The 280016-nt window shown below is 41.3% G+C and overlaps 26 protein-coding genes across 41 annotated transcripts in view; 15 read left to right on the top strand and 11 right to left on the bottom strand.

The window, feature by feature from the left end:
* Positions 1-34, top strand: part of LOC306704788 (V-type proton ATPase catalytic subunit A-like) — a 5294-nt gene extending 5260 nt beyond the window's left edge. For both annotated transcript variants that reach the window (XM_079171306.1, XM_079171305.1), the window contains one exon: positions 1-34. This exon is cut by the window's left edge and continues 669 nt beyond it. The gene's annotated coding sequence lies outside the window, so the exon portion shown is untranslated.
* A 4248-nt stretch (positions 35-4282) lies between these two features.
* On the top strand, positions 4283-7314 carry LOC306704713 (palmitoyltransferase ZDHHC23-A-like; the record flags this gene model as incomplete). Its single annotated transcript, XM_079171206.1, has 4 exons — positions 4283-4401; positions 4681-5313; positions 6174-6341; positions 7041-7314. The coding sequence occupies 4 exons, from the start codon at positions 4283-4285 to the stop codon at positions 7312-7314; spliced, it is 1194 nt and encodes a 397-aa protein (XP_079027332.1).
* A 4483-nt stretch (positions 7315-11797) lies between these two features.
* LOC306705052 (lipocalin) lies at positions 11798-13454 on the top strand. The gene is made up of 6 exons (XM_079171710.1): positions 11798-11992; positions 12470-12609; positions 12687-12760; positions 12849-12962; positions 13061-13162; positions 13266-13454. The coding sequence occupies exons 1-6, from the start codon at positions 11900-11902 to the stop codon at positions 13283-13285; spliced, it is 543 nt and encodes a 180-aa protein (XP_079027836.1). The 5' UTR covers positions 11798-11899; the 3' UTR covers positions 13286-13454.
* A 171-nt stretch (positions 13455-13625) lies between these two features.
* On the bottom strand, positions 13626-22520 carry LOC306705051 (zinc finger Y-chromosomal protein 1). 2 transcript variants are annotated; one of them, XM_079171708.1, is made up of 7 exons: positions 22318-22520; positions 20413-20509; positions 19876-20193; positions 18745-18894; positions 18249-18377; positions 17720-17863; positions 13626-16488 (listed from the first exon to the last, which is right to left on the bottom strand). In XM_079171708.1, the coding sequence occupies exons 2-7, from the start codon at positions 20477-20479 to the stop codon at positions 15188-15190; spliced, it is 2109 nt and encodes a 702-aa protein (XP_079027834.1). In that variant the 5' UTR covers positions 20480-20509; positions 22318-22520; the 3' UTR covers positions 13626-15187. The 2 variants fall into 2 exon arrangements, with proteins under 2 accessions (XP_079027834.1, XP_079027835.1); XM_079171709.1 differs by lacking the exon at positions 22318-22520 and adding an exon at positions 20640-20649.
* Positions 22521-25806: 3286 nt separating this feature from the next.
* Positions 25807-28929, bottom strand: prdx4 (peroxiredoxin 4). The gene is made up of 7 exons (XM_079171257.1): positions 28620-28929; positions 27366-27483; positions 27147-27263; positions 26804-26926; positions 26435-26565; positions 26279-26313; positions 25807-25939 (listed from the first exon to the last, which is right to left on the bottom strand). The coding sequence occupies exons 1-7, from the start codon at positions 28825-28827 to the stop codon at positions 25889-25891; spliced, it is 783 nt and encodes a 260-aa protein (XP_079027383.1). The 5' UTR covers positions 28828-28929; the 3' UTR covers positions 25807-25888.
* Positions 28930-29542: 613 nt separating this feature from the next.
* On the bottom strand, positions 29543-35876 carry pdha1a (pyruvate dehydrogenase E1 subunit alpha 1a). The gene is made up of 11 exons (XM_079172070.1): positions 35757-35876; positions 34812-34880; positions 34543-34716; positions 34266-34392; positions 34083-34174; positions 33250-33342; positions 32698-32853; positions 32345-32416; positions 32193-32260; positions 31759-31867; positions 29543-31450 (listed from the first exon to the last, which is right to left on the bottom strand). The coding sequence occupies exons 1-11, from the start codon at positions 35802-35804 to the stop codon at positions 31286-31288; spliced, it is 1173 nt and encodes a 390-aa protein (XP_079028196.1). The 5' UTR covers positions 35805-35876; the 3' UTR covers positions 29543-31285.
* A 2494-nt stretch (positions 35877-38370) lies between these two features.
* map7d2a (MAP7 domain containing 2a) lies at positions 38371-48417 on the top strand (the record flags this gene model as incomplete). The annotated part of the gene is made up of 17 exons (XM_079172045.1): positions 38371-38407; positions 40363-40455; positions 40911-40985; positions 41093-41170; positions 41749-41912; positions 42126-42222; positions 42893-42982; positions 44637-44743; positions 44863-44978; positions 45120-45502; positions 45610-45757; positions 45854-46028; positions 46160-46264; positions 46372-46422; positions 46635-46671; positions 47422-48049; positions 48159-48417. The coding sequence occupies 17 exons, from the start codon at positions 38371-38373 to the stop codon at positions 48415-48417; spliced, it is 2643 nt and encodes an 880-aa protein (XP_079028171.1).
* A 2483-nt stretch (positions 48418-50900) lies between these two features.
* LOC306704884 (uncharacterized protein) lies at positions 50901-58438 on the top strand. The gene is made up of 10 exons (XM_079171472.1): positions 50901-50954; positions 52247-52308; positions 52401-53090; positions 53446-54084; positions 56585-56694; positions 56963-57074; positions 57216-57288; positions 57447-57518; positions 57634-57799; positions 57943-58438. The coding sequence occupies exons 2-9, from the start codon at positions 52268-52270 to the stop codon at positions 57775-57777; spliced, it is 1881 nt and encodes a 626-aa protein (XP_079027598.1). The 5' UTR covers positions 50901-50954; positions 52247-52267; the 3' UTR covers positions 57778-57799; positions 57943-58438.
* Positions 58439-59374: 936 nt separating this feature from the next.
* LOC306705038 (uncharacterized protein) lies at positions 59375-61942 on the top strand. Of its 5 annotated transcripts, none has more exons than XM_079171683.1 (7): positions 59421-59488; positions 59850-59949; positions 60164-60265; positions 60616-60722; positions 60832-61031; positions 61151-61214; positions 61393-61942. In XM_079171683.1, the coding sequence occupies exons 2-7, from the start codon at positions 59919-59921 to the stop codon at positions 61429-61431; spliced, it is 543 nt and encodes a 180-aa protein (XP_079027809.1). In that variant the 5' UTR covers positions 59421-59488; positions 59850-59918; the 3' UTR covers positions 61432-61942. The 5 variants fall into 5 exon arrangements, with proteins under 5 accessions (XP_079027811.1, XP_079027809.1, XP_079027808.1 ...); XM_079171682.1 differs by having other exon boundaries at positions 60616-60740; XM_079171686.1 differs by having other exon boundaries at positions 59463-59488; positions 59927-59949; positions 60164-60722.
* A 194-nt stretch (positions 61943-62136) lies between these two features.
* Positions 62137-67774, bottom strand: lipia (lipase, member Ia). The gene is made up of 11 exons (XM_079172359.1): positions 67659-67774; positions 67132-67215; positions 65754-66130; positions 65577-65685; positions 64500-64601; positions 64291-64380; positions 64004-64171; positions 63813-63902; positions 63033-63141; positions 62742-62915; positions 62137-62654 (listed from the first exon to the last, which is right to left on the bottom strand). Exons 2-11 carry the CDS (start codon positions 67187-67189, stop codon positions 62570-62572), a joined length of 1362 nt encoding a protein of 453 aa, XP_079028485.1. The 5' UTR covers positions 67190-67215; positions 67659-67774; the 3' UTR covers positions 62137-62569.
* A 1232-nt stretch (positions 67775-69006) lies between these two features.
* LOC306704690 (choline-phosphate cytidylyltransferase B-like) lies at positions 69007-73105 on the top strand. The gene is made up of 8 exons (XM_079171163.1): positions 69007-69153; positions 70394-70493; positions 70846-70962; positions 71167-71318; positions 71430-71508; positions 71594-71736; positions 71850-72038; positions 72414-73105. The coding sequence occupies exons 1-8, from the start codon at positions 69073-69075 to the stop codon at positions 72636-72638; spliced, it is 1086 nt and encodes a 361-aa protein (XP_079027289.1). The 5' UTR covers positions 69007-69072; the 3' UTR covers positions 72639-73105.
* Positions 73106-73861: 756 nt separating this feature from the next.
* On the top strand, positions 73862-78830 carry LOC306705205 (palmitoyltransferase ZDHHC20-A-like; the record flags this gene model as incomplete). Its single annotated transcript, XM_079171909.1, has 11 exons — positions 73862-73979; positions 75171-75197; positions 75281-75375; positions 75516-75636; positions 76102-76171; positions 76562-76594; positions 76750-76870; positions 77456-77588; positions 77673-77799; positions 78042-78128; positions 78776-78830. The coding sequence occupies 11 exons, from the start codon at positions 73862-73864 to the stop codon at positions 78828-78830; spliced, it is 987 nt and encodes a 328-aa protein (XP_079028035.1).
* Positions 78831-82131: 3301 nt separating this feature from the next.
* LOC306705597 (organic solute transporter subunit alpha-like) lies at positions 82132-85280 on the top strand. Its single transcript, XM_079172390.1, has 8 exons — positions 82132-82323; positions 82608-82759; positions 82932-83005; positions 83606-83764; positions 83922-84033; positions 84120-84266; positions 84588-84693; positions 84835-85280. Exons 1-8 carry the CDS (start codon positions 82248-82250, stop codon positions 84993-84995), a joined length of 987 nt encoding a protein of 328 aa, XP_079028516.1. The 5' UTR covers positions 82132-82247; the 3' UTR covers positions 84996-85280.
* An 8255-nt stretch (positions 85281-93535) lies between these two features.
* On the bottom strand, positions 93536-106362 carry phldb2a (pleckstrin homology-like domain, family B, member 2a). The gene is made up of 16 exons (XM_079171757.1): positions 106243-106362; positions 104370-105331; positions 103901-104233; positions 100888-101022; positions 100489-100626; positions 99359-99505; positions 98466-98576; positions 98294-98383; positions 97998-98129; positions 96893-96992; positions 96300-96495; positions 95775-95865; positions 95539-95685; positions 95217-95436; positions 94966-95051; positions 93536-94761 (listed from the first exon to the last, which is right to left on the bottom strand). The coding sequence occupies exons 1-16, from the start codon at positions 106295-106297 to the stop codon at positions 94621-94623; spliced, it is 3084 nt and encodes a 1027-aa protein (XP_079027883.1). The 5' UTR covers positions 106298-106362; the 3' UTR covers positions 93536-94620.
* An 11107-nt stretch (positions 106363-117469) lies between these two features.
* gabrr3a (gamma-aminobutyric acid type A receptor subunit rho3a) lies at positions 117470-125613 on the top strand (the record flags this gene model as incomplete). The annotated part of the gene is made up of 9 exons (XM_079172284.1): positions 117470-117597; positions 118072-118184; positions 120564-120631; positions 120738-120961; positions 122282-122364; positions 123027-123164; positions 124482-124634; positions 125023-125216; positions 125311-125613. The coding sequence occupies 9 exons, from the start codon at positions 117470-117472 to the stop codon at positions 125611-125613; spliced, it is 1404 nt and encodes a 467-aa protein (XP_079028410.1).
* Positions 125614-127828: 2215 nt separating this feature from the next.
* On the top strand, positions 127829-143142 carry LOC306705108 (uncharacterized protein). The gene is made up of 30 exons (XM_079171794.1): positions 127829-128039; positions 129588-129661; positions 130304-130378; positions 130798-130865; positions 130971-131836; positions 133103-133139; positions 133225-133262; positions 133343-133473; positions 133573-133651; positions 133874-133932; positions 134876-134923; positions 135001-135068; positions 135174-135208; positions 135312-135351; positions 135872-135906; positions 136008-136135; positions 136256-136376; positions 136521-136900; positions 136984-137185; positions 138149-138305; positions 138644-138808; positions 139044-139166; positions 139501-139546; positions 139631-139734; positions 139829-139953; positions 140213-140584; positions 140722-141005; positions 141337-141438; positions 141661-141813; positions 141963-143142. Exons 1-30 carry the CDS (start codon positions 127948-127950, stop codon positions 142064-142066), a joined length of 4311 nt encoding a protein of 1436 aa, XP_079027920.1. The 5' UTR covers positions 127829-127947; the 3' UTR covers positions 142067-143142.
* Positions 143143-143237: 95 nt separating this feature from the next.
* Positions 143238-149917, bottom strand: sms (spermine synthase). Of its 2 annotated transcripts, none has more exons than XM_079171795.1 (11): positions 149769-149917; positions 147605-147725; positions 147218-147305; positions 146718-146782; positions 146440-146615; positions 146030-146177; positions 145808-145904; positions 145486-145600; positions 145253-145332; positions 144296-144411; positions 143238-144188 (listed from the first exon to the last, which is right to left on the bottom strand). In XM_079171795.1, the coding sequence occupies exons 1-11, from the start codon at positions 149812-149814 to the stop codon at positions 144158-144160; spliced, it is 1083 nt and encodes a 360-aa protein (XP_079027921.1). In that variant the 5' UTR covers positions 149815-149917; the 3' UTR covers positions 143238-144157. The 2 variants fall into 2 exon arrangements, with proteins under 2 accessions (XP_079027921.1, XP_079027922.1); XM_079171796.1 differs by having other exon boundaries at positions 143239-144188; positions 145808-145897; positions 146023-146177.
* Positions 149918-154373: 4456 nt separating this feature from the next.
* Positions 154374-202291, bottom strand: LOC306704819 (ryanodine receptor 1-like). 4 transcript variants are annotated; one of them, XM_079171347.1, is made up of 106 exons: positions 202165-202291; positions 198253-198372; positions 198070-198168; positions 197880-197900; positions 197388-197462; positions 197128-197206; positions 196929-197041; positions 196303-196402; positions 196120-196216; positions 195572-195646; positions 195322-195478; positions 195054-195218; positions 194836-194957; positions 194546-194732; positions 194278-194413; positions 194082-194177; positions 193701-193819; positions 193412-193545; positions 193042-193283; positions 192582-192774; positions 192254-192470; positions 192076-192180; positions 191866-191969; positions 191699-191782; positions 191412-191571; positions 191134-191281; positions 190792-190991; positions 190528-190702; positions 190240-190448; positions 189777-190135; positions 189526-189655; positions 189106-189266; positions 188844-189006; positions 188670-188756; positions 188323-188549; positions 187779-188217; positions 187171-187704; positions 186882-187082; positions 186442-186553; positions 186184-186327; positions 185718-185991; positions 185492-185606; positions 185208-185340; positions 185020-185114; positions 184802-184937; positions 184505-184691; positions 184267-184378; positions 184030-184150; positions 183724-183893; positions 183392-183612; positions 183202-183292; positions 182979-183119; positions 182727-182890; positions 182553-182631; positions 182268-182357; positions 182037-182177; positions 181862-181939; positions 181715-181790; positions 181487-181610; positions 180891-181006; positions 180695-180762; positions 180462-180583; positions 180251-180300; positions 179979-180039; positions 179757-179883; positions 179535-179646; positions 179356-179437; positions 179134-179264; positions 178721-179041; positions 178382-178622; positions 178202-178289; positions 178012-178104; positions 177490-177504; positions 174688-174858; positions 173749-173808; positions 173495-173629; positions 172901-173013; positions 172691-172787; positions 172495-172607; positions 172364-172415; positions 172188-172280; positions 168961-169060; positions 168774-168853; positions 168613-168689; positions 168419-168492; positions 165269-165349; positions 165086-165174; positions 164632-164760; positions 164447-164551; positions 160519-160600; positions 159114-160432; positions 158822-158904; positions 158392-158542; positions 158198-158284; positions 157772-158044; positions 157457-157587; positions 157283-157325; positions 157070-157203; positions 156877-156937; positions 156615-156761; positions 156393-156527; positions 156156-156312; positions 155910-155974; positions 155730-155830; positions 155586-155637; positions 154374-155507 (listed from the first exon to the last, which is right to left on the bottom strand). In XM_079171347.1, exons 1-106 carry the CDS (start codon positions 202210-202212, stop codon positions 155412-155414), a joined length of 15198 nt encoding a protein of 5065 aa, XP_079027473.1. In that variant the 5' UTR covers positions 202213-202291; the 3' UTR covers positions 154374-155411. The 4 variants fall into 4 exon arrangements, with proteins under 4 accessions (XP_079027473.1, XP_079027475.1, XP_079027474.1 ...); XM_079171349.1 differs by having other exon boundaries at positions 172206-172280; XM_079171348.1 differs by lacking the exon at positions 177490-177504.
* A 959-nt stretch (positions 202292-203250) lies between these two features.
* On the top strand, positions 203251-211051 carry nfrkb (nuclear factor related to kappaB binding protein). The gene is made up of 26 exons (XM_079170959.1): positions 203251-203293; positions 203486-203655; positions 203765-203966; positions 204074-204201; positions 204281-204452; positions 204544-204648; positions 204740-204813; positions 204884-204965; positions 205074-205269; positions 205354-205465; positions 205554-205680; positions 205772-205849; positions 205944-206020; positions 206111-206157; positions 206375-206435; positions 206554-206728; positions 206810-206916; positions 207030-207153; positions 207384-207463; positions 207574-207770; positions 207882-208152; positions 208243-208422; positions 208644-209354; positions 209900-210006; positions 210125-210260; positions 210354-211051. Exons 2-26 carry the CDS (start codon positions 203530-203532, stop codon positions 210492-210494), a joined length of 3816 nt encoding a protein of 1271 aa, XP_079027085.1. The 5' UTR covers positions 203251-203293; positions 203486-203529; the 3' UTR covers positions 210495-211051.
* On the bottom strand, positions 210847-215235 carry tmem45b (transmembrane protein 45B). The gene is made up of 6 exons (XM_079170960.1): positions 215138-215235; positions 213772-213969; positions 213469-213681; positions 213181-213365; positions 212789-212931; positions 210847-211348 (listed from the first exon to the last, which is right to left on the bottom strand). Exons 2-6 carry the CDS (start codon positions 213959-213961, stop codon positions 211237-211239), a joined length of 843 nt encoding a protein of 280 aa, XP_079027086.1. The 5' UTR covers positions 213962-213969; positions 215138-215235; the 3' UTR covers positions 210847-211236.
* Positions 215236-216432: 1197 nt separating this feature from the next.
* gng8 (guanine nucleotide binding protein (G protein), gamma 8) lies at positions 216433-217075 on the bottom strand (the record flags this gene model as incomplete). The annotated part of the gene is made up of 2 exons (XM_079171772.1): positions 216433-216561; positions 216992-217075. 2 exons carry the CDS (start codon positions 217073-217075, stop codon positions 216433-216435), a joined length of 213 nt encoding a protein of 70 aa, XP_079027898.1.
* A 3201-nt stretch (positions 217076-220276) lies between these two features.
* Positions 220277-223474, top strand: LOC306705368 (bromodomain-containing protein 8-like). Its single transcript, XM_079172107.1, has 9 exons — positions 220277-220589; positions 221010-221106; positions 221603-221672; positions 221798-221847; positions 221998-222120; positions 222226-222306; positions 222440-222504; positions 222733-222875; positions 223206-223474. Exons 1-9 carry the CDS (start codon positions 220547-220549, stop codon positions 223449-223451), a joined length of 918 nt encoding a protein of 305 aa, XP_079028233.1. The 5' UTR covers positions 220277-220546; the 3' UTR covers positions 223452-223474.
* Positions 223475-224711: 1237 nt separating this feature from the next.
* LOC306705367 (bromodomain-containing protein 8-like) lies at positions 224712-230667 on the top strand. Of its 5 annotated transcripts, none has more exons than XR_013767336.1 (11): positions 224712-224842; positions 225188-225337; positions 225855-226015; positions 226242-226710; positions 226842-226885; positions 227013-227281; positions 227408-227500; positions 227612-227680; positions 227900-228235; positions 229607-229651; positions 229925-229958. XR_013767336.1 is itself a non-coding variant. In XM_079172103.1 (11 exons), the coding sequence occupies exons 1-11, from the start codon at positions 224782-224784 to the stop codon at positions 229982-229984; spliced, it is 1704 nt and encodes a 567-aa protein (XP_079028229.1). In that variant the 5' UTR covers positions 224712-224781; the 3' UTR covers positions 229985-230667. The 5 variants fall into 5 exon arrangements, 4 of the variants coding, with proteins under 4 accessions (XP_079028229.1, XP_079028230.1, XP_079028232.1 ...); XM_079172103.1 differs by having other exon boundaries at positions 227900-228182; positions 229925-230667; XM_079172104.1 differs by lacking the exon at positions 229607-229651 and having other exon boundaries at positions 227900-228182; positions 229925-230667.
* Positions 230668-231587: 920 nt separating this feature from the next.
* dnajc18 (DnaJ (Hsp40) homolog, subfamily C, member 18) lies at positions 231588-237814 on the bottom strand. The gene is made up of 8 exons (XM_079171026.1): positions 237308-237814; positions 236333-236501; positions 236106-236251; positions 234939-235145; positions 234729-234841; positions 234285-234394; positions 234017-234189; positions 231588-233353 (listed from the first exon to the last, which is right to left on the bottom strand). Exons 1-8 carry the CDS (start codon positions 237432-237434, stop codon positions 233229-233231), a joined length of 1170 nt encoding a protein of 389 aa, XP_079027152.1. The 5' UTR covers positions 237435-237814; the 3' UTR covers positions 231588-233228.
* A 3451-nt stretch (positions 237815-241265) lies between these two features.
* On the bottom strand, positions 241266-270106 carry ppp3ca (protein phosphatase 3, catalytic subunit, alpha isozyme; the record flags this gene model as incomplete). Of its 2 annotated transcripts, none has more annotated exons than XM_079172392.1 (14): positions 241266-241444; positions 242815-242865; positions 243513-243610; positions 243821-243905; positions 244550-244630; positions 244763-244888; positions 246957-247051; positions 247173-247250; positions 252475-252614; positions 252696-252841; positions 253257-253368; positions 253479-253603; positions 258247-258447; positions 270037-270106. In XM_079172392.1, the coding sequence occupies 14 exons, from the start codon at positions 270104-270106 to the stop codon at positions 241266-241268; spliced, it is 1587 nt and encodes a 528-aa protein (XP_079028518.1). The 2 variants fall into 2 exon arrangements, with proteins under 2 accessions (XP_079028518.1, XP_079028519.1); XM_079172393.1 differs by lacking the exon at positions 270037-270106 and adding an exon at positions 264280-264334.
* Positions 270107-273538: 3432 nt separating this feature from the next.
* Positions 273539-280016, top strand: part of cxxc5a (CXXC finger protein 5a) — an 18361-nt gene continuing 11883 nt past the window's right edge. Inside the window, exons 1-2 of the mRNA XM_079171542.1 lie at positions 273539-273627; positions 273756-273813. The gene's annotated coding sequence lies outside the window, so the exon portion shown is untranslated. The remainder of the gene's footprint in view (positions 273628-273755; positions 273814-280016) is intronic.

Here is a 280016-nt window from a genome sequence, read left to right as displayed (position 1 = left end):
TGTCACGCTATTATATTCGTGGTACGTTGCTGTCTCCTGAAATAAATGTTTAAAAAAAAATAACTAAAGTTTATTGTGTTTGTTCATCATGTTCATGGGAAGTTTGATGACTGTTTGTCGCTGCTTAATGTAATTTACACAATCACTTTCTGGTGTCTCCAGAAATGTTCGATCTTTAATTTACAAAGCAAACTCCACTCGTCTGATAGGCCGCTCTATAAAGCTGAGTATGAATACACTTGATTACAAATAGTAATCTTAAACTGATGGGAACAGGAAAGCGACATGAAGTCTACTTTTACCTTTTGAACCAGCTGAACAATAGTGAGAATCAACCTTTGACTGCTGCACCACATGACCACACAGATGTTCAGTGACTCTGACCTCTAGGTGGCACACACGCACACGTTTGAATGCTTTAAGGAGACTTTCTGACTGACTAACCTCTTGAAACCTTATTTTTCGCATGAATGTGTTTTTAATAGCTTTGAAGAAGTGAGGAGAAAACATTTTACACACTACACCAAATACTGAATGACACTTTAGCATATAGTGGAGTCTATCTGTTTACTTTTTTCAACTCTTGCTTCAATCTGCAGTAAAATATTTGAGTTCTTATGCCTGCTCTGTCACATCAATTATATACATCATCTTTTTCATTTGATACTTATCCCCTTAAAATTCAGCTTGACATATTTGGTATCCTGACTAGCCCAAGAAACAATGTAGTAAAACCCCCATATGTTCTGAATGTAATGTTAAAATAGAACAGGTACTAAAAAACAAAGGTCAAACTGAGCATAAAAATAGCTTTTTTCACATTTAGTGCCTAACTTTGATGTTGTTACAATAAATAATTAAAGCATTGAAAACATTCTATCAAATCTTAAGTATTTTCTGAAAACATTTATTATTCTTAACTAAATGTGCAACAATCAAAATTAAAGTTTTGAAAAATACCATTCTTATTTATTATTTATTAAGAGTTTAACACAAAAACTCGGTTTTTCTGCTTCATCAGGACTGGAAACATTCGCAAACAACCCCTCAACTGTCACCATATTTTGATTAAAATATTGCTAAATTCTGATTGGTGCACATACGTACATGACATCACCTCTTTTCAACAAGGCGGCAACCTCCGGGTCTGAAAAGTGAAGCCAATGCAGAAGTGCTTTACACTTGCGTTCCTTCTACTGTCCATCAGGGGCGACTCTTGTCTGATTGTATAGAAGTCTATGGGAAAATGTCTTCACTCCTCACTTGATATATTATCTCAGTAAACATGAGTTTATGGTCTCAATCGCTAGTTTTAAAGTCTTCTTCAATACAGCATGATGTTTGTTTAGTTATGGTCCTATTTAGAGTAAAGTAGACAATATAGCAGGATATGCTTAGGGCGGGGCTACCTCGTGATTGACAGTTCACTACCAGAGCCGTGTACGGCGTCTCTACGTCACTCCTTCGCATTCCAAACACTTCCATTCACTGGTTGCAAAAAAACCAAGATGGCGATGGCCAGACAGCCAAACTTGAGGCTCTAAAACCACACAACCGATGGGTGATGTCGCAACGGCGACGGCCACTTCTTATATAGAGTCTATGTTTACAACAAGTCCCGTCCACTCTAAATCAAAACCAAAAATATAACAATCTATTCTGAAATAACCCGAACTGCTTGAACTTCAGCAGAAAGTTGGGTGTTCATGAAATCCCAAGAAAGAAACTAACTGAGAAGGCCTTTAAAAAGTCAAGTAATGTCACTCTACTAAAACATGTGGAGGATGACGCGCACAGGAAAGAGCAGAGACAAGGACCAGTTTCATCAAACATGACAGCAAGATACATTTCCCCTTGTTCCCTACATCCACTCGTTGGCGTCTGTTGTCATTTGCCGATGTGTAATCTTCAGCATGTACTCTTAGTTCAGCCTGACTCACAGCATTAATTCCTCCAAAATAGATTAGAGACGCTATCTTGGGTTCCGGCCTCCATCCAGACTAATGGACGCATAACCCACAAGAGCAAGAGCAGCATCTTTTTTTCCCTGCATTGATTCAGTCCATCCAGACTCCCACTAGTGGACATTAAGAGACTTCTGTGGTCTCAGGATTAATCCGCCTATAGCTTACAATGCACCTGCCTCTCTTTGTCTCTCTGTTCAGTTTATAGTGACTGACCGACGGGCAGTGTGTATATTTACAGAACTGAAAGTTAAATAGAATAAGAAAATTCTCCTCTATGTATTCATTGACTATAATGTCTCTAATACTCTTGCAACCTCCTGCATGTGTGCTTTCCCAATTATCTGAGCTGTCACGTCTGACTGATCATTTTCAAGAAGCTGCATTTCTTTCCATTTTGCTTCCATTTTTTACGGGCTTCCCTAAAATCAGCTAACCAACTGTTGTGTGTAATGAAGCAAAAAAGACATATGAAGCCGCACGGTACACTCACTGAATACAAGCTCTCTGCTCAAGTGTTCAGGGTCAGGAATTTAAATCTAAATTCCTGACCCTTGCTCAGTTGTACCCGACCCTGTGCTCTAACAATCTGCAGGGGGGGGGGGGGGGGGGGGGGGGGGGGGGAAGAAAACTTCCCTGCAGAGATCACTTATCACATTGTCACTGTTACTATCCAGTGTTGTCACAAATATCACACGAATAGTGTAATGTAAAGAAACCCCTCTGATCACACACACACACACACACACACACACACACACACACACACACACACACACACACACTCTTCAAGAGTTTCCCGTGTGTGAGCAGCGAGGTCGGGTTGCCAGTGGGAGGAAATGTGATCCCAGAGGGTGGGGCGGCCCTCTGGATCATCGCTCACTCTTTCATCTCTTGAGTGCCCGTCATGTTTCTCCCACACACGCTCTGGTCCAGCTCAGTGTGGATTGTCAAGTCTGTCGTTACAGCTTTTGAACACCTCAACATAGCCCGTCAGCTGTGCAGAGAGAGAGAGAGAAGGCTCCTGGCTCTCCGCCTTCCTCCACCAGTTGAGGCAGCACCGATATTTACCAAGCATGCCATGTATTCTGACTTCAAATAGTAACTGATAGAAGCTGGTAAGAAGTAGGCTACGACTGGTGAACTACTTAATGACATGATAGTCTTGGGGAAAGTGAACTTTTCAGGAGGAGGAGTTCAAGTTGCCTTCTGTTGGGACATTTCCACCGAGGGAATCCAAGAAATGAAAACCATCTCGCTGCACTGATACGGTGTCACCGCAGCAGAAATGTGCCAATTTCCTTTTTCAACACAAATGACTGATGAGAAAGTAGGCTGCTGTTTTCTCCCCTCAGTCATTTACAGAAGGAGCGTGTTGACAAGGGGTCCTCTTTTAATCATGTTCCTCTTCATCGTTTGCAGAAGATCCCATAACTGTTACCTGGAGAGAGTAAATCGGACTTTTCCAGCCCACGTGTGTTGATGGTTTTGGGGTTTTTTGTTGCGGAGACTAAAGGTAAGTTAAGGGAGAAAATATTTCTTCTTGGCTTTGTAAAGGTGGATTTTCCTATTAAACACAACTATAACATTTAATAAGTAATTGTGATCATTACTAGCGAAACAGTCTGATATTTAGTCGTACAAAAAACTGTTATATTAGGAAACTATAAGACAAACAATCAAAAGTTGACTGAAGTGTATATTTTGTCTTCCTATTTTTAATATTTATTCAGTTCATTTCTACAAAGATCCTGATCAGGCTCTGTATGACAAAATGAAATAATAACTCACACAGACAATAACTCAAGTACATCTTGAGGACTTGGGTTTGCTGACCCAGAAAGTGTGTCTCTGTGGACACTGTGGCCTTGTTTCAACAAATTACATTAGAAGCTCTTGGGGACTGAGAATCCTCTGATTTTGTACTTCATTAATTTCTATAATAAACAGAAGGTCTTGTAGTAAGTAACAGGTCGAGTCCAGTAAAAGTAGCTATAACCCGTATAATACTGTATTGTGAGTTGTGTGTGTGTATGTGTGTGTGTGTGTGTGTGTTTGTTTAGATACTAACTGCAGAATATAAGAAATAAGAACATATAGAAATCAATAAAAGCATGTTTGTTCTGAGGATTGCTATTCGTTGTGGCATGGTTATACTTGTTCATATGCAGCAGTAAGTTACACATTCTCAACATTTTCCCTTCATCAATGTTCTGTCAATGTGTAGTTTATTATTCAAGAGTACGGAGTTTAAATTGACGGCCTTTTGTGTTGAAATGACAGCTTATAAACGTCAAAGTCATCTTTAGCAAGCCATTATGAAATGGGAGAAGTTAAAGCCTCCAGAGCCAGATGATCCTATGTGTTGCTGTGAGTGTGATATGGACCAGTACGGATGTTGCTGTGACTGTGAAGATCTGGATGAAGCCTTTAACAGGTATGAAGGGCTAAAGAAAAAGGGTCAGTACTCAGGGAAATATACTGAAGTACTGTGCTGGAAAGTGAAATAAGCCTAGAAAAGTTCAGTATCTCTCTTAAGAGACTGAAAAAAAATTAAAAAATCTAATCTTTATTATGCCATTACAACTAAATCTTAAATTTAAAAAAGCAGTTCATACATGATAGTGTATTGAAAAATGACAATAATAACAATTACTGACATTCATGATTACAAATGTTTGTAGTCATGACTTGATGACCACTGTCCCCTACACAGGTGGCTGAAAGACAGACCCCCTAAAGGTGGATGTCAGTCTCCTGTACGCGGGGCCATCGTTGACAAACTAGAGATCTCTATGATCCCGGTCCTGGTGTTGCTACCTCTGCTGCTGCGGGTTGCAGCGCTGCACTACCTGCTGGGTATCATCATCCTGACGGCTCTGCCCTGCCTGGTGCTGTGGTACTACTACGCCACGCACAGGAAGAAGAGGCGCACCCTCTTCTTCCTCACCCTCGCCCTCTTCTCCCTGTTCTACATGTATTACCTCTTCATCACAGAGATTTTACCTCGTGGAGACGTCAGCCAGCTGCAGCAGTGCACTGTGACCGCTGGGGTGATTCTCACCGTAGTCTGTCTTATTCACACCAAGAGGGGCCCAGGAGTGGTGGCCACCTCCCAGCATGAAGCACACGGTCACTGTCAGGAGGCTAACAAGGACTCCGCACAACATAATGGATCCATCCAATCAGCAGCATCCTCAGGGATCGCAGCAGAGTTGCAGACAACTAAGGAGGCCCTGACAGCAAAATGGAGCACCTGTCCTGTGTGCAAAATAATGCGCCCCCCGCGGGCCGGACACTGCCGAACCTGTGGATCATGTGTCCAGCGTCTGGACCACCACTGTATCTGGTGGGTTGGACACAACATATGTATTTATATTCCTTGCGTGGCCAGTGAATCACTTCTAAGTCATTGATACTTTTTCTGTATTGTGCATTCACAACAGGTCATGAAAATGAATATTGAAGGTTGATTAGATAGCTGGCCTGTAATTACACAACAATGGTTATATCTTTAGCAAAAGCTCAACTTTTCTCCTGTTTTCTTCCACGCAGAGAAACTAGGGCGGGTTTAAATGAAACATTAGACCATTTGATTACACAAACATTAACAAATTCAGTTGCACTTTTTACAGGGCACACTTCTAATACCAGGTCCAAACCTATCGCTGGCCCTAACAACCTGAATTTGTCTGAGCTTAACCTCTTAAAAATAGGCACACACTCTCATTCTGGTCAACAAATAGCACATTTGTCAATAAAATGGCCACGAATCAGCCATTAAAAGTAATTGAAGATATGTTTGGTTTTATTTTTTGAGAGGTTTTAAAACATTTGCTGACATTTCAACCTTAAAACTATGGATGTGGATGATCGACTGTGGTTCCCAACGCACTGAAAACTGACATTTATAAAAAAAAAAACATTTAAAATATAAACTACACCTGTAAGCAGGTAAACCAGGGTCCAAGCTCCCAAAGATTCACCATTTCGGAGCAACCAGGAGGACAAAGACTAAACAGCTGCTTTAATATGACCAGGAATAACACAAAAGTCTTTCACATTTAAAATCTTGCTATTGCATCCTTTTACATACAACAGTAGGTGTAAATAGCCACACTATCAGGCAGTGTGTTGCTGCTTTGATCTCTAAACTGGTACATTGTGTTGTGTCTCTGTGTTGCGTCTGTATGCGTTGAGGTGTTGTAGGATAAACAGCTGTGTTGGACAGGCAAACCATCGCAGTTTCCTGCTGACCCTGTCTGTGTTCCTGTTGACCTCTTTATATGGCATCAGTGTGGTGCTATGCAGCCTCTGTCCTCGGCAGCATCCAATGACGGCTCTCCTCTACTGCCCCGGCGTCTACAGTCAGTCCAGGTACAGCACTCATTCATGTTCTGTCTCCATCACAACGGCAAGCATCCCCTGCTACACGCTCAATCCAGTAAACAACTTGTTACTGTCTGTTTGAAACACCTGTAGTTTATACAAAATTTACACTGACATGCTCCACCCAAAGGACAACATCTAGACCTGCAGGTATCTTCTATCGTACAGGATTTACGCCACATGATTGCAACAATACTGGCGGCAACAATATCAACGCACTACCAGTGTGTACCTCAATGCCAATGCGATCGCACTCGCAAAAAACTCACTCCATGTTTTTTATCGAACAAAGTATTCTGCTTCGATCCACATTTGTTGGTCTTTGGAAAAAAAATGTCACTGTGGTCAGAAATAGTTTACTCTCTCGCGCACACCCGTATTAACAATCTAACGGCACCATAAAGGAACATTTATATAACCACAATAGAGTGCTGAATGAGTCCTTGGATTGTGTCATATTTACCATAAATGTAGATTGGTGGACGTTGATTATCGGATCAACCTAAACTATGTTCCTAAAATTAAACAGTAGGTTTATAACAACGTGACAGAAGTATTACAAGCATTCAGATAAAGTGATCAGCTGCCAAAGTGGAGCCAGCTGTTCAACTTTTAAATACATTTCAAACATTAGGCCCTACATTATATTTCTGTAAAGTTACATTCACTCTTTCTTCATCTCAACAGCATGGCCCTTTGCTTCACCTGTGCTTGGTACAGCAGCATTGTCACGAGTGGACTTCTTTTTCTGTTGGTGGTACAAGTTCTGAATATCAGCTTCAATGTGACGGAGCGGGAGGCTCAGCTGGCTCTGAGGAACAAAACAGGCCAGAGCCGCCTGTGGGGACTCGTCATCGACACCGGAGAGTATTCACGTGGCTTCTGTCAAAACTGGGTTGAGTTCCTCACCATGGCAGATGCCTCGGTTTCTCCTCGCGCCAGCCTCACCGACTTAGTATAGTTTCCCTTTGTACTCTCTATCCACATCATGATAACAGACGGTTTAAAGTTTACAGCATGCTTGAAGAATTACATCTCATGTATTACTTAGGATATATCAGCTGATATTTTCCAATGCTTTTTGCATTCAAGCCTCTTTATACCATCTATTGTAACTGTGCTAATGTAGACTGCTTAAAAACTACACGTTGATAATTGTTTTGGGATTGGACATTGCAATTCATTAAAGGAAATAACATACAGGCAGCCATAGGCTCTTCCATGTTACTGTATATATTTTCTCCACCTGCAGGATGTGATCATCTATTTAAGCTGTCTGACTGAATTCAAAGTTTTTTGACCGCCTGCCATTTAAACAATGAAAGAAACAACAAGGTCAAGCAAATGAAGAACAGCAGCGCGCTCTCGGCCCCGTGTCTCAGGTATCTATCTGCCTTTGGATGCCTCCCTGTGGAGATCCTCTGAGTCAAACTGGGAGAAATGCCATGTAATGCCCCCCCCAGCACTGTAATCAAACCTGTTCATTCAGCATTCGATAAAACAAAACAGGCATGGCCATCTGGCACAGACGGATAGAGCCCCGCATCTGACCCCTGTGGTGTGCAGTCGTAACTTCCTGGAGCAGCGTCAGTCATCTTTACTGTTATCTGTATTAATTTAATATTCTCCTCTGCATTGCTCTGTGCTATTGATTTTCTTCTAACGTAATGGTTTTTGTCCGTTGCTGTCTGATAGTGCCAGTGGTGCTCCTTTTAGACCGTCCCGGCCTGCACATTTTAAGACATGCGGGGTTTGTTTCTGTAAATAGTCAATTACAGATATTATTAATTTATATTAAGCTGAAGGCCACAATCCATAATGTATAACATTTAATGTGTATAAGTAAATCTATTCACTCTTATATAGCATAATAAACAGCAAACGGAGCAGTGTATGTACTCTCCTGTGTTTCACTCAATACACTTTTCCCATTATCAGTTCTCTTAATGCACATCTTGGGCGGAGCCATCGATTAAACTGCTCAAATCAATACATTTCCTCCATTTGAATCCCTCAGTTCATCAACTCCTTACGTTTACAGCAGAGGCTCTGGAGTCTGGTCTGGTGCCACCGTCAGGCCGGTCTGAACATTTCCCCCACCAAGTGCTGACGACGTTAAGAACAGGAAGCTGTCTCTGTTTTTATCCTCCCTCAACCACTGTTGATTTCAGGAGTGTACAATGTCTAGATGTACAACTGTTTTCAGCAGTTTAAATACTTTACATTACTACCTGCCTATAATACATCTCTGTCAAGTCCACAATCATTTGACTTAATACAGCCGGTCCTATGTAACAGGAGGATTAGCTTCTGAATGAAGTGCCGCAACATCACGCACTCAAAAAATCTATTAAAATTAAAACAAATCATTTGGTACAAGTTTTACTCTCTTTTTAAATTTCTGTGTAACCCTGTGAATGATAACTTTTGTTGAGACTCACTAGATATCCTATTCAGTGCTTAATTGTGTACATTTATAGAATTAAGTTGCACTCACAAGTTGAAGCCGCTCCACTAGCATCACCATGCCATTTTACACATTCATGCTGCTCCAGACAAGACAAGAACCAAAGGAAACACTCTTTTTATTTTGGTCACTCTATGGGCTTTCCTCTAGCGCCCTCCTTAGGTTACAAGGTTAATTTAATGTCATCATACAACAAGGTTGTGGAACAAAATGCATTTCGTAGTCCTACTTTGCTGCACAAGAAAACGCAGAAACTATATTATAGGATGAATTAAGGAGTATCACAGCCTGAGGAAAGAAGCTGCTCTGAAGTCTGGTGGTACGTTAGGCTGATACTTCTCTACCTCTTGCCAGATGGCAGCAGGGCGAACCGGCTGTCTTGAGACCTGCTCATCCAGTTTCAGTCAGGATGCTTTCTATTGCTCCTCTGTAAGAACTTGGCACAAGAACTTTGCTTTCTTTCCAACTTTATCCAGAAGAAATCTCACGATCTTAACAAAACAGATTCAGCGCATTGATAAACTTTATTGAAACCACGTCCTTGATACTTCTTTGCCATTTTTTATTTTCATGCCCTGATTCTTATCTTCCAACTTCATTTCTGATCATTTCATAAACATTTCTTTATCTTGGCCTCAATGAATGTACAGTATATACTTTCATCGTGTACTGTATGTGAGTATGCATGCCTGCCTCGGAACACACAGGACAGACGTATCCTGTGACAGATAGAGGCTGTGATTGCTTTGGGCAACGAGCTGTTAACAAAATATGCAGTCATATTTTCTCTGTGAGGATTTGCCCTTTTATTATTGGTTGAGGCTGTTAAAAGGGAAGTTATTTATTGAATGTCAGGTGAAGTGGGGGCCTGCATCACTGGCAGTTAGTGACATCAAATCCCGTAATGACTCTAAGTCTAATACAACCAATTCATCAAGACGGGGCCACATTGTTTTTCAGCCTTTCACTTGTTAACGAGCTGATTGAAACACAAATGCTTATAGGCTTGGTGTAAATCAATAGCAGTTGGGGAGCAATTTAGAAATAAAGTGTAAATGCTCCCACATTGGAATAACTGAAGGATTTCTAATTTTTCCCATTTTGCCAACATGGCATGAACTCATCATCACCCTATCACATTATCACTAAATATTGCACATTGCAAACAACTGAATACCCCTCTGATCACTCCTCCGTATCCAAGAGCGAGGTAACATGAGCTGCTGAGTGCAAAACAGGCCATCCAAACCACACTTCATGACACTACTTTAGGGGCAGTGGAAGTCAGACAGCAGCTGGAGATACCACAGTAAAAAACACACAAGGCCCTCACCAGAGTCAGTGTTTGGTTTGTCAGTTCTGAGCGACTGTAGACACATGGCCGTACCATTTCTGCTAATATATACCCTTATATGTTACACGCTGTGCCTTTAATTTGAGCTTTTGTAAATCTGCATGATGCTTAAATAATAAACCAATGTATTGTCTAAATTTAAATTAGTTTTAAGAATCTGCACTAGTTGTGACAATATACAAATGACTGGTAAATGGGCTCTATGTATGGATTCCTGCAGCCGCCCTGGTTTGTATGAGCCTCTCTTTATGAAATATAATATATATAAATAATATTTTGTTTTCTCGGGGCAAAAGGCATACCTGTTTAAACTGGAAAGGTATGTACAGCAGGTCGGAGGACTCTTTGTACTGTGGCATGTATCGGCCTGCACCTGACTGCTGCAACTTATCGCACCAATAAATCTCCTCCTCATCACCACTGGATCTGCATCTGCATCTGTGCGGCGGGGAAAAATCTGGCAGAAAGTCGAGAGCTCACACACAAAAGTCACAGTAAGACATAGACATGGAAAGATCTTCAATAAAGGGAAGCAAAAGCAAAAGTACTCATTGTGCAGAACGGACCGTTTCAGAATAATATATACTATTATTATAGTGTATAATACTATATGTTTTAGTCTATGGTACTATTATACAAATTTTATTTTGGGCTACTCTTGAAGCAGTAGATGATAAATTGGTTAAATAAAATACAGCAATTTTCAAGGTAAGCATGAATTTAATAATGATATGTTCAGTCAAAGTTTGCAGTTGGGTAGAACTGACCTTCAAAGGCATTCAAAGCAGCTTCCCTAGAAATAGAGTGTCTTTCTGAGAGTCGCTGTTGCAAGCGGGCAATCGACAGTCTTCAGCAGAGTTTCGGACTGAGGGAGAGCAACTTATTTAGACAGATATGAAGGCCAGCTAAGTGTGGGTGACTTTATCCTTCTTATCAAAAAGTTCACTTTAAGATTATGCCACGGCATCGAGGTCAATACGGCACTCTCAGATAAAAACTAGACACACATTAAATGAACAGAGACACGATAATACACAGTTATTTCTCGCGTTTAGCAACAGCAATATACTACGTTGATGGTATTTGGTTTGTTCAGGTCATGAGGAGGGGAAAGTATAGTACACCAAAGTTTCCCTGGAAAGCATTTCAATTCACATCACGGTGATGCATGAATACAAAACTAATCTGCAAGGGCATTTGTGTTGTCTCTGTGTTTTTCTTTTTACTATCGCAACTGCTGACAGATGAATTTGATTCTGTGCTCTCTGCCACAGAAAGCACTGGAAGGCGGCCACTGCTTTGTTTACCACTTTTGTTTACTGCGTTTTTTTTTACAGCTCATGCTCACAAACTGCATGAGCAAATACTGTCCAACTCAGAAATGTGACAGACGGGATATAATCTCGACCCAAATTCTTATTCAGGTTATATAGTTTGTGCTGCATTCTGTCTACTGTCATGTGTTCACCTCTCACACGGTTGATTGGATTCTGCCCTGGCAAAGCTTACCTTGTGGCTGTGAAACTGTATGTGTGTTTTTTCATAACCTTCACTTGTTTGAACCCATCCCAGCTCCAGGGTTTTTGTGGGTGTGCACGTGTGTGTGCTGGCTGACAGGGAAAATGGTAATCTCACTCTCCGCTATATAAAGGGTTGTCAGCAGAACTTCAACAACAGATCTTCCTCCACGCTCTCCTCCATCATCGCTTCTGCTCCTCAGTAGCTATGACTTTCCCGCTGACGCTGCTGGGAGCTCTGCTCTGCTCCCTGACGGTTTCTTCTGAGGTCGTACCCCAGGCAGACTTCGATTTACAGGGGGTAAGACACCTACATGGGTGACTATGAGACTCGGGTCACAATATTGATTCATGCTGCCAGTTAAATTCCTGCTCCCAACCGGCTCATCTGGCGAAAAGAAAGGATTTAGCAAGAAAGTGACCGATGATTGTTACATTGTCAAAGGAAGTTATTTGATGGCATGCACAAGATTTGCTAGAATATGTAAGACAAGGAGTATTTGACTTTGACTTGTATGTACCTCCAGGACAGTTTGTAAAATGCATTTAACAGCTGTGTACCTGAGTTTGTTGTGCAACGAGTGTGAATAATGAAGAGCCAACTTTTCTAAACCTGCCATCACATTCTTGTTCACTAACGGACTGTTGAGTGAAGTTGTTTGTGATGACGGATGACCACTTCAAAAGACATTTGGTCATGAATGTGCCACTCGCTAATGAATTCAGGCCACCGCGAGTGTTCCTGTGGTGTTAACGTCTGTCTTGTGTGTGTCCACAGGTGGCAGGGAAGTGGTACCTTCTTGGATTTGCCACCAACGCCGAGTGGTTTGTGAACCGCAGAGCCAGCATGAAGGTGGGCACCGCCATGTTGACCCCAACTGCTGACGGGGACCTGGACATTTCCTACGCCAGTCTCAAGTGAGTGTGAGAGGAGGGAGAGAACAGAAAGGTTAAAAACGACGGTGCCCATCACGTTTCAATGTTGTCTTTTGCAGCTCCGACGGCTCTTGTTGGAGACTGAACAACCTGGCGAAGAAGACTGATGTGCCCGGGAAGTTGACGTACACAAGTGAGCACGAGTGCACCCACACACACACATGCGTGTAACAATAATTTCTGCCATCACATGATCTCTTCCGCCCTCCTCCCTTTGTCAGGCTGGGGGAAAATGAATGACATGTGCATGGTCGATGTGAAGTATGACGAGTACGCGCTCATTCACACCATGAAGAGCAAGGGGAGTAATCCCACCGTTGTCAACAAACTATATGGTAATGTTCTCATCAGCCATGATGCTACCCTCTGTCCTATGAATGTAATCTTCAGTACAGTCACGCAGTAGCAGCACTAATATCATGTGGTCTGACAGGCCGTGCCGTGGACCTCAGTGCTGACCTGCTGGAGAAGTTCAGGCAGTTCTCCTTGGAGACCGGCATCCTGCCTGAAAATATTGCTTTCCTTCCCAAAAATGGTACGTTTCATATCAACGGAGGTTTTATGTTGAAAACAACCTCTGATTAAGTGAGATGTTTTTGCACTACCCTCCTTACTTTGCGCTTTTCATCCCTCTTTAGCGGAGTGCCCAGCTGCTTAGTGTTCTGCCACCGGTCATTGTCACAACGTTGATGAGTATTCTACATCAATCGAGATCACTGCCATGAAGTCAGTTCTGTTCATCTGCTCTGCTCTCTCAGATGTTGTATGAAGAAAAGCTACCAACGCAACAAAACATGTAAAGCCTGATTTCAATACACAATACTTTTCCTTTGAAGAATTAAAATGATCTGCAGTGAGTAGTGTGTCGGCTATGTTTCTTCCACAAGAAAACTGAAAACAACTTTAGTTTGTTTACAAGAAATACAAATGTCAAACGTCCAAGTGACGTAACAAGAGAAACACATTTCTGGGCATTTGGGAACCTTAAATCGGGGCAAATAGAGGACAAAACGGCTAAAATACTTTGCTTTTATTATCTTTTTTAACAAATACGTTGAAGTACATCCATAACAACACAGTTCAGATTTCCGTTTTATCAAGTGTTTACATCTACACGCTTTGTACAGATTTGTATACAAAACAATAATTTACGTCCCATAGAAGTCTAGTTACACTTAACTATACAACAACTTGTAAATGAAATAAATATAAAAACAGGAATAATCACAGGTGATGACAAAAATGTAAAAAGCCATAGTACAAGTACACCACCAGCACCTGTCTTCTGAAGTTGCATCTAAAAAGATATACTTTTTCCCCTTTCTACTGGCAAAAGTACATCTGTGAGTTCAATCCATAGTTTCCTAACAGCAGCACCAGTTACACTGTATGATTCCTATTTAGACCAGATAGTTATATTTGGACACTGATGTGAACTTTATTTTTTTTAACCCAGCCTAATATCGGTATCATACCGACGTTTGTAGATGAGGTTTTTTTCTGTGATTTAACAGATATCATGCCAATTCATTGTGAGAAACAAGTTTGTTTATGGAAAAAGACACCGCTTGTCATCAGTAATAATTGTGAATAAAGTTTTTTTTTCAAATCAATGGAATTTCACTCTCCAGGTAGCATTAATGGATTAGAAATACTGTCAGTCAGGGCTTCATCTCTGCTGCTTCTGAACAACGTACAGTACACTTACTGACTTGAGACTGACATATCATAGGTTCATGATAATCAAGTGAACGGGGGAACGATGGCATCGTGATATAGGTGCATATGTGAACTGTTATTCACTACCATGACACATCCACTGTTTCACTGTGAACTGAAGGATCGTAGACCGCTGTGCAGAGAGGGATCGCTGCTTTTCCTCTGAGTGCCGCACACAGCCCGCCTTGTGTTTTTAACAACACAACCAAAAGCACTATGTTACAGAGTGGTGGGGTCGGAGCTCCAGGAAGCACAACAGATGTTCGTTTGTCATTCACTCTTCCTCTCATACAGACACACACATAATCACACATGACTCGATTACTGCATCCATCGTGATCTGTACCAAGATGGGAAGTGCTACTGGGAACAGGTTGCTAATTCAATTTAAGTACATTTGAACAAAATGATGCAAATGTTTTTGCAAATCACACTTCAGTTTTGAGACAAATAATTAGGACCATTGTGATTGACAACTGATTGCTGCCTGCAAAATAAAAAAAAAAAGTGTATCTACAAAAGAGACATCTGCACAATCTGCCATGCACACTGTCACCAGCAAAGGGACATGCAGTTAAAAGTGCAGGTCTACAGAAGGGTCCTGTTGCTATCTCGGACAGAGCGTTAACGTTATGTACACGTGTATACATTTCTGAACAAACATTAGGCTGAGGATCAAAAAAAAAAAGAGAAAAACAACAGAACGGACTAAGTGCAGCACGCACACACGCGCCACATCGTTTCAATGTGACGGGTGGCGCGCTGAGGGTGCAGAGATTGGGGTGTGATGGTTACTTCGACATTGTTCTTGGTTGTGGCACAGTATTTGGCTCAGTCAGAGTCACTCTGCCTGCACCACGTCCTTGTGGTGGCGGATGATATGCTGGTTCTTCTCCGAGGGTCGTCGGAAGCCTTTCGAACAGATCTCGCAGCGGTGCGGATAGTCTTTCGTGTGAATGGAAATCACGTGTCGCTTGAAACCCGAAGCATCCCCGGTGCTATAGTCGCAGTACTGGCACTGGTAGATTCGCCTTTCTTTTTGTCCTTTACCGATAACTACCGTCACACTGCTGGCTAAGCTGGCTGCGCTGACTCTGCCGGCCGGGCCGGCGGCGCTGGACGCGCTGGGCGCAGACTTTTTAGGCGTCGCAACGGGAGTGTGCGTCTCTGTCCTCTTTGGCTCACTCTTTTCAGGAGAGGCCTGTTGCTCCTTAGTGTGGACAGACAAGATATGGCGACTGAGAATAAAAGGGTCTGCAATTTTGAAGTTGCAGTGCCGGCACTGGTGGAGTTTCTTGGTGCGATGGGCTACCGAGTGCTTCTTCAGTTCAGACGGCCGGTGGAAGCCTTTACCACAGATGGCACATTTGTGTGGATAGTCCTTGGTGTGAACAGATATGATATGGCGTTTCAGGTCACTGGAGTTGGAACTTTTGTGATCACAGTGGGCACAATGGTGGGTCTTATTCTCCTCGTGCGTTAGTCCGTGCTGAATCAGCTCCTCCTCCTCGGCGAAGGTCTGGAAACAGCGCTCACATTTGTATGGCATCTCTTTGCTATGCTTCGTCTTGATGTGCGTCTTGAGATTGGAGGAATCAGCCGACTTGTAGTCGCAGTAAAGGCAGGAGTACGGCTTCTCGCCCGTGTGCGTGCGCATGTGTTTCTTCAACTCCGACGGATGTCGAAAGCCTTTTCCACATTCCACACAGATGTGGGGGAAGCTTTTGCTGTGAACCGCCAACAAGTGCCGGTTGAGCAGCCCTTGCTCGGCCGTTTCATAGTCACAGAACTTGCATTTATGCATCTTGTTTGGCGTCGCAGGCGACTGGCTCTTGGGCTCTCGATGGTGGTGCTGCAGTCGGTGAGAAAACAGCGCCGCCTGCTGGTGGAACTCCTTGCCACACATTTCACACTCGAACGGGGCCTTGCTGCTCAGAGCGTGCACCTCCATATGGTTGTGGAGGCTGGCTTTCTTGTTGGTGGTGAAGTCACAGTCTGTACATTGGTACTTTTTCCTCGTCAGAACTTCCTGGTGGTGATTCTTTGTGTGCCGTTTCAGGAAGCCTCGTGACTTGAACTTTTTACCACAAAGCATGCAGGGGTAAACCGTCAGAGGCTGACCGTACGGGCCGATGATGATGGCTGCGGAGAAAAATGACAAAGAGTTTGTCAGGTAAACTGTTGGATACCTTCCATATTGGTGTCTAAATCCTTTTAAAATCATAACAAATAACCATCTACTTAAAAGGGTAATATGAACCATATATTCCTTCTCAATAATCAAATAAAAACAATTGATATCACTAACATGTTGTTAAATGTACGGAAAAAGAAAAAAGATATGACTAAATGAAACAAGCAGCCAGACATTATTGGTTCACAGATTGTTCTGGGATTGCAGATATTTAAGATTAATACCACCTGGAATCAGGAAATTCATACAATTGTAAACCAAAAAATGGAAAAACAACAACAAGGAAGATTTAGCCGAGTGCAGCAGCACATATGCACCAAACTGAGAGGTTCTCAGTATTAGAAGCTACGGTAACTGTCGCAAAGTAACACAATAAACAGCTGATAAGCCTGTGTGAAGGACATAAGCTGTGTAATAACCGTCTTAAGTGAAGTGCTTATGTAAAAATACTGATTCTCCAGTTCAGGGAAAGGGTTGCTATGACATACAGCAATTCAAATGAATCTATGCAACCAATTAATAGAATTGTATTATATCTATTTTGGGTAAATTAATTGTTATATTTATCGGGTAATAAAAAAAAGGATCTTCATGTTATGATTGAAAAAGAATTGTTAGGTGTAGTCCTACTTCTTCATAATCATTATGCATGTACTACAGTGAATTAGTGGGATACCTGCAACACATTATTAATCCAGTGCAGGGAAGTCTTCGCAATATTTTTCTAAATTATCAGGATAAACTAGGAGAAGGCAACTGAAATATGCTGGTTAAACGTTGGTTGAACCGGCTGCAGTCACGCTAAAGTCACAAGCTACAAACTACAACAAATGCAATGTGTCGCTTTCCTTTCTTTTCCCTCTATTAAAAACGTTGGAGATCTGTTTGACTGCTGGTTAGACTGCACATTTAAAGTCTGGGTAAAGTAATGTGTTTGTAATCACAAGCTAGAGAATAGTTGCTGAAAAACTATGAAAAGAATCGATGACTCCCTGGAGTATCCTCAGCATGACCTGTCCCCTAACAACTAAAATCAAAACTAGAGCCGGAGCATCAGTGGTTCTGCTGCTGGACCAGGAGTTACATCACGATGTACATAACACGGCCTAATAATAGCTCGCTAGCTATGCCCACCAACAGCAGACAACTTCCAGATAGTGAACTTTGCGTTGCTCTTACCTGTCTGTACCTGGCGAGGCTCCGACCGTCTCTTGCTCTTGTTACGCTGTCTGCCGATGTCATCCACCCCGTCGGATTCATCGATGTGCAGCAGTGCACTGGCGGCACCGTTTCTGTTTTCACAACTCTCGCTATCCTCCGCACCTGTGAGACCAACAGAACGGCTTAAACACGGAAATAAACAACACCAGCATCTGTAAAAGCTAAAGCCAAGAAACTCAGAGGAGAGAAACTCAGGTTGATGCACAGGCTGCCAGTGTTGTTGTTTTTTAAAGCAATTTAATAGACAGGGGTGCTGACCATAAGCAGCTGCCCAGGCCACAGGCATGAAGTCCTTGCTTAGAGACACGCTGTCATACGAGCGGTCGTGAGTTACTGGCTCTTCGCCGCCTACCACCACCTCCATATAAACCTCATCAGTCACCTTGGACCCACCTGTAGATGAGCCCAACATGTACAAAACCAAAACACTAGTAATGTTTAGTTTCATGACAGTCACGCCGCCCCCTCGTTAGATCCAAGAGCTCACCGTGGTTTCCTTGATTGTGATGAGAATCCCCGACTGACATGTAAACCATCTTCTCTCGGAGCGTTTGGCCTGAAGACTCGGTTAACGCCACGCTCTCCGCGTCTCCATCGCTGATGTCAACCGATTCTCCTGCGGAATTTAAACACAACTTCTAAATCCTCAAAGTTTTTGGCAAATCTTTCACAAAATTATATTTGTCAACCTGTGGAAAACTGAGGCTTACAAACTATTTCTAAGGTATCCACAAGGTTTCACCAAGTTACATTAAGACTTTTGAATACCTCTTTAACACTACAAATCAGTACTCGTTTTAAATGTAAGCAGCGAGCTAGATGGGAGCAGACTGTATTTTAATTAATTTGGTATAAGTATATTCTTACACTATTCAGAAACGAAACCCAAATATAATATCGTGTCCTGTGGGAATCACTGGTATTCAGGCTATAATTAAGCACTTTGTTATTCTAATAGAGGTTTAAGCTTAACAGCTACTCACCCATGTCATCCTCTCCAGAATCAGCCTTGAAGATGTACACCTTTATCACTTCCTGCCCATCCTCATCCTTCTCCACCTCCTGGTCCTCCACAGCTCCCTCCACTGTTACCTCCGTTCCATCCTCTGATACCATTTTTCCCGCTTCGTCCACTAGCGAGAGGGACACACACACACACACACACACACACACACACATCACAGTTCATTAAAGACATGCAAGTGTGTGAGATCTGCCAGCCATGAGCTGGTGACGCTGTTAATTCTACAACATGTGACAACTTAATACTTAATACATCACTGTTACGTTCCCCTTTTGGTGTCTATGGGAAGAGGGGAGTAACAATAATCACCATTTATGTTTAACGAAGATAAAGCTTGGGTATAGTTTCACCATTTCAGTACATCAATGAACTCTAGATAATGTACCACAATTAATATTTTGTTTTTGATCTAGCTTGTCTGAATATTTAATAAATATTACCCAGTCAAGTCTGAGATTAGGTACCATAAGTTTATTAATACAACAGAAAATCAAATCTGTGCTTAAAGTTCACTATTTCTGTCATCTCATCTCTCTGCATGTCCACTAACATACACACGACAGTCTGTTTCAAACCCATCCTCAGACCCGGTACCACTTAGGGTTTGTAATTATTGCAGAATATATGGAAACTGGCTGCTACGGGGCGACTGTGGCTCAGTGATCAATCAGAGGACCGGCGGTTCGATCCCCGGCTCTGCTTGTCCATGTCGATGTGTACTTGGGTCAGACACTTAACCCTAAATTCCTCCTGCAGGCTGTGGCTGCGGTGTGTGAATGATTAGTTAGGGCAGGTGGCACCTTGCATGGTAGCCGCTACCATCAGTGTATGAATGGGTGTGAATGGGTGAATGGGGACATGTAGTGCTAAAAGCACTTTGAGTCGTCAGAAGACTAGAAAGGTGCAAGACCATTTACCAGAGATGTTTAAAATCAGCATTTGTTACAATCTGTAATAGTCTACTAACTGTGTAGCTGGACAGGTGTCAGCTGTCGAGAGAGTCAATATTTTGAAATCTAATTCAAAAGTTCTTCAAACAACAAACGGCACATTTAAACTCAATCCCACCACCGCAGAGACGTAAACTTACAGGATATCATGAGATAGTCTCCACACCCATCTTGGTCGTCGTCGTCCTGCTGCTCTGAGTCCAGCCCATCTTCAGGGATGTCCCCCATGGCGACACCTTCCTCGTCCCCCTCAAGAGCCATCACGCAGGTTTCAACGGCGACGTCTTCATCTTCATCACAGTGCACATACTCGGAAACCACGTCCTCCACAGCATCCTGGATGACTAGCTCGTCTGGGGCAAACCTGTGAACTGCCATGCCTTCCCCCTCGCCTTCAGACACCAACACAGTCTCTTGAAGCTCCACAACAAACTCCTGCCCGCCGGCACCACCCTCATCTGGAAGAAACAGGATCACACCGTCAATCAGATGATTGTGTTTGGATGTTTCCTACTGACATAATGCAACCACAACATCTCATACCAAACAACACTTGACCCATTATCTGGTTAATCAAAGAACCACTACCATGCGGTGTTACCGTGAACTCACACATACCCCCCAAAACATACTTTGTGTAAATAAAAGACCGATTCAATATAAGCATGGTCAATTACCCGATCCGTGTAATATTATTTTGGGCTCTTCAGAATGTATTGCAAGCCTGGTGACATCCTCATCCATTGTCCTCGCACTGCATTTGTTACTGAACAGCTGAAAGCAGATGACAGAGAGGTTTAGATATTTGGTGATCAAAACTGTTGGAAACAAAGCTCAACAGAAGAACCATGCAAACTAAAAAAATCTCCATAAGTAAGTTAGTCATTATAATGCTGTTACTCACCAAAGTAACTTCCTTCAATATGATGCTCCATAAAAGCAGACTGGACCAATGCACTGCAGCAGGTGACTTAAGTCAACTAACTATAATATAGAATATGTACTGACAACTGTTATTTTTCAAATGTGTCATGTCATTTTGCAAGAAATACGGCTGGATTTCAAACAAATACTTATTTGGCAGCAACCACTAAGTACTGAAAACGGGTATAGAAGGATTGATATTTTATTTGCACTTCACATTACTTATTCACTGAATCAGCACTAGTATTCAATATCCTTCCATAATAAGACATGTATGTGTATAATACATATTGTATTAATATTAGGTAATTGTTAGTTGAAGCCATAGTAACTTCTGTTTAATATCCCACTGTCCTTTTGTTGTGAGTTCCTCTGTAGAGAGCCTCATTTGTTTTGGCTTTTTATTCCACACAAACAAAGATAGAAAATAAGATAAGGACACCTGATATTGTAAAGAAATGCCCTGGAGAGAAATCTCGCCTCACAGGCAAATAGAGCATTTCTAGAGGGAAAACACTCAACCGAATAAATTACTATTAAAGAAGATAGTTTTCCAGTTTGTGTCTGCGGCAAAAGGACAGCAAGTGAAATGGCAAAATTGTCACTACCATAGCTACCAAAACTAAACAAATACTTCAGCCCAATTTGCACCAACGTTACCTTCACCATGGAGATAACGTGTGATACAAATGTCTCCCTGTCTCTCCCTCTCTCTCTCTCTCTCTCTCACACACACACACACACACACACACACACACACACACACACACACGGGGATGCAGAGATGTAAACAGTGGTGTGGACGATGCTGCCGGGTTTCCATTTAATTTACACTGAACGTACCATCCCCCACCTCCAGGTGGAAAATGATGGCAAGGTTGTGCGGCGTTGTGGCGCACAACACAGTGCATCGGTGTGCTGAAAGATGCCGCCAACACATTAAAACCTTCCATTGTGATCAGGCTATGTTAGCTACTCATTCATGTCAGACTAAACCGACTTCAACTGACCACTGGAGCAGCGTTGCAACTGAATACACACGCATAATCCCGATTGACGCGGACAAAACACACTTTTAAGAACAGGAGATTGCACAGACATGTTTTTAGTAATATAAAACTATGAAATAGTAAGGGGTGTTACGTTAGTTCTACACTGAAGAGGCTCTGTAGTAGCCAGCTAGCGGGAAAATTGCTAAACACACACACACACATACACACACACTCGTTTTCCACAACAGATTTTCATTAGACAGCCGTTAGCGTCCGCCATTTTGTTAGCTTGATGTCTGGACGAATGCTAATTTTAACACGGATTTAAAATACCCGTTTGGCGATGAGGAATGGTAAATGCGCTTCTGTTGAAGACTGTAATGCACATTAACTGTTAAATTAAATTAAAATAACGTGAGCTAACGACGACTGGCGCCTACAAAAAACCCGCTCCTTTAAGCAGGCTGGCTAGCTAACCGGATAGGCCTGAATTACCAATTACGGCCTCTGTTGAGGCCTGGGCCTGAGAAGAAAAGGCCCAACCCTTTGCGGCCTCTCGGTGACAATGAAGAAATAAATTAAAATAGCACATGCATGCAAAACTAAAGAGACACGTACACATGCAAACATAACTCTGCAAACGGGAGCAAAAAACGACCCGCGTACCAGATGTATGCTGCAGGGATGGCCTCCGTCCGCACCTCGGCTTCCCGGGCCGCCTGGTTCCCCCAGACTCGGGCAGGATTCAGTCGGGAATTTTGTGTTATTTGGGCGGGCCGGAGAGGCGCAGAGAAGGAGGGGTTATGGGTTGTTTCTGGAGCTCCGCTGAAAGCAAAGCAGGACGTCTGGAGCCAGATCTTGTCATGCTACAGCCCCCCGCTCCTCCAGCTCCGAGGCCGCCGTCAGCACGACACGTCACAGCCCGATAGCAGCAGGAAAATGCGGAAGGGTTGTGGTGGAAATCACACCGGCAGGCACCAAACAGGCCATAATCTGAGGACGGCTGTTCAGACAGGGTTTCGTCAAAACGTGCAGTGTGGCGTTAATTTTAATTAGTTTATGCCCCGAGGTTGGTTTAGCTAGTAATGGGTCGAGGACTGATTCAGTTCCCCAAACAGCAGACTTGTATGCGACGGAGAGGTGGACAATAAAAAGTGATTAAACTATGACCTCCAGACGGAGAGCATCCAACATTTAAACAAACCGCTGACTAGTTTTCCACCCTGTCACAGTATCAGTTTAATCGCAAATGTAGTTTAACCCCAATTGTTTCTTCACAACAACCTCAACCTCCTGGTCAAAAATAAGAAATGGTTTTGGAATTATTTTTAATAAAACTACATTTACTTAACTACATTGATCTGACAGCTTATTTACAAATTAATATAGGCTATTATATACAAAGTGTTTATCCAACTTCAACAGATTTGTTTAAAATCAAATGTATGTGGAATAGTTAAAATTAGCCCCCAGTTAATAGTAATAATCAAAATCACAATATATAATACATACACTGACAGGGACCATTCTGCTGCATAATGAGTACTTTTAATGGTGTTACTTTAAATACATTTAGCTGATAATACTTCTTTACTTTATAAAGCAACATATGCAATACTGGACTTTTGCTTTTATTTTTACTTAATTAAAGGGTTTCAGATCTTCCAAAACTGATAATAAACTACTGGCACATGAGTTATTTCAAGTTATTTCAAAAAAGTATGGATTTATTGTAATGGCAATACAAAATATGATTGCTAAACAAAAACTTTGTGGCTTTTCTCAAAAGTTTACATCATTTTACCATTACACACCTCTGAGTGTACAGTAAGAATACTCCCAAACCTCATGTGTTCATTCACTGATCAGCAAAGATTCAGATTAACTGAAATGAGCAGAAACCACTTAATTATCAAAGACAGATTTACTGACCAAACAAAACATGATTATTGCCAATACCAACAGTCAGTACAAGTCAATAAACAGTATGTCTGGCAGTTATTTTAAGCAGATCCTTCTCAGAGGAGAGATCAGCTTCTCCTCCTCGCTTGTCGAACTCAATAGTCTTTGAGTTGTTTTGTGGTATGAAGATGCTGCTACAGCGAGTCTTTGCTGCTGTCTACTGGTGGAAGAAAAAATGAGGACATATGAAGTATTGAATACAGTCTGTCACCTGAGAAGCTTTAATTGTACATTGGTAACGGTACCTCATTTAGAACCTTCATGATTTGTGAACCAATGTCCAAACCTGGGGAAAAATGTAATGTGAAGAGTAAAAATAACATTAAGTTCATGAGTGTGTGTAAAAATTCCCCTTAAGCCTTTCTCTGTAACTCATTAACCTCAACCCTCATTATATGACAGCACTTGAGGAAAATCTTACCACGAAGCTCCTGTATGATGTATAATACCTCTCCAATCCAAAGGTCATATGTGACGTCGTACAAAGCCAATCACAGTGTGCCATAGAGGAAAACACCATGAGTGAAGGGTTGAATTTTAAGCGTCGACTTATTCCTTAAGGAATACGATTTCTAAATTGTAAAATTGTGTTAAGAGGAATGTTTTTACCTTCTGAGCTCTGCTCTTTTGGGACTTCAGCAATAAAACAGTAGGATGATCACCAAAGCCGTCTTCAAGTAGATCTAGTGGGAAATTGATTTTATGAGAATGTATGAAGATTTAAAACATTGAACGTTAAAAGGTTAAAGAACCTTTCTTGGTCAGCGTGACTTTGTCCTCCATCTCCAAAAAGAAGCAAAAAAGCAGTGAATTATAACAGTTTTCTTTTCAAATGGCCCAATCTTCCTATTGTTGGGTATTCACCTGAACAATAAACTGGACTGGACGGACAACACAAATGTACTTCACAAAGAGGGACACAGCCGACTATCTGCGGAAGAGACTCAGGTCTTTGGGAGTGCAGGGAGCACTCCTGAGGACCTTTTTTCGTCTCTTTGGTGGCATCGACCATCTTCTATGGAGTGGTCTGCTGGGGCAGCAGCATCTCGACTGCTGACAGGAAGAGACTCAACAGGCTGGTTAAGAAGGCCAGCTGTGTCCCGGGATGTCCTGCACCCGCAGTGTGTGAAGGACAGATACCACAGGTCCTTCCTTCCTCATACTGCACAATCAACACTGCTCCCAATAGACCGCACATGCCATAAACAGGAAAATTATTGTATGCTGATGCATGTTGTTGTTCACTATCTCCTTAGTCCCCCTGGGACTAATAAACGATTATTTTATTTTAGCTTGTCAAAATATTGTGCTTTAACATTTGGCTTCCCTGTGTGAGTCGCATGATATCGGAGAGATCGTTGGTTTCAGCTTTCTGTATTATAGAACTGGCCTGTGATGTGGCGACATCTTTGTTGTGATGATTAATGAGGAAAGCATCTGTAAGTCAAATGTTTTGAGACGTTGTGTTGATACTCCAGACGGCCTCACACAGCGCATGTTTGGATAGACACAGAATCATAATTTCAAATTTGGTAGCTTCCCTTAAGATGATATTCTGCCGACTGTTTGGTGTGATCAAATGACAGCATGTCTTTTAGGGACAACGGATAGAGTTAGTCTAGTTTTCAGCATCAGGCTTTATGTAATCGTGTACAAACCAAATCCTCCCTCACAAACATATTTCAGTTGCAAAGCCTAATAAGGCAATCATAATCTTCTCAAAAAGAAAGAATTTGTACATAAGTGCTAGTTAGCCATTTCTTGTTCGCAGTGTTCTTAAATTAGTGTTCTAAGCTTAGCGAACGTCCAGACATGATATAAACTCCATTACTTTTCTTTAACTTTGCAGAATACCACATAATGCTATTTTCATTAGTCACCTACGTTTTCAGTTAATGTTCCCCACACACAAAACCTCAGCTCAGGCATGTTGTTTGATACGTTTCTCACTTTTATTACTACACTTCCATTCTCCTGTTCCCTCATTATTTAGGACAAGGCAGTACAGCGATGTTGTTTATCATTTATTGAAATATGAATAAACCTGCAGCTGTGTTTACCCCTCATACACATCGCAGCAAATTCAAAATGGACAACTGGTCCAGCAAGTATGCTAATATGCCTGATGACTCTTTGTTAGTTGTTGCCCCAGTTTGAGCGGTCACCTGATCAGATGAAACCAACAGAGTAGACACACAGCATTTTAGGAAAACACATTTTATTTGGACTTTCAGTAAGTGATGGATTTCACAGACTTGGACGACAGGAACGCAGATCAGTTCAGTTTATCAAAATACTTCAGCTTGCCTGAAGGGTCGGGAATGATCTGTGGGAGAGAATTAAATTAGTGAGTGATAGAAATATACTATGTGTATGCTATGAATCAGGCTGTGACTAATGCAGAACCCTGACAACAAACTAGCCCTGCTTTCCATGTGTTTCCCGAATATTAGTATATTAGTAAATCTCTTGTGAGGCCACAAACTAAATAGTCAGGCAATGCTCATGGTCCGTTACTCTGAACCTGAAATGTAAATGCTTTTTGCAAAACTGGACACAAAAAGACTGATTTGCCAAACACATGGTTCTCGATCTGAGATCGTCGATCTGTCATTGAACAACACTAGTTAGTGACCAAGGATCCAAATCAGTCAGTGATACTCACTGTGTCACTGCCAGGCTTCCATCCGGCTGGACAAACTGTAAGAAAATGACACAATTGCAGTCAGCACAAGTAAAATAGCTAAAATCACTGAGACACACACACTGAAAACTATTAATTTCCTGGTAGCCTACTGCCGGTAAAATGAGCTCGTCATACCTTCTCCGTGTTTGTCAGTGTACTGGAAGGCCTGCACGAGCCGCAGAGTCTCATCCACAGATCTTCCCACCGGAAGATCGTTCATGGTGATCTGCCTCAAGGTGCCTTTGTCATCAATGATGAAGAGTCCTCTGAGAGAGAGAGACGGACAGATAAGTGAGACTCAAGAATGACTTCTACGTGGCGGTTAAAATAACCAGCTAAGTTATGAAGCACATTGCAGGGGCATGAAATGTCATTCTTATACATTTTAAAGTGTTTTATAACTTATCGGCTTTTGTTCACTCAGAGTGGCGCAACATTGTTTCATTAGGTTAATCGCCTATAAAAACGTAGAGAACGGCCATAACAGTGAAAGTGAAACCGTACCTCAGTGTGTGTCCCTGGTCCTCCAGGTAGACTCCGTAGTCTTTGGAAATCTGGTGAGTGAGGTCAGACAACAGAGGTATTTTCATCGGCCCAAGTCCACCCTGCTTTCTGGGCGTATTGATCCTGTTAACAACAAGAAAAAATAAAGCTGTGTTCTGAGTGTACAATTCATATAAATGATTCACACCTTAACATCAGCATGAACCCTCTAAAATTAATTTAGTGAAATTCCAAAGTATTTAGATAATTATTCCACTTAAGTCTACTTAAGGACGTCTTTTATTATTAGGTTTTGTCTTAGGTCTGAGTGCATCTTGTGGGTGTAACGGCGACACGATCTTACCAGGCCAGGTGGGTGAACTGGGAGTCGATAGAGCAGGCGACCACCTCTGTGTTGATGGCTTGAAACTCGTGCATGCGATCACTGAATGCAATGATCTCAGTGGGGCAGACAAACGTGCTGCAAAAAACGGAGCAAACACACATTTACATGAGGACCGACTCTGTTGTGCAACAACACAAATGAAGCGATTATGCCATGTGTGTCTCAGATGTTACTCACAAGTCCAGAGGATAGAAGAAGAAGACGAGATATTTGCCTTTGTAGTCCGACAGCTTCGTCTCCTTGAATTCACCATTAATGACGGCTGTTCCTTCCCAGTGTGGCGCAGACTTTGAAACTTGGGTAGGAAGACAAATACGTGGATTGATGAAACCAGGAATTATTACTGTAACAGTTATTTTAAAAACATCCATGATGAGTTTCGATGCTGCAAATGACTAAATATAACATTGTTATTTCAGCATAAATGTGCAGGGAAAAATGTAAGATTACAGTAGTGTTTTAGCCTTTAAATGGCACATTAAGACTCTGATAATCTTCCGTATTTTTGCACTTTTGTATTCAAGTCATAAGTATTTTAGGGGTATATATCTAAACTAAAATAATTCTCTTTATATTACTTTCAATTCTGTATCTTTTTGTTTGTATTCAGTTTGTTCTGCATTGTTATGTCCCATATGGCTCAGTATTACGCACGTTTGCTCTTTGTTTTTATTATTTTATTATACCTACTGTATATGCTTTTTGAAATGCTTCTCTAAGATGATGTGTTTTTCTCTATTCCAGTCCAATAGTAAGGTAAAATAACTATACTAAAATAGAAAAAGTATATCACAACAACATAAGAATAAAAAAGGACAAAAAATAGAAAATGTATAAGAAGCAATACTGACACCATCTGACATAATATCCCATCATTCATTTGAAGACTTTTCTTCTTTCAATGCATACTACAAGTAGAAGTTTGTCTCTATTTCAGTGGGAAACATAGAGCAGGTGAAAGAAGAGCACACCTGCTGGTAAAAGTCTATTATAATGTACAACGTAAACACTTACATTTGCTTACAAGACTGCATTTCCTATGAACTTATACATGTGCACGTGAGTTTTATGGACGGCTTTGATGGTTTTCTAAGTTATCAGCAGTGTTGGTCATGTGTCGAAGGGGCGGAGGGAGACGCAATCCAATGAATTTTATACAATGACGTGTCCTTAAAAAAAGGATTACAAGTCAGGCCTCCTGTGTGAGTGACACCAACATCTTAAAACTGTCAACTAAGAATCAAACAATAAGACACTCAAAATACGAGCACAAGCTGCAGACGGACGGACACTGTCTGTAAGTTGCATTGTCCTGACAGCAGGACGGATCACCACGCTGAAGCTGCAGGAAGAACAACAATATCACTGCGCACTTTCATTACGCAGACACCAACTTTCCACCTCTGGACGAACTCAAGAGACAACACTTACTCTTGGCTTTGCTGAGGTGCAGTGAATGGTCGGACACTGGCACGCGGAAAGCCTCTCCGGGATAGACGTGTCCTCCCGCGTAGTTGTGACACTGGGAGTTTTTCACGTTAGCGCCTTCGTCTGCAGATGTAGTGGTGAGGAGGAGGAGAGCGGCGCAGAGCGCGCGGAAAAGCTCCTTCTGTATATTAGTGTGCAAGAGAAACTCCATCGCGTCGTCGCTTTGTGCGCACTCCGACCAGTGAATGGGGGAATGTGTTTCAGCCTTTTGGGCAGGATTTAAGGAGCCTTCTTCCTCCTCTTCCTCTTCTTCTTCTCGATCCAGGTTTTGCAGCAGCTTGCATCCTTGTAGTTGCATTACTGCCATCTTCTGGAGCCAATTAGCTCCCGAAGCCCCACTTCCCACATCACATTATTTCCCTTTTAACCCACTTCCCTTAATACATAGACAGATAAGAAATATAAAAAAGAAATACAACTGCCTGGCCATAGTTCCACAAACCTTTTCTCCCTTAGCTCCATGTCTCAGTGCATAATCTACTTTTAAATGCATTACATGTATCACAAACGTTAAGTGGTTTTGCTTCCATTACTGCCCTTACTTTTTCTAATTATTTCTTTATCTAGTTTTATCTGAAATAGTATTATTAATTCTCTTCACTGCATGTCTATATTTTATCTTTATTCTTAATTGAAGTCACCTGACGTGGGACTTAATACTCGCCTTAAAATATATTAAAATGTCCAAAAAATAGTAACGGTGCTACCTCTACTGGTATTGTCCTCCTATATGAAAAGGTATTAAGTTGAAAGCCACACCCTATTGCATTTATTAACCAGTAAGTACTTTGTTGAAAAAGTAACATGCAGTGACTACTGTTCATTTAACGGTCAAAGTTGAGAAAAAGAAGAGTACAAAAACTCAGTATCTTACAGTCTTTTTATTACAGGGACACACACATAAAACAAAGGTTTCCATGGAGTGTTTGCCTGCGTCGATGTAACAGTTTACTACAACAGATACTCCCACTGTGGGTATTTTCAGCTGTACGAAGACATTTAAAAGTTTAGTCCATCTTCTGATTTGACTAAATACTTTTCACATTACAAAGAAAAGACCCTTCTCGGCTGCTAACCCTTTAAAGGGTTTCACGCATTGTTGCAATGTTTAAGAATACTAATAACTGACAATTAACATAGCAGCTTGCTGCTAGCAGTGTTGATATGAAGGTTTATATTTTGCTACCCGAGCTGTCAGCAGTCATTTTTAACAATAATGTGTTTAAGTACTTGACAAGAAAAAAACAGACTGAAGTTCAAAATATCCATGTATCTCTGTACAATGCTTAACCAAACATCTTTCTTTGATTTGGAAACTTGATGTGAACAGAGAAGCTCATCTGATGAATGCAGTGTGACTAAAAGCCATCATGTTTAATTCACCATTTTTTGCAGATAACAGATGTTTCAGTTTGTGGTAACTTGAGTGTGACTGTAACTATTTACACACACGTACAGCAGAAAATGGATAAGAGCTTCTCCGAGTGTACGAAAATGAGCGTTTTATGTTTGTGTCATGAAACTCAACCTAAAGCAGCTGAGCACCGGAGTGTGTGAACACACTCGCTGTACGCGTCTTCAACCATCGGACTTCTAGATGCAGAGAGTCAGCTGCTCGGCTTGGTGTGTGACACAAAGACAAGAAGACACATTCGTCCTCTGAACAACACATGATCTGCCAGGCACGTTTGGTTTGGCAAGACAAATTTAAATATTTCAAACCTTTCCCTCGGTATTCCCTACTCTCTCTCTCTCTCTCTCACATACAGTATTTTGAAAGAAAAATAAATGGTCTTTAAGCTGCTGTCTTTGTAACAAGGGGTTAAATAAAAAAAAAAAAAAGAAGACAACAATTAGTTAACTTAAACTGAATGATTTATCACGTACACTTCAGTATAAAGAGTACAAAGCTGATGTTTACAGGTCAGTCTCTTTATGAGATGAACAGTGATGGATGGACACTTCATTACACCTTAAAGGTGACCAGAGAAAACCATCAAACAAGCACATTTAGAATCTAATAAATGTATTCACTTAGGGCCAGATTCACAAAACCTTCTGACTAAATGCTTAATGTTAAGATTCCTTAAAATAGCTTCAGTAATTTATTGAGCTTCCCTCTAAAATAAATATAATTACTCACAGGTATTAATTCATATCGTTTGGTCTAAGTACTTGTGAAGACTTTAAATAATCCACCAACGTCAGGGATGGTGATTGTAATTACGAAAGCTATACAATAGCTGAGTTGGCTACTAAGTTCATATTTTTACTAAAACGATAAATAAATATGGGACAGAATGTCATGACACTATGGAACACTGGGACAAAGAAACTAACTTTAGGGTGTTTTGTACACTGAAACCGTTGGAGTATCCAGTTTAGTGTCTTTGATAATCTTGGTTTTATCCTCAGAACATTTTTGTGAATGTGGCCCAACTGTTAAAACTGTACAATATCGAAATAAATGTACTTGTTGATGGTTCGAGCTCTGGGTCCAAGGCACCAGTTTATGGTACATTGTATGATGTGTGTGCGTGTTTATATGTGAGGGGCAGCTAACACATTACTGGGTGAATGACGTGAGGAAACGAGTGGGTGATAAAACTTTAGCTAACAGACTTCAGCTTGGTCCACGGGTTCGTGCCGCGCACCTCCAGCGGTGCGTCGTTGTGAAACATATGGTTGCACAATTCTTCCAGCGGGGGTTCAGGATCCGTGGTGGCAAACTGAGCAGCATCTTCAATTTCCTTCCTCACCGACACGTCGATCTCCTACAGACACATGGAGACACACGATTATAGTCATTTGTTGTCGGACATTTTAAAGTGTACAGCTAAGGAAACGTGGTTAAGCAGATGTACTGTTCAATTAGAAATAGAAAAAAATACTAAATCATATATATCATTTTTATACATTGGAATATATGTTTAGGGGAAATTTGAATAGGTCTTGGATTCAAAATCTAAAGAAAACCTTTTTAAAAATCATTAAGGATGATACAGATGTGTCAGCTCTTCAGTGGACAACTTGCCGTAGCAGCATATTTATTTTTATTGCACAAACTGAAGATATTTGCTACCTTGAGCTCCTCCACGCTGGCCATGTTGTTGCTGAGCATGCGGTCCTTCAGCAGGGAGATGGGGTCACTCTTACCACGGACCTCCTGGATCTCATCACGCGTGCGGTAGCTGAGAGGGGAGACATTGGTGCAGGGAAGTCGTGGGGATGCACTAATACAATATATTCTTTCAAACCTGACACCAAATGTAAGTGCCACAACTTCATGATTTGAAAATCCGTGTATAGCAAGTCCACTACAGCGGGAAGGAGGGTTCATGGAGACTACTGTGGGACAGTGGCAGAAGCAAGGGGCAGCAGCACAGTGAAGACGAGATCGGGAGGTCAGATGATTAATCAATTAAGAAGTGCTGTACAGATATTACATGTGTAGTCATTAGTTATAGCAAATACTTACATTTTAACAAATTAAAAATGACAAAGATGATCCTTTACCTGACACCAGGATCACTCATACTGTGTCCATGGTAGCGGTAGGTCTGAAGCTCCATGAGAATGGGACCCTGATGAAAAGTAGGACAAAAATAACGAATGACTACCTGACGCTCTAATGTCCCGCTTGATATAATTCAATGTTTTCAACTCACATTCCCAGCTCGGCAGTGATCCGCTGCGAGCTTGGTTGCTTCCCGAACACACAGGACATCCATCCCATCCACCTGGACACAAAAACAAATCCCCCGAATGTCATTTAATTATGATGCGCTCCTTTCAGGAAACACATTATAGTCATTCTGTATAACAACGATAACAACACCCGCTAACCAACACCTTTTAAAATCAAGTTTCACATCTAAAAAAAATAAAATAAATGAGTTTGTATAAAGGGCATTGTGTTGTTTATGGAAGTGGCAGACATAACTTGCTCAAATTGACTAAACTAAACTAATTCTATTGTCTGTTTAATGAATGGGGGGGTTTAAAAGAGTAAAACCAGTACCCGGAGACCGGGGATGTAGTCTCCTCTCTTGTAGTAGTCGGTGCTGGCTGCGGATCTCTCCACTGAGGTGCCCATGCCGTACCGGTTGTTCTCACAGATGAAGATGGCGGGCAGCTTCCAGAGTGCTGCCATATTGTAGGTTTCAAAAATTTGACCCTGTGAAAGACAGAAAGCATGTCTTTAAACGTTGCACAAATGTATGATGGCGCTTTGTTTTGTTGACATTATTGAGCTTAAAACTAGAAGAATAAAGCAAAGTAGCTCTTAAACACGTGTTTATACAGACAGCTTAGGAAGCGTCTTATTTTATCTTTTTGGGGGAGTTGTACCATTTCACTCCTTATGACAAACCGTATATTCCATAAGTAGACTTATTTCAATGTAATGTATTTATCAATAATCCCTTGAACATGATGAGCAGGGTAGAGCACAGTGGTAAAGTAAAACCTTCACTACTAAAGAAAGACCGTCCCCCTACTTGTGAACGAAGCTGCTGTTGATGTGGTCCATTAATTAAACATTGCTCGACTAAAACCTCTTTCTGTGCAATACCTGGTTGGCAGCGCCGTCGCCGTAGAGACTGACACACAGCTCATTGTTGCCCAGATACTTGCAGGCCAGAGCCACACCAGCACCCAGGGGAACCTGAGGAGAATTCAGAGACGTCTCAGGTTACATGATATAACTCTTGATGTAGAAGGGCCTGTGTCAACATAGCGATTTTTTTTTCTGAGCGCCAGCGGTTTTATTTTCCACTGAGGAGAGAGTGTTTGTGACCGTCTCGAGAAGAAGCGCTGCACCCAGCATCTTTTTGTTTTTTCTGAGCACTCTGGGTGTTTTTGTGCAGCCGCTTCGAGATCGTCTTGTTGAAAGTCTCTGAACTTATCAGAAAAGCGCTGGTTACGTCACTGTCGTAGAAAATGGAGGAAAAAGCTTGTTTCGGCAGCGTTTGTCTATCCTGAAAATGCATATGTCCCACAGACACTATCATAACAAAGAACGAAAAGCCCATCTGTGGGAGCTGATTGGCTGATCGGATCACAACACGCTATATCGACACAGGCCCTAAAGCTCTATTTTAAAACAACATAAGCTGCTGCTTCAAGAAACACAGAATCTTATGTTCTTGTGATTTGTTTGGCGCTCACATAACGTCGTCCGGGTCAAGTTCAGTGTTAACTTATGAATGATAAAACGGGTAATATCAACAATTTCTTGTTAGTTTCTTGCCACAATATTTCTAGAAAGTTTGTGACTGAATTTCAGAAAACTATAAAAGCAGATCTACTACTAACACCTGTTTTTAGTCCTTTTAAAGGCTTACATCCCACTGACACACTGTCAGGACATGCAGATTTATGTTTAAACCCATTTCTGTGACATACCTGCGCTCCAACAATTCCATTTCCTCCATAGAAGTGTTTAGTGTACATGTGCATAGAGCCTCCTTTGCCCTTTGCAATTCCGCTTCTTCTGCCTGTAAATTTAAAAAAAACTTCTCAGAATCAACAGTGATGGAGCTCAACAATCATCTCAGAATATAAAATGTCTCAGCGTTGCACACTGACCGGTGAGCTCAGCCATGATCTCCTTCACGGTCCCTCCTCTGGTGTACGTGTAGCCGTGGGCGCGGTACGCAGTGATCAGGTGGTCCGTCAAATTAATTCCTGCTTCGATACCAACAGCACAGGCTTCCTACAAGGACCGAAAAAACAAATAAAATCCGAGATACTAAACGTCAGTTTTAAAGTAATATATGATAGCCGGTTGCATTTCAAAACAGACTTTACTTTAATGCCATTATATATTCTTCCCACAGCAGCAAACAGTTATAGGTCACTATACCTGGCCATCATACAAGTGGCAGAACCCTCTGATGATCTTCTGCTTGTACAGCTGATCTGCTTTCAGCTCCATGCGCCTGATGGTCTGCATGACGCGGTAGTACTTCAGACCCTCGTCACGAGTCATAACCACTTGAGTGGCCGGAGCCTCATCCAGCTTGTGGATGTCACATTTCTAGAAGGAAGAAAATATCCATAAAAACACACAACCTGCCATGTGCGCTGATCAGTTTAGCAGAAGAAAAAAAAATCTTGATGTTTAAAGCTTACCTTTATTTCAAAGGTGGCCTCGGTTGTGAAGTCGGCGTACGTGCGCGCTGACACGACCGCTGCAGCTCCCTGTCGTGGGAAACAAAGATATTTACATTTTACATCAACACTAAGAGCCAAAACGACTCCCAAGTTTCATTATTGACACAAAACAATACTTTATTTCTTACTGTAGAATGAATGCATTCTGTGAAAACACTTTTTTTCCCCATTTAACAAAATAAGTCAAAAGTTATAGCTAGATAGATAAGATACTTTATTAATCCCACAAGGGAATACTTTGTTTCACTACAGCAGCATTTATGGTACATGTAAAGCAATAAAAATAACAGAGTAATAACTATTAAAAATAAAGATGCACAATATATACAATAAAATTAACAGAGTAAAACATATTGAATATAAAAATACACAATATATACAATGAAATAGAATACTATTACAATTAACTAATTAATTAAATGTACTAAACACGAGCAGCTGTAGGGGAGCTTTGTCTAAATAGAATATGGATTTAAATCAGGACCTTTATGACCAACAATAGGTAAACAACAGTATGAGCCTGACCAGACATTTGATGGCAGCTTTCACTACTTGACAGTCTGCACATAACACATTTGGGTTGGTACCAAAAAGAGTACCGAGGGTTGATCCCCAGATCTAACATCTGCGACCGTTTAGTGACACTAAACTGACGTTAGGCAAAATATGCGTTATGGATGAAACACGTGACACGGCATTTACAACCCAAACCGCTGAAGCCATCGTTAAAAGTTTTGATTAATGTGCAGACTTTAGCTCTGTTAGCCAAACAAGCTATCGCTCGGCCTCACAAGGTCAGGACAGCGATGACAGTTGTTTTGGGTAAACGCTGGAGGTCTCAGAGGGAGACTGTCACGCAGTGCTCGGCTAACACCGTCCGTTGTTTGAATTGTATGTACTCACATTTCTCTGAGCACAAGCCCTCAGCACGTTAGAGATATTGGTCAGCATCTTTCCTGGGCTAGCTCACAACAATCCACACAGCGAACGGCTCCGTCCTTCTGTCAAGCTACGACTTTCCGGTTCCGCTCTTCTTCTTCTTCTTCTTCTTTGTTGGTTTTAAGCGCGTACAGCTCACTGCTTCCTCGCTCTAGACGGAAGAGACACTACATCTCCTGATGGCAGGCATCCTTGGACACAGGGAGCATAGCCTGAAGAAAATAAATTAGTATATATTTTTTAGCAATTTGGCTTCTATATTTACTCTCCCCCCGCAGAGTCTTAAATAATAAGTATCCACTCCCAACTTGGCCACTTCCTCAAACAGGAAATACAGCTGGCAGTGAAGCATCACATACAGAACGGTGTATACTACTCATTTCTGCCAAAAGAAACTCTGACACCAATTTCTCCCCACCGTAATGCTGCCTTGGCCGTTCTGCTATCTCATTTCCCTCTATCCCTACATGGAGGAACCCCGCATTGCATCAGTGCCTCTCCGGCCTATAAATCTTGTGTCAGGATTTTCTCCACCAGGTCTGGCCTTCACCCTCAATCTCTAGCTGACTACAATCCCGGAAGCAGCACAATCTGAACACAAGACTGCCCCCACTGCTCTCCTTATATCCAAATCTATTAATATGGAGTCAATTATAGAGAGTGCCAGCCTAAATCCCCTTTGGTAAGGTGGGGAAAACCCTCCTCTCAATATAAACTAGCACACCATTCTCTCCATTGTTTTACATAACACTGATGGGAGGGCAATGGACCTGTAATATCCTGGACTATTTGCAACTTTAATATTGGAACTATCCCTGCACGTTTCCAACCCGCAGGCAACTGCTCCGCCAATCTCCACTAGGAGTGAACACCACGCAGCTGGAGACCGAGGCCTGCTGGAGAGAAGGGAAGCACAGGAGCACCAGCACCTGGACTGGGCAGAGCAGACTGTCAGACCCGTGTTGAAATGAAATGAGAGGTTTTCTAAAGGGAATGTGGTACACAGAAACACCACCACTTTTGTCCACAGGGACTGCCAAAATTGACACAAAATGAAAGCTCCTTGTAGCTTTAAAGAGGGCCGGGGTCTCGAGGGAGCCCAACCTGAAGATTTGAAATAAACACTTGTGACTGTTAGAATAGATACCCGCACAATTAGATCTATGCAGAGTACACTTTATTTGAGCTTTTGGTCCAAAATACCTTTATCAGAGCAGAGTTATCCTGCAGTTAAATAGTGTGGCACCATATTCTGTAACCCATCAGATTCTGTGATCTTATTACAGATTTCAGAAATGACAAGGGCCTTCAGGTGCACAGCTGCTTTATTGTCCTGTCAAATTCATTTTTCAAGCTTAACCTCATATTAGTGCATATTCTTGAATTAATTTATTATCTGACTCACAGTAAACCTGGTATGTACTTCAAAAGAAGGAATACAAGTTGTTTTTTGGACTACATACAAAAATAATGCTGACATGTGTAGTCTGCAGTGCACTTTAGTTGATGGGCACTTAAAGACAATATTACATTCACTCAGTGCAGAGAGTTGGAAGAATGGGGAGCATTTGGGGGCCCGCAGCTCATTTCTGCCCCAGGGCCCTAAACCAACTGTGACCACTGCAAAGGCTTTTATCATGGTCAGATACTATCAAAGCTATATTCAAACAGGTGAATACATCTAAATGCTATGGATGGTTCACAAAGCTGTGATAGCAGAATGGTGCTTGGTGTTCAGACCTGTGTGTGCACCACTAACTCTAAGCTGTCAATATTTGTTCGATCAATGAGCTTTTTTTTATTCATGGCTCTCCCAGATTGATCTTTTTAAAAATGCAAACAGAAAATGCAACTGTACTGCTGCTAATAACAACAATAATGATAATAATAACAATTAATAATAATAATAATAATAGTTATTATTATTTACAGTAATTTTTTTGACTAGGTATCTTCAAATGAGATTTAAGAGTGAGGGGGACTAATCGAGACTTCAATACTTTCAAGGTAATCTGTGGTTAACTTCTTGTGTGTTATGATAAAAATCAAGTTAGGAAACAGTTAATTGTTGCATTAATGTACAGAGTGCAAACTCGACCTATAGGCGAGCACGCAGTGATTCTGCGTGTTGTCCATCTGCCTGTTGTTGCATTAAAGCCAGCTAAATTTGGTTTTAGCTGCGCGCACAGAGGAAGTCCCCCCCCCCACCCCCATCCACCGGTGAATTGCTGATGGCTCGTGTATCAGGGCGGGCTTATACGCTGCGACGCACAGTGTGTTCGGTCGGTAGTAAACTCGATTGTGTGCGCATCATCATCTCCGCTCCAGACCCTGCATCTCTCTCCTCCATTCACACACACACAAGACTCTCGTGTCCTGCCCGTCATCTCCAGCCTGCACAATGACCTTCAGATCATCTAGTTGAATGCTGTGTGGTTGTTTCTTCCCACTGTGGCTGCGCGTATTGCTGCTGCCGCGGAGGGCAACGTATACCTGTGCTGCATTGGCATCACTGCGGACTGTTTTGGGTTGACAGCACGTCCATTCATTCGAGTGTATTGTTCCTGTGACATCTGCTATGGCGAAAACAGCCACATCATCCAGTGAAATAGCAGGTGAGCTTGATGTAACGTGTGTTAGGTTTGGTATCATCGCGCTGTCGGGATCTGTTGTGTTTGCTCCTCGATTTAGAGCAGACTCATGAATGACGCAATTGACAAATCCACTGCTTTTGTGCATGATGCAGGCTGTGCGGTCATGATCCGGCACCACTGTTTTGTTTATTTTCTGAGGCTCTGAGCAGGTTCTTTTCAATGGAAGCAGGTCTAAAATGTGCACTTTTTTATTCCCTTTAGGATAAGCGCAAAACACCAGAACAGACGTTTTTTTTTATCACGAGTGAAAGTGAGCAAAACAGAACTGGGGTGCATCTTTTGTGTGATTCTGTCCTCTGCCATAGTTTCACATTTCCTCACGTGGGGATATCTGCATTACAAATGTAAGTCACTTTCAAGCAAAATCAGGCAATGTGTGTAGCCGTTTTTTGGTGATGACGTAACTCAATCGGATAAAAGGGTTCAAATGGGCAGAGAGAGGTCGGCTGGGTTGTTTCCTATGACACAGACCCATGGATTATACTGTGTATTTAGTTTGAGCATCAAACCATTTTGTGATGACTTTGTGGGTTGAAGTAATAAGAAATTGCATTTACCCTACGCTCTGAAAGAAGGAAAATCTCCCTGCAGATTGATAATCAAATTTGACACAATTATGAGTAACTCTATCCAGACAGGAGAAAAGAACTTCCTCTGTCACATTAGCTGCTTCATGGAGAAAGTACTGGAGGCATTTTATGTTGGAACAAAATCATCACTGTTTTACTTTTTGTCTATGCAATATTTTGTTTCTACAGCTTGTATTTTTTACAATATCATTGTTAATGTTACAGGATAATGTCTGGACAGCTCTATAAAATAAAGACATAAGAGAGTAGGAGGGATATTCCCCTCATAATAAAAGCTACCGTAAATAGCTACCACTGTCACACTGTTACTATACTGTAGAAATCAATAATATGTCATCTTGGAAAATGATAAATGTTAAGCATGATGAATATGTTAAGTGAAGTCAGTGGAAAAAGTTGAGGTCAAGTGAAAAAAACAGCTCTTCTGTCTGACATCAGCTCAACCACATTTAAAAGGCTGGCGAGTAGGATTTAGAGGAATTTATTTGCAGAAATAAAATAAAACATAACTGTGTATAATCACCTGAAACTAAGAATTGTGTTTTTGTTAGCTTAGAATGAGCCTTCGTTTCTACATATGGGAGCGGGTAATCTTCATGGAGTCCACCATGTTGCATCGCCATGTTTCTACAGTAGCCCAGAACGGACAAACCAAACACTGGCTATTGAGAGAGCCTTTTGTGTTTTTTATGTTACCTGAAGGCCACCAAAGTTCTCCGACATGCACGCTTGCAAAGGGAGATGTGAGCAGAGAGGTTCAGTTGGTTGCATTCTGCAGCCTCACTACATGCCACTAAATCCTACACACTGGTCCTTTAAGAGGGCCTCAGTGTTGTCTGCTCGGTTTTAGTATACACAATAAAAGCCCTGACTGAAAAGAGAGAAAATCACTTGATTAAGTGAGGCAGTTATTATGGCAGTCACATATTGATTCAGTGCATCTTAAACGTCTTTTTATTTCACGTGGCAATTTAGTGGCACGTCCAAGATTTTGACGTCATTATTTGGAGACTGTCATCAACTCTTAATCACCATATTACATAACAGATGTGTCTAATGCTTTATTTAATTCGTTTATTTCAACTATAAAACTGGTTTATAAGACATTTGTTCAACTATATCTGCTTCATATTAGTATATAGACTGATAAAGGTATCAGATTCTGACTTTTTACTCCAATTTAGATGACTATTATCCTGATCTCACTCTGGTTTCCTTCATCTTCTATATTCAACCATTTACAACCATTGTGATATTGATGTTGGAATAGCAGCTTGCTGTTTCAATCAATGCTCCTTGTATTCTTCTGTTTGTTTTGTGCGTTAGGTGAAAAGATGGCACCACCGTCCTTCACTCTACTTCCTGAGAAGAGATCTCCGACAAACGGTCACAGCTCTCCAGCACGAACTGGAAAAACTAGTGAGTAATCCTCTCCGGCTTTTGTCACACGATGTCCTCTTTCCTTCCAACTGGTTTCATCTGGATGAAAATGACTGACTACGCAGTTATTTGGATTATTACACAATTAATAAACACCCTTATATGACTCTGTAGGCCTATACAACAATCAGGACTGCTCTGTTGTCAAGCAACAATAACCGAAAGAGGCATTCAGCATGTGTGGAGTGACTATCACATCAAGGACAGCTTCCTCCCCGCTCCTGCATATTGCTGCAGTTTGCCCTTGGCATAGGGCTTGTTGGGCTTTTTGCAACAGAATGCATTTAACATAGAGCAGCCCCACACAGAGCGGACAAAATGTTTCCCTCTTCTGGTATCAAAGCAGCACTGCAGGTCAGTGCTCTGGTGCTGATGTCATTCCTCGTTAGACCAGGCTGACTGTGCTCTCTCTCCTCCTGTCATGGTGATCCCAGCTCCATCTAACACAGAGAGGAAGCCACAAATAAATGGACATGCGTCGCCTTCACACATCAATAACAACCATGCAGGTAAACAAAGTAAGTCTCTATGTTTTGCTTCCATTAAATTGCTTTTCTCTCTTTCTCCTTTCAATGTCTTTTGTTGTTGTTCTCTGACACCATTCTTCATCTCTCAGTTGTGGAGGGTTATATGAAGACAGACGACAGGATGCGATTAGCCAAAGAGAGACGTGAGGAGAGGGAGAAAGGCCTGGGTAGGTTATGTCCTTTTCTTGTGCAAATAAACAGGCTGATTTGTTTGAACTGAGAAAATCTGAAATGCCTTTAAATTCCTGTTCCGCAAAGTTTTTTGTCATGACATTCTTTTCTCCACCGTTTAATTGGTTATGGAATGACTTTGCTAGCCAGTATAAGTTGAGTCCACTGGCTTTTTGATATGATGGGCTATGTCACTTGAGACAATGGGACAGTAACATAGGAAAGTGCACAAAAGTAGGTCATGTAATCATGCAGTCCCAGCAGTTGCCTCATGATGACAAGGGTTTCTATCTACATGATAGTCTCGCGTGTGCATTGACAGATACAAACTCACTACACACATAGAAGTTCAGATAATACTGAAAGATGTGATTAAAGAGTGTTTAGTTACATGAAAAATACACTGGAAATAATTTTTGCAAAATAGTAAAACATCTTTTATTTCTTCCGTGGTATATATTCTGAACTCTACACGACCAGCCAAATAGTAAAAAGCCACCGGCAACCACACGGGACCATTAACTCAGATTTTTGTCCATGAAAGCTGGAGCAGAATTTATCTTGTCCCTTTCAGTGGCCAGGGAGCAGCTGATCAGGGAGAAGGAGCGCAGAGCTCGGCTACAGTACGAACGCACAGTGGAGGAACGCTGGAGGCGGCTGGACGAGCAGAGGCAGAAAGAGGAGCTCCGCAGAGCTGCAGTGGAGGAGAAGAGGAGGCAGCAGCTCGAGGAGGACAGGGTCAGCTGACTTAACAACAAAAATCATAATGAATCCGTCTAATCTCAGTATACGCTATTGCCTATCTCATTTACGATTGTGTGTGTGTGTGAAAGATACATAGAAGGATCGTTCATGTGCCTCATCCCTGGCAATGTGTAGAAATGACAAAAACACGAAGCCCATAGTGAGGTGACAGTGTTCCAAATAAGATCTCTGCTGTGTTGCGTTCAGGAGCGACTGGAGGCCCTGATGAAACGCTCTATGGAGCGCAGCCTTCAGCTGGAGCAGAGGACCAAACGCTGGAGCAGAGGCTGCCCAGCAGGAGCAGGTACGAAAGAGCTTACAGCTGCAAACAGAGGTGGTTTTTGGATACAAGAGGCATGGATGCAAGCCCGGAATGACCTGAAACTGATAAGCAGCAGGATATGGGAGAACAGTTTTTTCCAGAGGGATTGCATTTTGCTGTATTTCTGTGAGACACCACGACACAGTATGCGTGTGTGTGTGTGTGTGTGTGTGTGTGTGTGTGTGTGTGTGTGTGTGTGTGTGTGTAAAGGAGAGCCTTTCTCATGGCCTGATCATTGCTGATAGCCTGGCTGCTGAAGTATGCATGAGCAGAAATGTGTTCCTGGTTTCCCACAGAGACGGGATGGCGTTACATATCTGCACTGGTGTCCATGTAGCACTAAATCACACCGTTTAAACTGTGGTGGATGATTGACATAATGGAGGTGGGAAAACAACACAAAAATTATCCGTGCGCATGGCTGTCTGCCACTGTGACATTTACGATAGCCGCTGGGGAGTCACCACAGTTGGAGATTTTCAAAGCCTACTCATCGTAGCTTTAAATCCGACCAAGAAAAGGCATTACATCACACCATCCCTGCTGGTATGTTAACTCCCATCCAGGTCTTGACAGCTGGATGAGGAATTGCCCAGATAAACTGTTCATAACGCTCTGTCTGCTCTGCTCTGCTCCGCCCGCTGCCTTATAGGTGACAGTGAGAATGCCCCACTCCCTTTCTCTGCTGCCTCCGCCTTTTCCCATGGCATTGCCTCCCCCCTTCCTGCTGTCAGCGAATCTGGTAAAGTTAAGCCCCCCCCTGACCCTCCCAAATATATCACCCCTCCTGTTCAACCAACAGTTACCATGTTTGTGTTTGTCTGCCTTTTGGCAAGCTGAAACTTAGACCAAAGGCAAACATGTTCTTCCTGTGATGCATGCATGTTAAGCTGCCCTGTTGTTGAGCCTCTGTGCAAGCGAGATGTAAAGTGCCTCTGCAGAGTACTCTCTGTGTTACTTAGGCTCTGGTGTGTTTGCTGTGTTCGTGCTCTGCTGCAGTGGCTTTATTTTGAGTCACTGTCACAAAATGGAATAGCAACACTGTGGAGACAGGCTTCAGGGATGCAAATTAACAGGCACATGTTATCGGTGCAGGAGCATTTACTGGCACATATTCAAACTATAATGTAACCTCATATTCATCTCCCTAACTTTATTCTTCTCTCTCTTGAGAGGCAAACTCTGCATTATGTCTGCAAGCAGGCCCAGCATGCAGGAAAAAGAGGACAATAAGAAAATGCAACAGCATCGGCTGAATCTTTTCAGCAGTAACATGTTTTCCTCCGTTAATTCGTCCCCTTCAGCCTGGTTTTCCTGTATGTCCTGTAAGAACACATGTTCAGTATATATGACTCTCTTTCAAATGTCCCTGGAAGTCAAACTGCGGATTAGTTTCCCCAGATTAGTAACCTCTCACAAATTACAAACAGCCTAAAGGACAACAGATCAGAATGACTTGAAAATCTCAATGATCCTGAACATTAGAAGTATTATTTTCAGCTTGTAGATGAGTCAGAAGTATATGTTTCATATTCGGTAACATATCTTTGAAAATGAAAGCGGCTGAGTGGTGATGACTCCGGGTCCCTGGAGCAGACGGTTTGGGGGATTAATCGCCCATGACCTAGAATAGACATAAAACAGACACAGATACAGCCCTCTCACTGAGAGGGCTGTAGTCTTTGGAGATTACTCTTTACAGATGGTGACAGATGGATGAGAAGTTACAAGAGATGGCAATAAGATCTTCGTTCTGTGCGTAGGGCCTTTGCTTTTGTGATTGTGAGTTTGAAAAAAGGTCTGTGTGTGTGTGTGTGTGTGGTTTTTCATTTGCTGTCATTGTTTTTGGTGTGGCAAAGAGAGATGTGTGTGCTTGCATGACACTGCATAGTAGCATACAGACTCAGGATTAATTCCTAAAGATAGCAGTGGCATTAACACACCCCATTTTGTCTGACGGTTGGTTGCATCATTTAAACAGACTGGCAGTTAAAAGACAAAGACATGTTCAATAGCAGACCCTCAGTCAGTTCTAATCCAATTCTGGGAAATCAATGTCCTCTTTTTTGGCAGAATCAGATCTAAACTGTGTCCCTCCAGGACAGAGGTGCTCTTTGAAATATTTTCTAGATTTGAGCTACAAGTTTGCAGGTTTTCTACCCAAAAAGCTGATTAGCACAACTTCAACCAAAGAAGATAAACCGTAGCACTCAGTGGACCATGGATGCCTGTATCCCTTATACATGTATACCTTCTGACTTGCAACAGACCTGCCAACTGACTTTGGGTGCAAAACATGAGTCTGTAAGCTTCGGCTGGGTGCAGCACACACTGTCCAGTCAAGCCCTCCCCTGTCACTTTGAGATTTCATAAGAATGGTGTTTGTCGTCATGTAGCGCCCTGCAGCCCTCACAGGTCACCTTTCCGGGGCTCCCTGAACCCCGCAGATCACAACAGAGCTGGACTTCAGGGAGGCTCTCAGTCCACTCCCAATACCCCCAAGGTCAGACCTCATGCATGTGCTCTACCTGGGCATACAGTCATAACATCTGTAAGAATCAAACACTAATGAATACGAGCTGCAAGATGTTATGTATTAAATCACTCTAACACTGCTTACAGAAAGAGCGGCTGCGCAGAGAGAGAAGAACTGCATCTCCGGGTTGTGGATCCCCTTTGAGAAGATCCGAATCCCCTGCGAGTGTCACCAGGCACTTGGCTTGCCCATCTACCTCAAAGTAAGATTATTTGTTTGGTAAAAGGCGGGCAGACGCTGCTGTCAGCAGGGAGCATTACCTTGTTCACACAGCATTATTTTAACATATCTCTCCTGTCATGAAACACTTCATTCTTAAGCCAAAAATCTATCTTGTGTGCAGGCTGGCATCTAAAATGCGTTCCCATTCTCCGAGCAATGCACATCAGTACCATTACTCTCCTACAAGACAACGTTCAAACCTGTCACCGGATGATAGGAAACCAGAAGACAAGCCGCTGGAGAGAAACGGAGAACACTCCAAAGCGGTGAAAAAGAATACCGACATCAACAGCACGAATCCTTCTTCACAAGATGTGAAAAATGTGGTCAACGCTGAAATCACTAAATCCAAACCATCTCAAGGAGAAACCTTGGATAAGCATCTCAGAGCTGACACATCTGAAAAAAACCAGGCGCCTGACAAAAAGGACCACATGTCTCCCAATGTGGATTTCTCAGAGAAGAAGATGCAAAGCAACGCTGAGGATGGAGACAAGAAAAAAGGTGGACTTCATTCAAGTGACAGCAGAGTATTTGTAACCTTACACTGCATTAAGATTTAGAAGCACACTTGGATGATCTTACCCCAGTCTTTTCTGTGTGTTTGACAGAATCGGCACCATGTGCGTCCACGGGGAAAGTGGCAGCTGGCACGACAAACGCAGAGGAGGCAACCAGGCTGCTGGCAGAGCGAAGGCGTCAGGCGCGAGCTCAGAAAGAACTGGAAGAGAAAAAGCGGGAGGAAGATGAAGAGGAACGGTGAGTTCATTGAAGAAATTATGAGTAAGAGGCTGCAACGCTTTGTCTCTGGGATTTAAGTCGTTGAATGTTTTCAATAAGTGTATGTACCATCAGATACAGGGAAGAGCAGCTGAAGAAGCAACTCGCACAGGAGCGGCAACAGCAGGAGGCAAAGACTCAACAACTGAAGGAAAAGGGGAAACATGAGGAAGATCTTAACAAGGTGAAACAAGAAGAGGACAAACGAAAGAAGGAGGAGCAGGAGCTCCAGAGCCAGATGGACAAAGAGGTGAGAGATGATATGAGGCAGTTGTTTTTTGCCCTGTCACTGTATGCATTGGATTTAGATTTTTGGTCGATTCTATGTGAATTTCAGGATAATCTTTGGCATGTTGTGTGAATTGTGCTCTGTCTTAACAGAAAGAAAAAGCCCAAGTCCAAGCTCAGGAGGACTTAGAGCGTCAGCGGCAAGACAGAGAACTGCAGGCGCAGCAGGAAGAGGAGGAGAGGCAACTGAGAAAAAAGGTCATTTTAATCATTGCACGTTGACTGCATGTTGCTCTTGAACTATTTGAAACTCTGAATTCTGGAAAGTTCACCCAGTGATTGATTGTTAATGTATTTTTTTTCAGAGAATCGAGGAGATCATGAAGAGAACTAGGAAGGGTGAAGCTGACTTGAAGGTACTGTGAGGGACGCCCCCTGTTCTCGTAGAGTAGTCCCGCTGCCTTTAAGCACCTGCTGATCATGTGATTTTTCAACTTTAATTTATTATGACTCTGACTTTCTGTTGTTATCATCTTTATTAAATTATTTTGTTGGTGATACTTTGGTTTTGTGTCCTGATTACCACAAACATTGACTTGATCGTCTCTGTTCTGCATTGAATCAGAAGGAGGAGCAGGTGGAGACGAAGCCTGTCTCACCACCAGGTTAGTATGTTACTCAGTCGCCCCTGCCAAAACTTACGTTTGCTTGCTGCCCCTGCTTTCTCTACCCCGCTCTGTATGCCTTGCAGCTGTAAAAATGCAAACAGGGCATGTATTGGTTATGATGGGATTTATTAATTGGCTTATTTAGCGCATGCACTGCAGTAATGTAAATTTTTATGACTTGGCTTGTGTGAATTCTCAGTAGAGGACCAATATTCTTTCCAGCATTCTTGTTATTTTCTTGTTATGCAATAATTCTAATGCATTGGCAGAAGGATGAACAGCTATGACCCTTGTCAACCAAGCAACTTGTTTGTTCTCTGGGCCATTCATTTAAAACCATCTGGTGGACGATATGCACTATTTTGTATAATATGGAGCAGCAGCCAAGGACTTTCCTCTTGGTGCTGACAGGGCACCTTTTAATGTCGAGCAGTGTCCTGGGACTGTAAAATTAGCCGCTCTTGAAAATGCCCTTGGAAGATTCATTCAGGGACTGCTCTGCGAAATGTGAGCCTCACACTTTATTTGGAGTGTCCTGTGTTTAAATCTCAACTGATTTGGGTTTGACAAATGAGCCAAAGTCAATATTTAGCATGAACATGTCCAGTAATTATCCTATTAATATGTGGCTTCCAATATTACTGCTAGCGGGAATAGACTTGGGTCGACTCAAATGAAATCCAGTTGATGTTAAATGGACAGTCCAAATAAAGTGAAGCCCACTGTGATGTTTTTCATTCTCCGCAGGTGAAGTAAAGACTGTTCAAACTAACGCTCAGGTGAATGAGCAAACGATCAAAAAGGTTGAGTTTCAGGTTAAAGAGCAGGTCAGCATGAAGGAAAGCGTCCCGGTGAAGAGAGAAGCAGCAGCACAGATGGACAATCAGAAGAGTTTGCAAGTTAAAAACAACACCCATCAAGTGACACCGACACACAGTGTTCCTGACAAGAGACCGGACACCAAACAAACCAGCGAAGAGCACGGCAGCCAACTTAACAGAGAGGCCAAAGCCTGTGTTCTCAAGCAGCAGGAGAGAGTGGTGGAAATGAATGTAAACAAGCAGCACAGAGCACATGTTAGAGCCGCAGACCAAGCTAATAAAAAGACGACAGCAGATGTCAACCAAAGGGAGGGCGGTATGATGAACGGAGCGGTTAAGGGTGAAGGAAGTGCCTTGAAGAGAAGCCATCTAACTGCTGAGGTAAGCAAACAGCAAAGCCAGCATGTGTCGACAGCTGCTAAAAGAGGGGAGGTCATCAGACCCTCTGTGGCGCCCCTGTCGCTGGGACACCTATCACCACCAATCATCAAGCTGGAGCCCCTAGATGTGAAGAGTATGGGGTCATATGATGAGGTGCAGTCCATGGAGGTAAGGTGAGTCATCAGGTAACCCTGTATTATTATTATTATAGAGGTACTGACCACGTGGTCTTCGAGGACACAAATATTACATGTAATTGCTTTCTTTATTATGATATTCCAGCCCCGCTTCAAAAGAGGAACTGATTTCAATCCCAAAGTTCTCGCCAGTCAACGAAATCCAGCACAGCAGCGTGAGCAACACCCGGGCTCTCGAAGACCTGATCGACCTGACAGGCAGCGTCACCTATCCCAAAATGTCCTCTGAAGGCAACGTCGGCGACTGCAACAAGAACCTCATTGAGGGTGTTGTTAGTCCCATGGCGGACTCAAAGCTCATTGTGATGTCGTCTCCGTCCTCAAATAAACTTAGCATCCAGTAGTCCGTTAATAATCTCTCTCTCTGTTTCTCTCTCTCTCGCTTGCTTTCTCTCTTTTTCCTTCTCTCTCTGTCACACAATTACACTCACGGGACGTCACATTTTGAGTGTGTGCCCCGGGGTCACTACATTTATGGGAATAGAGCCATAGACATTGACTTAAAAATAAACTGCAAACAATCACATGCAATATAAAGAAAACAAATATTCTATATTCTAATCACGTAGCAACTGACAATTTGAAAGTATGTGTGAAAGATTTAGTTTAATCTACACAAGTGCGTTTGCTGGATGAGGCACATGTGAGGGTCCGGGAGAGAAGCTGTGTCTGGACTTGTGAAATATTTATGAAAAAAGACAGGGTTTTAAATACTATAGATATTTAGGAAACACACTATTGCTAATGTATGGTAAGAATCTCTAATGTTCTCTGCACAGATTCCTCACTGGGTCTTCAGTCTAGGAGTACCAAAGCTCAGAGCATTGACGACAGCGTTTATACCTCTACCTTTCCACGTGCCCTCTTAAGCCTTTAAATCGAATGCAATGTTGCTGGGAAAGGCATGACTATTTCATTTTCCTGTTAGCCTCATTTTTAATACTACCAAAATGTCTCTCCAAGGTTATGTTGTTCGTGCATGTGTTGATGATTGATTTGGCTGGAATTTAAAGGATGTATCTGGCTAACTAGACTCCAGCAGGACTATACTCCTCGTAACCCAGCAAGGTCTGACCGTGGGATTGTTATGAGATGATTTATCCTTTTTTTAATCTTTAACTGGGACTTTTCTAACTGCACGTAAGTGAGGAGGAGGATTCCAAAGTGTGTCGACTTGAATATTCGAACATTGAGAAAATCAGGCATCAACACAAATGATGGCACATACCTATATTACATGTTTGCTGCAGACTAGAGTGAACACTTGGACTCTATTGTGAATGTACAGTAATTGCATTCATAAAAGCTTATTTACCTTCTGTGATTCCATGGATTTCCAGCGATGAAAATAGTGACAGCTGAGCAGCTTCATGTCATTTAAAAGGTTTTCTGTTGGTGAGCCTTGCTATGTAAAGGGTTTTCAAGGCACAGCGCTAATGGATGCATTAATCTATTAGACATACAGTACATAGATTCCAATCAATAGATATCTGGCGGTTGATGTGTAAGACTGAAGTGCACTGTGGCAGGAATGTTTGCCGAACAATCAACTTGTAAGTGTGTCCTGTAGCTATAAAGATGCGGTTCAAGTTTTTTCTCCCTCCATCATCTGTGTGGTCCTGTGTAGGAATTATCCAGCCGGCTCCTTTAACTTCTTGAGATTCATAAAATGACTGATCCTTTTTCATTTTCTGTGTCTACATGTGATTACAGTAGAGATGCCTTATGAGGGACCGATTAGTTACTGTTTTTTTTTTGTGCAAACCATTTTACTGTCTTCTGAATGCGCATCTTTTCTGTTTAAGCTACTGGGATTGTTGTGTGCGACCTGTAATACTTGATCCCTGGTTGGAAACGCTTCACCTGTGCCATGCTGCAGAAAACAATTATACCAATAGCGTATATACACATTATTATGTCATTATAAAGGGGCATTTAGATTTGTCTTCCTCAGACAAATACAACATCTGGAAAAACAGGCGATTTAATCTTCTTAAATGAAGTAGTGTTATATGTATGTTGCATACAATATTTGAAAGGGAGGATTGGCTGTTAATTTTCATATTCAAACACTGCTGTTTCACATTGACTTAAGTTATGCTTTTTTTTTTTTAAAAGGGGACTAATTTGAAAGAAAAGCAAACAAGTATAAATAAATGATACAGTATATACAACCACTTCAAAAAGTATTCATGTTTGCTCACGCCCATATTTCAGAACAGTCTTTCACAGTCAGCTTAACTCTTTAAATGATGTAATTACTGTAGACTTTGTGCATGGTTAGCATGGTCATAACAATGTTATACGAAACAATAAAACGTGAAATTGGGAAGTCTGTGTTTTTGTTTGTGTGTTAATGTGTGTTTGTGTTATTAAGCAATTAAAAAGGGGAGAAGTTAATGGCATCGGGCACACAGACATGAAGTGAAGAGATGGAAGAAATCACACCTACAGATGTATTGTTGTTGTCCTTAAATACAACAAGCTAAAACCAAAGCTGTCTGATACAACAGCCCTGAATTAATCCTGCAGTATAGCCTCATGAAGTTTTTGTTCAACGGTTGTAAAGGAGGTGTTGTTTCAATAAGAGATGTGTCTAAACTACAGTCTACCCATGCTGATATAAATGGGGTAGATACAATATAATAAGATACATCCTCAACACCCAACAGAAACTCAATATCTGAAGGCTAAAAACCTTCGTGGAAGTGTGTAGACCGTGCTTTACGCACTCCGAGCCGGTAGGTGGCGCTCCAGTCTGGCTGACACGCGTGAACGCTGTGTTGATGAAGGGCGAGGTAGCTCAGCTGCCACTCCAAATAGCAGCTCAACTGCTTTGCAGTCGCACGTAGCTTTCATCGAGTCGACGATTTGTCTTTTGGTAAGTAGTGAACAAAAGGATACAAATTACACGAAGTGATAGAGAAAGTAACGTTTGGGGATTAATGTTGTCCAACTTGTCGCTCAGATGTTCGAGTGTCTCGCGACTTGATGTAGAGCTCAGTAGAGTTTGCGAGCTAATTAGCGGAACACACAGGCTAGCTAGCTAGCTGGTTAGCTCGACCTGCGTTTATTTTTTAGTCGCTAAATCTTAACAAGACCGACAGATTGAGCTAACGTTACTTTACTAACGTTACCGTTATACCCACTACTGCAACCAAGGGCTTGCTCTTCACCCACGTGAAGAACACAGTGGCGGTGTCGTGTTAGTTTCTGAGCTAGCTAGTGGTCAGTAAGTTAGCTAGCACCAAAAATGGAAGCACGAGCTTGCCCAGATCCCTCACCAGGATTTAGAGATCAGGGACTGAAACTGAACCCACTGCGGCCATAGCGACACATACAAGCTAAACCAACTCGAAGCTACCGTTACGTCCATTTTGGTTACTGCGCTTACTTTCATTTTTCATCTTTTGTTTACGTTCAAACGTTGTCCACTGAGATCTTGCGTCTGATAACGATCTAGAGTAAACGGCGGGTCAGTCTTATTTACATTTTAGTATCGAGGACACAACTATGAGCATGTAGCAATATGTTTCAGTGTATTTTTTTATTTAGTTCTCTCTACTGTGGATTTCAGGCCCTCTGTAGTTACATCGTCTCGTTTACATATTGTCAAATAGTATTTAGGAGTCTGTTGCAATGAGTCGCCTGTTTATCAGTGTACTGATTAGGTTAGTTCAGTGAGTGGACTTTTGTCTCCTGATAGATTACACATTGCTGTGGGTTGTCTTTAGACATTTTAAAACGGTTGAAGGAAAATGCACTTTGAACTATTTGTTCAGCTATTAATGCAGCTGGAATACTATTAATACACACTACATTGTATAATATAAAAAGTTGAATTTAATGCAAAGTTATATACATAGTGATAAGTTCTAAAATAGCATTTAAACATTTGAATAGTATGCAGTTTTGCTCGTTTCATACCATCAATTTTAAACCGCACGTACTTAATATTCATTATATTATAGTAACTTTTACTGACGACCCAGCGTGTCTAAATTCTGAATGAGATAAAGAGAGATAGATGGTGAGTAAAATAAACTAACGCCTACATAACTGACTTAGCTTCAGGCGATGGAGTCAGCACGGCTCAAAGATTGTGGTTTTTAGGAATCTAACGTTTTTCCTTAAGGCTGCCAAGACTCAATATGTTTTCTGTTTTCTTCATAGATTATTCACTCACTTCCAAAGATGGTTCGACCACATTTTGGACCACCTCGTTTGAAGCCCAGGTAATGTCCCTTTGGTGTTATGTTCATGATTGGTAAATCTTTATACAATGTGGCGTGAACTAAAAGTGTTTGTTTTTCGTGTGTCCTATCAGACCTTACGGAGACGGTCACGGCATTGGACCCAATGACGGGAATTTCAACCCTCACTCCAAAAATCGAAGAGATGTCCAGGGCTACCCAGCAAAGGCCCCTTTTCACTGGAGAGATTCCAGAGGTAGAGGACGTCCCCCTGTAGTCAAAAGAGCCCCCCTGATGGGAGAACAAAGGGAGCCACGTTTCAATCACTGGAGGTCCCAGAATCAGGATTCCTTTCAATCGTACCCTCCCAAAATGGAACCCCACCACAGCCAGAGGAGGACTTCTCCAGTCAGGCAGAATCGCTCCCCTCATGTCCAGCACCACTCATCCTCTCGCAGCCCTGCACAAGGATCCCAGAGTCAAAGGGGCCCACCTTTCCACGGCCACCCCTCCGGTAACAGGTCGCCCTCCCCGAGACATTTTCGCAACCACCCAGCTGACAGGAGGCCCGGCTCGGCACCGGCCTACCGGGGGTCTTTCAGGGGCTCCAAAAGGCAGCCAGGTTTTCAGCATCAGGAGCAGCGGAGTCGAGACCCTCGTGGGAATTACAATCCCAGAGAAAGGCCCTATGAGCACTCAGGTCACGGCATGAAGCGCTGGAACGAGGCCGGAGCGTTCTCTCATCCACACAATGGAGAACACGGGCCCTCTGGTTCACAGAGGAACCCCAGAGAGATGCATGGCAGAGGCTCATGTCCAGAGAGGTACAGGAGTGAAGCAGCAACCCCAGCTGGGTAAAATTCTTAAAAGAGGAGGCCTGAAGCGGGCCCAGTCCTCCCAGTCACTGGGGGTCATAATGATTACCTCTACTCTACCCCAACTCGTAGTTATTAGATGGGATTAATGGGGGTCAGATGTAAATGTGGTTTCACCTGCCATTGAGAGGAGTGTTGCATCGTAAATGCTCTTTGAAAATGTACTTCTCCTACCTGTTTCATTCTGTCATGGCATTATGAAGGGGCTGCATTAAGATAAACGTTTTTAAAGTTCCGCCTCCCACTAAACATGGCAATGGATCTATCGTTGTAATGATTTCTCTATTGTTTGATGGATGTGCAGGTGGTCATCTGAGCAAGACTCCAGGCGGCAGCGTGGTCCGGTGGAGAGGCAGGGCAGCAGATCCCACAGTAGAGAGAGGGCACAGGATGTCCCTCACCTGCCCCCCTTCAGAGCCCCCTCGTGGAAAGGGGGTCCGTCGCCATCATCCTCCTACCACAGGAACCCTCAGGAGAGGCAAGTGGCGGGACCCCGCAAGAGGAGGATATCGGACATCAGCATGCCCTCGCCAGACCCGGCACTGGAGCACGGCAATCAGAAACGACCGCGAAGAGAGAGGCCTCAGCTGCTCGGTATTCCCAGGCCGTTCGGTGGTAAACCTTTGTCTCTTAGGGATAGAAGTTACCCCGTTAAGGACAGACAAGTCCAAGCAGAGTCCCTCATGAGGCTCAGAATACCAACGTCCGTGAGACCCAGGCCCCGCCTGGACGACCCCGCCTCGCGGGAAAATGAAGGCTCTGTTCTTGCCGTCCGGAAGAGACGCTTCCAGGCAAATGCAGGTCCCCTGAAAAAAGTGGAGCCGAGGAGAGGCAAACCACAGCAGTCGCCCCCCCGAGAAGAAAGCAATGCCAGCAAGTCCTCAAGAGACTCTGATTCAGGCAAAGAACAGGTGGAGTCTCGTCGGTCTCTGAACACACACAGGTACGGTATTTTCCTTCTAGCACTGTTCGCAGGGGCTTGATGATGATGATTAGGAAGTCAAGAAAGAATGTCTCTATGTGAAGGGGGTGCCAGCTGTGGAGAATGGAGATATCGGGATGATATGTGCAACACTGATTCAGTTGATGAGAAACTGCAAAAAGGTTTTCAAATGCCTCCCTGTCTGCGCGCTGCCCGATGTTACAAAATATCTTCCTCAGAAGCGGGCTGAAGAGAGAGAGGGCGATAAAGCCAACGTGTTTAAAACCCGACAAATGTTTAATACCCTCGATGGCGAGTGTGGAGAAATGGTTGATCTGTGCTGTTGAAGGATTGTCGGCATTAAGCTTGAAAGAAGTGCTCTTCAGTATGTTGTGAAGACTCCTTCCTCCTCGTTAGAGAACACATTGAAGCTGAAGGTACAACGCGTAGTGTAAAACAGTCTGTGTGGAAAAAGAGGACACGAAAAGGACTCCGCTTAAACCGCTTACGGCGAAATTGCCGCGCTGTCCCTTTAAAACCATTGGCAACATGTCAGCCAATCATGGACCACGGAGAAAGAGCCGCATAACTAACTGCACTAACTAAAAGACAAGGCCGCAAAGTTACAAGTCAAATGGCGCGTTTGATCGTGGAACTTATTAATTACAATATCAAGATGGATGACGTGATTGTTGATGACAAAGAAGACGACAAAAAGCCAAACACCAACAAGGACATAACTAGCCACCATCAGAGTTAGATGACAACGTGCACTGAAGAAATTAAGTGATCCATAACCATTGTCTATACACATCAAGTTACCAAAAATTAAACATCATTTTGTAATGGACTTAAACAAACAAACATTCTAAAGCCAGGACAAATACGTCGGCAAACAATTGATCTTTTTTGATTAATACAGAACATTAATCACCAGATTCAGGATTGTTATCCTCACACATTCATCAAACGTGCACACATGCATCCTAGACTCGTGAGTAATGCCACATTTTTGTGCGACAAAAAAAAGAATTAAGACACAGTTCTTTACCACCTGACGTTTGAATCCTTCTGTACGTCCAAAATTCCCTTCGGCAGAACGAAGAGGAGCTTAACTACGAATTCATACTGTGCGTCAAGGTACTGGAGCGTTTTTGCTTCTTTGCAGTCGTGAGAACTTCATGGACACATTCAGACAACCGTGTCAGGACTGGAGAATTTTGATGAAATGCACCGGGCCCAAGCCGAGTCAAACCTGCGACCATAAAGCAGTTATTTGGCCGCCTCCTATTGTAATAATATCAGCAACGCCTGCAGTGAAACAGGCCTTGATGTGACACGTTTAAATGGCTGAAAGAAGATCTCATGAAGTGGAAGAGAACAACAGAAGACAACATCAAGCTCTTAAAAGATGACAAGACAGACCCGAGAGAACGGGTTTAAAGTAGACGAGAACGAGATGAAAGAATCCCAAACTGATACGACGTGGACGGACGCAAGACCAGTTTGGTGCTGCCGGGTTCTTAATGCATTGACCTAATCTGACCTAAATGTAATGTTCAGAGGTGCACATCATCAGGCTGAAGTCAGAGTATTCAGTGGCCGCTTTACAACGCTAATGCAGCCAGAGTCTCTCACCCAAACCTGCGAAGACATTGATGATGGACAAAAGATGTTCTCAGTCAATTCTCTGCTCTTAATGCCGCTGTAACATGAAGAGGACAGCGCCGGCTCCTTGACTGTGATTTTACAACAGAACCAATCAGATGGTCACCTTTATTAAATCCCCGCTGTTTCCTAAATCATGCCCCCCAAACGTAGGATGAATAGGAGATATTAAGGACTAGAAGTCTCACTTGTGGGCACTACGAAGCCTGTGGTCAGACAAACACCGGATCATCTCTTAAAACCGCTGCACAACTACAACAAAGAAGCTGTCGATCCGACACGAGCACCCGCCTGGAAATGTACAGCAATTCACTTCGGAGCTACTTCAAGACTCCAAAAATCACGTGAAACCCTTTTGGATGACAAAGGAACTAGGAGCGACCCGATGACAAAGTTCAGAAAAACCAAGTGTCGGTCCGACCGTGAAAACAGAGCATTGTCCTCCCGTGCTTCTGAGAGAGGGAGGATAGAAGATATGGTGATGTAGACCGATATCTAAAAGCCCGCTCTAACGATCACTGAGTAAATGAAGAGGGCTCAGATTGATTCAGGGTACAAAAATAGGAGTAAAGAAGCATGGACATTCCATGGTTTTTGTAAGTACCCATGTGATGCGTGGCTTTATGATAATTTCTCTGCCTGCAAAACAGTGCTGTTCATTACTGGTTTAAACTGCTTCTAAGAATTGAGCTGATTTTATGTTTTTAAACCTCTGCGATAACTTTTGAGTGTTTTGATGTTAATGTATCCAGGCCAACATTTTAAGATGTACACACGCTGACATAGGCGTCATGTGATACCGGTAACGGGAATGCTGATGTCGTTAACGCGTCCCTCACTAATCTCTCCTCAGGCCTTCTTCTCCCATAGAGAAACGTGACCTCGTTGTTTTGTCCCACTGGCCTCCCGGGCCGATCTCCTCTAAGGACGACTCGCCGACGAAGGATCGCAGCCCAAAGAACGGTGAGTTGTTTCTGTTCTCGTGTTCAGAGGTCAGTGTTTGTGGTACACGTTGTTTTGATATCGTGATCCATATCACTTTCCTTTCCATATACATTCCTTTTATTCTGTAGGTTTAGATACAGGTTTACAATCAGAAACTGTTTATTGCCATGTTTGTTTGCACATAGAAGGAATGATTCATTTGATGATTGGTGCAAAACAAGAAACGATAGTATAAACACATAATGAAAAAAATGTCTGTTGATTAAGTGTATTTTTTTTCTTGTAGACCGCAGTTCAGATCAAGAGGCCACACCGAACAGCCGACTCTCAAAGACGAACGATTCCAGATCGTCGCCTGAAGACCGCAGACAGGGCTACATGGACAAGAGGGTGTTCAGGTACATTTCATACAGTCAGTTTTGTCTCCGTGTTTGAATCACGTTTCTAATTTGTTAAGAAGTGCAGCGTTTCCAGTGGGTGAAATGTAAGCTTTATGCAACCTGTGTCCTGTTTCTGATGTTCCCGTTACGTCTTCGCAGGCCATTTAATACGATGCAGGACAGCTACAGACCCGGGAGGCCCTTCAGGAGACCAGGACAAGGACCCATGCAGGTGAAACAACTGTTGCATTCGTCTGTGCAGAAGCTTGTGCCTCTCTGTTCACAAAGAGTAACGGCAGTAAATGAGGGCTATGTCACACTTTTGCAAATGACTGAAAGAACGGAAGTGAGTTGAGCGCTAATTACATACTGTATCATTTTGTTTTACAGAGACCACGGTTCCCCGGTGGTCCCAGGAGGACGGGCCCTGAACTGTCTGGAAATATTAGAAGACCTCTCATGGTACACAGGCCCTCCTCAGAGATCACTCCGTTCCTTTCTGGAAATGTGAAACGGCTTATGGACTCTGCTTCCTAGATGACTAATATTTAAATTTCCTGTTTGTTTTTTTTATAAGGAGAGCTTAGTGACGCGTCCCTTCCCAAATCAGAGGCCAGTGTTCAGAAAGAGTCACTGCATCATGTCCAAATACCGCAGCATGAGAGTGCAGCGTCAGCAGCGAGTGCCATACAACCGAGGGCCCAACCAGCAGCGCTGGTGATGACCTCTGGTGATGACCTCTGGTGAGTTCCCATCACGTGAGGCAGTTTACTGTGAACGGTGGATAGTCGTCCACATTCAGACCATAAGTAGGTCTGTTGTCCTTTATTCTGGATTTATCACAACAAAGCGATCTATAATTTGATTCTTCTTCTTCTTCCCACAGTCTGCAGACAGGATACATCTTCGTCATCTATCTCTTCTCTGCTGGGTGGACTGCACAAACCTTTCTCATTAAAATCCCCACCCGCCTGTATATTGTGGAAGTGTTATCGCTTACTTTACGGTATCGCAGTATTTTTGTTTTCGGGTGTTAGTAACGTATGCCATTGCGTTCTATTGTTCTGCTCTCTTTGTTCTTGTGTATAATTATTTAGGAGTGCCGCCTGTGGTCTTGGCAGTCTTCCTTTTAATGAGATAGTTTTAGCTTTTTTTTCTTTTTTTTTTCTACCAGCAGGATTCGATTTCAGGTCTGTGAAGTCCAAGAAACGTTTACTTTAGAATGTCACTGTTTGTAAAGACTAATCACATGAGATGTCCTGTTTGATTGATGGTTGTTGATTAGACTCGGCAGTCGAATGACACTTAGCTACTACTTGTAAAACTTGTATAATCACATGTTCAGTTTATTGTTACTTGAAATAAAACCAAATTTAACACGCTCTTTTTGAGATTGTCTTTTTATTTTCTTTTTCACTTGTAGATTTTGACAAACGGGAGAATAAATAATACTGTTTTTAAGAATCAAAGCTGTGATAAAGGTTTCTAAACCTTATCCGAGCAGTAAAATCTCAACTATGGCAATTGATTTTTGGAAATAATTGATTGGACAGCTTTATTCCCTAACTTTAAGAGAATCAGACCTGAACACGAATGGTCAAAATTGAAGCAGAGAGATCCCAACTTTTAGTTTGTAGCTCTCTGCATCCTGCATTTCTCGTAGTGCAATTTTTCTAACTGACTTTCTATCAAATCTTGAGTCTAAGCTAAGATAACCCCGATGACATGCGGGTCATTTAAAAAACAACATTGCAATCTCCTTCCAGATCCACAGAAGACACTAAACATAGACGAGTAAACTGGACTTAAGGACTGCAACTAACGAGTATTTTCTCGATTAGTTTGGTAAATTAAATGAGAATGGTAAAAAAAAAAAATGTCCGTCTGGTGTTTTCCAAAGCCTAAAATTAAGTCCTGCAATGCAATTAAACCTTACTGTCATACAGTAAAGAAACATTCACATTTAGGAAGCTGGAATCAGAAAATTTGAAAACTCAAAATATTTAACCGACTGTCAAAATAGTTGGTGTTTAATAATTGACAATCATTTAATCGTTTCATGCATAAAAACAGTGGAGTGTTCCTCTTAGTGCTCTTTAGGAAGAGATGAGGAAAGCCTTTCAAAACTGACTTCACAATAAATGCAAATCATCACCCTTTCTGCTTTCTGTCTGTTCCCGATTTAAACGTCACTGCTTGTGTAACTGTGCTCTGGTTCGTCCCTTTACACACTCCCCTCGCCCTTCAGCCTGTGACGCCCTATCTGCTCTGCCCCAGTGATATTTGGGAGCAGAGTGGAGCTAAACTTAGCCCTGACGGCAGGCTACCACTCCTCATCACAACATACCCTGCTGACCACAGTGGGTTACAATGGACGGTGTCGCGTTACCACAGATGCTGCTGTATCTCACCGGTGTCGCCGGCCAAACAAGGTGAGTGTGTGCCCCAGATCCTTGACTGTAACTGACAATAATCGGGTTATTTGTTAACTAAAGATTGTACGGTATATAATCTGTGACTGCTCTTTTTCTTTGCATTGGTCCCAGCATGTGTTGCACATTTGTTTTCTCTGCTGTGGCATGAGAGAAACAGCTGCCTCTAGTGTACCACCCTCATGTGGCTTCCAGCACTTATTACAGAGGATAATGTACGAACTGAAGAGCACATGTAATATTTGTATTGACAGTTATTTTTCTAGTTGATTTCCATTTCTTTAAAGTCGTAGCATGATGTGAGACTAAGCGTGTGTGGTATTTCTGCTCCTCTGACTCGCTCCAATCTTTTTATTTGTAGATGTAGACTTAAAGACTCTGCAGGTTTTTCTCTCTTTCACTCTCTACACTTGTATTCCCCTCTGTCACGATGGGCAGCTATAGCTCAGCCCTCATTCCTGGTAAGCCTCGCAACTATTCATGTTACAACTATCTGTTGCACCATACTTTGAAACACTACCATGCTTGAATGCTGCATGTTAATGCGGGCCTTGGAATCACAAAGATGTAGGTTTACTGCTGTGAAAATGGCCGTTATATTCTCCACAGTGATTTAAATACGTTCTGGCTTCTTGGAAGGTGTGCTTTAACATTCATTCTCCGTTTCTCTTAAAGACCCTGAAGAGTTTAATTCAGTTGTGTTGCTCGCGGAGAAGCTCAATGAGCAGGCAGCTCATGCTGCAGACGAGAGGTTACAGTCAGAGCTTCAGACTCTGGGAAGTATACACCTTTTAATAATAGAATTGTTAGATTATCCAGATAAACACTACTATCATAGCTTAGCTCACTGTCTGGAAGTGTGTGGTCTGGTGTGTTTGTGTCCCATCTGTCCTTGAGATAAATTTAACTTTTCTGAGCTGCCTCATACACACAGCAGTGAAGGATACTGTAACTGTAACTCCTTACTCAAAACAGGGTTACAAAGTACTTTAGTTAAATAAACATGAGCTGTATCTGCTAAAATATACTTCGATTGAAACTTGTTTTTTTACATACTTACATTGGGCGAAGTACCCTTTAAATGTCTTTTACTTATCAGAAGTCTCAAACTAGACTTAACTTACAGGTAACACTCATGATGGAGGAGAGAACAGAAAACCAGAGTGAAGAGCCGGATTCTTCAACACCTCAAGAGAACTCTCAGGAGACACGTCCCAATGGGTCTGCCCTGCCTGTTAGTGTGAAAGAAAAAGTTGAGGCTTTTACGCACTTTGAAATACAATTTAATATTTCAGGTTTTATGTTGCGTTGTCAGCCAGTAATGTTGGGTTATTAATCCACAGGCAGCAACACCCAAAAGTGTGCCCGTGCAGTCCTTCACCCCCCTGTCACCAAAGGCTCTCTCTGCTGTACTACATCAGGCGGCTCCTCCAGGCCTCAACCCCGACCCCCGGCCGAGCAGAAATCCACCGAACCTGGAACAACTGCAGACAGACCTGAGAGACCTGAGGGACCAGTTTGAGCTGATGAAGACTCAGCACAAGTATGTCTTTTTTTAAATGTAATCTCTGTCTTTTTTTTTTTTACCTGCCCTGCCTCAGCCCATTGGGTTCTCTGCGTCACTGCCTTCTGGCACTAATCTGACTAAATCTTGTGCTCCAGCAAAGAAATCAAACTGCTGATGAATGAGCTCGATGAGGAGAAAAGGATTCGCTTGACTTTGCAGGTACCGCAAGAAGAAACAAAGGAATTCAAGAGAATGTTGTTTTGTTCTTCTATGCTCTTTTTTTTTGTTATCATGAATAATATATAAAAACAGTGTAGCTGTTGGCACCTTTAAGGTGACACTATTAGACAATTCTTTTGGCCACTGCACTCATTGTTTGATTTTTGCTTTGTTTTAGATGGAGATTCAACGTATGAAGAAGCACATGTCTAAATGAGTGGAGTAGAGAACGTCTCCATTATCAAAAACACTTTTAAAGGTCCTGTTGTACACTCATCTGATGAATTATGTTTTTCTAAGTTTCAGAAAAATACTCGTTACTCCATTTTGATTGTATTTTTTAGAAAAACATTTTTCTCGTTGAAAAGGGCTGAATGTTTTAATGATGAGGCCCAGTGGGAGCAGAGCAGAGTATCTGTTGACCGTTATCTCTGGAAATGAGCAGGTCGTTGCTCTGTTTTACCCTCAAATTGTTTTGTATATCTCTGTAGATGGACTCTTAATAACTACAACATCTACAGCATCCTGTAGTGAGGGAAACATGTGTTTTTTTTTTTGTTTCCCATGACTGTTGGCATGAATATGTATCGTACATGTTGAATTGGTTTTCAATCATTTGTCTGTGTGGAACTGTGTGGAAAACATTCGACAGTGAAACAGAGAGGAGGATATAAAATGAGAGCCAGCAGTTGATCAGCTATCTTTAGTTTATAATAATGTGATGTGGAGGCACAAACATGAAGCTTCTTTCTTACTTTAGGTGCATTTCATTTTCAAAAATGTAAATTTGCCTTTTGATCGTACAAAAAATGTATTGACCGAGCTCGTCAGCATGTAGGAGGATGGGGAATTCATTAAAAATGTTTCCGGTTATTGACTTGAGATTTTATTCATGATTGAGGATGCATCCATACACACACATAAATATAAGTAACTAGTGATGTTATATGTGATCGAGGAAACGTCCTCTAGAACACAAGTGCATAAGCGCTTTAGTTGTTGAAGTCTCAACCTCCATTACTGAGATAACGTGTCATCATGAGTCATTATGAGATGAACTTATTTTTCAATTCGAAAAATCCAAGTCACCCTGCAAATGAAATGCAAATAAATAAAGTTTTCTTTCAATAAAAAAAAAACATATTTTCTCTTAAAAACACATGTACATAATAAAGTATATCATATTTCATTTTTAGATCCGAAAAGATCACAATGCAGCAGCGTTAGTTTCGTGATACGCTGTCTTTACAGTCTTTGTGGTTTTCTTTTACAATCCCGGAGGGACTGAACAGTCGGGCGAATCTCTGCCAGCACGGGCAAAGTTTAAAATGTTTCACATGGTGTCGAGTTTGGTCTCAGAAGTTGGAGTCTTCACAGGGAATTGGCCTGAAGGTGACCTCTTTGTCCTGCTGCAGGAGGATGTCGTATCGACAGAGAGGCCTATAAAAGGACAGAGTCAGCATTACTATAGTGAAGACACTTTTTCTGAAAGAATACACAATTAAAAAAAAACCTCGTGTTGCATACCTCTCCTCGCGTTCCAGATGTGTGAGACGGATTCGGAGGACACGGAGCTTATATTTGGGCTTCAATGCATTCCCAGTGGAGAATTTGAGAGACACTTCTTTCACCGACGGAATGTCTTTGTCAAACTGGGCCAACAACGTGGTCTCTGTGTACTTCTTGAACTCTGATGCTTTACTGATGTAAAAACAACAAGACGAGACATTACTGAGAGAAAGCAGCAACAGGAGGACAAAGAGAAGTCATGCGGGATTATTTGCTACAGAATTCAGGATAAATAAAGTGAAGACTTACTGGTCAATGTTTGCCACTGCTTCTTTACCGTTACCGTGAAGTTTAACCGTGATGTATCCAAAACGTAAATCCTCATTCCATATCATCACCTCCACCTTGTAGTTTGTCACTGTCATTAAAAAAAAATAAGACATCCATTTAAAAACATTTTATATATATAAAAATGTCTTTAAAAAGGCATAATGTACTACTGTAATATATATAAATATACTTGCTCTCAGAACTGATCGCAGACCATTTATGACCTTTTTTGGCTCAAATCATCATGAATGAAATATACTGTCAGATGATATTGGAATTATGTTTCTGTTTTATACTCATTAACATGCAGCCACAGGTGGTCGCAGGTGCAGCTTTCCAAATAGAGTTGAATGCCATTAATGTGGGACAAATTTGCATTTATTAAAAATAAAAAACATAGTTTAGTTGGTTTCAACCTACCACAAACCACTAGATGCCACTAAAACTTCAGTTCAAAGTTCAATTTTATTTTGATTATGTCTGAACTAATGCAGCATTTCCAGTGTGAAGGATAGATAGATGATTAGGAAAATCAAACCTGTAGTACATACAGGAGTGTGTGTGTGTGTGTGACTTTTTTCTTTAAATCTTCTGACCAGGTCTGCTTTTATAGAAGTCTCAAACATTTGCAACTTTCACCATTTTCATATTTGATATGCAGCTTAATGTGAATCTCTTAAACATGAATACTATATGTGGATGCACTGAAGTGACGTTTTTAAGCATTACGAAGATGATTATTAGTGTTCTGTTACTTACTGCAGAACGGAGATTCTGCATTTGTGGTGAAGAAGGTTTTTGTTTGGCCCAGCGACAGCAGGACATCTTTCCACTTTGTCACATCGTACCCTGGATTTGAGTGAAACAGCTGCATCAGATAACACCCAGTTAGAAAGACCATAATATCTAGAATGCTTCAAGATGCATTTATTTATTGTTTATATCTATACCAAAGACAGGACATCCAGCAGCACCAAAGAGGTCACAGCTCAAGCAGTCACCATCCAGGAACTCCTTGTAGGAGGCACAGGGGTAAGTCCTGCTGGTACACGTCCCATCCACAGAGTCAAAGTAGAGCAACACTGATCTCTGGTGGTCGCATTTAAAATAGGCTCCTCCTACACAGGGGTAAGTCAGAATTGTTACCACACAGCTTTGTTCCAATTCTTATAATACAAATCCCTGTGTGTGTGTGTGTTAATAAATCCAACTTCAACCATTATTTTACAGACCTTACCAGATAAGATGGTCTTTGGGCAGCCGGGTTGGTCCGCTCCACCATTAGCATAGAAATCAATGTGACCCAGAGGTTCTCTGAAGCCCAGGGCTGCGTTAGTCATGACACGATTAATAGGAATAACTTATATAACAAATTCAAAACGATTGCAAATAACTGAGTGAACATATATATATATATTTTTTTGAGTATTTTTTTGTTTAACTGACAATCTATGTCTGTGTGCAGGACATCGACAAACTGGGCGTCTGTGGGGTCCAGGCGGTCCTCTGGAAGAGCGCCAGTGAACTGAGGCCCAGCTGGATCCAGAGCTGCAAACATCACATGAGTAGATCTCAGCAGAGCTTTCAAGTTTATTCTCAAACCCAACATTAGCTGATGGGAGCTAGAACAAGCATGCTTGGTCGGACTGAATTTCACCTTAATGTAATGATTTAGACATCACTTAGTTTAAGACCCTTTACTTCTGACAAACAAAGTATTGCTCTTTTCGAAGCACATTTTATTATTTTTCACACAGAAGTAATTTGATACCATCATGTCATGGTTTATGTGTTTTATGACTGAACTCCAGATGTGCTGACGGGGATATCTGTGGTCACTGACACAGCAGACACTGTTGAGAGGATAATCTCTCCACAGGGATTTCTGGTGGATTCATCTGTGTAGAGTGTTTCATGGTGACCCCTGCTCAGATGGCCAAAAACCTGATCGATGATATGTGGCTGCAACTCAACAACTCAACCTTCATTCCCAACATCTGACAAACTCTTTGTCAGCAAGGACTTTGCCACTCTGTGTTCTTAGTTGCTTGTTATGTAAGCAATTTAAGATTTAAAGTTCATTTGAGTGTCACAATTATAATGAAATATTCTTGATAAGCACCTCAGCCAAGTGCCAACAACTACAATTTGTATTACCTGATAAGTCATTTGTGTAACCAATTAAATTGTGGTGACAATATGCGCAGTATGTCTTCTACTGATGTAGATGTCAACTTACAAAAAAACACAAAATCTTACAAAGTATACTTGTCTAATTACTCGTCAAAATCTTAATGTAAGACACGATCACCTAACAAGTCACTCCAATGAGATATCGGGACATGTCTTTAGACAATGCATCTTGAATATCCTGTGTTGCCATTGTGTCTGAAGGAAACATTTGAAGTTTGAATTATTATCATTATCATTGTTGTGCTGTTTGACAATGATATTATATCTGAGGGGTTTGTTTAAAGATTGTTCTGAGAGGAAAATGTGAGTTTTGAAAGTGTACACTCTTACCTGTAATTCTTCCAATCGACCCATTCAGTTTGGCGCCTACGAAGCCTGATATATGAGCCCCAAGGCTGATTCCGATCATGTGGATGGAGCTCAGAGAGCTGCCGTGCCTCTGAAAAAGATCGGCCATTAGTCTTGTTACACACAACACATCAGATGGTCACAGAGAACGTCAAATACCTGCATCATTTCAATGAACGCGGTGAGGTTGTCGGCTGCCTTGTACGTGTTCTCCACTGTCTTGAAATAATTGACATTAGCAGCTCCGTGGTTCCAGTCCACCACTATGACATTGAGGTCTGCCCTGGCCAGCAGCAGCTCCTCGAACTTCTGCAGCCACGCCGGTGGAGATCCAGTAGGCCGATACCCATGAATGATGAAGGTGGTCGGTCTGGACGAGTTAAACTGGGGATGTGCGGACAGGTCGGTGTGGGACAGCAGTGTGCCACAGGTGCCATTATCATTATCCCTGGTGTATAGCAACAACCTGGACTTGAGGCTGGTTCCAATGATCGCGTGACTGATATCTAGGTCTGAAAATTCTTCACACCTCTGAGCTGGAAGTGATGGTGAGAAAAACAGAAGCAGCAGAGAGAAAGGTGTATTTGGTTAGGGGAGGATGACAACAGAATATCCTGCAAGAGACATTGACCATTTTGACCTGAAACCCTTTTACATTTTTATTGACTTATCCAAAGTTCCTGGCATCATCAGTGACATATTCCCATATATGACTCAGTGTGGGAGTGTTCAATGCGGCACAAGGTTGAAACTGAATTCTAACAAAGCTTCGCCCACCAGACGGACACGTCATGAACAAGTTAAACTGGGAAGCAACCCCGAGCTCAGTGGAACTCACACATGTGTGATACATCTTGTTCGGGTTTGTGGACCAATAGAAAGTTGCCTGTGATGTGTGTTGCTTCATTCAGTAGCATTAAACAAGCTGATAACCTATCAGGCATCAAACTACATAATAACGGAACAAAACAACCGATAGACGTTCAAAACAGAAACATCCATCTCTGTTCCTGCTAACAGTCTGCTAAGCAAATTAAGTGATGAAGTGTGTTTACAACAAGATAAAGTCTAATTTGTTATTGTATTTTTACAGCATGTGAACTATCTCGATTGTTTCTTGTCTTGCTTAAAACATTCTTAACCAGTTGATTATTGACAAAAAAAAAAACAGCACTCAAATGAACAAGTATGTAAAGTTCTACTGAGATGGAAGAGTAGCTTCATGTTTAAGAAAAGCTATCAGCTGTTCTCAGCAACTGTTACACAATAAATGTGGTTTTCCATGTACGTAAATCACCGTCGCATGGCCGCATGTATGTCAGCTGAGAGACATGTTTATGTTTGTACAGTGCCGTTGGTCTTTGCAAACCACAGTAACAACTGTTTGCTGAAATGTGTTGGTTTGCCTAAGACATTTTAGTTCTTCAAATATTGCTTGTGGAGTACAGTTGCTTTACACTTATTGACAATAGCTGTGTGTTTGTGTGTGTTTGTGCACATATATTTACATTTCAAAGTTGTTAGCTTTGGGCTTTACCTTTGCATAGTTGAACAGTTATCGGCAGGAGCAGTGTCAGATATTGCCACAGGAACATGCTTTACACCGGCACGTGTAAATGATCTGCAGGCAGAGTTATCAGTCAGACCATAAAAATGTACAAAAGTACCAGTCAGACAATATTTGGCCCGTAGTAATAAGAACATACAATCCACAGCAGGCACCACAACACAGGGAGAATACTGTTCAAACCCTTCAGGTGGCTCTCTGACACTTTGTATTTTTCACCACAGGCAGCAGTTTTGTTTTGTTTTTGCTCTGAATGCAAACCTCACTGGACTAAAGCAATGGTAAGCGGTTAGTTGATCATCTACTTTCCTTCCACTGGTATGATTGAGTATATTGTTAGTGCCATACGACAACTGAAATCTGCAGAAATCTGGTCTTTCTTCTGCTGCAGTAGAAACCTCATGTTTACTGAGTGTTCAAGTGTCTTCCTTAGATTTAACTGAGCACATTTGTCAACAACCAGAGAGCATAAAATGTAACTCTTATCAGAGTCTTACCTTTGCCGTAAGATAATATTTCCTGGTCTGGTTAAAGGTCCAGAACATTACGGGTCATCCTCTGTTTGTACCTCCACATATTTGGGCAGTGTTCACTTGAGGAAGTGAGAGGTGATACAGCAAAGCAATACTCCCGTCCCGCATGCTCTCACGAAGATAACCACACCCCTTGCTACGGGTCATTATGTTCACAGTTGAAACATTCCTTGGAAGTCACTCCTGGTTCCTGTGTGCTCAAACCGGTTATGAGAGTTTCTTGTGTCTCTCTTGATCATTTGATCTTTAAAAACAAGCCAGTCTCTGTTTCTTGTGTCAGAGGGAAAGTGAAACATATTTTGGGCATTTCCAAGACTGTGTCACTGTTGCAGAGGAGAATATTTCACCCCAAAATAACCAGTCAGACTCAGGCTCTGCTCACCTTGAGACAGTAGAAACTCCACTGACAGTTGCCTGATGTTGCACAACAAATCCTACTCCGTAATTTAACCCCAAGATTTTCCCACATTCCACTGCATATGAATTAGCACACACTTTATTGTCCACGGCCTGTCATGAACACTTCAGAGGTTTGGAAGCTGTAATAGTATTTCCATGCCTCATTATTCAATGTCTATCTTGCTTTGAGTTTTTAGAAGAAGCTTTTGTTTAAGCTTTATTTTAGCTTCCCACCTCTCCTAAACAAAAGATTGTGCAAATGATTGCGCAATCTTTTGTTTACTTGAAATGAATGCATCTCTATATGTATGTGTGGATAATGTTAATGTATATGTGTGTAGGTCATGTGTTTTATAGTATTGTCTTTTTTTACTTTACAAACAAATTGAGAGAAAAAAAAGTAAGGTTTCATGGTGTCACTTGGTCCTTGGGTCTCAGTTGACGTTGACTAAATCTTTATTTTGGGACAGCTTCGTCCCTCTGTGTTTGGTCCCAAAGGCAGCCGATGTGAAACCTCTGGGCTCATACTCACATTCATTGGTCTTATCTCGCATTCTTCTGCACGAAACGTTACATTATTAGCAGCCTCTATTCTCTACGTGTCACAGCCTGGAAGTAAAATGTGAGAAATGTTTCACAACATGAGCATTCTTCACATTCACCTCTAGCTGGACTGTTTATGGTTTACTAATAGTGTAACACACTATCCTATTGCTGCAAGCCCACGTTGCACCATGAAGAAAGAGAAGTCCTTCCAAGCTCAATATTGATGTCAAGTGCAATCTGCCTCTCTGAATACCTTCAGCAGAGTGGCTTGAACTTTGCTCACCACGTTCTCCCGTCATCAGGGTCGGCAGGCCGATGGGAAGTACACTTAAAAACACACACACACACACACACACGCACATGCTTAGAAGTCCCCTGTGTGCACTAGTTAGGCCGGCAGAGAGGAGCGACAGGTGGGAACAGAACATCCGGGATGGCTGGAAGGAGACGAGGCCGAGGCAGCAACGTCCAGCAACAGCAGGCCCCACAGAGGCAAAGAGGAGGCCCTCACAGGGTACGTCCTGTTCTGTCAATATTTAATGTGGCCTCCGTGTCTATTTATACACTTCAAATAATAATTAAATGACAACTTAAGAGTCCTGTAAAGAAGATTCTGGATGTGTTAAATGGACATTACTTGGTGAAGACACATGGAATTGGAACATCGGTACAAGTGCGTGTATCAGTCAGATTTGTATTGTGTTTTTGTGTGACAGGCTTTGAATACTACAGTAGTAAACTTTTCCTCTGTTTTTATTTGACTTGTGCCTGTGAGTGCAGAGTTAACTGATTAGCTGGGTGGGACGATGTTGCCATGACTCATGTGTATGTCGTCAATATAGTGCAGCAATACATGATTATTATATTATGTAAGCACTTGTTTGGTATGATTTAAAAATATAAAAAAGGTAGATTAAGTCATTCTTTAACTTAAAGTAATATATTATGATTTCATATAATCAGTTTTCATTGCTTTAAATGTATCAACAATTGTGACTCATAGAATTTAAGTGCATAATGTGCACATTAATATCTAACATTTGTGTTTGTGGAAACCTGCATTAATGTTTGCTTCTTACTTGAAGGAGTGAAATGGGAAATGAGGGCTAAATAGAGGGACTAAGGGACAAATATATACAAATCATGGAGAGCTACAATTATTATCGTTAATATGGTGATCATTTCAAAGTTACATTTAAGCAGGTACAACCAACAATTGTATAGGTTAACAGCATTCGAGCAGAATCGGAGTTCAAAGTACCTTACAACACAACAGATAAAGAAAGCTGAGTATACTGAATGTATCTACACACAACACAAAGTCCACGGAGACGCTTGTTACTTCAGAGTGATGAATCACATATGTCTGAAAGATATCCTCAAAGCTTATCTGTCATTGATGATATCTTTTTAAAAACAGATCTACGGGTGGGAAACCTGCAAAGTTATAATACTTTGTTTTATTGAAGTAAACCTAAACAGCACTGCTAATATTGAAGTGCTTGGTTTCTACATGCAGTAGCAATGTTGCTGTGTACAGTTTCCCTGCACTGTTTTGTGAATATGGATATGTGTACATAATGGCAGCTTGTCTAGATTGTACATTTTCTGTCACTTAATTCACAATGAGATAAGTAGAACAGGATAAGTTGTGTAGAAGATGGTTGAATTGGAAAAATACAGCATTTGATCATCTCTCTCTCTCTCTCTCTCTCTCTCTCTCTCTCTCTCTCTCTCTCTCTGTGTGTATTTAGGCTCTGAGGGAGCCAGCTGCTTTTGCCAAGTCTACAGGTTGTGACTCAGAGATCCCCCATGAAAAGTTGACCATTGCCCAAGCGCGAAGGGGCACACCAGGTAACACTTCTCAATAGTTTTTGCTGTCATTGCCAGCTACTGTCCGCAATGAATAAGGGAAAAAAACTGGGAAAAAAACTGACTGTAGATGCTTCAGCATGTTGTTATCAGTTGATATCAGCTGTAAAAAATGATTCAAGCCTCAGTATAATATTGTTTTACTGCCAGTTATTTGACTGATTAGGGTTGGTTTCATTATGATCTTTGTCTCCAGGAATGTGTCACGCCATTCGACTAAAGAGCCACAGATTAAAATCAGTAAACACATCAGTCAATCTCTAAAAATGATGGCACATAGGTTGCATAATCTCATGTTATTTGAAGACGTGTTTTCATATTTCTTATCTTGTAGCTCATCGTCCGGTGAGAGTCTATGCTGATGGTATCTTTGATCTTTTCCATTCGGGGCATGCTCGAGCCCTGATGCAAGCCAAAAATGTGTTCCCAAACACCTTCCTGATAGTAGGAGGTAAAGTATGGATGTCACACCCTCTGATGCACGGAAAAGTTAAACAGCGTGTAGATGAAATGGATCTTTATTAGCTGTATATGAATCTTAACCTCAGAACAAAATGGTCTGCGAATGATCTAAATCTTCCAGTTGAGTGATTCAAGATTAATCCTTACTTCCGGTTTATACTCAGTCTAAAGACTCTGTCTGTGTGTCCTCTAGTCTGCAGCGACGAACTCACCCACAAGTTTAAGGGCTACACGGTGATGACCGAGGATGAACGCTACGAATCCCTGAGGCACTGCCGTTACGTAGACGAGGTGGTGCGGGACGCTCCCTGGTCCCTGTCCACAGAGTTCCTCAAGAAACACAAGGTCACAGGTCACGCAGTCACAGGCAACTCAGCCTCTCACAATGTCATACAGTGACAACAAACACAACAGTATCTGGTGTTCAATCAATCTGAACACATGTTGCACTCACAGATTGACTTTGTGGCCCACGATGACATCCCTTACACCTCTGCTGGATCAGAGGATGTTTATAAGCACATCAAGGAAGCAGGTGAAGACAGGAATGTTCATGTCATGGTTTTTAGTCGTGTTTTTTCTCATATCGCTTGACTAAATGACTTGTGTTTTAATGTCAGGCATGTTCGTGGCCACTGAGAGGACAGAAGGCATCTCCACATCTGATCTGATCACTCGTATTGTCCGAGACTACGACATCTATGCCAGACGCAACCTGCAAAGAGGCTACACAGCACGAGAACTGAATGTTGGGTACATTAGTGTCAGTGAAATTATATTAAATTGAATTGAAAAGCTGAATATTGATGTTTTTGAAACAAACAATACAGAAAGAACTCACACATGTACTGATGGACGCTTGCTTTGTCTTGACAGGAGAAGAAATACCGGCTCCAGGAACAGGTGGACAAGATGAAAGAGACGGTCCGTACGGTGGAGGAAAAGTCCAAACACTTTGTCTACAGAGTGGAAGAGAAGAGCCAAGACCTCATCCACAAGTGGGAAGAGAAGTCGCGAGAATTCATCAGCAACTTCCTGGAGCTTTTCGGACCCGATGGGGCCTGGGCACGTTCACTTTTACATTAATCCACATTAATAGTACATTAAGTTTGTTGTTTAGGGGGACATTCATTTTATTTTGATAGATAATTATATAGAAGTGATATATTTCCTTCAAGTATTGTCGTCATTGCATGGAGAAAAAAATACTCCTGCACATAACCCCCATGAAACCACAAATTCTCCTTTAATATATGGCAACACAGGTGGTATTTCTGATGGTGTCTCCATCTCCATTGCAAATCCACTTTAAAATCATAGGAAAGGGGATACTTTATGGATAAAGGGCACTCCGGCTAATGTGGGGAATAACTGAAGTTTAATTAAAAGCGAGTACAAAAACACACATTAAAACGTTCTTCTGTCCCTGTCCTTGTTTAGCATGCCATTCAGGAGCGCAGTGGCCGTATGATCCAGGCCCTTTCACCGTACTCTTCACCCCGAGGATCCCCCAGCAGCAGTCCCACCAGAAGACGCTCGGTTTCTCCTGGCTCCTCACCTGCCTCTTCACCCCCCTCCTCTCTCTCCCTTCCTTCCTCCCCCACACGCTCACGCAAGGCCACACGCACTTCTCTCAAAGCTGCCTCCGCATACGATGCACAATGAGCTCATCATGATTCGTTCAACTTTGTTGCTCATTAATCTGGTGGATATTGTGTCTAAGGAAGCTGTTAATTGAAACAAACAAATAAAAAGGAAATACTTCAAACGGATTTATTGTGCAATATATCACAATGTACATCATGTTTCTTCACTGAAAAGAAAAGGAAAAAAAACATTAAAACCATCATTCGTCATTTGTGACTCTTTGATATGTCTAATAGCTTAATAGATAACACAAACTCATCATTTTTGGAGTCTGATTGAGTAATAACTTATATTAATTGAGTGATAATCAACCCAAATGTCCCTGTCATTTAATGTCCTACGTGTTACACGCTTCCTGTTAGTTTGGAAGGTGGCTGGAGATAATTTAAACAGTCAAAATGCTTCTTTAGTGGATCCTTATAATCCTTTTTTCTTTTACAATATCAATGTATTAAATGACAATGTGAAAACAATGTGAAAGGGGAATGAACCAAGAAATAAAAAAATAAAAGTTGCTCCATTACTGCTGGATGTATAAATAAGCAACTGTTTACCATATCAACATAAAAGGGAATGTATTGTATTCACAATCCAAGTGGTCATATGATACCATATGAATTATAATGTGCACAGGTAATTATGTGCTAACACGTTTCCCATTACTCTGGTGGTAATATAACACATGTTGAGTTTTCAGCTTGTTGTGGATTTCTTCTCCCCCCATGTGGCCAAAATATTAAATCAGTGAAGCTTTATATTGATATACTTTTAAGTAGCCTACATTTTCTATTGACCATGAATTGAGTTTGTTTAATCTCTTCAGTATGTTCTCAATTCTAACATAACAGTCTATAAAATAGGCTATTTTAGTTGACATGCTCTAACAGTTTATTTACACAACCAAACAAAGTTAAATGAAAGATGTCTGACTTGTGTGTTACCATTGGTTGGTACGTTTAAAAGTACTTATAACAGAGGGACACGTTGGTCTGTCCTTGTGTTTCATCGTCCCTGCAGTCACGTCAGAGCAGACTGATGAGTGCAACGTCTCCAGCGTTACCATTATATTCAAATTACATGCGCAGAGCTCGAGAAATACAAACACATCTGCGCATGGTCCGCAGCGCCTTGGTGTCAGTTAAGTTAAGTCTCTCGCGCTTGTAGCATCTTTGGCTCGAGTGTATAAAAACCCCATGGCCGTGACGTCACCGCCAGCTAACGTCCCACTACACGGATTAAAGATGGCGCCCTATCACGTACTGAGGTGCTGTCAACGGGCTCTGCACTGGGTACCTGTGCTGTTTATTAACCTCGTCGTCGGTTGGTCTTATTACGCGTATGTTGTGGAGCTCTGTGTCTGTAAGTACAATCACTTTTTTTTGAAAATTATTTAGCGATCGCGGGGCGGATGTCTGCTTGTGTTGACAGTTCCAGGGTTGCCAACTTTGATAAGCTACGTTAGTTAAAGTGAGATTTAAAGTCGCCCTCAGTGCAAACATGCGCTTAAACCTCAGGACTATATTACGGTACGTTAACCGTTGACATGGTATTCTTCGTGACGGCATAACGGTAATGTAGTCGGGCAACTTTTCCCGTTAGATTAGGAAGTAGTTTGTGCAGTCATCACCAATGAATAATTAATAACTTCATCATGATAAATGTAATGCACCGGATAACATTCCATATTAAAGTCAATCAACTGTAATTAATACAACTTTCTCAGATGTTTTTTTACTTCCGTTAAAATAGGCACTGTATTGTAAATGAATGGAAAGGTTAGCTCTCTGATTTTAAAATCTAATTTAAACTATGCACATTGTTTTACACGTATATTTAAATTACAATTTCCTGTTATTGTTTTCTATTTTTCTTTATACATGCCACCCTAATAGCATGCATACATTTTGAGTTGACATTTACATTTTCCAAATGGCAATGATGGTAAATGATTATTCTAAATGGTTGTTAGAGCACTAATGGGTAAACCTGGGAAGCCAGCTGTAAAATCCTGGGCTATAATTTAACCAAATGATACATCATAAGTTATTCAATGTCTATGGGAGGATAATGGCCTCCCGTCCAACTGTTCAGGAACAAGCTACCAAACAGTCGTCACCTAAACATTTGTAATAAGTAGTACATGCAGCCATAAACACAAGAGGCACATTATTGTTGCAGACGAAGAGATTTGAAATGACATACAACTGTAAATGTGATCATTCAAGCATCAACACGCAGGTGTGAAAGCAGCTTATATGAATATTGATGGTATCCCCCCCCCCACCCCCACACAGTAGGTTTGTTTCAGCCTGGAACTGAAGATACCATTATCAGCATTATCAGCAGTACTGTAGTTATGTCTGTAACTCAGCGACATCCCTGCTGCTTAAACAAAGCTCTCTGTTATTGGGGGGTCACTGCTGGCCGTGCCAGCCTGCTGCCACATGGTGTGAGAATGGGGTGGTGTGTGTGTGTTGGGGGATGTGTAGTCATGCTGTCTTTCGACGTTCATTACTGCTCGCTAATATGTTTTTTGTTTGCTTTTTGTAGATACAATCCCAAATAATCCAGAACGAAGTACGTGATCATCATTCATAGTAAAGATTATGTCAGAGATGCCGTCGTAAATGCAAATCTAACCGTTTTCCTTCTCTCAACAGTCAGCTATTTGGTCCTCTTTCACATATTCTTCACCATGTTTATATGGTCCTACTGGAAAACTATATGGTCCAGACCAGCCGGACCCTCAAAAGCAGTAAGCCAAGAATCCCATGAACACGACCTATTTTCATGTTTAGGATTTGGTAAATATACATGTATAGAAAACCAGTCCATTACAGAATGTTACTTGTTGGGCTGTCTCTGACTCCCAGTCCTTCTTCCTCCTCCTAATAGTTCGGTCTGCCCAGAGCGGAGAAGGACCTGTTCGAGAGAGAGGACCGAGCCGAGACGCAACAAGAGATTCTGAAGAAGGTGGCGAGGAATTTACCCGTGTACACGCGCACGGCAGGAGGAGGTGAGGCTTTCACCGCAGCTGCAGAACCGACCGCTGTTGGCTTCATTTTAACTCCCATCGGTTGCTTTCTGTGTTGTGTTTCCGGAGCTGCATGTATCAGGAGGGTTAATTTGACTCAGGTGCACCTCGTTATCTCCAGAGGCCACACCTGGTTCCTCTACCTAACAACAATCATGATGTCACCGACTCAGTTTCACAGCTACATTTAAAAAGACACTAACACTATCAACCTTTGTTCAATTTATAGGATTAATGAGATGTAGACAGTGAATTTGTATAGTTGAACCATTTTTAAAGGGCGGGACATTTCTAAACAAAGGAAAAGTGAATGCAGAAAAATACACTTTTAATGTTTTGTTTAGATATTGGTAGCCTCACATACACCATGATGCTACTGCCTTTCATACAACAGTAATAGTGTTGCAGCAGAACTTTAATGATTCTCTCTTCATTTTCTCTAAATAGCTGTCCGATACTGCGACCACTGCCAGATTATCAAACCTGACCGCTGCCATCACTGCTCAACCTGTGAGATGTGAGTGTTTTCTAAGTGTGGCCGCTGTAGAATTAAGCCTCAACCTTTTCTTCTTCTTCTGTTTCCCCTGAAGGAGCCGATGTATTTAAACTCACTTTGTTCAAATGATTTCGGTCTGCTGCTAACGTTGAAGCTTCTGGAAACAGGAAGTGAAGAGAAATGTGTTGCTGTTGAGACATAAGTCAATAAAATAGTTAGTGTGTTTTTGCTCTTTTTAAAGTACAACATAAACACAAGTTCACATTTAAAATATTGGGCGCTATGTATTTTCTGACATCTACATTTACTCGTGCGTTGTAAGTCCTTCTGGGTACTTTGGTCATCAAAATGTCTGACGTCTACTAGTTGGTACTAATAGGATCTATGTTTTCCTTTTTCTCTTTCTTCAAGGTGTGTGCTGAAAATGGACCATCACTGCCCCTGGTAGGCTTTCCTCATCTAACCTGTTTTTATTCCATCATGATCATGATGGGGTTGGCGTGTCGTGGTGTCTGTCAGCAAATGATCAGTTTTCTTTGACAGACAATGTAGAGCGGTTTTAACTTTGTGTGTCGTGTTTCTGTCGTGTTTTCATTCAGGGTGAATAACTGTGTTGGATTCTCAAACTACAAGTACTTTGTGCTGTTCTTGGCCTACGCCGCACTCTACTGTGCAGTCATTTGTGCTACAGTCGTCCAGTATTTCATCAAATTCTGGACAGTAAGTACAGAAACTTCCTCTATTTAAGTGGCATGCTCTTGTGCATGGATGCTTGCTGTGGTCGCTGTTTCTTAAATGTGGTTGTCGGATCTTTTGACGCCCATTTTACTTCTGCATTCAGCTGACCTCTCCCGTCACATGGTTTGTTACACAGAAGCCATCATTGGAAACTGTTTAAACTGTAAAAATAATTGTTCATTAATTAATTAAATGAAGACCTTTAGCACATTCAGGCTGTGGTGAGGCATGTGATGATTGCATTGTAAGTTATCGACCTGTTTACTGTGTCATTGTGGTGCACAAGTGTGTCACGTGATCACTTATCAGGAGATCCTCTTCAGCATACTGCTTTGCATGAGACAATGGCTCTTGTCATGTAGTCCAACAGTGAAGGAGCGTATTGTGTTAAAGCAAAATAAATACTTGCACTAAGATAAATGTTGCAGTGAGGCAACAAAATAAGAATAAAATGTTTGATTTTCTACTTCACTGCAGGCAGTTGTTAAGATGAATTTACATGGGAACAGGAAATATTCTTACAGAATTAGAAAACTTAACACTTGTTCTTTTTTTTCCCCTCTGAAGAAACAGCTTCCTGACACGCACGCCAAATTCCACATCTTGTTTCTGTTTTTCGTGGCTGCCCTGTTCTTTATCAGCATCCTGTCACTGCTCAGCTACCATCTGTGGCTCGTGGGAAAGAACAGGACCACTATAGGTAGCTATAAATTCATATGCAATTTATTTAAACTTTTTATTACATAATTTTAAAAGTCACCACTATTTTTTACATCTATTTCAGAAGCTTTTCGGGCTCCCGTCTTCAGGAACAGTCGAGACAAGAACGGGTTTTCTCTCGGCTTTAGCCGAAATGCAGCAGAGGTGTTTGGGGACCAACCGAAGTTCTGGATGTTTCCTGTTTTCTCAAGGTGAGTGTATTTTTAACTGATATACCTGCAGTTAAAATGATAAACGCTTAAATAGGCAGTGCTACTGTATGTCTACACTGTGCTTAGGTTTGGGTCTGTAGTAGCGGATGTATAAACTTGATTTCTATTATTAGTGTTGAAGTAAGAATTTAATGGTGTAAATACTGAAAAGTACAATTCACCCTGAATCCATCCAACGCTAACATGTTTACTTCTTCTGTTTTTCTCTCTTTTTTTATTAGTCAGGGAGATGGACATTCCTTTGTGACCAGATTGGTACACATAGATCCTGAACAAGCAAACAGTGTCCTCCAGCAAAACGGCAAAAGGCTAGTATTGTATAATATCGAATCTGTTTTCTTTCAGTTCTGTTTCCTGGGTTTTAACCTGTAGTACGACTTTAATTACAGCCCTGCTGATGGGAAGGCCGACCCTTGTGTGCTCTGTAACAATGTTCAACACACAGCGGACGACGGCAAAGAAAAAACCGGTTTGTTGTTGATGCCTTTTCTGACGTTTTCATTTGTTGCATTGTGGCCTGTATGTTTGCGTTAATACAAGGAACACTTAACTGGTTATGAAACAGTCTTAATTTCATACTGATGCCTCTATATGACCTACAATAATAAACAAGACCATCGGCAACAATATTGGCTATTTCTATATAGCTATTCTGAATGCTTGTCATCGGGTCAGATTCCTCACCAAATCAAATGAAACGATTTACAAAATTCAGGTTCACCGGAAATTCCTTCAGCTCAGGCGGAGCAGGGCAGACTCGGACCCTGCTGCAGTAAAATGAGAGGTTTTCTTAAGGGAGTCTGGCAGCTGCTGATCATTTAAGGCACAAGGCCTAAAATCAACACAAAGTGAAAGTTCCTTGTAGTTACTTCAACCGTTTTGTATTTACGTTCCTGCTCAAAAATCCACTGTTCAACCGTTCCTGAAGCCTCTCTTGTGTCCTCGCTACTTTCAGACGGAGGCCAGATAGTCTCGGTGACGATGGAGTGCGAGCCATAGCCGGTACGTGAACGGGATGCGACTACTGTAGAGCTTTGCTGGTTTGTCCTCGTGTGTTTATTTGTGCTTTGGCTGTTGCTGCAGGTCGCAGGCACATCAGTAGACTACGATGCCTTAAACCGGGAGCATCAGCACCTCTACAGGAGCCGTCCTCCACCCTCATTTTGAGTTTGACAGTGCAGCCTCAAGACGCATGTTTTCTATGTACTTTAAATGGGCCGTCCTTCATCCAGCGTGCTTTAAAGCAGCGCCACGACAACACTGTTGTCATGTAAACAGGGACTGCACAGCGGCCTCGACAGCAGACGGCACCAGTCTGAGGTGATTCACAGGTTTCGTCTTTGTTTTGAGCCATAGACATTCAAATGATGTTTTGTTATTATTGCATCTGAAAAACTCTGGGACTGCTTTTTACATCTTGAGCCATGTCTACATTGTCTGTGTTTGATAGACATGAATTAATCTCATTATACATTCCTACTAGAGAAACAGCCTTTTGTCAGTATTAATCCAGCATTAATAGCTAAAAACAGAGCCACTAAAGCGAGATGTGTATAACTCGTATGAAATGCTGAGACGTGTCAACAGTGTGAGCCACATGTCTCATCAGTTTTAAACTCCAAGCACAGTGCAAGTATGAAGAGCACCAGTCAGTGGTGGTGTAATACAGTTTACATGGTTGAAAATATTCAAAGGGCTTTCTGTTTACACTTTTAAGATATTTATTTTTTGCATTTCAAATTTTATACTGTTGTCAAATAAAATGTAAGGACCAAATCATATTAAACTTAATTTAAAATAGTTTCATCTCATTTCAAACACCAATACTTGAGAGTATTTATTTGTCAATGAGATTGCTTTTTGTTTTTCAAGCTTTTATAAATGAATTGTCTTTCAATGTATTAACTTTATTGCAATTATTTATATTTAATTAGTTGTTTTAATGCGTATTGTGCTGCTCCACAGAATGTTTTCACTTTCATAATCTTTTGCGACAGTTTGTATTTTTTAACTTAATGAATCTCGTGTTTTAATGCCAATGATTGAAATTATCTTCTTTATTTGTTTTTCTAGTTGCAAAATAAGGTTCATTTGAATGTTGGAAAGTAGGAGCACAAAATGAAACCACAATAAAACTCAAGGACATTGGATCCTCTGTCCTTGAGCTTGAACCAGGATAGATAAGGTAGACTTTATAGAGCTGTAATGAAAGAGTATAGCGTCATCACACATGCTCATCTCTGTGCTCACGGCACCTGCTTCATTGTGTTACATTCATTTTAGTGGAAATGATAGAATGCACAGTGTGTAGTTTGCCCGAGTGACCAGTAGACAATAAAAGTGTGTCGATGTTACACATTCTCACAGTAGTTTAATGACTAACGTCACTGACTGAACTTGGCTTAATCCCAAGCAGCTAGAGCTGCTAATGTAGTTAGGCCTGTAAATAACTTTTATTATTCATCGAGACAAAATTGTTCATGCAGGGTGACCTTCATTGTTCTGTAACAATAAATGATTAAGAAACTATATGTGAGTCTTCATTTTAACCACTGGTACACTGTGATTTCTATCTGATGAGAGGAATTACAATTCTGTGGACTGTGGAGAACAGTTGATCGTAATCAGTGTGGATTTGTCCAGATGTGTGTTATATGATACATGATTCTGCCGGGTTCCTCAAAATCTTGAAAATAAGTCATCAGATTGTGGTTGTATCGGATGTTTTTGTAGTGATAATCTAAAAAGGGATGCAAATGTGACCATGGAGCATTAGTGATCAAATACTGATTGTTACAACTTCATTTGTACTCTGAACATGAAAGTCATGCACAATATACGGACGTTTCTGGTTCAGTCTTTTTTTTTTTAGCCACGCTAGTGACATGGCTTTGAGGATGCTGATGTGGGCCACGACTTTGATGCAGACTGAAATAGCTCTACAACTATTGGATGGACTTCCTTCACATTTCGTGCAGACATTCATGATCCCCAGAGGATGGCTCTTACTGACTTTTCCTCAAGCGCCGCAGCTGGATGATACTTTTGGCTGTCAGTAAACTTTCCACACAATTTAGAACAGAGGTCTTCAACAGGGGGTCTGCGGAGGTACTGCAGGGGGTCTGCGAAATTTTGTTTTCCCAAACATGAATCTGTCCATTATTTTAATAGTTCAGTATTGTATGCAAGATAACAGGTCTGTTTATAAATGGCAGTGGCACTGTACCTCGCACATGTTTAAAATAAAAACATGAATATATGAACCTGTGTATTATTTGAAAAGCTTAGTATTGAATGCACAATAAAGAGGTATGTTTATACACGGCACTAGGCCCAGTTTAATATAAAACACAATTTTATACAATATATATATAGTTGGGGGTCCCTGCTTCATCTCTCTATTTGGGGGTCCTTGGCCTGAAAAACATTGAAGACCCCTGATTTAGAACAAATATTTGTGTTCCCCTCAGGACACAAGTAGACACAAGTATTGCTGACCTGTTCAGACAAGCACTTCATGCTTCTTGACTTTATCTGTTACAGGAACATGATAAGCGAGGAACACGATTGGGCAGCAAGCCAGAAGAAGGTGAATGACCGCAGTGCCATTCAGCTCTCACTTGTGCTTTACTTTGGAAAAAGTAAACCCTCTGAACGTGTAATAGCTTCCTTATAAGAGTTATTTTTTCTAATTATCATTCGCAAACCTTCTATTTTCCTTTATTCATTTATGTTTAGTGTCCCACTTTGATGCACCGACGTTCTTAAAGATCGCAAACAAAGTGTAAGAAGGACAATTTCTGCAATAGTGAATGCCATTTCATTTGCCTCTCCAACTGACATTTAGTGATTATTAGCAGTAGATCTACTTCAGCAGTAGATTTGAAGAGAGAACTGACAAAATAATAACAAACTAATGTAAAGAATGTAATGTAATGTATGTTGGACTGATGGCACTGAAACATAATTATAGAATACATACATTTCTCATTGCTTGAGCTTGACGGAAATTCCTTCATCTTTTTTATATCCTATATTTACTGGGAAGGAAACAACACACCCTGTCAAAGTTCATGTCTCCTGGCACACTCATTGGGTCTCACCCTTATAACTTAAACGTTGACCTTTGTGTTTTATTTAAATCACTGTGACTTAAGTCTGTGAATGAATGAGAGACGATAACTTACGGAGGTGTTCTCGTAAACTCCTAAGGTGTCATCCCACCTTCACTCCTTCAAAGTCACCTCTCAGGTACACTTGCTGTTTAATCTGCGACTACAATCCACCGGCAGACACAGCAATCTAAAAGGAGATCAATCATTTAAGCAGACCTTGTGATTTACTGAAGTAATTTCTACAAGGAGAGAAAGCAGAGTTCGACTAAAATACATTTCTATTTGAACTTTTAAGAGGAATATCTGCCTGCCATGGAGGAAACCATCAACAGCACCATTGATCCAGCTTGTTTACAAGAGCCTCCGCTGGCCATGGACGTGATAAAGCGTAAGTGACCCATATTACCACATCCTGCTTGCTGATAATGTTTCCTTATCAACCAGAGCTAATGACATGAACAGCTCACTCAGCAGTGTCACGCGTGCAGCTGTGTGTCTTGAATGAACCACATGACATTGAGTTCTTCTTTTATTTGCCTCTGTTTAAAATATAACAATATAATATTTAACCCAAGCAAAATCAGTTTTGTGTAAAATATATACAGTATATGTGTCCTGTACTATGAAATAATGCCCTCTCTCCCCCCCCCCCTGCTCTCCGTTTCCAATCAGAGCTAGATGTGTTTGGATGGTGCCTGTACTCCATCCTCACCGTCATGTCCTGCGTCTCCCTGCTGCTGTACTTGGAGCAGTGCGCCTATATTTATAAAAAACTGCCCTACCCCAAGAAGACGACCCTCATGTGGATAAGTGGTGCAGCACCAGTAAGCATTCGGGGCCTGTTTTGATAAAATAATAATAAACCTGCTCATTCTAATAACAATCTAATATCAACCACTTTATTTGGGAAATACGTTTCAAGCTCTCGGGCACGAGGCCCTTTGAAAAACAAGATGAAATCTAAATTCATGCACGTGATGTATTGCTCTGTTTCAGGTCATTGCCACCATGTCGTGTTTTGGGATGTGGATCCCGAGGGCCGTCATGTTCACTGACATGACGTCTAACTGGTACGTTTTCTCTCAACTACACCTAAAGTGGTACTCGGGGAAAAGTATTTTCACATACAGTAGGGTCTTCCTTTCGCTGATATTTCTAAAAAGCTGAAATATAAATATATATGAACCTGTACCTTTTGATGTTCACTCTTATCTGTGCTTGCTTCCTTTTCTGACAGTAAAAGTATTTTTCCAAGTCTGTTATCTAATAGCTGTGACCGGTAGCTACCTCTCACTCACCACTACTGTTATCTTCCTTGACATCGACTTCCAGGTCCCCCCCCCATAAACTACTTGTTGAATCATTGTACACACCACGCCACATCTCCAACCAGCGTGTGCTCAAATTATGCACTGTGGAAATAGTACAGTGTTTCATTAACAAGGGCTGTTTTGGATTTATCCTCACGTGTCAACGAGTTTGTTCCTTTGTTTTTATGTAATGAATAAATAAATGAAAACTGCAATTTGTTACTTGGGTCCCTTGCTGAAAAAGCATAAATATAACATCACGCACTGTGAACGTGAAGCTCAGTACTCCATGAGTGCGTGTTCAGATGTACTACCTGCTCTCTGTAAACAGGCCTAACTCTCTTCTCCTTCTCTGTATAGTTATTTTGCAGTGGTGGTGTATAAGGTCTTGGTTCTGATTATCGAGGAGTTTGGGGGCACCGATGCTTTCCTGAAGCGGTTTTCCGGTAAACCCTTAAAAATCACCACAGGGCCGTGCTGCTGCTGCTGCCTCTGTTTACCCCGCGTGCCCATGTCACGGTATTTATGCCTGTTATTCAAATACAGCCTGTGTGTCACTGCTCTGGTTCTAATAACTGAGGCCTCCGTTATTTACTTACTTACTTAAATGCATTGTGTACTCTTTCTATGTTGAATGTACATTGTCTTATGATTGTGTACATTTCTAATCATTCAGGCGATTGTTGTTCTTCCTGAAGTTGGGTGTTCTTCAGTATGCAATCCTAAAGACGGTGCTCTCTCTCCTCTCCATTGTGTTGTGGACAAACGGCAACTTTGATCTCGCTGATGTAAGTGTTTGGAATGCTTCTCTATCTGCAATGAAAATGTAATTAACATGACATGCAATTTAAATATCTCTGTGCTTCTTTTTCAGCTAGAGATCACTGGCACAGCCATTTGGATTAACCCGTTTATTGGCGTTCTCACGATCATCTCCCTTTGGCCTGTTGCCATCATCTTTATGAACACCAACAGCTTTCTACGCCCCATCAAAATTGTACCCAAGTATGCCCTCTACCAGGTGAGTCAATACAACCAATATCATATGTTGCAATCTCAAAAGACAATTTAGCTTATCTTCCTTTTTTAACTTTTAGTACACGTTTGTCAATTTTGTTTACAATGGCAAATAAAGGAGTGAGTGAGGGCCTGGTGGAAAATACCTTCTGGTGTGTTCATCCTATTCAACGAAGCAGAAGAGTTGCTGAAAGAGCAACAGGGTTTTAACACCAATCCCCTTTGTTTTGTGCCATAAAACCCAACTCCTGCTGAAAAATACTGATACTCACATGTACACTGTATGTATAGTATGTACCTGATCAAGTATTGCTTTTCTCCTTAGCTAATACTTGTCCTGAGTCAGCTGCAGACATCAATCATTAACATCCTGGCCCTGGATGGGACCATCGCCTGTGCCCCTCCCTTCTCTTCTCAGGCTCGCGGCTCCAGTAAGAATCTCTGAATGTCTGCCAAGTGTAAGGCGAAATAATCCATCTGAAACACTGATTTGCTCTCTCTCTCTCTCTCTCTCTCTCTCTCTCTCTCTCTCTCTCTCTCTCTCTCTCTCTCTCTCTCTCTCTCTCCTGCAGTGCTAAGTCAGCAGATGATGATCATGGAGATGTTCATCATCACGCTGGTTAATCGGCCTTTGTACCGTCGAACATACGACGAACTTCCCTCTGAGGCTCATGACAATGAAAAGAACGGTGAAGTCGCGCTGCAGACGACTCTCGTGGAGCATGACGTCTAAAAATGAAGACAGCGATGAAAGCGTGAAAGTCAACACTGCTCTTTAATTATGCATCATATCATCTAAGAGATCATCAAATAGCCATGTTACCTCATTCTGCAAGGGGAGATGCTGGAACAAAACATAGTTGTGTGCGGAAGAACAACATTTTTTTTGAGTGGATGTTGAAGTTGAATTGACATCTGATGTATTATTTTGTACTAAAGTGGGCAGTAAATACTGACACAGTATTCAGTTGTTATGTGTGTATGTACTCATTATACAGTGTCCAGGCTGCATGTATTAAACTGGGGTTTCAAGCACCAATAAATATAATATTTCTTGTTTACTGCGGCATGACGCATGCAGAAAGAAGTATTTGTATTGGTCACTGTAAACACAGACTATTACTCAAATTGATTGAGGAAACTTAATCCTTATTCTTTGTTCTCTACGAATCCAGCCTACTGTGTGTTAACACAGCGTGGAAAGCAACCAGATTTGTTCATAGACTGCTGACCCACTTACTCAGACTCATTTGGGACAGGAAATACATGAGACAGCAGCTTTATTTTCAGACTCAGTGTTTACAGCCAAACTGTACCACATGTTGTTTCTGCAGCAACCACAAGAGGCCGTGCTTGTTCCACCCCAAATCAGTAACACGACTTCACTCACGTGATTAATTAAAAACTTCACATTTCAAAACAATAATTACAATACATTTTATAGTTCCTTATTTTAGAAAGGAATAAACAAAGCAATTAAAAAAATGTTGTGCCAAGCAAACATTAAACTAACAGGATGATTTATAGGACTTAGATTTCTTCTACTTCTCAAGTAATCTGTATTTTTTTGTTTGTTTTGTCACATCAATCATCTGAAAAGGTGAACATGAATAATGGCTTGAGCACTGTATCAATAAGAGGATTGCATTTGAAGTTACATTTTTCAAAAATCTTGTATCACCTTTTACAGAATGCTATAATCTAAACATTGCTCAAATGAAAATGTAAACATAATAATATTGGCAAAACCAGAATATAAGAGAGATCATGTTAACACTATACAATATAGCTTAATGACATGTTTTCCTTTTAGCTGAAAGATTACATTTTCCTGAATCTATTCATGGATTTACAATCATTGTTATTCTCAAAGGCTTGTTTGTCTTCAGGACTGCTGTAGACTCCGTTAAGGTTGTTAAAAGTTTACGCCCTCCCACAAGATTGATCACTTCTAATTGATTATATCAACATTAACAGTTAAGCTTCACAGGATGCATTGCATTTCTATTTAGTTTTTATATGTTCTCTATTATCTGTTAAAATGATGCTTTTTATGAAGTAATATCATCATTCAGTAACATAGTGGATAGACTGAGGAGAGAAAAGTAAAGTACTGTGCAGAGGCATATCAGTTAATATCACCCAAACTTGAATGTGATAAAAGGTTTCACTTTACTGCAATAGCTATTGATAAAATTGCGATAATCTAATATTTTATAAATGTTTAACAGACTCGGGGGAGTTACTGTAGGCTGCTGCGACACACTAGATGTGAATAAAAGCAAATCTGTTCCAGTAAAAGATTATTAGGCTGCACATAACAAGGTACATCGCATTAATCTGGATGAGATGTTTATGTAAAGCCAGATCATTCAGAATTCAAAATTTGGCCCTATTAATGGAGTATTTGTCTCTGCTGTTATGTAAACAGAGTCATCAGACGGCGAGGAAGAGAGAGAGAGAGAGAGAGAGAGAGAGAGAGAGAGAGAGAGAGAGGAGGGGAGAGCTGTGTTCAGGGTGTGTTGATGACAGCCTCTGGCTCCGCATTGCTGACGAAAGCTGCTTAGCCCCCTCAGTTGCTATGGCAACCAGAGAGAGCAGCCAGGCAAAAAAAAAAAAAGAAACGAGGCAAAGGGGAGGGGCCTTCAAGGGAGAAGTGGAGGAGAAAGGGCTGGATGGGAAAGAGAGACAGAGGGAGGGATACAGGCAACCCATAAAGAAAACGCACCGAGAGCAACAGAGGTAAAGCAAGGCTGCAGACGACGATAGACGTAAGGTCTGGATATAGATGCTCACTCCGCTGGCTGGGGCATAATAACTGCAGCAAGAAACTGGAGGATACAGAGAAAGGAGCAAACGGAGAGAAGATGGATGTACAAACGGAGAACGCGGACCCCCCGCCTTGTGAAGCCGAGTCGAGGGGAAAAATCAGAAAAGGATTCAAGCTGTTTGGCAAACGCAAACCAGGTAACATCTTTTCTCTTCGAAGCAAAGGGGATGGAAACAACAAGTCACCTGTTATCAGGAGCAACACCGCAGATGGATTATCACCAGATTCAGAGCAAGAGCAAGACAGGGAGAACGGACAGGAGGTGAGTCACGGAGAGAGGGAGCAGGCAGACGAGGAGCCACTCGGCGAAGATGGCGTTCTGGCTGCGGCTCATGCTCGCGCCTCCATTTCTTCAGCCAGCTCAGCCAAGTCCCTCAGCTTCCTGTCGTTGCTGAGGGGTGGCCGGAGAGGAACGGGGGACCGCAGAGTCCGCACCGTGTCCCAGCCCTCGGGTCGGCAACGTCGTGGGCTGAAGGGTCTCTTCGGCAGTGTTAAGTTCCGATCAAAAGATAAAGAGGTGGAAGCCCCTCCGAGCCCACTTCTCATGTCCTCACGCGCCAACAGTGTGGAAATCATCAAAGAGGACCTCACCCTGACCCCAAAGTCCCAGCATCGCTCTCTGGACAGTCTCGAGACTGAGAGCTATGAGCCTGACAAGAGCTTAACAACACAGGACAGTGCAACCACGTCCCCATCAGAGACCCTAACTCGCCAGGTGACGGCAGGCAATGTGAGTAGAACTAATGAGTATGTGCCGCCTTTACCCACATCTGAACCACCCTTGGAACCCGGTGATAACAGCCTGAGCTGCTTGCTGGCAGACATCTCCTCTCTCCTGACCTTTGACTCAATCACAGGGGGTGGAGACATCATGGCTGATGTGGAGGCAGAGTGGGGGAAAGCCAGCAGTCCCATCAGTGCTGTGGTGACTGATTTCACGGCATCATCCACATCTGTCTTCTCCAAACCCACCATCTCATCTCCACCGACCTATGCCTCTTTCAGCACTGCCGCTACGGCAAAACCCTCTCCTGTAGCCGTCCCCACCACAGCCTCGACCCAATCCTTGACACCTCTGACGAGGACGACCACAACCTCTTCTCCCATTGCCAAGCCGAGCTCCATCATCACGACTTTTACCAAATCTTCCACTTTGACCACTCACTCAGTCAAACTGAGCTCGGACTCTACTCAGCTCACAGACTCTGAGCCTTATGCTAGCATTAGAATTAAATCGACTCCTACGCCCATCGCAACAAAACCCTCAACTACCCCTTTAACGTTAACAAGCTTTTCGGCTCCAATAATGTCTCTCCCTTCGGTGACAATTAAATCCACCCTGAGCGCCACCTCGACTGCTACCACAGCTCCACCGAACATCCCGGCCACTGTATTAAAAACTACTTCCATTAGTCCAACTCTTACCTGTACGGCTAGCAAACTGGCTTCAGAGGTTGCAGCACCTCCTCAAGTTATTACCTCAGTAAGTAAACCTATCCTTGTAGCTACTCCAACCCCAGCATCAGCTAAACCTCCACCAGTGACCCTTAGCCTCCACACCCCTGTTACTTTTACTCAACCTCCATCTGTTAAATTTGATTCAGCTAGCAGTTTGAACCTGCAAACTTCCTCTTCCTTCAAACCTTCCCTAAGTTCAGCTGCAGGAGAATCTAAAACCCCAGTGATAGTATCACCTCCCTCTGCTGTTACAACCAAACCCTCCTTTTCCGCACCGGTCCCCCCCTCCAAGGTGACAACGGTTCCCCAATCATCTACGACCTCAGGCTCGGTATCTGCGGCCCTCTCCAAACCTACACTCACCCCTAGCCCAATGGACTTGAATAAGTCCCCTCCTTTCCTTGTAAGTGCTCCCGATAAGTATCCTTCCTCTACCCCGACTGCTACAACTAGAACCCAACCCTGCTCTGCATCTGTCCCAACTCCATCTTCTATTTCATTAGATAAGATTCCTCCCATGACTAAACATATTCCTGCACCAGTCTCTTTAGATAAGATGGCCCCTGCTCCCACACTGACCCCAGCCCCGACCACTCATGCTGTTGTTCCTACAGCATTCCCAACACCTCTTGCTCCGGCTCAGATCCCAGTCTCTCAATCTAAAGCCCCTCCTGCTCCTGCTCAGATCCCAATTTCTGTATCTAAAGATCCACCTGCTCAAATGCAAGTTTCTCAGTCTAAAGTCCCTCCTGTCACAGCTCAGATCCCAATTTCTGTATCTAAAGATCCACCTGCTCAAATGCAAGTTTCTCAGTCTAAAGTCCCTCCTGTCACAGCTCAGATGCCAATTTCTGTATCTAAAGATCTACCTGCTCAAATGCAAGTTTCTCAGTTTAAAGTCCCTCCTGTCACAGCTCAGATCCCAATTCATGTGTCTAATGATCCGCCTGCTCCTGCTCGTACGCAAGTTTCTCAATCTAAAGCCCCTCCTGCTCCTGTTCAGACCCCGATTTCTGAATCTAAGCCCCCTCCTGTTACCGCTCAGATCCCAGTTTCTGTAGCTAAAAACCCTCCTGTCCCTACCCACCTCCCAATTTCTATGTCTACTGACCTTCCTGCCCCTGTTCGTATCCCAGTTTCTGTATCTAAAGACCCTCCTGCTCAGGTCACAGTTTCTCAATCTAAAGCCCCTCCTGCACCATCCCCATCCCCTTGCTCCGTCACTCCTCTTCCTTCTACTCCCGCAGCTTGGTTGAGTGAGGCCCCAGCCTCTGCTAAAATGAGAGGAAGTGGACAGGCATCAGCCAATGAGCAACTGATTAGTCCAAGTAGCACAGGGGCCCAGACCATGCTGTCAAAAACAGAAGAACTGCATAATGAGTCACGAACAAGCCTCCAGGGCACCTCCAGAGAAAGTAGGATACCACAAGTAAAGGCATCGGGACTAAGCAAAATACCTGTAGTAGGAGGGGGCAGAGGAGGCAAGCCACCTGTCCGGGACAGTCAACATGTTGATGATGAAGCGTACCGGGACCCACCGACTCCTGTGCTAGAAGAAGAGAGGCCCCGTTTCAACTCACATGATGCAGGGAGCAAAGATAAAATCAGTGATGTTGAGGCTAATGTGCCCACCTCAAAACACACCCAGGAGGAGAGTCAGCAGCTTCCTCAGCCGAAAGTCCTCACCAGTTTACCGCGTGACTCAAAGATCCCCGTGAAGCACGGCGCACAGTCTCACACTGCCTCCCATATCCCTCAAGCGAAAGAATCCTCTCGCACCAAGATACCCGTGTCCAAGGTTCCTGTCCGCAGGGCGGGGACCAAACCTGCAGCTGCAGGTGGCAGCTCTCAGATAAGAAAATAAAGAAATGGACTTGAATCAATCAATGACACAGATTACGGCTTTGCAACTTTTTTCTCAAATATAACTTAATGACCACCCTTTTTTCTAGACTGTATTATTCTTGGCTTCACTACACCATAAGCAACAGTAACAGAGTCAAGGAGGCTGACAGCACTCAAGCACAAAACATCTCCTCAAGGAGCCGGAGCAACAAGCCTGGCTCTTTGGTGCTGAGGCAACTGGACATGCACTCAGGAAAGGTTCGGGGTCCCACACAGCAACATCGGTGACTAAGGATAAAAGAAAAAAGGTCTTCTGAGAACACAGTCACACACACACACACACACACACACAACACGGGCGAGTGCCTTTTTAAGGGTGCTTTTTCGGACAGACTCTCAAAATCTTTTCTACAGTACTTTTAACTTTTGTTACTCCCCCTTTTTGTAGGAACCGTCAAATCTTTTGGTCTTTCTTTCCAGCAAGTCTCTTTGATAATAACCAGTCCCTTTACTTTTTATTTATGTCTGCAGAAGAACAGCAGGAGCTCTATAAATGAATGCAACTACCAAATTTACATTCCACACCTATCTTTGGATGTATGTAGCAAAAAAAACCGTGCCATTCATTTTTGCACAAGATGTTGAACTGTGCAGTGCCCGTGTGTCCGCCTGCTCATATGTAACATGATTAGATCTCACTGTGAACTCTGGGAGAGACTGGTTTTGAGGGAGGAGTGGAATATGTCTGTGGACGCTGTGAGCGAGACAGAGAGGATGCTGAGATGGGATCTCTCGTACACTGGCACGTCCTTATCCCACTTATACTCAGATGAGAACAGTATCTCTGTGTATAGTCTCATCTATGTTGTTCTGTTTCCTATTTAATCAATAAAACAATGAGTATTCGCAAGATGAGATCTGTTTAAATTGTGAATTATATCCTGCATGTTTTTTTTTAAATATTGTGGCAGTTTGCAGATGGATAAGATGTGAGATCATATAAAACATCATCTCTTTAAATAATTGATTGAGGAAGGAGATGGCATCAGGGAAAAGTTAAAAGAAGGAGATATGACAAACGCTAAACCACTAATGGCTCACTATCGTACCACGGCTTTGCTCAGAGTGTCCTCATCATTTCAACATCATCCACACTCAAAGCTCACTGACCTGAAAAGCGAGCACATGAATGTCAGCAGTGCCCGGTCCAATCAGCCACAAGGGAAAGCGCTTAACATGCATACCTTATTATCAGGAAAAGGGTTGGGGAATGTGTGTCATTGCTATTCTTAGTGTGAAATGCACACGATGGATGCGCTGCATAATGACTGAGTGGGTAATTTGATTTTAACATTTAATATCACTTTGGTATCATTGCAGAAAATAACAACATGCAAATAGTTACTTAAATAGAAAAGGCTATCGTCAACAATTTTGCACAAAGGCAGAAAATGTAGGAAAAACATGTTGAAAAGCAATTCTGAGTAAAACCTCAGGTTACAGACGGGACACTGATCTGAGTCATGCGGTACTGTTATAAGGAGTCTGGTGTTAGGAATAAGGCGCAAGGACAAAGGGTGAATTTCTTACAAAAAAAAAAGCAGAGCGGAGGTGACACAAAAAGACCTCTGTGTACTTCAGGAAGCCAGAGGCTGCAAGCTGAGAAAAGAGGACCATCAATTGCCGCAGAAAAACACGAGGATTTCACCCCATCAGGTGCCGATACATATCACAGCGGGTAAAACTATCTCCCTGAGAAAAGAACTGTTTACCCCTGAGGCTCAAACACAAACACAGATTTCCCTCTTGGTAACACCTGCGATTTGGGATGAAAATGTTTCAAAATGGTCTTAAAACGGAAAGTAGATTTATAATCACGCCTGGAGTTCGGTTATGAGGGCTCACATTGTGACACAGCGTGATACATTAGATCATGCTCTCCGTTACAGGAAACTGCTGGTTTGAATCTTGTAGTTTGAAAAGATGAATCCAAAACAAGCATAATCAGTGAATGCTGCCTTTGTCAGCATTCATTCACATGATTTTACAGTAATGTGTCTTTCAGGCTTATAAGTGATGGTGACAACAGCCTTGAGTGAAGTACAAACAGGGAACACGTTGGAATAAACTTTTTGATTAAGTTGTCTCAGAGTGCATCTATTTATAGGTTGTTTGTGTGTCTTCCAGTCCAGCCCCCCTTTGCCCCAAATATCTTATAGAAATGACAGCACCCATAGAGCCCTGAGGCCACCCTGGCTTTCTGTGGTCTGCATGTGTTTGTGTCTACTTCTGCCTCTGGAGAGACGATGCGCCTCTTTAGAACCTAATTTAGCATGCTTCATTCTGTGTTTCCATGCCAACCCCACTAGGTCAACCAATGAGAGGCCGAGGCGAGTGTCGAGAGGAGGAGTTAAAAAACACGAGCGCCTTAATGAGCGCACCCACTGTACACATGCTAATAAGACCAGTTATTGCTTTATGCACCATTTTAAATTGAATTATTGAATCTATAACACTCAGAATAATGATTCACTTTAATGACATATTTGACATTGAGAATCAATTTGCTTCCAAACTGTTTTTGCATTGACCTGAGCTGAACCAGCCACGCAGAACAAAACCCAGCAATGCTGAATTTTCTGTGATGTAGTGAAACCGAAGACACACATACTACATATGCATATGAAGGCTAAAAGAGATGTATTGAAATGTATTGAAAAAAGGATGTACTGTAGATAATATTACATGACTAAAACATCTGAGACATTGTTTCCAGATATACGGGTAGCTGCTGAATTAGCAAAAGAATGCCACAGTGATACTGGAATTGGCTCTAATAAATAAAATGACGACTCCTTTAAAAGGTGTAAGGATATAATAAGGCCTTAGAGTACCGTGATGATACTTTATATCCGTGTAAAGATAAAAGCTATGGTACTCAATACACAAAGTAAAACTTCAGCAAAGCAAGAGCCAATTCATCCGACCCGGTTTCAGAAATCATAACATCATTATACTGCAAGTGTTCAACAGGCAAAGTAACCAAATCACTAATATGATTTATAATCAACATTATTTATTCATATTCATATTGAAACATGGCAAATGTCAATTATTGAAAAAAACGTTAGCATAGAGTCGATTAAAATTGTCATTGTTTGTATACAAAATATTAAATATTAAATGCATAAAAAATATATGTAAATGCGGTCATTTGTTTGGTTTCAAGACTTGTGTCTCATACGGTGGACGACAGTTTGCAGCTGAGATGTTAACATGACGGATACCTCCGTTCACTGAGAAGCATCCAGGACGGGCAACAAACAACTCATCTGCAACCCTGTCAGCTCCGCAGCCTCCTCTGCACTCTGCAGTCTGTAAACCAACAGCTGGTCACTTGCTGTCGAAGGGATCTTTCACTATCAAACACAGTCAGACTGTTGTAAAGAGGCAAAGAACATACAGATCGAACACATGGATTTGACTAAACATTCAAACGTGCTGTGAAAGTGATTTCTGTCTTGCTTCCAAAAAGCAGATATTATATTGATATGCGTCTGTTTATAAATGCACTTATTTGATATATAAGCATTAAATGGATCATTGATGAGTATGGTCCTACTGCTGAGGGCATTACGTCATTTCAGTGCAATAACTCTGCACTGAGGACCTCTGCTGGTGAAAAAACATAATGAGTAACACGCGGGTGATGGAGAACATACACAGCGTCACTGCTGCACAACATGTCCTCATCCTATCAGGCCTGCAGCCTCTACTATAGAGGGAGCTAGCTGCACAGTGGTAGGCATGAAACACAGTGCCATTGTGGTTTCTGATCATTTAGAAGCTTTCCTGATCACGTTTTAACTGCCAAATATAAAAGGGAGAGTGTGACACAAGCAGAGATTTTGTTTAAGGAAGTTGGGAAAGAAACCTACTAAATTAGTGCAGATTTTCTGACGCTTCAGCCTCTCTCGGTACAACAAGAATAACTAAGTAGCTTAATTATGAAACCTGTATATCAAGTGTTTTGATATTATACATGATTACATTATAAAGTGTGCTTTTGAGCATGAGTTGTAGGCTAAAAATAATACAAGTGTAAACAGAAGTTCATTTTATGTTGACCCGATGAACATCAATCTCAGCGTTACATTGATACGAGCAGACCGCCGACAACGTTTTACGAAATTCAGGGGTGTGGACCCTCATCTGTCGGGATCTGCTACACCATGAAATGCATGTGTCCTTCTGCACCCGTAACCATGACATCCATCCAGATACGCATGGCCTCGGGCGACGGAGCCACCATGTAGTACACCCGATCGTGGGTCTTCACACTGAACGTCAGCGAGGGGTTGGGGCTCTTGGGTGCAAAAGTGAATGTAATGTTGATATAAAAGTGAAATAAGAATAGAGCGGTGAGAGGATGTATGTGTGGGAGGGAGAGAGACAAATGGAGGGAGAAAAGCAAAGGATAAACAGATGTCAACATTACTCAAAGTAAATGAGGCGTGTAGACAATCCCACAAACTAAAAATCACAGACACAGGCACATAAACGGACTTACTTTGTGTGCATTCTTCAAATGGTCATAGTACACCTCCTCTATGGCTTGGAAGTAAATGACTCCTTTCACCTTGGTCTCATGTTTGTCTGCAGCGGGTAAACAGAACCGACAACGCTGAGATCAAAGCTCGGTCTCAGCTTACCAAAGTGTCCCGGGCATAGTTTAAAAGTGACATCACTTGTTGTAGAAACGTTGTCTCACATCTTAAACTGCACATTTTCAACAGACGACTCAAAGCGAGAGTGGCTCACCTGCATAGTAAGTGAGCGTCCTGCGATTCTGGTCGAAGACAAACCAGCGCTTCTTCCAGGTCTTAATCTTGCCTCCCATTTTGACCAGGAAGCCTCGACAGGTTTTATCAGTGATGGCCAGATGGAAGCAGGCATCTGGGTTGTGTCCAGCTGCCTCGATGTGGCCGTGAAGATCAAAGTCATCTTTCCTTACAGGGAGGTAGCGAGTCAACAGCCGCGACTATGGAGAAAGCAATTAAATAAGTATTTACACAAAGCTTATGGGGAAAAAAAACAACCCCACATCAGATTTCAACCTCTTCTCGTTAGTTATTCTAAATACCTGTGATCTTTGTTTCTCCCTGAGCTTCACTTCTCTCTCCACAAGTTTTTGTCTCCTGCTTGTCTCCTCCTGCAGTCGTTTCTCCAGGTCCTCCCTTCTTCGCCGCTCCTCCTCCAGAGCGTGCCTGCGCATCTCCATCTCACGCTCCTGCACAAGCCACATAGTGTAAATTACATCCATCATCAAACACACACATCCATAAACACAGGACGTTTTGGTCAGGTTTGGCCCATTACCCGATGCTCGAGGAGTCTTAGTTTATCAGCCTGGGCCTCTCGGAGTAAACGCTCCATCTCCTCGATCTTTACCATATTGGACATACTGGCGCTGATGGAAAATGGAAAACACAAAGTTGTCAAACACGAGAAGAACCAGATTCTTCTGATAAGGGGAGAATACACTCCTGTTTGTGGAACATACTGTATATGATAAGCTAAAACAACAAAAAAAACATCTAGGTGATAAAATACACTGTAACAACCCCCCCCAGCCAGCATAAGGAGGGCTAGATATCATGTGGATATGTTTGTCTCTCATCTGACACAAACGCAGAGCATCACAGCCTCTTCAAAAGCCAAAAGCATTTCCCCTTTCTGTTTTCTCTTCGGAATATCTCTCCTGATCATCTTCTGCAGCCATCATGCGCCAACTTCTTTTCTAAAAATACAACTCTTCTTCTTCTGACTCACACATATATTTGCTCCGTCTAAACTTTTCAAAGTAAACCTTTCATCTGTACGCCGTGGTGCTTTCTCTCTGACCTGGAGATGTTGTCTGGGGAGCAGGCGGAGAAGCTGGTCTCCAGGCTGTCAGAGCTGTCCACACTGACAGTGTCTGAGGCCTGGCTGTGGTCCAGGTAGGTGAAGGAGTCCAAGAACACGCTGGGCTCAGAGACCATCCTGCTGCAAAAATCACTTCTTCTCTGTCTGTCTTCATTCATGTGTGCATGGCTGTTGCCTGCTGACAGAAGGAAATATTACAGTTAGAAAGTGGAAATACCCTCAGCAGGCATGATCTAAGTGGGATAGCAACTTCTAATATCTAATGAAGTATACATAGATCACAAGTACTGCCATTACCAATACAGACACTCTGGATGTGTTACAAGTTTTGAGCAAGCTGTGCAAACAAGTCATTTGGCTAAAGATCACAAACTCCTATCTGGTATAATGTACAGTAGACCTGTCTTTGATAACAGATGTGGACTAAATGTGTCTCCCTTTGTGCTGTGCCACAGATCATTGTAACAGTTCAACATTTCCTGTCCTACATGTATAACGCCTGAGGTTTAAAGCGGGCCACATAGTATAGATTTGATGCAGACACAATGTGACAGCCTGGCACTTTGACTCACTCTTGGGCAGGCGGCGGGTGCTCAGGTCCCGGGGGGAGAAGCTGAAGTTTTGTGGGACGACGCTGCCACAGCTGGAGCTTTGAGACAGAGGCAAGTGGGCCTGAGAAGGAAACATCAGCACAAATGCTGTTCAGGATCAGACTCTACAACCTTCACATAACTACAAACTAGATGAGCTGGATGGGTGTTGCAAGCCAGACTGGGTGGACCATTCTCTAGAGACAAGCAGTTAACATTTTTTTGGATACAAGTAATGAGGGCAGTGAAAATCCCCTTTTCTGCAGTCCAGAATCACAATGAGCACCATTTAAAAAAACAAAACATGTATAAGTTTTATTATCACTTAAGCTCTGCGTCTGTCCACAGCTAAACTCACATTCTGCTGCAGCAAACTGCGTGCTATTTGGAGTGGCCAGTTTACGGCTACATGCTCAAGGACCTATAGTGGTTGTAGTGACTCACATTTTCTTTGCTTGTTTTATACTGCCATTGACTGCCTGCTGACTCCTCACACACCCCCACAGGCCCCCAGCCGGTAGGGGCCACTAGTGATAACACAGCTGAGTGCATCGCCGAGCCCCAGCTGCTACTCTGTGCCAAGAGACACAGTTGGGGAGAAAATAGTTCACTTTGGTTGTTTTGGACGTTGTGTTTTTCTAACAGCCAACAGCTAACAGAACTACAAGCGCGCACACTGCTGTACATCGCCCCCCACTCAGCTGCCGCTACGCGTGCAGACAGCTTAGTGCATTTTTTGTTGTTGTTAAGATTGTGTGAGATGTCTTTTGCTGGCGTACATTGGCACTTGTTTTTGAGTTTGACTGCAGTGTGTTTCATGACGCCTTACAGCCCATTAATGTCTGTGTTAGTCAATTGTGGGTCGTATTCATTCAATCGCATAGCACAGCAGGGGTCGTTTGCAGACACACCTGGCAGAGATCTGCACTCTACAGAGTGCACCTTTCGAGTTCTTGCTGTAAGGCCTCTACTATAGTATTACAGTGTGCTTTAAATACAATAAATACTAATAGCTCTTTCAAACAACCAGCTTGATCCTACTGCCTTCAATGGCTGCTAAGATTACTTTTGACAAAAAGGTAATAACCTTGGGAGGAAGCGTGCGTCCCAGGGATCGGCCATAAGGGGTGAGGAGCTGCTGGCTCCTCTTATGAGGTAGGCTGTCACTCGGGTGGCAAGAGTTTTCCTTGTTGCTTCTTCTCCTTTCCTTCAGAGAGTGCTGCAGTGACGACAGAAATCAGAGGAATCACAAAGGATAAGAACGGATACAAATAACAGGACATCACATCAGAGACACTGAAACTTTGGTCATTCACTGTGTGACAGAGGAGCACTCTGCTGGTGGAAATATAAAGTGCCATTGAAGCTGTAACTTGAACCGACCTCTTTCATGGCTACAGGGTTGTTAGTGAAGGTCTGTCCCTCAGACAACTCTGCATACTTTCCTTCCAAAGACGCCAGTTTCTCTCTCTCCTGCAGACATCGGGATAAGATCTTCAAGTAAATGAAATCAAATAGTGAAACATTTAAATCAAAGAGTTGGTTTTTTTTTTACCTTCTGAAGCATGACGAGCAAATTGTTTTTCTCTCTCTGGAAGTTTTCTCTTTCTTGTTGAGCCTGTAAGGTAATCTGTGAGGACTGTTTCTTCAGCGTCATGATTCTTTCCTGTGAAAAAACAACAGCACAAGATCAATACACAATATCCTGCAACGTTAGAAAATAAATAATGTTGTCACATTAGCAGACACTGCACATGTGTTTTATTATGAAGCAGCAGCAGAAAGAACAAGAGCAAATCCTAATTGGGAACATTTTTCTGAGATATTTGTTTTTCTACAACTACGTCTTCTTTACACATTAATTTAATATCCTCACCCTCTCTGTGGAATTGCCCTTAATTGAAAAATCATTGAGTTCTTTCTTTAGTACTACGTAAATAGTGTTTCATGCTTACCAATTGTTGGTATTGCTGTTTCTTGTAATTAGTTCATGCTTTGTGCTGCATATCTCACAATTTTGCAGCTTTATTTTCATGCACAACCTGTAGTAAGATTAACGACAACAAACCACAATGTAGTAATTGAACAAAGCCAATATTTAAAATGATCACCACAAAAACCTTCTGCAGAGTATAAATGTGCTTCAACAGATCTTTTATTTGATATGATTTGAAAATGAAAGTAGATCAAACTCAGCACTTTGAGACGTCAACCTCTTAAATGAGAAGAGGGATATTTCTGTGGGCCTGTTACTGAAATCTGAGATCAAGACTTGCTTGAAGGAAACTGTTGTGTTCTGTCATCATGTTCCAAAAATACAGTCGTTTTTATACTGTAAATATTTCTGACCGGATAGACATTTAAAAGTGATGCGGTGGCAGCATTACCTCGGATGTTAAACATGCAACACATGCTACATGCACACTCATAGAGCCTCACTCTCCGTACCTTGCGTGTGACTGCAATACGCTGGCAATCGGCGATCTCTCGCAGCAGCTCTTGGCTCTGACTCTCTTTTTCTTCATCCTGATTAATTTCTCTCTCCAGCTTCTGAAACTCCAAATCCTCCAAACTTTTAGTCTGCTCCTCAGTGTCCTGAGAAACAGCACAGATGCAGACATAATACCCCAATACAGTAAATAACAGCACATAAATAGATGAGAATACTCTGTAAGAATCGGATCCACTATGGGCACAAGGAATGAACTATAAATTGTGCATGACTGTATGGAAATGGTAGCAGTTTTGGTGTTTTTAGCACAGTATTTAATGCTAATTAAACTTTAAGTATTTTACTTATTTTTTGGCAATGTAATAAGTGTTGAATCTCGTGTCCTTCCAAGAATTCAGGGTGATTTAGTTTTCCACCAAATTGGAGTCAGATGCGCTAACAGTTTTTTTTACACATGGTAACTATTTGGGGCCCTTCCCCAATGTGGGTATAAGAGAAGCCCGGGCAAGAACAAAAGTTGTGAATGTGAGACGGGAAGTAAAGGTAGGTATCCAGGATTACAAAGGACAAGGTCAAGATGGATGATAAAGGAGCAAAAAGAAACACATTGGGAATAAAAGAAAAAGCAGACTGCACAGGTGAAATAAATGAGATCTGATTCTGGGGAATACAGAATTAATGTTTTGTCCAGTTGAGTTTAGTGTTTAGTTTAGGTGTTCTGCTCAGTCGATCACAAGAACACTACTGCTGCAAAGAAAGCCAGCTAACAGGTCTATGAGAAAAACCTTGTTTTTTACCATGTTTGGAGACGCCTTTACGTCTCCGCTCTTTGTTCTCTGTTGCACATTTGGACAGTTCTCAATGAGGGTCTTTAATCAACTTTCCAAGCTGCTTTGCAGATCCCATTTGTGATGAACCCTCTTGATCTGGTGTTTTAAGCATTTCCTCTTGGAAACATCATTTGTTTGTTTGGTTTTAAAGGAAATGTAACTGAACCCCTGTTAGAGGAAGCTGTGGTTGAACTGAACTGATCCCTTAGAGTTTGCTTGAGCTGTTGCTTTAGTGCCTTAGAACCTGTGTCCACGTACTATGTCTGCCATGGCTTGATCGTGTTCTATATTTTCACCTGGGATTTCTCCGTGTGGCTCGTCTTGTCAATACTATGAATCTTTTTCTTAAGTTGGTCCAGAAGCTCCTTTTCCCTCTGCAGCTGGGTCATCTCCGACTCCTGTTCCCCCTCCAGCAGAGCACACTCCACCTCCATCTGCAGGAAACAGCAGCACAGAGTAAAAAAACTGCCATTGATAAAACCAACTTGATTAAATAGACAATCAAACAGCATGAGATCAACAAAAGACTGAATGCATGATTTTTGCATCTCACTTCATCAGCGTTACTATGATATGAAACTACTGCACAATGCTCTTAAGTTATCAACAAGTCGTCAGTTTATCTCACGCTACATGAGAACCAACACTATCAAGCTGTACAAGTGTCAGGTTATATGTTGCACTCTGCGGTCTACCTCTCGAACAGACTCCTCCATCTGGTTGTCCAGGTCTTTGATCTTCTGCTCCAACTCCTCTATGTTGTTCACAACTTGAATCCTCTCTTCCTCTATATGCGTTACTTCCTGTTTCAGCTGCACGCTCTCCAAGGCCTGTAGTGACATCAGGAATGCATACTTCATATTTTGGGAAAAATCCCCATCATAGGCTTCCCATATTTGATGAAAAAAATAGTTTTTTAAAACTTTTTTTCCCATACATACTGTACAATGGGTTGTTTAATAATTCGCCAGCATGTAGAATCCGTTATTTTGAAGACGTCAGCAGCTGCTGTTTTAACTCATCCAAAGCTGGATCGCTGACAACAGGGGCAGGATTCTTTTCTACTTGGTGTAATGGAAATCTCTATCAGTGCACTCCACTTCCAGTCACGCCATAGTACTCCCACATATTTCATCGTCTACCAACATCCTACAAACATACGTTCATGCTCAATCGTGGGTACATTTAAGAGAGCCTGTATTTTCAGGTATTCTTTCTTTCAGGATGATTGTTTTTGTGGCCGCGGCCTCATGTGGTCAGCAGCTCTAGGATTTATAGTTTCCCAAGCGGGTCGTGAGCGCTCTTTGCTCCTGCACATACTGCTCAGAGGAATGCAGATGGTGGAAGAAAGGGTATTTGGAGTCTGTAAACCTCTGTCACAATTGACACACTGCAGAAGTGATGGTCTCAACTTGGAAATCTAATTTCTGTAGCCTCAAAGTGTGTTTGAAAGTTGTATCTTTCATATAAAAGAATATTGATTGATGACCTGTGTTGATGTGTTCACTACATTCTGATCTTCACATCCATTTAGCCTCAGCATAAAAGTTCAAAACATCTGGAAAAACGCATGTCTTTACCATGCATATACACTAGCATTCTTCCACTCCCACACACCCGCACACAGTTGTGCATGCACGCACACACCCATGCACACACTAATTCTCCTCGGGATAAAGTCATTTCCTGTTCCCTCGAGTTGAGTGCAGCAACAAAACGAGGACTTCTTCATTAAAACCAGACCAAACCATTAGGTTGTTACTGCTCTAGAGGGAAAGAAAAGCTGCGCTTTTACAGAGCCAGTAACTCAGCAGCACTAGGACTGTGACAGTGGAGCCCGCATGGGAGCAAAAATCACAGCGTTTGATGCATTCTGTAGATTTATATTTGTAAATTAAACACGTTCATTCATTTCTCAGTATGCGCGGCGAGGCTTGACACTGTGACACATTCAAAAAAAATGTTGACAAAAGATGAGGTCAAATCGTTAAAGCTGTGAGGAAGTGTTGTGAGGAGCAGGTCTGGAGGCGGAGCTGTCTGAGGAGGAGCAGAAAGTAGGAGGGGCCTGGATTGATCAGAGCCTATAGATTAGGGGATTGAGTTCAGGTGTGAGCCCTTAACCATTACCTGCAGCAGCACCCTGGGGTCTACTGGCAACAATTGTTTGTGAAAATGTGACTTTATTTGCTCTTAGTATATTTACGTTTGCAGTACCATGATGATTGAGGTATTTATGTTAATTTAGAATGATGTACATTGTGTTAATTCTTGTCAGTTATAGGGTCGCCTGATATTTACTCCCCATGTATTAAATGTAGTTTAATTTCATTTCATTAAACACATGGTATACATTTTCTTCTGAGTTCCAGCCAGCATTGATTGTGCCAGCCTGACCTGCCCTACATCTCTACAATAAAATATAATTCAAGTGGACTCTTCCGGTGTCTCATTGTGCCTGAAGACTCATCCATCACAGCACCTGGTAATCCGCTAACCCTCGTACTGTGCTGAGTGAATATTCTACAGGAGGTCTTGTGCAACCGTGATTTTCCTGTTTGTATCTGAACATAAACAGGAAATGTACAAACTGCACACAGTTAACTGTAAAAAAAACTTGACGACAAGTCCAATGATTCTGAGGAATCTGCGATCACCCAGGGAGAGATTGTGTTGACTAATACTGTGACCATATGTGCTGTCAGCATATGACTCTGCGCCTGCACAACATGATGATTTTATTTGTTTTATTTGGACCAAATTACCCCCTTAAACCCTGCTGGTTGTTTCTTAGGTATATATGGACATTTTGTAATCTGCACCAGATTGTGTAATGGTGTTCTGTGGAAAGGGAAATGGAAAGCATTTATCCTGATCTTTCAAAAGGTAAACAAAGATCAACAAGCTATCAGCAGTCTGACGCACTGCATTCCACAGGAGGGGTTTGTCCCATTAGTCTCAGCCACAATTTGGTCCTCTCTTAACTCACTAACACTTACTCTGTAGCGGGAAGTAACTGAGAAGGCAAAGAAAAGATGGGAGGAAAGCAAGTAAGAGGACAAGATGTGAACACACTTTGAACAGAGGTCTCTTTCTCCACCAAAAACCTTCAGTCCAGGTCATACAGCCTAGAAAGAAACTTTACTTTATGCAGGTTCATAGTAGGAAAAGCCCAGATGTTTATAATAACAAAAGCTCTGTTCAGTTCAAGTGTCCCAGTGAACCCTGCCAGTGTGAACGCGAGTCAACACCATGGACTCTCAAACCAAAGCCGATAAGGGACTCAGATGTCATTAATTAAATCTCTTACACGTGTTAATTCACTGCTGTCGAACAGATATATGAAGAACATTTTTATATTAACGCTGGTTTATTCTCACTGGTTTACTCTCAGCTTTGTCTCTCTCGACCTAATTGCCAGCTGCAGCAAAACAAAACTGCACCAAGATTAGCAAAGCCGAATGTACATTTAATCAATTCAGCTTATGTAGTACTTGAAAACAGTTTACAATTAATTTAATTAAAATGCAGAATAAGTTACAGGTTTATTCCTTTATTGGTCTTTTAGCACTTTGCGGAAAACTCTACTGAATATTGAATATTTCTTAGACCTATAACTGTGATTTAATTTAATTCCTATTTGTCGATCCCCTCCTCCTGACCTGATGTTTATGCAAACCTGTCGATAGGCATGGCTTTGGATAACCTTACTTTGGCTCTGTGGTGGGTGGAGGGTGAGGCGGCACTGCTGTTGAGGCTGATAGCAGGTGAGTGGGACCTGGCCTCTCTGTAGCCGCTCTGCTGACGCTGGCTGACCCGCTGCTCCTCAGCGAGTTGGAAGTCTCTGGCTTTGGCTGCAAAGCAGCTCTCTGGAGCGGTGCTGCTGGGAGAGTCGGAGAACACTGACTCATCGTCTGACACCTGCAGCTTCTCCAGCTCCTTATTGATCTTCTGCAGGTCAGAAGCCGCTGAGCCCGCCGGCTCTCTCTCCACATGGCCAAACTCGGTGCACAGGTTTAAGATGGTCTCTAGACGCTGGCACTCCTGTAGACAGGTGATCCACACTTAATTATCTTACGTTTAAGGTTTTCACTGTTAACTCCTATGCTGTCAAACAAGGTGTTTAGAAGTTGTTAAATAAGTATAAAAGTGGATGAATCAGGGTGAAACAGAAACTCACCAATCTCTGCACTTTCTGCTCCCTGACTCGTTCGTCTCTCTGGTGCTGGTGATAGTCTCTCAGCTCCTCTTTGCCATTCAAAGAGCTGATGCTGCCCACCCGTTGTCCTGGACCCAGCCCACCCTTCCCAAAGGACAACCTCCTCTCTCCGAAGCCCAGGTCTAAGCCTGTCCCGTCCATATCTACACCCAGAGAGCTCAGAGAGGCCAGGCTGGCCCTCCTGGAAGTGCTGGGCATGCTGGCTGGTACTGTCACATCTGGTGGCTGCTCCAGGGAGGAGAGACTACGCCGCTGCCCCGCTGAGCCTCTGTGGGAACCCACTGACTGTCGTGACGGTAGCGACAGAGCAGGGGGGTCCGCTGCGTTGTGAAGCCGTGGCAGAGAACGACTATGCATCCCCAGGCTGTTGAGGGAGCCAGTTGAGTATTTCCTCTGCCGGGAGTCTCCTGCGGCTTTGCACTGAGAGTAGAGCCTGCGGCTCATGCGAGGGCTGGACGGCACGCTGGCTGCTCCACTTTTGACCCTGGGAGAGCGAGGTAGGTGTTGCCCATAAGAGGAGAGCAGAGAGCTCCCGTCTGCTGTGTTAGAGAGGAGCAGACTGTCTTGTGACTGGTGGCGAGAGTGGGAATGCCGAAGCAAGCCGTTGGGGCTCAGCTGGCGTTCCCCTTGGCGAGGCGACGGAGGCACGCTGCTGCTGGTCATGTAGGACAACGTTCTGGAGGCAGACGGAGGCCGTTCAGCATTGCCGAGCATCGACAGCGGCCTGGTGGACTGGGATCCAACAGGTGAAGGCACGCTGAGGTACTTGCGGTTGCACTCAGCCGCCCTCAAACTGGCCTCCAGAGCACTCTTCCTGCGCTGCAGCGTCTCCATCAGGTCCTGTAGCTCTGCCTTAGAGCGAGAGCCCCTCAGCAATGACCCACCCACTGAGCCACTGCTGCTGCGCTCAATCTTTACACAATCTGTAGAAAAGAGAGAGTTGGCAGAGCATGAAACCCTGTCCCTTTTTGGACTGTGTGAGAGTCTGGTTTAATGTAGCCCATTTAATAAGCACCAGCTCAGCTATCACTCATGTGCTGAGTAAGGGGGGGGGGAACCAGTGAAGAATGTACGCTCATACAGTTCTGAGCCCAACACAAACATGGGCTCAATCAGTGGCTCAGCTTCTTCTAAAAATGGAAGAATGCTGGTGGACCAAGACAAGCTAGAATGCATCATAGTCTCGACTGCAAGAGAGTTCACTTCCACCCCAGCCCACAAATCTGAGCACGCAGTGTGTGGACGGTGCCCTGAGTCATCACGGGTGGCTGGATGCTGAATCTTTAGAGTAGTGATATTAAAGAGAATGTCCACATCCTGTACTCCTTTGTCACAATTTAATCCTGGTTAGCTGCGTCAAACAAAACTTGGCTTATTAACTTTCTATTCATTTTGTTATAATATCGAACTGCTTGTCAGAGAACATAAAGGAAAAAAGCTAGTATCTTGCCAGAGCTAAATCGCAGCATTCTGCTTGTTTTTTCATTATTTCCTCATTAGAGGAAAACTTGTCTAAACCTAGAAGCCCTTAACGTCTTGAACATGGACTGTTGCAAAAAGAGCTGTTCCAGGTTAAGGAAGGTTATCCAGATAACTCCATAAACCAGCTTCATGGAGCACTAAACTACTCCACATATGATAGTTTGTAATTGAGCTGAATCTGTTCTTTGAACTCAGGCGGAGCACAGATTTGATTAGTGTATGCGACATGCAACCAAATGTATAATCTAAAACTGTAGATTACTGTGAGATTCACTGCTGAATGACCAAATAGAAATGATCAATATCAAGAAAATATAACCAGAAAACAAAAGTATCTTGAAAGTTGTCTTACCTGAGCTGTAGCCCAGTGTGGCCACAGCACTCCTCTGAGGAAGCATGCTGTTCATCACACTGACCTCCTTTTTCTGATTCAGTCTGAGGATGCAGGAGTCAGCTGGGACCTACGTGCTTTGTTCCCTGAGAAGAAGAAAAGGGAGAGGATCAATATGAAACTCCCACAGCAGGAACAAAATAGCAACTTCTTTTTGCTCTTAATATTGTCAAAAAGGCTTGTACCGGATTCACCCATTGAAATACAAATATACTGAACCAGTTCAACTTTCCCTCCTAACAGCAGTATTCCTGCAACATCATACAGAAGCATCTTTCAATGTAGAAACAAAAGAATTTCAAGCAACATCACAGGAAGTTGAATCCATGCCTTGCGGTCCCTCAAAGCAACCTCTTACAACTCTACAACAATACCTCAATTCAAGCAGATATGTCAGATGTGCATATTTAAACGGAAAGAAAAAAAAAAAACTTTCCTAAGGACTAAGTTGGAAAACAGATCCAGAGGAAAGTTTTCTACGCCTGGCTCAGTGTCACCAACAAAAGCCAAGTCTGAAAGCGCTCTGCACCTTAATCTATGTTTAAGCCTGAAGCTCATGACCAGACCTCAAAGGTATTCCCTCACACTCATTCAAACAGCAGCCGAACATATACAAAAATACCAAATATTTGCAGGTTGTATCTTAACAGCTTCAAATGTTGCTTTATTTTCACTATTTCATAGCATTATAAATTAGATTTTTTCCAGTGAAAACATTGAGCAGCCAACATTCGAAGAGAAAGTGGTTCTCTCTCTAAGAAAAGGAAAGCTGAAATAAATAACTATCACCACACTCCAGGTCGTAACTAAAACAATCTGATTGAGTAAGGATATTATTGGTTCCAGTGATACAACAGAGGGATTTTAAAAGTCAGACGTTGTTTCCTGAATCCACACACACACACACACACCGCAGAGAAAGACAGAGATGGCTGATCCAAGATTTTCTGCTCCTGCTGTCTGGAGAGAGGGCCTACAGGAAGTAGGGTGTCCTTTTACAGTCACACAATCAATCAGCATGAGTTCATTCTCCAGACCTCCTGGAAAAAAGAAAACCCCGGCCTCACGTCAGGAGCAACCGTTTTTACGGCTTCACCCAGATTACAGCCAGTTCATAAACACAGAGATGTAAAAAGATAAAATGTTTTTTTCATGTCATGTGTGGTAACACGGGGAAGATGAATACTTTCTCATTGAATAAGTCTCACACCGTTGTTGCATTTCAAGTCTCACTTAGTAAAAGAAATAAAAAAAATCTGGGGTTTGCAAAAGAAGTTTGCTTTAAAAATACAAAAATGCAAATACTCTCTAGACATGTTTGTTTTGGATCAACTTCTCGATTAATCGACTAATTAGTTTTGATCTAAACTCAATGCACTGCTTTTACAATAAACCGGTTCAACATCAGGCATCAACCAAATGAACAAACACACAATTGGGGATGTACTCAACAGTTTGAAATGATGATCACTGTTGGCCCTGTAAATTATGTTGTGTCATTTCCCAGCAATGTTAAGAAATAAAACCACATTTTTTTCTTTTAACAAAGACAGCTGTAACAGCTCAAATCCATTCCCTTGACTGTTTGCACATTTCCTTTTTAGCACTAGCTTGCGACATTTACATTGACATGAGTCACGAAAAAACACAATTCCATTCAAACCATTTGATGCATATTGTCACAGCCCTGCACTTGGCAACAACTGTGCATGCAGCAAGCCCGTGTAGGCTGCTTAAGGTCTGACACATAGCGGTGTCAACTACACAAAATGCAGCCGTGCGGTTCTCCCGGAGCATCACTGTTTGTATCGACATTTAGGCGCAGACTGCATCGACTTCTGCGTTAAAAGAAAAGCGACTGACCTTTGATTTCTGTCCAATTCACATAGTTGCGCCTGAGTTTGTTTGCGTGTCTGTTGCTGTTGAAGTCCTCTCCCTCTCTCTCTCTCTCTCTCTCTCTCCGTATGAATCATCAGAGTAACGTCTTCCTATGACAAAGGATCATACAGGAGACCCTCTCCCCTCCCACCTCAACTTTTAGATCAGACTCCTCTCGCCAAAAGGGAGAGACAGAGAGAAAGGGAGAGAGAGAGAGAGAGAGAGAGAGAGAGAGAGAGAGTATGTTTACTTTTCAGCATCAGGCCCCATTGCTGCCTCTCTCTGGTTAGATAGAGAATTGCTTCTATGTAAAAAGGCAAGAGGGAAGAAGTGTATACGCATTATCACCCAGTTATAGCTTTAATTATGAGTGTCTTCAAATGAATTAGTATGTTTAATCCCCTCTGCACACCTCCGACCTCACAATCACCTCTAAACTGCAGTATCCTGTTATCATTCAATTATATTCCAGCATGAAACAGGTTTGAGTGAGTAACTGCTAACCTGTAACTTGTCACGTGACAGTGTCCAATCTCCCTTTTTCTCTCACCACCTTCTTTAAACCTTCATAGACTGAACTCTCTGCACGAGAGTTGTTTGTTTTTTTGCAGTCCAGCCATTTGTTCACAGAGAAATTAGACTCTTCAGTTCTCACACAGAGGAGTCTTCTCACAATGTGTGTTCTAGAAGAAAAAGCAAAAGCAGGCAAGTAGTGCTCAAAGCTGTAAAAAAAAAATGTTGACCCTTAGATTGTTGTTTCAGCAGTATGTGGAGGTAGGAGGAGGCCCCATCGCTGTGTTTGAAACGGAGCCAACCTCACTCCCCCTCCTAACTGTGCAGACAGAGAGTGAAAAACCCCTCACAGGCAGAGACATAACCCACACAGACACGAGGAGCATAACTAATACTCTGGTCATTATTGGTCTCATACGTTTTTATTTCATAAGTTGGTGTAAAACTAGTGGATAGAACGTAGAGAATTAGGTAGCAAGTACAGAGACCAGAATGAATGAAAAGTTACTTTGGAAAAATCCCCCTGAATCCCCCTGAAAATCTTGAACCATCACGCGAAAAAACTCCAATTACATCATAGGGAGGGGGCTGCGGCGTGCAGCGTCGACGAGATGATTACTTCCAGACACAGCGCTGGAGTCTTTGTCATAAAAGTGCGCACACACACACACATACACACACGTCTGTCTGCCTCACCCCCCCCCCCCCCCCCCCCCTCTCTTGTTCTTTACCGTTTCAGGAAAGTAAAGTGACACATATAACTCCCGGGAGGGTCTCATGTGAAAACGGGGACACTTTAAATGTATTGCCAAAACAAAGATTTAATTGTCATAGAGCGCTGGAATGTTACTCCACTTCCTGTCCAAAGAAGGTTGTTAAAAAAAAATTAAAAAATATTCTAACGCAACCACATATGTTGCATATGTATGCATTTTTTTTAAAAACTATACTGAAACCATGTGTAGAGTGAATGTGGTGATTTGGAGTGAAGGCAGTGGAAAAAGAATGGAGGAGGGGGAACGAAAAAAAATAAATGGTGTCAGATTGTGGGAGTGGGTGTACGATCAACTCTGGTAATTGTCGGAAGGTCTGAGTCAAGAGCGTTTGTCTCACTCAATCACAAGAGTCCAAGGTCAATAGGCAAGTTTTAGGGTTAAATGTGGTGATGTTGGATGTCTTCAAACTGGACTTTGGCCTTGTCGACTCATCCTGCACTTTGTTCTCTCTGATCTAAACTCATGTTTCTTATCTGCCCTCGGATATTTTGGCACAGTGGCACAAAACAGTTCCTGTGACCACTGATGACAACATGAGCCAGCCCCAAAGCCCTTTTGTGGAGTCACAAGGTTTGTTTATTGTCAATGTTTGTATCCACACGACATATCCATAAAGGAAATGAGAAGGATGTCGGCCTTTAGTGAACATAACCCACATCACAGCTATCTGCCGGCTTTATCTCGATGACCAGATCCAGTTTAATTTGAAAAGTGGCCAATTGGCTTTCTGTAAGTCCACTTGAAACCGCTGAACAAGATGTTTGGGTGTTTGAGTCAACTGTTATCCAAAAGATAACAGCTGACGTTAGTGGGAGGAAACTCCTCTCTGTGCACTCTGAAAAACAACATATTTTGTTCCTTCTGTTTCATCATGAAACCTTACTGTCAACCTTGAATGATTTAATTGTTAGATAGCAGAAAGTGAACCTTGAATATCACCAACGAAAAATGCAACAAACACATTTTTGTACAGAATTGGAAAATGTGAGCGCAGAACAGAAAATTGTGCAATAAGTATCTTTTTATTTTAAAAGGCAGTTTTTTAAAAGACCGTTTTTTCATGGTATACCAGTATACTGATTGTGAATAGATGGCAAGACACATGCTCTTGATACCTTTCACAGAATCCCTTGTTTGATCTGGATGGGTCTGTTTGTTGGAGCTATTTATATGTGCATTAACCTCCACTGCGAGTTGCTCATATGGCCAGAGGATTTTATTCTCTTGAAGTTCATGATATATGATGTCCGGGCTCAGTGTTCCCAAACCCATCCCTCTCTAGACTACTGGATAGCAGCCCATCATTTCCCTCCACAGGTGGTCCTCCCGGATTTCCTTCTTGTTCTATTTTAGTAGCTGGTGGTAAAGCCGCAGTGCAGTCGTCCACTGTGTTTGACGTACTGCCTGCCACTTCATCCTGTGCTTCAAACTGTAGTTGTAGTCTGTTGCAATCAACTCCACGTTGTCCAATTATGTATGAAGCCGTGGTGTTTAGATGTTTGTGAAGCCCAACTTCAACAAAACCCGCTCCATTGAATCTATGCGAGGCACTTCTGGTCTCCATTGCTGTAATGGAGAGAAAATCCAAATGAGTTCAACAGCAAAATGTGTCGGTACACTACACTTGAATTTAATTTTCAATGTGTCAATTTTGAACACAAGTTGAGCTGTTGCATTTGCAATATCACTGCTTCCACTGATTTTTTTTTTTTTTTAATTAGCTGGATATCTCAATTCTGCTTCAGCTTCATTCTGCTATCTTTTTTGGTATTTGGTCCAACTACGTTTTCTCCCAGTTTACATTTTCACCTTCACTCCTGCAGGGATCTTTTTCAACATATTTTGATTATGCAGTCAAAAACAAACAAACTTCAAATAAGAGCTGCCCTGCAAAATGACTTTGCCAATAGATCCTGTTGCTACAGCACTCACTTCAACTCTTGCGTTCCTATCCCTCATAAATCAGATCTGGATCCAGATGCAGTTTCACTTACTTGTAAACAACCTTTCTACTGTTAAACATGCTGATGATTAGAGTGCAGCTTTGGCAGTGGTGGGGTTTTGTGTGAATGCTTTCTATTTTATATCTTAAGATAACAGCAGACGACACTGCCGAATGCAAAGAATTATAGCTTTGAATCATAAATCATGTCTCGGCTACAACTGCTTCATGCATTTACCTTTCATCCCTTTTCATCATAAATGCTTGAATACCTTACGGTGTGAACATCTTGCATACCTCTTTGCCTTACACATTGAGGGAGAGCTACAGTGATGGTGAACAAGAAAAAAGCTGCAGAAGCTGCCGTGCTCCACCACGATCTCTGCACGCTCTGCTCGTCCACACCTGCAGAGCAAACGTGCCACATTTCTTTCAGCGAATGGTTTCTAATTTCCGTCCTGGTTTAGTAGAGTTTACAGAACGGAACACTCTAATACTCACTTATTGATGCAACAGTGATGTTTACTTTGGTTTGAACAACGTGTCTGCTCTGCAGGCCCGAGAGGGTGCACGTATACGTGCCAGACTGCTCCTCGATGTCTGGCTTGTGAAGCAGGAGAGATCCGTCGCCCAGAAGAAGCAGCTCCTGGTCCAGTTCAGCCTGACCCTCCCACAGGTTAAAGGTGTGTCTGGTTTTTGTTTCATATCTCAAGATAACTGTGGGCTCAGAGGACAAGGTGAAGGTCCAGATGAGGGAGAAATTCTGGAGACTGCGCGGAGCGATGCAGGGGATGGACAGTGCATGACCCTCCTGCTGTGTTATACCCTCTGAAAGAGATCACACATACATCGTTTAGCTTTTATTTGTTAGAAATCATCCTCTCTAACTACACCATGTTATGAACAAAACGCACCTTGGTTTTTCCGAGACGCAGTCCACACCTGGGTCTTGTCAGCCGCTATGAAAGAGCAGAAGTAGGTATAGTTGGAGAGATTACCCAGAATCCTCAGCGTGCTTTCCACAGTGAGCAGACCCTTGTGGTCTGTGGTTTTGATGGTGGAATTTTCCAGAGCTTCCTGGGCAGAGGGGGGATCTGTGGCCCATGTCACCTGAGGCACGGGGTAGATGTTGTGAGAGGAGCAGGTGACCATCTCATCAGTCATCTCCATGATCACTGACTGGATGAGAGCTAGAGGAAAAGCAGAGAAGAAAACAGTATTTAATCGGGATAAGATTACATTTGTGGCACTCGCATGTAGGACCAAGACATATGTGTTTACTGTTAAATTAGACCTCACAGTGTCCAGGTCACAAATTAAACTAACGCTTCTAAACGCCATTTTATGTGGATGTTTTTTGAGTCCCATGTAAGGATTTGCTGGAAACCCTGCTCAAATACAACAGTTCTATAAAGCTCTTAATTAATGCATCAATTCTCTTCTTCAGTTATCTTCTGCTCTCTAAAACTCTTACGACAACTGAAACTGACACTTTTCTGTCGGATAACACGACGACAAACTATTAACTGTCTGCTTTCCAACTGCTCTGCTATAAGAAACAGCCAGGAGCCTTTCTGCTGGGCAGTAGTGGAAAAAAAGAGTGCAAAAATATTCCACCTTGTCGTCACGTCCTTGAGGGTAATTTATGAATGGAGACGCTTCACCACTCAAAGCTTTATCAGTGCTGAATTCATCAGTTTTAGACGAAAGACGAAAACCCAAAACAACATGGTAGGGCATGTTTGATACTTCAAATGCAATACCGTCAAATTGTACTGACCTTTCACCTCCAGGTTGATAAAGATCTCCTGGTTGCCCTTCCGTGTGCTCGTGTAACACTTGTACCTGCCCTTGTCTTGAACTTTGACCCTCCTGAGGAGCAGGGAGGCATTGCCGTGAGGGATGTGGGAGTTGAACAAGCAAGTCCTTCCACTAAAGTGCTTGTTCTGGAGTCCAAACTGATCCTTGTTGTAGTAATAGCTGTGAACGGGGATCTGCTGCTTGTACCAGTGGATCACCACAGTGCCGGTGGGTCTGAAGCTACAGGGCAGGATGCAGTCGTCAGGGATGATGCAGGTGACGTTGGCATCTGGTAAAAGGACTTTGAGATGGTAAAGCTCCAGTCAAGAGCACTGCACTGTTTGTATATTTGTCATTAGAGAATTCAGAATTGTACAGATCAAAATTAAAGTATTGCTATGTCCGACCACCTGTCCAGTATAGTTTTCCTGTAACACTTGAAACATGTTAAATACTATTATTATTGCTATTGAATTTATTAGTCAACAGCTATAATTTAAGATATGTGCGTGACATGTTTCGGAATTTGTGTTCAAGTTGCATTCTCTATGACAAAACAAGACAAGTAACCATCACTTCCCTCATTTTCCTTCATAATTACACATTCTTTTCAGGCAAATTTTTTAACCATTTCCTGCCACATCTGTGGTGTTTTGGGTTTGCAGTGTCCAAGAGTTTGTGGTCAACAAACTTCACAAACCGTTTACAACAGCAACGGTCCAACTCTGAAATCTGAGAACATATAATATCCAGACTAAGGGCAATACAATACGTTATTTTGTTTGTGATCAGGTCACTGCTGCTGCACTGCTCATGCTGTCTGTATATTTTCACTTGATCTCAAAGACGCATCTGCTGCTGTGACAAAAAAAAAAAAAAAAGGAATCCGTCACTTTTTTGCACAATTTCATTGATGTGGTTGTTTCCGAGAAAAATAAATGCAAGCCTCAGTCCTCTGTGTTTTAATATCAAATAAACATCTGAGCTTATTTGACTAAAATAGCGATTTATTTATTTATCAGTCACACGTCACCCAAAATGACTGCTCAGTCCTCCAGATGTGTACAGCTGCACGGCTGGGTAATACACTGAGGACATTGTGCAGCTGTGTTCACTGCTGCTGTGGAAATATCAATGCAAACTAATGTTATCTGTAACCGCTGTCATTTATTCAAAGCACTGTGTCATTCTTCAGCACATAACTGACATTACATGAACTTCTGAGCTCTAAAATAATTTACTGTACATCCATGAAGCACTCGTCCTGTGGCTTGTCTTGTATTTACATTAATAAATACATACATTTATATCATCAGTGTATGGACGTTATGATAGCTTTGTTCTTACTGCAGGGAAGAACTCTAATAAGGTAACATGTACACAAAAATAAGCGCCTTTATTTACCAAAAACTGCTTTAACCATCAGCTTTTTGCAAAGATCTGTAGTATTTGCCAGGAATTAGAAGGAATGTTTCCATTATCATGTCACTCTTATTTTTTGCCTTTTCATTTTGCAAAGTTAGAATTAGCTAACCAATGATAACAACACCAAAATAAATCAAAAGCCAGGAACTTCAGCCCAACAGCTTAGCATTTTCTTACACACTTCAAAAAGAGTATACATAGCAGTAGCTATTTAAAGCTTGTCTGTGAATTGCAGGATAGGATGCCAAGTGAAGTATCACAATACCTTTTGAGTTTGTCAGCAACAATTCCTCCAAGAAAATTAGCAACAGCATCAGGAGTATGTGTGTCTCTGCCATGTCTGCTGGCCTGTGCTGAGTTGTTGATCCGGTAACAGTATTTACTATGCATGTGTGTGAACGCACGCTGGTGTGCACTGAACTGTTACTGTGTGATTCCACTTTACATCCTTCCTAACACTAATGAAACACTGACTAATTAACCAGGCGGGTAAAACTTTAACCAGCCTCCTGGTGAATGCTTCATTAGACAACACTTGTACTGAAATAGTTCACAAACATACACGTGTAACACCCACTGTAGTATTCTTTAACATTACACGGCATCCCTACTGGCTACAAATAATGTTTAATAAGTAACTTATAAGGAGCAGCTTCTACAAATCACACACATCCTTATAATGACTGTAAACACAGTGGTTCGCTAGAAAAAGCTGAGAAAAGCCTTCAAGTGGATGAAAGGATAAAGGGTATAAGACACTATGTTTATCTACAAAGGAGGCCTGTCTGTTTCTCCTCTATAGTAATGTGACAAAGAGACACTCAGTTTGTTATCTGCACTTTTTTCTGGATACCACGACTCAGAATCCCTGTTACACAATCAACTTGATGCAATGTTTTAATGTTTAGTAACCTTAAACACTGTCTCAGACATCTTGTTTCATGGATCTTTTCATACAACGCCAGCTAGAATAGACTTAGTGCCACGTGACCCTACACAGAGTATAGAAAATGGATGGATGTAAAGGTGTTAGTGATTTCAATTCCAGTAATGCTTGTTTGTCCGTGTCTGTGATGATGCTGTTGTTTTTATGTTTTGGCATAAACACATGTTAGGCCGCATACATTTGGTTGTTCATGAATGCAAATGCGCCTCACAGTTGTTTACATATTTTGACAGATGATGACCTCTAGAGGGCACAGATGAGATGTCACTTCCACATGTTGAACGGCCAGAAGTCCAGCAGCTGCTCGGTCACATGTCCAAGGGAGCCAAGGTCCACGTGAGTGATTCTTTAAGATGGCATTGCTCATGTCTGCCCTCAATCAACTTTAATCCCAGATTAAAGGGACCATGGCACTACAGTAGCGTCATGCAGCCTGTGTTTTGATTTCATCGTTGGTTCTGAAGTTTATCTTTCTCAGCTCCAGGTTTTTGTTCCTTCCTTGATTTAATACAGAATTATCAAACATGCTTTTTTTCCATGAGTCTGTCGTATTTCTTCGTTTCTTTTTGACATTTGAATTTTTAAGAATGTATACATGTCCTTAATAGTTTCTGTTCCCTTCATTCTCATTAGTGATACTGATTAATTAAATGTCTGTTGTGTAATATGTCTCATAGCCATTAGCACGTTAATAATCTGTCATGTTGAATGTATATAATATCCAGTATGCTGCAAAGCTCCTGTATATGTCGACAGCTTGCTGGTTTAATTAAAGTTAAATGCATTTGTTTAAAGGCATGCAGAGCAATATAAATAAAATAAAATCTAATCTCATATTTTGTGCATTTCAAAATAATGTATAATATCAATAACTAAAAATGTTGAGTAAAATGGTAAAATAAAAAAAATAAAAAATAAATAAAATAAAAAAATTGCGTTTCATTATAAAGATTTGCTTTACTTTTCTATTTGTCCACATGAGGAGCCTGTGGTCTAGATCTAAACCACAATGCCGGATCACAAGCGAGGGTGCAACTCATGATAAAGCTTTGTAAATATTCCATGAGCATGTCAATACACATTTTTCAAAACCTTTGTCTGAAACCTCTCATGTGTGAATGATGTTGTTTTGCATTGGATTATAGTAACATTTGTACCAACACATACGATTCGTAATCCTTTTTGCTAATGTTTAGATGAAAACAGTTCAAAGCCTGTTTTTTTTCCAAACATATCCTCTGCTGTGAAAGATATCTGCTCAGAAGTCATAAGTGCAATGTTTGCAGATGTGGCCCAGACAGATGCTTGCGCCTGTCTCCTGTGGGTGGGATCCGTCCTCCCACCGCTACAGTGCGCAACTCGAGGGAAAATCCTGCAATGTATAAAAGTAGGCTAGGCTTTTTATTTTTATCTGGTCAGCATGATGATGAAACTGCTGGTTGTGTTACTCCCCCCCCCCCCCTCCTCTGTTGCCTCCAGTTTGTAGGTTACTGAAAGATTTCACCAACCAAAGATAAGAAGATTAGAGAGGAATTAATGGTATTCCTTTGTCATTATAGGAATAAATTGATATTTGGTTTTACGTAAATCAGTGGGTGGGGACAGTGGGGGAGTCGGAGCTGTCCGGCGACGTAAGCAGAGGGATGGCACAGACAAAAGCAAACCCAACCAGGAGGATGCCTGTGCACTGGAGCTAAGCACTGACTGATGTTTACCATGTTAGAGGGGATGAAGCAGCAGGATAATGCAGAAGTAGCTGGGTGTGTGCGTGGTGGTGCACAATGAGTGCTGCTGGGACATGGACGTGCCAGTAGAGGACGGGGACAGCTGTGGCAATCCCCGGGTGAGACACTGACGCAGTGGGAGGAACGTTTTGGTTCCTCTAGTCTTCCAAGCCCCAGCTTAACCATGAGAGTGGCCCTCCTGGCCTTTAGACTGATGTGCCTGGCCTGGTTGTGGCCCGTCAGCAGCCACTATCCCAACAAGAGGAGACACAAGGAGCAGTACGGAGAGAACACCAAACAAAAGCATGGAGGGTGAGCCAATGTGGGATTTCTCGCATGACACTTTGTTGTGATTGTGGAGCTGCTTCTGCTGTTACTTTTTGACACCGGGCATCTACATTTTGTGGCTTCTCCATGTGCTACTTTACAAAGTAAAAATCGGAAAAGGAAAGGTAAGAGCAGGGGATTTAACATGTGAGGATGAAAGGTGATCCGAGTTAATGTTTTGATTCACATTAATCTCTGAGGATTTCAAGAAAGACAGTGAATACAGATAGGACTTGTAGAGCCAGACACAAAAGAGGCCCCACGATATCTCTGACCCAGTTAGATCAGTAAAATAACTTTCATTTTCCAGGGACCATTGGCCTTTGGTTGTAATCAGAGTGCAAGTAACCATCACTAACTCCTTCGACCTGATGTCAGTTCTGCTTCAATTTTGTCTGTGTTCGTAAGAGAAACACAGAGATGAAGAGAGTTTCTACGTTTGTTCTCTTTGGTTCTCAGACGAGTGGACCTTAAGATGAAAAAGCTGGACAGCACCAAGTCTCTGCTAATTAAATCTGAGCAGCTGCTTCGGATTGAAGACCACGATTTTGCAATGCGGCCTGGATTTGGAGGTAAAGACACAAACTTAATCTATATAGAGTATATCTATTTATTCCACCTCTTCTGCTTTCTTTTGTTTATATTTTAAAATTGTATTAAACATGTGCTTTCTGGGTAACTTAGTAAGATTAATGTAGGTTACTGTGCTGTCGTTTGGTATTACGTGTTCAAAAAAACCCTTAGTGACCTAGATTGACTGCCGTGTGAGCCGATGACTGCAGACAGTAGAACAGATAAAATAATCTGAACTGCGTACTTTATTCTGTGGAGGTAAAAGAAAAGCCCGACGTTAGAGAATAGTCAAAAAACTAAAACTAGAATATTTCATTTAGATCTGAGACTGTAGAATATATTTATACATATATAGCCTCAAAGCTATACATTGTTTGTTGTTTTTGCTATTAATTCGATTAAATGGTGTACATACATTATTCAATCAATGTTTTTCCCTTTTTTCCAATTCAATTTTGATTTAAATTCAATGGTTGCTTTTTTTCCAGTCAGAAAGGGTTGCAGGTTCAGCAAATGGTTTAGTGGCTGTCTCGATCCTCTCAGTGGATGTTTTCTCAATTGTTTGATTCTGTCTTAAAGGTTAAAACATTCTTGAAACATGTGAATGCAGCAGTCGCTCCAAATCACCGTCCTCTCTGAGGACAAACCTCCAAGGACTACCTGCCATTTAGTGAATGTAGCAGTTGAACTATCACCATTTCTTTAAAACGGCAAATATGCATTGTTGTACAAAAACATTACATAATCCATCTACAGGCATACATTGCCGGGGTATTTTCCTGTCGCCAATTGACTGTAACGGACTTCCTGTATGTCAACATGTTTTCTTTGCAAACCATAAGGTCTTACACAATCAGCCACGTGTGGGCGTTTGGATTGAACGTTTTGTAAAAACCCTTTATTGCTTGTGCACCAGTGTGTGTAGAATATAGTTTTATGAACTCTATGAGCTCCTCTCATTCTAGTTTCAGATGCACATCAGTAAATAATAATTTGCTTTGTTCAAACCTTTTAATCCACATGACAAACATCACGCTTTGTTTTAAATGATAGCTAATAGTAGTAGTAGAGGAGTGGGCCCCAGTAACAAAATCACATATAGTTGGGATTGTTTCGTAATGCCTTTCCCCTTGTAGTCCCTCAAGTTTACATTTACAATCCTGTAGCTTCTGACCTTTCACTGCAGTTGCTCTTTGTTGGTGGAGAGTGTCATGCCCATCAAGAACCTCAGTGAAATGAACAGGCCTACCTGTCAGTTATAATCCCTCCCATTTCACTACTCTACTGTAATCGTAGGCGGATGGTTTTGAGTGCTTATACCTTCATTAGATAATGGCGCTGAGAGAACGGGATGTTTAGTACGCATAATATGTTTACAGTATGCTGACGCCTTATGATTAAATAAGGACCTGATACACAACATGCATATATGCAATATTACAATATGGTGGTATTTACTGTTACAGTTTCTTGAGCAAACATTCGGGTTAGTTAATAAAAAGCCTCGGTTGTTTCCTAGCTCTGACCTCTTCTGCACATTTTCTCCCAGTATTTGTGTGGCTCTGCTCTAGTGAACCAAAATGTCCACTGACAGGATAGTTGGTGTCGGTGTTTGTCTCTGTGCATGCTGGGATTGGCCTCAGACTGAAAATAGGCAGTTAAAGAACCGGTATTGGTAATCTATGTAACACAAGGGACATTTGTATCCATGTGGGGACCAGCTTTTAGAGTCAGGCGCTCTCCACAGACTGCAAGGCCCAGGGCATGATGGGAAAAGTCTGGCTTTCACCTGATCTACGAGCTGATTGGCTTTTAATTTTGACCACAAACACCACGTCTGTGTAATTGTAATACTTATTGCTATTAGGCCATGTTGCGGTTAATACAGATTATTAATAAAGCAATAAAGTGTTCTACAAGACAGGCAAAAATACAATGCATACATATTTTTGTGTTTTTCAGAATATAAAAAGCTGATTACAAGTTGTTTGAGATATCTATAAACCCTTCAAGTATTTTGATGTATAGTATCACATCTGTGCTTCCTGAGTGTGCAGCAGCAAAATTGTAGAGATGACGATGAGGATTACTGCTTCACCAAAGGTGTTACGTGAACTGTCAGCTGTGTGTAACTGACGAAGTGATGTTGAAGCTATTCAGATTGTATTAGAAAACGATATGATAGCAACTCTAAGCTGAGTCATGCTTAAGAACCGGCATGCTGTCATCCCTTCCATCCAGCCTTTAGTCTGTAGTTTACGTCGTATAGCTCAGCAGCGGGATTTGCACATAAATAATCTCCGGCAGATGTGCAGATGGCCGGTTCATGATGGATGTAATCCTACTGTTGCTGATCCATGACGTTTGATCTTTTCTAGGATCGGCTATTCCTGTCGGCATCGACGTCCAGGTGGAGAGCATTGACAGCATATCAGAAGTAAACATGGTACGTGCCTCTGGGATTTCTGCAGTTAGTCTAGCCAGTACACAGTGTCCCCTTTTTCTCTGCTGGGCTTGAGCTGTTGTCGTTGTTGTCGTTTTTTTGTTTTCAGGACTTCACCATGACTTTGTACCTGAGGCATTACTGGCAGGACGATCGTCTGGCCTTCCCCTCCAGCAGCAACAAGAGTCGTACCTTTGATGCACGTCTCGTGAAAAAGATTTGGGTTCCTGACGTGTTCTTTGTCCACTCAAAGCGTTCTTTTATCCACGACACGACCATGGAGAACATCATGCTGAGGGTTTTTCCTGACGGCAATATCCTCTACAGTGTCAGGTAAAAAAAAGTTTCCTTGATGTTATTGATAAAGAGACTTCAATCAAAGTAGTGAACGATTACTGGCTTTTGCTGAGTAGCGCCTACTGTGGTAATTGGTAATTGCAGGTTTATGGCACATTTAATTTTTTGAATGAATGAAGTTTTTCTTTTGTCCGTTGTTTTAAAGACATCATTATGTTTATCTGTGACATGTTAAAATGTTGTGCAACAGGAGGAAAAGTAGAGAAGAGCAGGAAATCAAGCAAATGTATTCATTCATGTTAGTTAGTTAGTTCGCTAAAACCAACCACAAGCTACTGGTCATACCAAACCAAGAACGGCTGAAACAGCTAATCCCTTGTTTAGAGACCCTTTAACAGTTACGTTTTTGAGTTGAGTTTTAAAATTGGTGCTCCAAACACGCGTTTCTGATCAGTCCACTGGTAGTCAACGCGTTTGATAGCTTGCAGCCATAGAAGCCGCGTGTTTCAGTTTAACGAGTGACCGTGTTGAGTGGCGACTGTTCAAAACAGAACATGTAGGTGAATGTCCTTGTAAAAGCCTTTCATCAATTTGAAATATATTACTCATCAGTGTTTATCATCTACTCCTACCTTTTTTGTAAATCACTTATGAGCAACCACGGACGCATTCGTCTAAGAGTCACCAGTTCATTTGATCACTCGTTAAACGGTCGTAATCCTGTCGTGAGTCCTCTGTTGGAATATTGATTCTGACAACCGAACATGCAACAACCACACATTGTGATGCTGTTAACAGTTTTAATTCCACGTGTAACGCTTGCTAACGTGTCTGGATGGCTGGGGCCACTTCGCTTTAAGTTACATTTACAATTCATTTCTTCTTTAAAAAGATGTCTTTAACTGTACCTGTGTCTATAAATCCACTGAAATGAGTCATGATTTAAACATTACTAAAATGTTTTGAAAAGGATGTCAACCAAGATGAAACTACCCACTGGGTTATTAATGCAAGGTTTAGCGAGCAGAGCCTGAAAGGAATATGAGAAGCGATCAGATTACATTCATCGTATCCATTTCAGCAACAGATGCCGACAATATGGCGTCATCCCTAACAGCTTGCTGTAGCCACAGAGCCTGAGCGGCAGAGTCACAGTTAGTGCATGCGCCACCATCTTAACTGTTTAAGAGTCAGTCCAGCGGTTTAGCTTTTGTACCCTTTTTGACATCTTACTGGCCGGTTAACTAAGATTAATGTAAGCAGCTTGATTCAAATATGTTTTATGAACACAGTTGCTGCTGATGCTGAATTGCTTGATTTATGTGGGTGTTGCTTTAACTGTAAGCTGTGTTTTAGGATCACTGTGACGGCACTTTGCTCAATGGACTTCAGTAGTTTCCCTCTGGACACACAGAATTGCTCTCTGGAGCTCGAGAGCTGTGAGTACCAAACTACAGTTGGGACATTTCTTTCTTTCTGATGTTTGTTTATTTAGTTGCAAAACAAATTGCTTAATGTGCTCATGAGACATGTTTTGCCGGAAAACATGTTACACAACCTTTGATGCACTTATTTGTGATTTAAAGGCACCGGCTAGTGAAACCGCTGAGCTCACAGAATTCCATATTTAGCATATCCATGCTGGTCAAAACCACTATTGGATAGCTTTGATCGTTATCCTATAGGGACAGAAACACACACTGAACAGCTCTAAGTGCATTACCGTACTTCAAAAACACACAGTAGCCATCGCCATCTTCTTTTTGCAAAGACTACATAAATCATAATCCTCAATCTCTGACCATTATAAACGTCTGCTTTTCTGATGCAGGATTTGCAGGGATTCTGTTTTTCATTCTGCTCTGAACTTGAATTTGGTCATAACTGCCGATAGTTGGGATTACCTTCTCTGGGGGAAATGTTTTGTCTTTCTGGCCTGCTTCTTTCTCTTTATCTCTCTCCCTGTCTGTCTTAACTTAATACATGGATAAAGCATGGATCCTGATCTCAGAGGAGAGTCGGGAGGGCCATTTCTGTACGCTCTCTCCTCTCCCCTGAGCAGAGGCAACATGTGAAGGTTTCCCTCTCTCCTCTCTTGAAGATGCTTACAATGAAAACGACCTAATGCTCTACTGGAAGAACGGGAACGATTCATTAAGGACTGACGAGATCGTGCTCTCTCAGTTTTTTGTTGAAGACTTCCAGCCTTCCTTCGGGCTTGCCTTCTACAGCAGTACTGGTATGTGAGGTTAGAGCCGTGAGGGCCCCTCTGAGAGCTCCTTATTTAAACCTAATATAGTCAATGTCACAAAACCCTGTCTGCGTTTCTAAAAAGGGAACATTTCAGATGTTTAGACCTGTATACAGTATTATATTTTATTCACCTTCACACCGGCTGGTAGATCCGGCAAACAGTGAGAACAATAATGACTATAGCCTCAAATTAATGTGTGCAAAAATAAATACATATTAATGAACCTCACTTTTCAGAGCTCTTCCAACGCAAAGAATCAACTCTGATTGACTCTGTAACAAAGTATCAGCAACACTGTAGACTTCTAAACATCCTGAACTGTCCCTTTTTAAAGATAGTCTAAGTGCTTTCTGGCTTATTCGCCTCACTCTCATACTGTGGGTGTTTCTCAAAGTCAAGGATTTTAGAAGCGCGGCGCATACACACATGCATCCTTGAAAATCCTTTGAACAAAGGTCTCAGACCTTGGTGGAGTTTTGAAGGATCTTCGACGTTGGAACAGTCCTCCAGGTTGGAGTCAATGACGTAGCAACTTTGAAATTCAACCGTTGAAGGATCCTTCCTTGACTTTGAGAAACGCCCTGTATATAAGTATGCATGCATGTCTCAATATAAAACTCACGCCAGCAGGTGGTTAGCCTAGCTTAGCATAACGAGTGGAAGTAAGGGGCTAGCCTGCCTCAGTCCGAAGGTAACGCTCGCAAAACTTACAAAGCTCACTAATGAACACGTTATTTTGTTAGCTTGTTGCCTTCAGACAAAACCATTCTAGCTGTTTCAAGGTAGTACATTATTTAAGGAACATCAGCTTATCAAGTTCTGTTTTAAATGTTACATGGCTAAAAAACATGTGCCTTCTTATTTAAAATATTCAAATATATTTTCATATTTCTTCTGTGGCATGCTTTATTATTTAAGCATTTTGGAGTTGTATGACTGACCGCTAAGCCCACTTTTTAAAACCATGCCTTCCTCTACTGTCACATTTTCCGTGTGAGAAAGAAAGAAGAAAAGGGGGTCAGGGAGAAATTTCTTCTCAGTGTGAACTAATCTTGTGGGGACCTATCTGCTCTAAGATGTTGTTGTGTAACTTCAGCTCCAGACAGATCTGCCCAAGAATCACTTTGAGGTTCTCCCTGTTCGTCCACTTTCTTAGATTGACAACTTACACAATACTGAGCAGTTTTGTTTTTTTTTGCAACATTTTCCAGATTGTTTTTTGCTTCCTCTCACTGTTACTATGCTCTGCTCCCCATCCTGCCTGCCCCACCTCCACTTTCTGTGCATTTATCTCTGTTTCAGGTTGGTACAATCGGCTCTACATTAACTTCATTCTCAGGAGGCATATCTTCTTCTTCATGCTTCAGACGTACTTTCCCACCATGCTGATGGTGATGCTGTCCTGGGTGTCTTTCTGGATAGACAGGAGGGCCGTACCTGCCCGTGTCTCTCTGGGTACTGAGACCATGTGACCGTGTTGTCTTTAACACATGTTGACAGCTTTATTAAAAAGATACTCTGTAACTGGTATTTTTATCCAAAATCTGTGCAAAAGCATCACTTAGCCTAGTTTTTCAGTTATATTTAGAGGATTACTCTGACATTTTGTGAACGCTTATTTGCTTTCCTACAGACAGTTAGAAGAGAAGATATCGATACCACTTTCATAATTCTCAGCAAGACAGGAAATAAGCATTTTTCCCCAGAATGTTGAACTCTTCCTTTAAACTTTTTGGGTATTTTATTATGCCTAATGCATTTAGCATTGAAGTTTAATCAATCCAAACAACGGATGTTATTTGTGAGGTAACATTTTAATACTCATGATGTGTTGTGTATCCAGGCATCACCACGGTTCTGACCATGTCCACCATCATCACTGGTGTCTCAGCCTCTATGCCACAGGTGTCTTACGTCAAAGCTGTAGACATCTACCTGTGGGCAAGCTTCTTGTTTGTCTTCCTGTCTGTCATCGAGTACGCTGCTGTCAACTATTTCACTACAGTGGAGGAGATGAAGAAGCTCAGAAGGGCAAAGGTCATTCTCATTTAGTTTTTTGTTTCTTAAATCAGAGTGTAATTTCCTACCATCTGGACAGGCTAACTCTCCTCTTCTGCCTCTGTCGCTGCAGATCCCCAACTCCTACGATGCCACCCAGGCTATGGCGTTCGATGGCTGTTTCCACGACAATGACATCGACATGACTTCTTTCACAGAGGTCCCCAGCACCCCGAACACAGAGAGGAACACCCAGTCTCGGAACTCTACTGTCTCCGGACCCACAGAAGGCACCAGGCTACGCCGCAAGAACCCTGTGACGCAACACTTCAGCTTCATTATGAGCAACAGCTACATGATCGACTCCTACTCCAGAGTCATATTTCCTCTGGCTTACCTGCTCTTCAACATAATTTACTGGAGTTTATATGCATAGAACATAACCTATGCAGCAGTATAAACAGTATTCCTTTTTTGACTATTTTCACCATTTGGCTGTACAGTGTAACACCAACAGGCTGCAATAAGCTGATTTACAAGAATCTGTTCTGCTGCGGGATGTGACCTCAAGTTTGCACAGTGTCTGCCGATGGACAGAGATATCTTGCAAGGTGTCTTTTACTCAAGGAGTGTTCAAGTTGTAACTTGGAGAAACTCATTGAATGGCTGTTATTTTTGCGGATGTTTGTGTGTTATTGACATGCCTGTTTTATAAGAGAAAAAGTTTTATTCTAACAAATATATTTTATTTCTTGTTTAGACACAAAATATCAAATTGTATAATTACCTTACATTGTCTTGAAAAATAAATGGATTGTGTCATGCTAAACATTTTCTGACAAAGTTTACTTTACATCAAATTATTTTGCTTTACATTTGTTGTGGGCAGCGCACATTTATTAACATCAATGTGATGTTTGATCCGAAACAGTAAAGGTGCAACCGTAAAACCGAAACAATGAGCTGAAAGATCAAGCAGCCATGTGATCCATTAAGGACTTGTCGTCCATGTTGGCTTAAAAGCTGAGGATTTCAAGTCTATTATTGCCCTTGGAAACAGCAGTTGATGAAAGATTAAATACCTAAAGCATCAGCCCTCCATCTGCTCATGATGATCATGTCATATGATCAAACGCTCCAGAGGAGCTTCTAAATGGATCTGAGGTAAGATTGTTTTCTCAACTAATTATTGCGGAACGGTCACATGCGAGCCCATGTGACCGTCCTAAGCGTAGAGCACATGAGACTAAGCATACACTAAGGCGCCCATTCCCAATCCACACACACACAGACTTTAAGGCTTAGTACTCTATTAGTATCTGTATCACTTTAAGGGTACCGGTATTGTTACATGGCATTCTGAAACCAATCAAAGGCTGTTGATCTTTAAAAAAACGTTTTGGGTCTGCTCTGCTCTCACTGTTTCCCAACCCTCTAACAGATATGAAAACCTGGCTTGTGCTTATCTTTGTCCTCCGGCCTCCCCCTGGTGTACAGATAGAGAACTACACCGAACCTATTTTTCTGTTTCTTACTTTATTCAATTAACTGAGAACAAAAGCTGGTACAGCATGAAACCTGTTTGGTACTACTATACAATATGATGTACGTACAAGGGTTGCCGCTACTATTTTAATGTGAATACATAATCCATGCTTTATAAATTAAACAGCTGTTATAATGCAGACATAACAAATCTCTGGTTTACCAGGAAATGAAGATATAATCAAATTCAGGTTCCCTTTTGTTTACATCCTCTGCTCGGATAGTTCGTCATTTTATTTTGATTTATATTTTACTTACTTAGTTAATGAGCCCTCCCACTATCAGTCTGAACCCTGACTGCTTTTTTCCTCTCTGTTATAAGAATATTTGGTATGACCGTGCACTTAATCACCATGCTCTTAGTGTCCCTTAGGTATGACTTTTCAAAATGATCTCAGTCGTCAGTCCCGCATCACCGACACACCCTACGAAGTGTTTGTGTGTCCCCTCTGCAGGGTGTAACTGTATTAAATATATAGTGTTTGCCTTGTTAAATATAATTTGAAGAGCCACAGCAATGACTGAAATAAGTGTGTTGTGTGTGTGTGTGTGTGTGTCTGTGTGTGTGTGTTTTAATCAGTGCAGTGTTGGTCGTGCGTGATAGACAAGCTCCTCCCTTTCAGAGTCCTGTAAAGCAGGTGCATAACTTGACGGACACGTCATGTTGGTGCGTGACTTCTTCTGACGCAACAGTAAATGTCTCAATGCCTCACTCTTAAAAGTGCTGCAGTGTTACCCTGGAAACATTTGTTTTCTAGTTGTGTGTGTCACTGAGAACACTCAGGGTTAGGACACACCCTGAGGCGCACCTTTACTGCCAGACAAAAATAGAAAAAGGAAAATCTCTTCCCTCCAAAACCTACCGGGGCATTAGTTGTGTACAGTTATCATTTTGGATGATAGAACAGCACACTGGGCCTTTGCTTATCTAGTCTAAAATCGAATAATGTCCCGTTCATGAGGTGGACTGTTGTTACAACACTAAGGTAAAGTGAATGTATGCGACATCCACCTGTTCAGGTTGACGTTTCAAGAGGCGTGCCGCATGTGTCACCTATTGACACCGTATGAGAAAGCCACAGGGAACTCACACAGCAGCCTGCCAAACAACGACAGAAACAACAAGGTTGTGTAGGTTTAGAGAAGGAAATCCACACCTAATGTTTATGGTTTGGCTTTGTTTTCAAAAGGATTGAAGATTTCAAGAATTTGCCCACAGAAAGTTATGTTTCAAGAAAATGAAGAGGAAATCATGAAAGCTTCCAGCATTTGTTCTGATGGTTCTTCATGTCGGCACATGTTTGCCTCCGTTGTCAGGTAAAGTGGTGGTGCTGGTGCTTGTGGTGGTGCTGGTGGTGGTGGTGGTGGTGGTGTCTCCTTTTCCTTAACTAGGACTCACTGCTCATCTCAGAAATCACTGCTGGATCTGGTTTGAATCTGGATTATACACCAAGCTTGTCTATTTACAGATCTAACTAAATCAATTACTTATTTATTCCTTTATTTAAATCCCTAACCTAATCACTTTTGAAATATCTTTAAATGTTTATTTTTCTCTCTGTAATATTATCTTGTTTTATGTTTACATTTTTGTGAATATTTGGCTGTGTTTGTGAATGCTGTTTAATCTTGTACCCAAGTATTAAATGAAGTTATTATTTATTTAAGAGTGTAAGAGAGGGCGCACCTGGTATGCACCAGAAACACTGGAGTGGTACGATGCTCAGATTACATCAAGGGGCTGTAGACAACCCAGGAAGGACATGGGTCGGTGGATTTGAGTTGATGCAAAATTCTGACTTTATCATCTACAAACTGAAACAAGACATCTTGATTTGTTAGGTAAGGCAACATTGGTCCTCTCCTCAGTCGCTATTTGTGTTTGTAAATCACACATAGCTGTAGCTTCATATTATTTATTTATTCTTAACCTTCAGGAGTTAACTTTTGTTTAGCTGTTTGCCTGGATTTCCACCTTGATGAGCAGTGACTTTTATTGGCTTCTATATACTCTGTCCTTCCTCAAGGCTGGACAAAAGGTTTTTCACCCACTCAACTTCCACTGTTTTAAGCTTTTTGTTTCCTCTTCCATTAGTGTGAAACCCGCTGTAGGAGGAACTGAATGTTTTTTCTTTGCTACTTAAATAACTCATGTAGTCTAGCAGTACACGTACCTTACTTTGACTGTTGTTTGTGTCACTACATCTCATAATATTACATATATTACATTCTTTTACTCTTTAGTTTGTATTAATAATAAAAGCCAGTACCAAAGTTTAGAGTTATAACTGCAAGTCTTCTGCTACAGAACTTCTTATATCACTGCATAGTAACGGCACAGCTTCATAATGTAAACACCACTGAAAAGCTCTGGTCCGAGCAAACATTCACCATTTGTTCATGAAAACAAACATGTGTCTGTACAGTGCAATACGTACTACTCTCTATTGCACTTTCCCTAAGCTGTGATAAAGGTAATGTGTTTGTTCTGTTGTAGTCTGATTGTACCCAAAAGTGGCTCTCAAGGAATGTTTTTGATGTTTGATTTGGCATTATTCATTTTCTTTATTCAGAAAATTGTAAGATATGGTTGATTGACTGAATGATCAGAACCAAAGAGAAAACCTTTACAACATAATTACAGGATATGCCTACTACAGTATGTATTGACATAGGCGTGGTGGGAAGAGGTGTTTGTGAATAGCCTGAGAAGTCTTTTGTATGCCTCACTCTTTCACCGTTTTGAACTGCTGTTCAACAATAGGTATCAAAAGAGCAAAATGTCAGTACAATGAAGCTCACGTTTTCATTTCATACAAACATTTGGAAAAACTGTTTAAAATGATTTTCTTTGTTATATTACAGAGCGAAGAAGCCAGACCCACATGTCAAAAATCGACACTGGTTTCACATACTTCTGCTGGTCGTGCTATTGGCAGGTATGAGATAAACTGTGACTGGTTAGAGTTGTTTGCATCTTTCATCTGCTAAACTTATCTGGACTGACAGCTCTGCTCCTCTATTTATAAATTGCACATGTCTGACATGTCAGGCATGTGACACCCACATGGGAATATGTTACATTTACTTCCTAATGTGTACTGGAACCTGTTTTTCTAGTCTGATTGCTGTTTCCTAACCAGGCAACACTTCACAATACTTTAACTTCTTTGTAGAGGATGTTGGAAAATATGACCAAGAGGAACAGATTATCAAATATACCTGAACTTTTGTTCTGTTTTCCAAAAATATTTTATAGAAATTATGATATATTTTAGAATTATTATTCATTTTTATCAATGTATTGATATGTTTATTCTTTTTTCTTTACCTATCAATTTAAAGTACAAGTCTTTAAAATATCCAACAAACCTATATGCATATATGCCAACTCCGTGTGGTAGTGAAATACAATAATTTATAATGTCTACACCGATGTCCTGTTTCTACCTTACAGTATTATGACTGTACGGCACAATAATCACCATAAACTGAAGTTGTTTTAATTTGAAATTTGAGTTCCCTATTTTCATTCACTCTGTGCAGAATGGAAGTAATTATTCTTTATTTCTCGCCAACAGCACAGGCTTCCTGTAATGAGACCTCTGCTGCTCCTTCCCCTCTTTCCATTACTACAACAAATGCACAGACGTCAGGTAAACTTGCAACTTGACAGAATCATCTCAGCAGTAGTACTTTGTAATTGAATCTACTACAGCGGTTCCCAAACTTGTTCACGTCAAGCATCTCTAAGATGACACATATTTGACCATTTCATGAGATTTTGTCCCAGGGTCCCTGGATTTTTCTTTTTGAATTTTTAGTAGAGAAACTTCATGATGAGGTTCAGTTGAAGCTAATAGTAAGCTTGAAAAAGATTAGAAATTGTCCTTTAAGATTAAGAATAACGGAGAGAACATTTCAACCTGTGAAAACAGCTGTATAATAAACTCTGATGTTCTGGGATGTGGAAAATATAATCTGGGTTATCTCAGGATATCTCCTTCACTAATTGCATGCCCTATTTTTTAAATCTGTCTCCTCAACTACGTTCTGTCTTCCCTTCTTACGACAGTATACTACTTTGTTGTTGTCACTGTGGATGTCAATGAACAGAAGAATGAATCAGAAATCGATGCCTGGGTATGTAGGGAAACTAGTCATGGATTAGTTGGTATTCATAATAAAGGATATATGATGTATATATCCTGTGATAAAATATAATGAGTATTCTGTTCATTTTCTCAGCTTAGCCAGGTGTTCCAAAACGAGCTGCAGAGCTGTGTGTCTCCAAACCATGAAGAAACAACTGCCAGCCCTACCTCTCCACAAACTTCATCTGCAAGTACTTCAAACGAGACAACGCTCATGACGACAGCAACAACTACACCAGTGTTAGAAAGCACCAACAATACTACACCGGCAACAACACCAGTGTTAGAAAGCACCAACAATACTACACCGACAACAACACCAGTGTTAGAAAGCACCAACAATACTACACCAGCAACAACAGCGTTAAAAAGCACCAACAATACTACACCGGCAACAACACCAGTGTTAGAAAGCACCAACAATACTACACCGGCAACAACACCAGTGTTAGAAAGCACCTCCACAACTACACCGACAACAACACCAGTGTTAGAAAGCACCAACAATACTACACTGACAACAACACCAGTGTTAGAAAGCACCTCCACAACTACACCGACAACAACACCAGTGTTAGAAAGCACCAACAATACTAGACCTGCAACAACACCAGTGTTAGAAAGCACCTCCACAACTACACCGACAACAACACCAGTGTTAGAAAGCACCTCCACAACTACACCGACAACAACACCAGTATTAGAAAGCACCTCCACAACTACACCGACAACAACACCAGTGTTAGAAAGCACCAACAATACTACACCTGCAACAACACCAGTGTTAGAAAGCACCTCCACAACTACACCGACAACAACACCAGTGTTAGAAAGCACCTCCACAACTACACCGACAACAACACCAGTGTTAGAAAGCACCTCCACAACTACACCGACAACAACAGCTATAGAAAACGTGCGCGCACGTCGTGAAATTGGGGGCCTTGTGACACAAACCAGGTAACGATTTCTTATGAAATGAAAGAAAGGGTGAAGGGTCCTAATATTTTTACAGTATAGACAGCAATGGGTATCTCAAAATATTTTTGATGTTATTAATGATTTAGTACAAAAAATATTATTTGTCTTCATTTTGAATAGGAGGAGAATGTTGTAATTGTGCTGTTGTAATATAGACCTCCAAAATAACTTACATTATTTGTAAGTAGCAGGTTCCCCAGAGTCCATACTGTAGGAACAACTACCCTTTATGACTGCGGCCGCTGAGTCCACAGGTGGAGCTTGTAGATGAGGGCACATTGAACTTTCCTTGAGCCACACAATGCTTGTTTTACCTCTGCCATAATACCATTAAAATGTTTATCTGTGATATGCTAAAATGTAGAGTAACAGTAGCACAAGAGGAAATTAGTCCTAAATTCAGATAGCTGACAGTTATGTTAATGTTAGTTATATAGCCATATCTGACTTAGATCAACTAAATTGAGCATCTTGAACATCGAGGTGTATTCAATTAGGCAGGGGTATGGTTTTTGGTTATGAATTCAACTTTTTATTTGCAAGAAGAAGACTGTGATATCTCTTCTTTCAAAAGTAATATAGACTTTTTCACCTACAAGGACCACGCCAATAACAGTATGAGTTTCGAGAGGTTTATTGCATAATGGAATGATTGTTAGATTTAAGAAGCGGAAGGGGTCGAGGGATGAAAAGATATAGGGTAGGGGTAGAGGGATGAAGGGATGTAGGGTAGGAGTCGAGGTAGGGTAGGGGTAGGGGTGGAGGTGGAGTCGATGTAGGGTAGGGATGAAGGAGTCGAGGTAGAGCGATGTAGGGTAGGGATGAAGGGATCGAGGTAGAGGGATGTAGGGTAGGGATGAAGGGATCGAGGTAGAGTGATGTAGGGTAGGGATGAAGGAGTCGAGGTAGAGTGATGTAGGGTAGGGATGAAGAAATTAAAGGATGTAAGGAAGAAGAAACGAGGAGGGTTGTAGAAAGGAGGTTAGGCGATCGATGAGGGACTGTTGATGTCCAGTGGCTGGCGGGAACGGGGGGAATGGAGACTATAGGGTGGGGGCCGTCTCTTCGGGAGGACAAAAAACGGGGTAGTGAAGACAGAGTCGAAGAGAAAGTGAACGGGTTTGTTGTGCTTAAATACTCCGTGCAGAGGAAATGAGCTGTGTTCTGGGCATGGCCCTGATCCTGAACTAAGTTTATAAAACTCAATTTTTCGACACTTTAATCTTGTCTCAATTTGTTTTTCAGTGCAATCAGTAGAGACAACACAACTGGCCTCTTTCAAGTAAGTTCATATTTAGATATATCTGTGGGTTACAGTGTGTGAATAAAAGGATCACATGAATCAAGGTTCATTTATTTTTTAACAGAGAATTGAAGTTTCATGCGCCATGAAGACTGCAATAATGTAAGTGAAATAACAAACTAATTTCAAATTACTAAAACACGTGTTAAGAATCTCTTTTTGACACCAACCTCATACTTCAGACACACCAACTGTTCTGTGACGCTGCACCTGAAGCAGAGGATCCCTTCATGTTGCATCCTTCGTACGCTCTGTGCGGCCAGTAAAACATCTTCTGACATCCATGTGGTGGGGAAATCAGCAGAAGGAATGAGTGAGTGTTGCTTGCTCTACATAAAATAATACATACAAATACATAATTACCTACTAATAAGTTCCCATAATGCAATCAACCCTCTGTGTCATTGAACAGGTCCACTACTAAATGAGTGCAATAGCAATACACAAGAGCTAAACAGTTGCACGTATACTGGTCAAACTGGCGCATCATGGTAAGATGTTTGGGATTTACAGTGTTTGTGTTTCCCCTTTGTAATCCCCCCAACATATGTATTACATTAACGTTCTTCATATTTTGAAAAGCAATGTTTTGTAATGCAGTGTTTATGAATTATGTCTTAGGATAATTTTATACAGTATAATCATGTTTTGCTTTCACATTTTACGAGATAGTTGGGTGCTATACACAATTTAAAAAAAAAATCTTTCAACAGTCAAGAGTCCGGGACTGCATATGTGGTTCCTCAGCGCAACTCAACTCACTGTGGTGCAGGTGAGCTCTGAACATTTTTCTTAAACATCTTCAAACCACAGTAAAGGACATATCCAAAACCTCGTCAATGATCTACGTACATTGACCCACAATGTCAAAGTAGACATTGGGACATTTAGAACACGTCACATAAAGTCCAAAGCATTGTCACTTGAACTTGGACACTTGTAGCAGATGTGAGGCTACAAAAATATTACAAAGTTTAAAAAAAATAGTTCAACATTTTAGGAAATGTACTTTGTCGCTTTACTGCTGAGAGTTTGATGAGAAGATCAATACCACTCTGATATATATGGTAAATATTAGCCTATCTTAGCATGAAGACTAGAAACAGGGGGAAATAACTAGCTCACTCCGTCCGAAGGTAACAAATCGGCCAGCCAGTACTGCTAAAGTTGACTTATTAACACGTTCTATCTTGTTTATTTTTTCAAGCTCAGTTCTTGGCCAGGTGAAGTGACTTCCTGAACTATTGTTGTCACCATGTGCTAGCCAGGCAACCAGCGGAGACTCTAAGAAGTCACAGTGCCCGGCCAAGTAATAGTCCTACACAAATCCGCAAATAAAACCGCAACTTGTTATTTTTATACTCCTGTTTTTTATGGATAATACAAATGATGAGTTAATGGCACAGTGGCCAGAAAGACGTGATAAAGCAAGACGGGTTGAATACTGCATGAAGAACTTGAAATTGCTGTGGTTCTGTTAACACCAAGCGGCCTCCAGTGCAGAGAAATAAAGCCCACGCGGAAGCAGCTCCGTGGGTGGAGTGGTCATCCTTTAACCAGAAGGTTCACCGTTTGATCGCCGGCTCCTATTGTCTGTATGTTGAAGTATCTTTGAGCAAGACATTGGACCTCAAGTTGCTCTCCCTCGTTACAGCAGCCAACAGCACCTCAATGCTTTGAATACAGTAAACCAACATGCTTTCACTGTGTTTCAGATAAAGAGAACAACACCTGCAGCTGCTCTGCTTACTGCGGTGGAACTGGTGAGTGTTTTTTCCCCCTTACAAACCACCAGATTTTAAACTACATAGATATATTAATATTGTTTCTTTGCTTTCAGATGCATACTACACTTTTCAACTTTCAGCACAAGGTTCCAAGATTAACTTCTCAAAAGTCAAGTCTATGGTAAGTTATGCATACGAGCGTATGTTTTAGTATGTGTCTTTAATTGTGCATTTTGCATCAATTAGTTATTTTAACATCAAACTCTGATCTCTTGAATCTTTACAGATTTCGAAGCTAAAACAACAAAAAAGTTGTTCAGAGTGAGTTTTGCCATTTAGTATGTGCAAATCACAGTTTACATGAAAAAATACCCTTTAATCAAAATGAAAAATAAATCACAATCTTTGTTATGTTCCTTTGCAGTGTTTCATGTCCGTTGTCCAACATTGCATCTGAATACAAGGTAATCAGCTGTAATCATATTGCCTAAACTTTTTCCGTTTTCTACTATGACTATTGTGGCTATTTACTAGAGCGAAATTAATCTAAATGTGATCAAACCATTTTGCCATATTATATGTAAACAAGGGTTAAAATGCATTTCTGAACAGCATTGAATGCAATCTATCTTCTATTGTAACTTATAATGTAATGATTCAATAACAGTTTCATCATGACCACAGTTTCAGCTATGAGAAATCCAATTGAAAAATGTAGGAGTTATGCATTTCATTGAGGAAATAAGTAACTTCTCACAAAAAATGTGTCACCGTTTGAGCAGTTTCTACATGAAATGAAAACATTTGGCACTTAAGTGACGCTGTGAATATTTCCTGCTTTTTTTGCATTTGCAAGCATTTTTTTAGACATTTTCTTATCTTTTAGAAGTACATTTGGTATACTAAGCATATATAACTTATTTTAATATGTTACTTTTATGTAATTACTTGAGATAGTTTGATTTAATGAGAATTTCTTCTTAGGAGTTAAATCTGGAATGTGGAAGGACAGCAACACAGTGAGTGTAATAGTATTAGTGCAGTGAAATGTTCCCTCAAAGCTACTGATGTATTTTAACAGTGACTGAAATCTGTGTACTTCTGATTTTTTAACTTCTAGTCTTCTAAGCTGCAAGGTGATTTTAGGCCTTCTCCACGAGGTTCCTATCTGTAACGTGTCTGCAGCCGTGATGAGTCTGTTTCAGTCTGAGAAAAAAATCAGTTTCAATGGTCAAGTGACTCGAGCAGGTGTGTATATTAAGAACAGAGAAACAAGTTGATTCAACATAATTTCCTACAGTCAAGAAAATAACTGCAGGTCTGTCCTGTAAAACTCCTCATTTGTGTTTTATCTTGTATGTCACACAGCAATTTGTGGAAATTCAATAGTCAGCGACCGTCCACTATCATCCAACTTCACGTGGAAAAAAGTTAACCGAATGTCTGCTTCCTTTTGTACGACAATAGAAGACTCTGACACCCTCACTTGGTTTGTATGATCTTCTTACCACCATATCTTCTGCACTGACATAACAAAATCTTTCAGAGCTGTTTGTATTGTAGTTGATAATCATTTAACACCTGATGTAAAATACTTTCACCGCAAATCTTAATTTGTCCTTTTTCTTTACAGTAAAAATGGAATAAATGTGCTTGTGCAGCTGGAAGAGCAGTGTGTTGTGGAGCCGTTTACCACACCCGGCTCGAATGTGACAATCACACAAACAAACACCACCAGCTCTTCCACACCCGGCCCCAATGTGACAATCGCACAAACAAACACCACCAGCTCTTCCACACCCGGCACCAATGTGACAATCGCACAAACAAACACCACCAGCTCTTCCATACCCGGCACCAATGTGACAATCGCACAAACAAACACCACCAGCTCTTCCATACCCGGCACCAATGTGACAATCGCACAAACAAACACCACCAGCTCTTCTGTGACTTCCTCCCCACTGAACACAACAGCTCAAGCCCTGAATGCCACCACCACTGCTGCAGCAGGTTTGTTATTACCTCAGCACTGTGTACACTTCTATTGCAATATTTACATCATTATAGTATCCCTTTTACATTTTTGACCACAGCTGAAAGGCAAGCCAACGCACTGCTTGAGCTGACCGGAGACGTATCCAAGCTGAACTCCAGCCAGGTGGCTCAGCTGGTGTCTCAGCTGGAGAATCTTCTGTCGGGCCCGACCGTCAGCATAGCGCTGGGGAACACCTCCGTCCACATAGTCAGCAATCTGCTGGGTGCCTCTCCTGAGGTGCTGTCTGACTCCTCCAACAGGTGACAGATTCATTTATTTGACATTATCTATTTTGTCTCTTCACACTGTTTTTATATTGACAATTTTGTTGCAGGCTGCCCACATGGGCAGTGCACAATTAATTGTACACAAGCTGAAACTTAAAGTTAGACAGAGGGTCTCCCATTGGACTGTTAGGGAGTGTTTATGAATACAATTTCCTGCACTGTTTAATCCTTAAATGTTTTTATTTGTATGTATTGTTGGTATGTGTATATGTTGGTGGATGTAACATGGAGTGATGATGAAAAATGCAGCATAGACCATGCCAAACCCTCTTGGACCCGAGCGAGCCCAAAAGGTCTCCGTTCGGTTCCGAGACTTGGTTCCGAATGTCGTAGAATGGACTTTTCATAAAGAAATAAATAAAAGAATTTTTTTTTTTTTTATTCTTTCGAAAAAAGTCTCCTTAACTTACTCATGTAAACCATTTTACACACTGCAAACACCATTATAAACTATTCCACTAACTAACTAAGAAGATCCGCCACAATATCATGTATTTGACGCCACAGCCGGCGAGCCAACAACTCAGAGAATGCTTCAAAAACCGGGGCCATAGCGTCTCCCCCGGCATATCACACAGCTAAGAGCATTAGCACTTCACACAGATTTCACCGGTAACGTCCAAATTACTCTCCGTGAAAGCGTTCAGGAGTTACAGCCAACAAGCCACAGAAAGCACAACTCCCACACTGCCAAATATTAGAACTGTATCATACCTTGAGTCGGTTTTCAGACTCACAAAGATAACCTTCAATAGCCTATTAAGGATATAATTATTCCACTTTTTTCACTGAATCATATCACTTCCTTGCGGCCCAGTAGCAGATATTTCAAGGCCTACTTAAAGTTCACAGGGCGGGGGTTGGGAACCACTGGTGTAAATTAATTGGCTGCATTCTAAGGTTTCGTATTTTTAACAATACCGATTTTTTCATCAGGATTATAGGGATTGTTGATACAGTAGGGTTGAAGCTGGTTCTTGATGAAAAGGCTGAGACCCTCTTGTACCCAGCTGTGGCTCTGTCTGTGAAACCAGTAGATGGCAACAACTTTCAGGAAACATTTTTCTCCATCTCGGACCCAAATAATGTACAGGTATGACATGAATAGCGCAGTTTATTATATATACAGTATATATATAAACACTAGACTGAACTGTTAATAAAGTAAATGAAGTTCAGTTAACTTGCGTCCTTTAATCACAAGGACATTACTTTTTAAAATTTCTTTCACTGTAATATCATTTCTAAGGGTACATCTCTGCTTTACATTTCTTTTGATGGCATCCGTTGAGCTATCACAGCTCAGCTATTGCAAATAGGGATCACTGACAGATTGAGTTGCCCCAACTAAAAAGGTGTTATTAAAAAGTCTATGATGTGAAATAGTTAAGGCTATGCCTCTCTGTTCACTCTGTCCCATGTGTGTTGCAGGTCCGTGGGGATCCCAGGCTGAGGAGGAGCCTGAGAGCAGACTCCTCCATCCCTCAGGGCTCCATCAGGCTGCCCTCATCTCTCACACAGGACCTGACCGACGAGCAACAGCAGCTGGCCACCAGAGTCCAGTTCAATTTCTACCAGGAGAGCACAGTGTACCAGGTCCATACAGGCAACAAATGTCCCATTCCAAGCAAGATATGCAGAGAGAGAGAGACAGACCTCTGAGACGCTTGTATTTTGATTACAATACAGAAATGTGTTACATGTATTGTCTGTGTGTTTTGAATTTTAAATCCCTGAAGGAAACTGCTGGACCACATTTTAAATCACATATTATTATCATAACATTTTCTTCACAAACTGACAACTCGTGTTTTTGCGTCTCTAAATGCAGGACAGATCTTTGGGAGACCGCAAACTCAATAGTGGGATCCTTGGAGCGACTGTGGCCAACCTGTCAATCAGAGAACTGCAGGACGATGTTATAATTCGCCTGAGGAACTCAGAGCCCGTTCCAGTAAGTCCATTTGACTTCTGCAACTCAGAGGATTGTGTTTCAGAATAAGCAGAAAAGCATGCTGGCTTGAGTATTGGAACGCACAGCTAATCGACAGCCATGTCAAATATTAACACACAACTTCAAAACTGTTGTCAAACATCCTTCCTCCTAAAAATAGGGAAAACAAAATATTATTTTTTAAATTTGTTTCAGCAGCTGCAGTTTAAATACAGCTCGGCCAAAAACATGCTGTAACAGTAGCAGTCACTCCGTACAGAGAATAAGAAGTCATGATGTACATTAGAGATTGTAAACTGATATAAACTCTTGTGCCTTTTTCCCAAAACTACAGGCTAATTTCGAGGCTACATGTGTTTTCTGGGACTATACATTAAATGGTAAGTTTTCCAACTTTGTCTATCAGAATTAAGTGAATGTAAACAAAGAAGAAAATATAGTTCATCTGTGTTTTCCTCCGTCAGACGAATCAGGTGGTTGGAATCAAAAAGGCTGTTTTGTCCGAAACAGCACGGACAATGAGACAGTTTGTGGCTGCAACCATTTAACCAGTTTTGCCATACTGCTGGTGAGAAGATTATATTTTGTTATATTTTTGTTTTGTTTGGTGAACACTTTCCCACTTTGCTCTAACTTGTCTTTATTTATTCTTTTTCTTACAGGACCTCTCCAGAAAGCCTGTAATCAGTCGGGAACAGGCCACCATCCTTACCTTCATCACATATATTGGCTGTGGAATCTCTGCCATCTTCCTGTCTGTCACCCTCCTCACCTACTTGGCCTTTGGGTGAGTATTGAGAGTCATAAATTGTTGTTGAATGTTGAACATTTTGCAAGAGTCGCGGTAACATTTTCAAATGTAAAAGCTAATAACGTTGATTACTGTATCTTGAACGCCAAACAAACTACAAAATATATAAAAGGACTTGCAAGGCAATATTAAGAAAACGAGAAAGAGCCACTGCACTTTTTACAGTAAACACATTGTTTATTGAGAAACGTCCACTGAGATGCTTTGTGTTGTGTAAACCATTTGAACACTGCAGGAAGTTGCGGAAGGACATTCCATCCAAAATCTTAATCCAGCTGTGCGTGGCTCTGCTGCTGCTGAACCTGGTCTTCCTGGTGGATGCATGGCTGGCGCTCTACCCAGACGCTGTGGGCCTCTGCATCTCCACCGCCTGGTTCCTTCACTACTTCCTGCTGGTTACCTTCACCTGGATGGGACTTGAGGCTGTCCACATGTACCTGGCCGTTGTGAAAGTCTTCAATACCCACATATCACGCTACATGCTGAAGTTCTCGCTGATCGGCTGGGGTGTCCCGATGATTGTGGTCATCATTGTCATTGCGATTGACAAGGACAACTACGGTCTTGTCTCCTATGGAAGGTTTTCTGATGGCACTAGTGATGACTTGTGAGTCTTCTGTTAGACGTTGTAACAGTTACATGAACATGATTCTACAAAAAGAAAAAGAAAAAAAACAAATACCAAGACACATGAAACAAAAAAATAACCCTTCAATTCTCTTCCATCCATTTCCTCTCCCACAGCTGCTGGCTGAAAAATGACATTGCTTTCTATGTAGCAGTGGTGGCCTATTTCTGCATCATTTTTCTATTCAACCTTGTCATGTTCGTTGTGGTGTTGGTGCAACTGTGCCGGATAAAGAGGCAGAACCCTCACAATGTGCAGCACCGCACCACGCTGCAGGATGTGCGCAGTGTGGCGGGGATAATGATCCTCCTGGGCCTCACTTGGGGCTTTGCCTTTTTCGCCTGGGGCCCCGTGAACCTGCCCTTCATGTACCTCTTTGCCATCTTTAACTCCTTACAAGGTGAGTTGACTTATTCTCAGTCTTGTAGCACTCACCTTTCACACAGAATGTGAAGAAAAAGGAGACAGAAATGTATGTTGGTTCAAATTACCCAATTACAAACACTCTTAAGGTGAATCATATAACTTATGTGGTATTTAGCAGCATAGAAAGCACCAACAAAATGCAGCACTGATCATTTCAATAATCGGACATCTCACAGACCCCTAAAGAAGAAATGTCAAGCAAAACTGCAAGTCCTTCAAGTCAAAACTATAAAATGATTTAAAACAACAAACTGCCTGTGCAGTCTGCATGTAATATACATAAACATTCTGTTTTTGTCTTGTAGGTTTCTTCATATTTGTGTTCTACTGCGCGGTAAAGGAAAATGTGAGGAAGCAGTGGAGGACCTTCCTGTGCTGTGGCAGAATGAGACTAGCAGAGAACTCAGGTTAGAGTTGTTCACGTTACGTTTCACTACTAGTCTGACTGGAAACCTTTACATGTTTCACACTCATGTAATCCTCTATGTGTTTACTAATTCCTATGAATATGGACTTCTGTTCCTTCCGAGTAACATATTTAAGTGCATCAGATGCATGATGATGGTAATTATTTACATGTCAGTGATTATGTTACGTTTCACCTTTTTAATCTGAATTTCTTTTCCCAGAATGGAGCCGCACTGCAACACAGAAGACTGTGAAGAAGTCATCCGTGACCAGAATTACATCTCTTCGTTCCTCAGAGTCCTCCAGGTCCAACAACTCATCCAGCGCCTCGTCTTTCCTCGTCAGTGACTCCTCAGAGCAGATTAATGGCATTGGTAAGTGAAGTCTGCAAAATTTGTGTGGACAGTGGCGAGGAGCCCGCCACCTTCGTTTTAATTCCCCTGCACACCTGTTATACGGGTGTGCATTATATTATTTACAGGAATGAAGAAAATAGAAATAATGCTGTAGCGCTGTGTCGCAGGTAACCCATTTGCAGACCGAACAATCACAGCAGATGAAGTCCCCAGTGGGGATGTGGTCCTCAACGAGATCAACAGCCAGTACAGAAACCAACAAGCACCCTGATGCAGAAAGTACACAACAGTCTGTTTAATGGGAGGACAATGGAGTAGAAGGGCTGCTGTTTTATTTGTGGTAATCACATACAGGCGCTCTTTGGATCCTTCCGTGCTTAATTCATCTTGTGAAGGGCTCATTACACAAGTGGAATTATTTTATGGTCTCAAAAAAGAATACATTGCAAGTCTATTTAACAGAAATAATCCAAGGCACACTGTAGGGTTGTACATTTATTTTGAAGGAGACTTGCAATTCATACTTTTTTGAGACAAAAACTATTTACCCCCATGCAATGGGCCTGTTTAATGGCTCTTATTTTGAAATACTTGTATATAATGTCAATGTAGAGTAATTTATGTCCATCTGCATGTCACATGCATTGTATGACTTGCAACATTATACATGGCACTTGGTTTTTGCACTTTCCTATATTCATTCATAATTATATTTGCACAAGGGAACCTGAACCATCCTTTATTTCTTTGTACAGTGATGTAATCAATACAAGGAATCATATTCCAATGGTATGTTGCATACTTCACACAGTCGACAGGCGTGTACCAGTTCTGACTGATAAAGTACTTGTTTTGTAATTGTCAAATAAAAATCATTATTTTTACATTTAGCACAAACACATTTAGAGCAAAAGTCTGGCGATCAGTGTTTTCCCAGACTAATGTTAGTGTTACCATTATCATCAGCTGAGATGGGCAGTGATTAAGAAATTAGTTTTGGTATTGTTGTTGAGTTAGGTTGTGGAAAAGTGAAGACTTTCATACTAGCTGAACAGTAAGGGGAATTATTCCCTCTGAATAACACAGCTTTTTAAAAATGATTTTTTAATAATTATGTGACCTCATCATAATAACAATAAGATGTTACATGCCTTTTTCCACAGCAGACATTTTGACTTGTCATAGTAGAGGTGTTACTTTAACTATCTCTGTTCTCCCACTGTGACACGACGCACAGTTCAACAATTATTTATTTTATTTCTAGTTATTATACTATTGTGGAATTACATTTTGAATTTCGAGTTTATATTATGATTTTATTAAATATAATAATAATAATAATAATAATATGGTGTCTTTGATCATAATTCATCATTTCCATTTCTTTTAGAGAAAAACACGAGTCAAGACATGTTCCCCGAAAAACACTTTTAATTGTAGAAGTCACAGAAAGTATCTCAAGTGGGACAGAACAGCTTTTGGTGAAATTATATTGAATAAATAAATGCAACTGAGTCTCACAGGGTTGATCACGTGCAAACGTGATGTGTACTGTATATGCAAGCTACATTCACCGTCCTTTTCATGCACCATATTCAGTCTTAAATAACTCAAAGAGAAATCAAAAGGTGCTAATAAAACATGACATAAAAACAGCACAAGCACAGACGTGGCATTAAAGTGGTGGAATCGTTTTCCCTTTTAAAACATATTTGGACTCAAACACTTCTTAATCGACGTGATCACATTGCGTTGATACAATCTGAAAAATCAAACATTTGAGAGTTCAGTAACAAAAACAGAGCTTAAAAGCGACTCAGTTCAGCTGTGCTGAGACCTAAACATTGGTCTATCACACGACCTGAGCTCATAACCCAAGAGTAAATAACCTTAAAAAACCTAAGGAAAGGGAGAGAGCACACGCCTGCTGCAAGATGAGCTACACCACATTATCAGTGTATCAAATCACCGTTTAAACATCTAACAGCTTCTTCAGAGTACATGCAAATGTATTCCAAATCAAGTTAAACGAACAAAATACAACTGAAAAGTTGTAGCCAGCACACAACGGTAAAACACAACTAAAACAGGAAGTCAGGGTAGAATCGGGTTAAAAGAGGTGTGGTGTGGGGACGCCATTGTACCCTTTGAGATGTGCTCAGACTGAATGCAAAGTTAATTTTCATCTTGATTTATTCACATTAACTTGTCTGCTGGAGAATCGATTGCAAAGCCAAACTTTGTGTTGCGTCTAATTGCCACGTGACATTCAGTGTGAACACACCTCGGAGGCTACAGCAGAAATAAGACGAGCGTTCACATTCCAGTTGTTGGGGATTCAAGCAGAGAAATATGGAGATCTTCACTTCTTCCATACGGAGTAGAAAACCCATCTGACACAATAGAATCAAGGATCGTACACAGCAAAATGTGACGGGGTGCAAAAAACGTTCAGTATGACATCAGCATAATCCAAACGGTAGACGTGCTAAAAGGATACTGCTCCATGTAGGAGGGCACACACACCACCTCTTTGGAGAAGCCCACGGGACACGACAGCTTCCCGAGCTGTTCCTCGTACAGACGCAGGGACTCCGTCATGTTCTCGGCGTTACCCTGGTGACCGGTAGCAAACAAAGATTATGTCACATGACACACAGACTATAGCTAATGCTTTTTTGGGGGGGTTTAAATGGAAGTGATAGTGATGTATTCCAATGCTTAGTCCCAATAAAATGAAGAATGACTTCTCCCCTTGTCAACTAGTTTCCCATACCATTAAATACTCCTGTTTGACAATTTGAAACTAAATTATATTTTAAAATATGGACCATAAAGCTTAGATATAGAACTATTTCACACCTCAGCAATAGAGCAGGCAGAGCAGACTCGCGTTATTGCAAACCCACTTTATGATCATAAAACTTCAATCAAATATCATTATATCTGGTAGTTTCATATGTAGTATATGATTTAAAAATGATTTATAAGCCATTTTCTCATTTGAACAGTGTGAACTGAGGTAGCTTGTGTCTGCTGCGATGTGGGAAACCGACCCGACCCGTCTCAAAACACAGACCCCCGTCTTCTTTACAATGCTTTGTGGGTGTGACTTTTTTTTTCCATGTCAACAATTTGGCTCTCAAAGTGCACCAGATTGATGTGTTTAACTTTAAAATGCACACAATTGTCTTCTGGGGAGCAAGACCCCGAACCCCCTAGAGAGAGGGTCAGAGTCCACCCACCACAGTCTCCTGTGGTTAACACACTAATATATTGCACAATATAAACTGAGCGTTCTAGTGAATGATTGAAGGCTCTATATAGCAGGAAATAAAGCTTTCAGGTGATAGTCAAAATAATTTGTTCTCCTTTGCTGAGAAAATACAGCAATGAAGTGAAGAAAAACACCCTGAAGATGCCGTTTCACTGGGTTTAAAGGGGAGGACAGACTCACCTGTGTTAAATATTTCCCCGAGGGATGCAGGACCTTTATGGACAGGTCTAAGATGAGACGCAGGAACTCCCATGTAGAGTCTATGACAAGCAGTCAGACAGTCAGTTGAGCAGCAGTTATGAAACCTCACAGAGGGTGTGTGTGTGTGTGTGTGTGTGTGTGTGTGTGTGTGTGTGTGTGTGTGTGTGTGTGTATATATATATATAGATAGATAGAGAGAAAAATACAGACACCTTCTTCTGGCTCCATGGATATTGGGATTGCAGTCAGGTCATTAATTACGTAATCAAACGTCTTCCCTTCCTGGACATACTTCTTCAGCACAGGGACGCAGTCCTCTACTAGTATCTGTAATGCAGAACGACGAGGACAATCAGCTCAACTTTTGTTTTCCCTCATTTGGAAAAGATGCTAAAATAATTGTAAAATGTTCTACGGAGGACAAAGCCTTGTGTTAGATCCCGTTTGGGCACATTTCACAGAGCTAGTTGTGGAATGCGTGTGAGGCAAAAGATTTTTACGGCGATAACATCTGGATGTTCATTCAGCACTCACTTGGTAACAGTCTCCCTCCAGGTTGTCGAGAATATTGCCACAAGTTCCTCTCATGTACTTTTTGCATGCGTCGATCACCTTCTGGTCAATGTGCACACTTTGTAAAGGAATGATCAATCGGGTGCAGATACACAATTACACATCACGACTATATTGCCTCAGAAAAACTAAGTCCCAATACAGGAATAAAGAATACAAAAACACGTAAAGGATATATCCAACATGGTGACCATCTTTGGCTTTTGTTTGACCATCTCAAAAAGGATGCCTCCGTCACCTCCTCCTAATATCAGCACCTCCTTTCCAGTATAATTCTCTCTTCCACTACCCATGATGGCTAGGGTGTAGGCCAAGTCACTCTCTGCCAGGTCTGCAAGGTAACATAATCATTCACACACAAAATAATTGAAAATACTTTAACATCTTAAAATAAACTTAAATGAAAAAGGTCAGTTTGATTTTTTTTTTTTATCGTTTAGATTCATCGATTTTTCTGAAAATAGTCAATATTTCAACTGATAGAAAGTTTGTCTTAGTCCTATAACTTACACTTTAAAAACTTCTTCTATCAATTGATGGAGTCAAACAAGTACAATGTGTCCTAAAACGAGAAACGAGTCGTATACACTTACTTAAGTCGTTGTCGAGTATTAGGGTGTTTCCATACTGCTGTGAGTGCAGTATCTTTATGTTTTGGAATGCAGAATCTTCCTCATACACCAACTGGTCCATGTCGTACTCAACCAGTCTGCCGTCAGTTGTGGGCCAGTATTGGTCAACCTCTGCTCCCCGTATGAGGGCTGGCAGCCTTGGTGTGAATGGTGAACAACACAAGTAATCAACATTACTGCGACATGCGAGCTGTACAAAGTAACAACATGAGCGACGCCAGAGATCTCCAGATATTCACCTTTTAATCCGAGTTATATTGCCATCCAAGATAACCTTTAGCTTCGATTCCAGTGCATTTAAAAGCTGTGGAGGAACAACTTTTGTTAGAACAATTGTGATTATTTTGTCGGATGAGTCTACTATTAGAGGCACAGTTGTACTTTTAGAGGACGGACAAATAGGCCATCTATGAGAGAGGGCATGTTTGGGCACCTGAGGCCAGAAGACAATATGTTCAGGCAATAATATTGGACATACTCTCTGTCACATATCCAAAAGCTATTTAAGAAGGTGACGTTCTATGCTGATCTTACTTTCGCTATATCCTTGCAATCATTTTTTGGCACAGAGTTGTACGGTAAAGAGAGCTTCATGAGTGATAAAAAAAAGAAGTTATTTATCCTGACAAGCTTAAACGTTAACAACATCAAATGACATTCGGCACTGTGGGACTTCCTTTGTGTTTTGGGCTTTAGGAAATGGTAGAAGTATTGTGTATTTATTTTTTAAATCACCTACATTGTCTACTTGTGCAACGTCCTCCTCTTCATAACACTGCAGATCAACGGTGACCAGCCCGTGGGAGGGCACACGCAAAATAGCAAGCCTGAGAAATGAAGTGGTGAACATAAAGAGATGACACAAAGCAATAAAGTGAAGACATTTTGCAAAATTGACCCAACAATGGAAAGTATCACTACGTCCACCGCACCACACCTGAAACACAATCCTCCTCAGTGTGTTCAGAGCACCAAACAGTCTTAATTCCTCCAGAGGGTAAACTAACTAAGAGACGCCTCCATTCTCAGCTATTTACCATCAAATTAAAAAGGCATCTGTACCACAGAACAAAGAAAACACAAAGCTTTAGTTCATCAAAAAGAAATAAATACATGTTTCTCTTACCAGCCATTCTTGCCTACAAAGGTACCCAGGTATCCATGGCCATTTGTTTCATGGACAGTCTCTGTCATTTGCTGCTCATGAAATATGGACAGTAGCTCAGGAACTGTCGAGGAAGAGTCAACTGGGAAAGGAGAGAAGTAAGAACAGTGAACATGTATTCCTATTTCCCAGTAGTAATGACTTCATGAACTTCTTTAATGATAAGATTCTTTCTACCCGTCTTAGATCCCAACCCGACTAGGCTGCTTAAAGAAGTTTTACCTTTAGTTAGCACCTCTTTACTAGATATTATCAATCTGTCTTTACGAACAGGCCATGTACCGCAGACCTTCAAAGTAGCTGAAACTAAACCTCTTCTTAAGAAGCCATCTCTTGATCCAGATGTTGGCTAACTATAGACCGATCTCTAACCTTCCCTTGTGTGACTTTCTACATAGCAATACCTTCTAATTGCATCAGACAAAGGACTTGTCTCTGTCCTTGTCTTGTTAGACTGTAGTGCTGCGTTCAATACCATTCTATTCTATTACTAGCACTAAGGTGGTTTAAGTTCTATTTATCAGATCGATCTCCGTTTGAACACCAAAGTTAGTCCCGGAGTCCCACAAGGTTCTGTACTTGGACCAATTCTATTCACCTTATATGTATACTTCTATTAGGGAATATTTTCAGAACAAACACGCCATAAACGTTCATTGTTATGCAGATGATACCCCATTATATCCATCGATCAAGCCAGACAAAACCAACCCGTTTGCTAAACTTAAAGCATGTCTTAAAGACATAACAAACCTGGATTACCTACAGCTTCGTGATGTTAAACTAACTGAAGTACTAGGCCCAGATCACCTCAGAAATCCATTATCTAATGATAATTCTCTAGAAGGCATTGCCCTGGCATCCAGCAGCACCGTAAAGAATCTCAGTTATGTTTGATCAGCATATCTCTTTTATTACCCCACTAGAGATTAGCGCTCCCTGACTGCAGGGTTACTTGTGACTCCTAGAGTCTTAAAAAGTAGGATGGGAGCCAGGAGCCTTCAGCTATCGAGCTCCTCTTCTGTGGAACCAGCATCCAGTTCAGTCCGGGGGTCAGACACACTCAACACATTTAAGGCTGGGCTTAAAACTTTCCTTTTTGATAACGCTTATATTTAGGGCTGGCTCAGGTTTGCCGCGAACCAGCCCCTAGATATGCGGCCCAGTTGTTCCTGTTTCGATGCGAGGTTCCCGGGACAGAGGACGTCGTGTGTGTACAGATTGTAAAGCACTCTGAGGCAAGTTTGTGATTTGTGGGCTATACAAAATAAATGTAATTTAAATGACTAACTTTGTGCTTTCTGGCATCGCAGGTTTTCATGCATCGTGGTCCTACCTGACACCCAGCACTACTATTATTATTATTAGACACAATTCTACTACCATTAATGCTGTTATTATTCGTAATTGTTCCATCATTATTCTGCATACTACATCATATGCATTGGATATGTTGTAACTCTATTATGTTGTTCATTCGGTACGACATCTATTGCACTTCTGTCCATCTTGGGAGAGGGATCCCTCCTTTGTATAGTTAATTTAATAATGATCACATAACGTTAGTCACATACTTACGTATTGGTGACTACAGTACAGCTTCCTGTAACTGCTATTTTGAGACAAGTAGCTTAAAGCCAGTCTAAGAGCTCAGTCACACTTGAACCACTTAAAAGTCTACTTGAACCAGTCTCGGCATCAGCCCACTAACTGGTATTCGCCTTAACTTTTGTTGCATTCTCAAGACACAAAAAACTACAAAAATGGCGAAAAGATTGCGCCGCTTCCTGTGCGCCAGCGCTGGCTTTGAACACACTTCATTCACAATGGGTTCATTGAGTCTTCTAATCAGAGCAACGAGACCGAACAGACGTCAACTTAAAACATGTAACTCACACAAGAACATGCACGTGCCATTAGATGTTTCGCGTGCAGTGACTTTCAGCGATAAGACCCGACTTGTCACTACAATACATGTGTATGCCATTAACAGCCATGCTTCATCAGAATCAATAAAGCGTTACTATTTTGAAGGGCAGTGACATACTAGCATTATTAGCAGGCTAGCCAGCTAGCTAGCGTGCAGCCCTCGGCGGTGTTCAGCTGCTCGTAACGCTCGTCTTACCTGCCGCAGAGAGCTTGAAGTCGAGAGTGTAATGTCGCAGTGCCATGTCGCAGTGCAACTGTTATCCATGCCTGGAAATAGGCAGGCTGCGAGTACTTATCTGCAGAGACAGAGGGGAGGGCCCTGCTACCACTGCTTCTACCGCGGAACACTACGCCGGACGAACCAGGAACTGTGCTGCTGGAGTGTGACAGAGCAAAGAGTCAACACACGAGACAAGAGAGAAATCTTCGTCCCTTGTTTATATGGTTTTTTGCATTGGCGGCCGAAGCGGAATGGAGAAAGTAGATTCCAGTTTAAAGACAAGTATGTTTAAATCAATTACTCTTTGATTAACAATTACATTAATGGTTTTATGTGAAGCACTTTGAATTACCTTGTTGTTGAAATGTGCTATCCAAATAAACGTGCCTTGCCTTGCCTTACATTCACGGGTTTACATTTACTTATTTAATTCAATCATAATAAATAATGTCACACAAGAGACACTCATGGTTTTTAGTATAAACATCTTGAAAATGACTTTCACTGTTCACTATCTTGAACTGGGATCCAAAACCTGGGAAACGTTCAGTAACGGCTGCAATGTGCGCGCGCGTGCGTGTGTGTGTGTGTGTCTAAATATAAGAAAAACAAATAGAACTGACATATTTCCACACGTCAATTTTATTTATATAAGTGAAATGGGCTCAATAGACATTGATCTGCTTTTAACTTAACATAGATATAAAGCACAGTAACAACTAGATATTTGAAGGAAACACAGTACATGCACAAAAGTGGATGATGCTGAGATTTGGAGGAGCTTTAGTAGGTCAATTTGTAGACATGTTAACTGAAACTAAATGAAACATCTGATGCAGATCTATTTTCATCCATTCAAGGTTATAAAATAAGAATACTACTTCAACATTAGAAATGTCTCCCATTACTATCCATGGTATAGGTGACATATCATTCTTTCATGGCTTGTATTAGTTTACAGTATATACATTGCATATTATGCATTCTTGCACATTTTTAAGACGCAAATCTAGCCAAGTGGATAAAACGAGAATGAATGTGGGGTTGGCTTTCACACGCTGGCGAATGAGCGCCTTTGGTGTCATCGAGCCAGGGAGGAGGGGCCAACTTTGAATTTTGTGTTGTTGTGTTCATGATAAATCCTACTCATTCTGCCTTTAAAGTGTTGACTGAATTTCATATTTATTTTTTTTCCCCTAAAATAGCATATTTATTGGAGGCCGTCCTATGGTTATGTCATTTTGACAAATCATGATGACATTTTAAGTACATTTTCAGCATCAATAAAGCTCTCCGTATCCATAGCCTCTATGCAGCACATCATTAGAAAGTAAATCCACCACAATCAAAAGCATCAAAATCAGAGTCTGCCACTTCAAAGTCAAAGCTGTTAAAGTGAGGGGAGTCGAGTGCAGGGCTGCCGGTGTTGTACGCTCCTGTTGCTCCCATGCCAGGGAAATCCGTGTTGAGTGGCAGGTCAGGAGCTTTGGCTTCCAGATTAGGGAGCGAGCATGCGCCTAGGTAACCCATAGCAGAGGAAGCAGCAGCCCCTCCCATCAGCAGATAAACCGCCCTCACTGCCTCGGCATTACTGATAGTGCCATGGCGCAGACACCCAGCAGAATTCTGTGCACCTCCTTTATAACACTTTGTACGTGGAGAATTTCTGCCTGGTGGGATCGAGTGGTGTGAAAAAAACAAATATGTGACTCAACTATTTACCCTGATTACTTACAAGAAACGCTTACAGACAGAATAAACACACTTAACTCACCTTTCTCCCTTGGGGAAGAACAAGTCAGAGGCCCTGGGGAGGGGGCCTCTGTGTTGCTGACAAGTGGAGTTGGTTGACCTATGTCCAGGATTTGCTCAGGCACCAGATCTTGGAGTTTAATGCGTGGTGGTGCCACCTGATGACGCCTACACGGACTGATAGGTGATGAGAGACTCTATAGGAGATACAATAAGAACACGGTTGAGGAAAAATATGGGTTTGCTAAGAATTACAAGGATTTAATTTAGCAATTGATTGAAAAAGTAAGACATGCAGAGTGAATATATGTTGTGTAAAGACACAAAATAAAATGTTTTTTCATTCTAATGGTGATGCTCACAACATCACGACTCTCTACAGGTTTTCTAGCGGCGCGGCTCTTTGGTCCAGAACGAAATATTTTAACAATTATTGGATGGATTGCCATGAAGTTAGACATCCATGTCCCCCTCAGGATGATCCCTGAGGGATTGCCATCAGCCTCAGCCTCAGCTTTACTTTGTGTTTAGTACTCATTAGCCATTTAAAACCATATACCTGCTAAATATCAGCATGGTAGCGTTGCCACTGTAAGTGTAACTGTAATGCTGATGTTAGCATCACCTCAAAGTCCTGCTGTGTCTAAGTATAGCCTCACTGAGCCGCTAGTGTGGCTGTAGACTTTATTAGCATTACACATTTTCCAAAGCAATTACATTAACAAATATGCCTTATAAACTCACCTTTCTCACTTTTTTCAGTATATTCAGCCATTGACTAAAAAGTGATAAAAAATGCTTCTGTTATTACCTCCATACAAATCAAACAAATATCAACATGATCAATTCAAGTGCATACCAATGAAATATCTTGCAGTAGTGGAACGTGCAGTATTGGTGCCTGTAACTAGTATATTGCCTTCTACACACACAGTTGTTGGGAAATGCACGTTTTAGCTGCACAAGGTGGGTCCAGCCAATAACAGCAGTGGGATTCATTATAACTCCAGGGGGAAACGTTTCCAGTCTTTATGCCATAGGCTAAACTAACAGGCTTCTGGCTGTAGCTTCATATTTCCCAAAATAATGGAACTATTCCCCTAAGTAACTCATTGTCAATTTGTGAAATGCACCAGATGTGGACAGTATATCATTTCACTACAACAAGGCAAAGTGATTGGTAGAGAAAGCACAGTGAGCACCAGACCTGCAGTCTGCAGCGGTTTCAGCCAGCAGCAGCAGGTATTTATTCTGGGGAAGGATCAGGGCGAAGCAGCAATCCCTGCATCCACCAGAGGGTAACCTGGGCAGGTCCAGGATCTCCTTGCCTTCCACAATTGCCTCACAACTGTTCTGCAACAGTACCAGCTGGTCAGGAGGAGATGAGGCATCATGGCACACAAGGAGGCTGCCCTCAGCTGTTAGGAGCAGAAACCTCTTTTTCCACTGTTTGAAAATAAATCCACCTGTATAACAAAAGCAGGTTGGAAATAACAGGAAATAGTACTGTATGGAAAATAGTACTTGCTGGAGAAATGAATTCCAAAACACCCAAAAGCTTGTTGACAGTATATAAACATGGTGCAGTGATCATGACGGCAGCGGGAGCAGAACACTGGATTAAAGCATGAACACAGTCTGTCATTCCATCATTCCCACAGATTAGAGGCAGTCACATGGTTGGTGGATCGAGGGGCTGTGGGGCTCGACAAATCAGGTGATGTTGACGATAGCATCATCATAACATGCACACATATCTGGAGCGACTCATTCTATCACACAGTAACACAAACAACAACACGTACACACACTTTATTACAGCACATGACATAGTGACACAACCAAGAGTAGGTGATAAAAGTCCAAATAGAAGAAACTGAGATTTAGCTTCTGTTTATATTTGTATTGTATTTTCAGCACATCTTCAGATTGTTTTTTTTATCAGGGTTGAACTAAGAATTTCATAATACACTATATTCATTTTATGAATACAAATATTTTTAATTATAGGAGAAAATCATTCAGATTATCTTCATTGAATATATATCATAACATGTTATAATGTGTCATTTAATTTTGGCTCAAAGCTCTAAAGAGTTTAGGCAAACACTAAGAGGCAAAACACATCTATCATCCTAATGAACAACTATTCACTATCATCACACCACCATGCTGCCGAATCCAATTAAAATTCGACAACGTTTTTGTTTTAATAGGACAAAATTATAAACAAGACCAGCATTCATAAAAGCCTCATGGTGAACAGACATTTTTACCATAGAATCTAATGAGAACTGCAAAACTATCCTACTGTGTGTCATAAGAGAGGTCATCATTTTTGCTCACAAAATGTCACCACAGCGGTATTGATTGCTCAGTGAAGAAGAGGATCGACTCACCATACATCCTGAGCACCCCATGGTGGATCCCCGAGATGCTCATGTTAACGGTCGATGTGTCCGAGGCTCAGAGAGAACTGTTGGATGGGTGAAAAGCACATGTGGCTCAATGTGAGTTTTAATGCTCAGCCTTAATCCCTGTTCAGATGGGATGTACCACAGGGCCACAGTTCAGCGGCTTGGTCGGAAAATGGGTTTGTGACGAGATGTTACAGATAAACTGCTGCGTAGAGCGCTTATCAGCATGGCTGAACGATTTTAATATGTCTCTTTAATATCAGTTCAGTTTTACAAACGCAGAAATAAAAGTATTTTTGAATCAGTTTCAATAAATCTCTCATGGGCTCATTTCCTCTAATTTAAATCAAAATACAGAAAACAAGTTTACAACTGCAGAGACATCAACTTTAATTAGTAGATCAATCCATCACTGTGAATGATAAGCCAACAGCAGACAGAACGTCATCATGGCCCCAAAATGCACTTTTATTTTGCAATCATTTGCCTTTAAACAGTTCCACAGCAAGTAGGTCAGAGTCCTTTCTTGAATAATTTTGTTGTCAAATTGTAAAAATTGCTGATTTGTTAACACATGTCAGACAATCTAATTGAAATACCCTTTGATCACCACTTATCATATCATTTAGTAGAATATATTCACTGAACAGTAATTGAATCTATACAGTAAATGTTGCAGATTAGGACCCACATTTTAGGGATTTAAAGGATTGACATCACCATGTACCACCACATACATACAGTACACATACAATATGATGCTGATGAGTACAATGTCACAATACAATGACATTTATTCCTTATACAGAATTCATTAGTCATCACAAGCTTTAACTTGTCTTGAAAAACAATAAAGAAAATAATTTAAAATAAATCAACAGCTCCAGTATCTCAAGAAAATGAAACAGAGAAATAAATATGAATATTCTAAAGTGAAAGTGACAATAATCACAAAGGAAATATATAATTAATTTCAATAAAACTATTGATTACATATAAAGACAGAAAGGCAAAGTGTGAAGCGTACTTTCAAGCAACTATGCTCTGTTGTGGTAATTGATGCAGCTTGTGTCACTGCTTAAGCACTTTATCACATTCTCACATAAACAGTGGTTTTATCTTAGCAGACAACTAATTAAAACTAATTTATGGGAACCTTTAATGTCCCTAAATTAGTGATAGAGGCAACATTTTCATGCAAATGGATATGTTATTAAATAAATGATTACACTATACCAAACTAAAACTTGTTGTGAATCTCATTTGCATATAAGAAGGACAACCAAAGTTACCGAAGTTTGAAGTAATGTTCATGCTGTAAATTGTTCATTGAAAGATATTTTGCATTTTTCATGACAAAAGTGAAGTCATGAGTGTTGTCAGGAATGATGAACACAAGGACAGTTCAATAGTTGTAATTCTCCCTGCGTATGTGTGAAGTACTCGTGGGCTAGGAGAGTTGATCCTCATATTGCTTTCTGAAACAGTCTCCAGCAGGGTAGAAGTCCCAGCAACGCTCCTGGTACATCTTCCACACGTACGACTCCTAAAACAGAAGATGTAGAACAATAATCCAAAGAAGGACACAGCAAGAGAGGAAATACTTTATTTATTCAAAACTGACCTGCCCAGTGTGCTCCGTCTCATCTTTGTTGATAAGGTACATTAAGAAGAACCTGAAAAAGGACTCACATGTTAATATTATGTCATTGGCACACATACACAAACAGTACATGCACACACTGTAACACAGAGGAGGTGAACTCACATGTAATTGGCCAAGTTGTGTTCATCCAAAGTGTGAGTCTCAAAGCCATGTGGCGTTGTATCAAAGTAGTCACTTCCAATGCCACATATGAAGCATTTTGTCTGCACAAAAATCAGGGATGATGATTAAAATCCACGTTGTGTATACATTTGGAACAAGTGTCAACTGGAAGTGTCATACCTCCATGTCTTCCTTGACCTGCTCTTGTTGGTCTCTGAGTTCTCCAAAGGCATCAATGATCAGACCTACGGTATTTGTACAGTAACATTATCATTAGAAGTGTTTATGAAATCGCTAAAATGCCAAACATACCTTTAAATACCTTTCCTATATCAACAGTTTCAAGTAAGTCTCCAAAAGCTCCACACATTGTTCCCTTTTCCTTGTTTTATTCTAACCCAATGACATGACCAGCATTGTCTTTACCCTGAATAATGGCCAGTAGAATGACAATGACGAAGAAGAAGAAAGTGATATCAAAGACCACTCGATATAGCTCGTATTCATCTCCAGCAGGATCCTCTATCTCATCTCCGATTCCTCCACCAGCACGCACACCCACATACATGTGGAACAGGTAACACTGTGAAGGGAAGTGAAGACACGTCAGAGGTGCAGACACGACGGTAACAAAGTGCACGTCTTACAACAACAGTGACTTACAGTCATCATGTCATCGCATTTCATATCCGGTTCGTCCTCGTCCTCGCTCTTGTTGTAAAACTTGCGGAAGAAATTGAAGGCGATTACAGTGTAAAGGTACACCACCACAGCCAACAAGCCCACTGTCATCATGAGCTAGCAGAGACAAGAAGGAAAACAGAGTTAGTCCATTCAAACTGAAGCAAAAGGAATATCATCAACCTTTTCTTTTCGTGCACTTGCCTGTTTGCCATTGTGTGTGACTGAGGACAGGATAGTGCGCAGAGTCTTGACACCCATGGCAATGTCCAGCAAGTGGCAGGCGAAGAAGAAGTTGTTGTAATGGCCAAGCAGAGACATTATCGTGTACCAACAGAGATATAAGAAGGTCTACAAAGAGATAACAAGGAAGGTTATTTCAGTTCTCAGAGGCAAGGTCGTGTTCACATAGTATAGTACTGTATAGTATATTGTGCAATATACATGTATATATGAGTTTACATACACCGTCTGTGAACACAACACCAAATTTCCAGATTTGGTACTTGATGTCAACGGTGGTCGACCTAAAAAGAAACATTGATTGATATCCATTTAGGCACTGTACTCATATTTATACTGTTCTAGATGTAAGGGAATGCCTCATATAGAGCATATTGGCTCCTTTATTATTGGAAGAAGAAAGAAAAGTACTTTACCAGGCAAACACAGAGTTGTCTGGTTCCTCCTGTTTCTTCTCATGTTGTTGACTCACATCCAGGGAGGCTAAATCAACTCCCAGGAGCTCAGCAATTCTTTCTCTGCCATAAATGTCGCCGTACTTATCCAAAACCTGCACACAGGCATCACGTTACACATTAACAGGATCTACAGAGCCCATTTTAAATCAACTGAAATCAAACACAACTCACCTTTCTTTTGACAAATTTATCCCAATAGTTGTTTGGAAAAGAGCTGTGAAAAAGGGGACATTGTTTATCGAGTGAATTAAGAGGGAAAACCTGGTATTTGAAATGCTGATTAATGTCTTGTGTGCCCTTAAGAAGCATCTGATAGGAGACAAAATGATTTCTTCTTCTACATACGGTGTATTCAGGACCAGTCGGTCCCACTGGCCCTTAATGTCATCATCCTCAGGCTGCTCAGTGATATAGAGGCCGTCAAACTCCAGTTTTCTTGCAAGTTCTTTCTCCCTTTTAAAGATCACCAGTGGAATCTGACAACAAATAATTGCAAATCATGTTGAACTGTATGCAAAGTTTTAGAATCAATATCTAGTGTTAGGCAAGAACATGTTTCATAGTGCAAGACTCCAAGATTTAGATTTTCTAAATCCTTCTTTATTTTTTAATGTGGGGCAAAAGTGTCTATTTTTACACACTAAGCCGTGACCATCATACCTTGAGGCAGTTGTAGCCAATGATACAGATGAATGAGATGACTGTGTGCAAGGCAGCAATGAAGGTCAATGTGGGCTGCATGTAGCCAGTGCTCTCCTCTAAATAGAAATAAATTGGGACCTCTTCCTCGTCCTCATCTCCTTCATTCATTCCAGATCCCTCAGCCTCTTCCCCTGAGCCTTCAAACAACCCAGAGCCTTCGAACAGCCCGCTTCCCTCCAGATCCATCCCGGATCCTTCCATCTCCTCACCCTCAGGTGGGGAGTCAGACACCTGAACAGAACAGAATATTGTAGAGACAAGACAAGCTTGGTACAGTGGTAACGTTCTTCGTCTTTCAAACAGTAATTAAGTACAAAAGAAAGAAGTTAAACTTGTGTATTTGATACAAGCACGTAACACTGAGAGAAATATAAGAGTGTGTACCTTGTAGAACAGCAGAATGAAGTTCAAGGCAAATGCGAGGAACAACGCCAAAAAACGCAAGTTGTAGAAGTTTCTGGAGAGGTAGTTCTACAAATGAATGAGATGAATATTTTTGAGCTGATTTTAGTGAATTGGCAAAGATAGAGTGACATTGAAATCATGCTAGAAAATGTATCCGGAAACAAACGTGTCACCATGAATTTATTTCTTTGGGTTTCCAGCTCATTCCAGATTTGAAAACCTCCTTCCCTTTTCGGCTTCTTTTCTTTCTTTTTAGGAGATTTCTTTCGTTCTTCTGGCCTTTCTTCCTCCTTACTCTGGCCTTCTTTCTCTCCATTCTCAACACTGACAACCAAACACAGTGAGCTTATTGTTTCATGTATTTCATCAACATTAAAATCAAATCATGATGCACTAAGACTGTCACTGCTGCAGATGTTCAACACTATACATTTGTCTGTCTGCTTATGTTGTTCTTCTCCACATCCCCTACAGAGAGGTCTAGTTCTATCTTGTTATAATACTACAAGTGTATTTTCCATTATACACTGATAGTAATGTTGATAGTGCAGCATTTTGCGAGTCAGCAGAAGAAATGGCTAAATGGAAACGCAAGACTCTTACTCAGCCTTTTCAGGTTCTGGGGGAGGTTCCTCAACAGGAACAGGTTCAGGCGGTTTCTGGCTAGCGTCAGTCTCTTCTGGTCGCTGGAACAAAACAAAAGCAATTCCCAATGCTTCAGCCTTCCCTTAATTTATTATAAATGTTCTTCCTTTCAGTTTAACAAATACACGGTCTTAATTTTAGCATAAATTTGAAACTTGATCGCTAACCACTAAGGAACGGGATCGGCAGCCATCGAGCAATTTGCTAATATTTACATATTTTTATTACCCGAAGGCGCATTAAAACTCACCATTTTTCTCTTTGTTATAGGAGTTCCTTCAGGTGTCGGAGGTTCAACAGGTGATTCGACACCCATGTCTCCAAGTCCACCTGGAACATCAACACCTGGTATCCTCCCACCCTCTTTTTCCTGGGTATCCTCCTCCTCCTCCTCTCCACTCCCAGTCTCCCCAGTGTCCGTTACACCTCCAGTGTCTTGTTCTTCCCCTGTCCTTGGCTCCCCTGGTCCGTCTCCATGCACATCATCCTGTGTGGGATCCGGCATGCTAGCTAGAATCTCAGTGACGGTGATATTTTTAGCTCCCTCCACTAAGCCACCTCCAAACAGTGTTTGCCAGATGATCATAAAGAAGCCTTTGCACACATTGTAAATGAAGTGTAGTATACTCATTAGGATGGTCCAGAAAAAGGTGGACAAAGCCACCACAATCTCCTTGAAGGTCATCTTTCTCACTCTGCGATATTGTCTGCGGAGGTTACGGAAGGTGAAAATGCTAAAGAAGCAAAGCACGCTGTTTATGAAATCTACAAAGGCAGAGCTTGATTCGGGCGGCGCTTCCTCTCCGTTGTCTTCATCGCCTCCTCCATTTGCTACCCCTCCTGGTCCTCCCTCACCTCCACCTTCATCTCCTTCATCATCTTCCTCCCCCTTTCCCTCTTCCTCCTGCTCTGAAATTTGCGAGGCTATATTCATCTCAAAGATGGTGTCCTCACAGAAGTTCACAAACATTTCCATCTTCTCTGATTCACCACCCTCATTGACAACGTTAAAGATAAACTGTTGTTTGGACTCTCTGACCTGGGGCATCTCCCACTGTTTGCGGTTTACTTCAGTGATTTCAAAGTAGATGCGCTCAATCTTTCTGCTGGCGCCCATTATCTCAATACGTCCCAAGAAGGGGCGGAAGTAGTTCAGCACACTATCTGCTTGTTCTAGGAAGTTCTTTAGCCTGATGTCATGGGGGACATGCTCAGACAGGTTGGTGAGCAGCACTGCGATGTTGAATCCGATGTCCTTGGCGGGTTCCTGAAAGCGATTGGCGAACTCCTCATAGTGGATCATGTCATTCTCATCTGCTTCTGAGCAGGACAACAGGAACTGGATCTCAGACGGGGAGTACTGTTTCTGACTGTCCATGGCCTTGTGGAAGTCCTTCTTGGAGATCAGCCCTCGAGGATCTGTGACGTAATCACGGAAAGCATCCGAAGCCACAATGTCTTTCAGTTTGAGGAACATGTCAAAGAACTTGAGGATCATCTCCACGTTGCTGGAAGACTCTACCAGCATGTCTACCATCTGGCGCGCAATTGTACCGTTTACCACGTTTCCTGAATAATACAGAGTAGAATTAAGACAGAGATTTGAAAAGAACAAAACAGGAAAAGATGAAGACTGATAAAAAAAACTTGTTTACCCTCTAACAGTGAGAGCAACATCACAACCATGTCTTTCTGTAGGTCAAGAAGCTCCTTCAGCAGACCAATCTGGCTGGAGTCCTGTGACCATGAAAAGATGCACAAGATATTACAGTAATGGCAACTGATTTTTTTTTATCATTTCAAAACATGAGGGGTTTGCATAGATTTATAGAGATGCAATAACATTTAATAACACAAATCAAGTTTTAAAAGTTATCACACAAAATTATTTGAACATATTAACACAGTAACAAAGATGGGGGCTGCAAAAATAAGTTAAATAATCAAACCTTCATGCCGAGAGAGAATTTCTAAAAATGGTTCAGGAAAACTTATGTACAGCTAAAGTCTGGTTTCAATGTCATCATCATATTTCTATTTCTATAAATTTATTTTCTATTTTTGTCTATGAAATACAAACAAAAGTTAAATGTCAATTATTTCTATGTGAATTGTGACCAACTGTTCATGACCGCGAGCATTATATTATATAGCTGAAGCTTTTGTAACACAGAACAAACATATTACCAACGCATCCATAAAGGTTACATCTGAGAAACTGTTGTCTGAAAAAGCCAACAGGTTTTCATTGTAAACAAACACTAGACTACCTGCTAATAATAAAGAACAGAATACTTTGTGATGCCGCTTGGCATATATTCATATATTCATATTATCTTCAGATGGTTTGTGTTTGGACATTCATAGCCTCATCCTTAAGATGCCATGGATCGCTATGAACCATAACAGAATTTCACTTGAATTACCATTAGTTGCCTGCTCAAATGTATTCATATATGTGTATATATACTATACAAATATATACTAGTGTTATGTTAATGCTTAAATAGTGTTATAACCAAAGCCACCAGAACCCACAGAGCAACACAACACAAATAGAAAGCATGTTCCTTGAGGTTAATTATTAGTGAATGAAAATTGCAACAGAATCCTAACTAGTGTTAAATGTGTGCACAAAAAGTGATGGATGTCACATTAAAATGTATATTCCAACACCAAATAATCTCATATTAAAGTGTATACTCCAACAGTGGAGGTTAAAAGTCAATCCTTCTCTCAGAAAGTTTTGTAGTCACCTGCTTTTTTGGTATAAAAGAAGTGATCCAGCTAAAACAATGTTTGTTAGTCACAATATTGTTGTGTTTTAAAATTCCTGGTGCTGTGCATAATACCGGTAATTGCTTAACAAAGAAAACCACTTTGTCGTAAGGAGAATATTGTCTTGTCTGGAAATCGATGTTCAGTATGCTATTAACTGTTGCCTGACAGTATGCATAAGCAGGTGCTCAAGATTTTACTCAAGTGCTTAGAAAAAGACACACTGATCTGATAATAATGTACTTTGCAATCTTGTGATCATACCTTCATCCAATTATTCTCTTAGGATCTGTTTGTGTGTGTTTATTGAATCGTTATTTCTTCATGAAGTCGTGATGTAACAATTGCACTGGAATTTTACAGTAATTGTGTGTGCTTTGGGATTTCATATGTATGTTTACCTGCTTTTTAAAAATGCTGAACTTCTATTTTGTACTCCTTTAAAAACCATCAAAAATGTATTTTAACATCAGGATGAATTTTGACTAAAATGTTAATAAGTAATTGGTGGTAAAATAGAAACAAATTAAATACATTTTCAGTTTCAGGGTGAGAAATACCTTCTAAAATGCATTTAAAAAGGTAATATATGTGGTTTAATGATCTGTGTGGTCTAAGAGTCTAAGATTACCTTTGACTTAAGTCTTCGGTTATTGCATTAGGTTTATACTTAAGGGAACAGTGTAAGGGAACCATTAATATCTAAATAGGGAGCGGGTCGTCTTCGTGGAGCCCGCAGTGTTTCTACATCAGCCAAGAACGGACAAACCAAAAACTGACTCTAGCTAGGATCTATCCACATTTTTAAGTTACCTGAAGATCACCGTAGTGTTTTCTACACATTTAGAAAGAGAGGGCTGAGCGGAGGGATATTCAGTTAGTTGCAATCTGCAACCTCAGCGCTAGATACCACTAAATCCTACTCGCTGGTCTTTTAATGCAAAAAGCCTCACAAAAGTTCCTTTTGCAATCATCTTAATGACTTTACAAAAAAATGATATGATGTTTCTTTAGATTGCTCACGAATATTAGTAATTTTTGAAATGTGTATTAAAACAAATTAATCAAAAAAGCTGCGTGTCTTTTTTGTCTTTAACAACTGGATACGTTGCTTTTCATGTGACACACTAAATGCTTTGTTTTCATTTCCATTATATACAAGCTCCCGATTAAGACATTTCTTTAAAAGCAGGTGGGTATAAAACAACCTGATAAAGGAAACCAACATTGAATAGATTACAAACTAGTAAACACAATATCACATCAATAGATAAATAAAATGGATACATACTTTACCCTGCATTGACCATGTGGAAGACAGTTTAAATGGTAGATAAATTATTCAGTACAATTAATCACATAACATTTGCAAATACTCTTGTGTATGACAAATGTTTTCTTTTGTTTAACAGTAAAACAATGTTTGGGCTAGTACAGATAATACACTATAATACAATAATAACATCACATCTTTTACATACTGTACTGTGATTAGTTTACTTTTTGAAAATTAAACATTTCAAATAAACCACTGGTTTACCACAGTATTTCAAATATGATGACTATAAGACAGAACAGCTGATACTTCAGGTCAAGGAGGACTGCACAGGGGAAAGTAATATTGTGTTAGTCATCGTGTGTCTGAGGAGTATTCTGAGCTGGCTCTGCTCTAAAGTTGAATGTACGATTAAAGGGTTATGCATGCAAAACATTGTGCTAATAGTAAAGATGTGCTATTAGACTCAGTCATCCACAGAGGATGACTGCACTGCATAGAGTGGACAAGTCATGTGATTTCCCTCAAAGCATCTTTCTTTTGTAGCAAAAAAGGTGCATCATTTACACTGAAAAGTGATTCCACACTTTCGGTCAGGTTTGTTTGTTAAATAGTTAAATGGCCTTTAAGTGCATTTTATATTATATTATACTTTGATAATGAATACATTTTATTATTCACAAAAACGTAACGGTATAGAACCGTTTGGGAAAAGTTTGATGATGTGTATTACATTAAATGCATATTAAAGGCCTTTTTTCACAAAAGACATTTTGACTTGTCATAGACGGAAAAGCACAGGTGTCACAAACAACGTTAACTTAATGTACTATTCAAGTGTCCCAGTTAAGCCATGACAGTATGACATGTAGAACACCAGGACCCTGAAACCAAAGCATTCATCATTCATTTGATCATTTACAACTGTGCTTTCCCTGCTGTGACACGTAAAACTGTCTTTTGTGAAAAAGGTGTCCTTTCAGACTTAATATGAATGTGAAGAACCACTTTAAAAACCAGCTCATTCTGGAAATACAAATAAATGGTTGAAATACTTCAAGAATCAAGAAATCCACAGTGACTTTGTTATCTAAATGTAACATTCAGGCTTATTCTAAGAAGTGTAAACTGGCCACCTACGTTTACAAGCATGTTCACTATAAGGCCTGAGACAACACGATATGCTTTGTACTGTTATACGAATATGTCAACAGAAAGACGTTCTTGAAGGCTTAGCAATGACGGTGTGATTTTGTGAACTTCCACTAACATGAGTGCTGTACGTTTACCCTCACTTTTGAGATTCATGATAACTTAACAGATCAAAATCAAACAGAAATTGACTGCAAAAAAGCATTACGCTTTCATCGTTACCATCGATTTCTGTCATAGTCACTAACAATAAAATGTTATGATTTGAAAGCTGTATGACAGATTTATTCTGTCAATATTGATCGTACAGCTCCGGCTAGGTCCAAACATGAAGTTGCAGTAAGGCAACACAAGCTATTTGAATGGCATGTGCGTACCTGTGCCAGCTTCATCATCATATGGGCAAAGACATGAAGGAACCCGACAATGGCATCCCACAGCCTGCTATGGGTCAGGGACTGCTGGTTGCCAGTGCACGGACCCTGAACAGAGAAACGGTGTGTTACACACACACACAATAAACAACCAGCAAGTGTAAATTCCTGACTTGTTCTAATTGTACCTGAATATATTCAGTTAGGCTGTTGAAAATCTGTTTTGCCACTGTCATAGCTTTGGAGAAATTCTTTTTGCCTGGTTCATCAATGATGTCCTTGCCGGAGTAATACCAGTAGAAATCACTGATAGACTCCTTGATTGAAAAAAAGAGAGAGGTAAGTAGAGTTTTTCCATTTGATGAAAATACTTTTAAACACAAGTGGTTTATCTGGATAAAAGGTCTATCCCCTTTTGGATCAATTTAAAATGTCTGTCCCGATCTTTGGACTTTCTTGATTATTTGCGCTATCAAATAAAAAGCCTTTTGGGAACTATAAAATGACTTAAAATTCATGATTGAACACAAAGTATGACTATTCAATAGCACTTACCATTACACATGTCGTTTTAGTGAGAATGTAATCTTATTTTTAATCTTTATTAACTGCAGCCTCATTAGGCTAAATGAAAAGTTGCACCTGGAGTCTGAGGAGGTAATCAACGGTGCAGATGATGATGTTGATGGTAGTTGTGCTGCCCGTCTGTGTCCGCAGGTAGTTCTGGAAATCTGCAGCGAAGTAGGGATCATTTTGAAAAGTAGTATTGCTCGACAATGTTTGCTTTAATGAAAATGATAACTTGGAAACACGAGTCATTCTCACCGTTATTGTGACCTTCACAAAGCAGCTGCAGGAAACGGAAGAGGTCACAGGTGAACTCATCATCTGACATCACTTTCTCATCTAAAACAAATGAAATGAACAAAACAATTAAATCACAGTCTAAAATCAGGTTGAGATCAGATAACATACAATGATTAAAAGTCTTACTGTAGATTACTAAAACAGTGTTATACATCATATAATCAGGAAAGTAAATATAATTAATTACTCAACTTACCATCATCTCCAAAAGACACTGAAATAACCACCTCTGACCGTGTTTTGCTTTTTTTAAATAATAAATTAAAGAATGAGTCACACTAATTTGTATAAAATAATATTAATAGAAGAGATGCCTGTGGTCTGACAATGGCCTCACATACAATCAAATGCCAAACATCACAGGGGGCATCAGCATCACATGCATACAGTTAACGTATAAACATATGTGACATAAAGATACATTAACAACATGTATACACTAAGCAGACAATGATGCCTTGTTGTACAGATAGACAGACAACATTAAAGTTAAAACATTGCAGTACTCAGGGGTGAACCGGTGCATCTGATGTTTTACTGGTGGGCTGATTAATTGACCTATATTTGTATTTTATTGCATAAAGAATGTATAAATTGAGTAAAAAAGGGAAAACCAGGATTTATAAGTGTGTATCATCCCATACAAAAAAAATCGCTGCACCTGTTTGAAATATTCCACTAAAATGGGCTGTATACTGTGTATGTACTGTATATATTAAAATCCCAGTTCACCACTGGCTGTAATGAATACACACAAAGACACAGAATCATGCTGCACACACCAACTTTACTCTCCTGCAGCAGAGTTAAATATCAGAGAGGTTGGGGTGTTGTCCATCAAAATTTCGAAAATAATCCAGCGAATGATGTAGTTCATCAGGGAAAAAGACTGCACATTCTTTGCTCAAAATAAAATTACAGTTTGAACAACGAATGACTTGCGTTGGAAAAATGTGTAATAAGTTATTACGGTTGTGTAAAGTAGGAGCTCCATTACTATAGAGTGCTGCAGGGAAGACATGTTTTTGTAGGCCAACTCCGAAAGTTAGCATCCCACTGGTTCCCTCTTCAAAGAAGCCAAGGGGATTGTTCTGTTGGTTTTTGGATTGTTAAAAAAGCTCTGTGGCAAACAAACGTTCATGATACTTACATGTTATGTTCAGCAAGATAATCACAGATAACCACTTCTATGATTTTTAAAGCCTAAATGCAATCGGCAGAAAGTTTACGTCAGGCTTTAAACAAACAACAACACGGCCGCATGAATGCGAGTATACACAACGAGGCTGTAAAGGTGGACTAGTCGGCATGTTGTAGTCTCATTTAGCTACTTGTTAGCAGCCATCTATTTCAGGACACTTAAAAGCTTCAAACTTCACCAGACTGGTATTTATTATATATATATTTACTGACCCATTTTATATTGAAGAATAAAACCTTAAAATCTATTAAGCTTGTGTTAACCACAGACCTCATTTCAGCCATCTTATCAAAACCCAATTTTCAAAATCCATTGACTTTGAGACGAGGGAACCAGAAGTGCAAAAGTAGATGCTAACTTATTTCCGGGTTTAGGACTTATTCCTCCAGCACTCTATTTCTAACAAATTATGTTTATGATGGTTTCACCTATACAGTTTTTGTAGTTTTCATGAGGAAAAAAAAGACCGGATTCCATTCATTGCCTTTTAAAATGAACAATGAATGTGAGGAGGGGCACGAGCTATGAACATGAAAGATGGAGAGAGGTATCCAATCCTCTCTTGGTGGAATGTCAGCGTTAGAAATTGAAGTGATGTAGCAAAATGGACAGAGGAGGGAAAGAAGAATAAGAGAAACAGAGAGGCAGATGGACAGAAACATGAATTACCCCGGTTCAACTCTGAGGACCATGAAAGGAGGGACAAGGGAGAGGTGGCAGTGATCGTGGGGAAGGGAGAGAGGATCAGTGTGTTGACAACAGTAGAGGACTAAGAGATGAGGAGGGGGAGATTAACAACATTCCATGGCAAATTCATTCATATTCAAATGAACCTCCAGAATTAGATGACAACAAGTTGGGAAAACAGCGGGTGAGGCCCAATCAACAAGTCAAACTAGCATACAAACAAAAAACTTAAATCAAAAATCCTTAAATCTCATCCTTCAACAGTTAAACAAGTGTTAATATTTCATGTTAGGGAACTTATCACTCAATCAAATCAACATGTGTAGAGTAAATATGACAAATGGAAAACGTTTAGAGGAAGATTAATTAATAGATGCTCAGACTGTTTATTTATTAATTAACGTTGTATCTGTATTGGTTAATTAATTTTTGTTATGTTAATGATGATGAAGCATCACTTGACCAGCCATTTGTTGATTTGGGTTTTTTCATTTTGACTTTAATGTAAAATCTGATACTTGATAGAGTGGAGTTCTTTGCTCCATAATTATCCCTCCAAAATGTATATGATGTTGCTCAAAAATATGAAATCTCCTTTGTTTTTTGCATGAATTTCCTACATAATGCACAGAAGGAACCTATTTGTGATTTTTTTAAACAAAAACAGTATTCATATCAAGTAAAGCGACCCAGATCTCTTGCACACGTAGAAAACGTTTTTCAACCATAAGCATGATTTCAATTTTGTTTATCATAAAACAATCTGATGAAGGTTTGTACTATGATGCTAAATGTAGTTAATGTAGCTTTAGCAGCTGTTGTTCACAAGAGTGCAGCTGTCATTTACTTGTGCTGCAGCTTTATTAAAGTTGTGGTACAATGAATAATGGTATCACTTTGGTTTGAGTTGTTAAATTGTTTCTACAAATCATTTCTACAGACGCTTCAGATCGACTTTGTTTACTTTGGTGTTGTTTACAAAATGTGTGCCATCTTCACTTGTGTCCCATCATGTCCTGGTGAATATGTACTTTAATGTGAAATGAGATGGGTAAACCAAGTGTACTTAACAATGTAATCTGTGCCTTAAAATGATGCAGGTAGTCTATTAAATGGTGATATCAAACACTAGCCGTGGGTTGATCTCTTGTCTGCTGCAGCGTTGGCCCATATATGAGGTGTGAAAAAGTGATGCAGATGAAAAGAGTATGGAGACTTACTAGTGCCCTCCTCTGAAACCATGCCCAGCCCCTCTGCCTTGTTCTGCCTCTCAAACGCATTTAGATCCAGGACACTGTAGAGATCATAAACTCATTATTAGACACTCCTCAAATGACTTCACTTAAAATGTAAATATTGTTGATGTCAAAATCAATACAAAGTGGAGAATTGTAATAATCAATTGAAAACTGACCTGCATGTCTGCATCAGTGCCTGGACACTCAAAAAGAAGCCTACGTCCTTCTTATCCCTCAAGTACTCCAGCATTTTCTGACAAAAGAAGAAGGGGGTAATCCGTATAAGTGCTGCTTTAACTTCAAATTGAACAAGACACAATGTTTTAAGGACACATACCCGTTGAACCTCACTGTTTCCGCCGTTGAGGATAGAGATGCCCAGCTTGAGGGTTGTAGTCACCATTGGTCCAGTCTCACCTACATGAAAAAAGACAAATTCATAAACTTGGCAAGAGCAAACTGAATCACCGCGCAGCAAAGTATGCAGGCAAAAAGTGTGGACCGCAGATGTGGAGCAAGGCTACCTTTGCAGGCACTGATCATTTGTAGAACCATCTCTGCAGCTCCACGATTATGAAGTCTGGACTGCTGGTACAAGAGCCTTTGTTTCTCCATTTCTTTTTCCTGTGGGATACACAAACATTATGAGCATTTGGTGCTCTCAAATATTACCAAGAGAATTTAAATAGATAGAGTGGACTCTTTCACGTCAGATATTTGATGAAATATTCAGCGCCAATCTTAATTACAGCAGGATTGGGTTGCACCAGCTATTCACACATCCATTACTAACTTTAATTGTGAAGTCCTTCCTACATTCTTAGTAACCTCCAGTTTCAAACTGGGTTGCACAATTAAAACTTGTCTTAGCTAATAAAGACTTAAGTAATGTGTAAATCAGTTGCTAGAAAACATCTAAAGTGCTTATCAATAAAGAGTAATGAACTATATGTAAACAGGAAGTCAGTGTAGCATCACAAGCTAGCATAACTTATTGGAAAGAAAACGTTTGTTTTGTCAGTTGGTTTAGTTAGCTATTTACATCCGGCAGCTACTGGTAATTATTTATACTTTAAATATTTTTCAAACAACAAATACTGACACAAGAACCTTAATTTGAGTGATTGAAGCTGTAGGTCCTCACACGGACTTCCTGACGGTAGCACTTCAGATGTCCGGTGTCCATGTCCGATCTAATGTATTGAAAATGTAAAGTTGTTCGATAAATCCTTTGTTGTGAATCTAATCTATTTGCGCCAAGCACTGAAACTGTTTTGTTCCTTTTTCAGATAAAGTTTTTGATACTCCACTTAAACTTGTTTGTAAGAACTATGCTATGTCTGAACTCACTGTTGCAACCGGCTCCAGGTGTTAACATGTAACACAAAAATAAAAGTTGTCCAGTCTATCTATTCTGATTCTTAATTTCAATACACATTCACTCTCCTTTCACTCAAGTCCCTAACTCTTCAATATATTACAGTCCAATCAACTTACCGTTTTTTTCTCAAGTGGTCCATACCTGCAGCGTTGCTCATCGATACATAATCTTTAAAGAGACATGATCTACAAATTGGTAAGTTTTGTGATTAACAAAATCGATGTTATGTCATGCTCTTTCCCTTTCGTATATCACTTACAGTTGATTTTCTTCTCTCTTCTATTGTCTTTTCACAAGCATTTGCATTATGGGTTGAACTTGTTACATTGAAAGTACCTGGCTGACACTTGCACACATTCAGTCACCCAACTTTATTAGTCATGGAGTTGTTACTCTACTTGTTCACGTTTGCTGGCTGGAGCAAGCGTTAGACTACAGGAAGCAGCCCCATCAGCTTAGCATTTTAGCCATATAGTTTACCAAAGTGTCTTTATTGCAGCAGCTCTGCAAATAAGACACTTATTACATTACAAGAGCCGTAATCCTTCTGTATCGGAGATATTTCTTTGGCATTTCATAGCAGCGTAATTTTGCTTTATGAAATGTTTTTTTAAAAATGTATGTAAAAATAATAATAATTTAAAAAAACATTACTCTGGCTCTAAATGGCCTTTAATCTCTATTTGTGCAAATGCACAATTCTTGATTCATAGATTGGTGCCAACTGAGAATGAAATGCCATTTTAGAAAGAATGGCATTCATATAAATATCTCTGAATTCAGAGGACAAATTGACATTCCTCTGTTAAGCCACATCACAAATCAACTTGTAACATCCCACATTCTGATCCTAAAACACCCCCCCGCCCATCCCTTCCCACTTCCAACCCCCCTCCCACCCACCCACGTATGCCTGTTCATGCTCTACCCACTATGTGTGGTGCAGTTGGACCTCGAACTGCAGTCCCTGACTCTCTATTTCAACCTGATTATGAACTATGCACTCTATGGTGTATGTGACTTTCAAAACTATGAGTATGTGTATGAAAATATAGCTTTTAATGTTGCATGTTCTACACTGGCTTTCACTGTAGTCTGTCAGTACGCTATGTGAGTGGGGGAAGGGAACATTGATCAGTCGCATTCAGTTAATGAAGACTGCTGTTATGAAAGTGAGGGGGATTACATGGAGCGATGGGGAAAGAGACAGAGAGAAAGAAAAATGGGACAGCTATATAAACTGGGAGGAATGACATCACTAGTCAATGAGTTTGGGTTAAATCACATTCACAATCATTTTCATTCTAATGGCCTTCAATAACACATCTAATATCATCTCCAGCCTTGTCTTTTAGCATGTCTAACTCCCCAGTTTGATATAATTTTTGCATTTATAAATATTTTTTAATAGTTTAAAGCGACAATAAGTGTTGAAAAAGCACAAATTGTTTATGGTCAGGCAAACAACTTTTTTTTTTTAAATAGTTGAGCTCCAGTTACTTTAAACAGTGACGTCAGCACTGGATGTGTCAATGAGTACAGTGTGTGAGACTCCTAAACCTGTCACTAGGAATATAGTAAAGGCCGTGGCAGCTGGACTTTCCTTTCAAAGTAAACCATGAAGTACAAAGAGCCTGTCCACTCTAATTATGTGAGCTGTGCGTACAAATAGAGTTATGGTGCAATAGGAAAATCTTTGAGCAACATTTTTCTTACACATTGTTTGATCTTCATAACTTTATTATAAATGGTGTATATTGTCTATCAAGCTAAGTTAAAATGTTTAAAAATGAAAAATTTTGCAGTGAATTTGTATTAGTCTGATGATTATTATTTTGATTATCTTTATTAATATTGTTGATGTTAAATTACATTCATTTAATCTAATTAGACCCAATCCAGATTCGATGCGCACAAAAGTGTGAACAGGACTAATAGTCCTTCTAAAACAGTAAATGATACAATAAAATAATTGTAGTGCTACAACAACACTGAAATTAGAGCACAATGACATTCTGTAGCAGGATATGAAAAGATTAGGGCACATATAGTAAAAAAAAAGAACCCATCTGGATTGGAGCTTAAGAGTTTCTAAATCAAGCAACTCACAATGAATGAAGCAACATACCAACAGAAGAGACAGAGCACAGCCAGAACAGACAGAACAGACAGAGGGAATGAGACAAAAACAAAGAGAGAGAGAGAGAGAGAGAGAGAGAGAGAGAGAGAGAGAGAGAGAGAGAGAGAGAGAGAGAGAGAGAGAGAGAGAGAGGTGGTTGTGAAGTAATGTTCTGATAATGACGTCACTCGGTGCGTTGAGAGCTACCGCTCCACTGTGTTCCTGGTCCCTAGCCCCTGGTCGCCCATTACCAGTTCTGTTTGTCGCACCTCAAAGGACATCTCATCCTCAGCATTTTCCAACATTTCCTCTCCCCCTTCTTCTTCCTCACCAATATGGCAACTCTAAATAAAGGAAAAAATACAAGTGTCAAAGTACATAATGCGCAAACTTCAACGCATGGTCAAAACCCTTTGTGATGACTCACCTTTGCCATAATTTCTGCATATGCCATATAAAGATGATCGGTATCAAGTTTACTGAAATTGAGACAGAAGAAGACAGTTGGTAATCGAGGAATAACATGCCACACATTACAGCGTCGAGGACCCATCTAACCTCTTTTCTGTCAGAGCGGTACGACTGAAATGCAGAATAAGCTGGTGGAGGGGATCTGGCTTTGTTTCTCGTTCATGCTCCTCTTCATCTCCTTCCTCTTGCTCCATTGCTTTCTGGGATGTACAAGGGGAGGAAGGTGAGCAATGGCATAGAAAAAAAAATATTCAAGATGAAACAGATGTGAGATGACACTCACGGATAAGTCGTCTATCATCCTGTCTTCAAATGAGTAACCCTCAGAGTGAAGCCAATTGCGTTTGTATCCCTCAAGGAACATGTTTGAAGCTCTATGCCTACAACGCAAAAAAACAAACAACAACTTGTATTTGCGCTTAAATACCTGGAATATTCATCGTAACACCTGATACTGTACATGTCAGTTCTAACCTTGGTGTACCTTCCTCACCTTGGAATGTTGTATAGTGGCGTCATCCTAAAGCAAGCGACCACAGCCCTGCGTCTCTGCTTGGACAACAGTTTGTGCCACACCATCTTCTTGGATTTAAACGGGTGCTCCGTCTGTACATGTGAAGGTATACATTGGCAAAGCGACCAAAATAATTCCTTTTGTAACTCTTTATGTACAGCAGGAAAAGCCTGAGGCCGTTCGTTGTCAAAGACTGAATCCCCCCCAAAATGATATAATATTCTGAGCACAGCGGTACAAAGCAATTTTTTTAAACCTGTAATTAAAAAAAAACTTGAAGTTAGGCTTCGGTGATGGTCACCTCTTATTTTCTGTTGTTATTTGCTGTCTTGTAAAAAAGTAGATTTATTCATATGGCGATAATTGCATTATTGATACACATTGTGCTTCGACCAAACTCAAAAATATTGAGCAATTTGTTGATAATTTCTCACATACACACAACAGTAAAATGTTCACATTTGATTCAAATAATATGTACACAACTAGTCAAGCTGTCATTCTCACACTCATATCTACTGGAGAGGCAGTAAGCCTCTGCTACAGTTAGCACAGGTCAATTTGGCAACTCACGACTTCAAGGTGGTAGAGGACAGCAGAAACCTCCTGCACTCTCTTGACAACTTTCATTGGCGCGTCAGCATCTTCGGCCTTCCCTGCCATCTCCTTATACAGGGCCATCTGCCAGCGCATGGATGGGTTGTCCACCTTCCCACAACACAGGGATACAGAGCTTTCTGATATGCATTGTGACTGATTATTATCACTAATCCGAATCCTTGGAAGTAAATACATCACGGTTGGACTAACAGTCCATGAGTTTATACCTTGCCCTGAAGATGAAGGTTGTTCTGTAGGAACTCTCTTACTTCTTCATCAGTGTCTCTCTGTGAAGTAAAACATCTGATCAACCATTATCCCCCCAAAACGGTTTGGGAGGTAAAACTATCATGGAATGGTTATTTTACTAAAGTAATTAACATGATACAAATCAGACAACATATGTTTAAGAGAATCAAGTTGGGTAACACTTTCTATAAAGCTCATGTCTATAATGCATTATAAACATTCTTGAAATGCGTTATAATCAGCTTATAGCACTGTGAAAATCATAGTTCTATGGACTCCTAAATAATTATAATGCTTTATGAAACTAATCATAACATATTATAAAGCATTTTAAAATGACTGATAAGGTCAAGTGTCATAATACTTCATAATTGCTGGTCTCTCACTGACATTTTTTTTGAAAGAATCATAGTGTATTATAAGTCCCATTAATATCTTTTTACAACGCATTTCAATCACTGTTATAATGTGATTATAAATTAAAAATTGAGTTGCAATTTTTTGCTTCAACTAAAGTCAAAATGAATTTAAGAAAGTGTTCTATGTTGTTGCATAGATTTGATATTTTTTTTCCTTTTACTTGAAGCAAACAATGACCACTTAGAGTTATTTTTAATCACATTATAACACATTATAACAGTGATTATAATGCAAACTAAAAAATTATATAGTTTTACAACAATGATCCTTTGCAAAAAATATCAGTGATTATTATGATACGTGACTTTATAAATCATTATAAAATGCTTTAGAATTTAAGATTATAGTTATAAAGCATTACGAATATTTATTAGTGTTTATAATTCTAATTATACAGTGGTATAAGCAGATTATAAGGTATTATGAGTATATAATGGATTATAGACAGGGGCGCCATAGAAAGTGTCTCTCGTTCATTCAAAATCAGAAAAAACTACCAAAGAGTATCTGATCTTGGCCAAGTTGATAAGCTCCTGATCAGCGGGGGAGCACATGTTGAGGCCTATGGGGAGCATCTTTTTCAAGGCAGCCACAATAAGTGAAGTCTGCACAGAGTAACGATCTCCACGCTTTTTCTTCTTGGTACGTTCAGTATCTGAGCCTCCACCCTGAGAAAAGGGACAATAACCAGAAAGCATTCACAGCATCTCATAAAACGCCAGAGGTATGACACGAACACATTACAGCCTTGATTCAAAGTCTGGCAGTCGCTTTCATAGAAATAAGCCCTCGTTAGTGATTACCTCTTGCTCTCCTATAATTCTAGGAATGACTGCAACACGACAAGAGCAAAAATGCAATTGATTCTATGTATTTGCTAATGAACATCACACAAAGTAAACATCAAATGAATAAAGATTTATGACAAACCTTGGTGATCATTTTTATACAAAAACATTGAACATCATCCTACCTTTTAGTAATGATTGAGCACTATACAGTACTGCAAGCCGTTCCTTATGCAAATATGCAAACAGTAGATCTCTCCATGTAGAAATGCCCAGCTATATTCACTGGGGATGTTACTGTCAACAATGTCTAAAGACAAAGTAAGTGACTACATTTCAATGTCTATTTTCTGTTATTCCCCCAAATACAAAAATCCTAGTTTCTCTGAGCTCAGACTGGTAAGTAGAGGGTATAGTGAGAATGTGGGGATATAGCTGGCTTGGGAAAGGGAAGCTGAAAGGAATGGGTCTTATAAGAAATTAAATCAGTGAAATTGCATTTACAAAACATGCAACAGAAAACAGATTTCATTCAAGTGGTAACCCATTCAGCATTCCATGAACAGGATAAATAGCTAATTGTGAATTCAATTTAGTAACAACAGCAGCCCTTGGTGAAAGATTAAAATATTAGATGAAGTTAGAGAACGAAACTCTTGAAATTAGTTTGACTTATTAGTAGCAGGATGTTAAGATCACACACCTACTGCTGTTCTGTTTCTGTGAGAGTTCAGTCCTTCTGTTATCTGCTCTTTCTGGAGTCCTCCAAGATGTGCAAATGTATGTGAGAGCATAGAATATATAAATGCATTTTGTAATATGAATGTTTAGTCTATTAAATGCATGCTCTATGAATAGGTCACAGGGTATTTCTATTTGAGCCTTAGCTGTTTAGACAACAGATATCACACAGTAACAGCCACCACACAGAAACGTGTAGAGCGCAATGTTACTGGACAGATTTAAGGGGGTCGAAGAAGTACGTAATATGGTCCACTGAGCTTTACAAAAGTCACAAGTTGGTCATTATTGTGTTTTTTACAGTGTATAAACCCTGGACTTGCACTGTGGAAATAATGGCTCGATTGCACAGGTAGGTCTGTTATGAATTAAAATACAAATTCAGACATATACATTAAGTCTGAAATAGAAAGTGAACAGAACAGGTCGTTTACAGGCTTTCTATCAGCAGCTTTTTCATTACAGGTGTTTGTTGGGATGTCATTGACAGACATATACAATTAAGTGTATCAATCCCAGAGGCCGTACGCCCCCCCCCCCCTATCCAAGTTAAATATCAGTTCCAGAGTTGTACTCACTCAGTTCATCAGCCACTGCTTCTGCTTCAATTCAGGGACAGATGCAAGTGTGTTATGGAAGACTAGTTTAGAGGAAACAGGGTGCAAAGCCTTTTGGGGAATAATATAGATCATAAGTGTGAATTAATGTATGGTTAGGTCCATGGTCATTTTGAGCACATAAAGAGGGAACCCAACAAATGTTTGAAGAAATCTGCTTCAGTGACGTTAAGCATCAAGTCATGTGTTAGTGTGGATTCTAGGAGGTGTAAAGGAAAGTAAACCATGATGTGCCATGGCATTTCCAGGGAGGAGAGAAGAAAGAGCACAGAGAAGACTAACATCATCCCCTAGTGGCAAAAAGCTGCATTACAGAAGCTACAGGTCAACCATCCTTCAATGAAAAGAAACAAAAGACATACTAGAAGACTCCACCTCAACTATGATCAAAAAAGAGCAAACTCAGTGACAGGATGATGGCACTGTTCTCTCACTGCCACCTTGGGCTTGGTGTAAAGCCCAGTGCCATGAGCCCAACTCTACAGCTGAGTACTTTCATCAAGCGCCTCCAGACTCCCCCCCCACACACTGGCAGGACTGGGGATGGCCCGCAGATGGGGTGTGCCCTTTTGTCCGGTGATCCTTTATGAGAATGTGTGTTTCTTCCTAGTGCATATTGATTATAGTATATCTTATATATAATGTTGCACTAGTTAAAGCCCGTGTAGACAGATAGAGTGTCGACAATGAGTGCCGGTACACAAGTGCAGAGGCTCGTACACTGAGGCATAGCAATACTAATGACAGTGTAAGTGGATCCAAACTCCATCTGTCGCTCCTTTGAAGAGACTTCTGGCAAGGATTGTCATGTTCTATTAATATATATAACTATATATTTATAGCAACGACAAATTCTCAACTGAGATTTCTCTCTTAATAGCCTGCAAAGTATTCATGACGAAGCAGATGCAGCTGCATGTAGCGAGGAAAGCATTTGTCCCTGGCACTAAAATAGTTGTCTCCGTGACATGACTCTCTGAATGGAATGTGCAAGTCTGTGAGCGCGAGTAAGTGTCTGTGCTTGAGTGTTTGTGGATGTATTTGAGTGTATGTGGATCAGATGTGCCAGTGTGCTGGAGAGGTTGATGAAAAGCTCCCCCAAAGTGAGGTGCCATGCGGTCAGCACAGCGGTCGTGCAGGAACAAAGTCTAACCTCTGAGTCCCCGCCCTGGAAACCCAGCCGCAACCCAAAAGAAGAGGACAGGGGACAGCCAAAGAGAGAATATTGTTAACACAACTGCTATCGTTCTCAAAAATTGCGAATTAATATCAAACCTCCAAAAGTTATAGAAGGCTCTGCTATATTTAACGTAGCCCAATAAACAAGGACATTAAAAATAGAACTTATACAAAATCAGAAACTACCAAAAACCTAGGCACTGAAGTCTTGTACCTGGTAAAGACGGTGCACAAGTGCCTTTCTGTTTTAAATTGCTTTGTTGGATTTAAGTCTTTGATATAATGGTTTGAATTTCCTATTGCCAAACTAAGGGTAGTAATAGTATAGTAAGTGACCATTTATACCTGGCTGAAAATAGTTGGTAAAGTAACAAAATCTTCAAAAACGAGGGCAAAAAGAAAGAAACACATACAGTTGTTACACAATATGCCTGATTTGAGATCCGACACTAAACCAGCCTCACTGCATTGCTGGTTCTGCCTTTAATTAACTCACCTTGCTCATTTTGCTTTTGCTGTCAGCGGTGAGGAATGACATGTTATTGATCTCATTCATCACAACAAAGTTCTGTTCCTCTCGTTTGAAGTTCTACAATAGAGAGGGACATTGAAAAAACATACAGTACAGTTCAGGATGTGTGCTGCAACAAAATGGTGCCATTCGTCGGTCAAATGAACACACTCACATGAGATTTGGACCAGAAAATGAAGACCTCTCCGACGATTCGGAAGAGCTCTTCTGCATCTGGGTCTGGGCATGTCAGCCATCTTGCCCTGTAGCAGAACAAATGACTTTGTGGCTCCCCAAATTCTCAACAAACTCAATTCTTTCAATACTAGCCATGGTATTTGTAATTTTACTGTACCTGTTGTTGTCCACGTAGCGAATAAGTAGAGGGTAGAGGGCATACAAGTCTCTGCAGAGGACAGCAAACTCATCACGTATAGTGCCGTCTTCCTCATCCCCCTCTGATTTACCCTCCATCCGCAAATGGTCCTCTTCAGCCACCACCTTTGAAGTGCGTTTCTTCAGCTTCTCCATTGTAGGGATGAAGTGGGACTTGAGCATTTCTGGCTTTGCCCTGCTGACAATGGGCTGAGAAAACACTAAGAGAGAAAACAAAAAGGTGCCATCTCATTTGTACAACAGAACTTACTCAGGTGTACAATGTGACACATTAATAAGAGTTTAAAATGGGGCTCACCAGCCAACCTCTTCATCCAAGAGGCTTCATCGATACCCAAGTTGTTGACGACGATTTTCATGATGCTGCCCAGCAGCTGATTAAGGTGTTCGGATGTGACATCAGTGCAGATCTGCCCCTCCATCTCAGGGAAGTTCTCAAGTCCTCTCTCCCACCAGCGAGGCAGGTAGTTGCATAGCATGGGCAGGGTGATTTCAATCACATGAGGCATCTCAGTGTAACGAGCCCCTGACTCTGCCAAGTCCCCAATCTCCTTTAGCAGAGCATCCAGCTCTGGAATGTCTGGACATAATTCCTGGACCTCACTGGGAAGGCCCAAGACTTTCACAAGAGAAGTAGTTAAAGACATCAAATTCAGAAACAAGACTTTGTCAGACAGAACAACACATCTGAGGAAAGGGTAATGCACTCACTGGCTCTTTCTCTGGGCGTCTTTGTGGTGTAGACAGAGAAAGCGTTGAATTCATTTTGATGGGGCTCTAAGTAGGCCACTGGCATCGCTGCTGCAAGGTGAGCCAAACATTCTCCGAGAGCTGGTCTCTGCCTGTAAATGGACAATTTCCACAAAAAAAATGCTCCCAAGTACAACTTCTAATTGACTTTACAAATGTGAATGTTTACAGGTATGAAGTTACCTCTCAACATGTGGATTCTTGACAGTCCCAAGGGAGTAGATGCTACACATGATGCGATAGCATGACATCTGTAGATCATCCACTGTATGCAAGCAAGGGGGACAGATATGGCAGTGTCAGGATACATACCACCATATACACCATGTCAAATCAGGAATAATTCATGTAAAAGCACTCACGCATGACATCATCTCCAAACTGGTGCTGAGCAATGTGATCAAACAGGGAGGTAAGCACTGGGAGCAGGGCAATGGTTGTGTAGTTAATGTTCTGGGAGACGCCTTTCACTTGCTTTAAAGAGAGAGAAGCAGCATATGATCATGGGCTCAGGATATTTAGGGTCCGATGTTTTAACAGATCATTTGCAACAGTCCAATACAAATATTGTGTACTTCTATTACCTGATTGCCTTTGGATACTTTGCCCAGTTTGAGGTTCTCCACCATCTTCTCTATATCATCCGCAGCACTCTCAAAGAATGACCGCAGCCCCGCTTTCACAATCTCAGGCCCTGACTTCATTACTGTCCTAATGAAGCAAATAAGGAAGATTAAAATGAAAAAGAAAAACATAAACACCTTATTAGGCCAATGCATCTTGTGACAAAATAGAAAATACCAAACCTTGCATCCAATGACCGTGCCAGGATGTGAAGACAGTTAACAATTGCTGAAGCGTCCGTTCCTGCACATACAAATACACTTCTGCTGATATGTGGTCTTTCATACAATTCAGATCACCACATGCTGTGAAATGCATATAAAATAACTGCACTCGCTCTCACATGAGTGGTCGAAAAACACATTACAGCCAATAAAATACAGCCACATATGAGAACAACAGAAAAGAGTGAGACGATTCAGGATGATTGATGTTGAGAAACATGACATCTTACCAAAGAGAGAAACTCTCTGCCTCACCAGAGCAGACATTTTACAGAAGATACTATGACGAGAAGGAAAGGAAAGGAAAGGAAAGGAAAAGAAAGGGAAGGAAAAAGGAGACATTGATAAAAGCGGGAAGTAATATGTGAAAAGAATACATTACACAACATATGTGGGTTATATTCCTATAAAAGAGAGATATTTATATAAAAGTCAGATCACCTTGCAATCATCTCCTTCTCTTTATTGGATGAAAGCCCACCACTACCCAGAACTTTTGCAGGTGTCGACAAGAAGTAGAGGCAGTGGTTTTTGAAATATTGGTTGATTAGAGGCATCAAGATCTAAGAGAGAGAGAGAGAGTTTTCATACTTACTCTGTACACAAAGTACAGAGATGAGGACAAGTTGAGTCTTACAAATTGTCATCACTTTAGCTTTACACAATCGTCTCACCTTGGCAAAGAATTTGATTTCCTGCTCATGAGGAGACTTTTCCACTCGTCCACTGCTCACCACAGCCTCTGTGAAAAACATTGCAGATATGACGTTATTACAATTCCACTGGAAACAAACAACTACCTTGAGTTGCACCAACACAATTCTATCAGATGTTACAATATATATTTTCTTGATCCTTGCGCCACAGTACCAAGATGAGCGATGAACTCCTGGGCAATTTCCATCCATTTCAGCAGCTTCTGCAGGAAACCATAAGCAAATCTCTTCTCGATGGATGAGATGTCAGACTCCATATCTTTCAGGCCCCTAAAGTGAAACAGAATGTAATGCTTTGTACTTAAATTAGATAAAACATTTCCCCCAAGTTCAATACTGGTTCCTGTATAGTCAAATAATGTATTATAATGTATTGTCATAAAAATACTTTTCTTGCTATGTTTCTTTGTCCTTTGTTATTCTGTAAGATTTTTTAAAGTATAATATATAAAGCACGTTATAAACAACACATTTTTGAATTTTCCAACACTGGTATGACTTGAAACTGCTACAGAATGGCACAGCTACATGCATCCAGTCATTCTGTGTTTCAACACCTTATTTTGATTGCTTTCAGCTTGATCATTATAGATATAACCTTCTGTGCTCTAATCTCTGTTTGTGTCGTTTGAATGGGAAGTTGATTGGAGGATACTATCTGCTCGAGCCACACAATTAACATTTAAAACAGAAAACATGTTCATATTGTATAACAGCAGATTAAATGGAAACGCTCTTCTGCAATGTTACCTTGTGACAGCATATCCATTGAGCTGCAGAAACTTCATCAGTTCATGAGCCTTCTCTCTATCTCGTGCCTTTTCTTTTGCTGTCAGAGTATCATAGGGCACCAGCAGAGGATGTGTTCCACCTCCTACACAAACAGAAGCGCAATCAAAACTCTTGGAAATGGCAAAAGCCAAATCTGTCATTCTCCAAATGTCTAGGTTCCCTCCTCCAAACCAATATATATTTTACCTTTGGACTGCAGCTCCAACTTTTTCTTTCGCCCCCAGGTGTTGTGGTAATTTTCTGCCAGTTGCTCTGCCATAGACTGTGAAAAGATATAAACTATGAATATTGATTAGATGCGAAGATTACGACACAGCATGTTCAAACACTTACCTGCAGGTCTCTTGAAAGAGTCATGTGTGAGATTTCAATGGGCTGTGGACTGTAGCCATGGCTTGGGTCATAGGTTGCCTAGAATAGAAAGAGTTATCGTTATGTATTGTACAATAAATAGCACTGCCGTGATGACATTATTAAGCAGTAGAACATTCACACGGCTGCTTTATACCTGTGCAGTTTGTGAGATTTTTCGCGATACTGCCTTCTTCTTCTCTGACTCCTCTTCCTCTCTAGCTTTATCTAGAGTCCATTCCCATGCAAGCATGGCTTTGACTGACTCTTTGATCGGCCAACGGTAGATCTCTTTGTCCTGTCAGAAAATTGTCAGTGTGATCAAATGCAGGCACAGATGAAGTAAAAGTACAGGAAGATTTAATGCACAGCGTGACCGTGGACCTACCTTCTCTGAGAAGGTTTTGTATGGTCTGAGCATGGGATGAGTTTTTGCATTTTCGTCCAGCATTTCACCATATGACCAGTTATTCTGGATCTGGAACATACATGCAAAATAATATCTGTTACAGCTGTCATTTATTCCTACAAATATAATGGTTTCCTTCCTAATTCAAGCACATAATATATAGCTCTTCCAATCAAACCTTCGTAGCATTTTGCTTGTGAATTGGCTGATAAATAGTATTAATATATTGTGAGTGATTACAGAGAGTGACAACAAAAGTAATACCTTTTCAAAGGCCCATCTATCATGTGTATATTCAGCATATTTGTTGATAAAGGGATCCAGTCTCTCGGGGATGATAGTGCTGTGGTTGGAGGAAGAATCAGTCCATTTAGCTTTCATTATTTTAGAGAGAGATACTTTATGTCTTAAAAGCTATAATGACAGAAATCCTCTCACTTTGTGGTCTCTACTGGTTTAGGATCAAAGTTTCCCTCTGCATCTACCGATGCCTTTTTCTCTGTTTTTGAGGAGTAGCTGGCATCTACATAGTCGGGAGGAATGGCTCCAGCGATGGCGCAGATGCATGGCATTGAAATTTTGAAAATCTCGGCATCAAATTTCTGGAAACACAATAACAAGATATTGCAATATACCCATACACCATCTAATATACTGAAAATGAAAAATCAAGTATTGAAGGAGCTCCACCTTGTGCGCTAGCGATTCAAAGATCCCCCAAAACAGTTTGCGGGTCAGATGCAGCTCCTCTTCTGATGAGACTCCAAAGTTGCCCCAACCATTAGGGAGGCAATAATATTTCCAACAACGCTCATAGTGATTGGTCAAAAGCTGCAGGATGCAAAAACATTAAAAAAAAAATCATTACCAGCTTGTTTTTAATAGTTTTATAATGTTAAAAAGATGCTCATACCTTCAGGGGCATTTTGGCGTACTCATTGAGAATGGGCACATCAAACACCAGCCGTCTTAGCAGGTGCTGAAGCATGGATGGACGTAGATGTCTGAAAGATGAATGAACAAGAAGATGAACAAAGACAACCTCAACTATGAACCTAGCTATATTAAATTGTAAGAAATGTTTGCCGTGAGGATAAACTCACTTGCACAAAGCCATGAGGCACTCTTCAATGATGTCTCTTTGGGCCTTTGTGAAGGCTCGTCCACGAGACAGCCGGTAGATGGTGTGCAGCATAGAGTCGATCATTATGGCTCGGTGGTCACTACCAGCAAAGAGTGGGGCACACTTGGTGATGAGCGGCAGCACAGCAGAACACAGGTAGCGGTTCAAAGCGAGGGCCATCTCTGTAGTGCTGAAAGCAACCTGTTGGACAGAAACTCCGGCAGTGAATTGAGTTCAACAGTACGGTTATAATCCTGCTCGTCACTGTATACGTACGTACGACTGTATGTTTGTAAATTGTTTGAGGCTTACCGTGTCCAGAGAGGCAGCAGCTCTCATGTCAGGGAGAAAGCCCACCTCCAGCACATGGAGCAAGAAATCCTGGTTGTCAATACCATACACTCTGTCCAGGAACAGAACCATGGGAGCCTTGTGATCTGGCACAAAACTAGCTGACATCTTTGGTTCTATGATGCTGTTGTCTAAGCATGAGATAAAGAAAACATTTTGGAAAAATCATTAACAATAGGGTTCTGATGGCATAGGACACTTTCAACAATCATCACTGATTAAAGATACCTAGCTTCATAAATTCAATATGTTTTACAAAGTGTTTACCTTTTCCAAACGAAGGAATCTGAACAGAAAGGCTGATGACTCCCACAAGATCCTCAATGGGGACCAGAGACCTCAGGATGGCTCTGATTCTCAGAGCCTCACCCTTACCAGCCTGGATCAACTGTAGAGACAAAACCTTGCTTTTTATCTATAAGGACTAGATTTCCTATTTCAGTATCTTTCTTTCTTTCTCAACCTATTTGAAAAGTCCAGTGCGGTAGCTACTAAAGAGCTTACGTGCATCTCTGGAGCACAGCGTCCCAGCAAGTCAATAAGGGCAGAGTAGAAGGACATGATGGCATTTCCCAGGTGCACCTTGTTCTCCTCATGCTGCTCCTCTCCTCCAAACCTACCAGAAAAAAGAAAGTGGCTCGAAATATTTTTTGTTACAGCAACACTGGAGGAGATAATGCACACTTTGGCTCCTCATTAAAAACCATCAGAAGGCCTTCAACCCAAAGCTAAGAGCTCTTACATGGGAAAGCGTCTGTCTTTCTTAACACTAGGACCATCCCTTGCAGGATCCTCTGATATTTTGATGGCCTCCTCTATTGCAGCCAGTAGACCATTACCACCCTCTCCTCTCAGGGCTGGACCGAAGCACTCAGGCCTGCGAATGAGGAGACGCACCACCACATTGGCATTCTCTTCTACGCTCTCTCCTATGGAAGGAGGGGAAAACAAGGTATCTAGTGTTAATAAGGGAGAAAACAGAAACAATATGAGCATTAGAACTACAATATTGCATTGTATAGCAAATAAAAAATCTGACCATTGACAAACACAGCAAAGCGAAGAAAGTCAAGGTATTTCTCTCCGCCACAAGGATTCCAGCCAATGTCAGGATAGCCTTTAGACAGTAGCATTGGACAGCTCTGAAGTCCACATCCAGCTAAATACTTCACCACCTGGAAAGATAACGGTGTACTCGAGTGATGAAGAATTTTGCACAACGCCTGTTTTGTGCATCGCACACTGATTGCATTTTACCATTTCTAGATCCTGCTCTTGGAGAGCCAACGCCAGCTCGTTGTTGTCGATACAAGAGGCTGCAGCCACGTCCAAGGGAGTGGAGCCCCGCATTCCTAAAAAAACAGCACATAATGTCCAGCTTAATCACAGCTCAAACATCTAGAATAAATCATCTGGAATAGCTGGAACTGAACAAAGACAATCACCAAGGCCGATGCCACTGTTTTGGAGAAGGTAGCTGAGGTGGTCAAACATAGAGCGCTGATTTTGACGACTGATGCGACAGAAATAGCAGAGAAAACGGCAGCAGTTTGTCACCACTCGAGGGAATCTGATCTCCTATTGGAAGGAAACATGTTACAAAAGTTAAGTAGCATAACCTTGGTGTCATTGTCTGCTTCTGTCTATTGCCTGGTGGTAATATAAAACAAGGTATATTTGTATATTGAGCATGTTTGCATTGCAGTTGAGCGGAAACAAAAAAACATACCTTTGAGTCCCCGCCGCCAAGCACATTGACCATGACCTCCATGACAGTTTCATGCATGCCCAAGGCTCGCATCAAGTTGGGGTGCTGATAGAAAACTTTGTTACTCATGATGTTCCTAAGAAAGACCAAAATTAAGTTGATGTATAGTTCCCGTCACATGCAGTTATCCAAAAATTAACTTTAATTAAGGCAAGATATTCAGAATAAATTAAAATTGTATATTAACCCGATGCTTTGAATCATAAGCCTCTCCTCTTCCGGACCCATCTGGACAATAAGCAGGGAGCGGATCTGGCCCAAGCACTCCAGCAAGTCCATGGTGTCGATAATTGACACTGCGTTGATGGTGTAGGCCTTGGGAAGGGCACGCATGAGCTCACCTAGCCCATCATACTGTCTGTGAAGGAGGCTGAACATCATACGCACCAGCTCAGGGTTCTGGATGAACGACTCCTGGGCCCAATGGATCATAGTGTGGGAAATCAGCTCCTGCAATGTGCCTGAAAGACAAGAGTACAAAGAGTTAAGAAAAATGACAAAAGATACTATGTACTGTACTAAAGTTACTGTAGACTGTGTACTGTGGGGTAGAAAAACCCAATTAGCTACTCCAAAATTGACAAATGTCGATACAAAGAAAAGATACAGTCTTATTGCAGTTGCGTGTGACATGGAAAAGATGAGAGGCTCACTTGGCTTTTTATCTTCCTGTGGTTCAGGCTCCACCTCTACCTTCTTCTCACGGATTTTTTTCACCTTTGCCAACAAACGGACGAGTCGTCCCCGGAGAGAGTTATCCACTTCTTCCTCTTGTTCTTCTTCCTCAATATGAACACCTAAGAGAGAGTTTTCAAATTAGGTGCTAATTAGGTTCGATTTAAAACTGCCAACTGGAGTGTTCATTTTAAATGCGGATGTCGGTAGACTTGATACTGTTGATGAAGACTGACCACAGTGAGCCAGCAGAGCATTGTGAAAAGTCAGCAGAGCTTCGCGGACCTCATCAGGGACAGGGCACTCTTCATCCTCAGCACAGTTCTTGAAGTTCATGAGCATGTTGACCTACACGACAGCAAGAAAAGGAACAAGTCAAAATCTGTTAAAAAAAATGGTTAATCTTAGGAAGTGATATATTCTTTGATGAGTTTCTTTGATAGGATATAGAAGACATGTTTCTCCCATATGAATGTTTGTTTTTAAACCAGCTGCACTGAAAAGTTCTCAATTTGATGTTATGGTATCTTCATTTTGCCATAATACCAAATAAAAAAATACACCAATGACGAGTAAAAAACAAAGCAGGTTATATTCCTAGCTTTTTAAAACTGTGTTTTCAGGATGGAGATTTTCTTTAACAATTCTTAATACAACAAAACAATCTTGGGTGTACCTGCTCCTGTGGTGGGGAGCGAAATTCACGGGTCTTGCGGGCAGTCTCAGCGGCACTCATGGTGAAGGCCAGCATAAGTTCATTGTAGCGCTGCCTCTGGTTGGACTGTATCTGGCTGACGAACTGGTCTGAAAAAGCAGTGATGGCCTCCACTCTGTGACGTAGCTCACAGTCACAGAAATACTGCAGTAGAGTGCACATCTAAAGGACAAAAGTCAAGTGAATCATTGATACTATACTGTAAGTATCACTGAAAAGAAGAGTTTTTTTGTATAACGACCAGTCATACCTGCAATTTGACAGACTCTGGTAACTTCATCTGGAAGAGTCCTTGCTCTAGATGTTCTTCTTTATCCTCCTCTTTAATCTCTTTCTCTGTTTCCTCTGCTCCTTTCTCGCCATTTACTTGCTCAGTCTCAACCACTTTTCCTTCATGTGGCACAATCGATTCTGTCTCAAATTCTTCCTCTTCCTCCATTTCTTCCTCATCCTCTTCACCCAAGCCATCATCCTCATATTCCTCCTCTTCTTCTTGTTGTTGCTCTTCTTTTGGGGGTGTTTTTTGTTCCTTCTCTTCCTTCAACATAGCAGTCTCCTCAGCAGGCTCCTCTGCTTTCTTGCCACTGAAGACTGTGGGCTCAAGCATCTTCAGGATGTGTGTGACATCTTCATCATCAAACACACCCATGATGAGGAGGGTACTGATGAGCCTCAGGATTGGAACAAAATGAAACTCAACACTACCTCCCACAGGATCTCTCATGGCTTGACCTCCATCTTGCACAGCCTCGGTCAGCATGTTCAGGGCCTTGGTCTTTAGCACCTGGAAATACAAACAGACGTATGATTATTACTGACTCAAGAGGTCCTTAAAATACCAAACCTGTTCAACATCACCTGTAAGGGGATGACTGGACTCAGTGTGTAGATGTCCTGATTGGTTCCAACAAACCCAATGGAGGAGAAATGGAGTTTGGGACGCAGACATGTAGTAAGGCCAACCCCAGGTAAAGCATGAGATTTGTCAGAGTACAGAGTGATACTGCGTGTTTGGTCTGTCATTGGAACTATGAATTCCTTGTTGGTTCCCAGCCGGTTCCTCTTGGCAGACTCCAGGTGCATGCTGATGAGCAGGTCATAGAAGCCGCTCCTCATTGGTCCAGGTAGGTAGGTGTTCTCTATGGCGTAGAAGAGCTGGGACTCGTCCACATGGCTGCATAGAGCGTGAGCCACGCGGTTGTTGCCCAAAGCACACACTAAGCCATACAGCTTCAGAGTATGATAGTGGAACTTCAGCAAGTCCATACGTTCAGACAGCTCCAGGATGTCAATACACCTAGAGGATGCTAAACGGGTTAATCTTCACCAAAAAAAAGGAAGCAATACATTTTTGCATCTCTTAACAATGCAATTGACAAATGCAGACCAATGCAGCGCTGACCTGTTCTCTTCTGGGATGTGGAGGGCCATCATGCTGAGTGGCTCCTGACACTGCACCACCCAGCCAAGTCTCTCACTAATACGACCTGTCTCTGGAGCCAGGAAGTGGTTGGGCATGCGGCTCCAGATGACTGGGGTTAACATCTGGACATCCAGTCTAGGAGGGCACTGGGGAACAGGGTTCTTGCGTTCACTCCGGAACATGGCGGCTGAGATCGGCATAATGTTCTAGAAAGATAAGTAACGTAAGACAAATGTGATGATAAGGAGAACGGTTACGTAAGAAACTTGGGAATTTGGAATTGTGTAATTGTAGTCTCCATGAGTGGAGTAATTTAAGTGACTGACCTTCAGCTTGCCTAGTTCAAACTGAATCATATTCAGACTGGATGGAAGGACAAAGACAGCTGGGAACAGTTTTGTGTTGGGCTCCACCTGCAAGAGGGGAACATAACATGGTTGCATTAAATGACCAAGACTTCATAAGGACCCGTATGAATACCAGATTAAAGCTCATCTGACCTGGTAAAACGTGTTGATCTCTTTTCCATTAGCAGTGAAAGTCATGAGTCCTGTTTCCAAATCAATGAGACAACCAATCACAAAATCCTCTTGACTGACTCGGGTCTGCTGGGAGCTGCTGAACTCTCCTCCCCATACCATGTAGCAGTTACTGCGTTTTATACTGAGGAAGACAGAAAAACAATCCGCATGCATGCATTTATGTCATTTTAAAAGAAAATGTATATTTTCTTAGTTTTCTGTCTAGAGAAGAGTAAAATACCTGTCGTGTATGTTTCCTTTATCATCGCCGACAGTGACTGTTACATTTCTCACTTTGCTGATGTCAAAATGTGGGTCATACTGGTGATAGTCAGGTGTGATCCAGCCCACCCACACACCACTGGGCTCCTGCCCCGCAAACACTCTCACAGAATAATAGTACTGGTGAAGGAAGAAGGGAAATGGGAAATAAACATTTGTACAGTTTCAGGTGGATATGATTCAACAAAAAAGTTAAAGTCATCACAGTACTGACAGACAAGTTCAATCTGAAAAAGAATGTAATAAAGGCAAAAAAAACGATATTGTATGTTCATTATTGTATCTACATTTAACAGTATAAGTACAAATGAGCAAAGTGTTCACGGAGTTCACATGGTTATGAATAGGAAAACCCTATAAATAAAAGCTGTATTTATACCGTAGTGGTGTTGAGGATGATGTCGACGTCATCCCGGTCATCTGGCACCACATCTTCCATTAAGCGAGGCATGGTGGGAACAACAGGTGGTGGATTTATTAAAGCAGCCTTCTTAGCCTTGAATAGGAATCTGTAAATAACAGTAACGATTACTCACTATATGAAAATGTAAACATAGTAAGCCTGCCTTCTCGCCCATACACCCCTTGTCAAGTCAAGTCACTCTACTATATGCATGAATCTGTACAAACCCTTTCTTCTTGCTTTTCTCAGTTGAGGCATCCTTCTCATTTTCTCCATTTTTAATGGCAGGGATCTCTTTCGGCACCGAGGGTTCTTTCTTGTCCTCTTCCTGCTCTTTGCGAGTAGCTGACTTCTTGAGTATTTCAAAGTCAGAGTCCGGGTCCACCTCTAACACCTCGTCCTCAGGGATTGTCAGCGCACGGGTAAGAAGGGTGGTCCCTGCTGGGACTTTGAAGGTCTCATGAAACTCAACTGGCATGCTGAGTCTGAAGAATAGCAAGTCTGTGTTGGCGTTCTGTGATCCAAATGTCTTGTGGGTCACTTTGAGACAAGGGGCAGATTCCACTGTCCCATCCACACGGGACACCTAGAGCACAAATGAAAGAGGGCCGGTGGTGATCTAGAAAATACTAACTTATTCATAATGGGAACAAAGAGATATCTCATCAAAACAAATAATGCATAGTATACCTCCATGTGAGGATGATCAGTGGGCGCATTGATGAACTGGGGAAGGCTCTTGCTGAACCACATGGTAATGTCTCTTTTCATGTTGATAGCAAAGGGTTCAAATCCCTCCTGCAGGCCACAGATGGTAAAATAACGAAGACTGCTGACGTTCTGACCTAAGTTGATCCTGCCGATCTGGGACAGGCCCAGGCTGCACACAGGTATGAAGCCTAGGGATGTTAGATACATACATGATCATCAGAATCAGAAACACAAACCTGTGTTGTCTCTACCTGTTACTGTACTTACCCTCTCCAATCTCGATATCCTTAAAGGCCATCTCTGAGCCTGAGTCGCTGATCAACATTTCTCCGTTGAGTGTAAACATGATGTTCATCTCCGTGAGGTCAATCATACAACCCACCACATCACCAGATAGCCACTGTCGACCAAATGGCTCATTGCCCACATGCCAACGTTGGGCCTAAAAAAAGAGAATTGCTTAATTTAGAGGTCAGTATTACAGAGTCTTTGGAAAACTTTAGACGCATGACAACTAGGTCTCACTCCCACCTTGAAGCCATTGAAGACATATGCCAACTCATCTGCACCAAGTTCAGTGTCTGCGCGAACACTGGGCCTGGCCCAGCCCACTCTCATCTCCCCGACGGTCACAGCCTCAAACTCAAAGTACCACTTCCCCTGTGTGACACCATAAGATTTCTCTGCTCTGAACACTCTGATCTTATCACCAGTTGCTGGTCCATGCCCGCCTGCATAAACACAAACACAGTAAGTAAAAGAAAAACTTGTAGTTTTGACAAAACACCTGTAACTTTACTAACGAATCTTGTAGAACTGCATAAAATAATAAAATGTGTTCCATCCTGTTTGTGGATAGCAGTGCAAACTTACTGCTCTCCTGGTCGGGTGGTTCTATGTTGTAACCATATCCGATGAGAGTGCGAACAGCTGCGCTAACTGTGTCCCTGTTGGTTTTTTTCGTCTTTTCATCCAGCAGGTTGTAAGGAACCAGACGGGGATTGCGCTTGTTCATTATATCCTACGCAAGAAAATATTAAACATAAAAACGTAATGGAACAAAGTAATGAAAAGAAATGTATGCAGCATGTGCCCATCATATTGTCGACACTTACTTATTATTAACATTATTATAAAAAGAATGGTGGTACCTGCACAATACTGTATGTCCAGCCCTGGCGAACCCGGTCTCTTGCCCACACATTGTGTCCATTTTCTGCCAGTCTCTCCACGAGAGTGTTCTGATTAGGAGTTAGCTTGACATAGTTGAGGTCCAGAGGGGCTGGCTTGTATCCGCTACTCTGCATGTAACTAACAAACAACAATTTGTGATCAGAATGGGCCCCAAATATCTTTTACAAGGCCATTAACAGTACACATGATAAAATGGATCAATTTAACAAGATTGATCAACACAAATCAATGTCTTGCAGCTCACGTTTTGGGGAGCTTGTTCTTTTTCAGATTCTCTTCGGCTTTCTCATCTCCCATTCCTACATGACAGCCTAGTGCCAGTAGAGTCCTTTGACAAGAATTACACAAGGCGTTAGAAAGACAAAGAGACGAAAGCACAGTGCAGTTAGCTGAGTGAGGGCACTGACTTACTTGAGTGTCTCCCCTGACATTGCTAAGTTGTAGTTCTTCTCTGGTTCAGGCAGACTCTGGAAGTCTACCAGGCAGGGGTGCAGCTTCTTGTTGTCGTCACGAAACTTAACAATGATTTTTTTTTTTTATTAATAAAGTGCAAAGATTTTTTCAAGGGAAGGTTTTGTGTACACAGCAACATTTTCTATGGGAAACACTGCAAACACTCACTGGTCCATAGGTCCACCCTTGTTCAATGCGAGTAACAGCCCATAACTCATGGCTATTTTCTGCAAGCTTCTCTCGAATGCGCTCCAAATGAGGAGGAAGTACAATCTGAAAGAATATTGAAATTCAGTGCAGAGGAAATAAATGAGAATGAAAAAAAAGAATGGAATAGGATCTTTACCTGTATAGTGTCCACAGGGCCAGGAGTGAAGGCTGTGTGTGAGAGGGACTGAGTTGGACCCAACAGGTTGCGAACGGCATCAAAATCATGCTTATACTCCTTGATGGGCTCGATCCGCAGACGGTCCCTTGGCAGTACTGCTTCATAGCATGGGGCATATCCTGGAGGTGGGAGGAACTTAAAATCCCCATGACGCCCTCCGAGAAGAAATCGCAACCTTGAAGTCAGAGTGGGAAATTGACATTAGTGATACAAAATTACACAATGGTACTGCACTTATTAAAGAATCAATTAATAATTCTTCATTTTATGATGCAAAATGCCCTACTTAACGCCTGCAGAGAAGCTAACAACAGGGAAGAACAAGCTGTCCAGGTTGAAGTTCTCAAACATGCCCTGAACAGGATGCCCATTGATACGGAAGGAAATACTGGGCACGCTCAGATCCAAACAACAGCTGACCACATCTTCTGCTGCCAGGAGGTGCTGATTGGGTGTGGCAACATGACGCGGAACACGTCCTGTGGAAATACAGAGAGAATTCATTTGTATTTTGTCAATGTGCATGACATTATAAGGAGTTTATCTGAGTAACTTGTATGCATAATGTAGGAAAAAGTAGGCGACACTGACACAACAGCACAAGATCAAAATAAAGAGAAAGATACAATTTAAAGAGTTTTAAATAACGGTAATACATGCATGTGCCTGTAAATATATTGTTCACATCCGAGCCAGGCATGGTGCCGGTGCTCAACAAATACTGAGTCATACCATGTTTACTTTACCTGACCAGAGGTGAAGCCCGTCGAAACCGTAGGAGTAGAGGTCATCCCCGACCCCGTTGCCCCCCCAGCCTTCCCCTCCACCAGGGTAAGGACTGTAGCCCTCCGTCAGAGCCCAACCCACACGCAGGTGATATGGCTGAGCTGTAAGGAACGGCTCCACTTGGTCCACCATCACCTCAAAATACCACTTCTTGTACTGAGTGGATCCTTCACAAGTTCCAAGGAAAACGTTGGGTCTCATGCTAAAAGAGATTTACAAAACAACACCTAACTCAGTGCAGATGTTTTGATAATTGAGCTTCAGCACAGAAGAAAGAGCATAAAGCTTTTTTAAGCCTTTACCAAAGTGCTTTGATACACATTGACCCACCTGGTTACATAATTGATAATGTTGGTTTGAAGTAGGAGGTCACGACCTGGAAGCAGATTCTCTGTGATGAGATTCTGATTTGACCTCACCGCCACCCCATTACACACACACAGAGAGCAGAGCACATCCAGGACCTGCCAAAAGGGGATATAGATTGTTCCAGTGCTGCTTTGTAGCTCAATATTTCATATATTACAATAGTTCATCTATTAAACAATGTATGAACTGCAATCAATCAATTAGGTTTGCTCAGCAAACAGCTAAGTAAAAAGCGTGACGTGCTCCTGACCTTATGATTGCGCCCGTGCTTATCCAGCAGAGAGATGATGGATTTGATGTGATTTTCCTGGATAATGTTCAGCACCTCCGGACTCTCAATCAGGACACAATACAACACCTCCAGGATTCCTGTCATAAAAATGGGACAATATATGCATAAACAAACACTGGCAGTACATGACAGAAAAGCACAATACAATATAATACACCCTTGGACACAATAACAGGAACACATTTAAAATATAATGCAACACACCAATATATTCACAGAAGCTTTCCTCATTCACAGTTAAGTCTAATACATTTTGGCTTTTGGAAAGAACAAACAACAAAAAACACAATGTTCATCGTAGTCTTAGCATCTAAATGAGCTTCTATGTGTCTTAGATACCTGAAGATGCCTCCAAACGATCCAATTTACTGACCAGCCAGTCAAGGTTGTCACAGAACAGGGCACAGTTAGCACGATTGCCTCTGATCAAAGAAGCTTCACAAAGGAAGAGAAGCAGAAACAATTGTTGATGCATCACATTCACAAACAAGAACGGTGGCTAGATATGAGGGGGGAAATAACCAGATGGACATACCAAGCAAATCATACAGTAAATTGACTATCTCCTTCCATGACTCTGCGGCTTCCTCCCCAGCATACTCTGAGAAGTGAGCTGCTGTGTTGTAGACATTGAGGCGATCTACACAGTCCAGGACATGAGTAATCATTCCCTGTTAAAAACAATAAAAACATATAGAGAACTCAAATACAAATGTTGAAAGGATATAAATCAACCAAACTAAATTGAAACCCAATGTCACTGTAAAACATTTTCATGGACAGTCATTCGTCAGCAGACCAACCTCTTCCTGGAAGAGGTTCTGTCTGTTCTTGAGGGAGCGAAGCTTGAACTGTTTGTCCTCGTGCTCCAGCTCCTCCTCGGGGGGTCGGAAGTAAAAAATGAGGTCCTGCAGGGAGAGCACCACTGTGTCCATGGGCAGAGATGTGGAGTTGGGAGATTTGTTTTTCCCACCCAGAGCATCTAAACCTCTGGAGACATTAAAAAGGACATGAGAATACCACAAAAAGCATGATGTAACTGTTATAAAACACGGCTATTGGCAAAGATTTGAATAAACTGAAGTAGTGTTACTTGATGAACTGGTTAAAGAGGCCCGATGTGCTGAAAATCATTCTGCCAGCTTGGGACTCTTCGGTCTGAGATCGAGCCACTGTGAGTGCATCATCCATGTGACCTTCTTTATGGAGTATGGCCTAAGAATTAAACACAGGTGCTCTTAAAACACAAGCACATACTCAACAACCAAACATACTGTACATACAGTACATGCTGACTTAATTCTGCTTTACCTTTCTCTTTAGAGGACCCAGGCGGGCAGATTTGGCGTCAACAGCAGCATATGTGAGCCAGAGGCCAGTTGAAACATGCTGTACAAAGCACATGGACTCTCCATACTTAATCTCAGGCGTGCCCATGCCTTCCACATCTCGCTTTTGGATCAATTCGATTTTTTCCTGTGGCAAAAAAAGAAAAAGTGTGTAAAAATCGACACACGACACAATGGAGTCTAAAACACTTAATTGATTTCTGGCTCGGGGGTCTTTGAATGACAATGACCTTTGAAATTCTGAAGCAGAAGGCTGACATCTTGGAATTTGCCTTCTCCGGGTCCACCAGCAGCAGTCCTTTCTCTTCATCCAGACAAAGGTATCGGCCTGTTGTTATGTGACGTATCCGGAAAGACTGGCCCCATTTAATGTGACCCCCGCTCCAACTACCAACGGGCACAAATGAATGAGTTTAAAGTCACTATAGCAATGAATGTGGTAACACACGTTTTTGTAATGCAAGGAATCAAGTTACTCACCCGATACGGAGTGGCTCAAGTCTCCATAAGGATCGAGCATGACTGCATACAGCCCCTCCTTCATAATGAGCAACTCTGAAAAAACAACAACATGCCGAACAATGGCGTGCTACACGTGTCAGGAAATTTAAGGTTGGAACAATTCTAAAATGTTTTTGTTAATTTACAGTGGTTTCAGTTCATGCTAGTACATTATGACAATCAGCTTGCAGAGTCTTGAAACTGTGTTGAGATAGGTAGCACATCACAATGAACATTTGTCAGTTTTTCCATAGTTATGTGGAAATACAGATTACAAGCATGGACCGCTCTGGAAACGCTTTGTTGCCAAATCTAACCAAACCAAATATATATTTATATTTTTTTGCATTTGGCTGTTTGTCAGCCAAACTCAAGTCACAGGGGTGTAAGAGCTTTCAATAGAGTCCCCACACCAGAGGCCTGTTTTAAAATGTAGAAGACTGAAAAACATATGCTATGCTTTGGAAAATGGTTGAGAATGACATTAACATTTAGTGGCAAGTACAGCAGTGAAAGATTTTGGTCACCTGCGCTGGTCGTCCCCTTGTTCAGCTCCTGGGATTGCCAAACACTCGTCCATGTGACCATGGAACAGCCTGAGCACGTATCCTCCGGTCAGAAAACCTAAAAGGAAAAGAGTGATATTGCTGAGAGAGTGGTCAGGTTTATGGACAAAAGAGACTTTCTTTAGCAACAATACAATTACAGACCTTCAGCCAGCTCACATCCAGACATCACAGGGGTCATGGTCCACAGTGTTTGCATGAAAGAGGCATCTACCATCAAGTCACCACTGGCGTAGGACAAATGCTGAAAAAAGTGCAGGTGTTTATATTGGTAGGATTTAGAGGAGACCCTGAATAGTCGACTATTCGATATAAGGAGCCTGATTCGACTGCCAATCTCACCCTTAAATTGTCGCAGTGATGGCAAAATGTGGTAATGAAACGAAAGATTATTCATCAATCATAAATGACAACATAAGGCTATTTCAAAATCATAGAATAGGTTTACGTGTATTAATCAGAGTGCTCACATGAGAACATGGCATTATCAGACTAACACACACACATACACCCTAACTTCACACAACACATAGCACTGCTCATTATTCTGAAACAACAGCAAAGCAATAGTAACATGTATCTTTGCAAATAATGCTGTTTTTACTATTTTTCTATAGATATATAACGCTTAAACAGAGGGGGATCAATGAGCAAGAAACATGATTCGAGTCAAGACTTGACCAATCAGATTCAACTAACAGCCCAAGTAGGATTTACTGACAACAAACTGTCAGTAACTGTACAATGCAAGTAAATAAAATCATGGTTACCAGGTATCGCTCTGAAGAAACACTGACGAGAATGAGGTCATCTCCCACCCTGACCTTCTCGCCTTCAGACCTTTGCTTGGAGGCTGGATGGATGGTCCACCAGCAGGCCTCTCCTGTGATGGACAACTAGATTTAGAATACAGAAATCTACATCGGCGTGTGGGCGAGCGACATAATGGACGGTGAAATTCACACCCACCTGTGGAATCTTCCTGCAAACCCACGTCAAACGCCAATTTGTCTGTCAGTGAGCGCGAAGTGGTCAAACAGCACAAGTACTGCAGCACGAAGAGAGAGAGAACAACTTAGTGGCGCGAGATGACATGAGATGAATAATACTGTGAGGACAACTGCTGCTTATAGGAGAGGACAGGACAGAGCACCATTAGCCACATACTTGATTGTAAATGGGCTCACCATCAAACTAATAAACATTGCTCACAAAAGACATGTGCTCACCATGCTGGAGTGAGTGTGCTTCAGGAGGATGGCGTGTCCGTACAGCAGGGTGCGGTGACCCCCACCTTGTGACGACTGGGAGAAGGGTGTAGAGGCAGGTAGATTTAGAGACAATCAAATGTACAAGGGAGGACAGGAGGTCAGCGTATTCAAAGCTGGCCCTTTGAAAACCCTTCAAGGTGACTATTTTGAATTGTTAATATCGAAATAACGGTAGGGCAAGTTTACAGACTCAGTGAGGAGGAATAGAAACCACAGCCAAAGCTTACAGTTGTAGTGCAAGTGATATGAAACAAACTAAGTTGTCTCAGAACAGCTGAGGCAAATGAGCAACGCTAAAATGAAGTTGCATGATATGTCGCACGACGGCTGTGTGTATGATAATACCAATGAGGGTGTAAAAGGTGGCCCCAATGCTGTTACGACGTGAACTCTGAGGCTAAAGCAGTGGGCGGACATTCAGTGGGACAGTGACAGAGTGAGAAAACATACCCATTTGTCCAAATCAACAGCCTAAGGTTGGCAGGTGGCAGAGTGAAGGAACAAGTGGCGTCAAGTCGGAAAAGAGACAAAGTGGGTTTTAGTTGTTGAATGAACAAGACATTGAATTTGTTTATTATATCAGGGGCACATCCCATGGAAAAGCGGCACATTTTAATCAAACAGTACTGTTGTGTCTTACCTCATCCACGGAAGAGTTGGACAGCATTTCCTGTAGTGCCCGCACAGAAAGGGACTGTTCCAGAATGAAGCAGCAGATAGCAAGGTCTGGAGGGATATTCTGAAACACAGGAAGCCAGTAAACACTGTGATTAGTATGAATTAAAATTCTCAAAGAAAAAACAAAATCAGGCAGTTTCACTACCTGAGCATTGGAGGTGGTCTCCAGGAAACAAAGACGATTCCCAAATCCTTCGCATGACAGACACAGCTTGATCTGTTCCTTAAGAATAGATGCGGTGCACTGAAGCACCACCTGATCATCCTACAACAACAAAAACAAAAGACCAAAGTGACTGTGAATATTACAATGTTCAAAAGAAGAACTGCATATCTTCTAATGCTATACAACTTTAATCTTAAAATAATGCTACACCAATTTAGCAATGCACTCCTATAACATTGTCAGACGTACAACTATTAGCTGAAAAAAGTATGAAAAATAGATGCAGCAGAACCAGAGACATTTTCTTTTGTTAAGTTGTTTCTATTTTTGAATTGGGACGATGCACAAAAAAACATCAACCTTATATAAAACAAGGACAGATTTCATTTCTTCAGCATATTGTTATTTTCCGTCCATTCGCTCTTTTTCCTTGCGTAAACCTGGCCCCTACATTACCCACAATGCAACTCAACTGCCGACAGTTCGGTTGGAGATTCGGGTGTGTGTTAGTAGCAGCTAATGTAGCCTCAAGCAGGGATGAGGAGCGAGATTTTGACTTTGTGCGGCTGCCTCTGGAGCACAAAAGGCTTTTCACAGCTTTTTTTTTGACATACTTCACAGACTTTGATGTGTAAAAATGCCCCTTTAATGCATCCTGGATTACGTTATGCCTCTTACATATTAAACTTGCCTTCATGGCTCTGATAGGTCAAATCCATATGACGCAAACTGTACTATATTTGCGAGGGGTTAGATTACAAGTAAAACATATTTAGAGGTGGCTACGCACCAACGAAGCTGTTAACAAAGGAACACAGATAGTGTCGACGTCTGACTGAATCTCACCACATCAATCATTCAGTTTTGGCCACCAAACCTTTAATACGAGAGACGAGATTGAGGCCTAAACAAATAACAGAAACTTGGCAATACATAAATGATATAACACGCAAAAACATTTGTTTCCTCACACATCTTTTCTTAATCTTCAGTTGTTTTTGTCCTGTTAATGTATTTCTCTGTGCCTGTCACCGGCCCAGCTCTAATCTCCCCCCCTCGCTGGCTCCAACACCCCGGCCACTCCCCCTCTGATCTCTATTTCAGGCCGCTGCACCTGCTGTTCACACACCCTCTTCTGGAAAGCAACAGATATTTAGGATTTGACTGCCAGAGAGCCCCACATTGGACAGATTTGATATCGCAATTAGTCGGCTTGCTGAGGAGAGCAATATTCAAAATTCACCTGATCTCAATCCTTCATGCTCAGATGTTTGGGTTTTATATTAGACCGTGTTTCTGGCTCATTCATACCCTTAATCAAGGCACATGCTAGTAAATAACAATTGTCATTTTAGTAAAAAAAAACAAGTTAATGTAGTTTGTGCCGTATTGTTTCTGAAGATGTAAACTAAATACAGCAAAATAAATACAAAAATATTTTTAAGAGACTTTGTATTTGTGCCAAAGTAAAGCTGTGTGAGCTTGTTGTACAGGGGAGTTGGTGCAGTCTGTTTCCTCTTCATCTATCTTACATCCTGAATCCATGGACATCTCCAATATCTGAAATACCTATCCTAAACAGTAGACTTGAAAGTCAAGTTAGTAGTTTGCTAATAAATTACGACAGTCATTATACTGAAGCATGTGACAGCTGTTGTTACCAAACGGACAATTCCGCAAAATATTAGCGACCCTACGACAAATGGACAATCCCACCGTAGCATATACGACAGGAGTAAGCATCGAGTTTCTATCACGTTCTGTTCTTAAGTTACTGTGTGGACAAGAATGTGTCTACAGGCAGACACACCAACAGACTGACTGACTGACTGACTGACTGACTAAAAGACAGATGCAACATGACAACATGAGGCTGGCAGCTGGGTGTTTATCGGAAATTCCAACCGTCTTTGCTCGAAGATTTGCCATGTAAGAACTATTATAGAAATCGGACTAAATGTTTTTGAAACCAGCGTCTGATAACGAACATTGCTCGTACTATTTTAGCAGTAAAGTTCCCACATGGACTGAAATAAGCAGGTGCTGAAATGGGCCAAGCTTTGAACCTGTTAATCCTCACACAGTATATATATAGAACTCTGAGTTCAGGGTGAACAGCTTCAGACGGACGGTGACTTTATGACACATTGTTAACATATTTAACTTTAGCACTGTGTTACAAACCCGTGAGACAATGCCAACTGAAAACTGTTATATGTAGCTGCTAGTTTAAAAATGCAAAAGAGGACATTTGAATTTGATTGTGTTCATGCTCAATAAAATATTAAGTAAATGTCTCTTTAAGCAAAAACACACTTCAGGATGCACAACGTATAATCAAGGGCCTACAAAGAACTGAGTTTCAAGAATAGTTATAATGCAGTCTATAGATAATCAGTGCCGGGGATAGAGTTACCACGGTCTAGAGAAACTCAAGTGACACTATGTGAAACATCTACAATAGCTGAGTATCCAAATAGAGAGCGTTGGATACAGAAGGCTGCTTGCAAGCCTACAATGCCCTTCTGTAGACTTTGGCACAGAGATCTTAACTGGGAATCAGACAGCTCAGCCATGAGGAATGCAACACAAATAAACTGATTTTAATTGATGTGAAATCAATTAAGTAAACATTTTAAAACTTCAATGGAACACTTCTAAATACTCGGAAACCTCCTTAAGCAGGATATTCATATCAAAAATACATGTGACCAAAATCACTAATTTGTGTCGCATTAATACAAAGACATGGAAGAAATGTGTGGAATGACCCGATATGGCCATATTACATTTTGTTGTGGGACATCATACATAGTAAGTGATCAATTAGTGTTTAAAAATAGTTAGGTCTTGTAAACAGCAGAGAAGGAGGACTCCATCTGTACGTATTACATGATGTTTGGTCTAAGTAATCACCAATCAAACTATTTAGGCTTTGGACACGGCATCTATCAAATGTCATTTTTTCAACAAAAAAAAGGTAGATGGAAATTGGTGGTTTCTCCTTACGAGATAATGAACTAGTCTAGGAACATAAATAATAAAGGCAGACAACCCAGAATACTTAACTTATTCCTATTTTCATTCTCTCTAAAAGCAAACAACAATAGGACCGAGTATTTCATCTGGAATAACATCAAGCAACACGCGGTGATACTCCATCGTCAGGTTGTTGGAGGACTTTGGTTCTCACATTTTTTTGCTCAAACTTTACGACCGTATCAGCATTATTCTGTTGAAGATCTTAAGCCAGGACATAAACATCCACACACCCATCAAACCACTAGGCATGGCACAATGGAGTCCAGCACACCACCGTTCACTGTTAATGAGTTGTTGGTTCCAGCATTTGTCATCGAATGAGTCTGACTGCCTCCAATCTTGCTTTAGGATGCATCTGTTCAAATTTACAATCTAGACTCAACTGCCTATTAAACAAACTACTCATCAGAACTCATTCTTATTTTTTTTAAATAAACATTTAATTATCATAATTGTCATCAAAGTAAATACTGTCCATCAAAGTAAATTTGGTTGGTGTCAGTCAGTGTCCGAATGTCACAATACTTTCATGTAATTGTGTCTAATTGCTTTATCTAATATATGTTTACATGTTAATTGTCTCCTGGCACCAGAAGTGTTATTCTTTAAGACAAAACAGAAACATATCAAGGACCTGTTGGGATATTATTAGATAACAATGCCGACACAACCGGCCACCTGTCCTTGTCAATCTATGCTCAGTCTGTGAAAAGAAAGTTACTCAACACAGTAAATGTCTATGATCTATTACGAAGCGGCAATTCATTACACAAAAGGCTAATTATTGTACATTGTCGACTGATTATGTTTACTCATAGTTTCGGAGAAGAGTCAGACAGCATCACTTACCGTACGCAGAAACTGAATCTCTTCCTCTCCATCTGCACCTTCTGCCATTTTCCCAAGGCATTAAAGGCAAAACCTTGAGAAGATGGGAAAATGTTTGTCCCTCAGTTCTGTAACTCCTGGTGCAAATTTTCCCACCACATAAGGCAAGACAATATTGGCCAAGGTGTCTGAAGGGCAATGTGGGTCCTGTGCCTCTCTCTGGCTGTGGTATGAGGCAGAGGGATTGACTGTTCATTCCTGTTCATTACAGCATCATAAAGAGGTGGAGCAAGTTGTCAAAGCTGAACCAGTGATTCAAATGTTCCTGTTGTGGAATTTAAACCATTGTGTTGCACTATGTTGTTGCATTATAAACAAAGTAAGACATTCAATCTAAGTAAGAACTCTTCTAATGCCATAACAATTAAAAAGTGTGTCAAATAAAGGGTCGAATTTATGAACATAATGAATTGACAGTTTTTCCGTTGAAACTTCAACCTTAGGAGTATGAAATGTATCATATGCGACCTATTTGATTTGAGTCTTTTCATGAATTATCCATTGTTCACGATTTCGGTACATGTGGGAGTATATACATAAAATTCACAATAAAATTGCATAAAAGACTTAAATACATTAATTGATAAACAATTAAGATAATGTTATCTTAGCATATATAACTTCTGTTCACAGACAAAGGATTATTTTATTTATTTATCGGTAATATATAGTAGTATATATAGTAATTATGAATTTAGATTAATTATTTATTTTAACATTTCAAATATATTGTCATAACATAGTAATGAGACTAAACTAATAAATGAGATCCGCATATAATGCATGTGTGTGTAACTAAGTGCTTTCTAAATTAAAAAGAGAAGCTATGTCAACACTAACAATATGAATATTAGCGTTAATAAGTACAGAGTACATGTTGTTAAAAAGTTATTACGTCTTGTATAATTGTACAGTTTTAGAATTTAAATATATAACTTAGCTACGTACTCATTAGCTTCCTGTAGAGGGCAGCAGAACGCACGAGGTGAGCAGCGCAGCCGTGTTTATTATCCGATTTCTGTAGAAGAAGAAAACGGTACGTCGGTGAAAGAGTTCCCCCTTCAGTTCCAAAACACAAAAGCAGTCTCAGGTGAGCGCTGTGAGCAGTTTTTAATCATCAGTATCAACTACATTATGTCGAACAGTAACAGCATGTGTCCGTTATGAACGTTATAACTTGCTCTGTTGATAACGTAACGCTAGCTGGTGCGCTACGTTACTGTACGAAGCGGCTAATGTGTTGACATTGGTGAATGCTTGCTAATGTTTATGTCGTTTGTAGCACTTTTATGCGAAGAGGCTTAAAGCTCGCTACAGAGGAGAAGAATGGATGCCCTCGCCCACATGCTCACAGACCCTCTTGATCCAAAAGAAGAAAACGATGAACAAATCACAGAGGAGTGCATGCTGGGTAACTGTAGATTGAACCTGCCAGAGGACCTACTTGAGGACGTGAGTTATCTGGTCATGAAATGCTGCTCTGTCCTGCCTTTGTACGATTGCTCACACGCATACGACACAGTGCAGATTCTGCATTGACTGTTGCTTTTGTTTTCATTAGCCTGACGTTTTCTTCTCCGTGATGAGCGCAAACACCTGGAGTGAAGTACTGTCAGACTCCCAGAGACAGCACCTCCGTCAGTTTCTGCCCCAGTTTCCTGACAACAACGCTGCAGAGCAGGACGGCGCCATCGGGGACCTTTTCAACAACAGAAACTTCACCTTCGGAAATCCCCTTCATCTGGCACAGAAACAATTCAGAGGTGATTCCCTAGCTATCCACTTATTTACCCACCAACACATAACTATATCCTATACGTGGTTTTTTAAAGCATTTTCTGATCATGACTCTCATTATACATCCACCCAGATGGTTACTTCAATCCTGAAGTGGTCAAGTACAGACAACTGTGTGCCACGTCCCAGAGAAAGAGACAGCTGTACTCCCTTCAGCAGTATTACCACAGACTTCTGAAGCACATCCTTGTCTCCAGAAAGGTATTTTTTTTGTGAAAGCTTGAAGTACAATCCACACCGCCTCCTGCCATTAGTCTTAATGTTGTCTTACTTTTTGTAGGAGCTGCTGGAGTTTGCGGTCCACAGTGGTCTGGACTTTCCTCCTAAAAGGAAGTTACCGACCAAGACTCAGGCTGAAATGCGGGAGCCAAGAGTGAGAAGAAGACTGAGCCGCATATTGAAGGAGGTCAAAACTGAGTGTGGCGACAGCAATGCTTCATCTGATGATGACGGTCAGTCTGCTCTTTCATTGCTATCACTTTTTTGTTCTCTAATAAAGAGCTTGTGAACACTAATAAGACTCTTATTGTTTCATGCTTGTAGACATATCATTATGGGCTCCAGCACCTCAGTCACCTTCCTCTCCGACCCCCACTGTCTCGCTCAGAGTTCTTCCCAGCCTGTCCACCCAAGACATGAAGACCACTGGTCGGGGATTTCTGCCATATCAAGATGATGTTACTCAAAATGTGTGAGCATGGGGAATACGATGTTAAAAGACGTTTCATTTCTCTCACAGAAGGAATAGAACTAGGGGAGCAGGATTTGAAAGCCATGCTGCATAACCACCGGGAGAAGAGGAAGCGACAGCCAGTAAGTGGTGTCACAGATATGGTTTAGTCTTGATTTGCATGATATGTAATTAATGAGTTTATTTATTCAGGATCATCCAGACTTGATGACCTCTGACATCCACCTCGGAGACATACTTTCAAGAGCGAATATTGGTCGGAAGGGGGCTATGTGTGAGTAAAATAATGAAGTCTGGTTGATAAATCTTAAGTAAACGTCTTGGTTTCATGACAGATAGTTGAAATGTTTATTTTCCTCTCTTTTTTTTTTTTGTCTCGCAGCATTTTTTGATCTGTCTCTGCCTAAGAAGAAGATCAAAGACGAGAGAAGGAAGAAGAAAATGAGGACAATAAAAGTGGAATCTGAGGATCCCTGTGAAATTCTTGCACCTTCAGACACCCCATCAGCACCAACGGGGAGCATCATCAACTCCCTGCCAGACACCCCGTCTACTCCGCTGGCCAACATCAAGGAAGAGTGAGTTTAGCGCTACACAAGTGTATGTATACCGTATATATATGCATATAACCTGTTCTCAAAAACTGCTCTTTATCTTTGAAGAATTGTGGAGGAGTGTCAGAGCAGCCCGGTTCCAGTTGAGGAAATAGCCATCAGTTTCTTCAGCTTGTTGGAGAGCATCTTAAGGGCAGAACACTTTACGAGCACTTCACTGGTATGCACTCATTGCAGACTCTCACACACACAATGTAATGATCACAGCTCTGGCTGCGTGTTGTAACGCCGACATTGTGATCTCACAGTTGGAGGAGAAAGTCCAAATGTGGCAGTCGTCTCCGGCCAGCTCCCTCAATGTGTGGTTCTCCTCCGTCCCGTGTTGGTCCGACTTGGTTCTTCAAGCCCTGCAGTTTCTTGCAGGAGAGACTAAAGGTACGAAGCAGTGGTCGGGACACTCGCACTGAAACGGTCGGGCATTGTTTTCCACCCACTGTTTCTCATGTATGTTGTGTTTGCTAATCAGATGGAATGATGGCCCTGCCCAGTGGATTTTCTCCGTTTGTGGAGTTTGCTGACGACTCTCAGCAGTGGAGGTGGATTGGTAAGAGGGATCCGTTACGTCCCTGATGGATGCAGTGCTTGGTGTTCAGACTCATTTGTGTTCTTGAGGATAAAAGTCAATTTGTTTATTTTAGGCCCCTCTCAGGATACAGAGAAGGATCTCAGTGCACTCTGTCAGCTGTGGCTGGACTCCAAAGACTTGGTTATCAAGGTAGTACAGTCGTTCTCTCACAAACACATTTCACATGCTCTGCCACTGTGTTTGTGGTTACGGAATGTTTTGTCTTTTTGTCTTTCACAGACAGAAAATGAGGACATGCTCGAGATGACCTGTCCCACACCAAGAGTGTAAGATTCACGGCGTTTTTATTGTAAAAATAAATCACTAGTTAATTAGTTGATCGACCAGTAATTAATTGATTTTTGGTGAATTTAAGGTAGCAATCAAATTTTTTTTCAACAATAAATATAAGTTATTAGGAGCCTGACTTTAACATCATACAGTAGTTTTAGTTGCAATGCCGTGGTTGTTGAAGCTAACAGTGTAATATCTCTCACCGAGCAGCTCAACTGATTACGTGGTGCGGCCCAGCACTGGAGATGAGCGACAAGTGTTTCAAATCCAGGTTTGTTTGTGCTACTGGAATTTTTTTTTATCTTGTTTACAACATTTTTGCCTTATTTTGCCTGGACATGAACTCTCTAAGCCAACAAATGTTTCATTTTTTTTAATCTTATTTTTAGGAGCAGCAGCGATACAACCAGCCACATAAAGCCTTCACCTTCAGGATGCACGGCTTTGAGTCTGTGGTGGGGCCTGTTAAAGGAGTGTTTGATAAGGAGATGTCTCTCAACAAAGCCAGGGAGCACACGTTGCTCCGCTCAGACCGACCACCATATGTTACCATCCTCTCTCTGGGTTAGGCCTTTTCTTTTACTCTCCATTGTCAGGCTTTATCGAGTGTGTACGATTCTGACTTCTCCCCTCTTACGTCCGCAGTGCGCGATGCAGCAGCCAGGTTACCAAATGGAGAAGGAACAAGGGCAGAGATCTGTGAACTGTTGAAAGACTCTCAGTTCCTTGCTCCAGATGTCACCAGTGCACAGGTAAGATATATATATATTTTTCTGGTGTCATTCAGCTGACTCTTGCAGAGTGACTTGTGTGTACCGTACATTGGCCTGCAGCCTTTAAGTTGTTGCCTTCTTCTCCATTTTAGGTGAACACCGTTGTCAGCGGTGCCCTGGATAGACTTCACTATGAGAAAGACCCCTGTGTGAAGTACGACATCGGCCGCAAGCTCTGGATTTACCTGCACCGCAGTCGCAGTCAAGAGGAGTTTGGTGAGAAACCATGTGCTTTATTTTAGGGTTTAGCTGTCCACCTTTTTAGTTTCAGTCCTTTTAATCATGCACTTGTTTGAGTGGAGGCAGCCAATAAGGAGTCTTTGTCTAGTTTGAGCCAACTATTGTCTGAAAAGAAGATGTAGGCAATTTCCTTTTAACCCTCACGGTATATGCTCCAAGTCTTCAAGATCACAGTGATGTGGAAAATGTTTATTTCTTTCATCCAGAGAGGATCCACCAGGCCCAAGCTGCTGCTGCAAAAGCACGAAAAGCCCTGCAGCAAAAGCCCAAACCTGCATCTAAGCCTGTGAGTCCACTGCCTCCATTTCACTGCAGAATAAAAGAGACGCGTAGCTGCACACGGTGTCAAAAAGGTTTGTTTTCATGTTTGTTATGAATCTGCTGTTTATGATTTAGAAGTCGGGAAGTAAAGACGGAGGCAGTAAAACTCCGGGAGGTCTGGAGGCGGGACAGGATACAATCTCCAATCCCATGTCTCCGACCCCTACAACACCCACCCCGATCCCACCTGGAACCCCTAAGTCCCCCTTACCCTGCACAGCCACCACGCCAACAAAGATCGGAGTCCCTGATACAATCAAAACCAGCACAGGGTCAGTGTGACACAATTCAGTTTGTACTATACATCCACCCATTTTCATCTCTTGTGATTTGAAATGGAACCGTCTCCTCTCTTGCCCCTTCTTCTTCTCGCTCTCTTCCAGAGTTCTTCTTGTGTCCCCTCCCTCGTTGCCCCAGCTGGGAACCATCTTACCCAGCAGTCAGGCTTGTCCACCGGTTTCCCAGCCAGTCACTTCCCAACACACGGCTCGCATAGTGAGTCACCTGGCGGCGGGCTCCCTCCCTCAGGTACGGGTTGTTTCTGCTCAGCCGGGTCTGGGTTCTTCGGCAGGAAGTCAGCAGGCCACACTGGTCCATCAGACGCCTCACCAGATCCGGATGCCGGTGTCGATGGTAGCCAAGGGCCTTTCACAGGTAATCAAATAACGAGCTGCGTTTGTTGTTTTGCATATTGCAAATATATGCGATTCATTCGTCGTGTGTTTATTGTGTGTTTTCATTCAGGCAGTGGTTTCTGTGCCTCTGAGGACTCAGTCTGTCAGTAGTCCAGTCCAGGTGCCAACCACCCTGTCTGTGTCCGCTGTAGCTGTGGCCAAACCTCAAGCCAGATCACCTGGTAGCCCAGCGAACAACCATGCTTCCCCTGCAATGCTGCAAGGAGTCGCCGGCCCAAGTATCAAACAGGTGAACCACGTTGTAATACTTACAAGTGCAGAAATTTTAGTCTTTAAGTTCAGTTTACTCTGGGATTTGTCCCGCAGGGGGAATTTTTGCCTTTAGTGGTTTCAACTAAAATAGTCTGCAGGTTATGGAGCTGACCGAAACAGAAAATCCACATCCTTAAATAAGTAATGTAATCTGCCACGTTAATAACCACAAGATGTGTCTTTTGGTGTTCTTTAAAGGTGTCCATCACAGGCCAGTTGGGAATGAAGACCGCAGGAGGAGGAATTCCAATAACGGCGACAAACCTGCGCATCCAGGGTAAAGATGTGCTTCGTCTTCCATCGTCCTCCATCACCACGGACGCCAAGGGACAGACGGTGCTGCGGATCACCCCAGACATGATGGCAACTCTTGCCAAATCCCCAGTTGCAACCGTCAAACTCACGCCCGACTTTCTGGGTTCCGCCGGCGGCAAGAGCATATCAGCCACTCTCCACGTGACACCGCCCCACTCCTCTGCCGGTGCTACATCCTGCGCGGGGGACGTGCAGACCACGAAAGCGGTCTCCGTCGCTTCTAGCTTGTTGAAGGCGGCAGGAGACACGGCCATACGACTGATGCCCACGCTGGCGGTGACCGTGGCCGACCAAAAGTCGAGGACCTTCTCCAGCGTGTCCTCCCCCGACAAGAGTGGCGCCACCATTCGGATAATGCCGGGACTCGGCGTCATTCCACAGAAACAAGGTCAGACCATCACGGTGACGACCACCACCGGCAGCAAACCGCTCACGGCGTCGACATGTGCTAATGTCATGACCATGGCTGCCAGCGTCGTGGCCGGTGCCAAGGGCATCACGGTGACTCCTGGAGTCTCGTGCTCCACTCTGACGCTAGGAACAGCTACAGCCACCGTGCGGCAGGTTCCTGCTACTGTGGTCACCACTCAAACGGTAAGATAGTTGTTCTGTTAATGTTCACATTGCGAGGGTTTCTTGGTGTGGTATTGGCTTTCATTCCTATCTGATGAGTTATATAGTTTAATTTGATTCCCGCTATCATACACCAGAAATCTTTTAGACCCACTTAGGATGCCAGTTTTAGTCAGTCAACCATTTTTAGGGCCGATATGTAAGAAGTATAGTGGCCTCTAGGGGCCACTGTTGCACTTTGTTTCTTCATGTTTCTTCAATACCAAGCTGATAAACAGCAATTTAATACTTTAAAGTATATGTCATATCATGTAAGGGTAGTATTCTAAGTGGCCATTTGAGTTGCAGTTGGATTCCATGTGTGAACTACAAGCCGTCACATCACAGCTTTTAGGTTTGAACGGGGACGTTTCCTCAAAAGTGCGTCTCTGAATAGTTTGTTTCCTGATTTGCATCGTTTCCTCCAGAGTCTGAATCATCAACGAGGAACTCACTAAATCTCGTTAAGTCAGCTTTGAAAGTCGCATGTCTCAGGAACAATCCTCTTTATTTCGACACCACTGTAGGGGAAGTTACCTACCAGGATAACTGTGCCCCTCTCTGTCCTCAACCAACCACTGAAGAGCAAGAGTGTTGTGACCACACCATTAGTGAAAGGAAGTCTGAACGCAAAGTAAGTTATTTATTTATTGATGGATTACATATTTCTTTTCACAGGGTCCTTCTCTCCAGCTGTGAGTCGGGCTGGTAGATTGACATGTTTTTGTCCATTTCCTTTCTCCTCTGAGCAGTATCAGCAGTCTGGGCCGGAACATCATCCTGACCACCATGCCCGCTGGCACGAAGCTGATCGCGGGGAACAAGCCGGTCAGCTTTGTCACAGCACAGCAGTTCCAGCAGCTTCAGCAGCAAGGACAGGCCACGCAGGTTAGCCGCACACATTCCACTTGTTTTAGTTAGAGACACACGCGGAGCATCGCAAAGGCGTGACTATCCGTCTTTCTTCCTTTTTTTTATTAGGTTCGCATCCAGACGGTCCAGGCGCAGCAGCTCCAGCAGCACATGGCGTCAGGCTCCCCGAAATCTGTTTCCACAGTCGTAGTCACAACGGCACCTTCGCCCAAATGTGCCCCCGATCCCCCAACTGCACCTCAACAGTGATCCTGCCTCATCAGTCGGCAATGAATCCAGGTCCACTGTACAGTATGTATTTGGTACTTTGTGTTCTTGGTTCTACTCTCCCACGTGTATCTGTAACATTTGTTATTACAGCGTGTAACATGCTTTTATTTCTTTTCCATTTGGGTGAAAATAAATCTTCTCAGTAAATGCTATGGGCTTGTGATTGACAGAGAGATACCAATCATATCACCAGTATGTGGGAAATGTTCATTAATCTCTTGAATTATATTCTCCACATTGTTGTCCACAAAATCTAAAACAATCTGCAGCTCACCAGGCTGTTTCCATTCTGTTGTTTTTCAGTAATTAAACTTTCAAAAGCCCAGTTGCCTTGTTAATATTGTAGTCTGTTTATTAATTCATATAAAACAAAAGAAATCTATATGACTGTCAATAAGATGTTTGCTCTGTCACTTCTTTAAATGTTTGATGTTATGCAACGTTAGCAAATGTGAAACAAGTGGACTTAAGTCTGTCTGATTTATTTTAATGTTGTGACTTGCTGATTTGTGTTTTAATACATTATTTGTTCTCTTCTTCGGTGTTGTACTTTATTTGACAGCAGGCCAAACACTCGAGCCACGCATTTAAGTTGATATTGTGTTTTTGAAGTACTTAAACAGAACATTATAACAAATCATATTTAAATAGATACAAAAAAAAATCTAAAGTACTTTGTACAAACTGCAGACTTGGTCTTCACAGAACCAGAACCATGCATTCACTCTTCTTCCGACTCTGCAAGCAAAGCCTTCTGGGAGCTTGATTTGGAGGATGTGTTTCTCATTCCAATCTCTATGTCCTGTCCTCTTCCTGAGAATCGCTTCACTGTGCTGTTGGAACAAGAAAACAAAAGGCTTCAGCTAATGCATGAACAACATAAAGATGGCACATCTACAGCAGAGTTTACTGATGTTGTTGTAGTGTTCATTTCAAGTGTTCCTACAAGAAGTCTCTTGCCGGGAAAGACACATTTCGAACATGTACTCCGAGAAATCTTAAACTAAGTCCTCCGTTTTGACCACTAATGGTGCTGCAGAGCGGTTTTTAATCTTTTGTGTGCATATCATGTTGTACCAGCGTGTGTACAAGCAAGCACAATAATGTACAATATGAGAGTAATGTGATACACCTTGCTGCTGGCTGCCGAGGGCTGTAAAAACAATAGTAACGCACCAATGACAAAGAAGAAGACAACCTGATGTTAACAATACAGGTTTAAAAACAAGGGCTTTGCAAATATCCGGAAGGCCTAGCAAATATTTTAAACAAGTCATTGGCCGTGTTAAGCCGGTCTTAAGGATACCGCTCACTGCGGTGAGATGTTGAATGTAAACAAAGCCTTGTTGGCTATATCAACTTCAGCGTACCTTTTTAAAATACAGGTTCAGAGATCAGAAAAAAACTCTAAAAGCTCCACTATTCTCTGTTCAAAGAAAGCTTTAACGAAAAGTCCTACTGCCGTTGAGGAAATCCTCATCTGTTCCAATTTCTTAGTCTTGAATATGTTGATAAACAATACAAGAATACAGGAAAAGCACCTAGAAGGCCTACAGTAGAGGTCCCCCAATGTTTTGGAAAGTAGACACTATAGAGTTATTTATCGATTTGATGTTTGATCATTCATGTTATTACTTTTTAAATAAATAAAACTGTCATAAATTTTCTTGCACCAGGAAGGAGGTTGATATAGCACATTTACTCACAAGTTGTTAATTCTTTTATTAAATCACCGGCAGCAGTCCAGCAAGAGCTTCTCATTAATGTGAATTCAATGTGAATTCTGCAGCTGGCTGGTGGCACGGAGGACGTATTGTAAAGGCAACGGGTATAGCCCGGTCCATCCTTTGTTAAGTCTGATTGTCTCTGCGTTACCGTGACACACACAAGCTTGTCACTGCAGTATTCCAACAATGGTTGGACATGCTGCTGTTTACTTGCACTTGAAACGAATCCAAGCCACAATGTTATTCTGAAAGCTAAAGTGAAACTTGCGAGATCAACCCTTCTGAACCAAAATACGTTGTGATCACCATCAGTTTCTCTGCACATTAAGTCATAAGAACACAACATACAGAGTAAAGTGTTTGACATTTACCGCTCTGTCGTGTAAGTATCATGAAAGTGGATGAAGTACACCACATGCATTTACTTGCTTCCAAATGCTTATTATGTGTTTACTCTGTTCTGCTGAAACCTTTAGCTACGGCACATTCAGTAACTACTGATTTGAGCTATAAAAGTTGTCTGTAGGTAAAGGGTGAAATACTTACAACCAAACCACCGAGGAGATGCAGGCGACTGAGAGCAGGGCCACGGCTAAATGCCAGCAGAAGCACATTGTGATGAACATGATGTTGTCGTGCTGTGTCAGTTCCCATTCCGGGCCACTCGGTGGGTAAAGTACAAATCCAATCTGAAATGATAAATAGTGTGATGAAGGAGACAACTACCTGTGATGATCAGCAAAATATTCGTATGAATTTTACTGCTGTTCACAAAAACGGTGTTTGTAAAGGAAACAGGCCTGTGATCAGTGATAGCCGACAATTTATCAAGCTAGATTAAACTAGTATGGTTCTGGAAATTGAAAGCTAAAAAAAAAAAAAAACAATGTTCATGGACACGCTCAAACTGTGTCCCAGCTCCTCGTTATGCTAATCACCTGGTAGAACCAGGAGCCCTGTAGGATGAACAGGCACGCCCTGAACAGCTCCAAAATGATGTTGTCTCTTATGAACACCTCCAGCATGGTGCTGGCCGATCCGCTGAACACAGCAAAGAGCAGCAGGGAGTGGATGTGAGCGTCCAGAGGGGGCCGACTGTGCACGTGGTAGTAGAACAGAAACCCTGGATGATGGTCAAATACAAAAAAAAAAAAAAAGCTCAAGTACACACCAGGGGAACATAGTTGGGATGTGAAGGAAAAATGCTGAACTAAAACTTGACTTGCCTTCAACAAACAGAGCCAAGGAGAGAGCGAGGCGGTCCACACCAGCTGGCACCAGTTTGGATGCAGTACTGGCAACCAGTGCTATTCCCGAGATCCCAAAGAACAGATACATCGTGCCATGCTGCCAGTTCATCAGCTTGACCCACGACTTGTTCTCTGTGTCGTAGAGGTGGGCGTGCGGCCCATCCACCACAAACTGTTCAACCATAATACCTGGAACGGGACAACATCGGGCAAATGAGATGAGGGAAGAACAGGTTTAGGGAGTTTGCGGTGTGCAGAGGATCGAGAGGAAAAACTGACCAACAAATGAAGCAAAGATTTGAAATCCTCCCTCCGTGTAGTCCAGTCTTCGAAATAAAGGCGACATAATGCGTCTTCCTTTAGGCTGACTTGTCCTCCAGTAGTGTTGCAGAATGTGTTTCACTGTTAGCCAACAGCCAAAGAACAGGAAAAAAGAGCCAGGAATGGCATGTCCTCCAAAGTTAGCCATTGTTAGGCCTGAAAACGTAAGAAAAACAACTTAGTAGTAAACACGATGCATTTGATGGAAACACAATGATTACTATTGTAGCTCAATGCTCTGAATCCTTTGAACTGAGTCATCGTTGAGGTCAAAGTACGAGCTTGTGGCATTGTTTTATGAGCCATGTAATGATTACAAGCAATAAAGAGATGTAACGAAGGAACCAAAAAGAGCAGCTGACAATGAGATACCACAAACACGGGACGGTAGATTGCTTCAATATAAAAGGCTTTTGCAAAGTAAATGTCATATTCTTGAATACAGCGTAAAAGCATTAGTTGTAATATGAGAGTGAGGTGGAGTTAGTTTTGAGCTAAAACATCAGCCTGGTTGAATACTAGTATGTAGTATTGTATTCATGTCATATTAATCTTACTAAATATAATAATAATAACTTGGTACTTTAGTACATTATCACGGTATGGTTCATAGAACATAGCCTTTGATCCAGACGAGAGCTGCTCATTTGTCTCAAATCCTACAGAGCTGTTTGGTGAATGAATCGGTTGGCTATCTGCAAAGGTTTTTTTAAAAGCACTACAGCTATTTGTATCTAATTTTTGTCAATATTGGTCACACTATACAAAGGTGTTAAAGATAAAATATGAAAAGCTGAGCAACGTGCTTTCAATATAGTGTTGCTACTGACCTATTATTTAAAATGAGACATTTTCCTGCAGCATAGTCACTCTTAAGGTGGCACGTTAGGGCTCTGTTAGTGAATAGATGGGCCTCCTGCGAGAACATTTTTGTTTTCTACCGTTAACTTTCTCGTACTTTTTGTCGTGCGATACGTTTGTGTGTTTCTTACATAAGGCCCATTGCTTTTAAAAGGTGACTGTAACATCTTCTTGTTGTCAGTGGGGAATCTTCATGATGTACGGGTGTGTTTAGCATAGTCATCTGTTTTTACTTGACCAGCCCTGTATGACTTCATTGTTTTTTTCCCTCTTCTTTCTCACCCAATAGATTGAGATAGATTGTAAAAACAACCTTAACTACAAATATCATCTCTACATAGTTTCTGCTCATCAAGAACATTCTGTCGTAAGCTGTCACTGAACAGCCCCTGTAGAGATACTGAATGTGAAAATGAGCCTTTTCCTATCACACTTAAAAAAGATAATAACAGATTGTACATACCTTATTCTCATCTGCTAATTCCCAAAGGCTTCAGAAAGGCTTTGCTGTTTGCTGTTAGAGTGTTTGCTGTTAGTGTGAGAGCACTCTGTAAGATCTGTGTAAACTCTGCACACCTATTGTCGGCACCTGTATTGACATCATCACATAGCCCCGCCCATCATTTGCATTGGCTTCTGTGACCAAGGGACGTCCTAATTGGAGACAGGTGTGACATTCAGACGGAAAACAACACCTGACTTAAGATCACGTTGTATATTTATATATATAAAAAGAAAACAATTCTTCAACACACGTCCATGTCAACTTATTGTAGAGCAGTGATTCTCAACTGGTGGGTCGCGGACCCGTTTTCAGTGGGTCGCGGTCCTTTGCCTTGAAAAAAAATAATTAAATATCCTGTGCTTTTATTTTGAAGGGGATTTGTTATGCAGCGGAGTGCCGTCTATTCACACTCCTTAACAACATTTGGCGTTAATGCCTTGTAATGCTAATATCAGCAGGGGATAAACTGAAAACTATACCTCTGTGAATGATAAGTAGACGAATTGAAAACATGTCGGATGATATCAAACCACAGACCACAGCTCGAATTTAGGCAAGTGGTCATTTTGCATTACAAATGGACGAATCTACAGACATAACAAACAAAGCACGTTTACTCGTTTACGCGAAACGGGGGGTGAGACGGGGACTTACAGGAACAATTTCTCTGCACAAGAGAGCTCCCTACACTACGACTGCAGAGGACATTTTCAGCTCAGGTTCAAACTGCACCATCTTTTCATTAAATACATTTGAGAAGTTGAAAATGTTCCTCGATTTGGGTCGCAGCTTGTCATTAAGGGTTGATGGTGGGTCCCGCAGCCAGACCAGTTGAGAACCTGTTGTAGAGTAGGCCTATGTGTTTCATGCTGTTAAAATATGATGCAGAGCAAATATATCTAGAGCACGGCAAACTGTGCAACTTTATTTTGCCTTTTAATATCTTAAAATGAATCAGTCTTCAACAGAAAAGCCAACATGAGAACTATACTGTTGAGTTAATATATAAACTCTGATACAATCTGTGTGCAGAAGGAGAGGCAGCAGTGTCCTGTCTCAATGAACTTTGCACCCACTTTTGCTACATCTTTATTGTCGTCATTGTCATGGTCAAATGATCATTCCTCAGGTAAAGTGAGTCACCAAAGAGCTACTGTAATTACAAAAAAATAATTCTATAAAATTAAAGTTTTCTCGTTGTTTTTGTCATTACAGCTGAAAGTAGAATAGCTAAGACATTTATCTCGTGGGGGTTATAGTATTTCACAGAATAATTTCTTCTCTCGAAACGGGTTCTCAGAGGAAAGTACTGGTGTCACCAGGGGGTCCTCTTTGGCATGAGCTTCACAGTAGGCCATCAGATCAGCTGCTGCTTTGGATATCTGTAAAAAAAAAAAAATAGTTGTGTGTGTGTGTTGGAAATTGGAGGGGAAGAGGATAAAAAAAAAATACATTTTAAATTCTATTATTCCTTATTTTTATTTTTTTTGCCATTGATTAAACACTAAAAGAAAACATTTTTCCTGGATCAATCAAAACAGTAAAAACTGATATCAGTTATGGAAATGGAGCAAATTTAATTTAATTGTTAAAAAAATAGGTTGTCTGTTAAAGGTGAACTGCTATTCGGAAAGTTCAAGATTCAAAATCAATGTTCATTTAAATATACATGAAATTAAATCTCTTTTGAGACACAGGAAAGTGAGAAGAGCACTTTTGTTCATTCATTATAAAACATGCTGCCACAATTAACAATCTAAAGCGATTTCTTAACTTGTCCATCATCATTACTTACATAATGTGCTGACTCACCATCATCCTCTCTATGTTGACCTCCAGTTTCAGTTGTTCTACCGTCTTTCGAGCATCTGCAATCTTGGCCATGTTGTTGGACATCCTGCCTCTTTCCAACTGAAGTCAGTCAGCCTGGAGCAAACCATCAATGTTGACTCATCAGACAAAAAATAACCATCAATGTTGACTCATCGGACAAGAAATATTCATATGCATCACTGATAAAAAGAAAAGTGGAATAAACAAAATATAAACATGAGACACTTCTAAAGTGCAAACACAGTTGTTGAAGGTGTGCCATGGCTAGAGTCAGTTTCAATTTGCTTGTTAATTCTGCTCCCTGGGTCTCAGCTGCAAGTGGCACAGGGAGGGTCTCAGAGGAGGAGGGCTTGGGAGGGAGGGGAGGCAGAGCAGCCTCCCCAGGGGAGGGCATCCGCTAGCTGGGCATGTAAATACATGTAAGAGTAAAAACATTAACATTAACTAGTTGCTCTTTCAGAATAGTTTTATCCTAAACTGCAGGTGTAGAGAGTTGCTGTCAATGCTATTAATCTGCTGCTATTATGATGCCCAGGTTCTGCCATACTTACACAATAAATCAGCCTTAAATTGCTTTAAGTTAGCATGAAAAAAGCATCATTACTCAGCAACAAAAGACTATTTATTTTGTCAGTGTCTGTGGGCGTGAAATTCATTTATAAATTCTATCAATACAAATTGTTTCTGCACACTAATACAATTCATACTTCTGAAATATGCTGACAATATCAGCACACACATGTAGAGATATGTGGTCTGATACAAGCTGTTTCCAAGAATCTGTAAAAAAAATAAAAACATTTTCAAGATGTATCCAAACTCATAACAATCACAACGCCACTCACCACAAGACCAACAGCGACCGTTGGGCTCCTGAAAGGAAAGTCCGCTTGTTTCCAACTGGGTCCACCGCACCAACTTACAGTAACAAATGACGTGAGATTAATGGCAAAGATGAGGGGGGAGGCTTCAATAGGCTCCCTCCTTCAAATAACTGTGGTTCTGCCCCCAGGATGAGCTCAGTGCAGCAGTTAAAGGCAACATGTGGTGTGACCTTCATCTCTAGAGTCTCTATCACTCGCTTACCTGAGGTGATAGAGGAGCCTGTGCTGTGAGATGGAACATTAAATATTGTTTTTAAAAAAGGGGATACGATTTAAATAGCTAATAGTGTATTTAATATAAAGGGATGAAAAAACTGCTTTCTTCATAACACCTGACAGCAACATGAAAAAAGCATTAGACTCTAATGAGGAAGCTCTCAGGAGAATACATTGTTTTCCATGACTTTAATTGATTTTCCTACGTGCAATGCACTCTTGGACAAATATCAAATCTGTAATATTTAGATACATGAGTGCATTAATTTTAGGTGCACTGACCAGGAACAATCAATAATGAGAAATCAGTATTCAAAACAAGTTTATTGTGTGACAGTGTTGAATGTTGGAAATCCGAAAATGACAGTCCTCCAAAAGTCGTCAACATACATTTGTGTTTCATGTGCTTTTACAGTGTAACACATTATCTTGCCTTCAGCAAACATGTTCTTTTTTGGATTCTCTGACAAAGTTACCTGGAGCATTGTGCAGATTTACAGTATAACAGCAGTACGGAATGACTCCAAATGCACAATGATTCAAGTAATAATGTGTTGAGGGTCTTTTAAACAAAGAAATGTAATAGCCTAATGCTTTCTTACAACAAATAGGCTACACAAGAGCCAACAACATGCAGTATATCCAACACTAAGTGTGAGTGATTGAGTATTTGTCAAGGTGTGAGTTTTTTCCGACAGCAGGATTATTGCTCTCATGCCTATCCTCTACCATGCTGCCAGTCCTTCCTGTAGAGCTGACAGTTATTCCACACAGCAGCAGGGGGGCGAGGAGGCCGTGCTATGGAGTTAAATGTCAAGTGCCTCATTAACATTTGTTTCCCTGTAGTAATTGGTCTCTTTCTGTGGAAGATACTGGACCTCATGAGTAGAAGGTGCTCGGTCCTCCTTCACCAAGGGCCCAAAATCATAATTTGCCCAGTGTGTTGTGTTATAAACCAAGCGGGGATGTTCAGATTCTGCGGTCCTACTTAGTTAGAACTTAATATTGTTACCTAAGCTTGACAAGTATAAACTCTAAAGCCATCCATCCAGTCAGCCAGCCAGCATGTCTCCTCTCTCGTATGATTCATTTATGACAGACGCCACATCATAGGATCCATGAAACCGGAGAGGAGGGCGAAGTGCCTGCATAGCCCATCAAGTACACATGTTTAACATTTAAGTGTTAACGTTTAAAGACATCTGTCTTCAGCCATACTTTATTTCCTTATAAGCAAATCTACACAATACCAAATAAATACTGTGGTATATCAGTTAAAAAACAGAAATGATCTATTCTGGTATAATTACAGGGAAAAGAAAATACTTCCCTGTTGTTCAGACCATTAGCCAATTTAGAGCTTCAATGTGGGATTGCAAATTAGAAAACAACAGGCAACTAGCAGTGAGATAAAAGGGAGATACAGCATGCAGGAAGTGGCCAAACGCAACAACCACATATATTGGAATATGCTTATTTAAAGATGATACCCTGGTTGTTTTCATACGGGCTGTAAACCAGTTTTTCTAGTCTGTTGCTCCTGCTTCTCAAAGTGTGACCCGTCTGTATGAAAAAGCCCACAGAACAGCATTTACAGGTGATTACTGGAAACATTAATAGCTTCTGTTTTTCTCTGTTTTGATTCTTTTTTTTTTTAAATCTGGCATTGAAAAGTCCTTTTAACATGTTTTTTTAACTTAAATATGACACACTAAAATCCAATAAGAAATACATATACGAATGTGTATTGTATCTCACTTAATATTCCTTTGTTTGGCATCTTAAATATTCCCAGTCAATGTAATCTATATGTAATTTGCTGTAGTGATTTTATAATACCTGTAACAGCTGTTCCAATGTCATAATATTAGATATGAGTCATAACTGGCAAAGTATGAACACTTAACTGGTTCCAGGTTTTCACTACAGTGGCATCTCATAACCCTCTACATGTCGGGCTCAACGCATACATGATTTTGTACACGTATTATGATTACTCTTGTTATTCTACAGCAACACGAGAGGGGGCATCTTTGTATGAAACTCTAGAACAAGTGATTTAGCTTTAGGACAGAAAAAAGCTCCCCGGGTGTTACCCTCATTACGCTCCTGTGGTGGGCGTGTACGAACACTTCTACAGCCACAATGATTAAATAACGTTACAGTAAAGCTACATGTTCTCGCATGGCCGTTTTCTTGGGTAGCACGCACTCCGTAGAGACCAACGCGGCATCAAAACCCGTTTTGTTTCGACTCCTTACAGAGAGTAGCATTTGAGCTAACGTTGAGAAAGAAAGAAAAAAGAAAAATCGTGGAAGCCTCAACAGCCCCGTAACGTAACATGCATTCATGTTGACGTCCATATTTTGATGCATGTCGTGTGCGGACCTCGCCAGTGTCGTGTTTATTCCCGGGTTTCCATCCACCGAGATGTATGGGATGTCGGGATGACAGGAAGATGGCAAACGGGGTTGGAAGTGAGTAACGTCGGCACATAGAAAAATGTCAATGCATGCTATCCGCTAGCGGAGAGAGAGAGTGTCCGTGCTGTTGATGTTATCACCGCGAACTTCCTTGCACGGCTCCCTCCGCTCCTGCAGCCTGCAAGGATTCATCGCTGTCATTAGACAGTTGACAGCTCTGTTGACACCGATGGTGGCTCCTGTTACAATCAGAAGCATTATCGATATGCTTTTTTATTTTATTATTTTTTTTTTTCCTTTGCACGCTGATTCCAAAGCAGTTGCGTGCGAACTGCATGGTGGGCAGGTTTTTAGGTAGCAGAGAAATGAAGCTTCAAGAGATTAATTGTAGTGCCCATACCAGGCCTGAGAACTATGCAGCAACGCAGTTAAACATGAACTATATAAAGCACGTATCATGTTTTTGTTCTGCAGAACACAAGCTACTTGTCATCGGACCAACAGAGCCATGGTCGGTGAGGGAGAAGCTGTGTTTGGCCACATCTGTCATGAAGAGTGGAGACCAGAACTGGTATACTGTACTGCTGCTCTGCTATTGCCCCTTTAGGCTAAAACTAGTGCCAGTGCTTCTTTGTTGTGTGTCAGTCGTCTATGATGTAGCCATGCATAGACATTTTTAATTTGAGCTTTTTAAGGTTGTATATTGTCAATATGGGTGGCCCCTCAGGTGTGCTTGAAGTTATGGTTGCTGTTGTTTTCTCTCACAGTCCAAAGTGATGCAAATAAGATGAACTAACCTTGTCTTCAGCTGCCATACTGTCCACGGTGTTGCCCGGTGCATGCTGGCCTTAATTTAGCATACATTTTGCATGAATTTACAACTAAAATGCTTCCAAAAAATAGTAATAATAACAAAAATAGATATATAAGAATTAATACTTGGAAGAAGAAAATACAAATGTTTTAAGACTACAATAAAACAGGATAGAAATAGTAGCCTGTTTTGGACTTGTCTTGAATATGTATTTCGTCTTTGATCATCTTTCAACATTTCTTCATCTCAACAGGGTGTCTGTCAGTCGAGCCATCAAACCATTCGCAGAACCCGGCCGACCGCCTGACTGGTTCTCTCAAAAGGTGTGACAAAAATCCGATCTCACTCTACCGCAATGACCAAATTCATGACCTCTGCAGTGCTTTTGCCACATTTTATGTTGTCCTGTCTCAAAGCTGTTTCTTTCTTCTTCTTTGTCTCTTCACAGCACTGTGCCTCCAAGTACTCTGAGCTCCTGGAAACAACAGAGGCCCCAAAGTGAGTGCCTCAGTGACTTTTACCTCGAGCCTGCTTTTGTAGACTCGCAAGCTAAAATAGATTACATAGCTTTGTACTGTTCGACACATGCATTGACAGTCTATGCCAGAAAACAATGTCTTCAACTAACAGTGCATTTGTTGCCTTCAGGCGGAAGCGCGGCGAGAGAGGTGAAGTGGTGGAGACAGTGGAGGATGTGATAGTCCGTAGGCTGACAGCTGACAGGATTGATGCACTAAAAAAGCTGATCAAAGAAACACAGGAGAAGCACAGGTATACAAGCTTAACTTTTAACAGCAAGAAGACATCACTGTCGTCGTGAAAACATCTCAGGAGTTAAGATCAATGAGATTGGTTGATGCGCTGCTGTTTCCGTAGGAAGCTGAAGAGAGAAGCTGAACTGATTCAAGCAGGACGTCTAGATTCCAAACTAGAAGAGTTATGGGCAGACATTCTGCAGTAAGAAGCAACGCACTTTCTATCTGTCCTGTTTAAACAATCACACAGTACATCTGTTTTTGTGTTTGTAAAGCTTAGACATTAGACTCTCCCTACTAACAAGCAAAATACATGTGTGTATCTTATGTGTCAGGAAGAAGAAACTGGAGGAGAAGGAAGCAGAGTTGAAAAGAAAAAACACAAATGCTGCTTATCAGGGTATCTCCTTCACTTTTAGTGTTTTTTTTTTTTTTTGGGTGGGGGGGGGGGGGGGACAACTAATATTAAGTAAAATTGTGCAGTTGAAACAGCCCCATGCTGCTAGCATGCAAAAGAAGGATAGTCATGGCACATGTTTCTTGTGTGGGGCCAAAAAATGAAATTTGAACATCCGCTTTTGTGTGACTGATAAAGTAATCCTCTCTATGCTGCCCCTCCCTCTTCCAGCCAGACAGGTGGCAAAGAACACATCTAAGCGAGAGCCCGGAGTCGCCACACAATCGCCCTCAGGCTGCAGCTCCCCGAGCCAGGAGTTCTCACCAGGTGACCCACTCGAGTGTTTGACGCTGGATCTTGCGTTGACAAAGAATGTAAGTCACCGTAGGTTCAACAGTAGTCAAGCTTTGCTCAGCAGAAAAATCAGTTTTCATCTTTGTTTAAGACATAATTCATATTATATATATATATATATATTATGCTGCATATTTTTAACTGTTAGAATGAACTTTCCATCACTGCTGTAAGGTATAAAAATGATTTAAATATGACTTTATTATTATAATAATAATAATATAATTATATATCACAAAAGAGTGTAATATTTTTTGACCATTCCCACACTCAATCCGAGTTGATCAATGAGAGCATGCTTTCGATTGGTATGGAAATGTGACGTCACGTTTGTGTCTCTCTGTCTCCAGGCTTCAGGATCAGCCAGATTAATGACAATTGCTGAGTCTTCTGGACCAGGAAGTGATGACGTCAGCCCCGGGTCACTTCTGGATGATCCCATCCAAAAGAAGCTCCTGGGCCTGAAAGCCACACCCCCACCGTCTCCACTCCTGTCAGAGTTACTGAAGAAAGGCAGTATCTTGGCCACAAATTCCAGACTGGTATGTGGAGGGGACTTACTGTGTTATGCCAACAGTGCCAAGCTCTCTAATTAATATGTTCAAGTCTGCAGGGAACCCCATCTTCATCTCATTCTTTGTAGAGTTACTATTTAATCATTTTTCTTTTTTAATTTTTTTTTTGGAAGTTGTGGTTTGTTTTGCCAGTTGCATAAAGCCTTTAGTCATTTTTTTTTTGCAAATGTATTGCATTGTAATGTGTTGTTTTTTTGAAACACAGAGTCTGTTTTCACCTCAGGACATCTCAGTGTCCGTAGATTGGTAAAGTTGGATGAGGTGCTTATGCGAACAACTGTCTTCAGTTAATTCCACTCCTTTTTGAACGGGGTTCAGGTGTTGTCTTTGGCTACACAAGGTCATCTGTAGTCCTGTTTAAGACCATTGCTGTGTTCTGAATATGTTTTTTTTGTCCTGTTATTACTTCTATCTGTGGTCAAATTCACTCTGAAGCATTAACAAGTTTACTGATTTTGGAAACAAGTTTACTGTTTTTGGAAAACAGTGCTTTCTATCCTTAAAGGTCTAAGAGGCTGTACAACTGAAACAGTACATTTAGTCAGGAAATTATTTTGTTTTGCTTTCTTGAAATGATTTGACTTGAAAAAAAAAATAAAATGTGTGTATCATTTGAGAGTTAACACATCACTAAATATATTTTGCATTTGTTTTTTAATGCTCTAATTGTGTTGGTTTGTGTTAAGTGTCCTGTCTCTCTCTCTCTGCATTGTAGCTGAAGACTTCAACGGTTGGTTTTAATGCACCACTGAATGTTTTGCCTCTTAGTTTCTCAGGCGCCTTATTGCAAACTGCAAAACACGCAACCTGTTTTTGCTTCCAGTTTGCTGTCATTTACTTTTTTTTTTTTTTACCTCCAAGCCTTTTGTCAGATGTCATCAGTGGTTCCGTGTGGCATGACTTCGCACTGCAGCCAAGGAGCTGTCGTTCAGCCAGTCCCTGCCAAGGTTCTTCTGGAAATGGTTGCTGGACAGTTACCTCCTGGAATTGCCCAGCTTGTTCTTTCAGTTCCATTTTTTGATGAAGCCAACTGTGCTCTTGTGAAATCCCATTGTGTCAGAATAAGTTGATCCTTTAGTTGCTCTTTGCCGCCTCACATTCCTCTGGTAACATTTCTGCTCTGACATGCAGCGCTGCCTTTAGGGCTCTTTGTATAAATATTTGCACAGGGATTCCAATCAAATTGTAGAAATATCACAAAGACATTCAGCGATAAATTTGTATTATTTTCAAAAAAATGATGTAGTATACTTGATGTGCACTTTATGTACAAGAGAACTGGCAAAAATGTTTGACATGCACGTATGCGTTTACATCCCAGATTGGGGAGGGGGACGTGACCACTGCTAATATGACAGGAGCACATGACTTGCAGCTGGCTCCACCTAGCCAACCTCTCACTCAGGCAACAGGTACAGATGCAGTGTTTGATTTGTGTTCATGATGTTCTTTACACTGATTTTATGTAAAAGTAAAAAAAAACAAAAAAAAAGAACATCTCACAAAATATTTGATTGAAATAAGATTTCATCTAAATCAAGATGATATTTAGTAGAATCCCCTTTGGCACAAAGAAGAAAACTATGTAGGAAGCTGTTTTATATTTGTTAGCTTTTCTCCTTGAATCCTAAATGGATGTGTGCTTTCTACTGTCGTCTAAGCTGTTTGCTCCTATACATTGGCTAACCGAAAGCCTCCGCTCCTTTGTCTGCACTCTGCACTTTGTGTGTTCATGTTTATGGACGCTTGCATGGCAGGTGCCCCGATGTTGTCGCGTCTCCTGGAGGCAGGTCCCACCCAGTTTTCTGCCCCGTTAGGTTTCATGGTCAGTGCAGACTCAGCCTCCAGTGCTCCTCTCTCTGCTGCCACGCCTGTGTCTGTTGACTCTACTGCCTCAGCAAATACAGGTCTGTCCGCTTTGACCCAGACCACTCAGAGCTCAATCCACACGCTAAAACCTCCTTGCATCCTTAATGTCATATTCTTTGTAGCTTGAGAATAATAATAGACCTAAGATTGTTAACTGTAATCATTCATTTGCAAAAGTAGACTTAAGGGTTCATTTATTGTGCAATGTCAGAGCAAAACTGAGATGTCACAAGTCTCATTTTATTAACATAATGTGTCATGTACACAATTGTATACATTGGAGGAAAAACATACTTGTGATACAAAAAACGTTTGTATCTTATGTATACACTACTTAATGTGTTTTTAATATATAAAGGTATCTCAATTTCTTGGTCAAGGTTAACAAAGATAAAAGTAAACAAGAGATTCATTGTGGTTCATATTTAAATACAAGCAAATGATAAAGCTTGAGCTAGGTATTCTGTGAAGTAGAAATAGAAAAATGAATGTTTTTACAAACTGCTCCTGCTAATTTGAAATTGTAGTTGAAAACCGGTTGTTGTCTGTGTGCAGAGGTGGATGTGATGGTGCCGTCTTTGCCCCCTGGATGCCAGCCTATCTCTGCAGGGGATAAGGTGGCCGAGCTCAGTGAGGAGGACGTGACTGTGTCCTACATGGTGGATGAGCTGGACCTGAAGACGGTGGGGGACATTATCGCCATCATTGAGGACAAGGTGAAAAGTCCTACATATTTTCACGGCATTGTTTGTGATGAATAATGCCTGCTTGATGTTTTTTTTTTTTCACTTTGGTCGTCAATCTAGTCGTGAGTTCTGAAAATAGTTAACTCACCAACATCACTTCTGAGATTCACCAGACCGGACGTGGCAAACTATGAAAAAAATAGTGGAATAGCTCAATTCTGCTTTAAGATCAAGAGTCATATCTCTTCTTCTACAGACAGATGTGACTGCAGAGGCTTTGGATGCAGCTGCAGTTGAGGCTGCGCTGTCACTGTGTGAGGAGAACGGCCATGCTTTGTCTGGTGCCTGGGAGCCTGGGCCTCTCCAGCCCCATGAGTCTCATCCCGCAGTGCCCACAGGGGCCCAACAGTCCTTGTGTCTTCACAGTAGCCCGGAGAGGAAGACAGAAGTGTTAGAAGTTCAGGGTGGGACTTCAGCTTCACTCTCCTCTCTGTGCATCAGTCAAGATAGCGGTCTGGCAGTATTCCCCAAGGGACTAAGGGGCCTTCCTCACACCTCCTCATCCTCACGCAGCTCAAAGAGTTTGGAGCACTGCCACACTGGAGCACCTCCACACCCCGAGGCAATGAGAGAGACTGGAGTGTTGGCGCAAATTTCATTGGATGTTACTCAAAAATGTGAGAGTGAAAAGTGGGCACAGCAAATACCTGAAAAACCCCATGGAGGTATGCACACCGATATGCATCAATGCTAGTATTCACTTGGTTTCAGAACATGCAGTTGGCATGCAACTATACATTTTGCACAACCATTTCCTTCTTATTATTCATCTTTACTATCTTTATTATCTTGGCAGACTCAGTGTTAGAAGATAGCCCACTGACAGAAAGGAACCCCAAGGTATAGCACCCACCGAGGACAAAGCGAACATGTTGCTTGTAATGAAATGCAGAGTGCGTACAGTTTCCACAGTATCCCTGCGCTGTAAGCTCTGTTTGAATCTCGGCATCTTTCTCCGTCTTTGCAGGGGATGAAAGCGGAGGATGGAATAAGTGTTGGGGGAGGAGAGAAAGCCTCGGGGAATAAAGTGTACCGGGAGCTCAACGGGCCAGAAGTGTGTGGAGACGAAGAGGCCGACGGGGTGGAGGGATTCTTGTCGGAGCCCGACGGCGAGATGGAGCTAGAGCCCGCGGCCAGCGAGAGTGAGGACGGGTACAGCCTCCACACGGCCTCCTCGTCTCTACAGCTCCACACGACCGCGGACTCCATCCCCAGCAGCCCCACCTCGTCACTGTTGTGAGTGAAACGCAAACTCGCACACACGAGGCAATTTCTTGCTGCGTCATGCTGCAGATCAGGTTCTGCTTGATAATAATGACCTATCCCGTTTGTATACCTTCCCTACACACCGTCGTTGTGCAGTTCTGTGTGCAGCGAGGACCATGAAGCTCTACAGGCTCACAAGATCTGGAAGAAAGCCATTATGCTGGTGTGGCGCGCAGCGGCCAATCACAGGTCAGATTATGACTCTCAACAGTAACGCTAGCCCCTGATGATCAGCCTCTAAAATATGGAATGTGTTGTATCATTTCTGAAACCGATGTGATTTATGCAAATCTGTTGTAGGTATGCAAATGTATTCCTGCAGCCAGTAACTGATGAAATTGCACCTGGGTACCACAGTATCGTGCAGAGGTAAGCACGGGACACGTCTGCTGTGGTCATATTTTATGCCTATTTTCAATTCACTTATAGTTGCAATCGTGGTCGTGTTGCTCGTGCAGAGTGACACATCTTACATCACACAATAGTAAAATTTTCAGGCACGAAGAAAAACAACCTTTGCTGGATGGCATTGGATTATTGACATTGAAGGCCACTCTAACCCCCCCTCTTTGCGCTTCACTTCTACAGGCCCATGGACCTTGCCGCCATAAAAAAGAGCATTGAGACCGGTTTGATACGGAACACGGCTGAGTTCCAGAGGGACATCATGCTGATGTTTCAGAACGCGGTCATGTACAACAGCCTGGATCATGACGTGTACCACATGGCTCTGGAGATGCAGCGTGATGTCCTGGAGCAGATCCAGCAGTTCCTGGCTACCCAGCTCATCATGGAGACCTCAGAGTCTGGTATCAGCGCCAAAAGCCTGAGGGGCCGTGAGAGCACACGCAAACAGGACTCTACTGACAAGGTGCTTCACTAGAATTTTGACAAAAGCAGAGAGTACAGAAGAAGAGACGAAGGGTGAGACAACAGGCCGAGTAGATCTGCCTGGCACTTTCCAAAGCATGATATTAGTTTTTTTTAGAGTGATTTCCTTCCAGGTAGCCATTGGTTTCAAATGCTATCACAATCAACTCACAGAGAGACTTAGTAAACATGTTTTTGTAAAAAGTCAACTTTTGTTTAGTTTCATGCTAAAATCCACCAATGTCACAAGTTGTTTATTGTTCATCTTATAGCACTGACTTTGCAGACATCAGTTAATGAATGCCATACCTTATCTTTGAATGCATTACTATATTAACATACTATATTTTTATTAGTATAAAAAGACAATACATTGTTCACTGTGGTGAGTACTGTATGTATCTCAAACAAGTTTCAAACCAATGGTTGACTGGAAAGCAATACATTTGTTTTAGAACATAACGTCTATGCTTTGGAAAATGGAAGGCAATAATGTAATAATGCAATAATGTAAAGACTATTACTGACAACTATTTACCAAAGCATACAGTAGGTTTGATACATTGATATTCCACCGTCAACAAAGCTATTGTTTACCATTAATTACACGACAGTATGGACATGAACTGGCAGATAATTGACCCGATGAATCACAATTAATATTTAGTCCTTTATTTGCATTATTGATGTTGATGATAATGTGACTGAGTTTACGTTGGAGATTTGTACAGAAACTGATTACAGAAACAAAGCATTTAACTACATTACAGCTACATCACCATGCCCAAATAACAAACTATAACAAAATAACTTTGGCAAAACAACATATTTTAGTGTTTTCAACCTGTGCCGGAAACGTGTTGGTGAAATAAAGAAGATTTTCCAGTTAGTCAGAGTTAGAGTTCTTTTTCACATCCCTTCCATTGTGACCTACGCATCTAGTTGGCTGTTGACAAAGCTGCAGGAGAATCATATTGTCATGATCTGAAGTTCTAAGTGCTGAATGTTGATGTTTTATAGCGTTCTGATGTTAACTAGAACCAGAAGTTGACTCGAAGGTAGGAGATGATTGTAAAACATCATGCTGTGCTTTGAATGGTTGAAATGGTTGACAAGTATACACTGTATGTATGTGTTGTATTTAGCTAATGAGCTTGACATGCTGGCATGTTCCTTTTTAAATATATCTGGATAAGTAGTGAGATTGCAGTGCAGCGAGGAAATGAATAGTAAACATTTGAAATGGCCACATGATGATATACCTCTATATTATTTTATTATATATTCTGTTAAAGCTTATTTCAACCTTTCCTTCTGCTGAATAGATTCTGATCTATATATGTGTTGCCATTATTTTGCCTTCTCTTGAGACTTTCAATGCACTTTTGTGTCCCAGCGCTGATATGCCTCATTTTCCTCTTACAGGACACTGTCTCCATGTCCTCTCCTGCCTTCCTTCTTTCTCTGTTTGTAAGTACCCATCCTACAGTCTTTCAAACCTCCCCTTACTTTCTTGTCTTTTTTTTTCCTGAAGCAGACAATAAAACTACAGTTGTTCAATTAAAACAAAGGAATAACTCATTCATATAGAGCTCAGCAAACATGGTATTTGGCTGACATTTGTGACTCAAACATCTTGAAGATCAACTTGTTTGAACAGCGAAACACTGGTGTGGCTTCTGTCACACATGAGTGAAGGCGAGCGGTCTAATGTTTTATTTTTCTTCCTCTCTTTGACTGCAGGATGGAGGCACCAGGGGGCGCCGTTGTGCCATAGAAGCTGACATCAAGATGAAGAAATGAACATCCAGTATGACAATTTTATCCAATAGTGTTCCAGGGTTGAATTGAAAGAAACACAAAGCTGAACTCATCCTGTCAGTTGCACAGATTCCCACTCTGCATAAACTGCAGCGTCACCTTGATTTGCACTCCCGGTGAAATAGATAGACTGTAATATGGAGAAGCTCATTTCCTCTGAGACAGCCATAGAGACATGGATTATAAACTGTATAATCCCAGATTACAATGGGGTGGGAAGAAAAGGTCAAACTTTTCATAGACGTAGCTGCAGATCACTTAGACTTAGCCTGCTCTGAATTGCATCAGGTTGTATTGTAAATGAAGATAAACGTTACTCCTAGCCTACAGATTGGTGACCAGACCTGGTTTTACTTCAGATTAGTCTGGTTGATTTTAAGAAACATACCATGTTGGTGATACAATGTAAAACCAAAGGCCAAAGAGTCTGATTTAGCTAGAAGTTGAGAAGGATCAGGGGGTGAGGGGTACATGCTAATATACTTATTTAAAAAACTCTCTGATCATTTTTAAATATGGCTGTGTTTTTTTGTGATGAATTGATTTTATTAAGGGTGCACTTCCAGTGAAACAGTATCAACATGCATATTCTGTGTCATTTTCAGTATTTTTGAGAAAACGTCCCGTTATTAAAATGTTTTGTGGACTTTAAAATAAACAATAAAACGTCATAAAAAGCCCTCATTCCACTATTTTAAGCTTGAATTGGCATCAACGTTTCCCACGATTCCAACACAAAACACGTCACAGCAGTGACACATTATTACAGTTTGCTGAAACCTTGCTGCTCAAGAGCCGTCCAATCGAAAGCAGTGACTTCCAGTGTGAAAATTTAAAACGTTAGCATTTGATATCTTTATTTTTTTTGTATCAAAAAGTCTGCCTTGCCTAATTCATGACATTGATGTTTAGTGCACTGTGTATCAGTCGGGAAAAGCATGCAGACTTTATCAGGAATGAGCTCAAGCAACTCATTTACAAGATGCCATACTGTTGCTGTTGTCTACTTGCTCATTTCTGCTGAGCATGCAAATACATTGTGTTCATGTTTTCACTATGAAGATGTCCACTGACTTATGTAAACAAAGGCTTTTCCATGTCTGTTAAATCCAGACATCTGTAACTGGCATCAACGGTATAAACAGATATTAGTTTGATCGCTCATGTGTAGAGTCAAACAGAAAGAAAGTTTAATACGATCTCAAGTTGTACGTGCAGCAAGTCAAACCTCGCATGTTCCAGGAAGTAATTGGACAGATCCTGTGAAGGTGCAAATGTGCAGAAACATTAAAGCCTTTTTGGGAACTTTTTGTGATGTTTTTCCAGAGACAGCAGTGAGAGGTTCAGACACAGTAAATGTGTTTGGTTCAGCTTCTTTGCGATATATTTTACATTTAAAATATAAATATTTGCTGTCATTCTCAGTCTCGCTGCCCGATCACCTTGAAATAAAGAGACTTTGATTGTTATAGCAGTAGTAGGATAATGTGTAGTCTTCTAATGATGTCACCAAACAAACGAAGCATTCAGAGTCAAACCACCACCAAATGATGAATGAACAAATCAGACAGGCCAAGACATACTCTGATTACATCTTTTATTTTCAGGTATATTTGGCTGAAAACTGAATTCTGCAGTGTTTGCTCAGATGTACTACGACCCCGACTGATACCAAAACCTGATTTTTGCGTATCACAGTCAAGGTTTTTACATGTTTGGAGTTACAGTGTGGACCTGAATATTCTAGTCAATTAACATTTACTGTGTCAGTAGTCATGAAGATGTGGTTGCTGAAAAATAAATACGTAACTAATAACACACACTCGCTCACTGGGATGCATGCAACAGCAACAATAGGGAACACAGGATTGAACGTTAACTTAAAAGTGCTCGAGAAGAACCTGAATATTGTATGAGAACAGCTGAGGCAGCCTTAGTGCACAGAAACAAGTATCAGCGTCTGTTTAGGATTTAAATCATCTGTGGTTGGTATAAAGAATTAAAGTTAACACCTCCACAAGGTTAGCGTCCGATTAAAACGATTTAAACTGATAATTCTGTTGGAGATGAGAACAAAATGATTCTTCATAAAACAGTATAAATGACAAAAAAGGTACAGAATTTATAAAACATGGGCCAAATGGTATATACAAAATAATGTAAGCTTCTGCATGGTTTGGGAAAAGAAGGTATTGCATGCTGTTGAAGCCCAAGCGACCTCACAGATGTTGCTCACAGTCGAGCTTCTCCTATCTGCCAGGTACACCAGGACGTTGTGCAGGGCTGTGAATGGGCTCTTCGCTTGTGACAAATCAAAAATGACAAACTTTTTGCGACACACAACAGTCTTTTCTCACTCCTAAACCTCAAACACATGCCTGCAGCTTAAGTACCGAACGACTTCCTGAGTGGAAGCTTTAATGACCAGCGTAATAAAACCCCTGTGTGAGCAGCAGGAAGCTCTACAGTAGGAGACCGCGCATTTTTTGGCAAGTGCAACCTTTTTACAAACACACAATCAGAAAAATGTTGTCAAGAGTTGTTAAATTTAACCGTCATGTGCCTCCTATTGCTATAGTCCCAGAGGACAAATTGCCTGATCAACCACAGGAAATCTGATTCGTCAATGTCGTAATAATAAATAAAAAGGTCCTCTGTTATTTCACAGTACAGAAGCTCTCAGATGTGTCCAAAGACTACAGTACTATATTAGTCACTGTATTTTATTACTTCCTACAGGAAAAAAAAAAAGATGAGCCAAGATGCTCGGGCAACAATCACTCCATTTGACTATTAAATAACACCTAAAATGTCAGCAAGGACACAAAAACATGAAAGAAAAGAAATACAGGGAAGCTACAAAACCTAAACGATTAGAACGTGTATGAGTGAACATACTACTGCCTTCATAACCCCAAAGGGAGACCCCTTATGTCATGCCATTTCTATAAGAAAGTTTAAAGGCTCCGAGACATCATACACACTGCCACAGAGAGTCTGCACTTGATGCTGCTGCCGCCACAGCCAGGGTGGGCAGCTAACAATGCTAACTCTTATTTTCTACCATCGAAGAGGAGAGAAGGCACATTGTTTCCAGTGGCATAATCTCCCACCGACTGCGCTGTACCTAAGAGAGATTTCTTTACAAAGTGGCCGGATTGGATAAATTACACACTTTTTAATAAAATGCATTATTGTATAGTCTGTAAAGAAACTCGAGCGGTCCTCATTTGCCTCTCTGACGGCCGACCAATCGGTGCAGTTTGTCACAGTTGTCCAGCCGCATGGACTCGGCCTTCTGCTTCAACCGCTCGTCTCGGTACAGCTGTCCGAGGTTCGCCAAGTCCGATTCTGCAGAGGAGAAACGGAGCGCCAAAAGAGAGGTGCGTCACAATGGTTTAGAACAGCTTTTTGCACTTCAAAGAATAGTGCGACATTTGGGGGAAATATAGAGTTGGATGAAAAGAACAATACCACTCTCATGTCTGTATGGTAAATATGACGCTACAGCCAGCAAGCTTAGCTTAGCATAAAGACTGGAAGCGGATGGCGAAAAAAACAAAACTAGCCTGGCCCACAAAATCGGCCTGCATGCCACCTCTAAAGATAACAACACACTAAATCCTGTTTTCTTTTAAAATCAGTACAAAAACACGTTGCTGTTCTATGCGGGGATGTGTGCCGGAGTGTGTCTTAGGTAGCACTAGTTGCCAGGCAACCAGCGGAGATTCAAAGTTACTGCTCCCAGCTGCCGACTGTAGCCTCATATCTAAAGTACAGATATGAGAGTAGTAGCAATGGTATCACCCAATTTCCAGCCAGAAAGTAATTAAGGATATTTCCCAAATTACCGCACCTTTCCTTGGATGCAATGTGATTTTGAGGCTCTGGCTAGAAAATTATATAAAAGATTTACTGTAAATGAAGATTTGAGCTTTATCGAAATGAGCGATACCTGCACCGTAACAAAAGAAAAACAACTCCTTGTTTAAGCCCAATGAGCTGCTCGCTTACTTTGCTGTTTCTCTTTCCAGCAGCTGTTCTGCAGGTGTTCGATATAGTCGCTCTCAATAGTTTTCTCTAGTTCATCCAGCGCAGCTCCGCGGTATTCCTTCTCAAAACTTTTATCCACATAGTACGGCACACCCATGTGCTGCGTTTCCCTGGACACCACCAGCCCCATGGCCCTGAAAACACGATTAAAATGGATTCAGTGAAACGCCGCCGTCGACCGCGGGGATTTGCTCAAATGTCTACTTGTCGTGAGGTGCCACAGACTCACGGCTTATAGAAGAGACTGTAGGGCGGGTTAGTGGCCATCATCTGAGTAAACACTGATATGAGGATAAGCACCAGCACAGGGAGAAGCTGCAGCAGCGCTGTGAAGGTGTTCTGTGGGAAGATACAAAACAAAATCAGCACAGATTACAACGCATATGATCCTGCATGTAGGCTGCACTGATTCACGCCACACGACAGTACAGAGTGTCTTTGGAGCAAGTGAGGCAGTTATGAGGGACGTAAATGAATGACATGAAAATGAATCAGTATGGAGAAAACGGTCACTAGGAAGTTGCAGCCATGTTATAAATGCATCCCCAAAACCTTTCACTTCTCCAGTGCCTGTTAATGATTAGATCACAGCCACATCTCTCCAAGAAGACAGCAGCATAATACTGTAATTGCTAAACGGGGATTTGTCTTCATGCTTTCGTGAGTCACCGACCTGACTCTGGTTCTCCTCCACCACCTCCTCGCGCCTCTCAAAAGCGCGTCGACGACGAGGCTGATAGAACTGAGAGTAGGAGGCTCCCTGGTTGGTGTACACGTGGATGTTTCCTGCAGAGAGACACACACACACACACACGCGCTTCTTTAGCCTCGACACTTCCACAATAAACACAGTGGGTCATAATCCTAAAATTGTAACACCCACCTGTTGGAAATCTTCCTCCAAAGAAGATATTGAAGAGCTCCTCGGGGGAAATGTCGGCCTCGAAGTCCCTGTTGAAGCTTCGGTAGTATCCGTGGCGGCTGTGGTTGGATTGTTGGGGCGCGTTCGAAGCCGCCGATTGATCTCCGTATTGATCGTACTGCTGCCTCTTCTCCGGGTTGCTCAGCACTGCATATGCATTGCCTATTGCTGTTGGGAGAGGAGGGAAACATTTGGTCGTGGCATTTAAATAGGTCGGCAGAATATACGCACCAATGACGCCTTAAAATAAAGTACAGGTAGATAATCATGGCCTAAGTTTTAGGGGAAGTGAGCCCCGTTTATTTTTTGCCTATATTTGTTTATATTTTGGCAAACTGGCAGCATTGCACTTATGCTAAATTAGCTATTAGCGGTTCCTCTTTATGTACCATGTATGTACTCACGACTACCACTGGATCATTTTGAAACTGAGGGAAACTTCACCATTTTAAGGACTTTCTTATTTCCATGATTTACAAGCGGACACCAGAGTTCCTCCTCTGAAAGTGTACGTCCCACTACATTTAAAAATACGTTTGTCATTTCTGTGCGGTGAGATTTAACTTGAGCTATGACTCAGAGGAGGAGTATTATTTTTGACGCAAATTGCGATAGTTGGGCGTTCTTGGTTTTAACGTACTTCTGCCTGTAACTGCTGCCCGTGTTGGTGAACGGGCAAAATCAGCAGGCAAAAAACTACACTAACCATCTTTCAGTTGTTTTTAGAATATCTGCATTCACTTAATGTAGTATCTTTTTCCTCCCGTCTCTCCGGCCGCACCTCCACTGGGCCATAAATGAATACAAACAGCTCCAGAAGGAATTTCTGAACTTAATTCAAAGTATTAAAGCTGCGTGACGCGCCTTAAAGCCTCTGCCCTGCTGAAGCTTGTTTAAACATGACACTAGGAGCGTGAGGGCGCGGCTCCTGCACCGACCGTGACCTCTGACTCTGCTGAGAGGTGGTAACTGAGAAGAAGAAGAAGAAGAAGAATTCCCTTTGTGGGATCAGGAGAGTAGTGCTTCACAACAGTCCTAAAAGCAGTCCCACAAAAACACAATAACAATGGACAATGAAAAGGTATCATCACCAGTCTCACAGAAACAAAGCAGGTTCTTTTCTCGTACCTTTGAAAGCATCCGTGGCTCCTGGAGCAAAGTTCTTGTCGGGGTGAAACTTGAGGGCCAACTTCCTGTACGCCTTCTTCAAATCTTCCTCGCAGGCATTTTTGGTAACGCCGAGGATTTCGTAAAAGTCCTTGCAATTCTTTATCCTGCAATAAAAAATTATTGTTATTATTATACTATTGCTGAGTGACAAAGTGAAAAGCACACGTCAAAGAGTCGAGAGTCACCTGAGAACCCCCTGCCGCTGCTCCTCGGTGAAGCTCTTCTTCTCCTCGCCACCTACGTTACTCGTTTCATTGCTCCCGATGTCCTCGTCTCCCCAGCCGGTCGGCGGTGGGACGTGGTTGGCTTGAGGAGCGGCGGTGCCTCCGTTCCTCACTATGGCATCTATCAGCACTGCAAACAAGAACACAGTGGCGGAGGTCAGCTGACAAGTCAGGTGGAAATGAGGAGAGATGATGGAGAAAGCTGAAACACGATAGGTGTCGGTACCGGTGAATATCACAAATTAAATTAAGGTTAGCGGCCAACAAAAATGTATATAATCGACCATTAACATTCAGATTGATGACACATTAAAAAGTATTATAGCAGGGCCTCCAGAACAGCTTGAATGCTCATTAACATAGAAGATATTCATCTGAGACTCTGATGGAGGGATGGACACCATTTTTCTAAAACTTATTTGTGGAGGCATTTAAAAAATATATTAATTATTTTAATCTATACAATACATGAGTAGAGTGATGTTAACTGTGCACTGCACATCAAAAGTTAGTCACTCCTTGCACTACATGTGCATACTGCTGTAAAATGGACCCTGTGACATTTAACTGCCTCATGCACGGTGTGTTCAGGGAGCTCCAGGTAATAATCTACCGCAACTCATTCATCCTGGTTATGACGGGCGAGATAAAGCAAAGTCAGATCCAAACACAGCACTGCCTCAGAGTGAACCGCAAAGGAGACAAGGAAGCCCTTAAGAGTCCTTAAACTCAGCATGCAGCCTACACAGACATTAAGTATTAAAGCTAGCAGGCTCGCGTTTGGTCTCTGCTTCTAAAAATAGCAATTCACTGCACCCAACGTGAAATCTGTCAAATACATGTCCGACTGTTCATACAAAAGGGGGTGAGTTGGCTGGTTGGCCAACGTTAGCCGGTCAGGACTGCCATTGCAGAATGTGCGTCAGCTAATTTTACCTCTGGCCCGGGTGCTGGGGTAAATATTCTGGGCTTCATAGAGCAGCTGCAGCGCCCGATCCGTCCGTCCTGACCGTAAACACAGCTTCGCCTTCTCGATCAGCCGGTCGGCCTCTTCTTTGACCATTTTACCGTCACGGGAGTCGTATCGCTGGTCCGGTGGTCGCTGTCTCTAGATGCCTTATCCCCCCTCGTGCAATGTGCGTCAATATATCATATGGCAACAAAAAAAGAAAAAGCGAGCCGTTAGAGCTAACGTTAGGTATCCCCCGGTTAGCTTTGGTTTCAGACAGCTGCGTAACGTTAGCTAGGGCGCGAGCCTGCAGTCACTCAAAAAAAAGTCCTTCGCACTATTATCCGATCTGCAGACGATGGCGGTTGGTGTCAGCCTGCAAACAGGTCTGCAGCTGGGCCATTTTTAACAGCAAAGGGTTTGAAATATGCTGTTTTTTTTTGTAGTCGGGCTTTTCTTAGCGGTGGTTTAAAGGGCCACCCTGTGGAACTAAACTGGACCTCCTCAGCTGTGATGGACAGGAGGTGGAGGCAGAACGTCATATCCTGTGTAGGGAAATATGTAGAAAAAGCACCTGATATTGAGTCAGAGCGCTGATTACTTGTTATTTGTCTGTTTATTTACAAGTTAGGCCATTTTTTTTGTCCTTCCGATTGCTTTTCCTGTCAGTTACCTACCAAGAAAACCCAGCAGGTTGAGCAACATCAGCAGGTGTATAGTGATGCTGCAGCATTCAAGGGCTTTCATTTAAGGCATTCTTACTTGTGGTGCATTCAAGTGCCAATGAGGGAGGGCTAAATACAAAATAGTGTTTTTTTATTTTTATTTTTATCCATCAAGTGGTAGATTTCTGCCTTTGATTGCAGAATGAACAGATAATGTATGTTATGGATATTTTTAATTAACCAACCAATAAAACTGCACATTAGCAAATATGGGTTATGGTAACATTACATAAGATGACAAATTGTAAACGTCTCTGTACCAATTGAGATGTTTCGGCACACAATCAGATTTAGATGTAACAGACTGTAGTGTAATGATTTTGATAATTAAGTGTGATAAATATTCTTTGTTGGCTACACTGTACACAAGTAAGGCATGCAATTAGTTCTGAGGGGTTGTACCGTGATGTAAGTCATGGTAATAGTTGCAACTAGCATTAATAGAAATAGAAACTATGCAATACATTTTTTGTTCATGCATATTTTATTCAAGAGTAAAAAAATGTGATTTGTCCCATAGGGCATGCTTACAATGTGTGTATCATTTAGGAAGTCAAATGCCAAAACATATTTCCATAGATAATAAAAAATGTTGCAAGATAAAATCCATTATATTTGTTTGTTGAAATATGCATGGAGACCATACAAGAACCAGAAACAGAGGAAGGAAAATAACCATAAGCTAATTTGTAACAATAATAATATCAGCAGTAAATATAACCAGAGTACAATGTTTCCTGTTAAACGTAAGTGCGACACGTGATTTTCTTAGTGTCCGATTCATTTACATCTGAAAACCATGCTATCATGCTTTGGCAGCCTGAAAGTTGCTTTTCACTGAGATTATAGTCATTCACACTATTGAACATTTTCTGTACATCAGTACAACAGAAAAAAATAAACACAAGGCTTCGCACCTTAGAAGGGCATCTCTGCATACAAGAAATCAATATAAAATTAAAAGCAGTGGTAATAAATAACAGAATTAAAAAATGGACAAAACCAATCAAAGGAAGCCTATTTATAAAATGTATAAAACAAGACAAATAAAACTACAAATGTAATTCAAAAATAAAATAATTCAAGTTTACTATTCGAAACACAACTATCACAATTATAATCTCACGTAACAATTAGGAACTTAATTGCATGCATTGATGCGTTCCATACCATAGATGCTGTGTTAAAAATCACGTTCTGTCCATCCTTAATTCACATACCTTTATCATTAAATAGAAAGATGAAATATAAAGTAGAAAAAATATTAATGTGTGAAGGGAAATTCTAGAAATTTATGTGATAGTAAGTGTCGCTTGAGGTTTGGGCTTCACTGGTATCAACTATCCCTAATAATTCATTTTGAAAGAACTAGAATGTTTCCTGTTTTAATTTAGTTTCTTTTCATTTGGACTTTAGATTTGATGTTTTATGTGGATCACAGTGTGGGTGCACTTTGCCAGTCAAGTTTTTCTCAGGCCTCTATCTCCACTGTACTGCAGTGGAAATTAGATTAGAAAAATGGTTGAAAAGCAAGAAATCATATGCAATGTACACAATTTGATGCAGTATGGGTGGATTGATAAACCAAATGCCTGGTCTACACTGCGCTCTGATTTAATGAAGGAAATACTTCTGACAACTTTAAACTAATCCAAAATCAATTTCAGTGAAAAATAAATCACATTTGTTCTCAAATTAAGCATTAATTCATTCATTTCTGGTCAGGATACAATCTTCAAATCTCTTTCTGGATGGATCTAAGCATGCTTATTCAAAATGACACAATGGTCTTTGGTTGTTAAATAAAAGATACTTCAAATATATGCATTCACAAATTTGTAGAATTTCCCTCTTCCTCTGACATAGTACTTTGTTTAGCTCTTAGGCATTAAATCTCATTGAATTTGCAGCACAGCAAATTGTGCAATAACTCAAAGGGCGCTAATGTATTCTTTTACTTGCTCTTTAGCAACAATAAGGTGAGAAATAATCAGGTAGTGAGTTGACAGCAGGACATGTCCCAAAGTTCAAAATGACTTCTTCTTTTTCCCTCTGTGGTCCAGAAACAGGTGTTAATACCGCTTTGTTGCCAGTCATAGCGATGCAGAGGAGATGAGAAAAGACTCCCTCAGTGGAGGATGCTCAAGTGTATACTTTCCAGAAAGTGTGTGAGGTATAGCTTGATAAAATGCCATGCTTCTTAAACATTTAATGGAGAGGAAGAAAAAATAATTTAAGGATGGTCTGGATGAAAATATAAACCTTTGAGACTCCATATGAACGTTCATCAAAATGTATCTTCATATGGGCTTGTGTGCTCCTTTTGGAGAAATTTTCAGATGTTCTAAAGGAATCTTGGTGTTTAATATGTGATAAAATAGTACCTACAGTGAAAACAAAGTTTCAAAATGCTCTTTTCATCCCCTCCCTGTCTTCCCTCATCCCCTCCAAGTTACTTCTTGCTAGGAGATGACTGATAATGCGGGGAGGAGAGGAAAGGAGACTATTGAAACAAACCCACGAACGAGTTTGATCTCAGACTGCAACAGCTTTAGCACCCTGTCCTCTTTCCCCTCTACAGGATGGTGGCATCTTAAATAAATCAATTTAATTCCACTGGTAAGATTGCGCTGCACGTTTTAAGAGGTCCACATTTAGCTTTCTTTCTTTCTCACAAAGTGGTGTGACTTTTTAATATAAAACTTGTAGGCAAACAAGATTCTTTTCCTCGTTAAGTGAAATTGTGAGTGATATATAGTAAACACTTTATAAAACAGTAACATGATTCGTGTGGCATGGATACTGCAATTATGTCTTCTGCCAGGCCCTGTGATGAAGGAGCAGACACTTGTCAGCACTCAGAACAACACGACCCCCCCCCCCCCCCCCATCAATTCAGCCTGTAATTGAACTGAGACAGGGAACAACAGGCAGAAACAACTTTCAACCACACTTTCAGTCAAGCTGCAGCCTTTCTGGCCTCTCCTTATCCCTGCCCTCTGCTATGAACCCCAGCTCCCCCCCCCTCCCCCAACTGTGCAATGACATACTGTCATGAAAAAAAAATGACCTTTTTTCGCCCGTTTTAGTTTTGCTGCAGATTTTCATGTTCTGTCTGTGGGCCTGGTTTATTTCTATGTTCTGAGGCCTGAATTCACGATTTGGCAAAGTCTTGCTGCACAGCGCAACAGCTGCACGGGACTGAGGCTCAGACAGCACATCACTGGATGTTGCTGTTGTCATCCGTGCCGTTTGCCTCTGACATATTCATCTTTCCCATGGAGTGACCCACATGGTTCACCCCGTCCTTGCGAGGTGGCATGCGCTCGTTGATGCGGTCTAGGCCCTTGGCCTCCGCAAAGCTGGCGATCTTGTGCTGGGGGGAGAACCCGCGGATGGCTGAAAGGAGAAAACACATATAACGGTATCAGGCTCACCTTGTAGTGGCACAGTCTCAGAATATTCCAGGTATCATGTCATATAGAGTTTTTTACATACTACCGGTTAATGCCACTCAGTTATTGCTGCAATTTGAGACCTAACAGACTCCCTGTGACACTTTTTTGCCACACACACAACATAAAAAAGCCAAAAACTGAGTTGTAAAAGTCCTTGCCTGCATGCGGCACAAGTGTTTAATTGAAAAGAGCTGCTTTTTTTGTTTTTTGGAGGCATCATTGACATGTTATCTGCATTTATAAACTGCTGCTTACTGCTTACTTTCCTACAGGAGGTGCAGATTAACATTGTACAGTCCATCAACTCATATACTGTTGTTTTACAGATTTAAAACTCCCTCAGTTTACTTACCCCACCCCAGTATTCAGTTCCAACAGAAAATACATCGAATAAGAGGAAAGATGTCCACAAAGTCCTGTGACTTGAAGCATTTGTATCATTTGTTTTCTAAATGGTCCACAAATGCAGCCAACTATCTCCTAACTAACCCTCATTGTGATAAACAAAAGACACGTTTCTAAACAATGAATGTCTACAACTATGTAAGATATACTGTACATGTAAATGAAAATATATATTTGTGTTAGTACTGTAAATTACTGTCTAATAACCGAAGCTTCTTGGTTAGTGAGCAATGATTACCTTAGACATATCATGAGGACCTGAGGCTTCATGATGCATATTTCATGTAGATGCTCTGGTTTCTTGTTCTTGGGCATGCAACACTTTTTTAGGACCAGATGGAGGCCATTTACAAGCCAAACCAAAAACAATGAATTATTGTAGTCATGCATCTCTTAGCAGCACTTGACTTTGCAGTGTTTTAATTTATCATGAATGTGCCTTAAGCTGTTCTTTTTTTTTATTTTGCCTTTCCTTCACTTTTTCTTCCAGTTTGTGATGACCAAATCCAAACAATCATTGTTGGTACTAAGCCTCTCTCTGTTGGTGTAGGCAGTGGGTGAGGGGCCTGGGACAATAGTGTATTAAGTGTGGAACATTTAGTGTTATCTCCCCAGTTCCGCCTCCCTCCTCGGTACCTCGACCAAACACAATCCCTCACCAGCTCCCCACCCTGCAAGTACTGCTAATTGTGAGATGTCTTTCCTCTTGACCACTCAGGCACCCGTTAGAAAACAATAGCCATCCAGCCAATCCCGGGATCAAACTGTCCTGTGAAATGTTTGAGATGCTTGATGGAGTTATTGTTGTGTGAGCTGTTGTGTGCATGAAGTGTTAGTGGCAGGTGACCTCTGCAGCAGGACACCCTGACAATATGTGGAGGGGTGGAAGATGGGGCAAAGGTTTACCTTCTCCATCCTCATCAGTCGGCTCGATGGCTTCAATGGCTTCAATGGTGGCTGAGGGGGGGAGGAGGGGAGCAGGTTACTCCTGATGAAGCCATGCAAATGTAAAAAAATGCAGCCCCGGCGAACAGGCGGCTCATGTGAAGCCAGATGTGATACACATGTTCACTGGCAATGCAGCCAAACTCGGAGGAAATGCCATGCTTCAATGCTGAGAGAATTAGTGTCAATCATGGGTTAGGTATGAAAAATAAAAAAAAATAGATCCAAAGAGAGAGGACAGATATATTGAGACAGAAAGAGTAATAGAATGAGTCGAGGCAGCAATAGACTTTAGGTAAGAGGGCAAAGAATGTTGCTCCATACAGAGCTCCAGAGGACTGCGGTCCCACACACACCTCCCTTGTCGCTAAAAGTTGCAGATTGATTGATGGATGGATTTCACGATGTTATTGGATGAAAGTGGTGGTAGTAGACCAATTGGAAAATACAAAGAAATTATTTGTTTGCATATATTGTTAAATAGGGGCACAATATGACTAAAAGGGTTAAAAGGGCATTGTTCATTACATCTCAACTTTAAGTCACAGAAGGAAAGAGAGAAAGAGAGAGGTAAGGCCAATGGTAGGACTGAGAATGGTTACAAAAATAAGATGGGAGTAGAGGGTAGAGGAAAGGCTTATGCTGATCCTTGTACTCACCACTCTGCAGTGTCTGTTTGCCTCCAGAGAGAACCCCACTCGGCAGCATGCCAGTGGGCGTCAGGCCTTTAAGCGTCAACACATTTTCACTCTCCTCTCTGCAGGAAACACAGAGGCAGGCAAACAGGTCACAAAACGTCACTGAACCCGGATCACGCTGGAGAAAAAAACCCGTTGTGAACCCCATTGTGACAACAGTGGATGCACACACTCACACACATGTACAGACAGAAACACCTGATACCGTTTCGAAATGTGAACATATGCAATCATACCGACATTCACATACACACAAACATAAAGTCTACCTGAGAACTGAGAACATTTTGGCCATTTTCCCAATAGCACGGATCTTGTTCCTGATCACCTCCTTGCGTGCTGCAGCTGCATTGGCTGCAAAGAAATATATATACATATACTGTCATTATGGGCTTCTCTGATGCAACCGATGCAGAAGCCTACATAATGCATGAGAAACTTGTCGTAGGGTTCTATGAAACATACACTATATGTTTGTTGATGCATAAGCTACTGGGATAATAGTCACGTTCATTGTAAAGCACACTGTTATTATCGGCCATTGTAATGCATTATATACTGTAATTATATGCCCATGTGACTCTATACTGTAGACTCATAGCGTGTATGTAGTGAATCAGAGATTCTCTGATGCAATAAACATGGTCTTCGTTTCTGATGAACTACACGACACTGTTCTAGTTTTAATTTACAAGATCACGTGACAATTTACTGCATGTACTGTAGCAACAATGGATTCAAGCCACGGAAAAAAAAAAAGGTGATGACATCATTAAAAGCACATGAAAGGAGAATAATTTCACGCCTGATTTTCTCTCACGCCTGTTAGTGATCCAACCATTAAACAAGTTTGGCACAAGCAAAGAAAACCCCAAATCCAGCCCAAGTATGCCGATCTCCTTCCATGGAAGACCTCCTACTGCCTGGAGTCTGAATTCAACCCACAATGCAAAGTATAAATCAGACATTATCAAGTAAGTATTTACAAAACTTCTTACCATCAAATATCTCATCTTCATCATTCATCGTGAGTTCATCATCAGAGCAGATGCTCAGCACATTCACCAGCATTTCTGTGACTGGGGAGGAAATACAGTAAGAGGGGAAGTCAATTGAGCAGTCAGCCACGAAGGTGACGGATGAGGAGGTGATGTTGAATGAAAAACGCCTGGCACATATCAGAAGACGTTTGTTCTAGAAACACTTGATACCTTTCTCTCCAACAAATGGCAGAGACCAGGTGAAGACGTCCATGAAGTTGGGCAGCCAGTAGGGATGTGGTGAGCAGTTGAACTGTCGGATGTTCATGACATTATTTTCATATTTCAGTACAGCAGCTGTTGGGGAAGAAGAAGAAGAAGAAGAAGAAGAAGAAGAGGGGAGACAGTAGAGTAACATTTAGTCCATATAGTCCCGCTAATAGCCTGCTACGAAATGATAATGCTACTTAAATACAAATATTTAATAGAATCAGATGTCTTCTGCTAAAAAGAAAAAGTTATAGTGTGGTATACAAATCTAAGCTTATATAACAAATTGTTTTTTAATAGTGTGCACTGTGCAGGATCTTTTCACTGCACAGAAAATTAAGACAATAAATGGAATGTAGCTGCATCAGGCCTAATGTTTCATAAATGCTCTGTTCAAATGTATTCATGCTCAGTGATGTTAACCATTTTAATATGTGTTGTACATGCAGCATGTGAGAGAGCAGACACAGAGCAGAAAATGAGACATTCGACCACTAGATGGCCTAGCTGAGGCCAGGGATTGCTGACACTGTTACATCAAGAGGGATAAAGCCACATGGAGATAGTCAGCGATGCCGACAGTCCCTCCCACGCTCCCCATCTCCCATAGCCCATAGCAACCAAGACACAGATCTGAGAACACAAACAAACGGGGGCTCCCTGATGCATTCTTATGCCTGCTCACAAGCTAGATGCAGATACATTAACCCGTACACTCCAGTTTGTGCTGTTAAAACCATTTTAATAGGTAAGTCAAAGGAGCCCCATGGTAGTTATTTGTATCACTTGTGAAGTGTTTTGCATGAAATCTACCCCAGATGCAGTGGAAAGGCCTCGAGATGGAGGTGTTGCAGAGATACTGCAATCGGAACATTTCATTTAACAGTAAATTCATGTCTCAAAGCCTGCCTGTCTACTTTACATAGCCATGGAAATGATATGATGTATCGATGGAAATATCCAGGAATATTAATATTGGCTGGACCGCAGCAAAGCGCGGGGGGGGGGGCAGCTCTATAACGCGTTAGTCTGTCACTGAGTGAGTGATGAAGTTACACCATTGGTCGGTCGAGTTGGAGTTTCTCCATTGGCCATCGCTCTTTCAAAATGAGTCCAACTGTTTTTCCGTTGGTGACGTCTTTGCCTCAGCGATCAATCATCTGATCCACTTCCTCAATGAAATGTAATTTCTTGTCTACCTTCTCTGTTAAATTATAATTTCTATAATATATATTGTCATTTCTTTTTACTTTCTCTCATTTTGTTACATTGTTATTATTGAGAGTTTCTTATAAATAGCATATGTCCTGATACAATGATTAATCAATAAGAAGAATGGATTCATATTTGTTGTGGTATCCGTATCCCAGTTTGATTGTTTTTGCGTAGTGTGGGCGTAGCGAGTGTGTGGTTGAGCGAGAGGGAGAGAGTGTTGCGCTCGGAGCAGTCAGGAGTTGGTGATCGGCCCGGAGAGGAAATATTCAGTTTACTACCACTGACTATCCCACATTGAGCATACACGTTCCAGCCAAACACTAGGTCTCTGCCTAGTCTTGTTTGACATAGCTTAAAAGGTGCAAAATATGAGATAAGGAGCATTTTCTATTGCCCCTCAACGGCTCTCAACATGTTGACATGTTGAGCCGGCGGCTCGCAGCTAACGGTGCTAACAGTACAAACATCAGCACAGTGCTGTCAGAGACAACGGTGTTTACCTGAGAGGGAACCGGACACTTACGTTATGACATCGTCGGTCCAGAAAAGCATTATCAGCTGTAAGCAGTGCAGAGCAGCGTCCGTTCGCTAACCAGTGGGGCACGCTCACATGCACTAACATGCACTAAAAGCTCGCGCAGCCAGTCTGGCTATGTCAACAAATCAAGGAGAAGCTTGGATAAGAACACACACAGAGGGAGAGTGACTTCATACTCTGCTCAGGTAGACATTACTCCATCGATATATTTACATTGTAAATTGGTTACTGCTCTGTTAATGCTCTGAGTGTCGAATATAGCGCCTTTAATATCACTCAGACCCGTTTCTGTGACTCAAGAAAACACTGTGCAAAAATATGATACACAGAGGACAGACCTGCAAATGGGAAAAACAAACTGAATCAAACACGAGTATAAAATTAACAAAGAGATTTTCTGACCTTTGTTGTTGTAAACATCCAGGTAGTTTGGTGCTGAGAAGATGGTAATGAGGGAAGGGAATCCAGTGGTCTGACTTTTGCGGTACATCCGGTAGCTTTGGCGGTCAGGTGGAGGTGGAGAAAAAGCAGAGCTTGTTTTTATATATGTAAATGTGTGTCTATTTTTGTTTCTGTGGATACGTGTGTCTTGTAATGCGTGTTGTATGGATAACGTACCCTGCATCTTGTGCTTCATGAGCTCGAATAATAGATAATAGGTTATTGCTCTGCAGGAACTCGCATACAGCTGGATAACTGGAAAAGATTTAATAAAAATGGGGGTTAGAGACGTCACTGAGAATGCTTTTAAAGTACTGTACAATAAGAAAGAGTATGACAGAGAACAAATCAATGAAATTAAGCACACAGAATTTGACAGAATTTAAAAAAAATGTTTTCTTTTCCATCACACAACTGAACTTCATTCATACTGCAGGTTACTAATTTCACATCCAGTTTCACTCACCAGCAAATGAACAAAGACGTATCACTCATGAATGCATTTATGAAAGCCTGGCTGAGGATGATGCAAGGGTGTGAAAACCAATCCAACAGCTACCTGTTGCAGTTAAAAACAAACTAACCCCGTATAAGCTTCGGTTGGAGCTTCCTGCCCCCCTGCTCTAAGCTGACAGGAAATGTGCCTGAAAGGAAGGGAAGCCTGCGAGGTAGCGCAGCCAAACTGAGTGCGATGCTACACTCACACATGACATAACATATAAGCAACCCATATATATCCAATGCAAATATTATGTCATATTTCAAGTTGTCAGGTCATAATGTTGCCCCAGGACGACCTTTGGAAAGTAATAATATTGTTTGCCACACCTTTCCCGCTGCTGCGGTCCAAATCTCCCAGGTCCATTTATCTTGTCATATACCGTTAATGTGTGTAGTGGTGAAATATAATGTGAGCATTGAGGGTTTTTTTCTTGTTTTTTGGAATATATATTTCACCTTATATTATTGCAATTGTTTTTGTTCTTCTGATGATTCCATTGATCTTTTCTGTTCCATTAAGTATTTTATTGTGATATTTTGTATCAAGATTTGTCGATTGGGATTGTTATCTCCCCACTGGCTGCATGCCGAAGTCATCCTCCATGTTTGTCTGGCCAGATGGACAATGAGCTGTCCCACGGAGAAAGAACCACATGACTTCCTATCTGACAGTTCAGACTATTGCATAGCGATGGAGCAGATATGGAGCAGATGTAGGACCAGAACTTGTCTCCAAAGACAAAATGAAAACATAAGATCCCACTGAAAAACATCCGACCTGTGTCACACAGGAGGGACATGTAATCAGAACTGGGACACTTCCAGCTGCAGTGTGAATGTAGCCTTCCATTTCACAGCCCTCACCACAGTTATATAATACCTCGAAGGTTGTGTTATGTCATTCACTGTATCTTCCCTTCAAACTATGTCTCCTGGGTTGGAGGAAAAAAAGATTATGAATTACAATTTGATTAGCTCTTTTAAAATTGGAATGCCCTCAATTCAGAAACAACTCAGTCTATCTTAGTTTAAGTCCTTTGTGATTCCTTTATGTCTTCCTGCTGCTGTATTCCAGATAACATCAGACAAGATAAGATATCCTCAGATCCGTCAGGCGTTAGTGCCAACCCACTTACAAATGATGCTGCTAACATTTGCTTGATTATTTAATCTAACTATCTTAACTATCTTTCTAAGAAATGTATTCTTTAGCGACTTTGATAATTGTTATTGAGGTTGAACGAGCAATGCATAATATATGTTCACTAGCAGCTGTGCATCCTGTCAAAATAGTGCTGAATAAAGCGCTAATGAAGAAGACACTCACAGATGCTCTGGGTGAAAGCTTTAGCCAAAAGCACCAAATGTAAAATATGAATCATACACTGCAAACACCCCAGATTCTGTCGGTGCAAGCCTTTCACACATCAATGTTCACCTAAAAGAGTTCAATAAGACACATTTAAAAACTATTATTAAATCGTTTGGAGATGTGAAAACCTTTTAGTCTCAATCTGCTAATTACTGTTTGCAATGATCCATATTCGCTGATTCACTTATTAGTACAGCACTGCAAATAACAAATTATTTTTGTTATCAATTAATCTGCCAATTTTTTGTTATTCATCTGTTATGCTGATAAAATGTCAGACAATAGTGAAAGTGTTACCATGGCCACGGTGACGTTTCCAAATTGCTTGTGTCGTTTGACCAACAGTCGGATATTAAATTCACGGTAATAAACTTGAGAAAAGCAGCAAATACGAGAAGCTAAAAGACATTTGTTTGACATTTGATCTTAAATGATTCATTCTAAATTGTTGATTACTTCTCTGACCATTGACTGATAATCAACAAATGGCTTCAACCCCAGTCACTTTTATTTTTTCCAGACCTACAGTAGCATATACAGTACATGCTCTCCCAGCGACAGTCCACTTTCTTACAGTCACTGCCATCCACGCACCCATCAAACCTTCACAAGCGTTTCAAATATTTAAGTGCTCAAAGGTTTGTACCGGAAGAAATAACAAGGAGGCTGCTGTGCCCTGAGCACCTGGCGAAACTGTGCCATCCTCATATATCTAGGTCACATGGCTAATATTCCCTTGGTGGCCAGTATATAAATTACAGGAATAGCTGCGTTACACACTAACATGGATACGCTGTAACCCTTTCCACTATGGCTGACAGTACACCCTGCTAGAACTGTAACATGTTATATAAGTGTTTCTATTAAAAACACATCAACAGTGCTTTTCTGACTTAGAAATAAGGGCAATTTTTGGATTACACTTTTCTCACAATTATCTTTTGCCATAGCTATAAAGCAGTATTTTCTATTCATTGTGCACAGTACTGGCACAAATGTCATGTAATAACATAAAAATACAGATCCCACCGTACACTATGTACTAATTTATTTTCTGGTCCGCTCCAACGGTATTTATTGATTACTGCGAGGGAACACAGTACACACACATTGCTTGCCTGCGGCTCACATTCCTTCCTCTCCCCTTTGTGAAAACACACAATTATGTGTCGGTGAGCCTGTGAGCGAGAGAGAGCGAGAAATCTGACAAGTGAGTACGAGCGAAGGAGACAGAGAGAGATGGAAGTGCTGTGTTGCGAGTGTGAAACTGAGAGGTTTTTTCTTTCCCTTAAGAAAATCCATCTGTCGGGCTGGTGGTCATCACATTCATTTCCCCTCGATGTTAAAACTCTTAAACTTGAATTACTGAGCAGCATCACATTTTGTAATTACGATTACTGCACAAGAAATCAGACTTGGGTAGTTGGCGCTTCATTTTTTAATAATAATATAATCCTGACAAGGTTATATGTTACGTAACTTAACATGTAGTGTAGCCAGTATTATATGAAATAGACTTAAGCCTTATGTGTTCAAGCATTACTACATAACATGTTCAGAAGTCTGCAATAGTGTCTCCAGTTGAATACGATATATATGATATAAAAGCTTCTTTAAAACACTGGAGTTTTTTTTTTATCTCAAAAGAGGGGGCGAGAGAATCTCCTATTCCAACAGGTCTTCTACAATGCATCCGTTCAGTTGTTGTCAATGTAAAGATACAATTTAATAGGAAAACCAAGAGCAGGCAGGCTTGGCATGTACTGTACAAAAGGATTTTACAAGTTACATCTATTTCTAACATTCCTCTCAGCTCTGAAGGAACAAGCAATTGCATGGCTACTTGTGAACAATGCTCTGTATTGATTTAACACACGTATAGTGAGTCAAACAACGCTGGCCAATGCATCCGTGTGTGTTTGTGTGTACAGTTCATGTATTGGAACAATCGGTCATTGTCAGTATAAAGCCTATAAACTATATTTGATTGCATTTTAATGGACCCGCTTTTTTTTCCCTCAAACACATACATTTATCTCAGATGGAGATTTTCTTGCATTTCCCCAAAATCCCCAGGAGAATGTGTCTCTCTGTGCTGCATACATACCGTATACTTGGCAAGAGTCATAATGATGGAGAGGTAAGTTTGAGAGTGAAGGCAGAACAAAGCCATGGGGAGATAGATGACTATTATAGCAGCATCCTCCACACATCTACAGAATAATCCTCACTAAGCTCCTCTCTCACAGTGGATAGATGGTTTCTCATCGGTGACCGTTTAACAGCAGTAAAAGGGGAAGTTAAGACTCAACAACTGCTTCTTTTGCTTTTGTAAACTGACAGTAACAAGGCGATCTTGCCTCTGTGGAAATGTACCATGAAACAGAAAGGTCTGCACTTAACACGTCCGTGGAACTTTTTCACCATCTGAGGCAAATGTCACCCTTGACGCTTCTCTTTGCACCCGCGACTACACTGGAATGAGAACTGCATGGGTTATAATGTGAATCTGAACTGTAATTTCATTATTTACATTTCATTTCTTCTTCGGCAGAGGACCTCACTTGTTGTGATTTGAGCAGAACTGCAGCTCCCACGCCGGGGGGGGGGGGGGGGGGGGGGGGGTCTGTACTGTTCTAAACCTTCATTAAGAAAACTCTCACCACCACTGCAAACTAATCTCCTCTCCTCACCACCAGCAGCTACTTCCGCAGCCTCTCCTCCATCTCACAACAATATCAGGACAGTGCTCACTCCTCCTTCTTTTACATGCTCTGTCACAAGGGTTGAATAGTTGCATAACAAACCGGTTCCCAATTTGCCTCGCTTTTATATTTTACTCCTCACTCACAGCCTCTATGTTCATTTGACTCCAGGTTCACCCAGCTAATCCTTTGTCTGTTGCAATCTGTTCTGTGAGTCAAAAAGACAATCTCTTCTCAACAACAGTTGTTAACCACAAGGCAATATGACCCATTTACAAATAGACACAGACTCTATCTGTAGGCTTTAACCTCTTATTTAAACCCTAGGCCTATTTTGAGACCTCTGCTCGAAAATGTCATACCCATACTCAAGAGAGTGTAAATCCCTAACTACAAGGTCTATTTGAATCATTTAAATGGCATAATAACACAAATAAATGTGAGCTTTGTTAATATGTGTACATATCATTGTATATGTTACTGGTAAATGCTGGACGAATGTTACACACAGCTCAAATTGAAATCTTTTTTTAACTTACCACGTCTGTATGAGGCAGGATTTATTGTTGAAGGATCCACAGAGTGAGTTGCAAGCTTACATTCTTATGAAACTAAAGTGTAATTAGAGACCTTCAATGAGCCACACGGGTCAAGCTAATGGAATCAGTGCAGTATATGATAGGCACTCGATGTGGGCGATTGCTTGCAATGCAAGATGGCGTAAACACAAAGTTTCAGACTATTGGATGCGTGAAGCAACACTGCAATGCATCATTTAGTAAATTTGATTTTAATGCCGTGCAGTCATATATTTAAGTCTCTAATTATGCACAGTAGTTTTAAAGTTATAATAATCCTGAACGACTGGAGCTGCTGCCGGGAAAAAGAAGAAACAGCTCACCTGTAGAAGTAGGAGCAGCCTCGCACTGTGTTGTGGCTGAAATATTCCTGGGTTTTCTCATTGCCAAAATCCTCCAGAGGATCAGCCCACAGCAGGTCACACATGGGCCCAAAAGCCGGCGGCTCCTTGAACCGATCCAACTTAACATAAGGAAGCAGAAAGGCGTGTTTTTAAAAAACAACCAATGTCGACAAGACCTGGTTGAAGCAGTATGTTATTACCTTTTTAATGTCATCTAAGGTGTGTATTTCAGGTGAGAGCCCACCATGGACACACAGAAATTGTTGGTTCATGAGTGCAGCCAGGGGAAGGCAGTCAAATGCATCCATACATGAGTCGTACACTTGCTCTGAGTACTTGATTTTACCTGGCAGAAGAAAGACGTGCAATCAGCCGCATCAATGTTGTCAGTTGTTACATTTACGTCAAAAGAATCCGAAACAGGTACGTTTGCACATGCGATTCATATTGCATGTTGGTTAGTTCTTGTGAGACATCTTTTATATTTATACAAAATTACAAAACTAGTTCATTGAAATAATTGCAAGAAGAAAGTAGCCAATGATACATTTTTTTACAAACAAAAAAATTAATATATTTTGTTGTTCAGACACTTTCCCTTTTTGTGTGCCGTCATACAGAATTAACTTGACAGTCCCGGGTGCATTACTTGTAATCTCTACAAAAAGTGCTGCAGGCTACACATGACATTAGCAAGACACAGAGAGACGAATATATAAACAACAACAAAAAATATATAATTAACACTGAGAGGTACTCACATTCTTGTTTGAAGGTGAAATATTCTGTCAAATGTCTACATTCATGATTTCCACGAAGTAAAAATAGTGTCTTTGGATAGAGGATTTTCAGCGACCAGAGGTATAAAACACACTGTCAAAACAAACAGAAACAGAAATAAATGAACTTGTATTGAACATATGAGACTTTCTGCAGTTTGAGCCCCCCCCATGACGTACTTAATGACATTCTGGTGGTTTTACCTCAATACTGAAGTAGCCACGGTCCACGTAGTCCCCGAGGAACAGGTACCGTGTTGTGGCTGGTGATCCTCCCACTTCAAACAGCTTCATAAGATCAAAGAATTGCCCATGGATGTCACCGCACACTGGAAGACAACCAAAGGACCGCAAACGTTACAAAATCAAAGAATCAAGATTGAATATCTTTGTCTGCGTGTTGTTGTTTTTTTGTGTGTGAAGGACAAAAAGTACACACCCCTCATGTTCAGCACAGGCCTGTTGTATCATTTGATTATTATAGCGTATTCCACTGAGTGAAACAATTATAGTAGCCTCACCACGCGTTGATACAACTCTCAAACCTCTTGTAGCTTATTAAACACACTTACACAGGATTGGATATAGTTGTGATGAAAATATCAAGGGTGTTTTTCTTCTAGAAGGTAAGGCCTATTTGTAATGAGAGCCAGAGAGTGACTTCTCTTATCTATTGGTTCTGAGGATTAGAAGACAAAAAAAAAAAAAAGCGAGAGAGACAGTAGAGAATATTCTGGCAGAAACTTCACTTCTGTACAGGGCAGCGGTGTGCATCTTCTTTTCATGCTCACAGGTTAGCTTTATAAATAGACACACAGGCGAGCAGGCAGCGCAGTGCTGCAGTTTGTGTTAATATCTGTATCTCAACACTCTCAGTAATGGATAAAGGTGATATATTGTGTTTGTTGTAATGATTGCTTGTTTTATGGGTGTTCTGTGCTATACTGCTTCTCCCTCCTCTGCCCATCTACGCAGCTCCTCTGAATCAGCCTTGTTAGTTCTCCAATCAGCTCCTTTCCTGTTCCCAGTGTTTGTTACTATCAGCTCCCTGCCTGTCCTCCTGCCTTTAACCACCTCATTACCCTCACCTGAGCCTCTCCGCCCATCTCTCCACCTGCACTTCATCCTCTCGTCAGAGTAGTTTGTTTTTTAAACCCTGGCTTTGTCGCGTCGTTGTTGGATCCTTGGTTTGATCGGTGATGTTCAGTTTTGCCTTATCTGCACAAACTGTGAATGAAGATTCATTTCTTCAAGTTGCTGTTGCCTGCAGTCTCTTTGTGTTTGGGTCCGCTTGCTCCACTCTCCATGACTATTTGCATGTCGGCATTTCTTCATCGTCAGTCTGGATTATTGCATGCAACAGGCTAACCATGTCCCAACACGCTTCACAAGTATAACAATTATTAACATTGTCACTAGAAGTGTTGTAACTGCTGAGTCTCAAATGTCCATTAGCTGTGTCAAGTATAGGAACAATGTGGACTTCAGCTTTAACAGTCAGCAAAGCAGCAAAGGAGGCCATGAAAAGAATATTCCTGCAAATGCATATTCTTGCAGCAAGAATATATATTTCATCTACAATTAAAGCCACACTGCCAGCATTGAAACACCAAAAGGAGAATATAATGGTATAAATGTCTCCTGTCCTTAGGTCTTCATCTTATTGAGATTTTTACGGTCTTTGGCTGAAAGGCCTCTGTCCTCCACAGAGACATGAGAAGCTCTCACCTCAAAGAGGTAGAAAAAGCTCAAGCTCCCAGGGGAGATGCATACTTTTTTCGCAGTGAACACTATGGCTCTGGAGTGCAAACCTACATCTCATTTCCTCACTGCCTTCAATTTTTCATTATCATCTTCCTCTGTCTCCTTCTCTCCTACTCATCCTCCATCTCCTCTCTCTTTTCTGTCTCCCCTATCAGCTCCACAGTGGCCTTCGCCCACTCAAAGCTTAGAGCAATGTGAGTGGGAGACTGCTTGTGTGACTAAAGCAATCAAACACACACATGCGCACGTACGTACACGCACACACGCAAACACCCGTGGAACACATCCATGCAAGTAAAGACTCACAACTGCATAAACGCCTAATAATATATGACTACACACACACACACACAAACACACACACACACAGCTGCAGAAACATTTAAACACACCTCAAGCTCACAAAGACGTTAACAGAGAACTCCACACTCACAGATGCCCGTACACAATACTTATCGTCCATACTTCATGCTTAATACATGAGACTTCTCTTAAAGTCAGTGTGCATTTTATCTATTTGTCACCTTTGTTTCAGCTAAACACTGCACTTGCTGTGAAGTAAGACAATCAGGCTGATGGGATACTAATTAAACATTAATGTGTATTTAATATCACACAGTTTAGGTTGAAGCTGAATGATATGTTTCAAATAAATAAAACGTTACACTGTGGACTTAATGCACCAAAATCAAATGTCCGAAGTGCAAATTATTTATGGGGAGTTCAAGAATAATCAAGGAATACCCAGATGTCACTTTGATTTGAGCAAAATGGTCTCTAGTACCAAGGATTGGGTATGATTTTAACTATTTTTTTAGGTTATTTCTTGGCGGATTTATTGGATAGCAACAGTTGAGACTGATGGACGAGAAACATGGGAGAGAGAATTGCAGTTTTTTGTGATGTGTTTTTATCGAGCAGGTTTGCGATGACAATAGTAAAAACACTATATGAGGCGGCTCTGGTTTAATACACAGGATAAAAAAAAGATGTTGTGTCTGGTTTTAGAATATAACTAGGACACACTGTGGGTTGATCAAAAGCAGAGACGGAAAAACAATTGTATCTGTGCAGATGCTTCGGGCATCGAGCAATTGATATTTTTCTTTTTACTATTACCTTTTACCTTGATGTATGTTAACATTGCTGCTTTACCAAAGCCAACTCTTCACTAGACACAAGTACTTTTTGATGTCATCAAATGTCTACAAGTACACAAGTGCCAGAATCGTTTATTTATTCAACTTAAAAAGAATAATGCAATAATACTTTGTTCAGAGTCAAAGCACTGCAGTGGTCTACTCTACTTGAGACGCCTCACCCATGAAGGAACCAGTAATTTCGTCTTTGATGAGAGGACTTATAATGAGAGATTCAGTGTTTCTAAAATACCGTTGGCCTATTTCCCTTAAAATAATGATGATTCTATCTGAAAGTGACAATTTCCAGCAGAAAGGATTTCATATAGATTTCTCTTTTTTGCATTTCTTCTTCTCTTGCGCTCCAGTCAAGTGCATTGTTTATTTTTGTACTACTGTTACAAACAGTATCGTTCGTATCAGTCCACATCCTATTACGACCTCTTTTGCATGTTTTTCGACTGTCATCTTCTCTTCTTGACTCTCTCTACAGACACATAACCATAATACAGAATCACCATAATACTGCCAAACTCAGATGGTAAACAATATATACATCATACCTGTTCATCGTAACCATGTTAGCATTATCATTATGAGCACAGACACAGAGTGCAAACATTTTGTCCGAATGTCAGTTTTGGGATAACTTTGTTTCTGTAACTCATCTAAAGCATTTTGACAGAATGCAGCTTGTGTTCTGGTGGAATGTGGATACATTAGAAAACTATGCAGTATAAATGTTTGCAAGGGCCTTAGCTAACTAGAGTTACTAGCTAACATTAGCTCGCTAACGTCTAACTTGTCCCATCCCATCATCCTTTTAGTTGTCAACTGTACAGACATACAAATGACGAGAAAATTAACTTTCTTTCTCCGTCACAGCAACACATTCTCGCGAGATCTGGCAAAAAACGGTAATTTACGCCCTAGCTAACTCATTTGCGTAATGCTAAATATGGCTGTTAGCTCTGTAAATATTTAATGTTAGCAAAATAAAATATCAATAAATGATGTGAATATAATCAATCTGCTTTCATCCATCCACAAGAATTTCACTAAACGAGGTGGACCGTGAACATGGCTGCATGACTCACTTTTTATCAATCTTAAAAAGGTTAAATGATACACATAGGACTTGGTCAGGGTTTTCTTTCCCCTCACAGCAGGATTTACAACAATTTGCAATACATTTTGTAATAATAAGGGTACACTCACATATTTAAAGGTTACATTAGTCTAACATCCTACGGTCAGCTGAAAAGCAGACAACTAAACTATTATTTTAACGCTACATTAGTGGTGTTTTTGGGCCACTTTGGGGCAAAAGAACTCCACAACAAGCTTAAAAAAAGCCACAGTCTGGCTATTATGTTAGGTACCAATTACCTTCTTATGCATCCAGCAGACGTAAAACAACGTTAGCATTAAGTTGGAGCCGTGTCTCTGAAAATATGATAAACAATATTCACTTCTGAAAAACAAATCTTTCAAAATATCCCCCTTGAGGATTATGCTGACCGTGTCTTTATGTTGCTGCTAAATGTTCAACTTTCCTCAACCAATACTTGCTATTTTTGTCTGTCAAATTCATTAGGTTCCGCTAATGCTTACACAGAAACATTTGGGCCAAGAAGCTATTGAAAGCTGGAAGAGTTTAATAAAGAGGTCATTGTTCAATACGCCGAGTAATGATGTCATACCTACTCTTTTAGGACTGGCTCCATATTTTATTATCATATATATATTCTGACAATTGACCTTTGTTGCATGGCATACCCTTCTCCCTGTACTTGTTTCTCGACTATCAACTGTCCAAAAATGCCCAAAAGAAGAACAAACAAACAGTAAGACAATGTCACACGTCCACAGACCAGACGGGGGAGGAGAAAATATCATAAACACTCTCGGTATAATGCAATACGATTCAACAGCATCACAAACCCCCGTCTCCAAAATCATTCAACCAGAACGCTAAGTCATCACAATTTTCCAGGCGCGACGTCCTGCAGCTCACTTTGAGTGCAGCAGGACAAGGACCAGGTCACTATCTGAAACAGGTTTAATACCTGTAACTGGTGCCTCGATGTCCAGTATAGTTTTCTCCTGGCGCAGGATAGCTGCTCCCTCGTTGATAATTCGGAGTGCCACAGCTTCCTCTACACGGCCCTCCTTGGTGAGGTGGGCTTTCAGGAGATCCACGCGTGGTTTCCCTTCGCAGTCAATCACTTCCTTCATTGTAAGGCGGTGGCTCAGGGGGAAGGGAACAGCTGAGGACAGAGCACATGGTGACATTTAAACAGAGGGAACATCACGGCTACTGTTGATGCCATAATTCCATATTAATAACGTTTGTGAGCGAATGGTGGCGAACACCACTCAGAAATTATACAAACAACATATCATCAAGAAATTCATGCAGAAATCCTATCTGAGAAAACCCCACGCACGTTTTGCCTGCAGGCACTATTTTGCTTCTGCATCCATCTTAACATATGTTAGGCCTGTATGTGCATGTCTGGAATGAGAACCATAATCATAAATGAATACGCATTAAGTATGAGAAGCCATTTGAACATTCAAATGATACAGAAACATCTTAGTTATTTAGAAATAGATACATACACCATTATTCTTCGCAGATATTTATATCTACAAATTAGTTGTTTTTTCAATTGGTGGGTCAGAGGTGCAAATCAATTTATGCCAGTAATGTCTATTTAACAATGTAACACAATACACTGCATGGCTTACTTCAAATATAAATTTAAATTGTACACAAACAGCAGCAAGATCAGTGACTGGAAAAGATTGACACACAACAAACTGTCAGTAACTAACAGTGATTCCAGTACAGATGTGTGGGTACTTGCAAAGTATTTTCTGAGTGCTGGATAAAACTCAGAAAACATCTAAGCACTCTATTCATCCAGCACTCTCCCTGGACTGCTAAAGCCTGTGGCCATTAAAATGCACCAGTCACCTACTGTGCCCAACAGACTGCCTGTGAAAGTGTGAAATCCAACCACAGATCATTACTTCAGCGGCAGCAAAGGTTATTTATTAGGTGCTGATCTCAGTGTGCGGTGACTCGCTTTCAAGGGTCCATGTATTGGCGTTAATCTACAGATCATCTGGTTTAACACAGAAAACTCCAAGTGGCTGAGTTGTAAATAATTCAGATCAAAACAAAAATATGTGCTGAAATGCACAATAATGCAAAAAAAACAACTAAGGATGAAATTCTGGGTAATGCTTACGGTAAGCATTATTGTACCTCAGCATACTTAAAAAAGGTTGCATTTACCTTACCAACCCCTGATGTACTGCACCACCCAGCATGCAAGCAAAGTAGCCCAAATAAAAAAACACCTGCAATGTTGCATGACTGACAGGTTCATGCTGGGACTACCTCAAATACTAGCTGCTAAAAGGCTCATGGTTGATCCTCTAGCGGTGACTTCTACATTTGCTCAGGAACTTTTACCTCCAGTGAGGTGTGTGAGCCTTTCTGCTGTTAGTGACAATAATCCCTATCATAGCTGTGACTGCAGAGTGCTCCTACAGCTCAAAACTGTGTGGATTTGAGGAGCACAATGGGACCAGAGGGGCAGAGTAGACTGGTTATATTATGCTTTGAGAAAGAATGAGCAGAGACGTTTGACCTGGAGCAAACTGAGGAAGACTTAGTGGTGCACAACACAGAATGACTTGCAGACAGGTGAGTACAACAACAAATTCTCTCTTTATAGAGGAGGATGTCAACAACCACTGCGTGGCCTTGAAAAGTATCCTTGTGTGGGGTTTTGCTTTACAGTGAGTGTTTGTGGGCTGCAGCTGCTGTTGAGTTTATATAGTATTTACGTCTCCGTGCTGGCTGCCTTGGTGCTGCTTTATTATGCTGTTAAAGTGGCAGGTTATTTAATTTTTGTTGTCAAATAATGCTTGTTGCAAGCGCTGCGGTGTCCACAGCTCTTTTTATTTATTGCTGGTCATTTTTGTGCGATTGTCTTATATTTAGTTTCGTCTTTTCTGGTTGACTTTTGTGAGGCTTTACTGAGGAAGTCAGTAATCTATTTCGAATTGATGAAACTGGTTGTATGCACAAGCTGCACATTTCTGTCTAAATAAAAGGAATGTATTGTTGTTTTGGACATAAGGGCTCGGTGGCATGATGTTGTTTCACCAGTGTATACTTTGACATGTTAATAATGCACCTTATTTTGTTACCTAACTCTGGTCTTTAATTGAATAGTTCTTTCATATGACATTATAATCACCCTTTTAAAATGTACTGTAGTAACGTTTACTCTGACCTACTTTTTTACTTTTATCTGAGTGCATTTTTAGCAAAATATTCTAGTACTCTACTCCCCCCTGCACGTATGTACACATGACAGAAGCCACCAGCAGCAGTACATTCAGGAGTAAGGGTACGCTTGCCAGATTTGTGCGGTGCATAGCAAACAGAGCCACTCAGCAGCGCCAAATGAAGAGAAGACAAAGGAAGATTCTCAAAGCTCAGGCTTTAACCCAACATGATCAACATGATCTTTAATAATGAATGCTTGACTAGAGGAATCTCAAAGTCTCTGCTCCTGGGATAATGAGGCGGGCCCCAGCGAGTGTATTTAATGGGACTAAAAAAATGTTCACAGTGTGCAGTGTGGATCTGTGATTGCGATGTGTGCTTTGACACTTCACCAGCTAGTACACACTCGGCAGCACAGTCACCACTCAAATTGTCTCAAGTTTTAGTGAGGTTAATGTTGCGTGGCAGCCTGACAGCATGACGATACAACTTTGCCAAAATATGTCTCAAACGCAGTGATGAATTACCTTCACAGAACAATTTGTGTTGGAATTGAGAGGAGGTGAATGAGCCGACGAGCTACAACAACACCGACTGTAAAGTATACTTTTGGACACACAATATTCCATTTTTGTTTTCAAACGGCTGCCACTTTTTTTTAACATTAACATGAACTAAAATAGAACCCCATACAGATGCTTTGAAAGGGACATAACACTTAGCTTTTTTTAGGCAGAATGGAGCAACAAAGGATTAAGCCCACTAATAACAAAGAAATCCCCAAAAAGCAACCCAGAGACTCAACAAACGAAAACAATGCATTTTACAGACACGTATGTCGACGCTAATGTACGAGCGCACTGATATAGAAGTATGGTGAGATGAAAAGCTGACTTCTGCTCAGCACCAAAGCAGAGTTGAACTATGAAATACGGTATGTTGCCGGGCAACAGCAGCAGCAGCTGACTGTTGGAGTACAGCCAGTGCCGCCGCGGAAAACTGCAATTTGCATTGGAGGTTCACATTGATGCTGTTGGAATTGCTCATGCGGTAGACACACCAATCGCATTGAGGAGTATGAGCCTGTACCGTACTCCCTTTTATGTCAAAACACATTTTCCTGAGGATGGTTTCTCCATACTGCAAGCTTGAAAAAAAAAATTAAAAAATGAAGCAACGGTAGGTTTGTGTTGCTAATGAGCAACCCCGGGTTCAGTCAGGAAAGGCAGAATGGCTTCATCTGGTTGGACTAACTAGACAGTGCTGCATTTATAAGAGGCCCAATTAACATACAGTCCAGCCAAGTGTCAAGCTTTTAATGTTGTGTTGCTTTTTCTCACCCGCATCCTCCAGCTCCACCAGCTGAGATCAGCTTTACGTCACGTTTGAAGGGTTACGTGCCTCCCGACTAATGCTAAATGTGTAGAAAAAAAGCAGCTCCATTCTGCCAAAGCCAACCATTGCTTCATCGTTGATAAACGATTTATGTCAACGGAAGTGTTGTTGGAACCAATTTGCATGTGCGCTACTGAGAGCAAGAGTGAATGTTTTAGCCTTTCACAAGGCCTGTTGAGTTTAAAGCTGACATATTATGTCTCAGTGCAGCGCTTCTCATATTGCTGCGCACTTATTAATTCGAAGAAACTGCTTTTATTGCTTCACATTCACGTACTGTAATTCTTTTGGAATACAGCTACTGTGACGTATTAAGAAAATCATTTTTCGAAGGTGCTATAATGAAGTAAGATAGTTCACAGGTGTACTAAAGGCCTCATGCCCAAAATAACTGACCTGAATATGCCTCTTGATGCCCACAGCACGGTGGTGACAGTGCCGTGGAAAACAAACCGCACAGAACAGCAGTTTTTTTTGTAACTCTTTAGATATGATCTGTCAGGTTGAAACATGTAAGAGAGAAGAGAAGCACTGAGAAACTTGCTGTGGTTTAAGTTTGAGATATGTGAGGGATAACAATAACTTTATGTAGCATGTAGTATCAGTTCTCGGTAGTTTTCTATGTGCGTCACACACAATAACTGTAAGAGATGTCTGTCTCGACTCAACAAAATTGTCATTTTCTTGCTAGCTCCCTTTGATCAACTGAAGGATTCATGATGCAGTTTGTTGCATCTAAGTTTTTTTAAATTTTTTTATCACTTTTCAGCCTTTAGGGATTTGGAAAAAAAAACCACTGGGTTTTACTACTACGAGAAGTACGAGAATAAGAGAGCAGATAGAAGTGACAAGGAAGGTCCAACAGAACACATAGTTGAAGTTATTGAGCAAGGCTTCTAAATTACATTGTGCGTGAATGGCAAAAATGAAACAAATGCATATGATTTTACTCGTACTTTTAAAAAAAGGTTTGAAGTGTTTCAAACCTTGTATGGAAATCCTAAATGTTACATGAGCATGTTACAAAAGCAAAAGTCTGAGTCAGAATTCTTGGCTGTGCAGCGTTTGCTAATATAAAAATTGAGTTTGACATGTTTTTGAATGCCTTGTTGTCAGAAAAGCTTTGCCAAAGATTTAACCACAATCATTTTATCTTGATTGTGAACTACTAATAATGTCACTTTAAACAAACTTCTTTCTCTTACATGGACATTATGACAAATGGCAGTGCAACAATTAGAGATCATTTACTTATATAGTCCTTAACAATGAACTGTGTTAAAACAATGAACTGTATTATTTGCTAATAGTGCAAATAAAATCGCAACGTGTCCGCAGTATGATAACATGTTTCAGAATTTAAGATGCACAGAGTGTTATTCCAACTAAAAATAAGCCTGAAAAAAAAGATTGTTAGGGTCCTTCTGGAAGGACCTGGCTCATTTTCTGGCAATACAATAGTTCCTTTTTTGAGGGTCAAGACCTGTTAGTATAATTCTTAAATAAAGCGTTTCAATTGTAACAGCTTATACATACAGGACATGCATTGTGCCTGCAGTCATTGTCACATAAGTGTATCTCACAGTGCAGATTACTCAGATTACTCTGTAGCCTAAAGGACAAAGTTGTTAATGTTGACTGAGCTGCTCGGCCATTAAGAGAATATACTGAATGTGAATATATTCAGGCACACTGCTGAGTGTGAACTGATCCATAGTCAAAATGAACAGTGCTGAATGAGTTATGGCACAATTGTGAGCACTTCATCATCCTCCATTGATCCAAGTTGTAGCCTCAGTAATTCTCCGACAGAGCAGCCTCATCTACTGATGTGGATTTTGGAAAATCTTATAGACCTTTTCTAATCAAATTAAAACATGACTCACTCCCGGTAAAATATACCCCCATTAAATGTCAATTTCATGCACTCTTCCTCTTCCACTGGCCCTGTCAGAGCCTGTGAAATCCTGCTGCATCACTGCCCCAGCTTCTACAACAAGCTCGGCTATTCCGCTGCTTTTCCGTCCCTCGTCTCATGCCATACCCGAGCCAAAGCCGCAGATGCAGTCAAATCGTGACAGCAAAGATGAGAATATAAATAAATGTGTGCAATAAAAAACACAAAAAAAAAATCCATATTTTCCGCTGCACTGCTGCTGCTTCGAAGCAGTGTGCCCGGTCTTGGCGGGGGCAGTGCAGCAAAGAAAACCGGATTGTTTATCAACATCAAAGCACCAGCAGCCCACTACCATCGCCGTGAACGGCAACTTGATGGCCGCATATGCACGACAGGAAAATAAAGGCCATATCCTGCCAAGGCACGAGGAGCTAAACACTGGAGATATTATGCAATATCTTCCAGACGTAACCAAATGCAAAATGCAGGCTAACTTACATTTCACCATCCGATCGGTCGCGTTTAAGACGATGTCAGCGTTAGACATCTTCATGGACAGTTACTGTCTTCGAGGCTGAAGCTGGTTTTCTCTCCCTCCTTTCAGGGTCTACTCTCGGTTTTTGTTGTCGAAATGCGACTGATGCTGTGGCATCACTTGGATGATGCGCCCCCTCCGTGCGTCGGTGCTGCGCCGGGTAGGACTGCTGCTCCCCAGGCAGGGATGGATGCTGGATGCTGTAGGAGCTGCTGCTGCTGCTGCTGCTGCTGCTGTGCTAAGCTGTTCATGTGGGGGAGGATGCACGGAGAGAGAAGGAGAGAGAGAGAGAGAGGGGGAGAGAGAGAGAGAGAGATTTGCACTATCCCGACATGGCGGTGAAGGGAACTCCCACGCAAATGTTCCACGGGACTGCCTGATGCTGCCATCAGATGGAGGCTGAGACGGGGTTGCCCCCACGCACGCACGCACGGCGTGCCATGTTTCGGTATTCTCGAAATTTCCGTACGCCGGAAGATGAGAGAGCGTGGGCCTCGGTTCTAGCGTGTGTAAAAAAAATTTAAAAAATCACGATCGCACTATATGCAAGGTTCGTTTCGATTACACGCGCGCGAACGCGCACGCGAACATCCCAGGCAGTTGGATTTGATAGCAGGGAAATGTTCACCTGGTGGCGACAAAACCATCACGGTTTGTGTAAACTGAGCTACGATGGTGTAGCATTATAAGGGCTGTAATGATGTCACGTGTGGTTGATGTTGGGCCACAGTGCATTTGGTGATGGTTAGCCAACGACTGTTCTAACCTGTCTGCTGTAAATCGAAAACTTGAATATAGCCTACTGTATATGATTCTTACAATAATGTCCTATTTTAATCTGGACTGAATTGTGGTTCATTTTTCAGAAATAGTATATATTGGATCCATAGTAATGAAATTAGAAATAATTCACAAATAATTGTTTAATTACTGTGGCACCTAAATAAAATAGATATTTTTCAGTGCTGAGTGGCTGAAAAGCTAATGCCTGACTGGTCCCCCCCACACACACCATCTGGGGAGCCTTTACACAAACTGTAGCCATAACCTTCATTTATTTTATTCTAACCAATGAATACTGTTTGGACACATCATATTAATCTGACTAAACAAGTTCAAATTGGTACACAATGAATATATTCTAAACTGCTGTAGTCGCAAGTTTAAAATATTCAGGAAATTAAGGATTTTGAACACAAGCCAAAACCTGGAAAGATATTTATAGTTATTAAATACTCTTATACATTTTTTTGAGAAACAATGTTTTCATTTAGCGAACCCACAGTTTGGAGTAGTCCCAATGCAAGTAAATATATCCAGAAAGCAGCCTCTGTTGCAGTTCCTTCAGACCACCAACAGAGGCTGGTGACATCTCTCTGCTCTTTACATTTAACAGAAATGCAGCTTGCTATTATTTTAAAGTTCATGCAATACACTGATTGTATTTACAGATAGCTTATTTTATGTCACAGACATCTTCTCATCAGAATTAATTATGTATGTAGCAAAGATCTCCCATTTTCAACCTTGAACAATAAGACTGAATCAGAACAAATAGTCTAATATTGCTGTGGTGAATATTTACTTTCTTTTGCACAGCAGAACTGTGCACTCAAAAATACATTAATTATAGTAAATGTAAAATGTTGTATAAATGCTACTCAAATAATTTGTTGTGACAAAATATTTATTTTTTTAATTTGAATTCAAAATGTAAAAATAAAGAAAACCCCCCAAAAAGCAAACCTAAGACTGATGTGCTTCTTTTTTTCTTTACTTACTTAAAATCCGTGTGCTCCCTCCGATTATGTCAACAGCTACATGTAAACTGACTCAAGTCAAACAGTCAGTGTGAGGAGTCAGAGCTGAAAATGTAAGGAGAAAAACTGCTGGCTCATCTTTCCATGCAGTCATATATCAGCCATACTGACTTATGATTGTTTCATATTGAAGGAAATGTTTCATCATCTAATATAAAGAATAACTGAAAGATGTAACTGCATTACGACCTGACTGAATCAGCGGATTACTGCTTGAGTTGCATTTATCGATCACTGAGTTGCATCTTTATCTTCAGCCTACAGCAGCAACGGCAATGACAACTGGTCTGAAACATGACTCGTGTCAGTGCTTGTGATGCTCGGTGGCTTTTCGTCTTCATCATTGCTCCCGGCAATAGAAGCTTTGGGCACACTGCTGCGATTGTTAGCAGACTCTGAAAGAGTTGTAGCTGTGGACAGTATTTTTATAGTGACACACTGTCTGATCTTTGCTTTCTTCTTGCTTTTTCCTGTTCCTACTTTTTTATTCGGGTTAGCTCACACGCAGAAAATTATAGCTACATATAATTTGGTATCCTCGTTTTAGCATAGCTGTGAATGTAAGCAGCTCTGTGTTCTTTTTGAGTGATTTTGAGATGTGTTGAATGGCTTAGAATGATGCATTTTTGGAACAATGTGATGTTCATACACTGAAGGCCTCCATCACTGCAGTGTTTAGATTTCATCAAAAGAGCCCGACGGATCGATGTCGCACTCTGTTGGGAGGAAAGATGCTGTTAAACCAGAACGAAGACGCAAACAGGCATCACGTTTTTTTATTTACAAATCCTCAATCAAACCTGAGTGGGTGGTACACAGGTCTATGCGGTATGCACACTTCTTTTTCTGGCAGTTCCTAGTATACCCACCTATCAACCCAAAAGCCATTGGAATATATCGGAGAGCCCACCTCCTCTCTATTGGTAGTACACCCACCTCATCATCAACTGCTACACCACAGAGTATATGCTGCTTATTTCTCGGGTGGGAAATGTATTTCAGAAACTTCTTTTGTTACATTTGTTAAAATTTTCATTACATCCCGACAGCAATCAATAAATCAAATGCTCTGACCAAAAAAGCAAAACAAATCCGGTATCTGTGGCTGTTATAGGGCTACCTATACCTGTCTATCTGCCTGTCTTCCAACCTGCATATCTACCTGTCTGTCTGTCTGTCTGTCTGTCTGTCTGTCTGTCTGTCTATCTGCACATCAACTCATCTATCTGCCTGTCTATCAGACTGTCTACCTGCCTGTTTATCTGCACCTCCACCAGCCCGTCTACCTGTGTGTCTATCTGCCCGTCTACCTGCCTACGCATACTCTGCCCACGTGCATCCTGCCCATACACTTTGCAAGTCCTTCACAAACTGTAAGCTTGACAGATATGAGTACTAACAATATTAACGAACAATAGCCATGTTTGTTGTTTATGTTCACTGTACACTGTAACTGTTCATAATAATAATATGAGGGGAGTGGCTTTAGAGGGAGGCCTGAAGGGACGGGCTGTCTGGTTGAATAATTGATCAAAGCTGACTTACTCTTCCTGGTTCCTCTAAGGATTAAATACTGTTCCTATAATTGAAAAGTTGACTTTTAGATTCCTTATAGTGGCCTAAATATTTTCCATTTGGCGTACAGACTGTTGTGTTACTAATGAGCCTAACTGTGACATACCAATAAATACTATTGAAGATGTTCATTTGTCTTTGATGCATGGACATTTTGATGAAAGCCAAACATTAGCACCCTTGTTGAACATGTCTTCATATTTGCACGTCTGCAGATTTTGAACCATGAGTTTGAAATTTTGCTAAACAAAGCTTTGGTGATCAGTTTAACTTTCAGCTTTTATGAAGCAGTATGGGGTAAATACCGCTTGAGAGTGTTACTGGTATGATTTGTTTATCACCCAAAAGTACACACTTTTGATAGCCATCTCTTTTCCCAGTCATTATTTAATTCCCTAACATCTCAGGCAGCTTCTCTGAGGACCTGCCACTAGATGGGGTCCCAACCTTGATTTTAACTGCAACAACAGCAACAGCTGGTCGGCTGGTACTGCTACAGGAGGGGCAGTGTTCGCTGCTTCACATTTTGAGACGTGATGATTTGAGAAAGCAAAGACACTACTTATTTAGTGGCACTAGCTAAACAGTTGTTGATGTCATTCTGTCATGCTTTTTTTTTGTCCTCATGCTGTCAGTCAAGACAATAGAGCCAATTGCTTCCTGACAGATGAGGCTGAGCATGTGATTAGTGGCAGGGTGAGTAATAAATCTCTAGAAATGGAGCCAGTGTTGCTCATCAGGCAGAGCTGTGAGCTGTGTGGCTCACTCAAGGCGGGACTGACTTGCTCAGTAAACACGCCACAAAATCCCCAACACTTTGGAGACTCAATTGATCGCTCAATGAATGGACGTGGCATGTCCTTGAGGTCGCCGATATCGCTGGAACAGATAAACCAGAGCGTGGTGATGGAAGAAGAGGGAAGCTATACGCTGAATTTCCTGCTGATGCTCTCGCTCTCACGTCAGTGTTGTGGTCAAAATGAACAACATTCTCGAGCCATATTTTATTATGTGGCCTATAATACACAAAAATGACTAACTGCCATGCCAGATTTACTGCCTTAAAAAGCATTGCGTTGCTTTAAAGTGACATGTTCTTGGAAGTGCAATAAGTGCCTGTCACGTGTACAGAGGCAATGTGTGCAAACCTCATTTTAAATGGGATTTACTTTTTAAAAAGAAATTGGTTCCCAGATGTAGATTATTTCGGCAGTGGAAATGACCTGTTGGCAGCTGTATTTGTTGACCACTCCTTTTAAATGCTGTTTTTACTGGCATGCCGTCCTGGCACGTTAGGAGAGAATGGTACTAGGAAATGGACGATTCTATACTGAAGCTTTTACAGCTGGTTGCCACACAATTAACTCACAGTTCTTTGCAGTCACGTTCACGGCCCAAGCCATTAAATCACAGGCCATGTTGTATGTGATTCAATTATGTCACACGTAAAATGTCCCCACTCGTAATAATAACAGTTCCCAAGTAAAATGGGCATGAATATACATTTATGTTTTCTTTTCTTGCTACTCTGACATTTCATTCATTTGGATTTACTCAGTTTGTTAAAAGAATAGTTGGACTTTAAGGAAATGCTTTTGAGAGGCTTGATACCACTCTGTGTATTAGCCATGGAGTCAGAGCCTTGAGGCATTTAGCTTAGCTTAGCAGGAAGATCAGAAGCAGGAAGAATAGAGAAGGGGAAACAGCTGACTCCAAGACTAAGAAATACGCCTGTCTGCACCTCTAAAGCTCACTAATTAGCACATCATATCTCTTTTATTTAAACCAGAATCTGAAACTATAAAACAACACGTTAAAGTTGTACGTGCGGTGGCGTGCTGGAACTATTTCTCTCTGACCTCAGTGACTTCCTGGAGGTTGTGAGAAGAAACAGCAACTGGAACCCTCTGCTCCAACAGCTGGTAAAATTTGGTGACAGATGATCTGTGGTATTCCACAGGAAGTGACATCACCTGGCACCAAAGACCAGCCCATAGGAGAGAGCAAGGACCTTGTGTCTTGCCAGTAGATGTCATGCTTCACACATTATGGTTGGGATGGGATCATTTTGTAAATGTCAAATTTTAGAAATCACTGTGGATATGGATGGATGGATGGATAGATAGATAGATAGATCGGAGTGTAAGCTAGAGAAGCACTGTAGAAACAAGTGGAGGAACAAGAAGGCAGCCTCTCTGAAATAATGGGCATGTTGAAAGTGTGTTGCAGTGATCATTTGGAGGGCTTACAGGGCTTGCAACATTCCTCAGTATTGCAGAGAGCTGATGTTCTTGCCTCGCCCTGCTCCCTTCATCCCTCGCGTACCTCTTTTTGGGCCGTCTTTGGGGGCTTTCCTACGGTGCTGGTCATGTGTGCAGCTGGGGATGGAGGCCATGCAACGCTAATCCTCCTCCCCAGCTCAGGAAAGTACCCTTCCTCCCTGTGCAGAACGACAACAACAAAGAGCTGAGTGTGGCTGCAGCCTGCGGGGTTCAGTGCACCCACCAGAACATGTCCAAGAGTCACAGCTTGCTGCTCCCTCCTACCCATCTATCCACGCATGACTCTCCCTCTCGCTCTCTCAGGCTTTCTCTCTTTTGACCCTCTTTTCAACCTATGAAAGACACGTGCGGTCGGAGACTACAATGTAGCGTACCTCCGTTTCACAGCAGAAATAGAGGACTTTAGAAGGTCAAAAGGGAGGAAAAATAGAACGCTACAAAAGACAACGTGGTCAGAGTGGGTTTTATGGAGGCAAAATGGTCCCTGTTCATGCTACAGCATTCCATATGACCATATGAATACAGTGAAATAGTCTTAAACCCTGACAGCTAAAAGAAGAACAAAAATGTCATACAGCATCTCAGGACTCACATAAGCATGGACATGGCAAAACCCGACTTAGGTACCAGTGTTTGTTGTTGGATTGAGGGTTATTTTGTTCATATGTTCACATACAACCCCTTCGGGCTGTTTTGATACAGGACATGAACTGGTTCTGAAAAGACCCCCTAATAATGCAAAGTGTTTTAGATCGTCTGTGACTATGACACCAGCGAGCGCTAACTTCATACGGATATCAATGTTCCAAAACTTGTACTGAGTATCAAGTATTTAAATACCTGTGTTAGTAATTATATTTCTTCTAGCGCAATCATCTGGACAAAATCTCAATTTGTTCAATACTTTGGTTTATGACAAAATACCTGCAAAACTAACCATCAGCCTCAGCTACACTTTGTCTTTAGTGCTGATTAGCAAGTTTTAGCATGCTAACACGCTAAACTAAGATGGTGGACTTGGTAAACTTTATAGCTACATGTATCTCCGTACATTTATATATCTATATCAGCATGTTAGCATTGTCATTGTGAGAGCGTGCCATTGTTAGCATTTAGCTCAAAGCAACCCTGGTGACAAAGTACAGCCCCACAGAGGCGATAGTGTATGGATGTAGACCCTCAGTTTTGTTTCATGTCAGTACAAAAGATAAGCGATGATATGATATATCACTTGAAGGCAACCTTATAAAAGCTTTATTTCAAACACATGCAGATTTCAAATAAACTCACAGCAGCATTACCTTTCCAGTGGAACAGTGGAACAATTTCCATATGGAAGTGTGTTGTTAGATCATTTTTACAGCCTAAATGTGACTTATTTTGGTGAGTCTGCTTTGAAACGTCGTCTAGCCTGAGACTGAAGGGATTAGTCTGCAGAAAAGACAACAAGGCAGAGGGGGAACAAACACAGAGCACATGTGGTACTGACAGCAGTGTAGACAGCAACAAATGGATTGTTTCTGCAACACATTTTATTCTGATAGTTTTGTCATGCTATTTAGTGACCATAACATCATATGCACGTGTAAAGTAAATTAAGACTGAAATAGACATTAAACATGTTTCCAGCATTACTTTCTTGTGAAATGTTGAGGACATTCATTGGACTGGTGTGTGTTATACTTTGACAGGATTCTGTGTGAGGAATTTAAGTATCCACTGTATATTTTAAATGAACAAAGGTGGAATGTGTTAACATTACTTATTTTCCTCCTTTCAAACATTTTTGAGTTATTTGACCACACAGGAATACTTCCCGGTTGTGATGACGTCAGTGCAGTTGGACGGTTTGACAATAAATGTGTAACTACCTACAATTTAACAGGTGTGAGAAAACTGAAAAGTCTAATAGGGTAACATGAAACCTGTAACGGAAATCACATTTTCCTTTGCTGAAGTGGAACAGCTCTGTGGAAGTTTCACAGCCATGTCGATTTATTAAACATATGTTTGGCACGATATAATTTGTTTTTTAAGCAATAATACAGTGTGAATAAGTCCCACTCCAAAATGAGATACCCGTCATTTCAATAAATGGTACTGAAAATAGATGTAATCTGAAGACATGATTATGTCGTGATTATGTGATTATGTTTCCTATGTTTCATTATGAATTTAAAGTATTTTCCAAAATAGATATAAATCACAACGTATGATAACTTTTTGCAAAAGCATTAAAATGGATGATCACGTTTTGGGTCTTTCAAGCATCATGTGAAATATTAAAACCTGGTTTTCCCAGCTTGAAAAATGTCTGATTGTGAGATAATTTTTCCAGTTCGGTGTCATTTTATCTTGAGAAAAGTATATTTGAAAGGAGCGCAAACACTTGGGAACAAGTGAAACAACCATGTATCCCATTTGGCAGATTTAAAATATTTTATTGCCAGAACACTCAATAGATGATAGAATAACTTGTTTGGGTGGACATCTTTATTGTTAATGCGCTTGGAACGCAAATCCCGTGCGTAATTACACATTTGGTGGCTTTTTGACTTTAGTATTTACTAAGTGAGTGTCATGTTTATGAGAGCCAGAGCATATTTGTTTGCAGGGAGGTTGGTTGGTTACTGGCAGAGTTTGTAGAGCACCCCCTCCTCTCTAATTCTCTCTCTCTCCCTCTCGCTCTCTCTCTCTCTCTCTCGCTCTCTCTCTCTCGCTCTCTCTCTCTCTCTCCCTTCAGCTGCCGCGATATTTTCCAGCTCTGGAGCCTCCACCGCACAGCTCGATCGATTCGCATTGATTGTCCCTGACGAGCTGCTCCACTTTCTAGCCAATGTCAGCCAGTCTGCGATCGGGAAGGAGAGAAATGAAGGAAAATCTCTGCCGCCCTGGCGGTGTCATTTCCACACACTTGGGTTGGCCCCCTGCCAGCAGACAGGACAGTCGAAAGAGGTGGAGTGGACTTCTGGGGCTGAGCGCGAGGAGGCGCGACCAGGGATGAGGAGGATTTCTGTCTGTCAGCGTTGCATGGCTGAAAAACTCGTGTTCTCCAAATACATTGATTGGTGTTTACCCTCCACCACCCTGCGTTTCTCTTGACAAAGATCACTCCTAAAACGAGGGCAAACATTAACATTTAACAAAATATTCATAGGTTTAGGCGTATTATATTGTTATCCTCTAATTATAAACCATCCCCAAAAAATCGCTCACCCAGACAGTTTTGTCTCGCTCAACAAAACCATCCGTATATATATATATATTTATTATTTTTAATACATTATTTGAACTGAACGTCAGTAATCATTCAGGCATAGTCCAGTCTTCTTCTATGAGCGCTCAGTTTTATTATGAATCAACACCTCTCCCCCCAGCTGTCCTGAAATCACACTGCACCTCGCGGCCTCTCCGTTTGTTGTTGCCTCAGCTGAGCCGAAGCGCGCGCGCCGCCGCCGCCACCGCTGAAAAGTCCACTTCGGTTTTTCCGCGAAGCTCCAAAAATCTATGAAATGTGTTTGCATGTTCCTCTCTGCAAGCGGGGATGTAGAGGTGGGATTGCAAGGACCGAGAAAGCTGGGGGAACCCACGCGTTCAGCCTCAGAGAAAGTACGCTTTTCCAAAATAACTGAAGGTGAATATTTTTTTTTCTTTTTCACATTTGTCACTAACGGGCAGGCACTCTGTATGATTTTGTTCTCGGAGAATAAGCTTTTTTTCTGCCCTTTTCTTTTTTTTTTTTGTCACCATTCTGCACGGCAGGCTGAGAGACGGACCGCTCGGACTGTGGGAGCCCTCCCCTCTGCTCGGATCTGCTTTGGTAGGTGCAAAATAAATTGGGCCCGTGTTTGCAAATATGCAGATATATGGGAGGGCAGGGAGGAGGGGTGGTGATGGGGGATCATACTTTGTTGAAGTCTGCTGAAAGTTGGGGCTGTCATCTTCTTATAGGATCAAGTTATAGCGGGGTGAACCGGGGCTCTTCTGTATATCCTCAAATGTGCGACTGCAGACCATATGCTGGTACCGCAGATAGGCTGCCGTGCTCATAGATCACCGAGTCCAGACAAAAGCCAGCTATTTTGATCTTGAAAGAGGAGAAGAGAAAAAGGTTTTTAAACGGTGATTCAGCGCTATAACGGGGATAACGGGAATATTTAACAAGCTGCTGTCAGATTTTACAAGAACAATTTCCATTTCTCTTTATTTAATAAGTCGCCTCCAGATACGGATCGGCACGCTGGTGCTTTATTGTGAATCAGCTGTTAACGATGCGCACTAAACTTGACGCTTCCAGGTAATGAACGAAATGATCAACGAGCATTAGAGTCGTAATCGCGCTGACATTTGACAACAGACGGGTCGTCACCCTGTGTTGGCCAATTGAAACTTTTATTTAACCCTAAAAACATAAACCAGTCAATAGATACCACAGTTTTCCACGCGCGTAAAGATAGGCGAAGGATTCTTCAGGTTTTTTTATTTTTTTAATTTTTATTCCACATTCTTCTTTTTCTCCGGGCATCATTAGAAAGTTCCCAGGTAGCCTACACAAGCTTTCATCGCGCTACCCGGAGATATACAGTCACATCCCCCCTGCAATCCGCCGCCGGTATCGCTGCTCGAAGTGCTCCATATGTTTGCGAATAATTTGAAGTCACAGTATGCACGGCGTGGTTGTTTTTCCCCTCCAACTTTTTGTGTGAATATAGCCTCATTAGGGAGAAGACGCAGCAGGTTATGGACAATGGATGACGCCTTGAGTCTTATTATTGTCACCAGCCTTTTTTTTTTTTTTTTTAACTTCCTCTATTCGTGCGTGAACGAGTGTGTTTGTGCGTGTGCGCGCGTCAGTCTACAGGAGGTGGGAGGAATAGAGAATGTGTAGCTCACCGTAAGTACCTACACGAGTCCGCAGACAGCGCGTCTGGACCGGAGGGAGGGAGGGAGGGAGGGAGGGAGGGGGGGGGTCTGGTCTGCATCGTGCATCGCCTGAACTAATGCATTAAATATTCTCGCGTCTCTGGAGGTGTTAAAGTCAGCTGCTCCACAGTTTGTGGCGGGCCAAATGTTTCATAACCCTGCAGGAAATTAGACGATTTTTCCCCAACTCTGTTGTTAAAAAAAAGCTAATTCCCTCAGTGAAGGAAGCTTATTCAAGAGTAACTTCAAGGAGGTCCAATCAAACTTGATCTGATTTTAATTAGCAGGGTACTTTGTTTATTTAATTAAGAAAATGTAAATAATTCAGGATTTCTTACTGAAAGAAAGTTGTAGGCTATAAAGAGCCATATACATTGAGTTTATCCTTCCAATGTGTTCACCACAGCCTTAAACTAAACGATTTAATGTATTTCATTGAGCTCATCTGTGCAATATCAGGCTACAGTGGGGACCAATTCAAAGTGTGTTGAATATTTAAGCAGCCGCAATAGAAAAAACCTCCCAGCTTCCTGGTAGTTTTTGGCTGTTGTTCCCATGTTAGGATTTTTGCTCTGAATAAGATTATTGGCCTACAATCTAAAAAACAATGGGATATAAACACACTGGCCCTTAATGCTTTCCTCCATTCCTCCCTGACCTATTGATCAAAACCATTGAACTACTGAACCAACCATCAGACAGTTGTCACTATATTGTGGACTAACATTCATTTTTCTTGGCACACATTTTTAAAGAACTGCTTATAAGAGGAAACTGTTTAAGGTTTGGAGCTATTACAAGCTGAGAGCTGCATGTGCGAGTTAAATGAGCTGTTCATGTCATAGTGCTGACAGCATTCACCCAGCAGCACTGTGGCTGTTCGGAAGTACTCATCATTTGTATAGCTGTGAGTGTAAAGTATTATCTATTAAAGTATTCCTTAATTCACCAAATAGTTCAGCTCAAAACGTTTTGTAAATGCTTCACATGAAATAAAGACCTTGTTGACTTGCCTCCACCAGATTTCGCCAATAATTCATCTGACGTATTTAATCGAGCGTTTGAACGCTTTTACAAGGTTCTGACACGCTGTGCAGGTGTTGTGACCAGCTTTGCTTCAGGTGTACAGAATGTAGCTACTGATCATATTTGCGCCATAAAGGACAAGTTTTTGTAAATGTGCTCATTTGCTTACTTTACAGTAGATGAGAAGTTTAATACCACTCATATGTTCGTACGATGAGTACGTAGCTACGACTAGCAGCTGGCTAAAAATGTAACGTTTTACCGAGGGTTTCGATTTCATGGCCAGTCTTCGCTGGTTGCCTGGCAACTAGTCCTGGCCAAGAAATAGTTAAGCACATAATAACCCCCTGTTAAACGGGACATTTTTGTTTTTACACTTTTGTGCAGCTCAAACAAACAGTAGAGAAAGTGTTAATTAGTGAGCTTTACAGCTAGTGATGAGATTTTGTTACCTTCGAACAGAACCAGGCTAGCTGATTCCCCCTCTCTCCAGTCTGTATGCTAAGCTAAGCTAGGCTAAGCTAACCGTCTCCTGGCTGTGGATTCATATTGAGTGCAGACATCGAAATCGGTATTAATAATGTAATAATAATTAATTCTGATTCTGATTCTGATTCTGATTCTCGTCTAACTCTGCAAGAAAGAGTATAAATGTATTTCCCCAAAAAAACCCACATTTCACACTCACATGACACTCTTTTCAATTCATGTTTTCATGAGACTGTTTGCAAAGTGAGCATGATAGAAAAGCAATATATGTGAACCCAGACTCAGTTATATAAGCTGACTAAACAAAAATGTGACTTCACACGCAAATGAATACCCAAATATCACGTATCAACCTATGTGTGTCGTTTTGTTAACCACATTCAAACAAATTCTCAGTTTCTGCAGATCAGCTGCTGTTGACCGAGTGTCCACAAAGTGACAACGTTACTGAGCTGACATCACTCAGCTGATTCAACAAAACAGGCTGGAATTATTTTTCACTTAGTGTTTTTACTGAATGAACGGCAACATATATAATCGCATTAAGAGCGTTGTGTTTGACCTCCTTAGGCCAGTCAATATTTTGTCGGCTCCACTAAACGACTTATTGACCATTAAGACATGAAGAATTGTCCGGCACTCAGATTTGCTTTCCATAAAGTGTAAAAAAAAAAAAAAAAGATTCAGTTTTGCTTATAATGAAGACCAAGCCTTAACAGTTCAAAAAGTCATATTATTACACAGTGCAGTTCTTGCTGCAGTTTTTAATTTACCCAAACAAGAAGCCACCAATTATTTTAGTGGATGCTTCGATTGCAGGTTCAGATCATGCGTCTCAGGCCACACCAGCGCTCTATACAACGTCCAGCTGAGCTCATCGGTCGATCCGAAGAAAGGCTGCTGGATTGTTTTGATCATTCGGACAATTTAAAATCCAGACCTTTATCTCCATCTGTCAGTCCTGTGCAGCGCATTGAAGAAAGACTAACTGATATTTACACCTATTTTAATGCCGAGATAGCTCGAGGTGCATGAAACGTGGCTCTCTTAACGCGTGACTCCTAATTACACTGCTCTTGTCAGAGTTTCACAGAAACCTGAGATGTAATGCTTTTATGTGAACCACAGCATTAAGTCTATAACATCACAGGAAATTGAGTAAACATGCTTAAAGGACAAAACAACAGCAATTATCTGGTTTCAGCAGTACGGCATTGACACTCCGTACCAGAGGCAGTTGTGGTTTATGAGACAGTTCATATAAGGACATGGATCTCCGCTGTAAATGATGTGGTGATCTGATGCTGGAAGTCGAGGAGGTGATCAGCTATGCTGTGCTCAGGGTTGATGTTGATGTGAGTGTGACTGATAGGTCAGTAGGGTAAAAGGCAGATGTACGCAAACAGCAGAGTGAGCGTGACCATGACTTCATTCGTTACACAATGTGATAGACCAACAACTAATATCTTGTGTTGCAAACACAATCTGTAAACATGTAAAAAAATCCAAATTTGCGTACACGTGTTTGTCATTCCAGACAGATTTTGAGGGAGTTTTAGTATTTTCTTTGTGGCAGAATTTTGCACAGTTTGCAATTTTTGTCAGGCAACAACATGTTATTGTGTAGAAATGACACACAAAATGAATAGAGTATTTATGAAAAGATTAAAATGTGTTGATCTTGATTTACAAATCATATAGCTGTCACCTGTTACGTACCTTAACTTTGTGTGTTATCATCACGTTTATCTGCTGTTTTTCTTTAAACAAAGCATAGGTTATAGAGCATAGGGCCTTAAAGCCTTATGCATTATAGCGCTTGTTACACTGATGTGTTCAGCTATAATACAGACTGGTGCACACCTAAAAATCCCAGGCAGTCATTTATCAAATTATTAATATTTATCTGAAGAAACAAAAAGACTGTGTGTGTCACTGTAATGTCGTCATACAGCAGGTGTTGCAGAGACTGACCCAAAAGCAAGTCAGTTGTGTAAAAAATATAGTGTACAATCAAGATCATCAACACTTTGGAAGAACAGCAGCTGGAATACGTCAATTTGTATTTACCTTATTTATTTATTTTTAAACCAGTGGTGCCGTCAGTGGGTCAGCTGGTCAGATAGTAATTCCCAGGCTTAATTATTATGTTACAGCTGATCGTGATATTTTTGGAGCTGTTGTCATGAGAGGCAATCGCCAACTTTGTCGCTTTGTAGCAGTCTTGGGAGCTCATTTATTCTAGCTATTGATAATGCGCCAGTTTATTAATTATGTGGAAAACTCAAGTCTTTTATCACATTTACTGTGTTTAGAGCGCTAATGAAGTTGGATCAGAGCTGGATATTCTCTCAGGCCATTATTAATCAAGAAATAGTGTTACTGTACCCACATTTACTTTACGTAAATGCACAGCGGCCATAGAGCTCATTTGAGTCAATGTTACGTTTTAATCTTAATGAAAAGTCACCTTTAACAACATTGACATATTCATATCTGACCACTAAATACATAATTTCAGGTCCAATATTCCATAATACCACATAAACCCCATGTATCTCAGATGATTTGCAGTGCTGTTCTGCATTCAACCACAACTGAGTAGAGACGCAGATAGTTTGAGATGCCTTCGGGAAACCGGACCCTGGTCAGTGCTGTAGTGGGAGAAACTGAAACTCTGGGGCTGAGGGGCTGCGGAGCTGGCTCCGGTTCGCTGGCGCCACATCCCCCTGAGCTGGTGAGAATGTGGGGGCTGTGCTCTTGCCTTTGAAGCTTTACCTCCCACTAATTCTGGCCTTCCAATTTCCACACACTGCACAGACACCCCCCCTCCATCCTCTTCCCCTCCCTTTCCCTTTGTTTCCCTTATAAGGACTGGCCCGGCCATTTCCTCAGCTTGTCTGTGGGAGGTGGTATGCTTGTTTGTGAACATGGACAGGTCAGGAGAATAGCAGCATAGTTTTTCTTTTCATAGATGAGCAGTCACAGGAATCTTGCGCTAAAAGCCGGTGGATGGATGCATCACTGTCCAGTGGGGAGTCTCTTGACATTTGCTTGGTGAAACCACTTCATCAGCCCCCACCGCTCCATCTGAGCGCATATTTTACCAACTAATATTGCTCTACAGGTTTGGTCTTTAAAAGTAATAGGATACAAAATGATTTCTAGACAATGATAGGAATCATACAACGTCCAAAGTTAATGAAAAGAATATCAACTTCCTTTGGTCTGAACCCGGGCTTTTGGCTGTATTTTTAGCAGTTCCCAGATTGTTGTGTGAGAATCCAATAAGGGACGCACATATATCACATATACACTCAGATCAATGAGCATGTAATTGTTAGTCAATAAATGCAACATTCTTAAATGATAAAACTGCAGTCAGGGCACAAAGTTGGCCTCAAATAGGGCTTATATGTTTAAATTGGTCATTATTACTGATAAATACTGTAATTTCACGACTGACTAACTTCGCTTAAAGATGTAAAATAATCTGACAGAAATCACAGTTGTGTTTGCTCCTTACACAGACCAACAGATACAACAGATTGATTGGTCAAAGAGTTAACCAAGATACGATTTCCA

The sequence above is a fragment of the Pholis gunnellus genome (assembly GCF_910591455.1).
Source record: "Pholis gunnellus genome assembly, chromosome: 13".
Taxonomy (NCBI): domain Eukaryota; kingdom Metazoa; phylum Chordata; class Actinopteri; order Perciformes; family Pholidae; genus Pholis; species Pholis gunnellus.
Note: the sequence above shows the minus strand (reverse complement) of the source record. Positions and strands in the feature narration are given on the sequence as shown.

Excerpts from the sequence above, each read along its gene's own strand:
- LOC306705052 (XM_079171710.1), top strand. The coding sequence starts at position 11,900 with ATGACTTTCCCGCTGACGCTGCTGGGAGCTCTGCTCTGCTCCCTGACG. Across the intron at positions 12,610-12,686 it reads ATTTCCTACGCCAGTCTCAA|CTCCGACGGCTCTTGTTGGA; the intron begins GTGAGTGTGAGA and ends TGTCTTTTGCAG. Across the intron at positions 12,761-12,848 it reads CGGGAAGTTGACGTACACAA|GCTGGGGGAAAATGAATGAC; the intron begins GTGAGCACGAGT and ends TCCCTTTGTCAG.
- LOC306705051 (XM_079171708.1), bottom strand. The coding sequence starts at position 20,479 with ATGGATGAGGATGTCACCAGGCTTGCAATACATTCTGAAGAGCCCAAA. Across the intron at positions 20,194-20,412 it reads AATAATATTACACGGATCGG|ATGAGGGTGGTGCCGGCGGG; the intron begins GTAATTGACCAT and ends TGTTTCTTCCAG. Across the intron at positions 18,378-18,744 it reads TTCTGGAGAGGATGACATGG|GAGAATCGGTTGACATCAGC; the intron begins GTGAGTAGCTGT and ends TAAATTCCGCAG.
- prdx4 (XM_079171257.1), bottom strand. The coding sequence starts at position 28,827 with ATGGAGTTTCTCTTGCACACTAATATACAGAAGGAGCTTTTCCGCGCG. Across the intron at positions 26,566-26,803 it reads GACCAGGGACACACACTGAG|AGGACTCTTCATCATTGATG; the intron begins GTACGGTTTCAC and ends TCTCTCTCTCAG. Across the intron at positions 25,940-26,278 it reads GGAAGCCTGGCAGTGACACA|ATCATTCCCGACCCTTCAGG; the intron begins GTGAGTATCACT and ends TCTCTCCCACAG.
- pdha1a (XM_079172070.1), bottom strand. The coding sequence starts at position 35,804 with ATGCTGACCAATATCTCTAACGTGCTGAGGGCTTGTGCTCAGAGAAAT. Across the intron at positions 34,881-35,756 it reads GGGCTTGTGCTCAGAGAAAT|GGAGCTGCAGCGGTCGTGTC; the intron begins GTGAGTACATAC and ends TTCCCACGACAG. Across the intron at positions 31,451-31,758 it reads CCAGCGTGGAGGAGCTCAAG|GAGATCGACGTGTCGGTGAG; the intron begins GTAGCAAATATC and ends ATGTGTCTGTAG.
- LOC306704884 (XM_079171472.1), top strand. The coding sequence starts at position 52,268 with ATGGTTCGACCACATTTTGGACCACCTCGTTTGAAGCCCAG. Across the intron at positions 57,289-57,446 it reads CAGGACAAGGACCCATGCAG|AGACCACGGTTCCCCGGTGG; the intron begins GTGAAACAACTG and ends TTTGTTTTACAG. Across the intron at positions 57,519-57,633 it reads ATATTAGAAGACCTCTCATG|GAGAGCTTAGTGACGCGTCC; the intron begins GTACACAGGCCC and ends TTTTTTTATAAG.
- LOC306705038 (XM_079171682.1), top strand. The coding sequence starts at position 59,919 with ATGGGCAGCTATAGCTCAGCCCTCATTCCTG. Across the intron at positions 60,266-60,615 it reads GTCAGAGCTTCAGACTCTGG|TAACACTCATGATGGAGGAG; the intron begins GAAGTATACACC and ends TTAACTTACAGG. Across the intron at positions 60,741-60,831 it reads CTGTTAGTGTGAAAGAAAAA|GCAGCAACACCCAAAAGTGT; the intron begins GTTGAGGCTTTT and ends ATTAATCCACAG.
- lipia (XM_079172359.1), bottom strand. The coding sequence starts at position 67,189 with ATGTTCCTGTGGCAATATCTGACACTGCTCCTGCCGATAACTGTTCAA. Across the intron at positions 66,131-67,131 it reads AACTGTTCAACTATGCAAAG|CTCAGAGGTGTGAAGAATTT; the intron begins GTAAAGCCCAAA and ends CATCACTTCCAG. Across the intron at positions 64,172-64,290 it reads CCCAAAGACCATCTTATCTG|GAGGAGCCTATTTTAAATGC; the intron begins GTAAGGTCTGTA and ends ACCCCTGTGTAG.
- LOC306704690 (XM_079171163.1), top strand. The coding sequence starts at position 69,073 with ATGGCTGGAAGGAGACGAGGCCGAGGCAGCAACGTCCAGCAACAGCAG. Across the intron at positions 69,154-70,393 it reads AAAGAGGAGGCCCTCACAGG|GCTCTGAGGGAGCCAGCTGC; the intron begins GTACGTCCTGTT and ends GTGTGTATTTAG. Across the intron at positions 70,494-70,845 it reads AGCGCGAAGGGGCACACCAG|CTCATCGTCCGGTGAGAGTC; the intron begins GTAACACTTCTC and ends CTTATCTTGTAG.
- LOC306705597 (XM_079172390.1), top strand. The coding sequence starts at position 82,248 with ATGGAGGAAACCATCAACAGCACCATTGATCCAGCTTGTTTACAAGAG. Across the intron at positions 82,760-82,931 it reads GGATAAGTGGTGCAGCACCA|GTCATTGCCACCATGTCGTG; the intron begins GTAAGCATTCGG and ends GCTCTGTTTCAG. Across the intron at positions 83,765-83,921 it reads CCCCGCGTGCCCATGTCACG|GCGATTGTTGTTCTTCCTGA; the intron begins GTATTTATGCCT and ends CTAATCATTCAG.
- phldb2a (XM_079171757.1), bottom strand. The coding sequence starts at position 106,297 with ATGAACAGCATGCTTCCTCAGAGGAGTGCTGTGGCCACACTGGGCTAC. Across the intron at positions 105,332-106,242 it reads CACACTGGGCTACAGCTCAG|ATTGTGTAAAGATTGAGCGC; the intron begins GTAAGACAACTT and ends TCTTTTCTACAG. Across the intron at positions 101,023-103,900 it reads CCACCCACCACAGAGCCAAA|GCCTTGGAGAGCGTGCAGCT; the intron begins GTAAGGTTATCC and ends ATGTCACTACAG.
- LOC306705108 (XM_079171794.1), top strand. The coding sequence starts at position 127,948 with ATGTTTCAAGAAAATGAAGAGGAAATCATGAAAGCTTCCAGCATTTGT. Across the intron at positions 133,140-133,224 it reads ACACAACTGGCCTCTTTCAA|AGAATTGAAGTTTCATGCGC; the intron begins GTAAGTTCATAT and ends ATTTTTTAACAG. Across the intron at positions 138,306-138,643 it reads CGGACCCAAATAATGTACAG|GTCCGTGGGGATCCCAGGCT; the intron begins GTATGACATGAA and ends TGTGTGTTGCAG.
- sms (XM_079171795.1), bottom strand. The coding sequence starts at position 149,814 with ATGGCACTGCGACATTACACTCTCGACTTCAAGCTCTCTGCGGCAG. Across the intron at positions 145,333-145,485 it reads ATCCATGGAGCCAGAAGAAG|ACTCTACATGGGAGTTCCTG; the intron begins GTGTCTGTATTT and ends TGCTTGTCATAG. Across the intron at positions 144,189-144,295 it reads GTGCCCTCCTACATGGAGCA|ATGGGTTTTCTACTCCGTAT; the intron begins GTATCCTTTTAG and ends CTATTGTGTCAG.
- LOC306704819 (XM_079171347.1), bottom strand. The coding sequence starts at position 202,212 with ATGGCAGAAGGTGCAGATGGAGAGGAAGAGATTCAGTTTCTGCGTACG. Across the intron at positions 183,293-183,391 it reads TGCCTCATGGCTTTGTGCAA|ACATCTACGTCCATCCATGC; the intron begins GTGAGTTTATCC and ends TTCATCTTTCAG. Across the intron at positions 172,788-172,900 it reads CCACTATACAACATTCCAAG|GCATAGAGCTTCAAACATGT; the intron begins GTGAGGAAGGTA and ends TTTGCGTTGTAG.
- nfrkb (XM_079170959.1), top strand. The coding sequence starts at position 203,530 with ATGGATGCCCTCGCCCACATGCTCACAGACCCTCTTGATCCAAAAGAA. Across the intron at positions 209,355-209,899 it reads CTGTGGTCACCACTCAAACG|GGGAAGTTACCTACCAGGAT; the intron begins GTAAGATAGTTG and ends ACACCACTGTAG. Across the intron at positions 210,007-210,124 it reads AAAGGAAGTCTGAACGCAAA|TATCAGCAGTCTGGGCCGGA; the intron begins GTAAGTTATTTA and ends TCCTCTGAGCAG.
- tmem45b (XM_079170960.1), bottom strand. The coding sequence starts at position 213,961 with ATGGCTAACTTTGGAGGACATGCCATTCCTGGCTCTTTTTTCCTGTTC. Across the intron at positions 213,682-213,771 it reads AATCTTTGCTTCATTTGTTG|GTATTATGGTTGAACAGTTT; the intron begins GTCAGTTTTTCC and ends GTCCCGTTCCAG. Across the intron at positions 212,932-213,180 it reads AGGGCTCCTGGTTCTACCAG|ATTGGATTTGTACTTTACCC; the intron begins GTGATTAGCATA and ends TTATCATTTCAG.
- LOC306705368 (XM_079172107.1), top strand. The coding sequence starts at position 220,547 with ATGGGATGTCGGGATGACAGGAAGATGGCAAACGGGGTTGGAA. Across the intron at positions 221,107-221,602 it reads AAGAGTGGAGACCAGAACTG|GGTGTCTGTCAGTCGAGCCA; the intron begins GTATACTGTACT and ends TCATCTCAACAG. Across the intron at positions 221,673-221,797 it reads CTGACTGGTTCTCTCAAAAG|CACTGTGCCTCCAAGTACTC; the intron begins GTGTGACAAAAA and ends GTCTCTTCACAG.
- LOC306705367 (XM_079172103.1), top strand. The coding sequence starts at position 224,782 with ATGACAGGAGCACATGACTTGCAGCTGGCTCCACCTAGCCAACCTCTC. Across the intron at positions 227,282-227,407 it reads AGCCCCACCTCGTCACTGTT|TTCTGTGTGCAGCGAGGACC; the intron begins GTGAGTGAAACG and ends GTCGTTGTGCAG. Across the intron at positions 228,183-229,606 it reads AACAGGACTCTACTGACAAG|GACACTGTCTCCATGTCCTC; the intron begins GTGCTTCACTAG and ends TTCCTCTTACAG.
- dnajc18 (XM_079171026.1), bottom strand. The coding sequence starts at position 237,434 with ATGGTCAAAGAAGAGGCCGACCGGCTGATCGAGAAGGCGAAGCTGTGT. Across the intron at positions 236,502-237,307 it reads CCCCAGCACCCGGGCCAGAG|TGCTGATAGATGCCATAGTG; the intron begins GTAAAATTAGCT and ends TCTTGTTTGCAG. Across the intron at positions 234,842-234,938 it reads TGGAGGAAGATTTCCAACAG|GAAACATCCACGTGTACACC; the intron begins GTGGGTGTTACA and ends GTCTCTCTGCAG.